Genomic DNA, 211,404 nt, shown 5'->3' on the forward strand with positions numbered 1-211,404 from the left:
TACAGCACTAAAGCCCATTATTGCCATTGTATAACACAGCACTAAAGCCCATTATTACCCTTGTATAACACAGCACTAAAGCCCATTATTACCCTTGTATAACACAGCACTAAAGCCCATTATTACCCTTGTATAACACAGCACTAAAGCCCATTATTACCCTTGTATAACACAGCACTAAAGCCCATTATTACCCTTGTATAACACAGCACTAAAGCCCATTATTACCCTCATATAACACAGCACTAAAGCCCATTATTACCCTCGTATAACACAGCACTAAAGCCCATTATTGCCCTTGTATAACACAGCACTAAAGCCCATTATTACCTTTGTATAACACAGCACTAAAGCCCATTATTACCCTTGTATAACACAGCACTAAAGCCCATTATTACCCTCGTATAACACAGCACTAAAGCCCATTATTACCCTTGTATAACACAGCACTAAAGCCCATTATTACCCTTGTATAACACAGCACTAAAGCCCATTATTGCTCTTGTATAACACAGCAATAAAGCCCATTATTACCCTTGTGTAACACAGCACTAAAGCCCATTATTACCCTTGTATAACACAGCACTAAAGCCCATTATTACCCTTTTATAACACAGCACTAAAGCCCATTATTGCCCTTGTATAACACAGCACTAAAGCCCATTATTACCCTCGTATAACACAGCACTAAAGCCCATTATTACCCTTGTATAACACAGCACTAAAGCCCATCATTACCCTAGTATAACACAGCACTAAAACCCATTATTGCCCTTGTATAACACAGCACTAAAGCCCATTATTACCCTTGTATAACACAGCACTAAAGCCCATTATTATCCTTGTATAACACAGCACTAAAGCCCATTATTACCCTTGTATAACACAGCACTAAAGCCCATTATTACCCTTGTATAACACAGCACTAAAGCCCATTATTACCCTTGTATAACACAGCACTAAAGCCCATTATTACCCTTGTATAACACAGCACTAAAGCCCATCATTACCCTAGTATAACACAGCACTAAAACCCATTATTGCCCTTGTATAACACAGCACTAAAGCCCATTATTACCCTTGTATAACACAGCACTAAAGCCCATTATTACCCTTGTATAACACAGCACTAAAGCCCATTATTACCCTTGTATAACACAGCACTAAAGCCCATTATTACCCTTGCATAACACAGCACTAAAGCCCATTATTGCCCTTGTATAACACAGCACTAAAGCCCATTATTACCCTCATATAACACAGCACTAAAGCCCATTATTACCCTTGTATAACACAGCACTAAAGCCCATTATTACCCTTGTATAACACAGCACTAAAGCCCATTATTACCCTTGTATAACACAGCACTAAAGCCCATTATTACCCTTGTATAACACAGCACTAAAGCCCATTATTACCCATGTATAACACAGCACTAAAGCCCATTATTACCTTTGTATAACACAGCACTAAAGCCCATTATTACCCTTGTATAACACAGCACTAAAGCCCATTATTACCCTCGTATAACACAGCACTAAAGCCCATTATTACCCTTGTATAACAGCACTAAAGCCCATTATTACCCTTGTATAACACAGCACTAAAGCCCATTATTGCTCTTGTATAACACAGCACTAAAGCCCATTATTACCCTTGTATAACACAGCACTAAAGCCCATTATTACCCTTGTATAACACAGCACTAAAGCCCATTATTACCCTTTTATAACACAGCACTAAAGCCCATTATTGCCCTTGTATAACACAGCACTAAAACCCATTATTACCCTCGTATAACACAGCACTAAAGTCCATTATTACCCTTGTATAACACAGCACTAAAGCCCATTATTACCCTAGTATAACACAGCACTAAAACCCATTATTGCCCTTGAATAACACAGCACTAAAGCCCATTATTACCGTTGTATAACACAGCACTAAAGCCCATTATTACCCTTGTATAACACAGCACTAAAGCCCATTATTACCCTTGTATAACACAGCACTAAAGCCCATTATTACCCTTGTATAACACAGCACTAAAGCCCATTATTGCCCTTGTATAACACAGCACTAAAGCCCATTATTACCCTCATATAACACAGCACTAAAGCCCATTATTGCCCTTGTATAACACAGCACTACAGCCCATTATTACCCTTGTATAACACAGCACTAAAGCCCATTATTACTCTTGTATAACACAGCACTAAAGCGCATTATTGCCCTTGTATAACACAGCACTAAAGCCCATTATTACCCTTGTATAACACAGCACTAAAGCCCATTATTACCCTTGTATAACACAGCACTAAAGCCCATTATTACCCTCGTATAACACAGCACTAAAGCCCATTATTACCCTTGTATAACACAGCACTAAAGCCCATTATTACCCTTGTATAACACAGCACTAAAGCCCATTATTACACTTGTATAACACAGCACTAAAGCCCATTATTACCCTTGTATAACACAGCACTAAAGCCCATTATTGCTCTTGTATAACACAGCACTAAAGCCCATTATTACCCTTGTATAACACAGCACTAAAGCCCATTATTACACTTGTATAACACAGCACTAAAGCCCATTATTACCCTTTTATAACACAGCACTAAAGCCCATTATTGCCCTTGTATAACACAGCACGAAAGCCCATTATTACCCTCGTATAACACAGCACTAAAGCCCATTATTACCCTTGTATAACACAGCACTAAAGCCCATCTTTACCCTTGTATAACACAGCACTAAAGCCCATTATTGCCCTTATATAACACAGCACTAAAGCCCATTATTACCCTCATATAACACAGCACTAAAGCCCATTATTACCCTTGTATAACACAGCACTAAAGCCCATTATTACCCTTGTATAACACAGCACTAAAGCCCATTATTACCCTTTTATAACACAGCACTAAAGCCCATTATTGCCCTTGTATAACACAGCACTAAAGCCCATTATTACCCTTGTATAACACAGCACTAAAGCCCATTATTACCCTTGTATAACACAGCACTAAAGCCCATTATTACCCTAGTATAACACAGCACTAAAACCCATTATTGCCCTTGTATAACACAGCACTAAAGCCCATTATTACCGTTGTATAACACAGCACTAAAGCCCATTATTACCCTTGTATAACACAGCACTAAAGCCCATTATTACCCTTGTATAACACAGCACTAAAGCCCATTATTACCCTTGTATAACACAGCACTAAAGCCCATTATTGCCCTTGTGTAACACAGCACTAAAGCCCATTATTACCCTCATATAACACAGCACTAAAGCCCATTATTACCCTTGTATAACACAGCACTAAAGCCCATTATTACCCTTGTATAACACAGCACTAAAGCCCATTATTACCCTTGTATAACTCAGCACTAAATCCCATTATTACCCTTGTATAACACAGCACTAAAGCCCATTATTACCCTTGTATAACACAGCACTAAAGCCCATTATTACCCTTGTATAACACAGCACTCAAGCCCATTATTACCCTCGTATAACACAGCACTAAAGCCCATTATTACCCTTGTATAACACAGCACTAAAGCCCATTATTGCCCTTGTATAACACAGCACTAAAGCCCATTATTACCCTTGTATAACACAGCACTAAAGCCCATTATTACCCTTGTATAACACAGCACTAAAGCCCATTATTACCCTTGTATAACACAGCACTAAAGCCCATTATTACCCTTGTATAACACAGCACTAAAGCCCATTATTGCCATTGTATAACACAGCACTAAAGCCCATTATTACCCTTGTATAACACAGCACTAAAGCCCATTATTACCCTTGTATAACACAGCACTAAAGCCCATTATTACCCTTGTATAACACAGCACTAAAGCCCATTATTACCCTTGTATAACACAGCACTAAAGCCCATCATTACCCTAGTATAACACAGCACTAAAACCCATTATTGCCCTTGTATAACACAGCACTAAAGCCCATTATTACCCTCGTATAACACAGCACTAAAGCCCATTATTGCCCTTGTATAACACAGCACTAAAGCCCATTATTACCTTTGTATAACACAGCACTAAAGCCCATTATTACCCTTGTATAACACAGCACTAAAGCCCATTATTACCCTCGTATAACACAGCACTAAAGCCCATTATTACCCTTGTATAACACAGCACTAAAGCCCATTATTACCCTTGTATAACACAGCACTAAAGCCCATTATTGCTCTTGTATAACACAGCAATAAAGCCCATTATTACCCTTGTGTAACACAGCACTAAAGCCCATTATTACCCTTGTATAACACAGCACTAAAGCCCATTATTACCCTTTTATAACACAGCACTAAAGCCCATTATTGCCCTTGTATAACACAGCACTAAAGCCCATTATTACCCTCGTATAACACAGCACTAAAGCCCATTATTACCCTTGTATAACACAGCACTAAAGCCCATCATTACCCTAGTATAACACAGCACTAAAACCCATTATTGCCCTTGTATAACACAGCACTAAAGCCCATTATTACCCTTGTATAACACAGCACTAAAGCCCATTATTATCCTTGTATAACACAGCACTAAAGCCCATTATTACCCTTGTATAACACAGCACTAAAGCCCATTATTACCCTTGTATAACACAGCACTAAAGCCCATTATTACCCTTGTATAACACAGCACTAAAGCCCATTATTACCCTTGTATAACACAGCACTAAAGCCCATCATTACCCTAGTATAACACAGCACTAAAACCCATTATTGCCCTTGTATAACACAGCACTAAAGCCCATTATTACCCTTGTATAACACAGCACTAAAGCCCATTATTACCCTTGTATAACACAGCACTAAAGCCCATTATTACCCTTGTATAACACAGCACTAAAGCCCATTATTACCCTTGCATAACACAGCACTAAAGCCCATTATTGCCCTTGTATAACACAGCACTAAAGCCCATTATTACCCTCATATAACACAGCACTAAAGCCCATTATTACCCTTGTATAACACAGCACTAAAGCCCATTATTACCCTTGTATAACACAGCACTAAAGCCCATTATTACCCTTGTATAACACAGCACTAAAGCCCATTATTACCCTTGTATAACACAGCACTAAAGCCCATTATTACCCATGTATAACACAGCACTAAAGCCCATTATTACCTTTGTATAACACAGCACTAAAGCCCATTATTACCCTTGTATAACACAGCACTAAAGCCCATTATTACCCTCGTATAACACAGCACTAAAGCCCATTATTACCCTTGTATAACAGCACTAAAGCCCATTATTACCCTTGTATAACACAGCACTAAAGCCCATTATTGCTCTTGTATAACACAGCACTAAAGCCCATTATTACCCTTGTATAACACAGCACTAAAGCCCATTATTACCCTTGTATAACACAGCACTAAAGCCCATTATTACCCTTTTATAACACAGCACTAAAGCCCATTATTGCCCTTGTATAACACAGCACTAAAACCCATTATTACCCTCGTATAACACAGCACTAAAGTCCATTATTACCCTTGTATAACACAGCACTAAAGCCCATTATTACCCTAGTATAACACAGCACTAAAACCCATTATTGCCCTTGAATAACACAGCACTAAAGCCCATTATTACCGTTGTATAACACAGCACTAAAGCCCATTATTACCCTTGTATAACACAGCACTAAAGCCCATTATTACCCTTGTATAACACAGCACTAAAGCCCATTATTACCCTTGTATAACACAGCACTAAAGCCCATTATTGCCCTTGTATAACACAGCACTAAAGCCCATTATTACCCTCATATAACACAGCACTAAAGCCCATTATTGCCCTTGTATAACACAGCACTACAGCCCATTATTACCCTTGTATAACACAGCACTAAAGCCCATTATTACTCTTGTATAACACAGCACTAAAGCGCATTATTGCCCTTGTATAACACAGCACTAAAGCCCATTATTACCCTTGTATAACACAGCACTAAAGCCCATTATTACCCTTGTATAACACAGCACTAAAGCCCATTATTACCCTCGTATAACACAGCACTAAAGCCCATTATTACCCTTGTATAACACAGCACTAAAGCCCATTATTACCCTTGTATAACACAGCACTAAAGCCCATTATTACACTTGTATAACACAGCACTAAAGCCCATTATTACCCTTGTATAACACAGCACTAAAGCCCATTATTGCTCTTGTATAACACAGCACTAAAGCCCATTATTACCCTTGTATAACACAGCACTAAAGCCCATTATTACACTTGTATAACACAGCACTAAAGCCCATTATTACCCTTTTATAACACAGCACTAAAGCCCATTATTGCCCTTGTATAACACAGCACGAAAGCCCATTATTACCCTCGTATAACACAGCACTAAAGCCCATTATTACCCTTGTATAACACAGCACTAAAGCCCATCTTTACCCTTGTATAACACAGCACTAAAGCCCATTATTGCCCTTATATAACACAGCACTAAAGCCCATTATTACCCTCATATAACACAGCACTAAAGCCCATTATTACCCTTGTATAACACAGCACTAAAGCCCATTATTACCCTTGTATAACACAGCACTAAAGCCCATTATTACCCTTTTATAACACAGCACTAAAGCCCATTATTGCCCTTGTATAACACAGCACTAAAGCCCATTATTACCCTTGTATAACACAGCACTAAAGCCCATTATTACCCTTGTATAACACAGCACTAAAGCCCATTATTACCCTAGTATAACACAGCACTAAAACCCATTATTGCCCTTGTATAACACAGCACTAAAGCCCATTATTACCGTTGTATAACACAGCACTAAAGCCCATTATTACCCTTGTATAACACAGCACTAAAGCCCATTATTACCCTTGTATAACACAGCACTAAAGCCCATTATTACCCTTGTATAACACAGCACTAAAGCCCATTATTGCCCTTGTGTAACACAGCACTAAAGCCCATTATTACCCTCATATAACACAGCACTAAAGCCCATTATTACCCTTGTATAACACAGCACTAAAGCCCATTATTACCCTTGTATAACACAGCACTAAAGCCCATTATTACCCTTGTATAACTCAGCACTAAATCCCATTATTACCCTTGTATAACACAGCACTAAAGCCCATTATTACCCTTGTATAACACAGCACTAAAGCCCATTATTACCCTTGTATAACACAGCACTCAAGCCCATTATTACCCTCGTATAACACAGCACTAAAGCCCATTATTACCCTTGTATAACACAGCACTAAAGCCCATTATTGCCCTTGTATAACACAGCACTAAAGCCCATTATTACCCTTGTATAACACAGCACTAAAGCCCATTATTACCCTTGTATAACACAGCACTAAAGCCCATTATTACCCTTGTATAACACAGCACTAAAGCCCATTATTACCCTTGTATAACACAGCACTAAAGCCCATTATTACCCTTGTATAACACAGCACTAAAGCCCATTATTACCCTTGTATAACACAGCACTAAAGCCCATTATTACCCTTGTATAACACAGCACTAAAGCCCATTATTACCCTTGTATAACACAGCACTAAAGCCCATTATAACCCTCGTATAACACAGCACTAAAGCCCATTATTACCCTTGTATAACACAGCACTAAAGCCCATTATTACCCTTGTATAACACAGCACTAAAGCCCATTATTGCCCTTGTATAACACAGCACTAAAGCCCATTATTACCCTTGTATAACACAGCACTAAAGCCCATTATTGCCCTTGTATAACACAGCACTAAAGCCCTTTATTATCCTTGTATAACACAGCACTAAAGCCCTTTATTACCCTTGTATAACACAGCACTAAAGCCCATTATTACCCTTGTATAACACAGCACTAAAGCCCATTATTGCCCTTGTATAACACAGCACTAAAGCCCATTATTACCCTTGTATAACACAGCACTAAAGCCCATTATTACCCTTGTATAACACAGCACTAAAGCCCATTATTACCCTTGTATAACACAGCACTAAAGCCCATTATTACCCTCGTATAACACAGCACTAAAGCCCATTATTACCCTTGTATAACACAGCACTAAAGCCCATTATTACCCTTGTACCCAGTGCTGTGCATGGATTTTTTTAACCTGAAAGCCTCCCTGAAAAAGTGCAACATCCCCACTGACACCTGGGAGTCCCTGGCCAAAAACCGCCCGAGTGGAGGAAGTGCATCCGGGAGGGCGCTGAGCACCTCGAGTCTCATCACCGAGAGCATGCAGAAAGCAAGCGCAGGCAGCGGAAAGAGCGTGCGGCAAACCTGTCCCACCCACCCCTTCCCTCAATGAAACATAGAAACATAGAAACATAGAAAATAGGTGCAGGAGCAGGCCATTCAGCCCTTTTAGCCTGCACCGCCATTCAATGAGTTCATGGCTGAACATGAAACTTCTGTACCCCCTTCCTGCTTTCTCGCCATAACCCTTGATCCCCCGAGTAGTAAGGACTTCATCTAACTCCCTTTCGAATATATTTAGTGAATTGGCCTCAACTACTTTCTGTGGTAGAGAATTCCACAGGTTCACCTCTCTCTGGGTGAAGAAGTTTCTCCTCATCTCGGTCCTAAATGGCTTACCCCTTATCCTTAGACTGTGACCTCTGGTTCTGGACTTCCCCAACATTGGGAACATTCTTCCTGCATCTAACCTGTCTAAACCCGTCAGAATTTTAAACGTTTCTATGAGGTCCCCTCTCATTCTTCTGAACTCCAGTGAATACAAGCCCAGTTGATCCAGTCTTTCTTGATAGGTCAGTCCCGCCATCCCGGGAATCAGTCTGGTGAATCTTCGCTGCACTCCCTCAATAGCAAGAATGTCCTTCCTCAAGTTAGGAGACCAAAACTGTACACAATACTCCAGGTGTGGCCTCACCAAGGCCCTGTACAACTGTAGCAACACCTCCCTGCCCCTGTATTCAAATCCCCTCGCTATGAAGGCCAACATGCCATTTGCTTTCTTAACCGCCTGCTGTACCTGCATGCTAACCTTCAATGACTGATGTACCATGACACCCAGGTCTCGTTGCACCTTCCCTTTTCCTAATCTGTCACCATTCAGATAATAGTCTGTCTCTCTGTTTTTACCACCAAAGTGGATAACCTCACATTTATCCACATTATACTTCATCTGCCATGCATTTGCCCACTCACCTAACCTATCCAAGTCACTCTGCAGCCTAATAGCATCCTCCTCGCAGCTCACACTGCCACCCAACTTAGTGTCATCCGCAAATTTGGAGACACTGCATTTAATCCCCTCGTCTAAATCATTAATGTACAATGTAAACATCTGGGGCCCCAGCACAGAACCTTGCGGTACCCCACTAGTCACTGCCTGCCATTCTGAAAAGTACCCGTTTACTCCTACTCTTTGCTTCCTGTCTGACAACCAGTTCTCAATCCACGTCAGCACACTACCCCCAATCCCATGTGCTTTAACTTTGCACATTAATCTCTTGTGTGGGACCTTGTCGAAAGCCTTCTGAAAGTCCAAATATACCACATCAACTGGTTCTCCTTTGTCCACTTTACTGGAAACATCCTCAAAAAATTCCAGAAGATTTGTCAAGCATGATTTCCCTTTCACAAATCCATGCTGACTTGGACCTATCATGTCACCATTTTCCAGATGCACTGCTATGACATCCTTAATAATTGATTCCATCATTTTACCCACTACTGAGGTCAGACTGACCGGTCTATAATTCCCTGTTTTCTCTCTCCCTCCTTTTTTAAAAAGTGGGGTTACATTGACTGTCTGTCCCACCTGTGACAGGGACTGTGATTCTCGTATTGGACTGTTCAGCCACCTAAGGATTCAAATCTAAATCATTGATGTATACCACAAAAAGAAAGGGACCTAGTACTGAGTCCTGCTGAACCCCACTGGAAACAGCCTTCCAGTCACAAAAACACCCATCCACCATTACCCTTTGCCTCCTGCCTCCGAGCCAATTCTGGGTCCAACTTGCCACTTTGCCCTGGATCCCATGGACTTTTACTTTCGTGACCAGTCTGCCATGTGGGACCTTATCAAAAGCCTTGCTAAAATTCATATACCCTACATCAAATGCACTACCCTCATTGACCCTCCTTGTTACCTCCTCAAAAAATTCAATCAAGTTAGTCAGACATGACCTTCCCTTAACAAATCCGTGCTGACTATCCTTGATTAATCCGTGTCTTTCTAGATTTATCCTGTCCCTCAGAATTCTTTCCAATAATTTTCCCACTCCTAAGGTTAAGCTGACTGGCCTATAATTACTCGGTCTATCCCTTTCTCTCTTTTTAAACAAAGGTACAACATTAGCAGTCCTCCACTCCTGCCACCACACCTGTAGCCAGAGAGGATTGGAAAATGATGGTCAGGGCCTCTGCTATTTCCTTTTTTGCTTCGCTTAACAGCCTGGGATACATTTCATCCGGGCCTGGTTATTTATCCACTTTCAAAGCTGCTGAACCCCTTAATACTTCCTCTCTCACTATGTTTATTTCATCTAATATTTCATATTCTTCCTCCCTGATTGCAATGTCTGCTTCATCCCTCTCCTGTGTGAAAACAGACCCAAAATATTCATTAAGAACTATACCAATGTCTCCCACCTCCACACACAGATTACCCTTAAGATTTCTAATAGGCCCTACTCTTTCTTTAGTTATCCTCTTGCTCTCAATATATCTATAAAACCTCTTTGGGTTTCCCTTGACTTTACTTACCAAGAATTTTTCATGCTCTCTTTATTTTCCTAATATCCTTTTTAATTGCACCCCTGCACTTTTTATACTCCTGTAGAGATTCTGCAGTATTTAGCCCTCAGTATCTGCCATAAGCCTCCCTTTTTTTCTTTATCCTACCCTGTATGTCCCTAGATATCCAGGGGCTCTAGATTTGTTAGTCTCACCCTTTTTCTTTAAGGGCACATGTTTGGCCTGAACCCTCAGGATCTCCTCCTTGAATGCCTCCCACTGCTCTGACACTGATTCACCTTCCAGTAGCTGTTTCCAGTCCACGATGGCTAAATCCCGTCTCAGCTTAGCAAAATTGGCTTTTCCCCAATTTAGAACTTTTATTCCTGGTCTATCCTTGTCCTTTTCCATAACAACCTTTAAATCCAACTGAATTATGATCGCTAGCACCAAAATGCTCTCCCACTGATACACCTTCCACCTGCCTAGCTTCAATCCCTAAAACTAAGTCCAGAACCGTCCCTTCCCTTGTTCGGTGGCTAAAAAATTGGCGAGGCCGTGGAGGGATTGGAGGATGAAAATTTTAAAATTGAGGGGTTAACAAGCCTTGTGTGGTTCTATGCTTTATTCCCCTGAGATATACAGGAACATCCAGTGCGCCCTGAATTTGATGAAGTTACAATTGAGTTGGATAAAATTATTTTAACGTAATTGGACCATTTAAGGGTGTTCAACTGAAAATGAGTATTTCAAAAGGACAATGCAATAAAAACCAAACGCCGACCAGTTGAATTGAGCACAATTCTGAATCCCCCTCATACATAGCAGGTCCATGGACTACAAACGTTTGACAGATAACATTGAGCGGCGTTCTGCCGCTTTCGGGAGCGAGGAGACCGCTGTTTGTCCACTGTTGTTGGTGCCGCCTCTTTCATAGATTATTCAGCTCCCCTGTGATTAAATATTCAGCATGGCACAGCCCAGAGGGATTTGCAAGCGAACAGACGGCGGTGTAAAATGGCCAGGCTTAAAAAGTGAAGCAGGGGAAGACGTTCTGGAATTAATGATTTAAACAAAATCCCCAAACAACATAGAACATGGTTTTGGATCTCTCCCTGGTCGCTGCCAAGAACGGCGATCTCCAAACGCTGCAGGACTTGCAGAGTCGGGGTTTGATCCAGGAGAAAGTGTCCGATCACCTGGGAGCCTCTCCGGTCCATCACGCCGCCCGCTCCGGGAGGCTCAGCGCTCTTCGGTTCCTGGTGGAGGAAGCGAAACTGCCCGGCAACAAGCGAGCCAGGAACGGCGCAACTCCGGCGCACGACGCGGCGGCCACCGGCAACTTGGTCTGTCTGCAGTGGCTGCTCGACTCAGGGGGCTGCCTGCTACAGGTAAGGGGCTGAGGGCAGTGGGGCAGGAGCTGGGGGCAATGGGCAGGAGTTGGGGCAGGAGCTGGGGGCACTGGGGATAGGAGCTGGGGCATTGGGGCAGGAGCTGGGGCATTGGGGCAGGAGCTGAGGGCAGTGGGGCAGGAACTGGGGGCAGTGGGGATAGGATCTGGGGGTAGTGGGCGGGAGCTGGTGGCAGTGGGGCAGGAGCTGGGGCAGTGGAGCAGGAGCTGGGGGCAGTGAGGACAGGAACTGGGGCAGTGGGCAGGAGCTGGGGGCAGTGAGGACAGGAACTGGGGGCAGTGGGACAGGAGCAGGGGGCAAGAGCTGGGGGCAGTGGGGCAGGAGCTGAGGACAGGAGCTGGGGGCAGTGAGTACAGGAGCTGGGGGCAGTGGGCAGGAGCTGGGAGCAGTGGAGCTGTGGTTTGGAAACTGATCTCAGGCCATCGCTGGATGGGGAAAGGTCACTCGAATTGTTCCTTTAGGCCTCTGATCGTAAATAAATGTTAGTGCCCTGTGATGGTAATGGGATCCATTGATGGGAATAAATCCCTACAGAGTTCTAATGTTTCTCAATTATCATAATCATGCTCATTATAGTGCTAATAATAGTAAAAATATGCACCTCGATTAGGTCACCCTTCAGCCTTCCCTTTTCTACAGAAAAAAGCTACAACCTATCAGCTCTGCTATCATTCCTGTAAAGGTTTTGTGCACCTTCCCTAGTGCCTCTACATCCTTTTGTGACCATTTAAACCGGAATATTGAGAGGGATCCAAATCCTTGAATGTGCTCATGTTAACTGTGCCATTAATCATTTCTTCACCGTACAATGGGTAGGGTCTGAACTGTGTCCTGACGGAGCCTATGTGGGCTTCAGAAAGAGTTGGGAATATCAAGAGTTGGGTAGTTATTCCCTAACTTGCTTCTCCTGTTAATCACATTTGAATGAGATAGTGTTTGCCCTGTAAGGTATAAAACAAAGTCCTTTCATGAGATTGAGAATTCTAGGGTCTGTTTTCTTAACCAAGCTCTTGTATTGCAATGAAATACAGGAGGACCTCAGTAACAGCTCTCCTTTATTCCTTGTGTAATCTCCTGCTGTTTCCCATTATTCGTTATGTTACTTTCTCTGCATTCCATTGATCCTTGTGCAATTCCCTCCTGTGTTGCATTTTTCTGTGTGTAATTCCCTCTTGGATACCATTTTCCTATGTACTTCTTCCTTGTAACCTGTTACTCTCTGTGTTACCCTTCCTGTGTAATCCAGTGTCAGCTGTGGCTCAGTGGGCAGCACTCTCTCGCCTCTGGATCAGAAGGCTGTGTGTCCAAATCCTACTCTAGGAACTTGAGCGCAGAAATCTAGGCTGACACTCCAGCGCAGTGCTGAGGGAGTGCTGCACTGTCGGAGGTGCCATTTTCCAGATGTGTCATTAAACCGAGGCCCCGTCTGCTCTCTAAGGTGGACGTAAAAGATCCCATGGCACTGTTTCGAAGAAGAGCAGGGCAGTTCTCCCCGGTGTTCTGGCCAATATTTATCACTCAATCAACATCAGTAAAATAGATTATCTGGTCATTATCACATTACTGTTTGAGGGAGCTTGCTGTGCGCAAATTGGCTGCCGCGTTTCCCACATTACAACAGTGATTACACACCAAAAAGTACTTCATTGGCTGTAAAGCACTTTGAGATGCCCTGTGGTCTTGAAAGGCGCTATATAAATGTAAGTTAGTCTTTCTTTCTTCTTTATGTGACTCCTCCAGTTCCCTACAATTCCCTCCTCCGACCCAAGAGGGGGCAGACAAAAGGCAGGTAACTATAGGCCAGTTAATTTAACATCTGCAGCGGGGAAAATGCTTGAAGCTATCATTAAGGAAGAAATAGCGGGACATCTAGATAGGAATAGTGCAATCAAACAGACGCAACCTGGATTCATGAAGGGGAAATCATGTTTAACTAATTTATTGGAATTCTTTGAGGATATAACGAGCATGGTAGATAGAGGTGTACCGATAGATGTGGTGTATTTAGATTTCCAAAAGGCATTCGATAAGGTGCCACACAAAAGGTTACTGCAGAAGATAAAGGTACGCGGAGTCAGAGGAAATGTATTAGCATGGATAGAGAATTGGCTGGCTAACAGAAAGCAGAGAGTTGGGATAAATGGGTCCTTTTCGGGTTGGAAATCGGTGGTTAGTGGTGTGCCACAGGGATTGGTGCTGGGATCACAACTGTTTACAATATACATAGATGACTTGGAAGAGGAGACAGAGTGTAGTGTAACAAAATTTGCAGATGACACAAAGATTAGTGGGAAAGCGGGTTGTGTAGAGGACACAGAGAGGCTGCAAAGAGATTTAGATAGGTTAAGTGAATGGGCTAAGGTTTGGCAGATGGAATACAATGTCGGAAAATGTGAGGTCATCCACCTTGGAAAAAAAAACAGTAAAAGGGAATATTATTTAAATGGGGAGAAATTACAACATGCTGCGGTGCAGAGGGAGCTGGGGGTCCTTGTGCATGAATCCCAAAAAGTTAGTTTGCAGGTGCAGCAGGTAATCAGGAAGGCGAATGGAATGTTGGCCTTCATTGCGAGAGGGATGGAGGACAAAAGCAGGGAGGTCCTGCTGCAACTGTACAGGGTATTAGTGAGGCAATTCACACCTTGTTGGTGTTGTGGAGGCTTCCATTCAACCTATTCATGCTGCTTCAAAGGGTATGTTCGCAAGAGCTGTGGAACAATGGGGCACCTCCAACGAGCTTGCAAACAAGCTGCAAGCTTTGCAAAACCTGCTAACCACCACGTGGCAGAGGAAGATCGGTCCATGGTGGATCAAAGCAATTTCGAGCCTCAGAGAGAGGAGGCAGATGCTGAAGTACACGGGGTGCACACATTTTTGACGAAATGTCGACTTATAATACTAAGCGTAAAATTCAATGGCTTACCCATAGCCATGGAACTGGACACTGGTGCCAGCCAATCCATCATGAGTAAAAAGATGTTTGAGAGACTGTGGTACAACAAGGCATTCAGACCAGCCCTGAGCCCCATCCACACGAAACTGAGAACGTACACCAAAGAGCTTATCACTGTCCTGGGCAGCGCCATGGTCAAGGTCACCTATGAGGGCACGGTGCACGAACTGCCACTCTGGATTGTCCCGGGCGATGGCCCCACACTGCTTGGAAGGAGCTGGCTGGGCAAAATCCGCTGGAACTGGGATTACGTCCGAGTGCTATCACATGTCGATGAGGCCTCATGTATGCAGGTTCTTAACAAATTTCCTTCCCTTTTTGAGCCAGGCATTGGAAACTTTTCCAGGGCGAAGGTGCGGATCCACTTGGTCCCAGAGGCACGACCCATTCATCACAAGCCGCGAGCGGTACCTCACATGATGAGGAAGAGAGTGGAAATCAAGCTGGACAGGCTGCAACGCGAGGGCATCATTTCCCCAGTGGAATTCAGCGAGTGGGCCAGCCCGATTGTTCCAGTACTCAAAAGTAATCGCACGGTCAGGATTTGCGGCAATTATAAAGTAACTATTAATCGTTTCTCGCTACAGGACCAATACCCGCTACCTAAGGCAGATGACCTATTTGCGACGCTAGCAGGAGGCAAGACATTCACCAAGCTCGACCTGACTTCAGCCTACATGACGCAGGAGCTGGAGGAGTCTTCGAAGGGCCTCACCTGCATCAACACGCACAAGGGACTGTTCATCTACAACAGATGCCCGTTTGGAATTTGGTCGGCTGCAGCGATCTTCCAGAGAAACATGGTACCACACATGGTGGTCTTTCAGGACGACATATTGGTCACGGGTCGGAACACCGCCGAACACCTACAAAACCTGGAGGAGGTCCTCCAGCGACTGGATTGCGTAGGGCTGCGGCTGAAGAGGTCGAAATTCGTCTTCATGGCAACAGAAGTGGAGTTTTTGGGGAGAAAGATCGCGGCGGACGACATTCGGCCCACAGACGTTAAGACAGAGGCTATCAGGAACGCGCCCAGGCCACAGAACGTCATGGAGCTGCGGTCGTTCCTGGGACTCCTGAACTATTTTGGTAACTTCCTACTGGGGTTAAGCACCCTTTTAGAGCCCCTACATGTGTTATTGCGCAAAGGTGAAAACTGGGTATGGGGAAAAAAAACAAGTAATTGCTTTTGAGAAAGCCAGAAACATTTTATGCTCCAACAAGCTGCTTGTATTGTATAACCCGTGTAAAAGACTTGTGCTAGCATGTGACGCGTCGTCGTACAGAGTCGGGTGTGTATTACAACAAGCTAACGTTGCGGGGAAGTTGCAACCTGTCCCCTATGCTTCCAGGAGCGTGTCTAAGGTTGAGAGGGCCTACCGCATGATTGAGAAAGAGGCATTAGCGTGTGTGTTTGGGGTAAAGAAAATACATCAGTCCCTGTTTGGCCTCAAATTTGAGCTGGAAACTGATCACAAGCCCCTCACATCCCTGTTCCCTGAAAACAAGGAGATAAATACTAATGCCTCAGCCCGCATACAAAGGTGGGCACTCGCGCTATCAGCATATAACTATACCATCTGCCACAGGCCAGGCACCGAGAACTGTGCGGATGCTCTCAGTCGGCTACCATTGCCCACCATGGGGGTGGAAATGGCGCAGCCTGCAAACTTGTTGATGGTGGCGCAGCCCGCAGACTTACTGATGGTCATGGAAGCGTTTGAAAATGAAAAATCACCTGTCACGGCCCGCCAGATTAGGCCTTGGACCAGTCAAGATCCTCTGTTGTCCCTAGTAAAAAAACTGTGTACTGCATGGGAGCTGGGCCAGCATCCCCGTTGAAATGCAAGAGCCAATCAAGCCGTTCCAGCAGCGAAAGGATGAGCTGTCCATTCAGGCAGATTGCCCGTTGTGGGGTAACCGCGTAGTGTTACCAAAAAAGGGCAGGAAGACGTTCATCTCGGATCTCCACAGCACACACCCGGGTATAGTAATGATGAAAGCGATAGCCACGTCCCACGTGTGGTGGCCTGGTATCGACTTTGACTTAGAGTCCTGTGTACGGCAATGCAACGTATGTACTCAGTTGAGCAACGCGCCCAGAGAGGCACCACTAAGTTTGTGGTCCTGGCCCTCCAGACCATGGTCAAGGATCCATGTCGACTATGCGGGCCCATTTCTCGGTAAAATGTACCTGGTGGTAGTGGATGCTTTTTCAAAATGGATTGAATGTGACATAATGTCAGGAAGCACCGCCACTGCCACCATTGAAAGCCTGAGGGCCATGTTTGCCACCCACGGCCTGCCTGACATACTGGTCAGTGATAACGGGCCATGTTTCACCAGTGCCGAATTTAAAGAATTCATGACCCGCAATGGGATTAAACATGTCACCTCGCCTCGTTTAAACCGGCCTCCAATGGGCAGGCAGAGCGGGCAGTACAAACCATCAAACAGAGCCTCAAACGAGTCACAGAAGGCTCACTCCAAACTCGCCTGTCCCGAGTACTGCTCAGCTATCGCACGAGACCCCACTCGCTCACAGGGGTGTCCCCGGCTGAGCTACTCATGAAAAGGATACTTAAAACCAGACTCTCGCTGGTTCACCCCAACCTGCATGATCAGGTAGAGAGCAGGCGGCAGCAACAAAATGTAAACGATGGTCGCGCCACTGTGTCACGGGAAATTGATCTGAATGACCCTGTGTATGTGCTAAACTATGGGCATGGTCCCAAGTGAATCGCGGGCACGGTGATAGCTAAAGAAGGGAGTCGGGTGTTTGTAGTCAAACTAGAAAATGGACAAATTTGCAGAAAGCACCTGGACCAAACGAGGCTGCGGTTCACAGACTGCCCTGAACAACCCACAGCAGACACCACCTTTTTCGAGCCCACAACACACACCCAAAGGATCAACGACACCACGCCGGACCAGGAAATCGAACCCATCATGCCCAACAGCCCATCAAGGCCAGGCTCACCTAGCAGCCCTGCAGGGCCAACAACACGCCAGCCCAGCGAGGGCACAGCCAACACACCAGAACAGACATTTGTACCGAGGCGGTCCACCAGTGAGAGAAAGGCTCCCGACCGCTTCACCTTGTAAATAGTTTTCACTTTGACTTTGGCGGGGGGGGAAGTGATGTTGTGTATCTGTAAAGCATGTGTATCTGCAAAGGGAGCACTGTATATAAACCGGCCCCTAAGGTCTGTTCCTCACTCTGAAGTGTCTTATTGAAGACTGAGGTCACTGTTACTTTAACCTTCCTGTGTGCAGCCTCATCTGTGTTAGGAACACAATATTCTCTGTAACTTCCTCCTACATCCAACAACTAGGAGGACAAGGGGGGAATGATTGAAATAAAATAGGAGATTTCTTTTAAGCATTTTTTAGTACAAGAATATGGACTGATTATAAATTACACAGAACAACATAGAATGTACAGCGCAGAAACAGGCCATTCGGCCCAACTGGTCTTTGCCGGTGTTTATGCTCCACACAAGACTCCTCCCACCCGACTTCATCTCACCCTGTCAGCATATCCTTCTATTCCTTTCTCCCTCATATACTTACCTACCTTCCTCTTAAAGACATCTATGTTATTCACCTCAACTGCTCCCTGTGGTAGCAAGTTCCACATTCACACCATTCTCTGGGTAAAGAAGTTTCTTCTGAATTCCTTATTATATTTATTCGGGACTATCTTATATTTATGACCCCTACTTTTGAACACCTTCTTTATGCCTACCCTATCAAATCCCTTCATAATTTTAAAGACCTCTGTTAAGTCACCCCTCAGCCTTCCCTTTTCTATAGAAAAAAGATACAGGGAAGTCTTGCTACAGTTATACAGGGTATTGGTGAGGCCACACTTGCAATACTGCGTGCAGTTTTGGTTTCCATATTTACGAAAGGATATACTTGCTTTGGAGGCAGTTCAGAGAAGGTTCACTCGGTTGATTCCGGAGATGAGGAGGTTGACTTATGAGGAAAGGTTGAATAGGTTGGGCCTCTACTCATTGGAATTCCGAAGAATAAGAGGGAAGCTTATTGAAATGTATAAGATTATGAGGGGGCTTGACAAGGTGGATGCAGAGAAGATGTTTCCACTGATGGGGGAGACTAGAACTAGAGGGCATGATCTTAGAATAAGGGGCCGCCCATTTAAAACTGAGATGAGGAGAAATTTCTTCTCTCAGAGAGTTGTGAATCTGTGGAATTCGCTGCCTCAGAGAGCTGTGGAAGCAGGGACATTGTCTACTTCTGTCTTAAATTTATTCAGTTTCTTAAATGATAAGAGATTATGGGAAGTGGGTGGGGAAGTGGAGCTGAGTCCATGATCAGATTAGCCATGATCTTATTGAATGGTGGTGCAGGCTCGAGGGCCCGTATGGCCTACTCCTGCTCTTATTTCTTATGTTATTTTATTAACCTCTCAGCTTTGGTATCATTCCGGTAAACCTTTTTAGAACTGGTGCCTCTATATCCTTTTTGGAATATGGAGACTTGCATTTGTACAGCGCTTTTCACAACCTCAGGATGTCCCAAAGCAAGTACTTTTTGAAGTGTCGTCACTGTTATAATGTGGGAAACGCAGCAGCCAATTTGCGCACAGCAAGGGCCCACAAACAGCACTGTGATAATGACCAGATAATCTGTTTTTAGCGATGTTAGTTGAGGGACAAATATTGGCCAGGCCACCGGGGATAACTCCCCTGCTCTTCTTTGAAATTGTGCCATGGGACCTTTTACGTCCACCTGAGAGGGGCAGACGGGGCCTCGGTCTAACGTCTCATCTCAAAGATGGTACCTGTGACAGTGCAGCACTCTGCCAAGATTATGTGCTTAAGTCTCTGGAGTGTGACATGATCCCACCAGTAAAATATTAGAGCAATTTGATGACCTCCATACTTTCCTTGGTGCATGCTCATTATCACGGGGACAATATATAGGGAAATCATTAAGAAAGCAGGAGAATTACCGGTGAAAAATGCAGGAAGGATCTGACCATCATCTGGGAAACGCTGAGATTTGCTTCTCATGTACAGTTATTTAATGAGCATCAGAAGGCACAAGAACATTGCTTTCCTGAAATTCAATTTATGCTTATCACTGACGCAATTGGAACTGTTGGAAGGTGCCCCTGGAGTCATGTGGCAAACACAAGACTAATTGGGATCTATTTAAGGCCTCGTCAGGAACTTAATTATATTTTTACGTGTTTCAATTTAAAGTCCTCATTCCCTAGTGCACAAACAATATTTATTACAATGCTGCCGAGTGAGGCAGGAATACCAAAACGTTAAGTATTGTAATTATAGGTGTCACCGTGGCTCAGTGGTTAGCACACTTGCCTCTGAGTCAGAAGGTTGTGGGTTCAAGTTGCACTCCAGAGACTTCAACACAGAAATCTAGGCTGATACTCCCAGTGCCGTGCTGAGGGAGTGCTGTCTTTTGGATGAGATGTTAAACCGAGGTCCCATGGCACTATTTGGAAGAAGAGCTGGGGATTTATCCTTAGTGACCTGGTCAATATTTATCCCTCAGTTAACATCACTAAAACACAGATTATTTGGTCATTATCACATTGCCGTTTTTGGGAGCTTGCTGTGCGCAATTTGGCTGCCGTATTTCCAACATTACAACAGTGATTACACTTCAGAGAGTACTTCATTGGCTGTAAATGTGCTTTGGGATATCCTGAGGTCATGAAAGGTGCTCCATAAAGGCACAGTCTTTCTTTAACTGACTTGATCCCCTAAAAATTAATATATTTTGATTGATTACTGTCTCAAAATATTTCTGAGATAGAAAGTCCATTAATCTCTTTATTCTGTTGAAGCATTGCCCTTTTAGAGAGAAAAATTAAACAAATAATAAAGTTCAGCGCAATGTATCTCCATCTATATTACTGGATAGTCAAAACTGATTCCAGCTGTGGTGCCCTGTGATCGCCCCACTGGGTCGGGGAGGTTGGGGGTGGGGATACAGTGAGTTTTACGATACCTGGTTACTGTCCAGTGTGTGTGTGTGTGTGAGAACTTATTAATGCCTCTATCTTTCAATTAAGAACCGGTTGGAGCCAGATGGGAGATGTAGGTCAATCTGTGAGATGGAGCAGAGTTGAGCTACTGAACGTAAAACGTTTTCACTCAGCAGCAACTTGCCCTTGTGTGGCACCTTTAACTTTGCAAAACATCCCGAAGCAGTTTACCAACAGGAACTGGGCATTGAGGAGAAGGTTGGGCTTTTTTGATGGATCAATAAGCTAACAAGACTCACCACAACGGGTGTCCCATTAAAGGACACTATTAATATAACAATCATATGGTCAAATCAAACTAAAAGCTCAACATCGCAAATAATCCCAACAGGAGAAAAGGAGGTGACAGAAAGCATAGTCAAAGTAGGTTTTGAGGAGCCTTTAAAAGTGGAGAATGGTGTTTGAAACCATTTATAAATTACTTCATCTATCACATTGCTGTTTGTGGGAGCTTGCAGTACGCAAATTGGCTGCCACGTTTCCCACATTACAACAGTGACTACACTCCAAAAAATACTTCATTGACTGTAATGCACTTTGAGACGCCCGGTGGTCGTGAAAGGCGCTATATAAATCCAAGTCTTACTTTATATTAAAGGATACTATATAGTGAGAGGTTGAGTATAGTACCTGTGCTATTTTGCTAGATACATGTGTGACAGAGAAATAAAACACTTGTCAGGCATGAATTGTTAATTTGCTTTGTGTAATCCAGCAATAAACTGATGCCCTGCTGTGGTGTTAGCTGTATTATGGCAGGTTTAGAGGTGTCTATATTTAGTTCAAGTAGATTACTTTCGATGCAACAGTGCAGCATCAGCGCATTGCAAGGACTAGAATACGCAACTAGCTCTTGGGATATGGGCATTGTAAAACTGCTGCAGGTCTTTCATAGGCAGATCCTTGGAATCGAGGAAGACTTGCTTCCACTCTTAACATAAGTCCTTAGGTGGCTGAATAGTCCAATATGAGAACCACAGTCCCTGTCGCAGGTGGGACAGATAGTCGTTGAGGGAAGGGGTGGGTGGGACAGGTTTGCCGCACGCTTGATTTTTGCATGCTCTCGGCGATGAGACTCGAGGTGCTCAGCGCCCTCCCGGATGCACTTTCTCCACTTAGAGTGGTCTTTGGCCAGGAACTGCCAGGTATCAGTGGGGATGTTGCACTTTATCAGGGAGGCTTTGAGGGTGTCCTTGTAACGTTTCCACTGCCCACCTTTGGCTCGTTTGCCATGAAGGAGTTCCAAATAGAGCGCCTGCTTTGGGAGTCTCGTGTCTGCCCAGTGGAGCTGATCAAGTGATCAGGCCTTTATAAAGCCCGACACAGACCAGTGTCTGCATGTGTGTGCACACGAGTGCCTGCGGTGGAAGAGTTGTGGGTTAAGTAAGGTGAGGCAGAGTTGCAGTGTGGGTGGGGGCGGGTGTTGTGCCAGGTGCTACCAGATTTTATCCCCTCCAATTTTATGCCCTTATTTCCTACACTCTCTGAAGTGGTTTGGCTTTGTATCAACACAAAAGTTACAGTGTAAATGTAGCCTGGATCTAGCATCAGGATCTGACTTGACGGTAGCAGGAAGCTGAGTGAGAGTGCCTGGAGGACGTGGTCTCTGGTACTCTCTGCTTTGCTTGGCATTAAATTTGAGCCTTGGCACCTGATTTACACTCCAGAGGGTAGAGTTTCTGCTTTGGGCGCAATTGGAAAATTGCATCCATCATCATCATCATCGGCAGTCCCTCGGAATCGAGGAAGACTTGCTTCCACTCTTAACACGAGTGGCTGAACAGTCCAATACGAGAACCACAGTCTCTGTCACAGGTGGGACAGATAGTGGTTGAGGGTAAGGGAGGGTGGGACTGTTTTGCCGCATGCTCTTTCCACTGCCTGCGCTTGATTTCTGCATGCTCTCGACGATGAGACTTGAGGTGCTCAGCGCCCTCCTAAAATGCGCTTAAATGTCAAATGTTTGTATTATAACACTCCTGTGAAGCACCTTGGGACGTTTTACGATGTTAAAGGCTAGTATTTAAGTACGAGTTGTTGTTGTTGTTTGAAGCTGCGCTGTTTATGTTACAGATCAAGTTTCTGATAAAATTCATGTGTGTAATCACAACTGCAAAATCTTCATGACCAAATGCAATCAGCATCGTAATAGAATGTAATTGTTTCTTTTTTTCCATTAGAAAGTATTTCTCGATGTAGTTAAGAATGGTAACCTGGTGCAGTTTTATTAATGCAGCTGGAAATGGGTTTATCACCAAAAATGAGTATTTTTAATGAGTGTCCAGTCCTCCACCTGTGAGTAACCCGAATTAAAATCACTGAAAATTACTTTTTAAAAACTGCACGGAACCATTTAATAGTTTCGTTGGTACTAATTTTTTTAGTAAATTAAATATTTTTTGAACGTGAAAAAACTTTTCAAACGTGCCTACTAGAGCCTTTGCGCACAAGAAAATGAGCGCAATTTGAAGAGTCTTCCCAATCCAGCGCAATTGGTGGAATCTCACAATATCGGCCTGGAGGCGGGGCCAATTTTGTGGGCGGGGCCTGATCCGGGCGAATTTACGTTTACGCCAGTGTAAAAGATCACGGAAATCACGAACGTAAGTGGCTTTGGCCATAACTCACTGATGTTTAAACTTCCACGATGCCCAGGTTTCTGCTTGGCAACACTAAACTTGGGAATGTAAATGCACCGTTATATTTTCACTCTCTCAAGCTATTTTCTTTGCCACCTTTTTCCACCGTCTTCCAAAAGCCAGCTCAAAACCTGCTTCTTTGACCGTGCCTCCAATCACCTCTCCGAAGGTCTTTCCTACTTAAAGAGGAGATTAATGCAATAGTTAGGAAAGACATTAGCTTGGATGATGTGGAATCTATATGGGTAGAGCTGCAGAACACCAAAGGGCAAAAAACGTTAGTGGGAGTTGTGTACAGACCTCCAAACAGTAGTAGTGATGTTGGGGAGGGCATCAAACAGGAAATTAGGGGTGCATGCAATAAAGGTGCAGCAGTTATAATGGGTGACTTTAATATGCACATAGATTGGGCTAACCAAACTGGAAGCAATACGGATTTCCTGGAGTGCATAAGGGATGGTTTTCTAGACCAATATGTCGAGGAACCAACTAGGGGGGAGGCCATCTTAGACTGGGTGTTGTGTAATGAGAGAGGACTAATTAGCAATCTCATTGTGCGAGGCCCCTTGGGGAAGAGTGACCATAATATGGTGGAATTCTGCATTAGGATGGAGAATGATACAGTTAATTCAGAGGCCATGGTCCAGAACTTAAAGAAGGGTAACTTTGAAGGTATGAGGCGTGAATTGGCTAGGATAGATTGGCGAATGATACTTAAGGGGTTGATTGTGAATGGCCAATGGCAGACATTTAGAGACCGCATGGATGAATTACAGCAATTGTACATTCCTGTCTGGCGTAAAAATAAAAAAGGGAAGGTGGCTCAACCGTGGCTATCTAGGGAAATCAGGGATAGTATTAAAGCCAAGGAAGTGGCATACAAATTGGCCAGAAATAGCAGTGAACCTGGGGACTGGGAGAAATTTAGAACTCAGCAGAGGAGGACAAAGGGTTTGATTAGGGCAGGGAAAATGGAGTACGAGAAGAAGCTTGCAGGGAACATTAAGGCGGATTGCAAAAGTTTCTATAGGTATGTAAAGAGAAAAAGGTTAGTAGGTCCCCTGCAGTCAGAATCAGGGGAAGTCATAACGGGGAACAAAGAAATGGCAGACCAATTGAACAAGTACTTTGGTTCGGTATTCACTAAGGAGGACACAAACAACCTTCCGGATATAAAAGGGGTCAGAGGGTCTAGTAGGGAGGAGGAACTGAGGGAAATCTTTATTAGTCGGAAAATTGTGTTGGGGAAATTGATGGGATTGAAGACCGATAAATCCCCAGGGCCTGATGGACTGCATCCCAGAGTACTTAAGGAGGTGGCCTTGGAAATAGCGGATGCATTGACAGTCATTTTCCAACATTCCATTGACTCTGGATCAGTTCCTATGGAGTGGAGGGTAGCCAATGTAACCCCACTTTTTAAAAAAGGAGGGAGAGAGAAAACAGGGAATTATAGACCGGTCAGCCTGACCTCAGTAGTGGGTAAAATGATGGAATCAATTATTAAGGATGTCATAGCAGCGCATTTGGAAAATGGTGACATGATAGGTCCAAGTCAGCATGGATTTGTGAAGGGGAAATCATGCTTGACAAATCTTCTGGAATTTTTTGAGGATGTTTCCAGTAAAGTGGACAAAGGAGAACCAGTTGATGTGGTATATTTGGACTTTCAGAAGGCTTTCGACAAGGTCCCACACAAGAGATTAATGTGCAAAGTTAAAGCACATGGGATTGGGGGTAGTGTGCTGATGTGGATTGAGAACTGGTTGTCAGACAGGAAGCAAAGAGTAGGAGTAAATGGGTACTTTTCAGAATGGCAGGCAGTGACTAGTGGGGTACCGCAAGGTTCTGTGCTGGGGCCCCAGCTGTTTACATTGTACATTAATGATTTAGACGAGGCGATTAAATGTAGTATCTCCAAATTTGCGGATGACACTAAGTTGGGTGGCAGTGTGAGCTGCGAGGAGGATGCTATGAGGCTGCAGAGTGACTTGGATAGGTTAGGTGAGTGGTCAAATGCATGGCAGATGAAGTATAATGTGGATAAATGTGAGGTTATCCACTTTGGTGGTAAAAACAGAGAGACAGACTATTATCTGAATGGTGACAGATTAGGAAAAGGGAAGGTGCAACGAGACCTGGGTGTCATGGTACATCAGTCATTGAAGGTTGGCATGCAGGTACAACAGGCGGCTAAGAAAGCAAATGGCATGTTGGCCTTCATAGCGAGGGGATTTGAGTACAGGGGCAGGGAGGTGTTGCTACAGTTGTACAGGGCCTTGGTGAGGCCACACCTGGAGTATTGTGTACAATTTTGGTCTCCTAACTTGAGGAAGGACATTCTTGCTATTGAGGGAGTGCAGCGAAGATTCACCAGACTGATTCCCGGGATGGTGGGACTGACCTATCAAGAAAGACTGGATCAACTGGGCTTGTATTCACTGGAGTTCAGAAGAATGAGAGGGGACCTCATAGAAACGTTTAAAATTCTGACGGGTTTAGACAGGTTAGATGCAGGAAAAATGTTCCCAATGTTGGGGAAGTCCAGAACCAGGGGTCACAGTCTAAGGATAAGGGGTAAGCCATTTAGGACCGAGATGAGGAGAGACTTCTTCACCCAGAGAGTGGTGAACCTGTGGAATTCTCTGCCACAGAAAGTGTTTGGGGCCAATTCACTAAATATATTCAAAAGGGAGTTAGATGAAGTCCTTACTACTCGGGGGATCAAGGGGTATGGCGAGAAAGCAGGAAGGGGGTACTGAAGTTTCATGTTCAGCCATGAACTCATTGAATGGCGGTGCAGGCTAGAAGGGCTGAATGGCCTGCTCCTGCACCTATTTTCTATGTTTCTATGTTTCTATGGTCCTCCTGTGAAGTGCTTCCGGATGTCTTCCTAAATAGGCAGGAGTAGACAACTGTAAATTGTCATTGATGCTTTTGGGTGAAGTTGCCAGCTTGTGAGCAGTTTTGTGTTGTGGGTGTAGAGCCACTAAGAACTTAGAATATCCAAACTTATCTCTGTAGGCGTGTTACTGCCACGCACGGGGGAGGAGAGTTTCATCCCATCATTCTGAGCGAGTCTCAGAGGTGACGGGGTGGCATGCTAATCCCAAGTGGCACCTCGTCTCTATAGACTCCCTTTTTCATCACATTGCGCATACTGAGAACCTGTCAACAGTACTGAAGTACTCGACATGCTTGGTAGGATTTACGAAGTGCGTCAGCCAGTGGCTCAGTGGGTAGCACACTTGCCTCTGAGCCAGAAGGTTGTGGGTTCATGTCCCACTCCAGAGACTTGAGCACAAATGTCAAGGCTGACACTCCCAGTGCAGTGCTGAGGGAGTGCTGCACTGTCAGAGATGTTGTCTTTCTGATGAGATGTTAAACCGAGGTCCTGCCTGCTCTCTCAGGTGGATGTAAAAGATCCCATGGCACTATTTCGAAGAACAGTAGGGCAATTATTCCTGGTGTCCTGGCCAATATTTATCCCTCAATTAAAACTTTGTCATTTTCACATTGCTGTTTGTGGGAGCTTGCTGTGTGCAAACTGGCTGCTGCACTTCCTATATTACAACTGTGACTACACTTCAAAAAGTCCTTAATTGGCTGTAAAGCGCTTTGGGACGTCCGATGGTCATGAAAGGCGCTATATAAAGGCAAGCCTTTCCTTTCTTTTAACATATGAACAAAGCCAAACAGGAAAAGACCTGGTTCACCCAGCCTGTCCCACACGATTGTGATACCTTGTGCATCATAATATATACACTCCACCCCGCCCGAAACCACAGGCTCGAGAGAGAGGAAAACAAACAGACAAAACTGCAGGCCAATTTGGAGGGAAAAGAATTTGGGAAATCCCTCTCCGACCCCCTTACGTGACCAAAACTAGTCCAGGAGAGCACTCTGGCCCTAATAATTTTATGCTGTATCTACTTTTTGTACAAGGCGATCTCCGCCCCAGCTAGAAACAGTTCCAGGTCCTGCTCGAAGGAATACAGCAAAATCCATGCCACTGTAGGAGCCGGCAGCCTCTACCAGAGGTCCACTGTTGTCTGGGAAAAGAACCACCTCCTGACGTCTAATCTACATCTGGCCTTGTACAACTTTAAATTGTGACCCCTCCCCTTTCCGCCCCCCCAGGTCGTCCCTGACTAATTTAATTGGAACAAACTGTCACCTCGAACACAATCTATTCCCTTCATCATCTTCTAAACCTCGATCAGATCAACCCAACGCTTCTCTAAAGTGTACAGTCCCAGCTCTTTTAGCCTACTGTGCCTGACTAATATGCCTCAAATTGGAAATTAATCTCGTGGCCATCCTCTGCACCCTTTCCAAAGCCTCAATATCACGCACCCTGTGAGGAGACCAAAACTGGACACAGTATTCCAACTGTGGCCGTTATAACCATTTTGGAAATGGCTTTCGAATACTGCACGGATCTGAAAGACTGACAGATGTATTTTTTCAATCTCTGCAGGATAAGGACAGTTCTGGAGCAACAGTTCTGCACCTCGCTGCACGCTTCGGGCACCACGATATCACGGAGTGGTTATTGAAAGGCGCAGGCAGTGACCCAACATCAGCGACAGACACCGGAGCACTCCCCGTGCATTACGCTGCCGCCAAAGGCGACCTACCATCACTGCGCCAGCTGCTCGGACACTGTCCCAAGTAAGTAATAGGGAGGATCGAGATGAGCTGAGATAGTTGCTTGGTGCGGTGTGATTGAAACAAGTCGTTGGTTACAGTACAAAAGCAAAATACTGCGGATGCTGGCATCTGAAAGAAAATGCTGGAAATCTCAGCGGGTCAGGCAGCATCTGTGGAGAGGCAGCAGAGTTAACGTTTCGGGTCTGTGGCCCTTCGTCAGAACTGGAAAAGTTCGAGATGTTACAGATTCTTAAGGAAGTGCAAAGGTGGTGAAAGGGGGAGGGGTGGAAAGAACAAAAGGGAAGTCTGTGACAGGGTGGAGGGAAGGAGAGATTAGAGAGACAAAAGGGATGATGGGCAAAAAGGAGATGGTAATGGCACAAGTTAGGAAACAAAAGATGAGTCTAGATGGGGTGTGAATGGCAGAATCATCACCGGTTGCCATGGGAAAGGGAAAAAAATGGGAGGGGGGTTTGTAAAAAAGGAGGAAAGGGGAAGAAAAAATATTATGGGCAGAGGTTATGGTCTGAAATTGTTGAACTCGATGTTGAGTCCAGAAGGCTGTAAAGGGCCGAAACGAAGGATGAAGTGCTGTTCCTCGAGCGTGTGTTGTTACAGTATCTGTGCAGTTACTTGCTGCCTTTGTGGAGAATTGGGCAAAGTGAGGTCAAGTGTGACTACTGATGGTTTTAGGATCCTTGAAATTTGGGCTCCGTTCAAAGGAAAGCCAGCACAGGTGCAAAGCTTTAACATTCTCGATACGGTTGGCAGATTTTGCTCCTATTACATTTGGACAAAAAAGGGTCATCATGGAGGAAAATCGGGCGCGGGAAGGTTGTGCGCCTGCAACAGGGCAGGCCCCGCTTTCCCGCCATTAATTGAAATATCATTTGTTTGACGTTTCTCCTCTGTTGCGCTGGGTCGATGCTGCTGTGAGGTTTTCACCAGAATGATAGCGGGAATGAGGACAGGTTGCGTAGACTAGCCTTACGTTCCCGTGAGTGTAGAAGATTAAGGGGTGATCTACTTGAGGTGTTTAAGATGCTTAAAGGATTTGATAGGGTAGATAAAAAGTAACTATTTCCTCTGGTGGGAGGAGGCCAGAACAAGGAGGGTGGGGGGGGGGGGGGCATTACTTTAAAATTAGAGCCAGGCCGTTCAAGAGTGTTGTCAGGAAGCACTTCTTCACACAAAGGGTAGTGGAAAATGTTCCGTGTAAGCTGTGCAGCCACACAACCGCACAGCACTCCCTGGCGCAGCCAGCCTTTCAATATAAAACCGCACAAGTGCGGTATTTTAAATGGCCTGACTAGCCCCTTAAAGGGGCTGCGCGGCTCCTAACAAAATTAGAGGAAACATTGGTAGTGGAACTCTGGAACTCTCTCCTCCAAAAAGCTGTTGAGGCTTGGGGGTCAATTGAAAATTAAAAAACTGAAACTGATAGATTTTTTGTGAGGCAAGTGTAATAACCCCTTATTAAGAGTTACAGAATGAAAGCGGGTAGATGGAGTTCAGATACAGATCATCCATGATCAGCGTTCCCCCTAAAGGAACTGATTGTGATGTCCCGCACACTGATCGAGGTCCCGCGCACCAAACGCAAGATCCCGCGCACTGATCGCGATGTCCCACGCACCGATCGTGAGATCCCGCGCACCGATCGCCAGATCCTGCGCATCGATCCTGTGGTCCCATACACCGATCGCGTTATCCCGCGCACGGATCAAGGTCCCGCGCACGGATCGTGATGTCCTGCGTACCGATCGAGGTCCCGCGCACCGATTGAGATCCCGCGCACCAATCCTGTGGTCCCACACTCCAACTGCGAGATCCCGCGCACGGATCAAGGTCCCGCGCACGGATCGAGGTCCCGCGCACGGATCGGGATCCCCGCACGGATCCTAAGGTCCCACACACCGATCGATGTCTTGCGCACCGATCGATGTCCCGCTCACCGATCCCGAAGTCCCACGCACCGATCCTAAGGTCTTGCGCAGTCCGTTGACCAGCTGCTGCCGCAGGAAGACATACCGCACGTGCACGGCCGCGCTGCAAATTTAAAGGGCCCACGCAGGGGGAAAAAAATTAGAGGGAACGTCGGCCATGATCTAATTGATTGGTTTAACAGGCTCGAGGGGCTGAATGGCCTACTCCTGTTCCTATGTTCCTGTTTGTGTTAAACTGATCGCCCTGTTTACCATTATAGAAAAGTCACAGGAAGGGAATGTATGGAGTACTGACAGGAGATACCCTGCGTTCTGACCACAAGGATGCCCCGTATCTTGTGCATGTCTTAAGTTACTGCTCTGGACGCTGTTTCTCATCAGAGTGAATGAGAAAAAATGCTGAGTTATGATGAGAGAGCGAGAGAGAAGGCCTTCAGTCAGTGTTGTTTTTGTGGACTATAATGAGTCGTGGCTTAGTATTTTCATCATTAAATTAAAATGAGTAATTTCTTGTGAAAAATGAAACTAAAATAAGTTAAAATTTTGAGATAAGGAAATAAAGAGAAATGTAAATTATTTCTAGCACCCAAACAGCGCTGGTCAATAATCCACAAACCTGTTGTGCCAGGAATTTCCTTGGAGCTGATGTGGGCCCCACCACCGTAACACCAGAATGAGTTTCTGCCAAACTTCCAGTGCAGTTATAACGGCAGAGCGGGATCGTTCCGAGGAAGTTCCTGGCCACTGTGACTTTGTTAGGTTTTTAACCTCAGATACTTTCCTCAGATTCACAAGGGAATTGAATAACTGCTTAAAGGGCAGAGGGGAGGCGGGGGGGGGGGGGGGGAAAGGATATACAGGGAAAGAGCAGGGGGAATGGGACTAATTGGGTAACTCTTTCAAAGAGCCAGCACAGGCACAGTGGGCCAAATGGAGCCCTCCTGTGCTGTATCTTTCTATGATTCTATTTTCGCCATTGAGAATCATTCCCACAAATGAGTCCTTGTTGCCTCTGAATTGGAGTTTGCCTTTACCTGCCCTGTATTTAGATAATTGTAGCGAACCAAGGGATTGAAAAGAAATCTTTGTTACTATATATTTTTACTATATTTTGGCTTATTGTACGGTCCTTGACTTCAAAAACAATAGAATATGCATATTGTCACAACATGGCTTTGGCTATGAACTACCTAACAAATCTATTAAACAATGAATATATAAGTGACATATAGTGTAAAATTGGCACTGGCACCCATTTTCTGAATGAAAAATGGGGGCAAAAATATCCCAAGGTCACCTGAAAATCATCCGATGCCATATTAACCTCGTACGATTTTCAGGCATCTGGGGCAACCACCTAATAAAAGCATTACCCGCCCTGGAGCTGACCTGCCCGGCGCAGGCGGCAAGGACACCCACCCAAAGCTGCCGGGGTCCTTTTTAGCACATGCATAAGTTGTGCTCCAAATGTATCGGAGTTGACAGATCTGTTAAGTGTGAGAGAATGCACAGCACAACACATATGTGTGTCATCATCATAGGCAGTCCCTCCAAAACGAGGTCGACTTGCTTCCACTCTAAAAATGAGTTCTCAGGTGAGTGTACAGTCCAATACGAGAATTACAGTCTCTGTCACAGGTGGGACAGACAGTCGTTGAGGGAAGGGGTGGGTGGGACTGGTTTGCCGCACGCTCCTTCCGCTGCCTGCGCTTGCTTTCTGCACGCCCTCGGTGCTCAGCGCCCTCCCGGATGCACTTCCTCCACTTAGAGCGGTCTTTTGCCAGGGACTCCCAGGTGCCGGTGGGGATGTTGCATTTTATCAAGGAGGCTTTGAGGGTGTCCTCGAAATGTTTCCTCTGCCCACCTGGGGCTTGTAGGAGAGAGAGAGAGAGAGAGACAGACAGTCGATGTGTGCATCAGAGACGGAAAGAGAATGTGTGTGAGAGACAGCACTTTCAGATTGTGCATGTGTGAGTGAGAGAGAGACAGAGAGAGAACCGTCAGTGTTTGGGGGTGAGGAGAGCACTGTCAGAGTGTATGTGTGTGAGAGAGAGAGCATTGTCAGAGTGCTTGCGTGAGAAGCAGAGCTGGAAAATTCCATTTGTCAACAAAGCAGAGCGAAGCTACTTTGTCACTTTGCTAAGGTGGAAAACAAAGGGATTCACTAGCTTGCAAGTGACATCAGCCTGTCCTCTCTCTGCTTGCTGCATCTAATTCTTTATGTGGCCTGTTACCTACAGGCAAGGCTTGTGGTTTCCACAAGAAAATGGATGGAATCCCCAAAACTATGGCAAAAAACTTGGAACATTCTCAATAAAAGCAACATTTGAATTATTCATTCACTGTGCAACCAGCCCTTTCCCACGGATCTTCTCCTTGTTGACGAGGTGTCTGACTTCAAGTGCCTTTTAGAATGAATTTCCTTTGGGAAAAGCTCCGGTTCTCATCCAATGATATGTCGAGAGGGAATGTTTCTCATTCAAAGTGCCTCTGGCTGGACTCCCGTGGGATTTCAGTGAGGGTTCCCCAATCCCCTGCTCTGATTTTGGCAGAAATCCCAGAGATTTTCCAACCATTGCCGTCCCGTTTCTCCAGGGTGTCCACTGAAGTTACTAGGGACGATCAGCAGAATCCGCGCGGAAATCGCTGGCGAACGTGTATCTGTTTGAAAAATACCTTCAAATTTCTTTCCGCGCTAAGACCAACTATTTCAAGTATTCTCCCTTCAGCTACTCCCAACGAGTTCAGATACAGGAAGGATGCTCAACATCATGGAACTTCTCCCTTCATCTCTGTTGGGTCTTGTACTTGGGAACCGATCTGGAAGGCAATTCCTGGAGAAAAAAAACAAAAGATCACTGCGATAGTTAGCAACAGAACTTTCCAGTGTGACACTCCCAGTGCAGTGCTGAGGGAGTGCTGCACTGTCTGATGAGACGTTAAACCGAGTCCCTGTCTGCCTCTCCCAGGTGGACATAAAAGATCCCATGGCACTATTTTGAAGATGAGTTGGTGAGCTCTCCCCGGTGTCCGAGGCCAATGTAAATCTCTCAACCAAAATCACTAAAAACAGATAATCTGGTGATAATCACATGGCTGTTAGTGGGAGCTTGCTGTGCGCAAATTGGCTTCTGTGTTTCCTACATTACAGCAGTGACTACACTTCACAAAGCACTTCATTGGCTGTAAAGTGCTTTGCGACATCCTGAGGTCATGTAAAGTCTTTCTCCAAATCTGGACTAAAGTGCAATGAATACACAGTGAAATCTTGCCTTACTTGCTTATTTTGCCCGCTCGAAAGACTAGTTTTATGCTGGGCCAGCACCTGGATTTATTGAATGCGGTAAGTTTGCAATGTCGTTGCCATCGGCTTCAGGTAGCCTATCTCTGAGACCCTGCCCTGCAAACACTGCAGCCACTGACTCCAGATGACAGCAACTTCTGAGCAGCAGTGCACCACGTCGGGAAGGAAAGAGTGGATGGGAATATCTCCTGTTACAATAGGAACCAAACGGCATGGTTAATTACTTGGTGAACATCAATATTCCCACTGCTGCACTCCAGTGCCGATCAATCTGTGTTCAGCGGCTGCAGAGCACTTGTGGTGCAGGGTGATAACAGTATCCTCTTTGTTCATGCTTTAGTTATGTAAACCGCTTATTGCTTCTGTGCTGAAGGGGCTGTTTGAATACATGAGAGGTCTAACTTTCTCACTGAACTGGGATCTACTGTACAGGACAGAGTGAGGATGATTTAATTTCACAAACTCTCGACCCAACTAATGTGCAAAAAATGTTTGGTTATTTGATATATTGCAGCAGTTAAAACAGCATTTTATCTATCTTTATGTCCCCTCTTTGTACCTTTCAGAAGGATGGTTCCACTTTGATTCAAAATTGTCTAGTTTACAATAGTCACTTAGCAATTCAGCGACCCCTTCCCTACATGGACTCACTCTGTAATCTCTTCTCCTGCTTTCCCACTATCCCGTGGAAATACTCAGCATTTATTCTCTAGAATGCAGTGACTGTCATGGCTTCCTGTGATGGAAAATTATTCTTTACAGCAAACTTGAATTTATATAGCACCTTAAACATGGTGAAACGTCCCAAAGCGCTTCACATGAGAATTATGAGACAAAAACTTTGACACCGAGCCACATAAGGAGAAATCAGGGCAGCTGACCAAAAGCTTGGTCAAAGAGGTAGTTTTTAAGGAGCGTCTTGAAGGAGGAAAGAGGTAGAGAGGCAGAGAGGTTTAGGCAGGGAGTGCCAGAGCTTAGGGCCTCGACAACAGAAGACACAACAATGGTTGAGCGATTATAATCAGTGATGCTCAAGAGGGCAGAATTACAGGAACGTAGATATCTCCTGGCGTGGGGGTGGGGTGGGGGGCGGGGTTGTGGAGCTGAGGGAGATTACTGAGATAGGGAGGGGCGAGGTCATGGAGGGATTTGAAAACAGGGATGAGAATTTTGAAATTGAGGTGTTGCTTAACCGGGAGCCAATGTAGGTCAGCGAGCACAGTGGTGAGCGGGACTTGGTGCGAGTTAGGACACGGGCAGCCAAATTTTGGATCACCTCTAGTTTACGTAGGGTAGAATGTGGGAGGCTAGCCAGTAGTGCATTGGAATAGTCAAGTCCAGAAGTAACAAAAACATGGATGAGGGCTTCAGCAGTTAATGAGCTGAGGCAAGGGCGGAGATGGGTGATGTTACGGAGGTGGAAATAGGCGGTCTTAGTTATGCTGCGGATATGTGGTCGAAAGCTCATTTCAGGGTCAAATATGACACTAAAGTTGCGAACCATGTGGGGAGAAGTTGGGGAGAGGGATGGAGTCAGTGGCTAGGGAAGGAAGTTTGTGGCGGGGTCCAAAAACAGTGGCTTCGGTCTTCCCAATATTCAATTGGAGAAAATTTCTGCTCATCCAGAACTGTGTGTCGGACAAGCAGTCTGACAATTTAGAGACCGTGGAGGGGTCGAGAGAGGTGGTGGTGAGATAGAGCTGGGTGTCATCAGTGTACATGTGGAAACTGACGCTGTGTTTTCGGATGATGTCGCCAAGGGGCAACATATAGATGAGAAATAGGAGGGGGCCAAGGATAGGTCCTTGGGGGACACCAGAGGTAACGATGCGGGGGCGGGAAGGGAATTGGGAAGATCCATTCAGGATGTGGTTAAGTCAGTGCAAGATGTGTTAAGATGCTTGGGGCCTAGTTACAGTTGGTAATCTTGAAGTGAGTTCAGGTTAAACCTGGTAATTTTGGATTGGGATCAGGTCAGAACCGATTATCTAGGAGTCAGGACTGGTTGGCACTGATGGTTCTGAGGTATGATTTATTCACAGCTGATAGTATTTGAATTGGGATTGGTGTGTAATCTCAGAGTACATGTGGTTACAGTAGGGAATAAGAACATCAAATGCTGGCCATACTCAGCAGGTCAGGCAGCATCTGTGGAGAGAGAGTTAATGTTTCAGGTCGATGACCTTTTGTCAGGACAGCATCCACAGTATTTTGCCTGTGTACAGTAGGGAATAGTTTATTGAACACACTGACCACAGAGTACGGTTACAACAGCTGATACCAGGTGTAGGATATATGATTAAGAGGTTGGATTATAATCACTGATGGCAGAGTGGGACTGAAACAGTGAGGCCGGGAAATTCCTTGCACCTGCTGCCGCCCCACAGCCATATCCTCGCTGGAAGTGTGGCGTAAGCCGCGGTTACGTGCGTTAAATGGTGTTTCCGCTGCACTTCTGGTGAGGTCACTGCTGTGGAGAGGGAGCGGTTCTGAGGAGTAGCGTACAAATCCAAATGCCATGTCAGAGTTCGAGTGCTTCTTTGTATGCAGCAGATCGAGTCTTTTTGGACCTCTATGAAGGAAGGAGGAGAATGAAAATCATGAAAGCAGTGGCTCTCATGAAGGCTCTGACAAAGTTACAACCTCCAATTAAAAGCAAGGCCACTGGTTTTTGGTTTTTACGAGAAAAACAAACTCTAAAGCACAGCGTAATAATAATGAAATTTGACTCATTCAATCACCATAAACCATTGCCCCTGATTAGAAGTGAAAAACAAGTCCTGCATTTATATAGTGCCTTTCACAACCTCAGGACATCCCAAAGTGCTTTACAGCCAATTAAGTACTTTTTGAAATGTACTCACTGTTGCTATGTAGGAAACATGGCAGGCAACAGCAAGCTCCCATAAACAGCAATGTGATAATGACCAGATAATCTGTTTTTGTTATGTTGATTGAGAGATAAATATTGGCCAGGACACCGGGGATAACTCCCCTGCTCTTCTTCGAAATAGTGCCGTGGGATCTTTTATGTCCACTTGGAGGACAGACGGGAGCCTCGGTTTAACGTCTCATCCGAAAGACAGTGCAGCACCATCTCAGTTCTAGATTTTTGTGCTCAAGTCCCTAGCAGAGTGAATTGTAGCCATCAGAAAAGAATTCGAAGATTACTGTTGCAACAAGGAGTAGAGGGGACCCTTGTACGAAAGCAGCTAACAGATTAAAAATAAGTTGAATTGTAAAAGACAGACCAAGGTAGATGAATGAAATGGTCCTTTTACGACCTTCTTGTGAATAAAACCTGGAGTTGAGACCATTTGTAGCTGGAACAATGGGGGTTGAGATTTTTAGAATATCTGTGTATTACTGGTTAAGCTCGGGTTTGGTTTAATCTTCCCCCTCAGAAAATAAATTAGATTAATTATTCAATGATCAGTCAATTGTGCTGCTTCTAGCAGCTGTGATGGGATCGCTCCAGTTACTGGGCCTAGAAACCCGAGCTGGGCACCTCTCTCTTTGCCTTGTGTTTACCAATAGTTGTGCAAACAAGTGTGTGATCACATTAATCCGCTTGGCACAATTTAAGTTTATGTGCCGAGCATGCTGGGAGTGGTGCTTAATTAAAACATGTTAAAGTGCTCGAGCTGTATTTGGAGATCACTTGTGTGTACAATCACAATAAAATCGCCTTTAAGTTGCAGTTGTTACTGAACAGGCCCAAGTGGTAATTGCATCTTTTCTTGATTGTATAATGGTGATATTTTGATTGTGTTGCATTCTAGGTTAGATGATTAGGATGGTTGATTCCAGTCTTCAGCCTCTTTAAGACAGCAGGCGGTGTGCCACTAATGTTGACTCGTTAACAATTAATTAGCCTAGCTGGAGGTTTGAAGCTCTTGGTAGAAGCATTTTCCGTGTGGTATTGTTTGCTGATGTTGCTACGGCAACCAGAAGGCCCTCACCTGGTGATTCTGTAAACCTCTGTGCAAATTCAGGTTGTCCATCTATTATCAACCTTTTGTGACCTGTGTAGTACGGAGAGAGAAAAAAGAAAATGGTGACATTATAAACTATTTGTACCAATAGACTTCCTGCCTATGAGTAATTGAGGGCAAGAAACAGAAAGCACCATCCCTTCTGCCCGTTAGTAACAGTCAGTGCCAACCGGGGGACTATTGCATTGTCAGATGTCCCATTCTGCCTGTTCAAGTGGACGTAAAAGATCCCATAACACTATTCAAAGAGCCGAGGAGTTCTCCTGGTATCTGGGCCAACATTGATCCAGCGTTCATCCTGTCGGCTGTGGCTCAGTGGGTAGCACTCTCGCCTCTGAGTCAGAAGGTTGTAGATTCAAGTCCCAATCCAGAGACTTGAGCACAAAAATCTAGGCTGACACTCCAGTGCACTAGTGAGAGAGTGCTGCACTGTCGGAGGTGCCGTCTTTCGAATGAATTGTTAAACCGAGGCCCTGTCTGCTCTCTAAACGTGGATGTAAAAGATCCCGTCATGTATTCAACCAGCATTGTAACCCATGTATAAACTGACCTAAGTTGTGCACCGTGAGAACACTGACCACTAGGTGGGAGACACTCCTAACCTGGACCTTCAGGTATAAAAGGGGAAGCTCCACCCACCTTCATCACTTGAGTGCGAAGGAATAAAGGACAGGTCACAGACTGACCTTCTCTCAAGCATGGGCCTTTTGTGCATTTATACTGTGTAATAAGGACTTATCAATGGCGACAAGAAACTGGGCTTTAAACCACGCGAGCATGGCCACTAGCAGAACAGACGAGAGGTACTGTGTTAAGGAATGGTTGGGACAGAGATTCAACATTGTTAAAGCAGCACACAGTTCTCCAGGCAGACAAGGGCAGTCAGGCATGCCCCAACATGTAGTCGAACCCAGAGGGGAAGTTCGACAGAGACAATGGCAAGCTGAACAGCGATTCACGCCATTGCAAGGGACAATGCGGCCAGTAATGGGGCCATCAACACCTGTTAATGGTGCACTCAAGGACAATAACAGGGGCAGTCAGGGACGATTGACTTGCAAGGGACCTTTTGTTTCAAACCGCAACTCATGCTGGAGGCGTGGAGGCATACATTCAGCTGGAGTTTGCAGAGGTGAGCAAAATACCTGCAGAAATTGCAGAAATGGACACTGGGGGAAATCGCTGGAAGCTGAAGTTCAGCGAGTTCATGTGGAACACGTATACAGTTCATACACCAGGACGCCACCGATAATGATGAAAGTGCTCCTCAATGGCATCCCAGTATCAATGGAGTTAGACACGGGTGCCAGCCAGTCCCTGATGGGTATCAAACAGTTCGAAAAGTTGTGGGCATCCAAGGCCAGGAGGCCAAAATTATCGCCGATTGACGCACAGCTACGGACTTACACAAAGCAGATCATTCCGGTGCTAGGCAGCGCCACGGTAGTCGTGACCCACAAAGATTCGGAGAACAGGTTGCCACTCTGGATTGTCCCAGGGGACGGTCCCGCACTACTGGGGAGGAGTTGGCTGGCTGTCATGAACTGGAAATGGGGCGATGTCAATGCAATTTCCTCTGTGGAGCAAGTATCATGCTCACAGGTCCTGGACAAATTTGACTCATTATTTCAACCCGGCATTGGCACTTTCATGGGGGCCAAGGTAGTGATTCACATAAACCCGGACGCCAGACCAGTACACCACAAGGCCAGAGCGGTGCCGTACGTGATGCGGGAAAAGATAGAAGGCGAATTGGACCGCCTATTGAGGGAAGGCATCACCTCGCCAGTCGAATTCAGTGACTGGGCAAGCCCGATTGTGCCGGTGCTCAAGGCGGATGGGTCGGTCAGGATATGTGGCGATTACAAGGCCACCTTCAATCGGGTGTCACTCCAAGACCAGTACCCGCTACTGAGAGCGGAGGACCTCTTTGCGACGCTATCCGGTGGCAAACTTTTTTCAAAATTGGACCTGACCTCAGCTTACATGACCCAGGAGCTGGCGAGTGACTCGAAGAAGCTGACCACCATCACGACACACAAGGGGTTGTTTGAGTACAACAGATGTCCGTTCGGGATTCGCTCGGCCGCCACGATCTTCCAACGAAATATGGAAAGCTTCCTCAAGTCGATTCCAGGGACGGTGGTTTTTCAGGACGACATCCTCATTACGGGTTACGATACTGAAGAACACCTCCACAACCTGGAGGAGGTGCTATGCTGACTGGACCGGGTAGGTCTGCGACTGAAAAAGGCGAAGTGCGTCTTCCAAGCTCCAGAGGTAGAATTCCTGGGGATGAGGGTAGCAGCAGACGGGATCAGCCCTACTGCATCCAAGACGGAAGCGATCCAGAGAGCACCCAGACCCCGTAACACGACGGAGCTGCGTTCGTTCCTGGGACTCCTGAACTATTTTGGTAACTTTCTTCCCAAATTGAGCACGCTACTAGAGCCGCTACACGTGCTCCTACGCAAAGGTCGCGAATGGGTCTGGGGGGACAGCCAGGAAAGGGCTTTTAATAGAGCACGCAATTTGTTATGTTCCAACAATCTGTTAACGCTATATGACCCATGGAAGAAACTTGTGTTAACGTACAATGCGTCGTCCTATGGGGTCGAGTGTGTGTTGCAGCATGTCAATGCCAAGGGTCAGTTACAGCCGGTAGCTTATGCCTCCAGGAGTCTGTCCCAGGCAGAAAGGGGCTACGGGATGGTAGAAAAGGAGGCGCTCGCATGTGTATATGCGGTAAAGAAAATGCACCAGTACCTGTTTGGCAGGAAATTTGAGCTGGAGACAGATCACAAACCCCTAACGTCCCTTTTGGCCGACAACAAGGTCATAAATGCAAACACATCGGCCCGCATACAGAGGTGGGCACTCATGTTAGCTGCCTATGACTACACAATTCGGCACAGACCGGGCACCGAAAACTGCGCCGATGAACTCAGCAGGCTCCCACTAGCCACCACTGAGGGGGCTACCGAGCACGGTGCTGAGATGGTCATGGCTGTTGAAGCTTTCGGAAGCGAAGGCTCACCCGTGACAGCCCGTCAGATTAAAGTCTGGACAAATAGAGACCGGCTATTGTCTCTAGTCAAGAAATGTGTCCTGAATGGGAACTGGGCAGCCACGTACAGGGCATGCCCTGAGAAATTTAAACCATTTCACAGGCGCAAGGATGAACTCTCGATTCAGGCCGATTGCCTACTGTGGGGAACCCGCGTAGTCATGCCCCAGATGGGCAGAGAGGTGTTCATCAGAGAACTCCACAATGGGTACCCGGGCATTGTCACGATGAAGGCAATTGCCAGGTCACACGTTTGGTGGCCAGGGATAGACGCAGATCTGGAACTTTGTGTTCGCAGATGCAACACGTGTGCCCAGCTTGGCCATGCGCCCAGGGAAGCCCCCCTTAGCCCCTGGCCATGGTCCGCCAAGCCTTGGTCACGCATCCATGTGGACTACGCAGGTCCTTTCATGGGGAAAATGTTTTTGGTTGTAGTAGACGCCTACTCCAAATGGATCGAGTGTGACATTTTAAATTCAAGCACATCGTCTGCCACGGTAGAAAGTCTACGGGCAATGTTCGCCGCCCACTGTCTACCGGACATCTTGGTCAGCGACAATGGCCCGTGCTTCACAAGCACTGAATTCCAGGACTTCATGGCAGGCAATGGAATTAACCATGTTAGAACGGCACCGTTGAAGCCGGCCTCAAACGGCCAGGCAGAACGAGCAGTGCAGATAATCAAACAGGGGATGCTCAGATTCCAAGGGGGTTCCCTACAAACCCGCTTATCACGCCTCCTGTTGGCCTATAGATCCCGACCACACTCGCTCACAGGGGTCCCACCCGCAGAGCTACTAATGAAAAGGACGCTCAAAACCCGATTATCCCTTATACACCCCACCATGAAAGAAATTGTCGAGAGCAGGCGCCAGTCACAATATCACTACCATGACAGGAATGCGAGGGCGCGATGTATTGATGTAAATGATCCTGTTTTTGTCCTCAACTACGCTGCAGGGCCCAAATGGCTCGCAGGCACTGTGGTTGCCAAAGAGGGAAATAGGATTCTGTTAGTTAAACTTACCAATGGACAAATCTGCCGCAAACATGTGGATCAAACAAAAAGGAGGTTCAGCAACCCCATAGAAGAAGCAGAGGAAGAACACGATATAGAGTTCACTCCACCACAGGTGACCGAACACCGGAACCAAAGGGAGGAGAGCCCAGTCACTGTGGGCAGTCCGGACAGGCCTGAGGCATCGCAAACAGCAGACACTCAGGCCAGCGCCCAACAACCGGAGCCCCAACTCAGGCGCTCTACAAGGGAGCGTAAACCACCAGAGAGACTCAACCTGTGATCCCAATAAGACTTTGGGGGGGGAGGTGATGTCATGTATTCAACCAGCATTGTAACCCATGTTTAAACTGACCTAAGTTGTACACCGTGAGAACACTGACCACTAGGTGGGAGACACTCCTAACCTGGACCTTCAGGTATAAAAGGGGAAGCTCCACCCACCTTCATCACTTGAGTGCTAAGGAATAAAGGACAGGTCACAGACTGACCTTCTCTCAAGCATGGGCCTCGTGTGCATTTATACTGTGTAATAAGGAAGTATCAGATCCCATGGCACTATTTCGAAGAAGAACAGGGGGATTATCCCTGGTGTCCTGGTCAATATTTATCCCCCCATCAACATCACTAAAACAGATTGTCTGCTCATTTTCACATTGCTGTTTGTGGGAGCTTGCTGTGCACAAATTTGCTGCCGTGTTTCCTACATTATAATAATGACTACACTTCAAAAGTATCATCAACATTTACAACATAAAAGGAGGCATTTTGCCCATCGTGTCTGTGCTGGCCGAAAAAGAGCTATCCAGCCTAATCCCACTTTCCAGCTCTTGATCCGTAGCCCTGGCACTTCAAGTGCATAGCCAGGTAATTTTTAAATGCGATAAGGGTTTCTGCATCCACCATCCTTTCAGGCAGTGAGTTACAGACCCCCACCAACCTCTGGGTGAAAAAGTACTTAATTGTAAAGCGCTTTGGGATATCGTGAAAGGCGCTATACAAATGCAAGTCTTTCTTTTCTTTCTTTCAACCAACACCACCAAAGCAGATTAACTGTTCATTTATCTCACTGCTGTTGGTGAGAGCTTGCTGTGTACAAATTGGCTGCTGTGTTTGCCTAAATCACAACAGTGACTAACTTCAAAAGTCATTAATTGTTTTACTGTTCTTGTGAATTTTGAGCTCAGCAAAGTGAGGAATGTTACTGGTCAGGAGCGGAGTTCCTTTCTCATTATGGACACCCAGTGTGTCAGATATAGCATGGTTAGATGCAAAGTAAATCTCCTGCTACTTTACCCCGTAAAAGATCAGTGTGATCTTTCTTCCCATTTCCCTGACCAGGCATCCTGCGCCCGCTCCGAGTGAGTTTCCCTAATATGGGACCAATAAGCACTAAATTAGGTGGCGCTTCCTGCTGCAGGCCCACATCTACTAAGCAGAGGCTCATGCTGCAACACTCATTTAAAGTTACTTCCCTTAACAAGCAGAGTCTTTGCGGTATGCTCCAAGTTCCTGACCTGATGTACGCAGCAGCTGGGAAGATGTAAGTGGAGGCTGGACATATCTCCACATGGAGAGCAAACATTCTGCACTTCCCAGCACCCAGTCAGGAGTGACATAGGAAGAGACCAGCATGCAGGTTGTCTGCCCACCAACCTGATTGGGCATGGTGCATTGCCTTGGGAAAATGGAAAGAGAACAAATTAAAAAAAAATACCACCTATCTATGGAAATCTTGGGGGATAAATTGGTTTGCGCCTGTTTTCGGGCATGAACCAGATGGCTGCCATGCTGCACGCGCCAGAAGAGGCTGGCCCGAGGACCATCCGAAATTGCTCCTCTGGCCTCCTCTTAATACTTTACACTGTTGAATATCGCCAGCAGTGGCCCTGAGAAGTCCAGTGGGGGTGGGGGATGAGCAGCAATGGTGGTAGGGGGTTCGGGATGGAGGCAGGGCAATCAGGACTACCTTGGAGTCAGGGTACACTCCTTCTCCTCCTGGCTCCAGGGGAATTTTTTTTTTTTTAAACATCCTTTCTGGTGACGGCCGCTGGTTAGAATCCCGAGCGGGGCACCTGGTGAGGTATAAAATGGACGGCCGATTCGCTATCACCCATTTTTCGCCACGCAATAAAAGTGAAAATTACTCCCCGCAAATCTGAAACTACAGCCCTCCCTCAGTACTGCACTGACACATCAGCCTAGATTATGTGCTCAAGTCTCTTAAGTGAGGCTTGAACCCACAGTCTGTAACTCCAGAGTGCTGCCATGGAGCCAAGGCTGACAGTAGATCTTTCAAAGAGCAAAACGACATTGTTGGTTCCTGGTCCGTGCTGGTCTCGGTTAGGCAGTCATTGGGGTCCTACTTACGGTATCAGTTCCCCGTGGCTTGTGATGGAAAAGTCAGCCAGGGTTCCTTGCTCCTGATTACTGAGAGTCCTCCTGGAAAATGTGTGCATGTGGACATCGAATGGGGACAGGACTGGGCTGAGGTATGATGCACTTTATTGTTTGCTTGCAAACATTGCAACACCACAACTATGCCACGAATATGCAGTCTCCAGAGAATACAACTGCTACACCAGCAAAGACCTGCCGATCCAGGCCGACTTGAACAACCTATCACCAACCCATCTCAAATCTAGAAGGCCATTCTGGACTGTCGCCGAAGCCCTTCAGCAATCTCCCCTCAGCCTTGATGACCGATGGCGAAATGCTTGGAAGAACTGCGACATACGGAATGGATTCCTTATAGAGGACCCCACAGTACAACCTGAAGGATCAAACCTTCCTCGCAAACAGTTGACAACCATCAACCGCCTCAGAACCGGTCATGGTCGATGCTGCCACCTTCTCCATAGGTGGAAGATTAAAGCCTCCCCATCATGCGACTGTGGAGCTCCTAATCAGATTCTGCAGCACATCGTTGAAACATAGAAACATAGAAAATAGGTGCAGGAGTAGGCCATTCAGCCCTTCGAGCCTGCACCACCATTCAATATGACCATGGCTGATCATGCAACTTTAGTACCCCATTCCTGCTTTCTCTCCATACCCCTTGATCCCTTTAGCTGTAACGGCCATATCTAACTCCCTTTTGAATATATTTAACGAACTGGCCTCAACAAGTTTCTGTGGTCGAGAATTCCACAGGTTCACAATTCTCTGAGTAAAGAAGTTTCTCCTCATCTCGGTCCTAAATGGCTTACCCCTTATCCTTAGACTGTGACCACTGGTTCTGAACTTCCCCAACATCGGGAACATTCTTCCTGCATCTAACCTGTCCAGTCCCGTCAGAATTTTATATGTTTCTATGAGATCCCCGCTCATTCTTCTAAATTCCAGTGAATATAAGCCTAGTCGATCTAGTCTTTCTTCATATGTCAGTCCTGCCATCCCGGGAATCAGTCTGGTGAACCTTCACTGCACTCTCTCAATAGCAAGAATGCCCTTGAGCACTGCCCTTGGAGGAAGTTTGGAGGCAGCCTGCAAGATATCCACTCTGTTACACCGGAAGCTTTGGCCTGGATATCTGACTTTGATTTGCTTTGCTACCACCATATGAAGGAAGAAGAAAAAGAATAACTAGTTGGGTGAAGTAGCAGAGTTCTGCCGGTGCTTCTAGAACTGTAGCCCAGCAGGAGTCAGGAGAGGAGAGAAGAAAAAATGGACAATATTGGGGCAGGAGGAATTACTTCCTAATTTAAAAAAGGGATGAGGCTTGGCATTGGAATACAGAACATCAGTGCCTTGATCAGTAGAAGGGCAGGAAATGAGATCTAAAACTGCAGAGCAGCATGGATTGGAGCCTTGAGCCACACGGAGTGGAGTCTGGAGCTAGTGAAACAGAGTGCCGTGCCCAGAGAGTCAAAGTAGGGAAAAAGTGGGAGTGTCAGGAAGCATCGTGAGATTACAAGTGGCCCAGAAAAAGAGGCAGCTCACAAAATAATATAATCACGATAAAAGTGTGAGACCAGAGTGTGCTTGATCTTGACATTGGATATCTAAAAAGGCAGTGCTCCATTTCTCAGTGCTAACCACCTTTACCTTTGTGGGCGGGGCAGGCGGTGGTGATATCCTGATCACAAGACGTATTGTCGCTACCAGCTTTCACACTGATGGTTTCCATAACCAGATTATACCAGCCGATTGGGTGGTTAGCCCTGTGCAGCAGAAGTGTGTTAGGGATCCCATAACCCATCAATGTTTAGGCCAAGGGAGGGAAAAGCTAGTATTTTACCAGATGTTAATCAAGAATTTAGAGTCAAAGCACTGGTCACCACCTGCCTGGAAGGGGTGCCACACAAACCCTCCACCAATTGACTCTCGGTTGGCAATGCAAGGCAAGGCAATTTCCTTCATCTTGATAAGCGCAAAATTCACCAAAAATGGTCACATTCCAAGGAAAGAAAAAAAGAAAGACTTGCATTTATATAGTGCCTTTCACGACATCAGGACGTCCCAAAGCACATTACAGCCAATCAAGTACTTTTTGAAGTGTAGTCGCTGTTGTAATGTAGGAAACACGGCAGCCAATTTGCACACAGCGAGCTCCCACAAACAGCAATGTGATAATGACCAGATATTCTGTTTTACTGATGTTGATTAAGGGATAAATATTGGCACAGGACACTGGGGAAAACTCCCCTGCTCTTCTTTGAAATATTGCCATGGGAATCTTTTGCATCCACCTGAGAGAGAGAAGACGGGGCCTGAGTTTAACCTCTCATCCGAAATACGGCACCTCTGACATTGCAGCACTCCCTTAGTACAGCCTTGGAGTGTCAGCCTAGACCATGTGCTCAAGTCTCTGGACTGGGACTTCAACCTTCTGGCTCAGTGCCGTACATTTATAAAGCACCTTACCATATGCTCAGGACATCCTAAATTGCTTCACATTCAATGAATTATTTTTTGAAGTGTAGTCATTGCTGTGCTGTCGGCGAACATGGCAGCTAATTTTGGGGAGAGCAAGATCCCACACAAAGCACAATAGATGAATGATTAAACTTTTTGGTGATATTGATTGAGGGCGGAATGTTGTATCGGACACTGGGGGAATTTGCTACTCTTCATCAAATAGTGCCAGGGGACCATGAACCTCCTGCCCAGACAAACAGTGTTATGGTCTCAGTTGAAAGATAACCCCTCCAATAATCCAGCAATCCTTCAATACTGCACTGAAATATCAGCCGAGACTACAAGCGAAACCCAAAGAGGAATCCTGTAATTCAGGACAAGTGTCTAGATCAACTTAGACTTCAGCATTTGGCTCTTGTCAACAGATGAAACATTATAAATATTGTTGTTCATCTGGGAATCAAAATGTTGGAGAGAAGACTTGTATCTGTTCTGAAAGAATGCAGAATTTTCTAAAATGATTGGTATTATTGCGATATGCAGAATTTTTCAAGTTGGCTCAGTAGTAGCACTCTGATCTCTGAGTCAGAAAGTTGTGGGTTCAAGTCCCACTCCAAGAATTCAGTACATAATGTCGGCTGACATCTCAGTGCAGTACTGAGTGAGCGCTGCAATGTTGGAGGTGCCACTCCTGGATGAGACATTAAATCAAGGACTCATCTTCCTGTTTGTGCGCACAAAAGATCCTGTGGCACCTTTTTGCAAAGAAAGAAAGACTTGCATTTCTATAACACCTTTCATGACCACCGGACATCCCAAAGCACTTTTCAGCCAATGAAATACTTTTTGGAGTGTAGTCACTGTTGTAATGTAGGAAACACAGCAGCCAATTTGCACACAGCAAGCTCCCATAAACAGAAATGTGATAATAGTCAGATAATCGTTTTTAGTGATGCTGATTTCGGGATAAATATTGTCTAGGACACCAGGGCTGATTCCCCTTCTCTTCTACGGATCTTTTATGTCCACCTGAGAGGGCCGATGGGGCCTCGGTTTAACGTCTCATCCGAAAGACGGCACCTCTGACAGTGCAGCGTTCCCTCAGCACTGCACTGGAATGTCAGCCTGGATATTTGTGCTCAAGTCTCTGGAGTGGGACTTGAACCCACAACCATTCTGATTCAGAGGTGAGGGTGCTACCCACTGAGCCACGGCTGACAAAGACATGAAGAGAGCTCCCCGGGTGTCTTGATCAATGTTTCTCCCTCAACTAATACCAGCGAAAAACAGATGAACTGTTCCTCCATCTCATTGCTGTTCATGGGATCTTGCTGTGTGCAAAGTAGATGCCATATTTGTCGACATAACAGTGACTGCACTTCAAAGGGTAATTAATCGCCTGTGAAGCGCTTTGAGGTGCCCTGAGGACATGAAAAGCCCTGTATCAATACAAGTTCTTTCTTTCTTCCTCCAGTATTCATCAATGGTCAATTGAAAATCCCCAGGCTGGCAGATGCTAATACAGCAGATTAACCGTTTCTCTATTCAACATGTTGACACCTCTGCTTCTATTGATAACATTTAAGTAGCAATGATTCTACTATGTTCAGTCTTATCTGAATTTATGGAAGGAATTAATCATCGTCATAAAGAGGAGTACAAAACCACCACGACTGTTACAACAGCAAACTGTTTGAAAGCATCAGATCCACCAAGGACAGAAAAAGTATATCGCCGTTCTCCAGTTGCTATTTCATTCTGCGAGTGATTTTGGCATTATCTGTTCTGGGTGCAACAGTCACACAGTAAATGCTGTCAATTTAAAGGGACAGGATGGTTTACAGCCTGCACAGGGCTCATAAAACCAAAGCCACTGGCAGCTTCTGGCTCCATTCCAGCTTTTGAAAATCTCCAAAGGATTTGGTTTTACTGTGCAGGTCTGAATATTCCAGCACATTCCGTGTGCCTATAGGAGGATTTTGGATTAATGCAGCCCTGTCACAGACTGTCTTGCTGGGCTGTCTAAATATATGCCAAATGCATGCACTTAATGCACAGTCAGCATTTTCAGGGCAGTATCAACTTGTTTACATTAATGCACAGAAATTAGATTAGCTCTCAGCTCCTCTCCTCAGCATCACACCAGGCCCCTCCCCTCAGCACCACTCCTAGCTCCTCCTCTCAGCATCACTCTCGGCTCCTTCCCTCTGCATCACTGTCGGCCCCTCCCCTCAGCATCACTCCTGGCTCCTCCCCTCAGGTTAGCACGCCCATGATAATGATGAGCGTGCCTTCATTCAAAGAATAACCACTATTGTAGGTAATGTGTCATTATCCCTTTGAAAGTTAGAAACAAAATTGTGCACAACAGTGGTGGACGCAGACTCAAATGCTTTTCCTTTTGTCCTGCCAGAGTACTTTAACATAATGAGCATTCCCGTGGGCACTGAGAGAGTATGGCTCTGCCCTCTTCGAGTTCGTGCAGCAGGCAGCATAGCAGGGTATTGACACTGTCACAGTGTGTTAGCAAGCTGCAAACTCACGGCAGGGAACTGGTCTGTTTGTGGGTGTGAGTCTGTAAGCGTCTATAATATAATAGATTAAACTGCTGTTAAAAAACATTGAGAATTCTTAGCTTTATTAATAGTGGCATAGAGTGCAAAAGCAAATTAGTTATAAAACATTGGTTAGGCCCCAGCTGGAGAATTGTGTCCAATTCTGGGCACCACACTTTAGGAAGGATTTCAAGGCCGTGGAGAGGGTACAGAGGTGATTTACTAGAATGGTACCAGGCAACATCTCCACTGACACCTGGGAGTCCCTGGCCAAAGACCGCCCTAAGTGCCACAGTACAGCGGGACCTGGGGGTACTTGTGCATGAAACACAAAAGGATAGTATGTAGGTACAACATGTGATCAGGAAGGCCAATGGTATCTTGGTCTATATTGCAAAGGGGATGGAGTATAAAAGCAGGGAAGTCTTGCTACAGCTATATAAAGTATTGGTGAGGCCACACCTGGAATACTGCGTGCAGTTTTGGTTTCCATATTTACGAAAGGATATACTTGCATTGGATGCAGTTCAGAGAAAGTTCACTAGGTTGATTCCAGGGATGAGGAGGTTGACTTATGAGGAAAGGTTGAGTAGGTTGGGCCTCTACTCATTGGAATTCAGAAGAATGAGAGGTGATCTTATCGAAACATATAAGATTATGAGGGGGCTTGACAAGGTGGATGCAGAGAGGATGTTTCCACTGATAGGGGAGACTAGAAGACTAGAACTAGAGGGCATGATCTTAGAATAAAGGGCCACCCACATAAAACTGAGATGAGGAGAAATTTCTTCTCCCAGAGGGTTGTAAATCTGTGGAATTTGCTGCCTCAGAGAGCTGTGGAAGCTGGGACATTGAATAAATTTCAGACAGAAATAGACAGTTTCTTAAAAGATAAGGGGATAAGAGGTTATGGTGAGCGGGTGGGGAAGTGGAGCTCAGTCCATGATCAGATCAGCCATGATCTTATTAAATGGCGGAGCAGGCTCGAGGAGCTGTATGGCCTACCCCTGCTCCTATGTTCTTATTATGTGGCACCAAGCTGGTTCATGGCATTTAAAGCTTGAAGTACGCTGCCCAGTATGGATCCAAACCATGCAGACTACAAACGTCCCAGGTTCGACACCCAGAGTGGTTATCTGAGTCCTGCCAGGCCAGCTGCCAATTCACAACATTTGGGGGAGAATGAAAGATAACATAATAAAACATAACAAGAGCAGATTATCTGGTCATTATCACATTACTGTTTGTGGGAGCTTGCTGTGCGCAAATCGGCTGCCGTGTTTTCTACATTACAACAGTGACTACACTCAAAGTACTCCATTGGCTGTAATGCACTTTGAGACGTCCGGTGGTCGTGAAAGGTGCTATATAAATCCAAGTCTTTCTTTCAGTGTTCATAGAATCATAGAATAGTACAACACAGAAGGAGGCCATTTGACCCATTGAGTCTGTGCTGGCTCTCTCAAAGAACAATCCTGTTAGTTCCACTCCCCCGCTCTTTCGCATTATCCCTGCAATTTTTTCTCCTTCAACTATTTATCCAATTCCCTTTTGAAGGCTACTATTGACTTTGTATCCACCACCCTATCAGGCATTCCAAATCCTAACCACTCGCTGTGCAAAAAAGTTTCCCCTCATGTCACCTCTGGTTCTTTTGCCAATCACCTTAAATCTGTGTCCTCTGGTTAGCGACCCTTCAGCCATTGGAAACTGTTTCCCTTTATTTACTCTATCTAAATCCTTCGTGGTTTTAAATACCTCTATCAAATATCCTCTTGGCTTTCTCTGCTCCAAGGAGATCAACCCCAGCTTCTCTAGTTTCTGCACGTAACTGTATTCCCTCATCCCTCTGTTCTTGTCCCTCACTGCTATTCCGCCAGTACCTGTTGCTTTTAAGGGCTTGTGTGAGCATTTTGTAAGGTATGATCTGAGAGTCAGCTTGGCTTGGAGTAGGTTGTGGGCTCAAGCCCCTTCTCAAGACTGGAGCACCTAATCTGCACTGATAGTTCAGTAGAGTACCGAGGGTCTGCTGTATGAACAGCGCTGCTGTCTTTTGTCCTAGCCCCCGGTTCAAGGTCCAGTGTTTAAAAAAACAGCAGAGAGTTCTCACGCTGACCTGGCCAATGTTCACCCCTGAACCAACACTACCAAAACAGATTGTCTACTCGTATCTCATTTGTTGCTTCTGGGACCTTGCTGGCCATAATTTGGCAGCCGTGTTTCCTTACATTACAATAGTGACTGCACTTCAAGAGTAATTTATTGGCTGCAAAGCGCTTTGGATGTGAAAGGTGCTGTACAAAAGCAAGTCATTTTTTCTCCTCTCATGATGATCCCCACAGTTCAACAGTCTCCTGGCATTCACTGCCTAACCAAAGGTTGGCTGGCACTGATAGAACCATATCCCAGCTAATGTTCCCGCTAAACTGCTGAATGGGTGAGTATTGGGGGATCCGGGCCGAGAAGGAGGCAGTGCAGTTTATGGGGGGCCATTGATCTCAGCATGTCATTACATTCAGGAGAGGCGGGGCAATATTCGTCTGCTTATGTCAGATGATCCTGATGTACGACATAATCCCTGCCCAAAAGGATCGATTGGAACTCCATGCCAGTTACCCAGGCGTTTACAATTGCAAATTCACAACAGGTGGGATTTGGTGGCCATATTGTAAACACAGTTTTAACAAAAAAAGGCCATGTGAAAAGTGTTTATAGTGTCCCCCAGATCGGGGGGCACTTGACTTAAATGTTTAATTTTATCTCCTTAAAAGAGTTGTAAACACAGTTTTGTTCAGAGAGTTCCAAATAACACTTTTGTATCTTGGCTGGTGGTCTGATCTTCGGGGCTGCTGTATGCTTTGATTAATTCTATTGTCTATTTGGTCCTTCTCTCTCTACAGTCTCGTATGGTAAACTAATTCATTACTTTTGTAACTTTTGTCAGGCCCTTGTGGAAGACGACACCAGAATCTTTGTGTGTTTTGATTTTATGTAGATTCTCATTGAACGGATTAGCATCGGGTCAGCCCAGAGCCCGCTACCTGGTCAGACATTTCAGGGAGAATTTGTCAAGCTTGTGTGTCGCAGCAATTTTGCAGCCCGGGTTGAGGGTGTCCGCTGTATGCTAATGACCCCAGGGCTGGAAATTTGGATGAGGTCAGGGGTGCCAGGAAATCCCATCGTTCCAGAAATAGACCCCAATCGCAAGATGTACGCTTCAGTTAAATTAAGTTATAATAAAAGATTCACAACAACAACAATAGCATCGTTAACGTGATAAAATGTTCCAAACTTGATACTGGAACTGAGAGGGTAGAACTGGCAAGGATGACTGAACAGGCTGGGGCTCTTTTCTCTCAAAAAGACAACTGAGAGGTGACCTGATCAAGATGGTCAAAATTATGAAGTGGGTCAATAGAGTCGATGTAAAGAAGATGTTTCCACTCATGGGGGAGACCAAAACTAGGGGCTGTGAATATGATCATCACTAATAAATCCAATAGAGAATTCAGGATAAACTTCTTTACTCAAGAGAATGTGAGAATGTGGAATTTGCCACAACATGGAATGGGTGAGGCAAAGAGCATTAGGGGAAGCTAGATCAGCACATGAGTGCGAAAGGAACTGAAGTATCTGTTGATGGGGTGGGATAAAGAGGGGTGGGAGGAGGCTCGTGTGGAGCATAAACCCCAGCATTGACCTGTTGGGCCGAATGGTCTGTTTCTGTGCTGGACCTTCGATGTAATTCTGTGTAAAAAAACGGTATTAGAAGTGGCTGATAACAGAGCAGCAATTAGCCAACAGGTTCATTCCTTTACATATAATTTGACCCAATAATTTTCCTTCAACAGCTATGTGGTTTAAACAGAGTGGAATATAACAGTATTGCTTTTGTCCTTGCTTCTTTTTCTGTTTTTATTCATGCTATAAATCCTGAGTACTTATTGTACCTGCAGTACAATAACTGAATCACTTTGCTCCGCTCCAACCCCATTGATCCGGCGGTAGATAAAATGCAGAGAACACTGATCACTGTATATTAACATTGGAAATAAATCAGTGAATTAACCAGTCATTCAGCACAGTCACTGACTGACCGACTAATTTGTGCCTGAACATGATTGATCATTCAGTGCCATCATTGATGGGCCATAAAGTACTGACACTGCCTGACTATTCTGTGCTGGGACTGACTGACCAATTAGTATCTGTCATGAGCTGACCAATTGGTCTCAACACAGACCAGCCATCCATTATCTTTTACAGACTGGCCAATTAATGTTCACTATTGATTGACCAATTGGTGTCGGTCACTGATTGACCAATCAATATTGTTACCGACTGAACATTTAGTGTTGACACTGACTGACCAATCAGTGTTGTTACTGACTGGCCATTCAGTGTTATTACTGATTGACCAATCAGTGTTCTTAACGACTGACCATTCAGTGTTGTTACTGACTGACCATTCATTGTTGTTACTGACTGAACAATCACTGTTGTTACTGACTGGCCATTCAGTGTTATTACTGATTGACCAATCAGTGTTATTACCGACTGACCATTGAACATTGTTACTGACTGACCATTGAACGTTGTTGCTGACTTGCCATTCAGTGTTATTACTAACTGACCATTCAGTGTTGTTACTGACTGGCCATTCAGTGTTATTACCGACTGACCATTGAACGTTGTTACTGACTGAACATTCAGTGTTGTTACTGACTGACCATTCAGTATTGTTGCTGATTGACCATTGAATGTTGTTTCTGACTGACCATACAGTGTTATTACTGACTGACGAATCAATGTTCTTACCGAATGACCATTCAGTGCTGTTACTGACTGAACAATCAGTGTTGTTACTGACGAACCAATCAGTGTTGTTACTGACTGGCCATTCAGTGTTATTACTGATTGACCATTCAGTGTTATTACCGACTGAACATTGAACGTTGTTACTGACTGGCCAATGAATGTTGTTACTGACTGACCATTCAGTGTTGTTACTGACTGACCAATCAGTGTTGTTTCTGACTGACCATTGAATGTTGATACTGACTGATCATTGAATCTTGTTACTGACTGACCATTCAGTGTTGTTTCTGACTGACCATTGAATGTTGTTACTGACTGAACAAACAGTGTTGTTACTGACTGACCATTCAGTGTTGTTACTGACTGATCATTCAGTGTTGTTACTGACTGACCATTGAATGTTGTTTCTGACTGACCATTGAATGTTGTTACTGACTGACCATTGAATGTTGTTACTGACTGGCCATTCATTGTTGTTACTGACTGATCATTCAGTGTTGTTACTGACTGGCCATTGAATGTTGTTACTGACTGGCCATTTAGTGTAGTTACTGACTGACAATTCAGTGTTGTTACTGACTGACCATTGAATGTTGTTACTGACTGGCCAATGAATGTTGTTACTGACTGACCATTCAGTGTTGATAATGAATGACCATTCAGTGTTCTTACCAACTGACCATTCAGTGTTGTTACTGACTGACCATTGAATGTTGTTACTGACTGAACATTCAGTGTTGTTACTGACTGACCATTGAATGTTGTTACTGACTGGCCATTCAATGTTGTTACTGACTGACCATTGAATGTTGTTACTGACAGAGCATTCAGTGTTGTTACTGACTGACCATTGAATGTTGTTACTGACTGATTATTCAGTGTGGTTACAGACTGACCATTGAATGTTGTTACTGACTGGCCATTCAATGTTGTTACTGACTGACCATTGAATGTTGTTACTGACAGAGCATTCAGTGTTGTTACTGACTGACCATTGAATGTTGTTACTGACTGATTATTCAGTGTGGTTACAGACTGACCAGTGAATGTTGTTACTGACTGACCATTGAGTGTTGTTACCGACTGACCATTGAATGTTGTTACTGACTGACCATTCAGTGTTGTTACTGACTGGCCATTCAGTGTTGTTACGGACTGATCATTCAGTGTTGTTACAGACTGACCATTCAGTGTTGTTACTGACTGGCCATTCAGTGTTGTTACGGACTGCCCATTCAGTGTTGTTTCTGACTGGCCATTCAGCGCTGTTATGGACTGACCATTCAGTGTTGTTACTGACTGACCATTGAATGTTGTTACTGACTGGCCATTGAATTTTGTTACTGACTGACCATTCAGTGTTGTTACTGACTGACCATTGAATGTTGTTACTGACTGATCATTCAGTGTTGTTACTGACTGGCCATTCATTGTTGTTACGGACTGATCATTCAGTGTTGTTACAGACTGACCATTCAGTGTTGTTACTGACTGGCCATTCAGTGTTGTTACGGACTGGCCATTCAGTGTTGTTTCTGACTGGCCATTCAGCGTTGTTACGGACTGACCTTTCAGTGTTGTTACTGACTGACCATTGAATGTTGTTACTGACTGGCCATTGAATATTGTTACTGACTGACCATTCAGTGTTGTTACTGACTGGCCATTCAGTTTTGTTTCTGACTGACCATTCAGTGTTGTTACTGACTGACCATTGAATGTTGTTACTGACTGACCAGTGAATGTTGTTACTGACTGACCATTGAGTGTTGTTACCGACTGACCATTGAATGTTGTTACTGACTGACCATTCAGTGTTGGTACTGACTGACCATTGAATGTTGTTACTGACTGACCATTGAATGTTGTTACTGACTGCCCAGTGAATGTTGTTACTGACTGACCATTCAGTGTTGTTACTGACTGACCATTGAGTGTTGCTACCGACTGACCATTGAATGTTGTTACTGACTGACCATTCAGTTTTGTTATTGACTGATCATTGAATGTTGTTACTGACTGACCACTGAATGTTGTTACTGACTGCCCAGTGAATGTTGTTACTGACTGACCATTCAGTGTTGTTACTGACTGACCATTGAGTGTTGTTACCGACTGCCCAATGAATGTTGTTACTGACTGAACATTCAGTGTTGTTACTGACTGACCATTGAATGTTGTTACTGACTGACCATTCAGTGCTGTTACCGACTGACCATTGAATGTTGTTACTGACTGACCATGCAGTGTTGTTACTGACTGACCATTGAATGTTGTTACTGACTGACCATTGAGTGTTGTTACTGACTGACCATGCAGTGTTGTTACTGACTGACCAGTGAGTGTTGTTACTGACAGCCAATTCAGTGTTGTTACTGACTGACCATTGAATGTTGTTAATGACTGACCATTGAGTGTTGTTACTGACTGAACATTAAGTGTTGTTACTGACTGAATATTGAATGTTGTTACTGACTGACCATTCAGTGTTGTTACTGACTGAACATTGAATGTTGTTACTGACTGAACATTGAATGTTGTTAATGACTGACCATTCAGTGTTGTTTCTGACTGACCATTGAATGTTGTTTCTGACTGACCATTGAATGTTGTAACTGACTGACAATTGAATGTTGTTACTGACAGCCAATTCAGTGTTGTTATTGACTGACCATTCAGTGTTGTTACTGACTGGCCATTCAGTGTTGTTACGGACTGATCATTCAGTGTTGTTACAGACTGACCATTCAGTGTTGTTACTGACTGGCCATTCAGTGTTGTTATGGACTGCCCATTCAGTGTTGTTTCTGACTGGCCATTCAGCGCTGTTATGGACTGACCATTCAGTGTTGTTTCTGACTGACCATTGAATGTTGTTTCTGACTGACCATTGAATGTTGTAACTGACTGACAATTGAATGTTGTTACTGACAGCCAATTCAGTGTTGTTATTGACTGACCATTCAGTGTTGTTACTGACTGGCCATTCAGTGTTGTTACGGACTGATCATTCAGTGTTGTTACAGACTGACCATTCAGTGTTGTTACTGACTGGCCATTCAGTGTTGTTATGGACTGCCCATTCAGTGTTGTTTCTGACTGGCCATTCAGCGCTGTTATGGACTGACCATTCAGTGTTGTTACTGACTGACCATTGAATGTTGTTACTGACTGGCCATTGAATTTTGTTACTGACTGACCATTCAGTGTTGTTACTGACTGACCATTGAATGTTGTTACTGACTGATCATTCAGTGTTGTTACTGACTGGCCATTCATTGTTGTTACGGACTGATCATTCAGTGTTGTTACAGACTGACCATTCAGTGTTGTTACTGACTGGCCATTCAGTGTTGTTACGGACTGGCCATTCAGTGTTGTTTCTGACTGGCCATTCAGCGTTGTTACGGACTGACCTTTCAGTGTTGTTACTGACTGACCATTGAATGTTGTTACTGACTGGCCATTGAATATTGTTACTGACTGACCATTCAGTGTTGTTACTGACTGGCCATTCAGTTTTGCTTCTGACTGACCATTGAGTGTTGTTACCGACTGACCATTGAATGTTGTTACTGACTGACCATTCAGTGTTGGTACTGACTGACCATTGAATGTTGTTACTGACTGACCATTGAATGTTGTTACTGACTGCCCAGTGAATGTTGTTACTGACTGACCATTCAGTGTTGTTACTGACTGACCATTGAATGTTGTTACTGACTGCCCAGTGAATGTTGTTACTGACTGACCATTCAGTGTTGTTACTGACTGACCATTGAGTGTTGCTACCGACTGACCATTGAATGTTGTTACTGACTGACCATTCAGTTTTGTTATTGACTGATCATTGAATGTTGTTACTGACTGACCACTGAATGTTGTTACTGACTGCCCAGTGAATGTTGTTACTAACTGACCATTCAGTGTTGTTACTGACTGACCATTGAGTGTTGTTACCGACTGCCCAATGAATGTTGTTACTGACTGAACATTCAGTGTTGTTACTGACTGACCATTGAATGTTGTTACTGACTGACCATTCAGTGCTGTTACCGACTGACCATTGAATGTTGTTACTGACTGACCATGCAGTGTTGTTACTGACTGACCATTGAATGTTGTTACTGACTGACCATTGAGTGTTGTTACTGACTGACCATGCAGTGTTGTTACTGACTGACCAGTGAGTGTTGTTACTGACAGCCAATTCAGTGTTGTTACTGACTGACCATTGAATGTTGTTAATGACTGACCATTGAGTGTTGTTACTGACTGAACATTAAGTGTTGTTACTGACTGAATATTGAATGTTGTTACTGACTGACCATTCAGTGTTGTTACTGACTGAACATTGAATGTTGTTACTGACTGAACATTGAATGGTGTTAATGACTGACCATTCAGTGTTGTTTCTGACTGACCATTGAATGTTGTTTCTGACTGACCATTGAATGTTGTAACTGACTGACAATTGAATGTTGTTACTGACAGCCAATTCAGTGTTGTTATTGACTGACCATTCAGTGTTGTTACTGACTGGCCATTCAGTGTTGTTACGGACTGATCATTCAGTGTTGTTACAGACTGACCATTCAGTGTTGTTACTGACTGGCCATTCAGTGTTGTTATGGACTGCCCATTCAGTGTTGTTTCTGACTGGCCATTCAGCGCTGTTATGGACTGACCATTCAGTGTTGTTTCTGACTGACCATTGAATGTTGTTTCTGACTGACCATTGAATGTTGTAACTGACTGACAATTGAATGTTGTTACTGACAGCCAATTCAGTGTTGTTATTGACTGACCATTCAGTGTTGTTACTGACTGGCCATTCAGTGTTGTTACGGACTGATCATTCAATGTTGTTACAGACTGACCATTCAGTGTTGTTACTGACTGGCCATTCAGTGTTGTTATGGACTGCCCATTCAGTGTTGTTTCTGACTGGCCATTCAGCGCTGTTATGGACTGACCATTCAGTGTTGTTACTGACTGACCATTGAATGTTGTTACTGACTGGCCATTGAATTTTGTTACTGACTGACCATTCAGTGTTGTTACTGACTGACCATTGAATGTTGTTACTGACTGATCATTCAGTGTTGTTACTGACTGGCCATTCATTGTTGTTACGGACTGATCATTCAGTGTTGTTACAGACTGACCATTCAGTGTTGTTACTGACTGGCCATTCAGTGTTGTTACGGACTGGCCATTCAGTGTTGTTTCTGACTGGCCATTCAGCGTTGTTACGGACTGACCTTTCAGTGTTGTTACTGACTGACCATTGAATGTTGTTACTGACTGGCCATTGAATATTGTTACTGACTGACCATTCAGTGTTGTTACTGACTGGCCATTCAGTTTTGCTTCTGACTGACCATTGAGTGTTGTTACCGACTGACCATTGAATGTTGTTACTGACTGACCATTCAGTGTTGGTACTGACTGACCATTGAATGTTGTTACTGACTGACCATTGAATGTTGTTACTGACTGCCCAGTGAATGTTGTTACTGACTGACCATTCAGTGTTGTTACTGACTGACCATTGAGTGTTGTTACCGACTGACCATTGAATGTTGTTACTGACTGACCATTCAGTTTTGTTATTGACTGATCATTGAATGTTGTTACTGACTGACCACTGAATGTTGTTACTGACTGCCCAGTGAATGTTGTTACTGACTGACCATTCAGTGTTGTTACTGACTGACCATTGAGTGTTGTTACTGACTGACCACTGAATGTTGTTACTGACTGACCATTGAGTGTTGTTACTGACTGACCATGCAGTGTTGTTACTGACTGACCATTGAATGTTGTTACTCACTGACCATTCAATGTTGTTACTGACTGACCATTGAATGTTGTTACTGACTGACCAGTCAGTGTTGTTACTGACTGGCCATGCAGTGTTGTTACTGACTGACCATTGAATGTTGTTACTGACAGCCAATTCAGTGTTGTTACTGACTGACCATTGAATGTTGTTAATGACTGACCATTGAGTGTTGTTACTGACTGAACATTAAGTGTTGTTACTGACTGAATATTGAATGTTGTTACTGACTGACCATTCAGTGTTGTTACTGACTGAACATTGAATGTTGTTACTGACTGAACATTGAATGTTGTTAATGACTGACCATTCAGTGTTGTTTCTGACTGACCATTGAATGTTGTTTCTGACTGACCATTGAATGTTGTAACTGACTGACAATTGAATGTTGTTACTGACAGCCAATTCAGAGTTGTTATTGACTGACCATTCAGTGTTGTTACTGACTGGCCATTGAATGTTGTTACTGACTGGCCATTTAGTGTAGTTACTGACTGACAATTCAGTGTTGTTACTGACTGACCATTGAATGTTGTTACTGACTGGCCAATGAATGTTGTTACTGACTGACCATTCAGTGTTGATAATGAATGACCATTCACTGTTGTTACCAACTAATCATTGAATGTTGTAACTGACTGAACATTCAGTGTTGTTACTTACTGACCATTCAGTGTTGTTACTGACAGACCATTCAGTGTTGTTACTGACAGACCATTCAGTGTTGTTACTGACTGACCATTGAATGTTGTTACTGACTGAACATTCAGTGTTGTTACTGACTGACCATTGAATGTTGTTACTGACTGACCATTCAGTGTTGTTACTGACTGACCATTGAATGTTGTTACTGAATGATCATTCAGTGTTGTTACTGACTGGCCATTCAGTGTTGTTACGGACTGATCATTCAGTGTTGTTACAGACTGACCATTCAGTGTTGTTACTGACTGGCCATTCAGCATTGTTACTGACTGACCATTGAATGTTGTTACTGACTGGCCATTGAATTTTGTTACTGACTGACCATTCAGTGTTGTTACTGACTGGCCATTCAGTGTTGTTACGGACTGATCATTCAGTGTTGTTACTGACTGGCCATTCAGTGTTGTTACGGACTGGCCATTCAGTGTTGTTTCTGACTGGCCATTCAGCGTTGTTATGGACTGACCATTCAGTTTTGTTACTGACTGACCATTGAATGTTATTACTGACTGGCCATTGAATATTGTTACTGACTGACCATTCAGTGTTGTTACTGACTGTCCATTCAGCTTTGTTTCTGACTGACCATTCAGTGTTGTTACTGACTGGCCATTGAATGTTGTTACTGACTGACCATTGAATGTTGTTATTGACTGACCATTGAATGTTGTTACTGACTGACCAGTGAATGTTGTTACTGACTGACCATTGAGTGTTGTTACCGACTGACCATTGAATGTTGTTACTGACTGACCATTCAGTGTTGGTACTGACTGATCATTGAATGTTGTTACTGACTGACCATTGAATGTTGTTACTGACTGCCCAGTGAATGTTGTTACTGACTGACCATTCAGTGTTGTTACTGACTGACCATTGAGTGTTGTTACCGACTGACCATTGAATGTTGTTACTGACTGACCATTCAGTTTTGTTATTGACTGATCATTGAATGTTGTTACTGACTGACCACTGAATGTTGTTACTGACTGCCCAGTGAATGTTGTTACTGACTGACCATTCAGTGTTGTTACTGACTGACCATTGAGTGTTGTTACCGACTGCCCGGTGAATGTTGTTACTGACTGACCAGTGTTGTTACTGACTGACCATTCAGTGTTGTTACTGACTGACCATTGAATGTTGTTACTGACTGACCATTCAGTGCTGTTACCGACTGACGATTGAATGTTGTTACTGACTGACCATTGAGTGTTGTTACTGACTGACCATGCAGTGTTGTTACTGACTGACCATTGAATGTTGTTACTGACTGACCATTGAGTGTTGTTACTGACTGACCATGCAGTGTTGTTACTGACTGACCATTGAGTGTTGTTACTGACTGACCATTGAATGTTGTTACTGACAGCCAATTCAGTGTTGTTACTGACTGACCATTGAATGTTGTTAATGACTGATCATTGGGTGTTGTTACTGACTGACCATGCAGTGTTGTTACTGACTGACCATTGAATGTTGTTACTGACTGACCATTGAGTGTTGTTACTGACTGAACATTCAGTGTTGTTACTGACTGACCATTGAATGTTTTTACTGACTGACCATTCAGTGTTGTTACAGACTGACAATTCAGTGTTGTTACAGACTGACCATTGAATGTTGTTACTGACTGACCAATGAATGTTGTTACTGACTGACCATTCAGTGTTGATAATGAATAACCATTCAGTGTTGTTACCAACTAATCATTGAATGTTGTAACTGACTGAACATTCAGTGTTGTTACTTACTGACCATTCAGTGTTGTTACTGACAGACCATTCAGTGTTGTTACTGACAGACCATTCAGTGTTGTTACTGACTGACCATTGAATGTTGTTACTGACTGAACATTCAGTGTTGTTACTGACTGACCATTGAATGTTGTTACTGACTGACCATTCAGTGTTGTTACTGACTGGCCATTCAGTGTTGTTACGGACTGATCATTCAGTGTTGTTACAGACTGACCATTCAGTGTTGTTACTGACTGGCCATTCAGCGTTGTTATGGACTGACCATTCAGTGTTGTTACTGACTGACCATTGAATGTTGTTACTGACTGGCCATTGAATTTTGTTACTGACTGACCATTCAGTGTTGTTACTGACTGGCCATTCAGTGTTGTTACAGACTGATCATTCAGTGTTGTTACAGACTGACCATTCAGTGTTGTTACTGACTGGCCATTCAGTGTTGTTACGGACTGGCCATTCAGTGTTGTTTCTGACTGGCCATTCAGCGTTGTTATGGACTGACCATTCAGTGTTGTTACTGACTGACCATTGAATGTTGTTACTGACTGGCCATTGAATATTGTTACTGACTGACCATTCAGTGTTGTTACTGACTGGCCATTCAGTTTTGTTTCTGACTGACCATTCAGTGTTGTTACTGACTGGCCATTGAATGTTGTTACTGACTGACCATTGAATGTTGTTACTGACTGACCATTGAATATTGTTATTGACTGACCATTGAATGTTGTTACTGACTGACCAGTGAATGTTGTTACTGACTGACCATTGAGTGTTGTTACCGACTGACCATTGAATGTTGTTACTGACTGACCATTCAGTGTTGGTACTGACTGACCATTCAGTGTTGTTACTGACTGACCATTGAGTGTTGTTACCGACTGACCATTGAATGTTGTTACTGATTGACCAGTGAATGTTGTTACTGACTGACCATTCAGTGTTGTTACTGACTGACCATTCAGTGTTGTTACTGACTGACCATTGAATGTTGTTACTGACTGACCAGTGAATGTTGTTACTGACTGACCATTCAGTGTTGTTACTGACTGACCATTGAATGTTGTTACTGACTGACCATTGAATGTTGTTACTGACTGAGCATTCAGTGCTGTTACCGACTGACCATTGAATGTTGTTACTGACTGACCATTGAGTGTTGTTACTGACTGACCATGCAGTATTGTTACTGACTGACCATTGAATGTTTTTACTGACTGACCATTCAGTGTTGTTACAGACTGACAATTCAGTGTTGTTACAGACTGACCATTGAATGTTGTTACTGACTGACCATTCAGTGTTGTTACTGACTGACCATTCAGTTTTGTTACTGACTGACCATTCATTGTGGCTACTGACTGACCAGTTAGTGTTGTTACCGACTGACCATTCAGTGTTGTTAGGGACTGACCATTCATTGTTGTTACTGACTGACCATTCAGTTTTATTACTGACTGACCATTGAATGTTGTTACTGACTGACCATTGAATGTAGTTACCGACTCACCATTGAATGTTGTTACTCATTGACCATTCAGTGTTATTGCTGACTGGCCATTCAGTGTTGGTACTGACTGAACATTCAGTGTTGTTAGTGACTGACCATTTAGTGTTGTTACTGACTGACCATTGAATGTTGTTACTGACTGACCAGTCAGTGTTGTTACTGACTGACCAATCAGTGTTGTTGCCGACTGACCATTGAATGTTGTTACTGACTGACCATTCAGTGTTGTTACTGACTGACCATTCAGTGTTGTTACTGACTGACCGTTGAATGTTGTTACTGACTGACCATTCAGTGTTGTTACTGACTGACCATTCAGTGTTGTTACTGACTGACCATTGAATGTTGTTACTCACTGACCATTCAATGTTGTTACTGACTGACCATTGAATGTTGTTACTGACTGACCAGTCAGTGTTGTTACTGACTGACCAATCAGTGTTGTCACTGACTGACCATTCAGTGTTGTTGCCGACTGACCATTGAATGTTGTTCCTGACTGACCATTCAGTGTTGTTGCTGACTGACCATTCAGTGTTGTTGCTGACTGACCATTCAGTGTTGTCACTGACTGAACATTCAGTGTTGTTACTGACTGACCAATCAGTGTTGTCACTGACTGACCATTCAGTGTTGTTGCCGACTGACCATTGAATGTTGTTGCCGACTGACCATTCAGTGTTGTTGCCGACTGACCATTGAATGTTGTTACTGACTGACCATTCAGTGTTGTTGCTGACTGACCATTCAGTGTTGTTGCTGACTGACCATTCAGTACTGTCACCTGATGACCAGCCAATGTTTTACTGATGGCTCAATGTTCCTGTTAGCAGATTCTTTCACAGAGGCGGGAATACAACGCCAGTTTTTGAGTCCTGAAAGATGAGCTCTCTCCGCTGCTGCTTTGCTTGAATGGGGCCAGTGCAGAGTTTGATGCTCAGACACAATAAGACACGGTTTCAGAGTACGACAGATTTCCGTTACTGTCTTGAATTATTCAACTCTCTGTGCTCATTATCAGCAGACATGATAACTAATGTTCCTCCTGCTCAAACATTCAACCATTTGTTGTTGTTTTTTGAATGATAGAGTAAGCAGGTTCTATTTTAAGCAACCTGGTGAATTGTGGGATTGAGTTTTTTTGCTTAGGGACCACAGTTTCTTCAGGTGTACGCACGGATAAGGATGGTTAAATACAGACGCTGCAGCAACCTCACACAGCTAGTTGTTACCACAATTATATTGCTATTACGATAGGTACGTTATATAAAGCAGGGTTTATTCAATACTGCTTTTGGTACTTTACACAAAGCATATTATAACCCTCCAATGCTCAATTGTTACATGCACTAGCCAGTGTGGAACTGATCCATACACACCATCAATGTATTATTTTTAAGATGATCTTCACAACAGTTTTCTGTTCTCCTCAACACCAACAACCAGGGGTTAATTTTCACCATTACCACCCGGGCAGCAACCTGACTGAGCGGATCTCCTGCCCAGTGGAGAATCTTCTTGATTGCCATTCCATTCTTCCTCTTTCGTAAGGTAATAGCAAAGCAAATCAAACGTCAATATCTAAGTCGGATATCCAGGCCAAAGCTTCCGGTATAACAGTGTGGATATCCCGCAGGCTGCCTGCGAATTCCCTCTGAGGGCAGTGCTCAATGATGTGCGCCAGGGTCTGATTAGGAGCTCCACAGTCACATGATGGGGATACTTTAATCTTCCACCGATGGAGAAGGTGGCAGCATCGACCATAACCACTTCTGAGGCAGTTGATGGTTGTCCACTGTTTGCGAGGAAGGTTTGATCCTTCAGGTTGTACTGTGGGGTCCTCGATAAGGAATCCATTCCGTGTGTCGCAGTTCTTCCAAGCATTCCATTCCATTGAAAGCGCACATTCTGCAGGGAAGACAAGTCTCAAACCAAAATGCCACATCCAGCCTCTTTTAAGCATTTTCTAAATGTCCTTCAGGTGATAGCTATGGCATGAATGCAAAGCAGCTTTGCTTTACACTGACTCTACAGGTATGTAGTGTTGGTCTAAAGTTAGAGTCCACCTGAACTCCAGAGCGAGAATCTTTCTTCCAGGGAATCTCATTGCACTTTGCATTGGAGTTGGGTTGGGCACTGACTCTTAATTTACACTGCAACTTGGTATAAAACAAAAACACTCCCTACTGATGTGAATGTAGTTTAAATCAACGTGAGTGAACATATAAAACAGAGATTTTACAGATTGGCTTTTCTACTCCAGTATTCTTTTCTCATGCTCCTTTTATAAGTATATGTCTCTGCAACAACAACAACAACAACAACTTGTATTTAGTAAAATGTCCCAAGGCACATCACAGGAGCGTTATGAGATAGAAATATTTGACACTGAGCCACATAAGGAGAAATTAGGGCAGGTGACCAAAAGCTTGGTCAAAGCGGTAGGTTTTAAGGAGTATTTTAAAGGAAGAAAGAGAGGTATAAAGGCGGAGAGGTTTAGGGAGGGAATTCCAGAGCTTAGGGCAACAGAAGGCACGGTCACCGATGGTTGAGCGATTATAATCAGGGATGCTCAAGAGGGCAGAATTAGAGCGTAGATATCTCGGGGTGGGTGGGGGAGGGGTTTGAGGCTGAAGGAGATTACAGAGATAGGGAGGGGCGAGGCCATGGAGGGATTTGAAAACAAGGTTGAGAATTTTACAGTGTGAAATATACCTTTTCCATGAAACAGTGGGTGGCCATCAGAGAGATACATGGAGTCTCAAGGTGGACAGGACCAGTTGAGAGTAAACACCTGAACACAGGTGATTTTCGGAACATAGGAACAGGAGGAGGCCAGTCAGCCCCTCGAGTCTGTTCCGCCATTCAATAAGATCATGGCTGATCTGCGACCTCACTCCATATTTTCCCCATATCCCGCTTAATACCGTCGGTCAACAAAAATCTATCAATCTCAGATTTAAAATAAGCAATTGATCTCGCATCAATTGCCGTTTGCCGAAGCGAGTTCCAAACGTCTACGGCCCAGGATTTGTTTTGCCTCTTTATCACGTGCCTCTCTCTGCACGGCGCAGCAACTCAAACAGGCTAAAAGGATAGTTTCTCTAATCCAGGCCATCTGGGATGTTCTTGGTGTCCAGCTGAGAATTTGTCCGTTTCAATGTGTAAGAAGATTATGATGGTGCTGACTCATAGGTGCTGAGTGCTTGCTTAGTGCTGCGTCTCAGTTAGAGGTCATTGTATCAGATACATAGCATGTAAATGTTTCTTCAAGAATTAAAAAGCCTCATGAAAAAGAGACTGCTTAATCAGGAGAAACTTCTTTATCCAGAGAGTGATTGGAAAGTGGAAAATGCTATACCATTTGAGACGAATAGCATAGATGCATTTAAGGGGAAGCATTAAAGGGTGACCTGAAATAGGGTGTAAGGAGACTCATGTAGAGCATGAACACCAGCACAGGCTAGTTGGGCAAGGACAAGGACCTAGAAGGACGAGGGCAGCATGCGCGTGGGAACACCACCACCTCCAAATTCCCCTTCAAGTCACACCACTATCCTGACTTGAACATATTGGTCCTTTCTGTCATCACCGCTGGGTCAAAATCCTGGAACTCCCTCCTTAGTAGCACTGTGGGAGTAGCTTCATCACATGGACTGCAGCAGTTCAAGAAGGCAGCTCACCACCACCTTCCCAAGGGTAACTAGGAATGGAAACATAAAAAATAGGGGCAGCAGTAGGCCATTCGGCCCTTCGAGCCTGCACCGCCATTCAATATGATCATGGCTGATCCTCTATCTCAACACCATATTCCCGCTTTCTCCCCATACCCCTTGATGCCTTTTGTGTCTAGAAATCTGTCTATCTTCAATAAATGGCCAATAAATGCTGACCTTATGAGCGACGCCCACATCCCGTTAATTCATTTTTTAAAAATTAAAGTTGGGCCGAATGGGCTGTTTCTGTGCTGTAAATTCAATGTAATTTTATTTCATTCTATGTATGACTAAGTGCTATAACACTATTGCTCCAGATCTGCGACCCCCACGCTCACTACTGGCAAGGTTCTGTATGCACAGTGGAGCCTCATACAAGTAATCACTTGAAGTTGGGTTTTCCCTGCAGTGGCATCATGATGGAGTGTGATTTTGGCACATGTCTGGCGTTGGACCAGAGTACGGTTTATGAGTGAGTGGAAAGTTAATCAAGTACATTTTCAGCAGCAACAAATGAAACGAGAACACTCAAAAGTCATATTATCAGCCCGTTCCCCATTCAGCTAGTCTTTTGCTCATGTACTTATCGAGCTTGCCCTTAGTCTGACCTGAGCAAGCCTGTTTCGAGCAAGGGTCTGCAGTGGTACCTCATCAAATTACCTCTAAATCTTTTCAGCAAGTCTGCCTCTGGCATAAAACATGACAACTGGAGATAGCTATACATATCTAATTATACATATCTGAATACAGTTTCTCTTTAATAAACCATCATCCACAGAAGCCTATTTTACAATGAGCAGGAATCAGTAGATATATTGATTCGACTATTTTGAAGTACTTTATGCAATTTTGGGCAGTTTTAGGCACTCCATTATACAAAGGATATCGGAACCAGTGAAAACATGTAATATAGATTAATTAGAGTGATACTAATGATGAGAGGATTTAATTAGAATATAATGAAAAACATGGGCTTTATTCATTGGAGTAGAGAAGGTCAAGGGGGATCTAATAAAAGTGATAATGTTATGAAATAGTTTAAGAGGGTAGATAATGAACAATTAGAATATGGAATGCATCACCACAAGTGGCGACTGAGTCTTTGGCTTATTGGTAGCATTCTTTCTCTGATTCAGAAGGTGAAGGGTTCCAGCCTAACTCCAGACAGTCCCTGAGGAGAGGGGACTAGGATATGGTCTGTAAGTACTGGCTGGTAGGCCATTATAAAGGGTAGCTGGGACCCTTTAACCTAGGAGAAGGTACTGTGAAGATTAAATGCAATGGAAAACCTCAGCTCCTCTTGCAAGTGGCTCAAGAATCTCAGGAGTCAGGACCTGCCTTCGGGCAGAACACAATGGACAGAAGTGGCCATTGCAACTCATTCAGTCACAATGTTTAAGAAGTAATTATAAACTTCAACTTTTCAATATTGCAAAGTAGGGAGAAAGAGAAAGGTAATGAGGTTAAAATCCTGATGGAAAACTGCAGCACACAACGGGTTGAATGGTCTCCTTCTTTATTAACCGAGGCATTGAATACAAGAGCTGGGACGTTAAGCTAGAACTGCATAAAACACTAGTTAGGCCACAGCTAGAGTACTGCATGCAGTTCTGGTCACCACATTACAGGAAAGGTGTGATTGCATTAGAGAGGGTACAGAGGAGATTTACGAGGATGTTGCCTGGACTAGAGAATTTTAGCTATGAGGAAAGATTGGATAGGCTGGGGTTGTTTTATTTGGAACAGAGGAGGCTGAGAAGAGATCTTATTGAGGTGTATAACATTATGAGGGGCCTAGATAGGGTGGATAGGATGGACCTATTTTCCTTAGCAGAGAGGTCAGTAACCAGGGGGTATAGATTTAAAGTGATTGGTAGGAGATATAGAGGGAATTTGAGAGGAAATGTTTTGACCCAGAGGGTGGTGGGGGTCTGGAACTCACTGCCTGAAAGGGTGGTAGAGGCAGAAACCCTCACCACATTTAAAAAGTACTTGGATGTGCACTTGAAGTGCCGTAACCTACAGGACTACGGACCTAGTGCTGGAAAGAGGGATTATACTGGATAGCTCTTTGTTGGCTGACGCGGACACGATGGGCCGAAATGGCCTCCTTCTGTGCTGCAAAATTCTATTTCTATGATTCTGCACTCCGATGATCATATCAATCACAGCAATTTTAAAAATGATGTTTCCTTTCTCCTTTCAGTGTTGTAAATACACAAATGAAAAATGGTGCCACGCCCCTATATTTGGCCAGCCAGGAAGGCCACCTGGAGGCTGTCCAGTACCTTGTGAAAGAATGTGGAGCAGACCCACATATACGAGCCAACGATGGGATGACTGTACTCCACTCGGCAGCACAGATGGGACACAATACTGTAATCGTCTGGCTGGTAGGTTATGCTCTCGGAAGGCCAGGCTGCGGTGGGCTAAGCTGGGCTGATGAATCCCTTTAGCTAAAACTGTCCAGGTTTGTGCTGCCTTCACTTTGGTGCTCCAAGGTATGGATTCTTACAGAAATGTTCAGATGAATCTTCAATCTGTAGCTTGTTGCCCAATTGTTTACACCGACCATTAGTTCGCGCCTTTAATGCAAAGAACGTTCCAAAGTGCTTAATCGATGTGAAAATGGATTTTGAGCCAGGAATGTTGAAATTCGAAGGAGTGTCTGAAGGCTTGGTTGAAGGTTTTTCAAGGAGGAGAGAGGGGAGTGGAGAGGTTTGGCGGGTGGGCGGGGTGGGGGGGGGGGCGGAATTCCAGAGGCAGCTGAAGGCCGTGCCCCCAATGGTGGGATGAAGGGGGTTAGAGGCTGCACAAAAGACCAGAGTCAGAGAAAAGGAGTGTTGGGCGGAGGGCTGGGGATTGCAGAGAGAGGCTGAAGTGACCCACGGAGCGATTTTAAAGGTGGGGACAAGGATTTTAAATGTAATGTGTTGAGTGATGTCAAGCCAATGTAATGAGGACGGGGTAATGGGAACCGGGCGGCGGTGTTTTGTTGAGAAGGCCCACTTTTGAGTCTCAATTTGGACTCATTTGGACATAACCACCATCTCTGGACCAAACCACTTTATACACCCTCTATAAATGCTGGTGTGTTGACTAAGACATTGGGGAGCAGATATTGATAGAGGGACCTCTCCTCCTCCATGAGATGCTCTTCCTTTCTTGAAATGCAAATTGGAATTGGTTGCAGAGGAGTTCTTGATCCAGGTCATTGCTTCCTCTGAGCAGAGAGCATTGACAAGGGTTAAAGGGTCAAACAGGTGCTGAATACTGACAGTGAGAGTAGCGTAACCAGTAAGTGAAACCCCATTGGATCTCCTTCGTAGCAGCAATCCACAGGAGTCAAAAACAGTCATTTTTTCCAGTTGTATGGTTCTCGCAACAATACCTGAATGAAACTAGTTTGGAAAGAGCAGCAGAGGGCACCATGGAATGGGAGAACATTGCCTGCATTGCCTGCAACTGGTCACATGCTTGATGTCATTGAATGAAGCCCAAGAACCTCCCTGCAGAGAGGCAAGATACATTGGAAGGCTGGTCACCACCATTAGTGCTTCTAATATGCCCCCTAGTGTCTGTGGAGTGGCATGGGCAGAGACCTGGGGATCAGTTTGCCTTCCTGCTTGACGTCTTGGCCAAGGTAGTGTACGATGTAGGAAACCTAGAAGTAGGGGAAGGGAGTGACTATAAAATGACTTAGGGAAAAAAATACAAGTGAATGTACCTTTTATAAAACATTGGTTCAGTCACAACTGGAGCATTGTGTCCAATAATATAATTGTAATTTTAATACTCCTCTTCACATGAGATGAACAAATGGTTTTCCTCTGGATTCTTATGCTTGCTTACTTTTTCTCCCAACTCCTCCACACAGGTGAGTTTTTCAGACATTAGTCTGTCGGACCAGGATGACGAAGGGGCCACAGCTATGCACTTTGCTGCCAGCAGGGGACATGCCAAGGTTCTCAGCTGGCTATTGCTACACGGAGGGGAGATTGTCACGGATAACTGGGGTGGTACCCCGTTACACGATGCTGCAGAGAACGGGGAACTAGAGGCAAGTTTTGCAACAGTGCATGTACTTGAAGTGTAAATTACACAGAGTAACAGATTGTTGACAGTCAATGAAACACTGTTACGCATATTCAATCGAGCTTCCTAAGCTCCATTATGTTAGCACAGTGTACTTCAGAAGACTTTCAAATGTGTTCTTGACCAAGCTCAACACAGCCCAGTCAAAAATTAAGGATACTTTTGAGTGAATCAGCTTTACTCAGGATTACTTAAAGCTGTAATCTGGATGTAATGCGTGTATTATGAGGTATAATATGAAGGATGCATCTTACAGAGCAACCTCCCCCGCACCCCCCCCCCCCCCGCCCCCCACACCCCCACTCTCCAGGTTTAGTTGGTAAATGCACCGGATGGCGTGAAATAAAAGTCCCAAATTCAATTTCTATATTCACTAAATGAGTCAATCTCTGGTTGGACAGCAGTGGGGAAACCAGTTTGCCTCAACATGCCCAGAGGGCAGATATCACACATGGCTCCTGCTCTTGACTGCTATCCAGCGATGTCTGGGCACAGTGAACAATGGTGAACAATGTTGCCCAGTGAGGGCGTATTATTCAGAGAGTTCAAAAACACTCAATGCCATGGTCCACATGTGAAGAATAGACTCTCAAGTGAGATATTGGAGGAATGTTGCCTCTCGTGGAATCAACATGTGTCACAAGCTTTTGGAGAAGAAAGATAAAGATGGAAAATTTGAGATGGAGAAAACATAATTCATAAATTTCCACTCAGCGTGCAATGTGATGTGCTATTATTTTGGGGAAATAGCTGGTTTTTATTCCATTCAATTGAACAGAATTAAGCTCATTTAAACATAGAAACATAGAAAATAGGTGCCGGAGTAGGCCATTCGGCCCTTTGAGCCTGCTCCGTCATTCAATAAGATCATGGCTGATCATTCCTTCAGTACCCCTTTCCTGCTTTCTCTCCATACCCCTTGATCCCCTTAACCATAAGGGCCATATCTAACTCCCTCTTGAATATATCCAATGAACTGGCATCAACAACTCTCTGTGGCAGGGAATTCTACAGGTCAACAACTCTCTGAGTGAAGAAGTTTCTCCTCATCTCAGTACTAAATGGCCTACCTCTTATCCTAAGACTATGTCCCCTGGTTCTGGACTTCCCCAACATCGAGAACATTCTTCCCGCATCTAACCTGTCGAGTCCCATCAGAATCTTATATGTTTCTATGAGATCCCCTCTCATCCTTCTAAATGCCAGTCTCTCCTCATATGACAGCCCAGCCATCCCTGGAATCAGTCTGGTGAACCTTCGCTGCACTCCCTCAATAGCAAGAACATCCTTCTTCAGACTAGGAGACCAAAACTGAACACAGTATTCCAGGTGAGGCCTCACTAAGGCCCTGTACAACTGCAGTAAGACCTCCCTGCTCCTATATTCAAATCCCCTAGCTATGAAGGCCAACATACCATTTGCCTTCTTTACCGCCTGCTGCATCTGCGTGCCCACTTTCAGTGACTAATGAACCATGGCACCCAGGTCTCATTGCACCTCCCCTTTTTCTAGTCTGCCGCCATTCAGATAATATTCTGCCTTCGTGTTTTTGTCCCCAAAATGGATAACCTCACATTTATCCACATTATACTGCATCTGACATGTATTTGCCCACTCACCTAATCTGTCAAAGTCACCCTGAAGCCTCTTAGCGTCCTCCTCACAGCTCACACCGCCACCCAGTTTAGTGTCATCCGCAAACTTGGAGATATTACACTCTATACCTTCATCTAAATCGTTAATGTATATTGTAAAGAGCTGGGGTCCCAGCACTGAGCCCTGCGGCACCCCACTAGTAACTGCCTGCCATTCTGAAAGGACTTGTTTATCCCGACTCTCTGCTTCCTGTCTGCCAACCAGTTCTCTATCCACGTCAGTACATTACCCCCAATACCATGCGCTTTGATTTTGTACACCAATCTCTTGTGTGGGACCTTGTCAAAAGCCTTTTGAAAGTCCAAATACACCACATCCACTGGTTCTCCCTTGTCCACTCTACTAGTTACATCCTCAAAAAATTCCAGAAGATTCGTCAAGCATGATTTCCCTTTCATAAATCCATGCTGACTCGGTCCGATCCTGTCACTGCTTTCCAAATGGGCTGCTATTTCATCCTTAATGATTGATTCCAACATTTCCCCCACTACTGATGTCAGGCTAACCGATCTATAATTACCCGCTTTCTCTCTCCCTCCTTTTTTAAAAAGTGGCGTTACATTAGCTACCTTCCAGTCCATCGGAACTGATCCACAGTCGAGAGATTGTTGGAAAATGATCACCAATGCATCCATTATTTCTAGGGCCACTTCCTTAAGTACTCTGGGATGCAGACTATCAGGACCCGGGGATTTATCGGTCTTTAATCCCATCAATTTCCCTAACACCATTTCCCGCCTAATAAGGATATCTTTCAGTTCCTCATTCTCACGAGACCCACTGTCCCCTAGTACATTCAGAAGGTTATTTGTATCTTCCTTTGTGAAGACAGAACCGAAGTATTGGTTCAATTGGTCTGCCATTTCTTTGTTCCCCGTTATAAATTCACCTGAATCCGACTGCAAGGGACCTACATTTGTCTTTACAAATCTTTTTCTCTTTTTAGTTTCTGAGTTTTGCGCATCCTTCAGTTGAGAGACAGAATATTATCTGAATGGTGACAGATTAGGAAAAGGGGAGGTGCAACGAGACCTGGGTGTCATGGTACATCAGTCATTGAAGGTTGGCATGCAGGTACAGCAGGCGGTGAAGAAAGCAAATGGCATGTTGGCCTTCATAGCTAGGGGATTTGAGTACAGGGACAGGAAGGTGTTACTACAGTTGTACAGGGCCTTGGTGAGGCCACACCTGGAGTATTGTGTACAGTTTTGGTCTCCTAACCTGAGGAAGGACATTCTTGCTATTGAGGGAGTGCAGCGAAGGTTCACCAGACTGATTCCCGGAATGGCGGGACTGACATATCAAGAAAGACTGGATCAACTGGGCTTGTATTCACTGGAGTTCAGAAGAATGAGAGGGAATCTCATAGAAACGTTTAAAATTCTGATGGGTTTAGACAGGTTAGATGCAGGAAGAATGTTCCCAATGTTGGGGAAGTCCAGAACCAGGGGCCACAGTCTAAGAATAAGGGGTAAGCCATTTAGGACCGAGATGAGGAGAAACTTCTTCACCCAGAGAGTGGTGAACCTGTGGAATTCTCTACCACAGAAAGTTGTTGAGGCCAATTCACTAAATATATTCAAAAAGGAGTTAGATGTAGTCCTTACTACTAAGGGGATCAAGGGGTATGGCAAGAAAGCAGGAATGGGGTACTGAAGTTGCATGTTCAGCCATGAACTCATTGAATGGCGGTGCAGGCTCGAAGGGCCTGCTCCTGCACCTATTTTCTATGTTTCTATGTTTCTATGTTTCTATGAGAGAATGTATTGAGGCGCAGTCTGGGAACTAATCCATCACCAGTCCTAACGTGTGCATTGATAGGACATGCAGGTTGCTTCAGTGGTCCTCTCCCCAAGTGGGGACTTTCCCATCTTCTGATCACATTCATTACGGATGTGGTCTGGATGCCACATGGAATGAAATCCAAATGACATGCAGTTTGCCCTATGCCCGGAGGGTCTGAGCAACAGATGAGCACAAGCGAGTACCATTGACTATAAACCCGTGTGTTAATGAGGCCCCAGAATTACGCTGTGGGATAGCAGTGCGTCAACGCATAACATGCCCCTCCCGACTATTTTATTTTAAAATAGCGGAGAAAGGAATTTCAGACGAAAGAGTTAAGTGTCAATACATGTTGTAACTTCGAGGTCCAATTCTTTTGCTCGAATTGTTAACAGATCAAAGAGGTAGATGAAAATGAATGTAGACAATACTGAGTTCAGAACAATAGAACTTTCTCTAATGTTGCTTCCATTTTACTATTTCTGAATGTTCCTACATTTTCAAGTCAAGGTGCCTAAGTTAGTGATTAAACTGTTGTTTTCTTACACTGGAATTCTTAAAAACATGGGAACAGGAATAGGCCATTCAGCCCCTCAAGCCTGCTCTGCTATTCAATTAGATTTTTTTTTATTCGTTCCGGGATGTGGGCGTCACTGGCCAGGCCAACATTTATTGCCCATCCCTAATTGCCCTTGAGAAGGTGCTAGTGAGCCATGCCTTGAACCGCTGCAGTCCGTATGGTGAAGATATTCCCACAGTGCTGTTAGGGATTTTGACCCAGCGACAATGAAGGAACGGCGATATATTTACAAGTCAGAATGGTGTATAATGGAGGGGAACTCCCATGCACCTGCTGCCCCTATCCTTCTAGGTTAAAGAGGTCATGGGTTTGGGAGGAAGAAGCCTTGGCGAGTTGCTGCAGTGCATCTTGTAGATGGTACACACTGCAGCCACGGTGCGCCGGTGGTGGAGGGAGTGTAGGTTTAAGGTGATGGATGGGATGCCAATCAAGCGGGCTGCTTTGTCCTGGATACTGTCGAGCTTCTTGAGTGCTGTTGGAGCCGTACTCATCTAGAAAAGTGGAGAGTATTGCAATATGAGTCACATGATACGGATCATGGCTGATCTTCATCTTAACTCCATTCTGGACTCCCCCACCAGAGAAAATAATTTCTTTCTATTCACCCTATCAACTCCTTTAATCATTTTAAACAACCCAATAAGATCACCAATGTTCCCATTCTGGTAAATCTGCACTGCAGCCCCTCCGAGGCCTAACATACTTGGCCCTCAGCTCACAATCAGCACAGCTCTGCTGACCCATGATCCGCAAGCGCTCACAGTAAGAAAAGCTGGAACTAGCATGGAGTACCCAGCTGGTCCCGGCATTTCCTGGCTCGGAGGAAGTGAATTAGTGAAACAATGCGTTGGTCTTTTAATAACACTGATGGCACAGCCCTTCGTACTCCCGCAGGCTTTCCTTGTTCTTGAAAACTCCCATTCTATGGCCTGTGCCAGGTAGCGCTGTACAGCTGTGTGATCTTTCTTCTCACCCGGCCTGTAATATACTTCCTGCTGCGATCCTGTAATTGATTGTCACCATGTCCCAAGGCAACAAGTGCCAAAACTGTAATTGGTTCTGGTTCGAGTTACGTGGTATTCCTGGTGGAGTAACACTTGGAAGACTGATTGACTGTTTTCTGGAAACAGGTGTCAGAGAACATGTTATAAAACATCCAGAGCATGCTTTGTCCCTGAAATAGTCTGTGCAGTAAAGCCCAGTGTTGGAGGTGGAAATAAATGCAGTTCATAAATTCAGTAAAGGAAATGGGTGTGGATTATATAGTGCAATGCTATTGCAGCACAAGCCTCACTGCTGAATGTGACACAAGGCACAATATCACTTCAGTATGAATTGCAAGGTCCAATATTACTGCAGTACAAGTCACATGATACAATATCACTGCAGGATGAGTCACATGATATAATATCACTGCCGTACGAGTCACATGATACAATATCGCTGCAGTACGTGTCACATGATATAATATTACTGCCGTACGAGTCACATGATACAATATCATTGCAGTATGAGTCACATGATACAATATCATTGCAGTACGATTCACATGCTATAATATCACTGCCGTACGAGTCACATGATATAATATCATTGCAGTACGAGTCACATGCTATAATATCACTGCCGTACGAGTCACATGATATATCATTGCAGTACGAGTCACATGCTATAATATCACTGCTGTATGAGTCACATGGTAGAATATCACTGCAGTGTCATGTGATGCAGTGTCCCTGTACATGATGCAGTGTCACTCTAGTAGGGATCATATAGTAAAATGTGACCCCAGTATGAATTGCAGTATGGACAATACCATTGCCACTGGATGGAGTTATGGGCTCCTGCCTTTTTGAAATGGAATGACTTTGACCATGCTGAGTAGTTTCCAGGCAGCAGCTGAGCAAACAAGATGTACCCGTAGTGACACAGATGCCTGCCAGCCCCATTCAACAACAATAGCAATATAGCACCTTTTAAAGCAGTAAAACATCCCAAGGGCACTTCACAGGAGTGTTATCAAACCAAAATTGACACCGGACCACGAAAGGAGACATTAGGAGAGGTGACCAAAAGCAGTCAAAGAGGTAGACTTTAAGGAGCATTTTAAAGGAGGAGTGAGGTAGAGAGGTATAGAGAGGGAATTCCAGGTGTTGGGGCCGAGACAGCTGAAGGCACCAATGGTCAGGCGAAGTGAGTCGGGGATGCACAAGAGGCCGCTGACCTCGCAACCTCCAGAGCATACCGCCAGGAACAATCCCGGTGTGATTGTCAGGATTGTGGCCAGTGGACTCTCAGTCCCATTGGCTCGAGATGATAACACACGCAAACCATGCAGAGAATTCCAATACCTGATATGTGAAAACTACCATCTTTATTGATGGGAACCACCTCATGTGCAAGATGTCCATATATCAAATGATCCTCCCTACTTTTCAACCCAAAAAACATGCAAAAGAAACTGTAGCCAATGTCTAAGAGGCTCCATCAGTCACTGTGGCTCCCGGTGAGCGAGAAGTTTGATTTTAATAAGAGCTGATTGTAGCACTACAGATAAGGGTGTGAGAGACTGGGAGATGGGCGGAGGGAGCAGAAGCCAGCTGGAGACAACAGAAAGCAGGGCAGGGCCAGGAATGGGTGAATGTGCTCCCCAGAGTGAACTTCAGCATGATTGCACAATGACTCACATACAAGATGGCCCCCTTCTCTTCAACCCTCCTCCCAAACAGTGATTTACGTTTCTAGCCGATGCATACAGTAGGCTGGAACAAGATCCTTGTACCTCTTGAGCTAAGGTTCAATCCAATCAAGACTGCAGACTCTAAAAATCTTACAGGAAATAAATTTAGGAACTCACAGCCCGATTTCTAGTTGCCTTTTGTCCAAAAATGCAAAACTGCCCATAAGTTTAGCACAAAATTGGAAACCTTGCTGAGATAATTATCTGAACAGATAGTGCCTTACATGGGAATTCTATGCTTAAATCAGTTAAATCAGCGTGGCCTTTGAACAGGGAATATTTTATGCTGATATCCAAACTGGGAAACCATTCTCTTAGCGACAATGATGGCTTCAGGGGAAATATAACTGGCTTATTCATGTAGCAAGGGGTAAGAAGTCAGATATTTGGGGAACAGTAGAGATTTATCCTGCATCTAATTAGCTTTGTGTTTGATCTGAGAGAATCTGATGGTGATACTGGGTATCAAAACTGGGAAACGAATCCCCAGCTTTGACTTGGTGAGTACAGACTCAACCGCCCCCACCCCAAATAAATCTCTAGACCCTTAGACAATGACTTACACTTTTTTCTTATATTTGGCACCTTTTTTCAATGAGAAAGCACACTGATGCACAGAAGATATTGTTAGCCTCAAATTACAGAGCCCCTTGGCCCCTCTTAGTGACCCAGCCACAATTCCGTTTGTTACTTTACAAGAGCTGATTGGATTGATGATGGGCATCTTAACCCTCATCACTTGAGGTGGTCCCCAAATTATCATCAGCAACTGGTGTATCTTGCTCAGCAATGACATGTCAGCGGGAAACATTCTCGGCAAAATAGAACGGTCGCCAGCATTTTCTTGCCAATTGGACCGTTGGCAGTTTATCAATTAATCTGCTTGCATATGTGAAACAATCTGGGAGGGTATCCATGAGGGAGTTGTTCATTCCTTAATCTGTAATTTCACAAACAGCAGACCAAAAGGATGCACAGCAAATCCTTTGCGTAATAATATGTAAGTGTCTTTCTGCCTTTGAAACCATTATTTGACATTATTGGAATACAGAAGAAACAGTGCATCCTTTTACAACCTAGGTGAAGGGCCAACTTCCGTGGAGCAGGACACCACAACATTTGGAGAGAAGATGAGGCAAATCAGAAAGCCGTGTTTTGATGACACTTTAATTGCATTTTAAGAGAAAGTCGTGTTTTAATTGCATTTTAAGAGACTGTAGATTGTAGGGGGAAGGGAAGATTGAAGGAGGTGAGGAGATCTGCAGGTTTGAGGTTACTGGAAAAGGAATGAGCTACAGCACGAGGTGGTGAAGTGAGTCTTGATTTCAGCACCAGCAGCGAGGGGGAAGCGTGTGTAAATTGGCTTATTATGAACATAGGAGGAACAAGAGAGGAAAGCAAATATAAAATAGTCAAAGGATAGAATGTTTCTGATGGAGAGAGGTTGGCTATTAGTGAGAGAAAGAGTACATATTAAGTGACACATTCTAATGTCTGTAAAACAAAATGACTCAAACCGCTACTTGTGTTCTGACTCAGTTTTTATACTGTGTACTTTACAATATCGGTAATATTGAGCATGACTTTGCCATTTTCTGGTATGAATGCAATAGCCAGCAATCCATGTGTATAAAATGGACTCTAGTTATACTGGTCACCTTATTATACTGATCTATTTGGATAATTCTCAAGTAATGTGTTGTAGCCAAAGCAGTGACATTTATTGTGCTTTTCTACAGACATGCCAAATGCTTACGATTCCTTTTTTTCCACCACAGTGTTGCCAGATTTTAGTGGTCAATGGTGTTGACCTGGGTGTTCATGATCATGATGGCTACACGTCAGCAGACCTAGCTGATTACAACGGACACAGTCAATGCGCCAAGTACCTCAAGACAGTCGAGAACATGGTAAGCGAAATACAAGCGAGGACTGTTCACGGGCTTACATATTTATGAGGGAGTCTCTGTGATTAACAAAAAGGGCCGCTTCAGTTATTGGTCCTCCTTTGTTCTTCTCTAGTCTCCGAATAGCAGCAGCTTCATAGAATCATAGAAAGTTACAGCATGGAAGGGGCCATTTCAGCCCATCGTGTCCGCGCCGGCCGACAAAAAGCTATCCGGCCTAATCCCACTTTCCAGCTCTAGGTCCGTAGCCCTGTAGGTTACACTTCAGGTGCACATCCAGGTACTTTTTAAATGTGGTGAGTGTTTCTGCCTCTACCACCCTTTCAGGCAGTGAGTTCCAGACCCCCACCACCCTGTGGGGGGTGAAAACATTTCCCCTCAAATCCCCTCTAAACTTCCTACCAATTACTTAAAATCCATGCCCCCTGGTTGTTGACCCCTCTGCTAAGGGAAATAGGTTTTTCCTATCCACTCTATCTGGGCCCCTCATAATTTTATACTCATCGATAACACCTCCCCTCAGCCTCCTCTGTTCCAATGAAAACAACCCCAGCCAATCCAATCCAACTTGTGCTTGGGTAAAGTTCCACAGACAAGGATGGCTCTCTGGTGCCTGACTCAAGTGTCCATCCTATGAGTCGAAACAGTGATTATTCAACTGTGAGGGCTGTCGGGGTGAAGTCCTGCCCTCTCTTGAGTGTTCTCACACATTAGTGATCGGGACGGGTAACCTTGGCCAATGTTTCCTTCCCATCTCCCTCCTGTGCAGGTCAGGGATTCCAACTATTGCTCCAGCTAAAACCAATTACCTCAAGATTGACCCAAACATTTAGTTTTGGGCGTCTAGTATCGGGCATGCGGACAATGTGACCCGTCCATCGGAGCTGATCGCGTGTGGTCAATGCTTCGATGCTGGGGATGTTGGCCTGAGCGAGAACACTGACGTTGGTGCGCCTATCCTTCCAATGGATTTGCAGGATCTTGCAGAGGCAGTGTTGGTGGTATTTCTCCAGTGCTTTGAGGTGCCTGCTGTATGTACATAGTCCATGTCTCTGAAGCATATAGAAGGGCGGGTATCACTACTGCATTGTGGACCATGAGCTTGGTGCCGGGTTTGAGGTCCTGGTCTTCAAACACCCTCTTCCTCGGGTGACCAACGGTTGCGCTGGCGCTCTGAATGCGGTGTTGGACCTCGTCATCGACATCTGCCCTTGTTGACAGTAGGCTCCCGAGGTATGGAAAATGGTCCACGTTGTCCAAGGCCTTGTTATGGATCTTGATAATCGGGGATCAGTACTGTGTGGTGGGGGCAGGTTAGTAGAGAACCTTTGTCTTACAGATGTTTAGTGTAAGGCCCATACTCACGTCCGCATGCCCGACACTAGACTCCCAAAACAAGCGCTCTACTCAGCTCTGACACGGCAAGCGAGCCCCAGGTGGGCAGAGGAAATGCTTCAAGGACACCCTCAAAGCCGCCTTGAAAAAGTGACATCTGGGAATCCCTGGCCCAAGACTGCTCAAAATGTATGAGAAGCATCTGGGAAGGCGCCGAACACCTCGAATCTTTTCACCAGGTGTTCTGAGTGACTTCTGCAAAGTGTAATTCGAGCCATTCTGACTTCAGAACCCAGAAAGGATAGATTTCCACCAACCCAGCAAAAGCCTCCAGAGTTCCTCCCCCCGCCCCCCCAAACCAAGTTCCTACCCTTCTCCCCCAGCCCAAGTTTATCCCTCCCCCCGCCCAGCCCAAGTTCATCCCTCCCCCTCCCCAGCCCAAGATCCTACCCCTACCCCCCCCCAGCCCAAGTTCATCCCTCCCCCTCCCCAGCCCAAGATCCTACCCCTATCCCCCCCAGCCCAAGTTCATCCCTCCCCCTCCCCAGCCCAAGATCCTACCCCTACCCCCCCCAGCCCAAGTTCATCCCTCTCCCTCAGCCCAAGTTCATCCCTCCCCCTCCCCAGCCCAAGTTCATCCCTCCCCCTCCCCAGCCCAAGATCCTACCCCTACCCCCCCCAGCCCAAGTTCATCCCTCCCCCCCCGCCAGCCCAAGTTCATCCCTCCCCCCCCCGCCAGCCCAAGTTCATCCCTCCCCCCCCGCCAGCCCAAGTTCATCCCTCCCCCTCCCCAGCCCAAGATCCTACCCCTACCCCCCCCCAGCCCAAGTTCCTATCCCTCTCCCTCAGCCCAAGTTCCTGACACCCTCTCCCCCCCCAACGCCCCCCCCCCACCCCCCAGACAGGGTATTGTGTGTGGGTCATGGATTGTTACCAGGTTTATTGGGTATGAAGCGAACAGTGACGTAACTTCTGGATTTCATCCACTCCAACAATGTCCCTTGTAACGCACGCACCGAGCTGTCCGAGAAATCGGGTGTGGGTGTAAAGGGGGTTGGAAGAACTTGATCCGTCTTTCCTGAGTTCCCCCTCTCCCCTCCAATCCCCTCTCCCCGCTTCTCTGGCGATGCCAGCGACAGCTTCAGGGGGCACGCGCACTGGGCTGTAGGCTGCTCGCGGGGCAAAAATTAAAGGGGAGGTGGGGATTTCAAAATGTTTAAATGGCCGACTCACCGGTCATGGCCTTCTTCCTCTCGGATCGCGGGGACCGCGTGGCGATCTTGCAGCCCGGCACTCTGCTCCCTGGTGGTCCAGGCTTGGGCCCGTTTCTCGGCTGCAGAGTCGGCAGCTTGGCCCTCCCCTTTACTGAAGGTGAGCGCCCTGTATACGCGGCAGTGCTACATGTCCCACCGTATAGCGCTGCGCCCCTCGCGGAGTCCATCCGCCCCCGCTCCCGCCCCACAGAGCAAGTGGAGCTCTCGGGGGCGGTAACCCGAATATAGATCGCGGGGCGGGACTTCTGTGCCTGGCGCAGGAACCCTCGCCTCGCGTCAGATCCGCAATTTCACCCCGTGAGTCTCGGGGGAAGACTTCCTTCGAGATTTCTGTTCTTGGAGATTCTATCTGTGCTTATTCACTTCCACCAACACCTATAACATTATAGTTTGAGCAGGACCCCTCGAGGGAGTTAGCTTTGATGCCCGGTGGGTGAAGGCACGCCATGGTGTGGTACTGAGCGACACAGATAAGAAGGCCCAAGGTTTGATTGCCAGCCTTTGAGGAGTTAGCCGATCTCAGACGACCAGTACTTGTGGCGCTGCCTAGGCAGGAAAGAGGAAAAATCATCAGCCTCCGCTTCCACTCTGTATCGCTCTCTGGTAAATCTCGCTGAAAGTGGGTGTCAGGAAAGAAAGGAATCGGTATCTTCTGTGATGTCTTCTGTGGTAGAATAGTCGGTTGCTTCTTGAGGGGTGAATCCACGATCCTGCCCTCCCAGCACGAACCCACACTCGCAGGGAGTGAAGATCAGAGATGGAACCACACCATTGTAGCCGCGATTCTTCAGGCCACAACCCCTGAGATCCCCGCTCCTCACCGAGAGCGTGGCATTGCAAAATCAGCCCGATACTGTCGGGAATGAGGAATGGCCACTTGGAGGGACCCGGGGGGGGAGCTGGGGGCGGGGAGGGTGGGGAGTGCTGGTGCCCGGGGGGAAGCTGGTGCCCAGAGGGGGGAGGAGGGGAGCTGGTGCCCTCAGAATTCTAGCCCAACTAAAGTCATCGAAGGGGAAATATTGACGGGCCAAAGTTCCCCTTCTCGGTGAAGACGCTCCTGTGTTTTAACATGCTAAGTGGCATTACACTCTCTGCTCACGCACTGAGTATGCAACTTGATTGTAGCGTTCACAAAGAATTAGAATAAGGGGAAGTATCACACTGAGTGCTGGACTGGAGAACAGGACAGTCCTGTCCACCGAGCAGTCGGAATGCTGCGTTTATAAATAGCCACGTTGTAACATTTTTAATGTACATGAGAGAGTTAAGCAGCCTGGTGCCATTTGCAACAAGGTAAATTATAAAGTTTACTCAGCAGTGAAGGGGTTAATGAACGGAGCTAGTCATGTGGTGTCCTAAAAACCGTTAACAAAAGGTCCAATGATTTTGCCATGAATCCCTGGGGGAACATTGTGAGCGCCTCCTGAGAGTGTACAGGTGGTTGGAGCCTTCACTCGCACATAGAGAATCTCTTTACTCCAGTCCACGCCAAGCGATTCCTCTTGGAAGCTTTCAGTATTCAGCGAATTATGGGCAACGTAAGCAAGTCTTGTCTGAACTATTAGTTGGGGTAATGAAGATGGTAGTACTTTGTGGATATAGTGGACATAGCAGAGTAGGTCACGTTAACTTGAAGAAGATCTTTGTCTTTCAGCAGGAACTGTGTGACCCTGATTTACAATTTTAAATCTTAAGATTGAGAGAGTAAGCCAGCTTGTGTAAAGTGGTGGTTGTACGTGATGATTTAAGGCAGACTTCAGTACCATGGCGAAGTTAGCGCTGACTCGTTGAGTTGCTGTCTGCACCATCGGCAGCTCTTGTATTATTCCAACTCGAGAAGATTTTAATTTAAGACAACTTTAATCACTTCCAAACAGCGCGAGAATTGAACACGCTCAGCCTGTCCCTGGAACCTGGGTTTGACTGATAGGCGGGAAAGAAAAAAAAAAAAATGTTTTTAACAGTACCTTTCATGTCCCTGGGATGTCCTGAGACACGTCACAGCCGGTGAATTATGGTTTGAAGTGCGGTCGCGACTACGCGGCAGCCAATTTGTGCACAGCAAGATCCCACAAACAGCGCTGAGGTAAATGACCAGTTGATCTGTTTTGGCAGCGTTTGTTGAGGGATGAAAGTTGGCTGGGACGCTGGGAGAACTCCCTGCTCTTCAGAAAGTTCCTCTGTCTGAACAGGTAGACGGGGCCTCGGTTTAACGTCCCGTCCAAATGACAAAGCAAATACCCGCTCTACCAACGTAAGAGTTCTATGTGAGAGGAGTTGACCATTTAGTGTCCACATGTGCATGGCAGCAAACTGTTCAGGCTTTGGTACAAATTGATATTAAACTGGCAGTTTCACTTTGCGAAGACGTGAGATAACTGGAAACATTCGCATTGGGGCAGTAAGGGATTGGGGTAGAGTTTCCGCTTTGGGCACAATTGGGAAATTGCATCCAAAATGAGTTAGAAATTGTACCTCCATGTGATTTTGTGTCCAGGACTCGAGGGAGGGAGAAATTTAGCACAAAAATCGAGAAGGAAAAAATAAATTGTAGCCCCATCTGATCGAAACACTGGGATTAAACTGATTGAAACATTGGGAATAAACTTAATCAACATATTGAGAATAAACTGATCGAAACACCGGGAATAAACTGATCGAAACACTGGGAATAAACTGAGGGAAACACTGGGAATAAACCTGATCAATATATTGGAAATAAACTGATCGAAACACTGGGAATAAACTGAGGGAAACACTGGGAATAAACCTGATCAATATATTGGGAATAAACTGCTGGAAACGCTGGGAATAAACTGATTGAACCATTAGGAATAAACTGATTGAAACATTGGGAATAAACCTGATCAATATATTGGGAATAAACTGCTGGAAACACTGGGAATAAACTGATTGAAACATTAGGAATAAACTGATTGAAACACTGGGAATAAACCTGATCAATATATTGGGAATAAACTGCTGGAAACGCTAGGAATAAACTGATTGAAACATTCGGAATAAACTGATTGAAACATTGGGAATAAAGTTATTGAAACATAAAACTGATGCAACACTGATAATAAATCCAGTTGAAATACTGGGAATAAATCCGATGGAAACGTCAGGAATAGACCTGTTTACATGTGAGCCAGAGCACTGTAAAATAGCTGTTTATAGTTGTTGAACAGAACAATTGCATTCATCCTCTGGATATCGTTTTGAGGAGCATAAGTTGTTGCTTTGGGAGTTAGAAAATAGTGGTCTGAAGTCTAACAAACAAGTGGACAATATTTACATCGTGTAACACTGCAGTAATTTATTTGCTCTTTTAAATGTAGTGCGTATATTTACACAGCTTGCTGGTTCTAACAGTTGAAGATGGCAACAGTACAATACATAGCTCCTCCTGTGCTTTCAAGCACTGTATCTAACTGTGCCTATTCCCAAAGCTATAGTGTTGTTAGAAAATTGCCTCTGTCCCCGTACCTATATAAAATAAACACTTGCATTTATATAGCACCTTTCACAACCATCGGACGGCTCAGAGCGCTTTACAGCCAATTAAGTACTTTTTGAAGTATAGTCACTGTTGTAATGTGGGAAACGCAGCAGCCAGTTTGCGCACAGCAAGCTCCCACAAACAGCAATGTGATAATGATCAGATAATCTGTTTTAGTGACGTTGATTGAGGGATAAATATCGGCCCAGGACACTAGGGATAACTCCCCTGCTCTTCTTCGAAGTAGTGCCATGTGATTTTTTACGTTCACCTGAGAGAGCAGTCGGGGCCTCAGTTTAACATCTCTTCCGAAAGACGGCACCTTTGACAGTGCGGCACTCCCTCAGCACTGCACTGGAGTGTCAGCCTAGATTTATGTGCTCAAGTCCTTGGAGTGGGACGTGAACCCACGACCTTCTGACTCCGAGGCGAGTGTGCTACCCACTGAGCCACGGCTGACATGAAGTCAGTGCTTGACTCACGGGTTTCCACAAATTCATTTCATTTACTAATTGCAAGTTAATTTTTTTTTTTAAATGGCCCAGATGTCGTGAGGTAAGTGCATCGTATGGGAAGGGACTGAGCCACACGGATCAGGAGGGGCCCATGATCAAACCGTGGTCTGTGCTGATTCGGTTGATGTGACTGGGTGGAAGTGTGGCGCAGCAATCAGCCTTAGCGCCCTCTGGTGTAGGGAGGGTAAAACCAATCAGCATTTCCCGCTCCTGGCCACCGGTCAGTGGAGCAGGCGTTCACCTTCAGCGTCTGGGCAGTGATCCATTCCAGTGACACCTCAGTGACTCCTGTCGGAAGCTGGGGATCAGTGCGTGGATGTTAGGTGGGGCAGGATTGGATCAGCTCGACATCCAGCCACGGCTGGTAGCATAGCTATGGAAAAGGACAACGTTAGACCAGGAGTAAAAGTTCTCAATTTTAGCTATGAGGAAAGACTGGATAGGCTGGCATTGTTTTTTTTTGGAACAGGGGAGGCTGAGGGGAAATTTAATTGAGGTGTATAAAATGATGAGGGGCTAGAGGGGTATAGGAAGGACCTATTTCTCTTAGCAGAGGGGTCAATAATCAGTGGACATCGATTTAAAGTAATTGGTAGAAGGATTATAGGGGAGTTGAGGAGAAATATTTTCACCCAGAGGGTGGTGGGGGTCTGGAACTCACTGCCTGAAAGGGTGGTAGAGGCAGAAACTCTCATTGCTTTTGAAAAGTACTTTAATATGCACTTGCAGTGCCGTAATCTACAGGGCGATGGACCTAGAGCTGGGAATTGAGATTAGGCTGGAGGGCACTTTGTTGGCCTGCGTGGACACGATGGGCCGAAATGGCCTCCGTTCTGTGCCGTAAACGTCTGTAATTCCACGATACACACATGAAGAATGAAACAGTACCCCGGCATGAGTGAGCGAGCACAGCCTGAAAAGGACGGGTGCAGCAAGAGGCTTTGAGCTGTAAGTTACTGGTGCGCACGAGTTATTTTCACCAGGCCCTTCTTTCTCCTTTCAGAGCGTGGAGCACCGGGTCCTGTCTCGAGACCCGTCCACGGACCTCGAGTTTAAGCAGATCGACTCGGGAATGTCGTCCCCCAACACCACCATCTCGTCACAGCAGCAGGCCAGGTGCGACATGGGCTCGCCATCCAGCACGCTCTCCAACTACGACTCCTGCCACTCCAGCCAATCCAGCACGAGGGAGAAGAGGAGCAGCCCTCACAGCCAGGGGCCGGGCCAAGGACAAGGTCACCGACAAGGTGCTGATCAGTACTGTGCCGCGGCACTTGATTCTCCCGCGGTGATCGGATGAATGAGCTGGGGTACTGTGTTCAATTCTGGGCATCTCACTTCAGGAAGGATGTGAAGGCCCTGGGGAGGGTGGAGAGGACAGATATATATTTAATATATGAATATATTTAAGGCGGAGATAGACAGACTTTTGAACGATAAGGGAGTCAAGGGTTATGGGGAGCGGGCAGGGAAGTGGAGTTGAGGCCAGGATCAGATCAGTCATTGAAGGTTGGCATGCAGGTACAGCAGGCGGTTAAAAAAGCAAATGGCATGTTGGCCTTCATAGCGAGGGGATTTGAGTACAGGGGCAGGGAGGTGTTATTACAGTTGTACCAGGGCCTTGGTGAGGCCACACCTGGAGTATTGTGTACAGTTTTGGTCTCCTAACTTGAGGAAGGACATTCTTGCTATTGAGGGAGTGCAGCGAAGGTTCACCAGACTGATTCCCGGGATGGCGGGACTGACATATCAAGAAAGACTGGATCAACTGGGCTTGTATTCACTGGAGTTCAGAAGAATGAAAGGGGATCTCATAGAAATGTTTAAAATTCTGACAGGTTTAGACAGGTTAGATGCAGGAAGAATGTTCCCAATGTTGGGGAAGTCCAGAACCAGGGGTCACAGTCTAAGGATAAGGGGTAAGCCATTTAGGACCGAGATGAGGAGAAACTTCTTCACCCAGAGAGTGATGAACCTGTGGAATTCTCTACCACAGAAAGTTGTTGAGGCCAATTCACTAAATATATTCAAAAAGGAGTCCTTACTATTAGGGGGATCAAGAGGTATGGTGAGAAAGCAGGAATGGGGTACTGAAGTTGCATGTTCAGCCATGAACTCATTGAATGGTGGTGCAGGCTCGATGGGCCGAATGGCCTACTCCTGCACCTATTTCTTCTGTTCTTACATTTTATGTAAAAGATTTACCAGAATGGTTCCAGGGATGATGGACTTCAGTTAGATGGATAGACTAGAGAAGCTGAGATTGTTCTCCTTAGAGCAGTAAAGATTAAGAGGAGATTTAATAGAGGTATTCAAAATCATGATGGGTTTACGTAGAGTAAATAAGGAGAAACAGCTTCCAGTGGCAGGAGGGTCAGTAACCAGAGGGCACAGATTTAAGGTGATTGGCAAAAGAACTAGGCGACATGAGGAAACGTTTGTTTACACAGCAAGCTGTTCTGATCTGGAATGCATTGCCTGAAAGGGCGGTGGAAATGATCTAACAGTAACTTCCAAAAGGGAATTAGATAAATATTTGAAGGGAAAACGTTTACAAGGCTACGGGGAAAGAGCAGGGGATTGGGACTAATTGGACAGCTCTTTTAAAGAGCCGGCACAGGCACGATGGGCCGAATGGCCTCCTTCTGTGCTGTATTATTCTATGAATCCCTTATACCTCACTGCATTCATTAAATTCAAATGTTGTGACAAGTACTGTTGGAGAGCCACCATGTTTTCTTGTGTCCGCTGATGCACGTTAGTGCATTTGCCTTGTACAAAAGAAAGAATAGGGTCATTGAAATCTTGCCCGCAGGTGGCAAAGACGGTGGTAAACGTCTCCCTTAAAGGTTTGCCCGCCACGTCACTCCAAACCCGAGCAAAAAAAACATCCAGACACACTTGCTGCTGAGGTTGGTTAGTGAGGTTCTGGTTCCATCCAGTGGTAGTATGAAAGATTACAAGCACCACCATTCGCTCCTTGAGTCCAGCCTGCTTATGCTAATTCAAAGTTGTTTGGTGCTTGAAAACAATTTGAATGATGTAGGATGAATTGAACGATTTCATTACATCAGCACAGGAGGCTCTTTTTGAACAATTTCCATTTAAATTAGCAGCAACTTTGAATTGGGGTGCCGACCTTGTCACAGCATCTAGCTCTGTCATTCAGGATTTACCCGCGATCGTTCTTGCAGATGTTAAGGCTGTACATACAAATCGAGTAAGTTCCATTCATATTCTCTCACAGGGTGAATACAGGCAATTCAGTATTCCAGTCGTGCTATCGTATTAAGCCAGTGCCTTCAGGAATCATTCTGACCAACAGTGGCACCCAGCCATATCTTTCCTCCTCTGGCTTAACGGCCCTCACATTTACTCCCTAAAATTTGTAAAGCTGGTGAGAGTTGCAAAAAAAAGCTGAACGCAACATCGAATAAGGGTGACAATAGATCTCTAACATCTTGCGCTATGCTTTAGCGTACCAGAAATGTTCAATTATTCAACAGGAAATGTATTCATTTGAATAGTTGTATCAATGTCGTAAAGGGAATTTTGTTTCTTTCATTTTTCTTTGCTGGCTTTCTTATCTCTCTTCTCCTGAAGGTAGCGAAGGGGCCCAGTTTCACAGTCAGTATCAGTATCAGCAGATCATTGAAAGGAAGTCACACCGCAGCCCAGCATTACCCTCACCTACAGCCACATGTACAATTTCAGCATGGCTTGCTGAATTGCAAGTAGCAGGAACCTCGAACGATCTCCCCACCCCCACTTCCCCTCCCCACACTCCCTTTTCTTAGTCAGGGGACTCTAAGGCCAATTATGCACCTCTACAGCCTGAGACTGACTAACTCAGCACCAATCAGAGATCAAAGCTGGGACCCTCCACTGGTGCTTTAAGTGAGAGTCTTGCGTGCTCTCACTGACATTCTCACCCCTGTGTTACATAGAAAGAAGGATATATATTGCGCCTTTCGCAACCTCCGGATGGCACAAAGCGCCTTACAGCCAATGAAGTACTTTTTGGAGTGTAGTCGCTGTTGTAATGCGGGAAACGCAGGAGCTAGTATGCGCACAGCAAGCTCCCACAGGCAGCACTGAGATTAAAGACCTGATTATCTGTTTTAGTAACGTTGGTTGAGGGGTAAATGTTGCTCTTCTTGAAATAATGCTGTGTGGTCTTTTACATCCACCTAAGCGGGCCCAAGGCCTCGGTTTAAAGTCTCACCCAAAAGACAGCAACTCCTGACAGTGCAGTGCTCCCTCACTACTGCGCTGGAGTGCCAACAACAACAACTTGTATTTATATAGCGCCTTTAACAGAGTGAAACATCCCAAGGCGCTTCACAGGAGTATTATGTGATAAAAAATTTGACAGCGAGCCGCATAAGTAGAAATTAGCGCAGGTGACCAAAAGCTTGGTCAAAGAGGTAGATTTTAAGGAGGAAGGAGAGGTGGAGAGGTTTAGGGAGGGAGTTCCAGAGCTTGGGGCCCAGGCAGCTGAAGGCACGGCCACTGATGGTGGGGTGATTATGATCAGGCATGCTGAAGTTGGGTCAGCTTAGATTATGTGCTCAAGGCTCTGGAGTAGGACCTGAACCCATGACCTTCTGACTCAGAGGCTCAGAGGCAAGAGTGCTACCCACTGAGCCACGGCTGATGCCTTGTTTTATAGCTACCGTTCGAGAGGCAATCAGGGAGCAGACACTTAGTAACAAATCCTGTCTTGAACAGCAACTGGGATTGCTGCTAATGTCAGAGCAGAAGCATTTCTACTCAAAATGCTCCCAGACTGCCTCAAATTGGTATTGGTAACACAAAGAACCATTGAGAAACACCAGTATGTGTAAAGAGCCATCATTGTAATGTTTCAAACTACATGTTAATTAAGATGAATCTTCTTAGATAGCATGGCGATTAAGATGAAGTAATAATAGGAAGGATAAACACAGTTGGTGGTTTCCGTTTACAATAAAAGCTGTAACTAAAGTATATTTTTTCCGTAACATCGGTATTTCTCCTGGATTCTGATTGAAATGCATTATTCACAGGGTCGTCGACTATTACAGACATGGACACGTATATGGACATGTTGAATCCAGAGGTGGGCCCGCGGAAAAACAAGGCAGCCAGAGACAAGGCTCCCCCACCACCTCCCACCTTCCCCGCACCTCCCCCGCCCGTGACCTCTGACCCGCCGCCACCACCCCCCAGCTACCCAGCACCAACCCCCCCGGAGGCACAGCCTTCTGCAGAAATGTACATGCACGTGAAGAGTAACCTCCGACGTGTCGATAATGAAGCGCCAAAAAAACTCGAGGTGAGGAGGCTATTATTCGTTACCGCGGCAAACAGACATCCAAACATCTCTTGATAGAAGTAAGTCGTGTCGCGGCGAATAGGCAGGAGGCTGGCACACATATCACTGCAGGTGAAGCAGGTGGCAGATTGAGTTAACACGAGCTTCCATCGAACGCGCCCTTTTACGGCCTGTCACGGTTCCCTTTTGAACGATTTTTACAAAATATATCAAGTACCCGATACTTGTCGAATGATAACTCTAAACGGAGCCTCTGCTCTAAAACCAATCACAGAAACAAAAGATTAAACTGAAGAGAGGAGCTGCCGGCGACAAAGGTACCCGAGCAATTAGGCATTTTTGGGGCACTGGCTTGAATAATCGTCTGGGGAGGTTGTCGCCCAAGGGGCAGCAGGTAGACGAGGAAGAGGAGTGGGGCCAAGGCTTGATCCTTGGGGAATTCCAGTGGTAGTTGTACTGTAAAAGCTTCATGGGTTCTTTTGCTTAAGAATTTATAGCAACATATTGCTATTAAGAATTAGTTGGTTTATGAGCAAAGGTTTAATACTCACACCACACATTACCAGTTCATCCACCAGGCTCACAACCAGCTGCCTCGTCGTGGATCCCCCAAACCCAGCTGGCTGGGGTTTTATTCAGTCTTGTGAACATCATGTGACTGGCTTAGCGCCTCCCAACTCATCAGCTCTACCAATCGGTGAGCATACTCACAGGCGCAGACGTTACAGTAATGGTGTAGGTGACACGAAGGGAAGCCATTGCTGAAGATGCTCTGGCTGCAATCAGACAGGCAAGAGTGGAACTCAGCGAGGGCTGTCCCATTGAGCAGGGCAACATAAGAACAGAAGAACATAAGAATTAGGAACAGGAGTAGGCCATCTAGCCCCTCGAGCCTGCTCCGCCATTCAACAAGATCATGGCTGATCTGGCCGTGGACTCAGCTCCACTTACCCGCCCGCTCCCCATAACCCTTAATTCCCTTATTGGTTAAAAATCTATCTGTCTGTGATTTGAATACATTCAATGAGCTAGCCTCAACTGCTTCCTTGGGCAGAGAATTCCACAGATTCACAACCCTCTGGGAGAAGAAATTCCTTCTCAACTCGGTTTTAAATTGGCTCCCCCGTATTTTGAGGCTGTGCCCCCTAGTTCTAGTCTCCCCGACCAGTGGAAACAACCTCTCTGCCTCTATCTTGTCTATCCCTTTCATTATTTTAAATGTTTCTATAAGATCACCCCTCATCCTTCTGAACTCCAACGAGTAAAGACCCAGTCTCCTCAATCTATCATCATAAGGTAACCCCCTCATCTCCGGAATCAGCCGAGTGAATCGCCTCTGTACCCCCTCCAAAGCTAGTATATCCTTCCTTAAGTAAGGTGACCAAAACTGCACGCAGTACTCCAGGTGCGGCCTCACCAATACCCTGTACAGTTGCAGCAGGACCTCCCTGCTTTTGTACTCCATCCCTCTCGCAATGAAGGCCAACATTCCATTCGCCTTCCTGATTACCTGCTGCACCTGCAAACTAACTTTTTGGGATTCATGCACAAGGACCCCCAGCTCCCTCTGCACCGCAGCATGTTGTAAATTCTCCCCATTCAAATAATATTCCCTTTTACTGTTTTTTTTTCCAAGGTGGATGACCTCACATTTTCCGACATTGTATTCCATTTGCCAAACCTTAGCCCATTTGCTTAACCTATTTAAATCTCTTTGCAGCCTCTCTGTGTCCTCTACACAACCCGCTTTCCCACTAATCTTTGTGTCATCTGCAAATTTGGTTACACTACACTCTGTCCCCTCTACCAGGTCATCTATATATATTGTAAACAGTAGTGGTCCCAGCACCGATCCCTGTGGCACACCACTAACCATTGATTTCCAACCCGAAAAGGACCCATTTATCCCGACTCTCTGCTTTCTGTCAGCCAGCCAATTCTCTATCCATGCTAATACATTTCCTCTGACTCCGCGTACCTTTATCTTCTGCAGTAACCATTTGTGTGGCACCTTATCGAATGCCTTTTGGAAATCTAAATACACCACATCCATCGGTACTCCTTTATCCACCATGCTCGTTATATCCTCAAAGAATTCCAGTAAATTAGTTAAACATGATTTCCCCTTCATGAATCCATGTTGCGTCTGCTTGATTGCACTATTCCTATCTAGATGTCCCGCTATTTCTTCCTTAATGATAGCTTCAAGCATTTTCCCCACTACAGATGTTAAACTAACCGGCCTATAGTTACATGCCTTTTGTCTGCCCCCTTTTTTAAACAGAGGTGTTACATTAGCTGCTTTCCAATCCGCTGGTATCTCCCCAGAGTCCAGAGAATTTTGGTAGATTATAACGAATGCATCTGCTATAACTTCCGCCATCTCTTTTAATACCCTGGGATGCATTTCATCAGGACCAGGGGACTTGTCTACCTTGAGATCCATTAACATGTCCAGCACTACCCGCCTAGTGATAGTGATTGTCTCAAAGTCCTTCCTTCCCACATTCCCGTGACCAGCAATTTTTGGCATGGTTTCTGTGTCTTCCACTGTGAAGACCGAAGCAAAATAATTGTTTAATGCCTTAGCCATTTCCACATTTCCCTTTATTAAATCCCCCTTCTCATCTTCTAAGGGACCAACATTTAGTCACTCTTTTCCGTTTTATATATCGGTAAAAGCTTTTACTATCTGTTTTTATGTTTTGCGCAAGTTTACTTTCGTAATCTATCTTTCCTATTTTTATTGCTTTCTTAGTCATTCTTTGCTGTCGTTTAAAATTTTCCCAATCTTCTAGTTTCCCACTAACCTTGGCCACCTTATACGCATTGGTTTTTAATTTGATACTCTCCTTTATTTCCTTGGTTATCCACGGCTGGTTATCCCTTCTCTTACCGTCCTTCTTTTTCACTGGAATATATTTTTGTTGAGCACTATGAAAGAGCTCCTTAAAAGTCCTCCACTGTTCCTCAATTGTGCCAACGTTTAGTCTGTGTTCCCAGTCTACTTTAGCTAACTCTGTCCTCATCCCACTGTAGTCTCCTTTGTTTAAGCATAGTACGCTCGTTTGAGACACTACTTCCTCACCCTCAATCTGTATTACAAATTCAACCATACTGTGATCACTCATTCCGAGAGGATCTTTTACTAGGAGATCGTTTATTATTCCTGTCTCATTACACAGGACCAGATCTAAGATAGCTTGCTCCCTTGTAGGTTCTGTAACATACTGTTCTAAGAAACAATCCCGTATGCATTCTATGAATTCCTCCTCAAGGCTACCCCGTGCGATTTGATTTGACCAATCGATATGTAGGTTAAAATCCCCCATGATTACTGCCGTTCCTTTTTCACATGCCTCCATTATTTCCTTGATTATTGTCTGCCCCACCGTGAAGTTATTATTTGGGGGCCTATAAACTATGCCCACCAGTGACTTTTTCCCCTTAGCATCTCTAATCTCCACCCACAATGATTCAACATTTTGTTCATTAGAGCCAATATCATTTCTCACAACTGCCCTGATATCATCCTTTATTAACAGAGCTACCCCACCTCCTTTCCCTTCTTGTCTATCTTTCCGAATTGTCAGATACCCCTGTATGTTTAATTCCCAGTCTTGGCCACCATGCAACCATGCTTCTGTAATGGCCACCAAATCATACCCATTTGTAATGATTTGTGCCGTCAACTCATTTACTTTATTTCGAATGCTGCGTGTGTTTAGGTAGAGTGTTTTAATGCTAGTTTTTAAACCATGATTTTTAGTTTTGACCCCTCCTGCAGCCCCTTTATATTCATACATATTGTCCCTTCCTATCACCTTGTGGTTTACACTTACCCTAGTGCTACTCTGCTCTGTTGCCTCCTGCCTTTTGCATCCTTTCTTGGGGTCCTGTTCACCTGAGGAACGAGGCGTTGGAGAAGGATGGCGAGATTGACCGTGCCAAGCGCTGCCGAGAGGTCAAAGGGGGTGATAAAGCGCCGCGATTGCCATCACAGAGGATGATATTTGCGGCTTTGGTTCGAGCCGTTTCAGCGCTGTGGCAGGGGCGGGAAATCTGATCGGAGAGACTCAAACGTGTTGCAGGAAAGGTGGGCACGGATTTGGAAGTTGACAACACGTTCAAGGACTCTGGAAAGGAAAGGGAGACGGGAGATGGGGCGGTACTTTGCAAGGACAGAGGGGTCAAGGGTGAGAGTTTTGAGGAGGGAGGTGACAATGTTGGTTTTGAAAGGGGGATGGTGGACCAGCGTCTGAGAACACAGGGAACCATTTACAATGGCTCGGGGGGGCGGGACGGGGCGGCGGACAGGAAAGGGAGATGGTGGTCAGCAGTTTAGTGGGAATAGAGTTACAGGAGCAGGAGGTGAGTCTCATGGACCAGATGAGCTGGGAGAGGGCATGAGGGGAGATGAGGGTGAAACTAGAGAGAGCTGCAGCCTCGGGCCTAAGGCAGGGGAGGGTCCTGCGGGGAGCTTTTGCTCGATGGGCAAGGGGAAGCAGCAGCATGGGTGGTCTCAACCTCAGTGGCTAAAGTGACCATGATTTCCTCACACCTTGTTGGAGATAAGGGTAGAAGTGGGACAGAGGAGACGGGTTTAAGACGGCGGCTGGTGGTGTAGAAAAGCAGCCGGGCTTACCTTTGGCCTCCAGGATGTTCTTGGAGTGGTGAACGGTTTTGACCGAGGCGAGGGAGGCCCTGATAGCATTTGATGTGATCCGACCAGATCTGGTGATGGGTGGCTAAACCAGTTGTGCGGCAGATACACTAAAGTCTTCTCCCCCTTGAGGGAGCAAAGATTGGAGACATTCCGGGGGTAATGACTGGGTGGCGAGAGAGTAAATATTTTGCTGGAGATAAGGGAATCTGGGGCGGGGGGGTGGCGGGAGGGGTGGGGTTGAGCAAATCGACAACTGCAAAAGTATTATGGTGAATGGAAGGCCAAAGGCTGCAGAGTTGGGAGTTTGAAAGGGCAGATGTAAGTATCCATGCATCGATCCAAATGTGTCAAAATCCAACCACAAATGCTAGGTTTTATTTCTGTCTTTTTTCTAAATAAATATTGCTGTTTGGCATTACCCTTGTCAAAGAGGGGCATTTGATTTAAGTGTCAACAAAATAGTTGTACCAGTACCAGCTAGTCACTGGAAAAGATTGGCAGGACTGATTGAAGAGACGCCCTTCACCCTTACCTTCATACAGCATGTTGCCCAAATCCAGACGGGCTGCAGTTCAAGATGCAAAAAGCTTCCGTGAAATCAGTCGCTGAGCGCGTTGCATTTGGTTAATAGAAATACACGATTTGCACATCTGCAGTTGCTCACCAGGTAAACAATGGAGAACAAAGCACAATGCAAACTGCCATTACCTCAGCACGTGTCATTCACAGGGCAACACAGAATGGCTTGGGTAAACAGAAAGCAATTTACTCTTTGGATAGAATCTGATGTTAAATGGCATTGGATACGAATAAATTGCATGAAATTATAGTCTGAAAATTACTATGGCCCATACCAGAATCATAGAATCTTACAACACAGAAGGAGGCCATTTGGCCCATCATGCCAGCTCTTTGTTAGAGCTCTCAAATCAGACCCACACCCCCTGCTCTTTCCCCGTAGCCCTGAAAATGTCTTCCTTTTCAAGTATATATCCAATTCCTGTTTGAAGGTTACTATTGAAGCTGCTTCAACCACCCTTTCAGGCAGCGCATTCCAGATCACAGCAAACAGCGGACAAATATTTGATGCTTTCAGATGACATTCTATTTTAATGCTGGTGTTAATTCATTTATTTTATATCCGTTCAAACTGCGGCTACAGGGATGTCACACAAATGCGTTAAGTGTTCACCTGTATCTTCGAGGCTTCTGGGCATTGGCTCCAGCTCGTGTGGGACACAAACAGCAGCATAGACCGGTTGGGCCGATGGCCTGCGGCTGTGCTGTAGATTCTCTGTAATTCTATGTCAAATGTACCAACTCACGCCGAGTGACGCTGAATTCCATATGAATGTTTTCGCCATTCCACCATCTTGTCAACATCCCCTTGCAACGTCTTTGGTCCTCAAATGTATTTACTGTGCCTCCTATTTTAGTTTCATCTGCCAATTTGGGCATCGCCCCCTCTAACCCTGCCCCCAAATCATTGTCAACACTGGGTGCAGTGGGCCAACAGGCACCAGGACTGGCCTTTAGAAAAGGCGGGTGAAGCAGGGGATTGGCAAAACACATCCCTGACAACATTCCCATCTCCGTCTGTCCCAAATCCACCGGAAAACCGACGGCTCAGTCAGGAAAGTCGAGGCCATTTTGACTTTCTGAACGTGGACCCCTGTCATTTTTAATTAGATGGAGTGGAAAGTAGAATAGTCCATTTTTTGGGTTTTTTTTTTTGGGGGGGGGGGGGATTTATTCAACAACAACAACAACTTGTATTTATATAGCACCTTTAATGCAGTAAAACATCGCAAGGCGCTTCACAGGAGTATTATCAAGCAAAATTTGACACCGAGCCACATAAGGAGATATTAGGGCAGAGTTTAGTCAAAGAGGTAGGTTTTAAAGAGCGTCTTAAAGGAGGAAGGAGAGGCAGAGAGGTTTAGGGAGGGAGTTCCAGAGCTTGGGGCCTTGGCAGTTGAAGGCACGGCCACCGATGGTTGAGTGATTATAATCATGGATGCTCAAGAGGCCAGAATTGGAGGAACGCAGGCATCTGGGAGGGTTATGGGGCTGGAGGAGATTACAGAGAAAGGGAGGGGCGAGGCCATGGAGGGATTCGAAAACACAGATGAAAATTTTAAAATTGAGGTGCTGCTTAACCGGGAGCCAATATAGGTCAGCGAGCACAGGGGTGATGGGTGAGCGGGATGTGCTGTGAGTTAGGACACAGGCAGCTGAGTTTTGGATCACCTCTAGTTTACGTAGGGTCGAATGTGGGAGGCTGGCCAGGAGTGCGTTGGAATAGTCAAGTCTAGAGGTAACAAAGGCATGGATGAGGGTTTCAGCAGCAGATGAGCCGAGGCAGGGGCGGAGTCGGGCGATGTTATGGAGGTGGAAATAGCAGATAAGTGGTCAGAAGCTTATCTCGGGGTCCATGACACCAAGGGTGAAAACAGTGGGGTTCAGCCTCAGACAGTTGCCAGGGAGAGGGATGGAGTCGGTGGCTAGGGAACGGAGTTTGTGGCGGGGACCAAAAACAATGGCTTTGGTCTTCCTAGTATTTAGGTGGAGGAAATTTCTGCTCATCCAGTACCAGACAAGCAGTGTGACAACTTAGAGACCATGGAGGAGTCAAGAGAAATGGTGCTGAGGTAGAGCTGGGTGTCGTCGGCGTACATGTGGAAACTGACGCTGTGTTTTTGGATAATGTCGCCGGGGGGCAGCACGTAGATGAGAAATAGGCCAAGGATAGATCCTTGGGGGTCACCAGCGGTCCTTCAGATTGATCCAGGAATGGGACAGTTCAGACCTCTTCAGCTCGTGAGTTCAGTTTGATTCTGAGGCCCAGTGACGGCCGCCAACTTCTGGCTGCTTGTATTGCTGGGGGTTTCATCACGTGACCTCCCGCCTCATCACTCCGCCCCTACTTTCCCGCTATTGGTCCATGCACCGGGTGCACTACCTCCCTACAGCCAATTGGAAAGGGAACACATTTTTTAAACAAATCAGATTAAATGTGACTGTTGGTCAAACAGCCATTTTTCCACAATTCCACTATTTTTAAAACAAATAAATGAAAATGTTCCAAAAAAATGAACAAAAATTACCTAATTTCTTTTCTTGTCCCGAATGAGTTTTCTCCTGGGTTGTTTACAGCAGTGTCCTGGAAAGTAATCTTCAGTTTCTGGATACGTCAGGACAACCCTGGAGGATTGGTAACCCCAGGCCTAGTGCATCGTTAAACCGAGGCCGTGAGTTTGCTCAGGGCTTCTCCCAGACTGCCACGGTATCTTTACGCATGTGCATTACACAGCACAGAAACAGGCCATTCTGGTCTTGATGGTGTTTATGCCCCATGCCATTCTTTGTCTAACCCCATTAACATATCCTTCTATTCCTTTCTCCCTCATGTGTTTATCCAGCTTCCCCTTAATTCCATGTATATGGTTGTGATGCAGGGCAGGGGAAGCCCCCTACCCTCTTCACCTCCTCCCCTCTTGCCCCCTTCTCCCCTCCTCTCGTCCCCTCAATTCCTCCCCTCCTCCTCTCCCCTCCCCTCCTCCTCTCCACTCCCCTCCTCCCCTCCCCTCCTCCCCTCCCCTTCCCCTCCTCTCCTCTCCTCTCCTCCCCTCCATCCCTCCCCTCCTCTTCTCCCCCTCCCCTCCTCGTCCGCCTCCCCTCCACATGCCCCCTCCCCTCCTCATCCCCCCTTCCCTCCTCTACTCCCCTCCCTCCTTCCCTCTCCTGTCATCCTCCTCTCCCCTCCTTCCCTCCCCTCCTCCCCCTCCTCTCCCCTCATCTCCCCATCTCCCCTCTCCTCACTTCCTCTCCTTCCTCTCTGCTCCTCCCCCTCCTCTCCCCTCCCCTCATCCTCTCTCCTCCACCCTCCCCTCCTCTACTCCCCTCCCTCCTTCTCTCCTCTCCTCCCATCCTTCTCTCCCCTCCCCTCCCCCCTTGCTCCCCCCCCCCCCCCGGTGAAAAGGCAGTGACTTTTGGTGACCAGACTTAACAAAATATGTTGTTATGTTGCAATTAAACTAATTATAAAAGCAGCAATCACAAATGCATTTTGCAGTTGAATGCTTGTGTCAAACCTTTCGGCCTTGATTAAACTTATTAGGGGTTGAAGGAGTAGGACTCCCATTGTGTTGGATCACAATTGCCCGCTCACTGAGTGCTTTTGTTTACTGAGCACTGAGCACTGAGTAACCTGTGCAATTAGGAAAACCTACACTCTTTAATTAACATCAAACTGGTGCTGAAACTGTGTTAATGTAACAAAATAATTAATTTCAAGTAATATTCTCCCTGGGAATGTTGGCTGTTTCAACCTTCCCATTCATTAAATGGCCTACTATATTGGTTACATAAAGTTTTTGAACTTGTTTTCAGCAGGCTGTGCTGCTTTGTGAGAGTCAATGTTTGAAGACTAAATCAGTGCAGCAACAGCAACCTGTATGCAAATAAGGTAGAATGGACTAGAGTGGTTCCAGGGATGAGGATTATAGTTACATGGATAGACTAGAGAAGCTGGGGTTGTTCTCCTTGGAGCAGCAAAGTCTAAGAGAAGATTTGATCGAGGTATTTAACATCATGAAGTGTTTAGAGAAAGTAAAAAGAAACAGTTTCCAATGGCTGAAGGATCGATAACCAGAGGACACAGATTTAAGGTGATTGGCAGAAGAACCAGGGGCGACATGAGGAAAAACTTTTTTATGCAACGAATGGTTAGGCTTTGGAATGCACTGCCCGATAGCACGGTGGATACAGAGTCAATAGCAGCCTTCAGAAGGGAATTGGATAAATACTTGAAGGAGAAAGTATTGTCGGGATATGGGGACAGAGCGGGGGAGTGGGACTAACTGGATCACTCTTCGAAAGAGCCGGCGCAGACTCGATGGGCCGAATGGCCTCCTTCTGTGCTGCACTATTTTATGATTCTATGGCTTACATTTATACAGCGTCTTTCACAAGTGTGGGACGTCCCAAAACGCTTTACAACCAATTAAGCACTTTTGAAGTGTAGTCACGGTTGTTTCTCTCAGGTAGATGTGAAAAATCCTTTGGCACTATTTCGAAGAAGAGCAAGGGGAGTTATCCTTACCTGTGTGTCCCTCAATCAACATCTGAAGCAGTTTATTTGGTCATTGTCACATTGCTGTTTGTGGGAGCTTGGTGTGCATAAATTGGCTGCTGCGTTCCCCACATCACAACAGTGACTACACTTCAAAAAAGTACTTCATTGGCTACATTATGCGCTTTGGGAAGTCCGGTGATCGTGAAAGGCGCTATATAAATGCAAGTGTTTCTTTTCATGTCTGGGCCTGTTGTAGACTAATTGATAGAGACTGATTGCTATGATTAGTCAACAACTCCATTATTGTTGTATCGTGTGATTACCGGGATGGGAAAAGCTGTAGTAGATGGACCTTCCTATGTTCCTATTTCCATCATTTCCTTGCCCTGGGGTAAAAAGACTGAGGCCTAGTTAGGTTTGCCAACTCTGGCTGGTTGTATTCCTGGAGGTTTCATCACATGACCCTTCCGCCTCATGTTCACTTTGTGTCATTCAGTCCTGTGCTGGTACTACCTGCAGTACTGATGTTCAGATCAAAATGTTTAACAAACAGATTATTACTTGTTACTGCTAACCGATTTGCTAGGTTTCGGAAAGCTAAGTGAGAGGGCCAATGTTCCCGGTTAGCCACGTGGCGCTATCTGCAAATCTCGCACTGCCAGCTCCATGCAGAGCCGGATTAAGGCTATGAGGGGCCTAAGGCTAATAGGAGGGAAGGGCCTATATATGTACTATATATGGCACACAATTCATAAAATCATCACAAACAAATATAATTATATATTTATCCAAATTTAACAATTAACAAAAATCAGAGCTATTTACATTAAAAAACAGCATACAATTCAAATCGAGAACGGTTTCTTCCTGGCTTTAAACTGTGATATCAAACACAAAATTATCTGAATACATATTTTCAAACAATGGGTGGTAAGTTCCTGGCCTTGACTGTGGCAAACAAATTACAAAAATGAAAGCTATGTAGATAAAAAAAACCCAGCAAATACAGCATACAGTTCAAGCAGACATTGGTTTCTTCCTTGCTTCAACTGCGATATCAAACAAAACGTTCTCTGAATACGTTTCCTCAAACAAAGACTGGTTTCTTCGTGGCCTTAGCTGTGGCAAAGTGGTGAATAATATCATCAAAATTTAAAGCCCTGACAATTTCACTCTCACTGCTCAAAAGAGACAAAGCAGCGAGATGCTCCTGATTCACATAGAAACATAGAAACATAGAAACATAGAAAATAGGTGCAGGAGTAGGCCATTCGGCCCTTCTAGCCTGCACCGCCATTCAATGAGTTCATGGCTGAACATTCAACTTCAGTACCCCATTCCTGCTTTCTCGCCATACCCCTTGATCCCCCTAGCAGTAAGGACCTCATCTAACTCCTTTTTGAATATATTTAGTGAATTGGCCTCAACAACTTTCTGTGGTAGAGAATTCCACAGGTTCACCACTCTCTGGGTGAAGAAGTTCCTCCGCATCTCGGTCCTAAATGGCTTACCCCTTATCCTTAGACTGTGACCCCTGGTTCTGGACTTCCCCAACATTGGGAACATTCTTCCTGCATCTAACCTGTCTAACCCCGTCAGAATTTTATATGTTTCTATGAGGTCCCCTCTCATTCTTCTGAACTCCAGTGAATACAAGCCCAGTTGATCCAGTCTTTCTTGATAGGTCAGTCCCGCCATCCCGGGAATCAGTCTGGTGAACCTTCGCTGCACTCCCTCAATAGCAAGAATGTCCTTCCTCAGGTTAGGAGACCAAAACTGTACACAATACTCCAGGTGTGGCCTCACCAATGCCCTGTACAACTGTAGCAACACCTCCCTGCCCCTGTACTCAAATCCCCTTGCTATGAAGGCCAACATGCCATTTGCTTTCTTAACCGCCTGCTGCACCTGCATGCCAACCTTCAATGACTGATGTACCATGACACCCAGGTCTCTTTGCACCTTCCCTTTTCCTAATCTGTCACCATTCAGATAATAGTCTGTCTCTCTGTTTTTACCACCAAAGTGGATAACCTCACATTTATCCACATTATACTTCATCTGCCATGCATTTGCCCACTCACCTAACCTATCCAAGTCGCTCTGCAGCCTCACAGCATCCTCCTCGCAGCTCACACTGCCACCCAACTTAGTGTCATCCGCAAATTTGGAGATACTACATTTAATCCCCTCATCTAAATCATTAATGTACAGTGTAAACAGCTGGGGCCCCAGCACAGAACCTTGCGGTACCCCACTAGTCACTGCCTGCCATTCTGAAAAGTACCCATTTACTCCTACTCTTTGCTTCCTGTCTGACAACCAGTTCTCAATCCATGTCAGTACACTACCCCCAATCCCATGTGCTCTAACTTTGCACATCAATCTCTTGTGTGGGACCTTGTCGAACGCCTTCTGAAAGTCCAAATATACCACATCAACTGGTTCTCCCTTATCCACTCTACTGGAAACATCCTCAAAAAATTCCAGAAGATTTGTCAAGCATGATTTCCCTTTCACAAATCCATGCTGACTTGGACCTATCATGTCACCTCTTTCCAAATGCACTGCTATGACATCCTTAATAATTGATTCCATCATTTTACCCACTACCGATGTCAGGCTGACCGGTCTATAATTCCCTGTTTTCTCTCTCCCTCCTTTTTTAAAAAGTGGGGTTACATTGGCTACCCTCCACTCCATAGGAACTGATCCAGAGTCAATGGAATGTTGGAAAATGACTGTCAACGCATCCACTATTTCCAAGGCCACCTCCTTAAGTACTCTGGGATGCAGTCCATCAGTGGGTCGTAAGACATTTTTTATTCTTTTGAGAAGAGAGAAGGAATGTTCTCCACTACAATTAGTGAAAATTCTTCATCCTTTCATAAGCATTCATAATTATTAAACCTGATGTTATTTATGCATTTATCCTATGAACAGTGTTCATAAATTTCCGGGTGAATTTTTGGGGGATATTTAGACATGTTTCAAGATTGTCACAGAATTTTACTTTGAGCTATAAGGATGCAATATTTTGCACCTCTGAAGATATAATTATGCAGTTATATATGATATTGCTTAACCAAACTTGTGACAAAGATTTAGGGTTAATGATATAAAAATTAGAGCCTAAAGTCAAGGGCCTAAAAAATATGAGGGCCTAAGGCCTTATTAACTGATGGGTTAATTTGGCCCATGATCCATGGTGTTCGAATGGCACAACTCGCACATGCACGGTAATTTGAACGGGCTGCATCGTCCCTTAAAGGGACCGTGCACCCAAAAAAAATTATTGGGAACTTTGGCCAAGGCCCATAGTGCAGGACCGCGCCAAAGGTATAAATGACGAGATGAGGTAAGTCAAGATGCAGCAATTAGGCGACGCACCTGAAGGAGGAAGAAAAGACTGAGGGAGGTAAAGAGTTCCAAAGCTTTGCGGTCAACCAATAATGCCACGTAACTGGAAAAATTAGCACATTCGAAGAATGAAGGAGCATATCAAGCACGGTCGAGGACGCTAACAATATTCCAACAGTGGAGAGTCAAGGGGCTATAACAGGGGAGGAACTTAACACAATCACAATCACTAAGGAGGTAGTACTCAGTAAGATAATGGGACTAAAGGCAGATAAATCCCCTGGACCTGATGGCTTGCATCCTAGGGTCTTGAGAAGTAGCGGCAGGGATTATGGATGCATTGGTTTAATTTACCAAAATTCCCTGGATTCTGGGGAGGTCCCAGCAGATTGGAAAACTGCAAATGTAACGCCCCTATTTAAAAAAGGAGGCAGACAAAAAGCAGGAAACTATAGACCAGTTAGCCTAACATTTGTGGTTGGGAAAATGTTGGAGTCCATTATTAAAGAAGCAGTAGCAGGACATTTGAAAAAGCAAAATTCAGTCAGGCAGAGTCAGCATGGATTTATGAAGGGGAAGTCATGTTTGACAAATTTGCTGGAATTCTTTGAGGATGTAACGAACAGGGTGGATAAAGGGGAACCAGTGGATGTGGTGTATTTGGACTTCCAGAAGGCATTTGACAAGGTGCCACACAAAAGGTTACTGCACAAGATAAAGGTTCATGGGGTTGGGAGTAATATATTAGCATGGATAGAGGATTGGCTAAATAACAGAAAACAGAGAGCCGGGATGGATGGTTCATTCTCGGGTTGGCAACCAGTAACTAGTGGGGTGCCTCAGTGCTAGGACCCTAACTATTTGTGTAACGTAGCCAAATTTGCTGATGATGCAAAGATGGGAGGAAAAGCAATGTGTGAGGAGGACACAAAAAATCTGCAAGAGGACATAGACAGGCTAAGTGAGTGGGCAAAAATTTGGCAGATGGAGTATAATGTTGTAAAATGTGAGGTTATGCACTTTGGCAGAAAAAAAAATCAAAGAGCAAGTTATTATTTAAATGGAGAAAGATTGCAAAGTGCTGCAGTACAGCAGGACCTGGGGGTACTTGTGCATGAAACGCAAAAGGTTAGTATGCAGGTACAGCAAGTGATCAGGAAGGCCAATGGAATCTTGGGCTTTATTGCAAAGGGTATGGAGTATAAAAGCAGGGAAGCCTTGCTACAGTTATACAAGATATTGGTGAGGCCACACCTGGAATACTGCGTGCAGTTTTGGTTTCCATATTTACGAAAGGATATGCTTGATTTGGAGGCAGTTCAGAGAAGGTTCACTAGGTTGATTCCGGAGATGGGGGGGTTGACTTATGAGGAAAGGTTGAGTGGGTTAGGCCTCTACTCATTGGAATTCTGAAAAATGAGAGGTGATCTTATCGAAACGTATAAGATTATGAGGGGGCTTGACAAGGTGGATGCAGAGAGGATGTTTCCACTGATAGGGGAGACTAGAACTAGAGGGCATGATATTAGAATAAGGGACCGCCCATTTAAAACAGAGATGAGGAGAAATTTCTTCTCTGAGAGGGTTGTAAATCTGTGGAATTCGCTGCCTCAGAGAGCTGTGGAAGCTGGGATATTGAATAAATTTAAGACAGAAATAGACAGTTTCTTAAACGAAAAGGTGATAAGAGGTTATGGGGAGCGGGCGGGGAAGTGGAGCTGAGTCCATGATCGGATCAGCCATGATCTTATTGAATGGCAGAGCAGGCTCAAGGGGCCGTATGGCCTACTCCTGTTCCTATTTCTTATGTTCTTGTGTTTCTTATGTTTATCAGTGGCGGCCAAATTAGATAGCACACCGTGAAAGCAGCACAGATTTGTGATGCCCCTTCACTAAGTAAGTTCCAACCTCCATCCACCACCTTCTTCCCTTTCTTTTTTCTCAGGAACGTAGGAACAGAATTGGCCATTCAGCCCCCACGAGTCTGTCCTGCCATTCAATGCGATCATGGCTGATCTGTATCTTAACTACATCTATCTGCCTTGGTTCCATAACCCTTGATACCCTTGTCTAACAAAAATCTATCATTCACAGTATTGACATTTTCAATTGACCCCCAGCCTCAACAGCTTTTTGGGGGAAGAGGGTTCCAGATTTCCTCTACTCAGAGTACTGCTATAATGTTACCTTTATACGCCTTTATTGTGACTCATAAAGTGAATTTTCAAAAACAACTGTGTTGCATTTTGTATTTTATAGTCTCTTTAACATTCTTAGTTCAACTTTTCTCTCTTTATTTGGGAGATCTCAGACAGCCATGTGCAGCTCTAAAATGGCGTTTCTTCACTGACCCTCTCTCTCCACACAGCTCCCTATACCTCCTAGCTAGAGGGCACTATACATTATCTCGTTACACCTTTCTTTTCATAAGAAACAAAAATGAATTAAAGTTAGCTTCAATACAAACAGGTAATTAACTTCTTATGATTACATGTAGCAAACAACTACAAGTTTAACAAACAACAACAAAACTTTGTCTTATTGATTCTTTCTCCAAGTGTTGCATGTTTCACACTTTGAAACATAGTCTTTTATATCACTGTTCAGTCCTGGCCAGTAAACGGATTCTCTGGCACGTTGAAGAGTGCTCTCGATGCCAGTGTGAGCAGCATGAAATCGCTGACGAATGTCGGATCTCAGGGATGTTGCTATGACACAGCGATAGCCTCTGAATACTATGCCATCCAGTGTTGTGAGTTCGTCACGAACTTTGAAGTATGCATATGTTTCAGGCGGGCATTCATGTGTCATTTCTAGCCATCACGTTGCGATTTGTTGTATGACCAGTTGCGCATTGTATGGTAGTCAGTCCTTGTTTGGAGAGTGGGAGAAAGTCCACCATGTGGAATCTTTCCACTGCAATTTCTGTCTGTGATTGCTCCATGTTTTCGAGGTATGCGCACGAGAGGGTGTCTGCTAGGTACATTTCTTTTCCTGGTTGTACTTTATTTCAACGTCAGATTGGTTGAGCCAAATGAGCAGACATTGTAGTCGCTTGGGTGCTGCAGATAACGGCTTGCGTCGTATAGCAACCAAAGGCTTATGGTCTGTCCATAGCGTGATCTTGCGACTGTATACATATTGATGGTTTCGTTCCATTTCGAAGACTGTCTTGGTGTGTGTCCCTGGGAACAGCCCGTAGAGCACAGAGTCCTGTGTTACGGAGCTGCTCGGGATGAACCTCGACAGCAACCACTGCATCTCCTTCAAGACCTGCCTTGCAAAGGGGCAATCCCGAAGGAGATGGATGACAGTCTCGTCCGCACCACAGCCAACTCTGAAACCCTGGCTGTGCATGAAGGATCTGACGGGTAGGGCCCTCCTCACCAACCAAGCTACGTCTTGGTGCTTGTGTGAAAGCTCTGGCGATGAGACGGTCTGCCAAACGAGTTCGACAGTCTGCTCAGGGAACCGCCCGACAGGGTCCACCCTCTCATTTTGTAGGGCGTCCAGGACGTTACGTGCTGACCACTGTTTTATGGCCTTGTGGTCAAAGGGGCTTTTTCTGAAAAACTTTTCCACAAAGGACAGGTGGACAGGCATGGTCCAACTGGTGGGGGCGTTTCGCGGCAGCATGGCCAGGCCCATCCTTCGCAACACCGGGGACAGGTAGAACTTCAGCACGTAGTGACACTTGGTGTTTGCGTACCGGGGGTCTGTGCACAGCTTGATGCAGCCGCACACAAAGGTGGCCTTCAGGACGAGGGCCACGTTTGAAACATCCTTTCCTCCACTGTCCAGAGATTTGTACATTGTGTCTCTGCGGACACGGTCCATTTTGGACCTCCAGACAAAGTGGAAGACGGCCCGGGTGACTGCCGCAGCACAGGAGCGTGAGATAGGCCAGACCTGGGCCATGTGTAGCAACCCCGAGAGCACCTCACTCCTGATGACCAGGTTCTTTCCTGCCATGGAGAGGGAGCGCAGCTTCCACCATCCCAGTTTTTGCTTCACTTTGGCGATACGCTCTTCACAGTTTTTGGTGGACGCCCCGTCCGCTCCGAACCATATTCCCAATACCTTCAGGTAATCTGGCTGAACGGTGAAGGGAATAAAGGATCGGTCGGCCCAGTTGCCAAAGAACATGGCCTCGCTTTTGCTGCGATTGACCTTTGCTCCCGAGGCCAGTTCAAACTGGTCACAGATTGTGAGCAATCTGCGGACCGACTGCGGATCCGAGCAAAAGATGGCAACGTCGTCCATGTAGAGGGAGGTCTTGACCTGAGCGCCTCCGCTGCCTGGGATCGTCACCCCCCTAATGCCCGCATCCTTCCTGATGGACTCGTCAAAGGGCTCAATACAGCACACAAACAAGACAGAGGAGAGAGGACAGCCTTGCCTGACTCCAGATCTGATTGGAAAGCTTTCAGTTTCCCACCCGTTGATTAGAACTGCACTACTGATGTCTCTGTAGAGCAGTTGGATCCAATTGCGGATACCCTCCCCAAACCCCATTTTGGAGAGCAAGTCCATCAGGTACGTGTGCGATATCCTGTCAAAGGCCTTCTCCTGGTCTAAGCTGATTAAGCAGGTGTCCACCCTTCTGTCCCGCATGTAGGTGATGGTATCCCTGAGTAGCGCCAGGCTATCAGAGATCTTCCTGCCGGGGACAGCGCAGGTCTGGTCCTGGTGAATCACCAGCTCAAGAGCAGACTTGACCCTGTTGGCGATGACCTTTGACAGGATCTTGTAGTCCGCATTGAGCAGCGAAATGGGCCGCCAGTTTTTGATTTCCTCCCTGTCCCCCTTCTGCTTGTAGATGAGGGTGATGATGCCTTTCCTCATTGATTCTGACATACTGCTGGCCAGAAGCATACCCTCGTACACTTCCAGCAGGTCTGGGCCCATCCAGTCCCACAGAGCCCAATACAACTCGACCGGTGAGCCGTCGCTTCCGGGAGTTTTATTCATCTCGAAGGACCAGACGGCCTTTGTCAGCTCATCCAGAGTTAGCGGGTGGTCCAGACTCTCCCGCCCGCTGTCGTCTAAGACCTCCGAGATAGATGACAGGAAAGACTGGGAGGCCGTGCGGTCTATGGGCTTGATGTCATACAACCTGGCATCGAAGGATTTGCTGATCCTCAGCATATCAGGCTGTGAAGACGTCACAGAACCGTCTTCTTCCTTTAGGCTGGTGATCACAGAGCTCCCCCGTGTACCTTTTGTAAGAAGAAGCGCGAACACGTCTCATCCTGCTCGACGGAGCGGACTCTGGAGCGGAAGATGATTTTGGAGGACTCTGAGGCAAAGAGCGAGGCTTGCTGGCCCTTCACCTCTTCGAGTTCCTCCGCGACATCGACCCCCATCGACTGCAACAGGAGCAGGTTTTGCATGCTCTTCTGGAGTTGAGACAATTCCCTCTGTCTCCCTCTCGCCTCCTGAACACCTTTGAGGATGAAGAACCTCTTGATGTTCGTCTTGATTGTTTCCCACCAGTGCATGGGGAATCGCAGAGGGGTTTTACGGTTCTCCAACCTTTGTAATCCCTCTTGAGTTCCTCAACGTTTTCCGGAGTCAACAGTTTCATGTTCAGCTTCCATATCCCTCTGCCAACTTTCTGGTTTTCCTGTGGGTGACAGTCAGCCAGTAGGAGGCAGTGGTCAGAGAAGAACACCGGCGTGATGTTGGTGGATCTGACCTTGAGCGTGTGGGACACAAACAGGAAGTCTATTCTGGAATGGACAGACCCGTCTTTAAAATGGCGTTCCTTCACAGACCCTCTCTCTCAGTACAGCTCCCTGTACCTCCTAGCTAGAGGGCGCTATACATGATCCCGTTACACATTTGAGGTGTGCTGTTTATACCCCTGATCTTGGAGTGTGTGGTACTGTTCGTCAGTATAAATTAGGGGCTCAACGCTGCTTAGTATTGAAGAGACCTGTGCTGTACTTGACCGCATTAAAAATGTTGTTTGGAATTTGTAAATTTGAGCCAATAATGAGCTGTTAAATTAAACTATTCACATAAAGCTGTTGAAGGTGTCAGCGGTGACTCAGTTGTTAGCTCTATTGCTTTTGCGTCAAAAGGTTGTGGGTTCTCAGTCCCACTCCAGAGACTTGAGCACATAATCCAGACTGATACTTCGGTACAGGACTGAGGGAGCACTGCACTGCCGGAGGTGCCGTCTTTCGGATGAGGAATTAAACCGAGGTCTCGGATGAGACATTAAACCGAGGCCCTGTCTGCCCTCTCAGGTGGATGTAAAAGATCCCATGGCACTATTTTGAAGAAGAGCAGGGGGAGTTCTCCCCGGTGTGCTGACCAATATTTATCCCTCAACCAACATCACTAAAACAGATTGTCTGGTTATTAACATAGTGTTGTTTGTGGGAGCTTGCTGTGCGCAATTTGGCTGCCGCGTTTCCTACATTACAACAGTGACTACATTCTAAAACAAAAAGCTGTGAAGCACACAGGGATGTCCTGAGGTTGTGAAAGACGCTATATTTTCTTTTAAATGAAAGAGAAAAATCCATGAAGGAGTTAATTTGTTGCAATCTGGCCAGCAAGGAGTGATATAATTTGTGCACCTTCTTTGCAAACACTCTATTTGATTAAAAATCCACTTGGAGAAGATGTTTGGTCAAATTAGTCCTCGGTATAATTATCGGTTTTCTGTCTGACTCGGCATTTCCCTTGTGATTTTGACCATGGCTCCAGCACGCTATCAGCTCATTAAAAATTCAAGCTCCCTTCCACAAGTATTTGGTGACAATTCATTATTCGGGGGAAAAGATACTTTTAAATTGGGTCATTAGAAGAGCTGGGTAAAGTTAGGAGGCAAAACAAATACAGAGATGGAGAGTGATTATTGAAGGAAAATTAAATGGGAAACAAAATAATAATTTTTTTTTAAAGTAATATTGACTCCATAAAAAAAATTGTACTCCTTTCATCAATCCAACATTCCAACTTCCTTAAAAGTCAAAATGGAGAGTGAAAGCAGAATGAGAGCCCTTCTGTCTGTATTTACGAGCACTAATCTGTAGGAAAGGTCATGCACTATTGCTTGCAGTGTGCAAATGTGCAAAGTCAGTGTTGTTAAGCATGTGCACATGCAAATTGCCCTTGAATAGTCATAAATAACCAACCCCAATGGAGAAGATGGCAATCAACACCTCTCATTGAGCAGCACGGAGCAGGAATCAATTGCAAGGACCCTACCAACCAAAGATTGAAGGAGCCCATTGTGAATGGATCTTTCAAGTGAGAGTTGACACCGATACCCTGTCTGCTTACCAAAGAAGAGCTAGGAGTTCTCCTCATGACCTGGTCAAAATTCCTCCCTCAACCAACACACAGAATACCTTGTTGGTTATTTAATGTTGTAGGACTTTGCAGGGCACAGATTGGTTGCCTACATAACATTAGTAACTACACTTCAAAAAGTAATTCATTGGATATTGAGCAGTTTGAGACATACTGAGGTCACAATAATATATGGTTTCAATGCAAGTTCTTTATAAAGACAGCCCTTACCAATTGTGGGGCTGACTGCATTCTGGAGTGTTACGTACAGTTCATTGCGCATGCAATCTGTCTTACCTAGAACTTTGAGGAAGTAAGTTGTAGCACAAAAGTCCATTATTGGTGTCACGTATTTCACTATCTTGCAATGACAATAGTTATGTAACTATAACTCATGCGCACTGTACCTGTACCCTTGAAATGCACACCCTGACCACAGGGGGTGAGCTTGCAGGAGACACTCCTCACCTGGGTTTCCAGGTATAAAAGGGGAGGTCGCACCCAAGGTCATCACTCTTTGGTCCTGGGAATAAAGTGAAGGTCACAGAGTGACCGTATCTGATATATACATGCCTCGTGTGAGTTTGTAACAAGGTGCAGAGGCACTACATCTGGCGACGAGAAACGGGAATCACCGAACCACGAGGACGGCCAGCGGTGGCACAGAGGAGCGCTACTGTGTGGGTGAGGACTGGGACGACTTTGTGGAAAGACTCTAGCAGAGCTTTGTCACAAAGGACTGGCTGGAAGAGACAGCAGCTGACAAGCGGAGGGCACATCTACTGACCAGCTGTGGTCCACAGACATATGCGCTGATGAAAGACCTGCTCGCACCCCAAAAGCCAGCGGACAAGTCCTTCGAAGTGCTCAGCCAGCTGATCAGTGAGCATCTCAAGCCGGTGAATAGCGTACACATGGCCCGGCACCGGTTCTACTCTCACCAGCGTCGGGAGGGTCAAAACGTCTTGGACTTCGTGGCGGAACGGCGGCGTTTGGCCAGTCTCTGTAAGTTCGCCGATGCCTGCAGGGGGGAGATGTTAAGGGACTTTTTCATCGAGGGCATTAATCATGCCGGCATTTTCAGGAAGCTTATAAAGACCAAGGACCTGACTTTAGAAGGGGCGGCGTTGATAGCTTAGACCTTTATGGCAGGGGAAGAGGAAACCAAGCTAATTTACACATGCAGCCCTGGTTTCAATGTTGCGATGAACCAGGGAGTCAATGTTGTAAAAGTAATACAGAACCCCGCAGGCAGGCAAGGGCAATTCGACACCGCCCAGGCAGGCAGGCAAGGGCAATTCGACACCGCCCAGGCAGCAACAAGCTCCAGGGTGGGCCCGCAACAGGGACAATGGAAAGGGGATCGGCAATTCACACCATCATGAGGAACAATGCATCCCGTAATGGGACCATTCAGAATGCTTAGAAACAGCCAAACGGGCCATCAGAGAGGACTGCCTGGGAATAATCCTTTTGTTAACAGCAGTCCCAGCTCATGTTGGAGGTGCGGGGGTTGACACACTGCCAAAAGCTGCAGGTTCCAGCTTTACACCTGCAGGATTTGTAATGTCAGTGGACACTTGGCCAGGATGTGCAAAAAGGCAGTAGCGAGGCTAGTCTGCGAGACAGAGGAACCAGACGAGGGGTCTGCAATGCAGGATGAGTCCTGGGGAACAACCATGGATGCTGAAGTTCAGAGAGTTCATGTGGCTGACATCCACAGCTCATACACTAAAATGCCACCCATGATGATGAAAGTCTTACTGAATGGCATCCCAGTGCACATGGAGCTGGATACGGGAGCTAGCCAGTCACTCATGAGCGCCCAACAATTTGAGAGACTATGGCCACACAGAGCTAGCAGGCCCAAACTGGAACGCATTGAGATGCAGCTACGTACGTACACCAAAGAGATCATCCCAGTGCTGGGCAGTGCAAACTTGGTGGTAACGCATAATGGATTACAGAACCGGCTGCCACTCTGGATTGTTCCGGGAAATGGCCCCGCGCATTTGGGGAGGAGTTGACTAGCTGAGATGAATTGGAAATGGGGGGATGTGCACGCCATTTCATCCGTGGAGTGAAGTTCATGCTCGCAGGTATTGCAAAAATTTGAGTCACTCGTTCAACCCGGTGTCGGACCATTCAAGGGCACTAAAGTAGTGATACACATCACTCCGGACGCCAGACCAGTGCACCACAAAGCCACAGCGGTGCCGTACGTGATGCGTGAGAAAATTGAAAGTGAACTGGATAGGCTGCTCAGAGAGGGCATAATTTCGGCCGTTGAATTCAGCGACTGGGCAAGTCCCATCGTTCCCGTCCTCAAAGCGGATGGCTCAGTTAGGATTTGTGGCAACTACAAAGCCACCATCAACCGAGTGTCGCTGCAAGACCAATACCCGCTTCTGAGAGCGGAGGACCTCTTTGCCACGCTGGCAGGTGGCAAGCTGTTCACGAAGCTGGACCTCATTTCGGCCGACATGACTCAGGAACTGGCGGAAAATTCCAAGCTTCTGACCACCGTCACGATGTACAAGGGATTATTTGTCTACAACAGGTGTCCGTTTGGCATTCGTTCGGCAGCGGCTATCTTTCAGCGAAACATGGAAAGCTTGCTCAAGTCCATCCCTGGAACGGTCGTATTCCAAGACGACATCCTTATAATGGGTCGAGACACTGAGGAACACCTCCGCAACCTGGAGGAGGTGCTACGTCGATTGGATCGGGTAGGCTTGCGGCTGAAAAAGGCCAAGTGCGTGTTTTTGGCCCCAGGGGTCGAGTTCCTGGGCAAGAGGGTTGCCGCAGACGGGATCCGGCCCACTGAATCAAAACTGAGGTGATTCGCCGGGCGCCCAGGCCCGGCAACACGTCGGAGTTGCGATCATTCCTGGGACTTTTGAACTATTTTGGGAACTTTCTGCCGAACTTAAGCACATTGTTGGAGCCGTTACACATGCTCCTCCGTAAAGGTTGTGAACGGTTTTGGGGGGATTGTCAAGAACGGGCTTTCAATAAGGCGAGAAACCTGCTCTGTTCCAACAAACTATTGACTTTGTATGACCCCTGTAAAAAACTGGTTTTAACATGCGAAGCGTCATCCTATGGGTTTGGGTGTGTATTGCAGCAGAATAACGATGATGGTCGACTCCAACCGGTGGCTTACGCCTCCAAGTCGCTCTCCCAGACAGAACATGGATACGGCATGGTCGACAAGGAGGCACTCGCGTGTGTGTAAGGTGTGAAAAAGATGCACCAGTACCTTTTCGGTAGACAGTTCGAGCTAGTCACGGACCACAAGCCGTTAACATCCCTGTTGTCCGACAGCAAGGCTGTCAACGCTAACGCGTCAGCTCGCATACAGCGATGTGCCCTCACGCTGGCTGCGTATAACTACACCATACAGCACCGGCCAGGCACCGAAAATTGCACTGACGCACTCAGCAGGCTTCCACTGGCCACCACCGAGGGGGCGTCGGAGCAGAGCGCCGAGATGGTCATGGCTGCTGAGGCTTTTGACACTGCGGGCTCCCCCATCACAGCCCGACAGATCAAACTCTGGACCAACAGGGACCCCCTCCTATCCATGATAAAGAAATGTGTCCTGACTGGGAATTGGGCGCCCGCACACAGGGTGTGCCCCGAGGAAATCAGGCCGTTTCAGAGACGGGTGGACGAACTCTCCATCCAGCCGACTGCCTGTTATGGGGCAGCCGGGTAGTCATGCCCCAGAAAGGAAGGGAAGCGTTCATCAGGGAATACCACAGCGAGCACCCTGACATCGTGTTAATGAAGGCCATTGCCCGGTCACACGTGTGGTGGCCGGGGATTGACTCAGACCTGAAACACTGGGTTCGCAGGTGCATGACGTGTGCCCAGCTGGGCAATGCCCCAGGGAGGCTCTACTCAGCCCGTGGCCCTGGCCAATCAGGCCATGGTCACATATTCACGTAGGCTATGCGGGCTCGTTCATGGGGAAAATGTTCTTGATCGTTGTCGAAGCATACTCGAAGTGGATCAAGTGCATCATATTGAACTTGTGCACGACATCCATCACAGTGGAGAGTTTGCGTACGGCTTGCCGGACATCCTGGTCAGCGACAATGGCCCGTGTTTTACCGGCCATGAATTCCAGGAGTTTATGTCGGGCAATGGGATCAAGCACGTCCGGACAACGCCGTTCCAGCCGGCTTCCAATGGCCAGGTGGAACTGGCGGTCCAAGTCATAAAGCAGGGCATGCTACGCATCCAAGGACCCTCCCTTCAGTAACGCCTATCGCGCCTCCTGCTGGCCTACAGGTCCCGGCCGCACTCGTTCACAGAGTCCCGCCAGCAGAACTCCTCATGAAACGCACGCTCAAGATGCGGCTGTCCCTCATTCACCCAGACCTGGCAGACATTGTTGAGGGCAAGCGCCAGTCCCAAACCAAGTTCCATGATCGAGGCTCAAGGGGGAAGTTTATAGAAATAGATGACCCGGTATTTGTTCTTAACCATGCTTTGGGACCCAAATAACTTGAGGGCACCGTAATTGGCAAAGAAGGAAACAGGGTGGTCAGACTAAACAATGGGCAGATATGCCGCAAACACTTGGACCAAGTAAAGACAAGATTCAGCATAGACACGGAGGAACTGGAAGAAGAGCATGATGAGATAGCACCCACACCACTGCCTGGTTACGAGCAACAAAGACAGCCCTCAGCATGCACAGTCCCTGTGGCCAGCCCAGACAGACCGGAATCACCTCAAGTGACAGAGTGACAGAGACGCGTGCTGAGGCTCAGCCACCAGAGCCACAACTGCGGCGCTCCACGAGAGAGCGTCGACCACCCGATAAACTTAACCTTAAAAACTTAAACTAAAAGACTTAAGGGGGGGAGGTGATGTCATGTATTTCACCATCTTGCAATGACAATAGTTATGTAACTGTAACTCATGCACACTGTACCTGTACCCTTGAAATGCACACCCTGACCACAGGGGGTGAGCTTGCGGGAGACACTCCTCACCTGGGTTTCCAGGTATAAAAGGGGAGGTCCCACCCAGGGTCAGCACTCTTTGGTCCTGGCAATAAAGTGAAGGTCAGAGTGACCGTGTCTGATATATACATGCCTCGTGTGAGTTTGTAACAAGGTGCAGAGACACTACAATTGGTTTTCTATTACTGCACCATTTTGTTGGAGAACTGGTTATGATGTTCGACCACTGCTAATCAATACAGTGAAGATCTAAAGCTAGAAATTCGTCTCCATTGCACCTCCCGTTAGCGCCTCCGGGGGGGGGGCGGCGGGGTGATGTGGGGGCGATTACGGGACGCTTCCGGTTTTGTGACCGGGCACGGCGAGAATTCCCGTGGAGGGTTGTGGACAGCGGTAACCCCATGCATCACAATCTCCTGCACCTGCCGATCGTTACGCCATCGGCTGCACATCGCCCCGGTAGTGCCCCGGACCCAAACTTCTATTCCGCCCCCTGCGGCATCGCTGGGCGACAACACCGACAGCTGTTAGGCGTTGTCATGGAGGCTGTCCACTTGGGGAGTGCTATTTAAGGGTGATGATGGTTACGTCAATGCCCTCGACATTGGGCAGTGATGCACTGCTACCGCTTCCCTTGCCGGCTTTAGCGCTCCAAGGGAAGTTGATTTAGTGCTCCACTTCCCTCCTGGAGCGCTAAACCAGAAGTTCGCATCGGAGTCCCTCGCGTAGCACCCGCCGATACTCCTGCGCTACCGCAAAAGTTAGCACCCCAAACAGGGCGCGACACATTTTCCCCCCCCCGTCGTTTACACAAGGAGTTATGTCAGATGGGCTGAAGCTCTCCTGCACTTGCACCTTCTCACATCGCCCATCCATTCTGGGACTGGACCACCATGATCCAATTTCCCTGCAGAGGGACAGATATAAACAGATATCCATTGCTGCCCTTGATGTGGGTTGAGTAGAGGCCAGCAGGACTGATCATTTACGAAGTGACTCAAATCTTTGAGGGAACCATTTAGCGGGTGAATATGTGTCAGCCATTAGTCAGTGGGTAGCACACTCGCCTCTGAGTCAGAAGGTTGTGGGTTCAAGTCCCACTTCCGAGACATGGGCATTTTGCTATATAAATGCCAGTAGTTATTGTTGATGAGCATAAAGTCTCCATATACAGGTATACAATTAGTGTAAAACACACGGAAGAAACCAACACCTGTACTCATCACCAAATCTCCAATATACACAGCAATTGTACTGTGAAAAGTACAGCACTAAGATCTACACTGAATCCACTGTTTTGCAACGATCCTTTTAAAGGACCCACAATCCTATATGTTAATTCTGTAGAATCATTTGAAATTGAGATGACTTTTCTCTCTCTGACAGGGATCTCCCAAATTTTTATATTTTAATGTAAAGAAACACGACCAAGTTCTTCAAGTATTTGCATTTATATAGCGCCTTTCACAACCCCTGAATGTCCCAAAGCATTTTATAGCCAATTAAGTATGTTTGGAGTGTAGTCACTGTTGCATTGTGGGAAATGCAGCAGCAATGTGCACACAAGCAAGCTCCCACAAACAGCAATGTGATAATGACCAGATAATCTGTTTTAGTGATCTTGGTTGACGGTTAAATATTGGCCAGGACACCGGGGAGAACTTTCCTGCTCTTCTTTGAATAGTGCCGTGGGATCCTTTACATCCACCTGAGAAAGCACACGTCTCAGCTGAAAGACAGCACCTCCGACAGTGCAGCACTCCCTCTGAAGTGTCAGCCTGGACTATGTGCCCAAGGCTCTGGAGTGGGCCTCGAACGCGCAATCTTCTGACTCCGAGGCGAGAGAGCTGCCATCTGAGTCACAGTGCACACCTTCCAGTAGGAGGCACTGCCGCGCAATCAAGAGTGGTAATCCTAGCTGATTGTTTTTCTCGCTCAGAGGTGCTGAGGCTAATTGTAGATTCCTGGGTCCCCCCTGGCTTATATCAGCTAACTTCGCACAGAGCGGGGATCAAACATGGGATTTTCCTGCCCCGAAGGCTGACATCCACGACGGCCAGCAGAGATCTCAACTGCGGCACCAAAGGAGATTTGTTCCCCTTTGTATACATTCATGTTAACTTGTTGTAACTGGGCTTCTGTTCCATACGCTCTGATCTTAGTTTCTACATGTTTTGCCATCAATGAGGTTGAGAATTCACTGAGACAATAACCTAACCATTACTTATTGTTCAATATGTAAAGCAAAAACCCACACACAGGCACAGAGGAATTCGATTGGGCAGTAAGTATGAATGATGTCATTGATATTTCAACCGATAGGTTTATATAATTTATTAAAGGTCCTGGTAACAGTAGAAGGTAGCTAGAGTGTAGCTGGTGTGTCAGGTATCAACTCTGGGATACTGTGCAATCCTCATACTTACTAATCAGTCGCTTTCAGACTGTGCCCATGCAACCTCAGGTAAGGGAAACATTTCATTTTTCAAGCCTGCTATCGGTTTTAACCTGGTTGAGATGCAGAAATATTTTACAGACTCTGTGTTTGGTATATTTTGCAAAACTGGAGTGAGATCTAACTGAAGTAGCTTAAGAATAATAAAAATTGTCTTTACAAAGAAGCATTCGCACCGAGGTACCATGAGTGTGAATCAAAATATTAATTCCAGTCAACTTGAAATCTTTCTCTTTATTTGAATGCCCTCTTCTCACTTACCTACTTTATTCTAGTTATACAAAAACTTCCTGGTCACATAAGGCACCTGTGTATTTCTACACATTCATATTGAGCTGGATGTGTTTCAGTTAGTGAGCCAGTGACGAACATAGAAGCACTAGAGTATGTTGATCCATATTACGCAGCTATCTTTCTAAATACCTCTCATTATGATACCGTTTTTGATGTAGATATTTTTGCCTTTGTAGTTTTTCCCCCCCAATAATCTTGTTAATGTATTGGAATTGAATTTAATACGTCACTCCACTCAACGAATGATAAACTTGATGCGATTGGCATTGAAACGCAAGCTAGCAGTGAAAAGGGGGATTGTGTGTTCTTTTATGCAAAGAGTGGCTTTGGCTGAATCTAGGGTTTCTGTTGGTAAAAGGATATATATAGGAGCCCTTTTCGTTCTTCTGGGCGGATGCTAAAGGAGCATAAAAATGACCAAAAGTTAAAGGGGTGGAAACTCATTTTGGACCGTTTTTCAGGCCTGAGATTTGTGACCCGCTGTGGTGTGCGGCACATCCGAAGCTGGGCCCCGGGCCTCGTTGGCCCATTGCCGGTGAGCTGTGGGCGCCAATCGGGCGCCGAGGAGCAGCTCGCCTGTTCTGCAAAACACATCTAGATCCAACTTGCAACTTGGGAAAGGGAGTTGGTCCCTTTAAGAACCGCCGGTTAGGCCGCATGCAGATCTGGTTATCCTGAATGCAGCCGGCCCCCGTGCTGGCTGCCCAATTTCGGAAAGGGGGCCTCAAACATGGTTTAGGCCCTCTCTCTGCAAAGGGGCCTAATGGTCAGTTTCAGGCAAGGTCCCAGGACGCCTACACTGGAGCCTTTACCAAGTTGGCGGACGCCGCACGGAATGTGCGCGGCGCATGCCATATTGGACGCTTATTGGCGCCCATTTTACTCCTGGAACACAGGCGTGGCATCAACAAATTTCTGTGCCCGGGTGTTCCATCTCAACAACCCGTTCCTATTTTCGCAAAATTGGAATTTGTAGGTTAAAATCGTTCAGTTTTAATTTTATAAAAGGATTTTAGCGAATTGTATTGAACCCGAGACTGTAACTGACAGTTAGTTGGGGGCTTCTTTAGCAGATCCACCCACGGGTGTATGCAAATCGTCTTAAAGCAGATTCCCCTTTGTAAAAGCAGAATGTGCTGTGGTTGTAAAGACTGTCGAAAGAACAAAGCATAGCCGGACAGGTGAGGACCTGTCGCTTCCATTCCTGTTGATGTTGGCTTAAAGGAATAATTTCAACATCTAATTTTCTATTTCAAATTATTTTAGCCAATACGCGTTTGCTCTAAATCGAATCAACGATTTTCAAGTTCCGATTATAGCCCTTCCCATTGAGAGGGTGGGGAGGCGGAGGGAAGCATTGTTGTGATCGGGCATACGCTGCCTGAGAGGGCAGTGGAAGCAGGTTCAACAGTAACTTTCAAAAGGCAATTGGATAAAATACTTAAAAAGGAAAAGATTTGTAGGGCTGTGGGGAAAGAGCAGGGGGAGTGGGACTAATTGGAGAGCTCTTTTCAAAGAGCCGGCACAGGCACGATGGGCCTTATGGCCTCCTTCTGTGTTGTATGATTCTATAATTCGATGATTACGATGTGAAAACGACACTGTTGGCTTGTACAAGCAGGGGGAGAGCTCAGCCTGCCTGGTCGTAGAATAAAATAAAGGCCCAAACAACAATGAGCTGTTTATCTTTTTCACCAACAGCATTACACTAGGTGGGAAGCTTTAGGGATAGGGTTAGGGGTAGGGTTAGGGTTAGGGTTAAGGATAGGGGTAGGGGTAGGTTTAAGGATAGGGTTAGGTTTAGGGTTGGGGTTAGGAGTTAGGTTTAGGATTAGAGATAGGGTTGGGGTTTGGGTTAGAGTTAGGGTGCATTTAGGGTTAGGATTAGGGGTTAGGGGTTAGGTTTAGGGATAGGGTTCGGGATGGGGTTTGAGATAGGGGTAGGGTTAGGAATAGGGTTAGGATTAGGGGTTAGGTTTAGGGGTAGGGTTAGGGTTAGGGATAGGGTAAGGATAAGGTTGCATTTAGGATTAGGATTAGGGGTTAGGTTTAGGGATGGGGTTTGGGATAGGGTTGGGATAGGGGTAGGGTTAGGGTTCGGGGTTAGGCTTAGGGATAGGGTAAGGGATGGGGTTTGGGATAGGGGTAGGGTTAGGGGTTAGGTTTCAGGGTAGGATTAGGGCTGGGGATAGGGTTCCGGTGCATTTAGGGTTAGGGACAGGGTTAGGGATGGTGTTTGGGATAGGGTTCGGGATAGGGTTAGTGTGATGACCTAACAGGCTGATAACCGTAGACAGAAGTCACATCACCCTCTCTATAGCACGGTGTTGTAATATAAATAAAATATAAATCTATAGAATGGTGCCATGGTGAGGATGAGAGGAAACACAGATTTGATTCACTTGCTCGTTGGGTCTCCACCCTCATTTTCAACATTTGATCTTGGGATGTAGGTGATGCTGACAATGTCAGATTTTGCCTGTCTGCCCTCTCAGGTGGACGTAAAAGATCCCATTGCGCTATTTCGAAGAAGAGCAGGGGAGTTCTCCCTAGTGACCTGGCCAATATTGATCCCTCAACCAACTTCACTCAAACAGATTATCTGGTCATTCTCTCATTGCTGTTTGTGGGAGCTTGCTGTGCACTATAGATGCTCGTCTTTCTTAACTGGTTCCAATTCGGAATTTATTGTTTTGCCACAGAGTAAAGCTGGGTATTGTGGAACCTGCTGCTGTGTTTGTTTGAACATACAAACCCACGCTCGTTGTTTTAACCCTTCGAATGCTGCTGATTCTGAGCAGCGTATGCAGCAGAGCTTTTCATCAGCTGTCGCCTGTAGAAGTAGAACTAGATGCTGTGTTGTAAATTTTAATAAAGACAAGTGTACAGTATTTCTGAAGCAATGTTCTGAAGCCCTGGAGCTTTCTTTACTGCTCCAGTTTTCTCCATCCCTTGCCTGAAAATGCTGAGTCGTGCTGTGGTTAGTCTGCATGAGCTAGTCTAGACGGTTGGCTGTTCGAGCATGGGGAGCATCAGAGTCAGGCCGAACCCTGACCACCCCCGATGCCCACACATTTGTATGAATTAGTCAAAGTCGCTGCATAGTGATCAAGATCTGGCTTGTTGGGACTCCTTAAAAAAAGGATGCCACCAATTTAGCAGTGGGACCAACACTGGCACAGAGTTGGCACAGGCCATCCCACTGCTAAGTTGGTTTGCTTTGCGCCCGTTTCATGCCTGAAACCCCGACCTTTACTTGGAGTCAGGATTAACATACTGGAATAAACAGAACGAACTCGGGAAGTCGCCTCCACTGATTTTCCGACATGTGCTGCCAGCGGGCGAGGCAGCGCATCAGGACTGTTCGGTCTGAAAATTTACACCAAGCAGGCCCTCACTGAAGAGTGAGTAAAATCGTGCTGAAGAGGTTGTCTATTATCACATTGCTGTGTGTGGGGCTTTGCTGTGGTTATTTGGCTGACGCGTTTCCCTACATTATAGCAGTACCGTGGGATCTTTTGCATCCGCCTGAGAAGGCAGACTTGATTTAATGTCTTCTGCAAAAGATGGAACTTCCAACAGTGGTGATTGAAGTGGCAGCCGAGATTATATTCTCAAGTCCTTCAGTGGTGCCTGAACAGTCACCATTCAATATTCGAAGGATAGCGTGCACTTGGAAACCTAACGGAAAAGGGCTTTGAAGTTCGCTACTGTTCAGTGACCAGCATTAAGGAATGTAACAAAAATCACTTTTTGTTTCGCAAAAGTTTGAATGAAACCAAAAGAACTGGTGACATCAGCAAAGGAGGTGGTGACTGTCAGTTTCTGCAGTTTCTCCATCCTGTCAGTGAATATCGGGACAGGGGTAGGCCATTCAGCCGGCCCCACCATTCAATCCAATCATGGCATTGACTCCATTTACCTTTTTTCCATAATCCCTCGATACCCTTACCTCACAAATATCAATCAATCTCAGTCTTGAAAGCTCCATTTATCCCCCACAGCATCCACAGCCTTTTGTGGGAGAAAATTCCACATTTTTGCGATCCTTTCACGCACAAAAGTGCTTCCTGATTTCCCATTTGAATAGCCTAATTATAATTTTAATATTATGCCCCCCTAGTTCTTGTTTCCCCACCACAGGAAATAGTTTTTCTGTATTTACCCTCACAAATTCTTTTAATATTTTAATCAGATCACCCCGCCAGCTTCTGTACTCAATGGAATACAAGCCAAGTTTATGAAGTGCCGATATCTGCATTTTAAAGCGTTTGTTCAGTGATCTATATGAGCTATCTCACAGTTCTTATCATGTCGTTTCTCACTGCTGCTCCCTTGTTTGTCATACCTGTCTGACAATTTTCTACTTTCCACGCCCATCGCTCTGGTTAAAGTGGAATTTGTTTAAAATCTTTACACTCCCGCCGGGTCTCGCTGACTTTTCGCTCGTTATTGCCAGACTTCATTCTCTCTTCCAGCACAAAATATTTCTTGCTACCTCCTCTCCCCTGCAGAAACATCTCAATAATATGTCAAACCACGTTTTTTTATTCACTTGCAATGGTAAATAGGGAAGTTGTCAAGCTCTTGACAACGAGTATCCAAATCCCCAATTGGCATATTAATTTTTTAAAAATGTTTTATTTTAGAAAACATGTGAAGTATTGCTGAGGAAAAGTTAATGACTATTTAAAATGTAAACTTTAGGTTACTCAGGATTCTAGCGGAGAGCCGTCACTAGGACTTCAATAGGGCATTTTGGTGGGCTTGAGGTGAGACTGATTGGTATGAATACAGGTATCAGATTCAGAAATTAGGGGCAGAGGGGAAACCAGAAGGATGAGGGTAATCAGCAAGTCCCTATCACATACAAGTGAGGCAATATAGGATGACACAAAGTAGTTTACGGGTGATAGGAGGGAGCCACAGGATGAGACCAATCGAACCAGGGTCAGTAGAGAAAGAAAGACCTTGCATGTATATAGCGCCTTTCACCACCTCAGGACGTCTCAAAGCACTTCACAGCCAATTAAGTACTTTTGAAGTGCAGTCACTGTTGTATGTAAAAAACGCAGCAAGCATTTTGCACACAGCAAGCTCCCACAAACAGCAAATGATAATGAACAGGTAATCTTTTTTTTAACACTGTTGGTGCAATAGTAACTTTCAAAAGGAAATTAGATATATACTTCAAAAGTAAAATTTTGAAGGGCTAGGGGGAAAGAACAGGGGAGTGGGGCTAATTGGATCGCTCTTTCAAGAGCCGGCACAGACTCGATGGGCTGAATGGCCTCCTTCCATGCTGCATGATTCTATGATCTCTCTGTCTTGTTAAGTGTTGGGCTTAAAATGGCCAATTTTCCTTGAGGAAACTACCTTCTTCCCTACCTCCATCCAAAAAAGTCCTTTCAAGTTCAAGGTGCCAGCAGCCTTTTACATGTTCCTTGGAGCTGAAATCCCACTCCTGCATTGTGTGATGAGATCAGTTCGTTCAAGCACAGGAGCAGCAGCCAGAACTACACAGCCAGGATCGCATTATCAGTCGCCATGCCTAAGACCTATAGTGCAGTATAACTGTAGTCCAGAAGTCTGCAAGAAACTGCAGCAGAAAAGTCTTACTGTTTTCACGATAAATGACCACCAAGTGAATAAGATATTGTGCACAAAAAACAAAACACCTGCATTTATATAGCACCTTTCATGACCATCGAACATCTCAAAGTGCATTTCAGCCAATGTAGTACTTTTGAAGTGCAATCACTTTTGTAATGTAGAAAATGCAGCAGCCAATTTGCAAAGAGCAAGCTCCTGCAAACATATAATCTTTTTTTAGTGATGTTGATTGAGGGATAAATATCGACCAGGACACCAGGGATAACTCCCATGCATTTCTTCGAAATAGTGCCACAGGATTTTTTATGTCCACTTGAGAGGGCAGATAGAGCCTCGGTTTAAAGTCTCATCCAAAAGACAGCACCTCTGACAGTGCAGCACTCCTTCAGTACTGCCAGCCTAGTTTTTTGTGCTTAAGTCTCTGAAATGGGACTTGAACCCACAACCTTCTGACTCAGAGGCAAGGGTGCCACCAACTGAGCCATGGCTCACAGCAGGTTTTATTTTTTCAGGGTGTGCTTATTAATAAACACATGTTTTGTGGCAAAGATTAAATCATTACAATAAGAAGTTGAGAGAGAGCGATATAAACATGACTTGGTAAGCACTGAACTAGAGGACTCTGGTTTAAAATGTATAAACCTCGGGTCAGACATGAGTTTAGAACAATTTTTCCCCCATGAGGTAGTGGATACAAAACATCGAGGAATCAAGGAAGACTTGCTTCCACTCCTAAAGTGAGTCCTTTGGTGGCTGAACAGTCCAATGTGAGAGCCACAGACCCTATCACAGGTGGGACAGACATTCGTCGGGGGAAGGGGAGGGGGAGCGACTGATTTCTCGCACGCTCCTTCCGTTGCCTATGCCTGACCTCTTCACGCTCGCGGCATTGAGATTCGAAGAGCTCTTTACCAGGGAAGCTTTGAGAGTGTCCTTGTAACGTTTCGCTGCCCACCTTTGGCTCATTTGCCGTGAAGGAGCTCCGCATAGAGCAATTGCTTAGGGAGCCTCGTGTCTGGCATGTGAACTATGTGGCCTGCCCAGTGAAGCTGATCGAGTGTGGTCAGTGCTTCAATGCTGGGGATGTTAGCCTGGGCGAGGACACTGACGTTGGTGCGCCTGTCCTCCCAGGGGATTTGCAGGATCTTGCGGAGACATCTGTGGTAATATATCTCCAGCAACTTGAGGTGTCTTCTGTATATCGTCCATGCCTCTGGTCCATACAGGAGGGCGGGTATTACTACAGCCCTGTAGACCATGAGCTTGGTGGTAGATTTGAGGGCCTGGTCTTCGAACACTCTCTTCCTCAGGCGGCCGAAGGCTGCACTTGCGCACTGGAGGCGATGTTGAATCTCCGCATCAGTGTCTGCCTTTGTTGATAAAAGGCTCCCAAGGTATAGGATGCGGTCCACATTGTCGAGGGCTGCGCTGTAAATCTTGATGCGTGGCGAGGACAGGCTGGTGGAGGACCTTTGTTTTATGGATGTTAAGCATAAGGCCCTTGCTTTCATATACCTCGGTGAATACATTGACTATATCCTGAAGTTCAGCCTCAGAATGTGCGCAGACGCAGGTGTCGTCCGCGTACTGCAGCTCAATGACAGAGGTTGGGGTGATCTTGGACCTGGCCTGGAGGCAGTGTAGGTTAAACAGCTTCTCCACTCCAGCGGGAGAGCTTGTTGACTGTGAGGTGGAGTATGGCAGCGAGAAAGATTGAGAAGAGGGTTGTAGCGATGACGCAGCCCTGTTTGACCTCAGTCCGGAACAGACTCATTGAAAAAGACGCTGAAGCCCAAATGATTAACTCATTCAAAAAGTGAGCTGGACAAATATCTGGCTGGGAATGACGTGGGTTGGAGCTTGCAACATTGAGCATTGGCATGAAGGTAATATATATCCCTGCTCTGAAAGCTACCGGTCTCACCGAACACCGCACCTGGTAGAGTGGAACCTCAGCCTGAAGCTTGATGCTAAGCTGAATTCCCTTCTCATCTGTTCCATTGCCAGGGTCAGCTTCTTCCACCATTGTAACATTGCCTGTCTCTGCCCTGCTGCCACCGATACGCTCATTCATCCCTTTATCACTTCCAGGCTTGGTTGTTCAAATCCTGTTCTTGCTGACCTCCACTCTTCACAAGCTCCAACCCATCCAGACTGCTACAGCTTGTGCTGTTCCCACGTAAAGTCCCGGATCTCTCTTACCCCGACCCACACCAGGTTTCATGTATCTCAACGAATCATTTTCAAGATCCTCAATCTCACTTTTAAATGCTTCCATGACTTTGCCCCACCCTAGTGCAGTGACTCTTTGCTTCTCCGACACTGATCTACTCCTCTTCACCATTGATGGACATTCTTTTAACCTTTACACCCCTGCCCTCTGGGACTCTGTCCCAACAGCCCTTCATGTGGGAATGGTAGTGTAGTGGTTATGTTACTGGACTAGTAATCCAAAGGCTTGGACTAATGATCCCAAGTCATGAGTTCAAATCCCATGGTAGCTGGGGAATTTAAATTCAGTTAATTAAATAAATCTGGAATTTTTGAGTGTGGCATCAAGGAACCCTAGTAAAGTTAAAGTCAATGGGATTCAGGGGGAAAATTCTTCACTGGCTTGAATCACACCTAGCACAAAGGAAGATGGCTTTAGTTGTTGGAGGTCAACCAGCCCTAGAACATCACTGCAGGAATTCCTCAGGGCATCATTCTGGGCCCAACCATCTTCATCAATGACCTTCCCTCCATCATAAGGTCAGAAGTGGGGATGTTTGCTGATGATTGCACAGTGTTCATTCCATTCACAACCCTTCAGATAATGAAGCAGTTCATGCCCGCACGTAGCAAGACCTAGACGACATTCAAGCTTGGGCTGATAAGTGACAAGTAACATTCGCGCCACACAAATGCCAGGTAATGACTATCTCCAACCACCGCCCCTTGACATTCACTGGCATTACCATCGCCGAATCTCCGACCATCAACATCCTGGGGGTCACCTTTAACCAGAAACTTAACTTGACCAGCCACATAAATACTGTGGCCACAAGAGCAGGTCAGAGGCTGGTATTCTCCAGCTAATGTCTCACCCCCTTACTCCCCAAAGCCTTTCCACCATCTACAAGGCACTTTTCAGGAGTGTGATGGAATACTCACCATGTGCCTGGATGAGTGCAGCTCCAACAATACTCAAGAAGCTCAACACCATCCAGGACTAAGCAGCTCACTGGATTGGCACCCCATCCATCACCTTCAACATTCACTCCCTCCACCACCGGCGCACTTTGGCTGCAGTGACAAGACGCACTGAAGCAACTCACCAAGGCTTCTTCAGCAACACCTCCCAAAGCCTCGGCCTCTACCATCTAGAAGGACAAAGGCAGCAGAGCATGGGAACACCATAACCTCGAAGTTCCCCTCCAAGTCACACACCATCCTGACTTCGAAGTATATCACTGTTCCTTCATCATCGCTGGGTCAAAATCCTAGAACTCCCTCCCTAACAGCACTGTGAGAGCACCTTCACCAAAAGGACTGCAGCAGTTAAAGAAGGTGGCTCACCACCACCTTCTCAGGGACAATTAGGGATGGGCAATAAATGCTGGCCCTGCCAGAGATGAACACATCCCAGGAAAGATTTTTTTTAAATCTTGATTCCTACCTCCCTCTTTGCTCTCAAAAGCCAACTAAGATGTTTCAGCGTTTTGTTGGGCTCAGTCCCTTCATCCATTCCACCTAATCTTCTTCCCACTGAATGTTTATTTTCATTTTCCTGCTTATCTTTGGGGATCAGGGAGTATTTGCACAGAATTTCCCCTCAGGTGAGTGGGGTACAATCTATGATAAGGTAGATTCTATGTAGTCTGTGAAATGAAAGGGATTTATGGCGGTAAGGTTTCATTCTCATTCTATTCTTTCTTGTGTTGCTCGGACAGCTTTTAAGGGATTTCATCATTAGCTAAGTACATATCCCATGTGCCCAATGCTCCCTCTAAGCCACGTGGCTGCACAGTAATGGGAAAGGTCCCGTGCAGGCTTCTCACCGGCTTTTACATTGTAAATATCGCACATGTGCAGAAATTTAAAGGGACCGCGCATTAAAAGAAACAGACCATGCAGAACAACGCTCAGCTCACAGGGAACATTGCATGCATCATATGATTTTGTAAGAAAGAAAGAAGGAAGAAAGACTTGGATTTATATAGCGCCTTTCATGACTACCGGACGTCTCAAAGCACATAACAGCCAATTAAGTACTTTCTTAGAGTGCGGTCACTGTTGTAATGTGGGAAACGTGGCACCCAATTTGCACACAGCAAGCTCCCACAAACAGCAATGTGATAATAACTTTTATTTATATAAAGCGCCTTTAATGTAGTAAAACGTCCTAAGGGAGGTCCCAGCGGATTGGGAAACTGCAAATGTAACGCCCCTATTTAAAAAAGGAGGCAGACAGAAAGCAGGAAACTATAGACCAGTTAACCTAACACCTGTCGTTGGAAAAATGTTGGAGTCCATTATTAAGGAAATAGTAGCAGGACATTTGGAAAAGCAAAATTCAGTCAAGCAAAGTCAGCATGGTTTTATGAAAGGGAAATTGTGTTTGACAAATTTGCGGGAGTTCTTTGAGGGTGTAACGAGCAGGGTGGATAAGGGGGAACCAGTGGATATGGTGTATTTGGATTTCCAGAAGGCATTCGATAAGGTGCCACATAAAAGGTTACTGCACAAGATAGAAGTTCACAAGATTGGGGATAATATATTAGCATGGATTGAGGATTGGCTAACTAACAGAAAACAGAGAGTCGGGATAAATGGGTCATTTTCCGGATGGAAAACAGTAACTAGTGGGGTGCCACAGGGATCAGTGTTGGGGCCTCAGCAATTTGCAATCTATATTAATGACTTGGATGAAGGAACCGAGTGTAATATAGCCAAGTTTGCCGATGATATAAAGATAGGTGAGAAAGCAAGTTGTGAGGAGGACACAAAAAATCTACAAAGGGATACAGGCTAAGTGAGTGGGCAAAAATTTGACAGATGGAGTATAATGTGGGAAAATGGCAGAAAAAATAAAAAAGCTAATTATTATTTAAATGGAGAAAAATTACAAAATGCTGCAATACAGAGGAACCTGGGTGTCCTTGTGCATGAAACACAAAAAGTTAGTATGCAGGTACAGCAAGTAATCAGGAAGGCAAATGGAATGGTGGCCTTTAATGCAAGGGGGATGGAGTATAAAAGCAGAGAAGTCCTGCTACAACTGTACAGGGTATTGGTGAGGTCACACCTAGAGTACTGCATACAGTTTTGGTCTCCTTATTTAAGGAGGGATATATTTGCATTGGAGTCAGTTCAGAGAAGGTTCACTAGGTTGATTCTTGAGATGAGGAAGTTGACTTATGAAGAAAGGTTGAGCAGATTGAGCCTGCACTCATTGGAGTTCAAAAGAATGAGACATATAAGAAAATGAGGGGGCTCTACAAGGTAGATGCAGGGAGGATGTTTCCACTCAATGGTGAGTCTAGGACTAGGGGGCATAGTTTCAGAATAAGGGGCCACCCATTTAAAACTGAGATGAGGAGGAATTTCTTCTCTCAGAGGGTTGTAAATTTGTAGAATTCTCTGCCCCAGAGAACTGTGGAGGCTGGGTCATTGAATATATTTAAGGCGGCGATCGACAGATTTTTGAGTGATAAGGGAGTAAAGGGTTATGGGAAGCGGGCAGGGAAGTGGAGCTGAGCACATGATCAGATCAGCCATGATCTTATTAAATGGCGGAGCAGGCTTAAGGGCCCAAATGGCCTACTCCTGCTCCAATTTCTTATGTTCTTATGTTCTTAACAACAGTCTTACAACACGTTAGATATTGACCAGGGAGGGAAAGAGAGAAACAGCGGGAGAAGAAAATGTAAAAGAGGTTAACGGCTCGGGTCTGAAGCGGCAGCCAAAATGCGCATGCAGATAGACACAGGCGAAAAAGCTAAAAAAAAAAAGGAATTCAAATTACATTGTAAATAATACAATATGGATTATACAATAGTAAAATCAGTATAATAAAGATTTGTTATAATTAAACAAAATTAAATAATATATACAATAATTATAAATTAAGTAAAAAATTAGAAAATCAGCAATTGAAGCAAATTAAATAGGTTTTGTTTTCTTTAAAATTCATTCCCTGTCCACTGATTCAATTAATATGGAAGAACCAATCACTGCCCTCCATCCTTGTGACATCATCAATTCATTACTTTTTATTTCTCATTTTGTCCCCTTGACAGGACCTGTTATGGCTCCAGGCTCGAGCTGCCTCCGTTGTCAGGGAGCAGCTTAAAAAGAAAATTCCCTCCAGCTGCTCCAGGCTCGAGCTGCCTCTGTTGTCAGGGAGCAGCTTTTAAAAAATACCTCCCTCCAGCTGCTCCAGGCTCGAGCTGCTTCTGTTGTCAGGGAGCAGCTTTTTTAACGAGCAGATAATCTGTTTTGTTATGTTTATTGAGGGATAAATATTGGCCAGGACACTGGGAATAAATCCCCTGCTCATCTTCAAAATAGTGCCTTGGGATCTTTTACATCCACCTGAGAGAGCTGCGGTTTAACTTCTCATCCAAAAGACATAGAAATATAGAAACATAGAAAATAGGTGCAGGAGTAGGCCATTCGGCCCTTCTAGCCTGCACCGCCATTCAATGAGTTCATTGCTGAACATGCAACTTCAGTACCCCATTCCTGCTTTCTCACCATACCCCTTGATTCCCCTTGTAGTAAGGACTTCATCTAACTCCTTTTTGAATATATTCAGTGAACTGGCCTCAACAACTTACTGTGGTAGAGAATTCCACAGGTTCACCACTCTCTGGATGAAGAAATTCCTCCTCATCTCGGTCCTAAATGGCTTACCCCTTATCCTTAGACTGTGTCCCCTGGTTCTGGACTTCCCCAACATTGGGAACATTCTTCCTGCATCTAACCTGTCTAAACCCATCAGAATTTTAAACGTTTCTATGAGGTCCCCTCTCATTCTTCTGAACTCCAGTGAATACAAGCCCAGTTGATCCAGTCTTTCTTGATATGTCAGTCCCACCATCCCGGGAATCAGTCTGGTGAACCTTCGCTGCACTCCCTCAATAGCAAGAATGTCCTTCCTCAGGTTAGGAGACCAAAACTGTACACAATACTCCAGGTGTGGCCTCACCAAGGCCCTGTACAACTGTAGCAACACCTCCCTGCCCCTGTATTCAAATCCCCTCGCTATGAAGGCCAACATGCCATTTGCTTTCTTAACCGCCTGCTGTACCTGCATGCCAACCTTCAATGACTGATGTACCATGACACCCAGGCCTCTTTGCACCTCCCCTTTTCCTAATCTGTCACCATTCAGATAATAATCTGTTTCTCTGTTCTTACGACCAAAGTGAATAACCTCACATTTATCCACATTATACTTCATCTGCCATGCATTTGCCCACTCACCTAACCTATCCAAGTCGCTCTGCAGCCTCATAGCATCCTCCTCGCAGCTCACACTGTCACCCAACTTAGTGTCATCTGCAAATTTGGAGATACTACATTTAATCCCCTCGTCTAAATCATTAATGTACAGTGTAAACAGCTGGGGCCCCAGCACAGAACCTTGCGGTACCCCACTAGTCACTGCCTGCCATTCTGAAAAGTCCCCATTTACTCCTACTCTTTGCTTCCTGTCTGACAACCAGTTCTCAATCCATGTCAGCACACTACCCCCAATCCCATGTGCTTTAACTTTGCACATTAATCTCTTGTGTGGGACCTTGTCGAAAGCCTTCTGAAAGTCCAAATATACCACATCAACTGGTTCTCCCTTGTCCACTCTATTGGAAACATCCTCAAAAAATTCCAGAAGATTTGTCAAGCATGATTTCCCTTTCACAAATCCATGCTGACTTGGACCTATCATGTCACCACTTTCCAAATGCACTGCTATGACATCCTTAATAATTGATTCCATCATTTTACCCACTACCGATGTCAGGCTGACCGGTCTATAATTCCCTGTTTTCTCTCTCCCTCCTTTTTTAAAAAGTGGGGTTACATTGGCTACCCTCCACTCCATAGGAACTGATCCAGAGTCAATGGAATGTTGTAAAATGACCGTCAATGCATCCACTATTTCCAAGGCCACTTCCTTAAGTACTCTGGGATGCAGTCCATCAGGCCCTGGGGATTTATCAGCCTTCAATCCCATCAGTTTCCCCAACACAATTTCCTGACTAATAAGGATTTCCCTCAGTTCCTCCTCCTTACTAGACCCTCCGACCCCTTTTATATCCGGAAGGTTGTTTGTGTCCTCCTCAGTGAATACCGAACCGAAGTACTTGTTCCCTTAGCACTGCACTGGAGTGTCAGCCTAGACTTTTTGTGCTCAAGTCTCTGGAGTGGGACTTGAACGCATGATTTACTGACTCAGAGACACGTGTGCTACCCACTGAGCCACAGCTGTTAACAAAATTGCTAGTTTTCAGAATAAATCTATGCTAATTAATTCAACAATATTTAATCTATAACTGCAATTAATATGGAGCTTTGCTTAAAATTTGGCCTCTCCTGAAGGCCTTACCATATCACTTTTCTGTGATGTATTCTGCCACTGTTACTGAAGGGATGAGCTACCGTTTCATCACCTGTACGTTGTGACTATAAAGGAATAAGTCCTGTGAGTTTGTACTTCTGTTGCAGAGTTTTGCCCTCCAGCATAAAATTGCCCCATTAGTTTTACAACATTGTGAAAAAGGGAGAGGGCTATTGCAAGCGGGAAAATTTTTAAAATGTCATTTGCATGTTTCCAAAAGTCGCTGTTAGTACCCAATGACAGGGCAATGGCATTTTAATCTGCTCAGACGGGAGCTGTGTGCTCACGTCTTTGCAGACATGCGCCAAGCTACCTTCCTGGCCATCACATCTTAAACCTTTTGAAAGTGTGGCTTAGCTTGTGCCATCTCTCCAAACCTTGAAAACAGCTCCAGGCAAATTTTTAAAAGTTGCTCAGAAACCCCAATGCTCCTCTCCCGCCCCCCACCCCTTCCCCCCACGCCCCACACCACCTTCCTATGAAGAAAGAAAGACATATTGATTTTTCCCAAAGAATTTGTAGCGTTAATCTATCATTTTGAATACTGTTATGTAGGACCTTGTGTGACTTGTACTATGTAGAACCCGCCCAAAATTCAATAGACGTTGATGGTGCAAGTTCAGTTTTCTGATTTTGTTAAGCACATCTACACAATCAGCATGGTGGGCTCGAAACGCTGCTCGATGGGTTGGTAGCCTGATTTTTACAAAGCTTTAGCACCTCGCCAGACCAGGTTTACATAACGTATTTGTATTTATCTTGCAAGGTTTCCTCCCGGGGCTTTTGGTTTGACACCAGTTTTCAGGGATCGCCACAAGGGATTGTTGTTTTTTTCCATTGAGCGGTAAAGGTTTCAAAATCCCTCCCACATATCTCTCTGCCTCGCAGTGTTTTTCTATCGCATTTAATCACGCCAGTATATCAATCTGGATTCTTGTTTTGATGCAGTTATTTTTTTACATAAAGTGACCTCCTGTAAAAGTATAGACCCATTGTGCTAACCCAGGATGTGACTTAAGCATGGTATCATTTTGTGTCTGTGATTTTCTGAGACGTGCTGGCATCAGGTGCGGTTCCTCGACCCCAGAGTGCCTTCAGAAAATTACCCCCCAAAGATCTTCAATGCTCCAGCATCCTGTCCAAGGATTTCACTTCTATTTTGTTTCTCTTCTCCTTTCTTCTCCCAAAAGAGCTGACACTTAACTGGGGTGTGGTTCCACAGGCAATGATAGTCCTCTGGGTAGCTCGTCCAAATTCCTGCTCTTCATGTGTGAACCCGGAGAGTGATTGCAAGCAGGATACAATTGAAAAGCTGAGAAGTTATGCTAAACTTGTACAGAACCTTGGTTAAACCACACTTGAAGTACTGTGCACAGATCTGGGGGGCGAAATTGCCCTGCGCCTGTTTGGGGTGCACAATTCGAATTAAATGAAAATTTAGCACCGGTGAGATGGGCAGCTAAATGTCCCGAATTTGGGGTCTTTGGATCAAAAAACTCTGCGGGGCGGTATCAGAGGCGTAATTCGCCTCTGCAAGGCGGTAGCGGGGCGATGGAGGAGCGCCACGCTGACCATGTCACAATGTCCCTCCCCTTTTAAAGGGGAGGGCCGCTGCGAACTCTGAGGCCACTTTCCTGCCACCCACTGGGGCACCAGGGAGGGGTTTGGCCGTGCCAGCAGCCCAGCACCAAAGATGGGGTGCCGGGCTCCATGTTGGTATGCCGAACCAGCAGCCGCCATTGTCGGGCCAACTGCAAAGTCAGCCGACAAAAGAAAAGATGGCAGCCACAGCGCAATGCCTCCCCTTTAAGAGCAGCCGGGGTGCCCCAACCACTACAGCTTCGTGATCCACAAAGCCGTCGGTGGCATTGCCCCCTGCTAACCTCACTCCCGCATGGCAATTTCCCCCCGTGGGGAGCAAAGGGGTCAGCATGTGGCAATAAGGTGTGAGCGCGCACGCCGATGACATCATGTCCCCGCCTGCCCCCGGGTGAAAATCTTTATTGCCCCGCTTGCGGCTCCCAGAGGCGCTAATGGGCCTTTCGGAAAAGGGCAATTTCGACCCCCTGGTCTCCATATTACAAAAAGGATATAGAGGCGATGCAAAAAAAGGATGATAGGTATAACCTCTCAGTTCTGGTATCAGGAAAGCTTGAACAGGCTGCAGCTCTTTTCTCTAGAAAAGAATAAGGTGATCTAATAGAGGTCTTTAAAATTATGAAGGTGTTTGATAAGAAAGACATAGAGATGATGTTTCCACTTATGGGGAGTCCAGAACTAGAGGCCATTAATTTAAGATAGTCACCAATAAATCCAATAAGGAATTCAGGAGAAACTTCTTTACCAAGAAAGTGGTTCGAATGCTACCACATGGAGTAGTTGTGGCGAATAGCACAGATGTATTTAAGGGGAAGCTAGATAAGTACATGAGGGAGAAAAAAACGAGTCGGTTATGTTGATGAGTTAGATGAAGTAGAATGGAAGGAGGCTTGTGTGGAACATAAGGGGATAAGGGGTTATGGGGAGCGGGCGGAGAAGTGGAGCTGAGTCCATGATCGGATCAGCCATGATCTTATTGAATGGTGGAGCAGACTCGAGGGGCCGTATGGCCTACTCCTGCTCCTATTTCGTATGTTCTTATAAACACCAGCATGGGTCAGTTGTGCCAAACAGCCTGTATCTATGCTGTACATTCTGAGTAACTCTGTGTAGTATTCGACACAGCCAAGCCGAGCCATTCATGTTGTCATTCGCCATCCACATGTGTGCACTTTGCAGTGGGACATTACTGAATCATGACCAGGAACAAGGAGCCGTGGAAAGTTTACCACTCTGAAGACCTGAATCGCGGACTATTTGACCACTCCCTGGCTAAGATAACCCAACTGAATACAGGGAGTTCTCCTAAATGAGGACAATGCATTCATTCAGCTAGGGAGCAAGAATTTTAATTTATTGCCAACACCATCGTGTTATGAAATTTGCGACCTTTCTGTGCGGGGGAGGGGAGGGGGGGGCGCGAGAGGCGAGTGTGAACAGTACCTGCTGATACTTCACATGGGTTCACAGAGGTGTAATGAACAACAACCAAAAATAGAACTTTGAGGAGTTGTGTAACTTTTCCACAATGGGCTTGTGACACAACCCAGTGACAAAACACAACCATTGGAAAACTAGCCTTTTGCCACTTAAAAATGGGGGTCATTAATTGTGGAGAAACTCATAAATCCCTCTGAAGTGACTACTTAGTTGTAAAACAATCTCTTGCAGGCTACCGACCTTCTCCGGACAGGAAGAAAGCAGGTATGGTCAATCGATGTGGCATTGCCCATATCCTAAGACCAAACTGAAATAAATAAATATAAATTAGATTCTGTACCTGTTCTGTACTTGAATGCAGCTGGTGATATACTTCTCACTTTGGAGTATAGCTGTGCACAGACATTCTTTATAGTAAATTATATTTGTGGGCCGACAGTTGTAGATATACCTGTGCTTTCACTTTATTGACTTTCTCTCTCATTCTTTACCTCTGTCCTCCTTACCTCGACGTACAGTTAAACCCCAATGAAATAAATCCAGATAGATTGCGGAGGGTAGAATCAAATCGGAAGTCAAGAGATTTCAACAAAGAGCCCAGCACGGCAGATTACTACAAGTGTCTAGGAAACGACACAGTGGAAAACACTCAGATGGCACCCAATGAGGAGGTGAGTATCATTCATTATACAGCTAAACAATATGTTTATCTGAACCCCTGATCCAGAAAGGATTGCGGGTAATCTCTGAGCCGGAATAGATTCCGGGTAAGCGAAAGCAAAATATGTAAAATCTGAAATGAAAACAGAAAATGCTGGAAACACTCAGCAAGTCTTCTCTCAGAGGGTTGTAAACCTGTGGAATCTGCTGCCTCAGAAAGCTGTGGAAGCTGGGTCATTGAATAAATTTTAAGACAGAGATAGACAGTTTCTTAACCGATAAGGGAATAAGGGGTTATGGGGAGCGGGCGGGGAAGTGGACCTGAGTCCATGATTAGATCAGCCATGATCCTATTAAATGGCGGAGCAGGCTCGAGGGGCCGTATGGCCTGCTTCTGCTCCTATTTCTTATGTTCTTATGTAGGTCAGGCAGCATCTGCGGAGAGAGAAACAGAGTTAACGTTTCCGGTTGATGACATTTCATCAGGACTGGGTAAATCCTGATCCAGCTCTAAATTCTGCATACGTTACTCATGACTTGACTAGTTTCACCCTCTCCTGTGGACTTACTGAAATTCTGTCATTATGAAACAAAGTTCTGCATGATATCAAACTAAGGTTTCCATCCATTTTTCTGCTCAATTTTGAAAACAACTTAATTTACAGCCTTTATTGTGAAGAGTGTGAAGAAACCAACAACTGCAGCATCCTGCTTAGATTTTTCACACTGCCAATCTGTGGCTGGAATTAAACACAAGAAACAAAGTAATGCATTTCACAATCTGGTTGAAATCATCTCGTGTAATAGCTGTAACAAATGCATTAACATGTTTATGTGAAATTCCTCTGTCTGCTATTTTAATGCAGGCATTACTTCCTTCTGTAATAACACACTGATTTGTCTATTGTGATTTTAGTAATTTAGCAATGAATTACATTATGAAATTGACACCTGTCTTCAAGTCTGCCAGAATATTGGGCATTCCTATATTAAATGGAAATGGGGCACTCATGGACACATCCCCAACAGATACACAAAGTCAGTTTTCATTGATATGAAGCTGCTTGATCATTATTACATGTGATTGGTGGTGTTAACAAATTCGCTGCAAAATTTTGCTGCCACGTTTCCTACATTACAACAGTGATTACACTTCAAAAGTACTTCATTAACTGTAAAGCACTTTGAGATGTTCTGAGATTGTAAAAGGCACTATATAAATGCAACTCTTTCTTTCTTTAAAAAAAATCTCAATATGCTGTCACATGGTGAACTCAGTAACAGATAACTGACGAGCTAATACTGGGGAAGCAAAATCATCAAGGACTCCATCTTTTTCTTCTCCACAGTATAGTTTAGAGGCTGGATGGGCAAAGTGTCATTTCTGTTGTATATCTATGGTTAACCACTCCTATCAGTGAAGTGTGTAACCCAGTGGTTTTCAAACTTTTCTGTGCGGGAATGTCATGCAAATATTGGCACGCTCTTGAGAACAACTCAGAAATATTGGTACACTCTTGGGTATCCCTTGGAATATCCCAAGGACCCCTGTCCTAACTTTCAAAAGAAAGTGTCAACTACCCAAAGCAAAGTATCACTGCTGAAAACACTTTTTATGAGTCTACAGCAACAGAAACAACTTGTCAGTAAATCAATAAATACAAAAAGTATAGGGCTAGAATTTGTAGTGGCTCACTGTCCAGTTTCTCGGCGGTATTGGCCGTTTTGGGTGATAACCGGGTCGGCGAGAAATTGCCCAGCTGAGTTACGCCGGCGGTTTCAAAGTCCCGCTAGGGAGCGGACCACCAACGTGCACTGGCCTCAGATCGCCCTGGCGCGATATTTGGCTCAGCGGTGACCCGTAAGTATAAAAAAAATGGCCACGAGAATCAGCGGTGCTGGGTGGTAGGTGTGTAGCTCTGCAAGAAAAATAAAGTCATTGGTTTTTTACTAATTATTTTAAAATTCTATTGTAGAGATTTAAGTTAAAATGGTCCTGAGAATGTTTTTATGATTTTTTTTTATGTTCTGTTTTAAAAAAATATATTTTTAGTCTTTTTCTCCTCCTAGGCCCAACTCTTGGGGTAAATTTTTAATAAATTTATTAATTATCGCTCATTTTCTTTAAGAACTGCCAAATCGACCTAAAATTAACTTTTTTCGCTGAGAATTGGGATGCAACGCCCATTTTTTTCGCTGGGCGGATTTTTTTCTTTTTTGGGGGGGGAAGTTTTCGCCAGCGATAATCTTAGGAATCTCAGCGGTCTTTTGGGCGGCAATCGAGTGCTGGCGGATTGTTAGGAAATTCTAACCCATAGTCTTTGATAACCGATGAACAGAAATCATAGAATCATAGAATGTTTACAGTACAGAAGGAGGCCATTCGGCCCATTGAGCCCGTGCCGGCTCTCTGCAAGAGCATGTTAGCCAATCCCACTCTCCCTGCCCTTTCCCCACTGCCTGGATCATCTCACGGAACACCTGAGGTCGAAGGAGATGAAGTCTAGCAGGCTGCAGAGGGGTTACATTGCTATAATACGATAGATCTTATTCTGTTTATGAAACTGTCTCTGATTTAGAATGGCAGTTCATTTTAAGAACTTCACTTTAACTTTACACACAGAGGAAAATATACCTACCTCTTTGAAAGGGCAACGAGAATAATATGGTGCTTACAAATAATGGGTTAAAGTAAATTCCGATCCAAGGATAACCCCATGTTAGGTTCATTTAGGGAGCAGATTGTAGGTCCCATAATCTTTGATTAGCCTGCTACTGTCTATTTTGTGTTTAGCAAGGCCTAATAAATGATTGCTTAGTACTCCACAAGTGTACGCTGGAATAGTTGCACCAACTCTTATTTAACAGTGCAAAAAGATTCTCGTGCAAATGTAACCACTTAGGTTACCAAATAGTATTTTTTGCATACTTGCTACTGTTCAGGATTGTAATATGTCTTCTGATGATAGTACATCAATGCAATTTATTCAAAAGCAACTAAATAGTTATCTTTGTGATTGATTGGATTTAGAAGAGGGCTAATGTATATAAGTTGAAATGATAACATTTTCATTATTTTGTAAAACAAAAATGATTGGTGCGTTGAGAGTAATGTTTCCTGCAGGATAACTGCCAATCCCAGATTTAATTAGGTTTCCCTTACATGCATGCAAAGTTTAAACTTCTGCAAAATTTCAATATTAAAGAAATATGATAACCTTTGCAAGTTGAATTACTTCCACAAGGTGGTCATCTTTTGGTTGAGATGTTAAGCTGAGACCTCATCTGCTCTTTCAGCTGGACAGAAACGATCCCTTGGCACTATTCAGCAGGGGGAATTCTCCCGCTGTCCTGGCCAACATTTATCCCTCAATCGCCATCACTAAAAACAGTTTATCTGGTCAGTTATCTCATTGCTGCTGTGGGTGCTTGCTGTGCATCATTTGGCTGCCACATTTCCCTATATTACAACAGTGACTACATTTCAAAAGTCCATCAATGGCTGTGAAGTGCTTTGGAACATCCTGAGGTCATGAAAGTTGTTATACGAATTCAAGTTCTTAGGAAAGGACTTGGGAAAGCAAAAGAAAACAAAACTATAATTAAAATGGTCACAGATGGGCATTTTATTTGCAATTTGATTCTTTTTACATTCTCTATCTCGGTATCACTTCTTCTTCCTTGTCATGTCACCAGGGATCCCTCAGAGAACCACTGCTGTGTTGGAAGAACATCATAGGCCGATTGTCCAGTGATATTTCCTGCCCATGAGCGCTCGCTCCATGAAGAAAAGCAGTTAAAAAAGAACATAAGAACATAAGAAATAGGAACAGGAGTAGACCATTTGGCCCCTCGAGCCTGCTCCACCATTCAATAAGATCATGGCTGATCTGATCCTGGCCTCAACTCCACTTCCCTGCCCACTCCCCATAACTCTTGACTCTCTTATCGCTCAAATATATATTCAATGACCCAGCCTCCACAGCTCTCTGGGGTAGAGAATTCCAAAGATTCACAACTCTTTGTGAGAAGAAATTTCTCCTCATTTCTGTTTTAATAAGGCAACCCTTTATTCTGAAACTATGCCCCCTAGTTCTAGATTCCCCCACGAGGGGAAACATCCTCTCTGCATCTACCCTGTCAAGCCCCCTCACAATCATATACATTATAAGAGAGTAATATACTACCTTTATTCAGATGGAGATTGACATTTTAAAAATACAGGTTATATATTAGCGATAGAAATGTTGGAATTATAGTTATTGTAACACAATCAATTGAAAACCATTTGCCGTGGGACAAAAATGTGGCTATTGGTACTCTTGTGTTTGACCTTTTTTTAATATTCATTCTCGCGATATGGGTGTCACAGGTAAGGCTGGCACATACTGCCCATCCCTAGTTGTCCTTGACAAGTTGGTGGCGGGCAGCCTTCTTGAACCATTGCAGTCCATGTGATAAGTCGTTTGATACAACTAAATGACTTCTTTGCCTCTTCAGAGGGAAGTTAAAAGTCAAGCACATTGGTGTGGGACTGGAGTCACATGTAGGTCAGACCGGGTAAGAACAGCTGGTTTCCTTGCCTGAAGAACATTTGTGAACCAATCAGGTTGTTACAACAGTCTGACAGCTTCATGGTCGTTTTTACTGGTGCCAGCTTTTTATGTCCCCTGATGGCATGGATGAGACGAATGGACCAACGTACTGGACTACAATTATTTATTTCCAAATTGTTAAAAAAAATAAACAGATTCTTCAACTCCTGTGGTGGGGGTTTGAACTTATATTATCTGGATTTTTAACCTCAGGATTGATTAGTCCAGTGAGATAACCACTAAGCTACTGCACCCATACCTTACTGTGGGTGGGTTACGAGTTGCCATCACTCCTATGCATTGAGGCATCAAATCCTTGCATTTGGAATACTCCATGACAATAGAAAATGCAGGAAGCTAAGAATTGTGTTACATATGGTAATCCTGATCTGTAGTATTTTAATCACAGTTCGCTAATTATTTTCTCCAGGGTTCTCTTGTACCTGAGGAGGTGCGGAGAAATGGAAGTGTTCCAGAAAACCAACCAACCAATGAAATACCTGCTCCTCCACCCCCTCCCCCACTCCCTGAAAGTATGTCAATCCCTCCTTCTCCTCCTCCCCCTCCGTTGCCAACAGAGACCTCACAGACCAGCAACCACCAGCGCAGACCTTCATCATCTGCGGGAAGTAAGTATTCATTCATTCATATTTTGGTCATTTTACCAATTTGGACAGAAAGAGCTGTTTCTCCAGTAATGAAATAGCTGAGGGTTGACCAAATAGGGATCGTAAAATTATGAAGGGGTCTGGTAGTCTAAACGTAAAGAAGATGTTTTCACTTGTGGAGGCGTCCAAAACTAGAGGCCATAAAAACAAGATAGTCATTAATAAATCCAACAAGGAATTCAGGAGAACCCTCTTTACCCAGAGAGTGGTGAGAATGTGGAACTTGCTACCACATGGAGTGATTGAGGGGAATAACATAGATGCCTTTAAGGGGAAGCTAGATAAACACATGAGGGAGAAAGGAATGGAAGGATATACAGATAGGGTTAGATGAAATAGGGTGGGAAGAGGCTGGTGTGAAGCATAAACACCGGCATGAACCAGTTGGGCCGAATGGTCTGTTTCAGTGCTGTGAACCTTTGTCATTGCTCAACTCTTTCCTTTTTAAAATGACCAAAACTGACTCCCAGTTTTAACCATTATATTGGCTGATTGCATCTTTGGCATTTTCTAAAGTCCTGATGCGAGCTTGAGTCCAGTGAAGTTAAATAATTTTAATGTTTATAAATGAAGTAAGGAATACGGTCCAGGTCAGAAATAAGACTGGGAAGTGCATTGGGATATTTTAGGAAAAAGAAAGTTTTAGTGGAGAAGAAGACTTGATTAGAAGGAAAACTAAAATTCAGGCCAGTTATTTGGGCAAAAATCAAAAACTAAACAGCTAAAGAGAGATTTTCCCGTAACGAATGTTGTTTGGGATGAACAGGCCTCTCGCTAAGATTACATTTTTCTTGTGTCTGGCCCAGCTGTCCTGCTACCACTAGATATTCTGTGAAGATCTGTTGATCAAAACTAACTTCAGGTAATCATTTTAATGTCCTTGTTTGGTTCAAGTCCCACTCCAGAGATTTGAGTGCATAATCTAGACTGACTTGTGCAGTATTGAGGGAGTGCTGCAATGTCGGGGTGTCATGTTTTAAATGAGACATTAAACCCCATCTGCTCTCTCAGTTGGACATAAAAGATCCCACGGCACTATTTCGAAGAAAAGCAGAGGAGTTCTCCCCATAGTCCTGGGCCAATATTTATCTCTTAATCAACATCACTTAAAGAAAAAATAGATGATCTGGTCATTATTGCATTGCTGTTTGTGGGACCTTCCTGTGTGTAAATTGGCTGCCGCGTTTCCTACTTTACAACAGTTACCACACTTCAAAAGTCATTCATTGGCTTTAAAGTGCTTTGGTGCATCCTGAGGTTGTCAAAGGTGGTATATAAATGCAAACGCTTTCTTTATTTATATGGGAACTTTAGAAATGAACCAGTATGAAGAGCACACCTTACCACGGACTGTGTGCACTAAAACTAGATGATCAGGCCCAAATGGCATCAATCTAGTGTTGACCATTCTGAAGAACAGGCTCATACAGCAGTGCACTATAATGCCAAACCAATCTGTGCCATGCCTGAGGATTGGGCATATAGCCTAAAATCCATACCAATGTCAAGGAACCTTGCCTGGCACTAATGCGTATCACAAATCTGTAGGCATATGGTCTGTAATTTTCCGATGTGCACTGGTGACACCAAGTTAGAAAATTCATCCTTATCTCAACATTTTGGGTTGCGTCATATTTAAAGAATAGATCCATTAACCAACACACTGATCTTCACAACATTCAAAGAGCAGGCCAATCTATTGGTCTACACCATATCTGACTTTCAAACCTATAGCTATACTGCTGAAACTATCCCTGTAAGTTTATTCATTGAAATCTAAGTTCAGGTTTGAGATGGTCGCAGTGGGTTGACATTGAACTAAATTAAGACGCCGCTGTCTTGTTCAATGCTGATCATTTTATTAATGTGTAAACACTGCTAGATAACAGATACATTGGCTTTTACCATAATGTAGAGGGTCATTTTGGGAGACAAGGCCCCCAGTGTAAAGTCTCGCTAGTGTTAAGTGGGATTGTGGCGATAGAGCTACAACATTGTAGCCCTCATTTTACGATCAACAACAGCACCTTTAATGTAGTGAAACGTCCCCAGGCGCTTCACAGGAGTATTATGAGACAAAAAATTTGAAACCGAGTCACATAAGGAGAAATTAGGGCATGTGACCAAAAGCTTGGTCAAAGAGGTAGGTTTTAAGGAGCGTCTTGAAGGAGGAAAGAGAGGTTGAGAGGCGGAGAGGTTGAGGCAGGGAGTTCCAGAGCTTAAGGCTTAGGCAACAGAAGGCATGGCCACCGATGGTTGAGCGATTATAATCAGTGATGCTCAAGAGGGCAGAATTAGAGGAGCGCAGACATCTCGGGGGGGTTGTGGGGCTGGAGGAGATTACAGAGATAGGGAGGGGCGAGGCCATAGAAGGATTTGAAAACAAGGATGAGAATTTTGAAATCGAGGCGTTACCCAACCGGGAACCAATGTAGGTCAGCGAGCACAGGGGTGATGGGTGAGCGAGACTCAGTGTGAGTTAGGACACAGACAGCGAGCACAGGGGTGATGGGTGAGCGGGACTCGGTGTGAGTTAGCGAGATCTGTGCACGCTGCTGGTGGGGCTCCATACCATGGGTGGGGTCTCTGCAAATTACCTCTCCGTAAAATGACTGTGTGGGTCTGATGGGGTCAGTGTTAGGTGAAAATGGGGTACTATGAAACATGTCGAGAACTGTATTGTCATACTGCATAAAACAAGTAAGCAGAAACTCATCGTGACCTTTTCATTTGTTAATGAGTCACTTTCATGCATTGATAAATCCCTCTAATAGAAAAATAAATATTTCCCTTTGAGTATTGAATATCTTTTTAGAATGGTATGCTATTGATTTATGGTGTAAGTACACAAGGTCTTATCTACCATCCCTTAACAATGGCTGATTAGCAAATTCATGAAAGCTGAATCTAAGGCTGGTCCTTCACAGGAAAGTTAACATACATTTTTCCTCCGTCTATTCTCTTCCTGCTGCCAAACAAAAAGTCGCCCTGTTAACACAAAAGTGAAAAATGAATCGAGATTCGCTGATGCATGTAAACACAGCAGCAAACTCGCCAGAGGAACATACTGAGGAGACAGATCGGCAAAGTAAAAATATCCAGGCCCTGAGAATAAATATTTTTCCAAAGTTTCTCGGTGTGATTGCTGTGTTTTGCTACTGGGTTCCTGCAATAAATAATAGCTGCTGTTATGATTTCATGTAAAAAAAAATATAGTCAACCATAAACCAACCTCAGAGTAAATGTCTTTCTGGGGATGAATATTGAGCCAAATAAGTTGAGTGTCTGAGGTGGCCATTTTGGATAGGCTCATGAAGTCAAATTTGAATGTTCGTGACTTTTAACAAATGGTATATTTATGTGATGCTACCTTCTGTGTCCTAACATTATCATAGTGGATGCTGGTAAACTAGAGTGAATGTCTGTCATTGAAACCACAAGAAAAAAGGATAATTATTTTATTGGAGGGGAGGTGGAAATCCCTTATGGGGTGGTCAGAGCTGTCTTATCAGTGGCACTCCACTGACAAAGTATGTGGCAAGTACTTTAGAAAAAAAGCTTCCATTGTTTTGCATTTTCTCATCTCTGGTAATTTAACATAGGTGTAAAATGCCTGGTACTATCATAATAGAATGTGCATCCTTACACAATTAGAGAGTATCAGAATTGTTGTCCTATTTATAATAGGATGGGTTATGCCCTGTCCGTGCTGATTGTCTACCCGAGGTGTACCATTCTGGGCACACCTGCAGGTGGGATGAGCTTTGCCACATGTTCTCTGAGACTGATGCATCTTCATTACTGTTGGTCAACACAGACATAGATTACTGCTTCCTGTCACCTATATTGCACAGGATGCTTGTGTGGAAGTATAACATTTGCAGCAAATGAAAAGTAGAGTGAGAAATACTGAAGCCATTTGCCTCCAACTGACAAAATACGCTTTTGTATTGCAATGTTGTGCCTCCAAATCGAAGATTTAATCTAACCGTGAGTAGCAACTGGGAAAGGTTTGTTTAAATCTCATCTGGTTAACGATTGGTCCATTTGGTGCCAATCCCTAAGAAACTTCTCCTGGCACATAATAAATTAGTTAAGTTGTCTTTCACTCTGTTTGTATTTTCTTGCATTGCTATCTGGAACCACCAGTAAAGTATCCGTCGATAAAGTACCAGTGCTGGTTGGACTCCTCCACTTCTTCACGTCAACATGACTGAAATAAGTTGAGTGTCTGAGGTGCCATTTTGCATAGGTTCATGAAGACAAATTTGAATTCCTGACCTATCAGAAGGTTGTAGGTTCAAGTCCCTCTCCAAGAACTTGAGCACATAAATCTAGGCTGACACTCCAGTGCAGTGCTGAGGGATTGCTGCACTGTTGGAGGTGCCGTCTTTTGGCTGAGATGTTAAACCAAGGCCCCGTCTGCTCTCTCAGGTGGATGTAAAAGATCCCGTGGCATAATTTCGAAGAAGAGCAAGGGGAGTTATCCCCAGTGTCCTGGCCAATATTTATCCCTCAATAAACATAACAAAAACAAATTATCTGGTCATTATCACATTGCTGTCTGTGGGAGCTTGCTGTGCGCAATTTGGCTGCTGCGTTTCCTACATTACAAAAGTGACTACACTCCAAAAAGTACTTCATTGGCTGTAAAGCGCTTTGAGACGTCCTGTGGTCGTGAAAGTCGCTATATAAATCCAAGTCTTTCATTCTTTATTTTACAAATGGTATATTTATGCGATGCCACTCTCTGTGTCCTAATGTTCTCATTGTGCATGTTGGTAAACCATAGTGAGTGTCTGCGACTGAAACCACAAGAAAAAGGATAACTCAAAGGAATTTTGGGAGTAGGTATGAAACCTGTATCCCAACTCTCCGTGGCAATTGTCTTTGGTATTTAAAGCCAACATTGTGCAAACTGCTAATAAGTTTTCGCAATAATGTTTGAACCAGTTGAGCTTCTGATGCATGGAATACTTGAGCAGCATTTAATCTAATCTTGAAACCATAGTGGGATTGAGAATTGTATTTACATTTATTTACCTACACATTAATATTGAATGGACTTCAGAGTAGTTCTTTGCATATGAATTACTTTGGAACATTTCTGAAAGATGTGATAAGATTCTAGCTAAATCCAAATATGGGGAACTTTCACCAGGGTGAAATGAGCCAGAGTGGAAATTGCATGAATGGATGTTGGATGGGGACAGATCTCTACTGAGATCCCCTCCATGTTCAAATAGCTTGACAGTATTCTCTGCCGAGACTCACAAATGAAGAACACAGTTGGACAAGGTACCAGAAGGCTGCCAGTGCCTATGGATACACAGCATTAATAAACACCTTCAGGAGAGGAGGGTTAAAAAGGGCAAAGATTGTGGATTTTTTTTTTTATGTAGCTATTTGGGCCGGAATTTTTCCGGCGCTTAGAGAACGGGATGGATGGTGGTCAAATTTAAATTTAAATTAAAATGATTGACAGCAGGTCACTCTACTTTCCCAGGTGTTGGGTCTGTCAACGCTGAACAGACCCAACATGCAGCAGCAGGGGAGGCAATTTAGGTCATTATGGCCTTGTTAAGACCCAATTAAAATGAATTTTGAGAGGAACTTACCATTTTTCCAGGTTGTCCACCTAGTTAACACTGCTCGGGGATCATGTCAGGTAAGGACGTCAGGAGTTGTGTGACCATGAATTAATTTCTTTACTTGACACCTGCAATTGTGCTATAAAAGCTCCCAACTCACAGCTGTTCACTTTCCAAGATCAAAAGCTGTTGCTTACTGCATTTGGAAGGCAGATTGAGCTTTATGCAGGTTACAAATGTTTGGAGCAATTTCTCTATCCAGTGTCACCTCATTGGAACAATCTCTCTCACCACTGACAGATCGCTTCTGTCATCTCAAGTTCACCTGCCATCTATTACATTAGCATCGATGTGCTTGAAACTATTTCACTTTGGTCCTCAGAATCCCACACCAGAAGCACCAACAACACCACCCTTTTCCACAATCAACTGATGCTGCACAGGACACAGAGTATCAGCACCCGACTACATTGCTGCCCGAGACACCAGGGATTGCCTAACCATGGCCAGATTTATTTCACTTGACGCTTTACACCCTGGTTGCCACATGATGTGCCAGGTTGGCACCACCTCACACCAACACCATAAAGCATCCCTACAACACTCAAGCCATTCCTTTCACACTCATTGCCATTGCGGGGGGTACCATTATGTCTCACCATTCACAGTAATTCACTAAGCCACTTCCAAAGGTGCACACAAATCTGTCCAAGAATGCAAAGTGTTGAAAATAAAGGTTTCAATGTTTACAGCACATTAACAGAAACTTTACATAAGAACATAAGAAATAGGAGCAGGAGTAGGCCATACGGCCCCTCAAGCATGCTCCGCCATTTAATATGATCATGGCTGATCCGATCATGGACTCAGGTCTACTTCCCCACCTGCTCTCCATAACCCCTTATTCCCTTATTGTTTAAGAAACTCTCTATTTCGGTCTTAAATTTATTCAATGTCCCAGCTTCCACAGCTCTCTGAGGCAGCGAATTCCACAGATTCACAACCCTCTGAGAGAAGAAATTTCTCCTCATCTCAGTTTTAAATGGGCAGCCCCTCTTTCTAACATTATGCCCTCTAGTTCTAGTCTCCCCAATCAGTGTAAACATCCTCTCTGCATCCACCTTGTCAAGCCCCTTCATAATCTTATACGTTTCGATAAGATCACACCTCATTCTTCTGAATTCCAACGAATAGCGGCCCAACCTACTCAATCTTTCCTCATAAGTCAACTCCCTCATTTCCGGAATCAACCTAGTGAACCTTCTCTGAACTGCCTCCAAGGCAAGTATATCCTTTCGTAAATATGGAAACCAAAACTTCATGCAGTATTCCAGGTGTAGCCTCACCAATACCCTGTACAACTGTAGCAAGACTTCCCTGCTTTTATACTTCATCCCCTTTGCAATAAAGGCCAAGATACCATTGGCCTTCCTGATCACTTGCTGTACCTGCATACTATCCTTTTGTGTTTCATGCACAAGTACCCCCAGGTTCCGCTGTACTGCAGCACTTTGCAGTCTTTCTCCATTTAAATAATAACTTGCTCTTTGACTTTTTCTGCCAAAGTGCATGACCTCACACTTGCCAACATTATACTCCATCTGCCAAATTTTTGCCCACTCACTTAGCCTGTCTATGTCCTTTTGCAGATTTTTTGTGTCCTCCTCACACATTGCTTTTCCTCCCATCTTTGTATCATCGGCAAACTTGGCTACGTTACACTCAGCCCCTTCCTCCAAGTCATTAATATAGATTGTAAATAGTTGGGTTCCCAGCACTGATCCCTGTGGCACCCCACTGGTTACTGATTGCCAACCTGAGAATGAACCATTTATCCAGACTCTCTGTTTTCTGTTCGTTAGCCAATCCTCTATCCATGCTAATATATTACCCCCAACCCCGTGAACCTTTATCTTGTACATGAACATTGGCTAAAACACACAAATGCCTAGCCTTGTGTGTTGTTACTTGGTATGATTGGACTAGGATGAGGGTGAGTGTGAGAGGTTGCTAGTGAGATGGGGAAGTGATAATGTAGGTAGAGAGATGGGTGGAGGTGCAAGGTAAGTTGGTGTGAGTAAGGATGTGTAGGAGTAGGGTAAGGAAGGCAGAGTGACGAGGATGTGATAAGTGGCACAACAGGCTGAGGTTGAAGTGTGGCTTTGCAATAGCGTTTTGTGATCCACTGAGATCATTAAAAGTTTTGCGCCACTGCAGCCAGGTCCTCCTGACAACATTCCTGCTTGGGTCCTCCTGTGCAATGTGCAACTGGGCTGCTTTGATCTCCTGGGGAGGTCTCTTCCACCCATTGGAAGGGAAGAGAACCTCCCAGCATGCTCTGACTCCTTCCACAAGCATGTGGAGGGAGTCATGGACGAGGCTGGGTGCATCTCTGTGCAATGCTTGTCAGTGTTTGCAGCACCTCAATGCTGTAGAACACTGACAGCACAACTGTCCAAATAAATTAGGGCAAAGGCCCTTTAAGGAAACCAGCTGATGATGCGTCATCAAATGACGTCATCAGACCCGCTTCCTTCAATTGGCCAGGGAACGCGCTGGGTGGGCTTAACAAGACCAATCAGCGTGAAATCAGCGGGTTGGAGCTAACAGTGAGGTCGGGAACCACCACCTGCATCGGACTCACCGAGGTAGGAGAAATCGTGGCCTTAGTTTCTGCTTGGCTCAGTTGGTAGGCTTCTCGCCTCTGAACCAGAAGATTGTGGGTTCAAGTCCCTTGAGTGCATAACCTAGGCAGACTCTTCAATGTAGTACAGAGGGTTTCTGCATTGCCGCAGGTGGACTTTTCAGATAAGCTGTTAAGCAGAAACCTGCTCAGGCAAACAATCCCATTGCACCTTTAGCAGGGGAGATCTCCCAGTGTCCTGGCCAATATTTATCCCTCAACCAACACCACCAGAACAGATTATCTGGTCATTCATCTCATTGCTGTTTGTGGGACCTTGCTGTGTGCAAATTTGCTGCCGCATTAACCTACATAACAACAGTGACTACTTATCCCCTCGGTGAAGCATTTTGGAATGCCCTGAGGATATGATAGGTGCTATCTACATTCAAGTTGTTTGTTGTTTTTTCTTTCAAAGTGCAAATCAGCGTTCTATACCTATGTTGATATTTATTGTATGACAAAGGGATGGTGCCATGCTTGAAGCAGCAAATCTATTTTCTTGAATAGCTTATAGCTTTTTTTTTACATTGAACTTATAATTCTAGTCCAAAAGCAAAATACTGCAGATGCTGGAATCTGAAATAAAAACAGAAAATGTTGGAAATACTCAGCAGATCAAGCAGCATCTGTGGAGAGAGAAACACAGTTAATGTTTGAGGTCGATGACCCTCAAGTTAGAGATGTAACAGGTTTTTAAGCAAGTGTAGGGGCAGGGAAAGGATGGAGGGGAGGAAAGGTCTTTTGTTTCTTAAATTGCCCCATTACCATCTCCTTTTGCCTTGCACCATCATCCCTTTTGTCTCTTAATCTCTCCTGCCCTCCATTCTATCTCAGACCTTCCCTTTCGTTCTCCCCAACAGGCAGGCAGCTTGCCGGCTTTTGAATGTGAAATTTTCTACAGACGCGAAATTTTGAATGGGCCGCACAACTCGTTAAAGGGACCGAGCACCCAAAAACAATCAGAGGCAACATTATAAACTGCTTTATGTATACCGTCCATAATTTGCGGGCAGGATTTCTGGTACTTAAAGAGGATGAAAAATCATGGGTTACTTATTGTGCGGAGTACTCCTTTAATATCCGTGTAAAAGTATATTTGTGATAAAAAATATTTGTGATGGTTTGAAAAAAAAGCTATACAGTTCCTACCCCAAAACTCGAAAAGGGGAGACAATTGAGGAGAAAAAAGAAGGTAAGGCCACAGTTTGTGCACAGTTTTGGTCTCCTAATCTGAGGAAGGACATTCTTGCTATTGAGGGAGTGCAGCGAAGGTTCACCAGACTGATTCCCGGGATGACAGGACGACATATGAAGAAAGATTGGGTCGACTAGGCTTGTATTCAGTGGAGTTTAGAAGAATGAGAGGAGATCTCATAGAAACATATAAAATTCTGACGGGATTGGACAGGTTAGATGCAGGAAAAATGTTCCCGATGTTGGGGAAGTCCAGAACCAGGAGTCACAGTCTAAGGATAAGGGGTAAGCCATTTAGGACCGAGATGAGGAGAAACTTCTTCACTCAGAGAGTTGTGGGCATGTGCAATTCTCTACCACAGAAAGTTGTTGAGGCCAGTTCGTTAAATATATTCAAAAGGGAGTTAGATGTGGCCCTCACGGCTAAAGGGATCAAGGGGTATGGAGAGAAAGCAGGAATGAGGTACTGAAGTTGCATGATCAGCCATGATCATATTGAATGATGGTGCAGGCTCGAAGGGCCGAATGGCCTATTCCTGCATCTATTTTCTACGTTTAAGATAGGATTCCCAATGATTTGTTCATAAAGTACGGATCATTCACTGGGTCATCTGTGGTCCTAGATGACCCAGCAATGCATTACTCACACAACGGGCGAGTGAGTAATGCATTGATGAATCATTTAGCGTTCATCTCGCATCCAGTGGTGCTTTGCTTTGAGAAATACAGGAAGTTGATACTCAAACATAACCAGCCCTGCCCGAAAGCTGCACACAATAGCCATCCCCTTCCATAATTGTGGTTGAACCTGCACGCCACACATGTTATACACTATGCTTGATGTACAATCTGCACAGTATTTCTAAGCTCAAAACATTATTGCCAAACATTTTGATTTTCCTTTCAAATTTACAGCTGGAAAGTTAAGTATAATGTACTCCAAATTTTAGCTTTCTTTAAACTGTGGTGCGTGGTGATGGGGTAGAGGAAAGGGATCTCGGGGCACTGATTCATTAAAAGTAGCAAAGCATGTTAACAAGGCCATAAAAAGTGCAACAAAAGCACTAGGATTCATTTCTAGAGCAACAGTATTGAAAAGCCAGAGAAGTTACACACTGTGACAGCTGCCCCAGTGAACTCAGGAGCAGGTGGATGTAAAAGACCCCGGGGCATTATTCAAAGTAGAGAAGGGAAGACCCACAACCTTATTGAATTTACTGTATAATTCACAATGCTTCACTCAGCTGTACAATCTGATTTAGTCAGAAACAAAGAACTGCACTTGTTGGAGTAAATCGTACCGGATTAGGGAGTGATTTTTTTTTTAAGTAAATGCTGGAAAATAAACAGAAAATGCTGGAAATACACAGCAGGTGCATCAGCATGTGAAAGAGAAAGCTCGGTTAATAATGCAGGTGTGTTCTGATGAAAAGGTTACACACGAAACATTCATCTGCCTTTTCTATTTTGAAATTGTGCGCATTTCATTTAAACTTTATAACGAATAAAGGGCCCGAAATTGCCTTGTTTTGCGCCTCCCGTTAATGGGAGGGGGTGGGGGGCGCTACCGACTCCCGCGAAACTGCGCTGGAGTTAGCGGAGACGCTGACACGATAGCACCACGCCCCGCCAGTAGGGCTGCCGCGCAACCGACGATGACGCCGTCGGTGTGCGCGGCGACCCCTTTCCGCCCCGCGGTGGAAATTGGCCAGCGTCCCGCGAGCGGCGGCAGCGCCAGCCCTCATGGGTCGCGAACCAGGCCGGCGTCCGCTCGCTGGGCGAAAGTTAAAGGGATGGCGGGGAGCGCCGCGCACCACCATTTTGTAGGTTTGACCGACTCATTGGTCAGCCCGTCTTCGTCCTCCATTGCACTCAGCCGCACACCGCCCTGGCAATCCAGTGGAGGCCATCAGAGGCCATGCAGAGTGCACGGCAGCCCACCCTTTAACGGAAGAGGAGGGTAATTGAAACGCGTCAGCGTTATGCAGAGCAGCTGCGTAGCGCTGACGAACGCGCCCGAGTAGCGCCCCCGAGCCCGCCCCAACAGGAAGTGGAGTGCGGGACATTGCGCTCCACTTCCTGTGAAGGGCGGTAACCGCAATTTCGCGGCCGGGGCTGGACCTCCGCGCTGGGTGCAGGATGTCCCCCCCGATTCGGGGCGCTGAAGAATTTCGCCCCCAAAGACTTTTAAAAAGTCAATCTTGGGTTGTGGGCGTCGCTGGCAAGGCCAACATTTATTGCCCATCCTTAGTTTCCCTGAGAAGATGGTGGTGCGTCTTGTTCTGGAATCGCTAGTAGCGATTATGATACATCTGAGTGGCTTGCGAGGCCACTTCAGAGGGTAGTTAAGAGACACTCACATAGGTGTGGGGACTGGAATCATATATAGGCCAGACTGGGTAAGGATGGTTGGCTTGCTTCCCTAAAGGTGAACCAGTTGGGTATTTACGCCATCTATGGGAAACCACTTCCGTGGGCACACTGGCCAGGATTGTCTACCTCCATTCTCTTCAGCCTGCAATTTTCTGTCATTAAGCAGAATGGGTGGAAAATAGCAGGTGGTGAGCGCGGAAACGGAAAACCACAGACACTGAGAGATATCCAGAGAGATTATCGCTGGGACGACAGCCTGTGACTACTCCATTGAATCAGTGTTAGCTACCTCAGTGGAAACGCTGAGAGATGCATTTGCATGACAACAGTAGCAAAACGTCAGAAGAGGTTAGAATAAGGTTGCATTGCAAAATAACAAAATCATTGTTTCTGGTTAACTGGTTTGAGATCAGTAAATCTAATTAATCGCATCCCCTTCTCTCCAGAAGTTCAACAACCATTTTGACAATTGTGCAGCTTATTATGTTGTGTTTTCTGTGTCGTTACTCTCTCTAATGGCTTTTTTTTCCTCTCTCTCCTTCTGCCTTCTCTTTTGTTTCTCCCTGTTGTTGTGTAATTGTTCCATTCCTCACGCCTGCTCTCTCTCTACACTCTACTGACAAACAATGCTCCCCCGTGTCACCATTTGCTTGGGTCACGGCACCTCGTACCTCGTGCCATGTGATTTCCTATTGTGTAACATTTCTGTCAATGGTCGATGCGCACGGAACTGGCAATTCCCTTGCCATGCCTGCCTCTCTCTTTGAATGTTCCTATCCATCCAGAAGGCAAAGGACCGAAGCTAACCAAGAGTAAGTAACTTGATCGTAGTCGTCCCTATGAGTTAGCTAGTCCTCGGTAAGGCGGTGAAAACCAGATAAGATCACGTCGCCAGTACTGGAAGAAACGCTGAGCTAAAGCGATCTGTTCTGGTCTCCTGTTGCACCAAAGGTGGGTGGGAATCAATTCAGACTTTCTACTTTTTGCTTCCTGATATAAAGTGATTTATCATATTGGCCAACCTGGTCTTATCAGGTTTTGACTGTATCGTTCCAACTGTCTCGCTAAGTAGCTGTGATGCAAGACCTGTGTCCGTGGTCTTTAGGTTGCAGAAGATTAGTTTTTAGCTTAACCTATGTTCACATATTTCAGAAGTGCTCCAAAATTCTGCTTTGTGTTGTGGTGTGTCTATTCCCAATGTAGCGTATCAGTATTTTTGGAGTAAAGTGCCCTGGGTATAAGCACTGTTTTGTTTTCACAAATTCATTTTAGATCAGTGCATATTCTTGTTCCAAGTACAAAATAAGAAGATTTGTTGTGTATTGAGATAAGTACGAAGTGTAGCGACATTATAAATCAGCCATGAAGACCTCCAGTGAAATCATAAACATCTTTTAAAGGACAGTCCTTAGAGTTTCACTAGGAATTTTAGGGAGTCAGTGATGAGCCGTCATGAATTGAAAATTGTCGTTAAAGAGAGTGAGGAGAAACGTTCGGAGAAATATCTTTACACAGGCGGTTGTTGGAGCTTGGGATGCTTTGCCACAATGAGTAGCTGATGCATAGACCATTGTGCCTCTTAAAGGAAAAGTGGATCAATAGTTGAAGTACGGGAAGCTACAGGGCTATGGGCAGTGTGCGGAGCAGTGGATTTCGTTTTGGAGTGCTCTAGCAAGGAGGATAGGGTGGGCTAAATACCCTCCTTCTGTGCTGTAAGCTTCAATGGATATTGGTGCTGAATTCCAAAATGGAGGAATCATCATAAATGCATTTACAGTGTCATTACCCACAGAGACCAGAGGAATCCTTATCCCATTATTGGGTAATAATGCAGCTAGAGAAAGATATAGAAATGCTACATTGGCGTAAACTGTCCAGGATGGAAACTAGATGGAACCATATCGCTAACATGGACTGATGAATTTCCCAGGAGATTTATGTTTACGCTCTGATGCTGTATGAAAGAAAGGTTTTTAATTAAGTTTCCCAATATTGCATATGTTCCCTGTAATACACAGTGTGCAGCGTGCTGAGGTTTTACAGCTATTTAATCTTCCGCCCCCTCTGCTCAATTGTAACTTCTGTCAGATTTGACTTATTGGTTTAGGACTGTCCTGACTTAAAAGTGAAAGTGTGTGAGTGCATAGATCAAATACAGGCGGTACACTGTTGGGGCCCATCGAGACCAGAATTCATTTTGTACTCTCGGTTGCCTGGGTCACAGTGTGTCAATAAGATTCAATTTTGGCCCACTTCCATTTTGAGTGGAATAGATTACCTGGTGCATCAGATTTTTTTTAATATGGACAAAGGAACAAGGAAAATGTGTGAGAATAATTGAGTTTTGTGCACACCCTAAATTGGATAAATATGTAGTACGGGAACATAGTCTGAGACATTATTCCAGCTCCTGACACTTAAATTGTTGCTGCTAATCCCTAAAGTTTTAGGCCCTAAGCTCTAGAATTCCCTCCCTAAATGTCGCCGCCTCTCTATCTCTCCTTTAAGTCGCTCCTTAAAACCTACCTCTTTGACCAAGCTTTTGATCACCTGTCCTAATGTCTCCTTATATGACTCAGTGTCAGATTTTGTCTGCTAACGCTCCTGTGCTGTGCCTTGGGATGTTTTACTACGTTCAAGTTGTTGTTGCTGTCTCCTCCTTGTGGCTTTGAATACATATCTCACAAGGAGGGAAGCCCTTTTTATTTTCACACTGAAAACTGGGCACTTGGCCTTCGTTAGAGGCACTCTGCATTTAGCTCCTGCAGCTCCCGTATTTGTTTTTATTACACGTTCCTTTTTGACCACTTTGGTCCATTCTTCCTCTTTCTCCTTCCCCTCACAATCAGCTATGGGACGCAGCTTTGCCCGGTTAAATCATTGATTTACTCGGCTGGATTTTCGGGTGCTTTGCGACCGGGTTTCCGCCACGTTTTGACCCTCCGCGGCGGAAACCCGCGACCCTCGGTTCCTTGTTTGCGGCGGCGCTCGGAAGCACTGCCGGGGAGGGCGGCACCGGGCGTGGAACGTCTCGGATTGCGTCACCATCCGAGTTTTCGAGACTCGCCCCACCCGTACGCCATGTCCTGAAGACCGCCACGTAAATCCTTGCGGTGCAGCCCTGCCGGCAGCGGTCAGTTAGAAAACCTCAAAAAAAGGCAACTTAAAGATTTCATTTATTTTTATTTTTTTTGCAGCGATTTGTTAGGTAATGGTCTTAGTAATGTTTTTTTGAATTCCCGCCCCCCCCCCCCGCCCCAGCCCCAAGGCCTCTGTCGCTGCACTCCCGGCCCCGCACTAAAGTAGGCGACGATCGCGTTCTGCGCCCCGAATAATTGTGCAACGCCTCCCTTTGTGCGCAGACCCCAAAGGCCGAAAGTTGGGCCTTCAATCAGTAATGCAGCAAAAACGGTAATTTTCATATATCGCTTGCGTTTTCGCCCAAAAAAAACCAAAATCCAGCCCATTGAGCCACACGGGTGGTTTTGTTGAGCCCAGACCAAGATTGTCAACTGGAATATCAGACAGTTACATGTAAAGAATGTCATGCTAATGTATAATACACTCAAAACATGTTTTAAAAGGTTTCTGAGAAAGCTTGAATGGCAACTCCTTGTGGGAACAGCAGTTTGGTGATGGTGCCTAGCCCTTTGGGATCTGGGTTTCACAACTGACATTGTTATGCATGCTAAAGAGTTGTTTCGGATCCAGAACTAGGGGTATAAAAACAGACAATGCTGGAAATCTCAGTGGGTCTGGAGAGAAAAACAAAGTTAACGTTTCGGGTCAACGATCCTTCGTCAGAACTGACGAATGTTCGAAAAGAGGCACATTCTTAACAAGCACTGAAAGGGGGAGGGGAAGGACAAAAGGGAAGGTCGGTGATAGGGTGGATGGCAGGAGAGATTAGAGAGACAAAAGGGATGATGGGCCGAATGAAATGGTAATGACAGAAGTTAGAAAAAGGTTCATCTGGATAGGGTGTGAATGGCAGAGTAATGATCAGCTGCCATTAGAGACAAAGGACCCGAATTTAATGAAGGCCTCCGCCTGCCCAAGTGCTGCCCAAAGGACCACAGAGGTATCTGACGGTAATTTGAGCAGAGTTTTCATCGGAGAGGTCCCTCGAAGGTTGGCAAGTGGCAAATGAGCGACTTATGCCACCAATCTGGGCGGCAGCCGGCGGGAGCTCTCATTCTCGGCGGCAAAGGCGCTTGCTGCCCAAGTGCCGCCGAGGATGGTGTCGGGCCCACGGAGGGCCGAACAGCTGAAAAGTAAAAGCATTTAAAAAAAAATGTAAAAACCATCTGAAGACCTTCAAGGGACCCCATCCAGGTAAGTTCCTGTAAAGAAAAAAATTACAAGAAGTGTACTCACCTTTTTTCACCATCTTCCTACCTATCGTCGGGGACAGACCAGCCTGCAGCTAACAGTCCACCCCCGTACTACCACCGACTCCCGCCTGCATCAATGTCGCAGCTCGGCGGGCGGGAGATCTGATGGCGGCTGGCGCTTCCCAGCGGCTCTCTCCTCCCACCCGCTCCAGCCCGCTCCAAACCGCGTCGAAAATGGCGCTGGGCCGTTTGACAAGAGGAATGTCAGCGGCGGTCGCCGGTAGTTCTTCAATTTCTGACCCAAAGAGAAAAAAAAGAAAAAAAAGTATAGGCGGAGGGGGGGGCGGGGAAAGGGAGCCAAGGATTGGCAGCGGTTACGCTCTGAAATTGTTGAACTCGATGTTGAGTCCAGAAGGCTATAAAGTGCCTAAACGAAAGATGAGGTGCTGTTCCTCGAGCTTGCGTTGAGCTTCGTTGGAACAGTGCAGGAGACCGAGGACGGAGAGGTCGGAGTGGGAGTGGAGTGGAGAATTAAAGTGACAGGCGATCAGAAGCTCAGGGTCACACTTACGGACTGAACGGAGGTGTTCAGCAAAGCGGTCACCCAATCTATGCTTGGTCTCCTCAGTGTGGAGGAGACCACATCGTGAGCAGCGAATACAGTATACTAAATTGAAAGAAGTAGAAGTAAATCGCTGTTTCACCTGGAAGGAGTGTTTGGGGCCCTGGACAGGGGGAAGGGAGGAGGTCAAAGGGCAGGTGTTGCATCTCCTGCGTTTGCCCGGGAAGGTGCTGTGGGAAGGGGAGGGGTTGCTGGGGGTGACTGCGGAGGGAGCGGTCCCTTCGGAATGCTGAGAGGGAAGGAGCGGGGAAGATGTGATTGGTAGTGGGATCACGCTGGAGGTGGCGGAAATGGCGGAGGATGATCCGTTGAATGAGGCGGCTGGTGGGGTGAAAGGTGAGGACAAGGGGAACCCTGTCATGGTTCTGGGAGGGAGGGGAAGGGGTTAGAGCAGAGGTGCGGGAAATAGAACGAACACGGTCGAGGGCCATGTTAACCACGGCAGAGGGGAATCCTCGGTTGAGGAAGAAGGAAGACATGTCAGAGACACAAGTGTAAAAGGTGGAGTCATCAAAGCAGATGCGATGGAGAAACTGGGAAAACGGAATGGAAAGGATGCAGGGTGGGAGGAAGTGCAGTCCAGGTAGCTGTGGGAGTCAGTGGGCTTATAGTGGATACTGGTCGACAGCCTATCCCCAGAAATGGAGACAGAGAAGTCGAGGAAGGGAAGGGAAGAGTCGGAGATGGACCGTGTGAAGGTGAGGGAAGGGTGGAAATTGGATGCAAATTGAATGAAATTTTCAAGTTCAGGGCGAGAGCAGGAAACGGCACTGATACAGTCATCAATGTACTGGAAAAAGAGGTGAGGGAGAGGACCCGAGTAGGACTGGAACAAAGAATGTTCTCAGGAACTAGGGGTCATGGTCTCAGGATAAGGGGTGTGCCATTTAGGATTGAGGTGAGGAGAAATGTCTTCACTCAGAGAGTGGTGAATCTTTAGAATTCTCTACCCCAGAGGGCTGTGGATGCTCAGTTGTTGAGTATATTCAAGACAGAGATCAATAGATTTTTGGATACTAAGGAAATCAAGGGATATGGCGATAGGGCGGGAACGTGGAGTTGAAGTTGAATAGAAGATCAGCTACGATCTTATTGAATGGCGGAGCAGGCTCGAGAGGACAAATAGCCTACCCCTGCTCCTATTTCTTATATTATGTTCTTAAAATGTTTTTCAATATATTTGATCAGATACCTGGAGGAAAACATGTCGGTTTTCTGGAAAGTTTTAAGTTTTCTTCAACTCCCCCTTCTCCAATTTTCTCCCTACTCCTCCTGATTGTGTTGACTGCTTGCTGGGCATGGTGCTTTCATATATACTGACCGCCTTTCAATAGCTCAGCCAGTGGTCATTCTAGCTGAGCTGGTCAAATATGAGGTTATCCACTTTGGTAGCAAAAACAGGAAGACAGAATATTATCCAAATGGTGACAGATTAGAAAAAGGGGAGGTGCAATGAGACCTGGGTGTCATGGAACATCAGTCATTGAAAGTTGGCATACAGGTGCAGCAGGCGGTGAAGAAGGCAAATGGCGTGTTGGCCTTCATAGCGAGAGGAGCAGGGAGGCCTTACTGCAGTTGTACAGAGCCTTGGTGAGATCACACCTTGAATATTGTGTTCAGTTTTGGTCTCCTAATCTGAGGGAGGACATTCTTGCTATTGAGGGAGTGCAGCGAAGGTTCACCAGACTGATTCCCGGGATGGCAGGACTGACATATGAAGAAAAACTGGATTGACTGGGCTTATATTCACTGGAATTTAGAAGAATGAGGGGGGATCTCATTTAATCATATAAAATTCTGACGGGATTGGACAGGTTAAATGCAGGAAGAATGTTCCCGATGTTGGGAAAGTCCAGAACCAGGAGTCACAGTCTAAGGATAAGGGGTAAGCCATTTAGGACCGAGATGGGGAGAAACTTCTTCACTCAGAGAATTGTGAACCTGTGGAATTCTCTACCACAGAAAGTTGTTGAGGCTAGTTCGTTAGATATATTCAAAAGGGAGTTAGATGTGGCCCTTACGGCTAAAGGGATCAAGGGGTATGGAGAGAAAGCAGGAATGAGGTACTGAAGTTGCATGATCAGCCATGATCATATTGAATGGTGGTGCAGGCTCGAAGGGCCGAATCGCCTACTCCTGCACCTATTTTTTACGTTTCTATGTTTCTTATAATTTCCAATCATTATAAGCCTAGTCGATCCAGTCTGAGTGTTGGCGGATTATTTAATTGAGGAACATCATAGCTGAGTCTGATTTTGTCCTCATCTGACTTCCACACACATACTTTCCAATAGGATTCAGCTGATAGTAAATGGGAGTAGTGTTTTACTTTTTCGCCCCTCTCTATCTCTGCAATCTCCTCTAGCCCCGAGATATCTGTTTGGTCTCCTAATCTGAGGAAGGGCGTTCTTGCTATTGAGGGAGTGCAGCGGAGGTTCACCAGGCTGATTCCTGGGATGGCAGGACTGTCATATGAGAAGAGACTGGATCGACTGGGCCTGTATTCACTGGAGTTTAGAAGGATGAAAGGGGATCTCATAGAAACATATAAAATTATGACGGGGCTGGACAGGTTAGATGCAGGAAGAATGTTCCCAATGTTGGGGAAGTCCAGAACCAGGGGACATAGTCTTAGGATAAGGGGTAAGCCATTTAGGACTGAGATGAGAAGGAACTTTTTCACTGAGAGTTGTTAACCTATGGAATTCCCTGCCGCAGAGAGTTGTTGATGCCAGTTCGTTGGATATATTCAAGAGGGAGTTAGATATGGCCCTTGCGGCTAAAGGGATCAAGGGGTATGGAGAGAAAGCAGGAATGGGGTACTGAAGAAATGATCAGCCATGATCTTATTGAATGGTGGTGCAGGCTCGAAGGGCCGGATGGCCTACTCCTGCACCTATTTTCTATGTTTCTATGTTTCCTCTAATTCTGCCCTCCTGAGCATCCCTGATTATAATCGCTCAACCATTGGTGGCCGTGCCTTCTGTTGCCTGGGCCCTAAGCTCTGGAACTCCCGCCCTAAAGCTCTCCGCCTCTCTCCCTCCCTTTCCTCCTTTAAGACACTCCTTAAGACCTACCTCATTGACCAAATTTTTGGTCGCCTGCCCTAATTTTTCCTTATGCGGCTCAGTGTCAAATAACACTCCAGTGAAGCGCCTTGGGACATTTTACTATGTTAAAGACGCTATATAAATACAAGTTGTTTTCATTGTTATAAAAAAAACACGCCCCCTTTCCAATCCAGGGATACAGTCACCAGTTGTGGACCTCTGTGCTCGCATTGTCGCATGGTCTGGCAAGGCCTCAATTTTAAAATTCACAACCTTCTTTTTAAATGATTCCATGGCCTCGCCCCCTCCCTATCTCCGTAACCTTCTCCAGATCTTCAACCCTCCCGAGATCTCTGTATTTCTCCAATTCTGGCCTCTTGCGCATCCCTGGTTTTCATCACTCCACCATTGGCGGCTGTGCCTTCAGCTGCCTGGGCCCTAAGCTCCGCAATCTCCTCTCTGAACCTCCCCTCCTCTCTATCCCTTGTTCCTCCTTTTAAAACGCTCCTTAAAACCTAGCTGTTGGTGACCTGTCCTAATATCTCCTTATATGGCTCGGTATCGATATTTGTTTGATAATGCTCTTGTGAAGTGCATTTGGAACATTTTACTGCGTTGAAGGCACTTTATAAATACAAGTTTGGGCGGTAAGTGAGTGAGGATAGGATTAAAATCAATTTGATGCACTCTTCGGTTAAATAACCTGCTAAAACATACTTTCCATGCTTACACAATGATCGCTTGTTAAAGTACCAGAGAGGTTCATGGTACCATAACCCCAGTGAGAAAAAAGAGTGAAATTGGAGGGACAAGCAGCAAAAAAGATCTTTTGCAGTATTTATTGCATTGTGCAATTTTCCATGATTGTGAGCTGTACTTCATCACTGTGCGATTTGTACTGATCTTACCACTTCATAAAAACAGACAAAGCTGCACTTGCATTTCAGTCAATAAATATTTTATTTGGGCTCATTGAGTGTTGTGTCTGTGGGTAGTGCTTCTTGTTATTTGTGGGAGACTACTGCTCCGGGCTAATCTGAATGGCTGGACATCTGTTGCAAAATGCGGGGATAGATGCTGTTGTTTGCAATCTTTGGACCAGTAAATAATAAATGAGATCCATTCTGTGTGCCTAAAGTAACTTCTTGTGAGATTATGACAGGTACGCGGTTGCTTTGAAAGTGGTTGAAGCATTAATTATTCAGCAGTGTGCTAACAGCAGGTTTATAGAAGTGTCAGGGTTGAAATCTACAATGGAATAGCCTGGCAGCATTTAGCATACCCAATGGCCTTATTAAACTGCAGGTAAGGGTTTTGGTACAGATAAAAAGAAATCACTTGCATTTATATAGCACCTTTCACAACCTCGGTACGTCCCAAAGCACTTTACAGCAAATGAAGTACTTTCAGAGTGCAGCCACTGTTGTAATGTAGGAAACGTGGTGGCCATTTTGTTCACAGCACAGTTCCATAAACAGCAATGAGATAAATGACCTGATAATCTGCATTTTTAGTGATGAATATTGGCCAGGAAACCGGGGAAACTCCTCTGCTGCAGGGTGTTTTACGTCCACCACAAAGGGCAGATGAATGGCCTCAGTTTAATCTGAAAGACAGCACCTCCGACAGTGCAGCACCCTCTCGGTACTACCCTGAAGTGTCGGCCTAGATTTATGTGCTTCAGTCTTTGGAGTGGGACTTGAACCCCACAACCTTCTGACTCAGGGATGAGAGTGCTACCCACTGAACCAAGGCTGCCTGTTGTGCTGTGTGAGCTGGCAGCACTGAGTTATACTGCCAGTTGTACAACACCATTTGTTCAGAGCAGCTCTGTGCATATGTACTTACACAATTACAACAGTGACTACACTCCAAAAGTACTTCATTCGCTGTAAAGCGCTTTGAGACATCTGGTGGTTGTGAAAGGCGCTATATAAATACAAGTCTTTTTTAAAAACATATGGGTGGAACAGTACTTAAATTTGTTTCTTTCTAAGTTTTTCTTTCTCCAAATTTTTCCCTTTGTCCCCTGAAGCTACTGACTCTTACTGGGGTACAGCATCATCATCATAGGCAGTCCCTCGAAGCGAGGATGACTTGCTTCTACGCCAAAAAGGGATGCGTTCACAGGTGTTTCAATGAAGGACCTAATATCCCAGGTCCCAAAATACATCTTGAAGGGTGGAAGTTGCCTGTGCGTGGATTTTTTTAACGTGTGGTGGCCGTTGCACACCAGCCACCACACGGGCTTGACAGAGCTAGGTCTTGGTCCAGTGGCAAGGATTAACCAGGACGACTGGAGACCTGCTCTGCTGCACGGACCGAGCTCGCACACATATCGCAGCGTGGGCTGGCCCGTGCTGCCCCTGGGCCCTTGCCCCTTCTGGGCCACAGACTCACGCCTCTCTTGGGCCCCGGTCACTTCCCTCTACGAACTCTTGCCTCTTCTTCGTCCCACCTTCTGTGCCTGCCCACACTGCAGTCAGCGACCTGACTTCGCAGCCGTCGCCCTCCTGCAGTGGTATGCCGCCGCACGTTGCTCCCTCTGATGGCCCCGGCCTGCTGGTGGTCTTGCAGCCCGGGACCGCGCCGATTTCCGGGCCGGGCCGGCGTCCGCTGCTCCCTCTAATGCAGCCTTTCAATCACGGGGGGCAAACCCTCTTCAATTCACTAACCTGGCCTTTCAACTCACCAACCAATCAGCGTCCTGCAGCCCTGTGACGTCATTACTCCCTCAGCAGATTCTGCCCCACGATGGCGGCTGTTGCCCGGGGGCCTGTCACCGGGAGAAAGCCCCGCAGCTGCCGGGGGCCCCGCTCGGGGCAAATGCCGGATCCGCCCGACGGCCGGAGGTGCAGAGAAAATTCCGAAGTGGGGAGGAGGAGGAAGCGGCAGCGGGGCGCAGGAGCCCTGGAACCGGCGGGGAGGCTTTCTAAACATCCCGGGTAGGCCTCAGGCCCCGAACAAGAACCTGAGGTACAGCACAGTTCTATTGGTAGCCTTCTGGTGCCACAGCCAAGTGGTCACTACTCATGAAGGAGCCCTGAGTGTTGTTTCCCCTGGCATGAGAGTCTAGAGCCAGGGTACATAGTCTCAGGATAAGGGGTCAGCCATTTAAGACTGAGACGAGGAGGAATTTCTTCACTGAGGGTTGTGAATCTTTGGAATTCTCTACCCTAAAGGACTATGGATGCTGAATCGTTGGGTATATTCAAGGGTGAGATAGATTTTTGGATTCTTGGGGAATCAGAGGATATGGAGATCTGGCGGGAAAGTGGAGTTGCGGTCAAAGATCAGCCATGATCTTCTTGAATGGCGGAGCAGGCTCGAGGCACCGTATGGTCTACTCCTGCTCTTAATTCTTAAGTTCTTATATGGACAGTGAGCATCCAGCTGTCCAGCCCAACCCAACTCTATCCTCACCCATGCACATTTCACCAAGAATCACTGGACAGTGATCACAAGCTCATGGATGGGTACATCGGAAATGCTGGACAAAAAAGACCAAAGTCCATCTAGTTCGCCTTCTACCATCCTGGTAATGGCATGATACAATGGAGTTGATGGCTAATCGTGTCAATCAATCTCTCATTAATTAGTCTACAACAGATCCAGAAGTATCACGAGAAAAACCCCAGTATTGGAGAACTTTGGGAATCATAGGTCCAAAGTCACCATTGTCCTCCCAAGCATTCTACACTTAGTACATGTCCATTTCCTAATCCAGGGATGTTGGGCCAATTGTAGTAACTTTACACTAGCTCTGTATGATAGCATCTGGCTTAGCACAGTACATGAATTGAACCCGAGATATAAAAACATAAGAACATAAGAAACAGGAGCAGGCATAGGCCATTTGGCCCCTCGAGCCTGGTCCGCCATTCAATAAGATCATGGCTGATCGGATCATGGACTCAGCTCCACTTCCCTGCCCGCTCCCCATAACCCTTTACTCCCCTATCTCCGCCTTAAATATATTCAATGACCCAGTCTCCACAGTTCTCTGGGGCAGAGAATTCCATAGATTTACAACCCTCTGAGAGAAGAAATTTTTCCTCATCTCAGTTTTAAATTTGTGGCCCCTTGTTCTTAGACTATGTCCCCTAGTTTTAGTTTCCCCTATGTGGAAATCTCCTCTCTGCATCCACCTTGTTGAGCCTCCTTATTATCTTATAAGTTTCAATAAGATCACCTCTCATTCTTCAGAACTCCAATGTATATAGGCCCAACCTACTCAACCTATAAGTCAAACCCCTCACCTCCAGAATCAACCTAGTGAACCTTCTCTGAACAGCCTCCAATGCAAATATATCTTTCCTTAATTATGGAGACCAAAACTGCATGCAGTACTCTAGGTGTGGCCTCACCAATACCCTGTACAGTTGTAGCAGGACTTCTCTGCTTTTATACTCTATTCCCCTTGCAATAAAGGCCAACATTCCATTGGCTTTCCTGATTACTTGCTGTAACTGCATATTAACTTTTTGTGTTTCATGCCTCTCTGTACTGCAACACTATGCAATTTTTCTCCATTTAAATTATAATTTGCTTTTCTATTATTTCTGCCAAAGTGGCATATCCTGTGTGGTATACAGAATGATATCTTTACTAAAGGAGCTGATTGGATGGAGTTGGGGGGAGGAGGGGGGGCGAGGAGATGTCTAAATCCTAGCTTGTTTATTACATCGTGCTCCTAGGAATTTCAAGACCCTGAATCCTCATTGCTAAAACCGTAAACAGCGAAAGGAAAGTGGTCTTCAAATTTCCCCACTGAAATATCCTGTTTGCATGCACCTGTCTGACAACTAATGTACACGTCAGTTTACATAGCAGCTTAGTGTTGCTACAGGCTGGCACCCATTCAATGCCTGGTCCAATTAGTGCGGATTCTAAATGGATTGGATCATAAAACTCCACCTAATGACTTCTCCTATTCCTGAGAGGGTTCTTGTATCAGTCATTCTACAACAAGATCAGTTCTGTTGACATCTGCCTTGCATTCTGAAGTACTTAGGAATGAGCCTGTCTAGAAAATTGTCCCTGCTTGGATACAGAGTTGACAGTTGAAAAATCAATCTGACAGCAAGGTATTTGATGATATGTATTAATGTTTTTTTTTGCACCAACTATGGCCAGTTGCATTGCGTTAGCAAGAAACTACTTGTACTGTCGTTTTCTGCATAAAATTTTGGGCCCTTGTATCTTTTGATGTGGTTATCAGAAGTTTAGAGGCAGGATTTGTTAAATATGTTTCAAACCCTTTTCTCAATTTCTATTAGGTTGCTCAGGTAAAAAGTCTTCCTGTTTCAAATCTAGCATTCTCACAAAGGGCAAACAATATGGAGCTATTAGCTGTTTAAGTGTTCTTCCTTTTGCCAGAAGACTTTCTTTAATCCTTATATTAATGAGCTTTGTTTAAATTGGACTGAAGCTTTGTAACAAGCCTGTAACTGGAGTATGCTATTTAACTTGCATTTCATTCCTAGAATTAACGTTTAGCAGCTCATTAAAAATCCATGGGTTAAATAACACTGCGTGATATTTGCAATGGACACACTAACGTGTTTGTATGAAATTCTTTTGCTGACTATTTTAACAAAGGCTGTTTATTTTGAATGGATTATCGCATTCATTAAAGCAGAGGACTTTCACACGAACGTAGTTATCAAACTTAGTTTTATAATGGTGACTTGACTGCGATCTGACCCAGCGTTAACTGACTAAATTGTCTGCTTGGTACTGAGTCTATTCATGATGCTACACTGATTAACATAAATCTCTTAAGGATTGAACCAGTTTCCGCAAGGATTTTAAAGTTTAAGTACCAGGATGTAAAGCTGTTGAAGTCCAAAGACTCCTTTCCCACAGTTTACAGCTCTTTGGAAAATTCCTTCAGAGTGCACCTATTGCATGTGGACTGTATCTCACACTTTAATAGAAGCCACACAGAAAAATGTCACAATGTTCTTTTGTGCCTTTCTAGTCTTTTATTCTTTCTTTGTTTCTAAGTTGTGGAAAAAAAGCTCACGTGATTTTACTTATTTTCACTGGAGAAAAGACTTGGGTTGGGGGTGGAGGGGAGACAGAATGTGATTCAGGTCTTCAAAATAATGAAAGATTAGATAGAAGTAAGCAAGATATTTAACTCAGACATTGACCACAGAACTTGCAGACACAAGTACAAAATTCACAAGTTTTGAGCGAGGTTAGAGATTAGCAAGAACCTTTAACTCGCAGGATACTGGACTTGTAGAAGAAACTCCAAGAGAAAATAGTTGATTCAGAATAAGGTGACACCTTTCAAAGAGAGCCAGATTGCTATCTGTTAAGAAAGGGGTTCAGTGTTCTCGAAATATTAATAGCACTGCTTGATTTCTTCTCAAGGGAACATCAGGGAAAGAACTGGATGTTACTTAAAATAGGGGATAGGGAGGGTGTAATGTATGAACATAGGGTCTGCCCACCAACTGGGGGCACTACCATTGGAGGTCCTAGGGGTCATAGGTACACTCGTGCCATTGTATCTTCACTGCTGGAAGCCATTAAAGTCTGGCCAGGTTGCACCTAGTCACTGGCTCACAGTGCAGAGTTCATTGTATCATTTCATACACTACAGAGGGGCTACTCTGTGGTTAACTTAAAGCATATTAATTAAAAGACATCAGAATGATATAAAGAATGATACGGCACAAAAGGAGGCCATTCAGCCCATCGTGCCTGTGCTGGAAATAATTTTGTATTGAAGTACCTGCATCTTGACATATTATCTTTCTATAGCACTCCAAGATGTAAAATATAGTGAGATTGTTCACACTAGGAGGCAGGGGAGGCCTACACTGCCCACGTGAGGCTGTAGGAGGACTCCTGCTCCTCCTGGCCCACAAAGAAAACCTTTAAGCTTGCCTTACAGAGCCTCTTCGAGGAGGGGGCGTGGTGGGGGTCTGACCACATTCTTGCTGTCGGGTGATCGTTGCAGGCACCCCATTGACTGTAGGGTTAAGATGGTGTTGGGGTTCCCTTGATGTAAGAGGGCCTTGATTTGCATGAATTTATGATGCACCCCCCCCCCAACCCCCCGACACAGGTGGGCACGTCATATGCCTGAAAAATCAGCCCCGATCCAGGATTGAGAGGGTTATCACCTGCTCTATTTTAACTGCTGCCCAACCTAGATTCTGCCAGGCGAGGGTAATTAAAGCATTTCTATAATTAGATGAAAATGCACAAAAAATAAGGCAAAAATAAAAGAGTGAATATTGTAGGTTAAATATTAAAACTGGGTTTTGCAGAGGAGCTCTGTGATAGTGAACATGAAGCAGTACTGCGGTCATTCATAGTTGTCACAGTTGCTGATGTCTCCACAAAACATTTTGGCCTTACCTGGTACGATAGTATTGTATGGACGCGAACACATTTGTATGAAAGACCCCAGTCCCCTATTTTAACATAAGCATTTAAAATAAATGTTTTAAGCATTCATAATCTGGTATCCTCTGGTATGATCTGGTATCCAAGGAAGAGGCATATAAATTGGCCAGAAAAAGTAGTAAACGTGAGGTCTGGGAGAAATTTAGAATTCAGCAGAGGAGGACAAAGGGTTTACTTAGGAGGGGGAAAATAGAGTATGAGAGGAAGCTTGCAGGGAACATAAAAACTGACTGCAAAAGCTTCTATATATATGTGAAGAGAAAAAGATTAGTGAAGACAAACATAGGTCCCTTGCAGTCAGAATCAGGTGAATTTATAATGGGGAACAAAGAAATGGCAGACCAATTGAACAAATACTTTGGTTCTGTCTTCACCAAGGAAGACGCAAATAATCTTCTGGAAATACTAGGGGACCGAAGGTCTAGCGAGAAGGAGGAACTGAAGGAAATCCTTATTAGTCAGGAAATTGTGTTAGGAAATTGATGGGATTGAAGGCCAACAAATCCCCAGGGCCTGATAGTCTGCACCCCAGAATACTTAAGGAAGTGGCCCTGGAAATAGTGAATGCATTGGTGATCATTTTCCAGCAGTCTATCGACTCTGGAGCAGTTCCTATGGATTGGCTGATAGATAATGTAACCCCACTTTTTAAAAAAGGAGGGAGAGAGAAAACCAGGGAATTACAGACCGGTTAGCCTGACATCGGTAGTGGGGAAAATGTTGGAATCAATTATTAAAGATGTAATAGCAGCGCATTTGGAAAGCAGTGACAGGATCAGTCCAAATCAGCATGGATTTATGAAAGGGAAATCATGCTTGACAAATCTTCTAGAATTTTTTGAGGATGTAACTAGTAGAGTGGACAAGGGAGAACCAGTGGATGTGGTGTGTTTGGGCTTTCAAAAGGCTTTTGACAAGGTCCCACACGAGATGAATGTACAAAATTAAAGCACATGTTATTGGGGTAATGTATTGACATGGATAGAGAACTGGTTGGCAGACAGGAAGCAAAGAGTAGGAATAAACAGGTCCTTTTCAGAATGGCAGGCATTGACTAGTGGGGTACCGCAAGGTTCAGTGCTGGGACCCCAGCTATTTACAATATACATTAATGATTTAGATGAAGGAATTGAATGTAATATCTCCAAGTTTGCAGATGACACTAAGCTGGGTGGCAGTATGAGCTGTGAGGAGGATGCTAACAGGCTGCAGGGTGACTTGGACAGGTTAGGTGAGTAGGCAAATGCATGGCAGATGCAGTATAATGTAGATAAATGTGAGGAAGGCAGAATATTATCTGAATGGTGACAGATTAGGAAAAGGGGAGGTGCAACGAGACCTGGGTGTCATGGTACGTCAGTCATTGAAAGTTGGCATGCAGGTACAGCAGGCGGTGAAAAAGGCAAATGGCATGTTGGCCTTCATAGCGAGAGGTGCAGGGAGGTCTTATTGCAGTTGTATAGGGCCTTAGTGAGATCACACCTTGAATACTGTGTACAGTTTTGGTCTCCTAATCTGAGGAAGGGCATTCTTGCTATTGAGGGAGTGCAGCGAAGGTTCACCAGACTGATTCCCAGGATGGCAGGACTGACATATGAAGAAAAACTGGATCGGCTAGGTTTATATTCACTGGAATTTAGAGGAATGAGAAGGGATCTCATTGAATCATATAAATTCTGACGGGATTGGACAGGTTAGATGCAGGAAGAATGTTCCCGATGTTGGGAAAGTCCAGGACCAGGAGTCACAGTTTAAGGATAAGGGGTAAGCCATTTAGGACCGAGATGAGGAGAAACTTCTTCACTCTGAAAATTGTGAACCTGTGGAATTCTCTACCACAGAAAGTTGTTGAGGCCAGTTCATTAGATAGATTCAAGAGGGAGTTAGATGTGGCCCTTACTGCTAAAGGGATCAAGGGTAATGGAGAGAAAGCAGGAATGGGGTACTAAAGTTGCAGGATCAGCCATGATCATATTGAATGGTGGTGCAGGCTCGAAGGGCCAAATCGCATACTCCTGCACCTATTTTCTATGTTTCTATGTTTCTATGATTTCAAGGCATTTGTTTCTCGGGCAGTATTTGCGACACTAGTTGAGTTATCTGTGTTCACAAGGCTAATTTGCTTCCATATTATGGCGATGCAGCACAGGAGGAACAACAGCTGTGAAGCATAGGTGCCGGCTGTATTGGCAGCCATGCCTCCAGCTGCCTAGGCCCTAAGCTCTGGAATTCCCTCCCTGAGCCTCTCCGTCTCTGTCTCCTCCTTTGAGATGCTCCTCAAAACCTACCTCTTCGGCCAAGCTTTTGGTCATCTGTCCTAATATCTCCTTGTTTGCCTCTGTGTCAATTGTGGTTTGTGTTGTGTGAGGCGGACTGTTTGGGCTGGGTGCTCTTTGCCTTTCCGTCATTGTTGATAGGTTTATATGTAACCTTTAGGGCTGTTGACCAAGGGCCGTGCGACTGTTTGTCGGCCAGCGCGGATGCAATGGTCCGAAATGGCCTCCTTCTGCGCTGTAAATTTCTATGTTTCTAAGTGCCCTTGAGAAGGTGGTGGGGAGATGCCTTCTTGAACCGCTCTGGTAAGAGATCTTTGGCGGTGCTGTATTGTCACTCCTCAATGGGAGATGGAGCTAACAGATAAAGAAAACTTAATGATTTTGACAATTTAACATACTTAGACATGAAAAAGACATACACTGTTCGAAGCAGGTTGTGAAGAAGTGGATTAGTAAAACTTACAACTCACAATATGACTTCTGTTGATCCCAGGCTTTTCATATCTGTTTCACACAGGTACAAAATCTTTCAACATGATGTCCCCCACTGGAGATAACGCTGAGTTACTGGCTGAGATCAAAGCTGGGAGAAATCTGAAGCCAACTGCTCAGAATAGAGGAAGTACTGTGGTCTATACAAGCTCGGGGACAATTGTGAGTATATCAGAGACATAAAATGTTGCATTGACCATTGCAGACCTGAAATCTAATAAAAGCTCAGCGTTTCACCAACTTTCCTTTCTTTTGTTTACCACATTATAGCCTGAACACTCGAGCACAAAGCAACAGGTAGCTAGTCCGACTGAACCGGTTGTGAATGGAATCGGAATGGCACAGTCAACTATGCCTGATGTCGAGTCTCTCATACCGACTCACGACGAGCAGGGAACTCCGATCCCGGAGTGGAAGAGGCAAGTGATGGTACGGAAACTGCAGGTTAAGATCCAGGAGGAGGAAGACCAGAAACGTAAAGTGAGTTTTTAAACATACACACTCTTACCGTATCTTTGTGGTTAGTGCCCTCTTCGCTGTGTTTTTTTTGATCGGCTTCAAGATTTATGAAACCATAATTTTATTAAAATTAATGGCAATAGGTTGCACCAAAATATATTTGAATGAAGGGAAATCTGAGGAAAAAAAGCTTAGTAAAGAGGGCTAACCTGGCTGAAATTAAATTTCTCACAGTTATGCCAAGCAAAATTATAAAAATATCAAATAAGTTTCCGACATTACAACAGTGACGACATTTCAAGACGTACTTCATGCTTTGGGACATCCGGTGGTTGTGAAAGGTGCTATATTATTGCAAGTTTTTTTTCTTTTATTAATGTGCAATTAAATACATAGAGGTTACAACATGGAAGCATTCGGCACAACCAGTTTGTGTCAACGTTAACCCTCTACCCGAGAAAATACTTCTAATCACTTTTACCCACCCTGTTCCCATATCTCTTCAACCCCTTTTCCTTCATCCACCTGTCCAATCTAATCTTGAATGTTGGCTTAGTTTCTGCCTGACCCAGTAAGTTCTACAGCCTTACAATTCTCTGTGTGAAAAAGTTTCTCACCCTCTGAGATAAGTCAACACGCTGGAATGCACTGGCTGAAAGGGTGGTGCAAGCAGATTCAATAGTAACTTACAGAAGGGTTGGATATGGACATGCTTATTTGTACTGCAAAAATGGCCACCATGCTCCACCCTTTGTTTCTGATTGGTCCCCTTGCAGGATAAGCCACACCCTGAAGTTTCACAGGAATGTCTAACTGGAACCGTCCATCCCACGGTCTCACTGACTTTGCAAATTGTAACTCGATCCACTTTGACTTCCTGAAGCAACAGAGGACAGAGCTCTCCAGAAGACAGCAAGTCCCAGCCAAAGTGCCTTACCCCAATCCATCCCCCCCACCAGCCAAAGTGTCTTACCCCAGTCCATCCCCCCCCCCCAGCCAAAGTGCCTTACCCCAGTCCAAGCGCATGCCTCCCCCAGCCGAAATGCCTTACCCCAGTCCAAGCGCATGCCTCCCCCAGCCAAAGTGCCTTACCCCAGCGCATCCTTTCCCCTCCACCCCCCCACCCCACCATAGATGTGGCAGGCATTGTGTACGGATTGTTAACAGGTTTATTGTATATGAAGTGAATAGTGACAGTCTTGTGGCTTCTGGAGATCATCCACTCCAACGATGTCCCTTGCAGGGGGTTCGAAGAACGTGATCCATCTTCCCCCAACCCGTATCTCTTCCTCCCCCCCCACCCCAGTTTCTTAACCCCAAGCCTCTCTCTCCCCCCACCCCAGCCTCTCACTGTGCCCCAGCCTCTCAGTCTTCCCCCCCGCCACCAGCCTCTCTCTTTCTCTCTCTCCCCGCCCAGCCTCTCTTCCCATCACCCCCCAGGCCTCTCTCTCTCCCCCAGCCTCTCCCCCCCCAAACCCCCTCCCCCTGCTGAGCCCATGCCCGCCGCTCTCAGCCTCAGGACCGCCGCTCTCGGCCTTAGGATCGCTGCTCTCGGCCCATGGGCCCAGGACTGCTGCTCTTGAGCCCAGGCCGGCCGGCGGGAGGGCGGAGAGAGTTGCAGCCTCAGGTCCTGCTTCTCGGTACCACATGCATGGAATGATTCGGGCCGGGAGGGGAGGGGCGGAGCTTGACAGGGGGCGGGGATTGTCGCCTGTCGGTCAGAAAAGTGCAGTACAAATAGTTACATTCGTTGGATACTTGAAGGGGCAAATTGCAGGGCTATGGGTAAAGGGCGGGGAAGTGTGACTCATTGGTTAGCTCTTTCAAAAAGCCAACAGAGGCATGATGGGCTGAGTGGCTTTCTTCTGTGCTGTATGACTCAATGGTTCTATGAATGTCTGGTTTGAATGCAGCCCAGGCTGGCTTTAAGTTAAGTTCTTCCTAGCCACTATTTTAGATTCTGCTTGCAATACAACCCCACAACTCAGTGGAACCGGCTCAAGGGTTTGAATGGCCACGTTCCTATTTGGAATCCTTGCTTGGTCTCTGTTTTGGATACCAACTGCAATTCTACATTCTTGCTTTTTGTCATAGGCTCTCCTCCCTCTACAAACTTGCCTTTAATTTACCAAAGGCAGCTTCAAGTTTCCTTCATTCCAAGAATCTTCACGTGTTTGTGCACACTGAAGTATCATTAGGAAAAAGTATGCATCGCAGATGTATCCTTGGCCACCATTTGATGCCCACACATCGAGATAGCAATGCCAGCCTTTATGCTTTACTGAAACCTTGGTGATAACCTCAAACTTCCATTTCCCAGTGCTATCGAGTCTCCTCTTGTTAAGTATAAAAATGAATCAGACTGATAAATAATCCTGAATACTCTTCTGCACAAGTTAGATACAGGAGGATCCTGATCTTCTGCTCTCATATGGGGCCCAAATTTCCCCATGAGTTGCACCATTTTTTTTGGTGAAACTTGATTTTTCTGGTGTATCTTTTTAGTTGCAAATATGGCCATTTAATTTGCGCCAGTGTAAGTGAGTTAGTTAGGTTTTTTGTTAGGCCAGTTTTTTTTCAAAAGGGGGCGTTCCCAGCCACTTACACCATTTATGCCAATTTGGACAGATAAAAGTTGTACTAAACTAACTTAGGGCAGCATATGTGTCCACTTTTGTCCGCTCAGAAAGACCTTACTTACAGTTAAGGAATCGGCACAAGCAACTACATTTAAAGCACCACAAAGCACCAAACAAAGCACAAAAAGTAATAAGCAAATATTTAACAAATAAAATAGAAGGAACCCTGCCCCTAAAGCACCAAGACCAAAGTAATAAGCAAGCAATAAATAACAAATAAAAAAATCGAAGGAACCCTGCCCCCAAAACATCAAAACCAATCAGCAAATAACAAATAAAAAATAGAAGTCCTTCCTTCGGGAACGCAGCGGGCCACTGATGAGGGAGCCCATTCGGCCAGGACTAGGGACGGTGTGCTTCAGGCCCCTCCCACACAGTGCGCGTTTGTAGAAACGGCCTGCCAGGAGCTACTGCACATGCGCGCAGACTCTAATGAGCATGTGCAGAGGTAGTGCCGGGACCTAGCTCCGCCCCCCTCTTTGTTCTGTGCCATGCCAGCTCCACAGACGGTCCGAGAATCGGCCATGATCGCAAGTATTTTTTTTGCCGCTGCTTCTGATCTAAAATGTCGGCGGGGGACTCGGAGATGCGTCGAAAAAACTGGAGGGCCAAATTTGGGCCCATTATCCCTAGTCACACTTATCACTGAGCCAGACCAGCAGGAGTTGGGTCTTTAGGTTAGGGTGCTTTTTAGATCTGCCCGGCTGCAACTTCAGGTCAGGTCTTCTGTGTACCTTTATGAAATTTCCTTATGCACTTGGGCGTCAGGTTAAATCAAGGATTTGGGCCTAGTTCAGCGAGGTTTCAGTCAGCATAAGCCAGTTATGCACAAATTTTCCCAGTAAATATGGCCCAACCCCGCTCTTACACCATAGTTACACCAAAACTTTTCAGGAAATTCCAAGCCAACATCCTCTTTTTTTGTACTAAAGATTTATTTACCAGATTTTACAGAAATTTAGCACTCCTCAACATTTTTTAATTGGTCTGCACCAATTTAATCTGGATACTTGTCACAAACTTCCAAATATGCAGATTTTTTTTTTTGTCTTCCAGACCATACAATGCCTCGAATTATTTGAAAACTATAATCTAGCCACAGTATAAACACATGTGGACTCTCAGTCTATCTGCTGAGAATTTATTTGGTAATGCTTGCTTGGCATAGCTGGTGTGAGTGTGAATTGGATTGCCGTGCAGTGTGCAACATTTTAGTGATTGAGATATTTTAAATAATGGACTTTACTAATAACAACTTACAAGCATTGGGATGAACTTGAATGCATTGTGTACCAGTTATACATTATTGAAATTCAACTCCCTCATAATATTCTTTGTACCAGTTGTAACTCATTGACATAAAACTGTGCCTGAATGTGCATTGTCCCTTTTATGAAGTATCGCTTAAGGGACTAACCTAAAAATGTTTAAAAGTCATTAAAACAGTGTAAGCTCCTCAAATACTGAAAGTACCACCTGGTTATCAAAATATAAAATATGTTTGCGTATTAGAATTATAAGGAAAAAACGTGGTCAATGTATAGCAGATGCGAGTGTATAATTTAATGTGTATTTTCACAATTTACTATATGAAAAATGATGGAGTAAAAATTCAGATGCTCTCACTCTCAGTATATCCTGGCAGCACATATCACACATCACAAAGTTTGCACTCTAAGCCCGTTACATCTTGGCACGTTCCAGGAATTGGCACTTCAGTGTTTTTACCCCGATATGAAAAGTGGTTACAGCATTCAAGCTGATTAAAACCAATTAAGGAGTTAGTCTAAGGAACGGTGGATGGAGCTTAATGTAGATAAATGTAAGGTAATGCATACTGGAACAGGAACAGCAAACATGTGCGTGATAAAAGAGTATCAATTCGCAAAGGTGAAAAGGAAATGGAATTGGGTGTGATTAAGCTGAAGTTGCCTTCTCAATGTGAAATGTTAACAAACCTAATCTGGTACTGGAGTACGTATCAGGGGCATTTGGCTCTAAGCTAGAATAACTTATTCCGCTTGTGTAAAGTCAGTAGTGAAGCCACTTTTGGAATTCTGTGTGGAGTTTTGGTCAAAGGATAATTCCAGGACTTAGGCACCAAATTTTGAACTGAGACTTTCAGAACTGAACTTATATTCTTTGGGTAAAAGAAAATTGGGCAGAAACATAATCCAACTCTTTGAAATACTGGGAGGTACAGATGATGCAGATGTAAGCTGCCGACTTGACTTAGCCTGCAATTGGTTGGGAGGTAGAAGACAGAGAGTAAGGATAAAGGGAATGTACTCTCATTTGTGGGATGTGACATGTGATATTCTCCAAGGATCTGTACTGGGGCCTCAGTTTTTCACCAAAAATATATATATGCCACATGGGTTAGGCCTCAGCTGGAGTATTGTGTCCAATTCTGGGCATCACACTTTAGGAAGGATGTCCAGGTCTTGGAGAGGGTGCAGAGGAGAGAGACTTCAGTTATGTGGAGAGACTGGAGAAGCTGGGACTGTTCTCCTTAGAGCAGAGAAGGTTAGGAGGAGATTTAATAGAGGTGTTCAAAATTATGAGGGGATTTGATAGAGAGAAACTGTTTCCACTGGCAGAAGGATCAGTAATCAGAGGACACAGATTTAAGATAATGGGCTAAAAGTCCAGGGGGGAAATAGGGAGAATTTTTTAACGCAATGAATTGTTGTGATCTGCAATGCACTACCTTAAAAGTTGATAGAAGCAGATTCAATAGTAACTTTCAAAAGAGAATTGGATATATACTTGAAAAGGAGAAATTTGTAGGCAATGGGGAAAGGGCAGTGGGACTAATCAGATCGCTCTTTCAAAGAACTAGCAGAGACACGATGGACAGAATGGCCTCCTTCGTGCTGTATGATTTGATGATTCTATGATATCAATGACATGAATGAAGGAATACAGAGTTTGCCAATGACACTAAGTTAGGAGGCACAGTAAGTTGTGTAGGTGGGAGCAGCAAGTTACACAGGGACAGATTAAATGAGTGGACAAAACTGTGATGGATGCGAATTCAATGTGAGAGACGAGAAGTCAACCACTTTGGATTCAACAAAGACAAATCGGAAGATTTTCTTGATGGCGAGAGACTTAGTAACTGTGGAGGAGTGAAGGGTTTTGGGTGTCCAGGTACACAAATCTCTAAAAGCTAATACACTGGTACAAATAGTTATCAAGTAGGCTAGTGGAATATTGGCCTTCATCTCAAGTGGGTTGAAATATAAAGGGGAGGAAGTGATGCTTGAGTTGTACAGGGCCTTCCTTGGTCAGACCCCACCTGGAGCACAGTGTTCAGTTCTGGGAACCACACCTCAGGATGGCTATTTTAGCCTCCGAGGGAGTAGAGTGCATATTAACTAGAATTACACCAGGGCTTAAAGGGTTAAATTATGAGGACAGGTTGCATAAACTTGGCTTGTATTCCCTTGAGTTTAGAAGATTGAAGGGTGATCTAATTAAGGTGTTTTAAATAACAGCAGGAATCAGATATAGATAAAATATTTCCTCTAGTGGGACAATCCAGAATAAGGGGAACACAATTTTAAATCAGAGCTAAGCCATTCAGGAGTGAAGTTCGAAAGCACTTTTTCCACAAAAGTGTAGTAGAAATCTGGAACGATCTCTCCTAAAAGGCTGTGGATACTGGGTCGATTGACTCAGGTCAACAGATTTGTATTAGGTAAGGGTATCAAGGGATATGGATCAATGACAGGTAAATGTAGTTGGAGGGGCTAGATGGCCTACTCTACTTCCTTTGTTCCTACATTCATAAATATCTGGTTGGAAAACGAATGGGAGGTTTTAAGAGTTGCTATGGACTGAAATAGTCGAATGCCCTACAGGACATGTAGGTTCCTGAGCTGCTGACACTGGGACAGGAGATGTTGTCTGTGGAGGGTAACAGACCAAAGTTGAATAGTGGAGGTGTGGAGTAGATAAATATTCTGGAGTTTTGCTTGATTATCTTTGGCGACAAGTGGGTATTAATGTGGAACTTTCCATGAGATGATTAAACGCCTAGGATTCAATCTACGGTACATGCCTGTGGAAGGAATGGATGAGCTGAATAGTTGTTTTATACTTTGAGGGATGAATTTCCGCGGGGATTCTCCAACCTGTGACTTCAACAAAAGGGCCATTGAAACCCGGGAAAATCACTGATGGACAAGAGGGAGAAACACTGCAGAAATTCATCCCCATGTGTTCTTATGTTCTTCATATTTAATCGTTACATCAACTTCTTCTAAAAGCCCATTGCCGTGGCAAAGTAGAGGGTCTGAGAGCACAGGTTTTCCAGCTGCAGGCCCCAGGCTCCAGGAGGAGATTCCAGGAGGTCTGTGAGGTTGTCAGATTTCTGTCCAACTGTTGTCAGATTCATAATTTTTTTGTACGGGTATATTGACATACCGCCAGGTTAACAAGTTTTATGCAATGGTTAGGTGGCTATAGATGTTTTTTGGAAGCTAGTACAGGGGTTCCCTGGGAACATGTTAACATTTGCAGGGGGTCCCTGGGACGGTGTTAACATTTGCAGGGGGTCCCAGGGAGTGTGTTAACAATTACAGAGGGTCCGTATTCTGAAGCGTTTGGAAACCACGGGCTTAAAGTTGCACTGGGCAAAGACCATAACTGACCAATGGGTGCTGGTTACCACTGCTTGATATAAAGGTAAAAAATGATTGGCTTGCCGGCAGCAGCAGCATCCACTGTGAGGTACAGACACATATTGTGATACCAAGAGGTCAGATTTCCTCTGTGCATCAGGTGTAGCAAAGTTGTAAACCTGTTCATTAGAAACCGGTTTATGATTTCACTATGCTTGTGTGAACTGGACATCTTCCCTGCAGCTTTACTGTAATATTCATAGACTTGGATAACAAGCCTACAAGTCACTTTAAAGACTGGCGTACTGACAGAAGGAATTGTATTGGAGCAAAAAAACGATCTCTTTCATCTTAATTACATAGGATTGCAGAGGATATTCAGCACAGCAACAGACCATTCGGCCCAACCAGTTTATGCTCCACTCGAGCCTCCTCCCATCTTTCCTCATCTAATTCTCTCAACATAACCCTCTATTCCCTTCTCCCTCATTTACTTATCTGGCCTCCCCTTAAATGCATCGATACTATTCGCTTCAACCACTCCCTGTGGTAGCAAGTTCCACATTCTCACCACTCTCTGGGTAAAGAGGTTTCTTCTGATTCCTTATTTGATTTGATTGGATAATTGTGGCCAGAGTCTCCATAATTTCCATGCTTACTTTCCTCAGTAACCTAGGATGCATCCCATCCGGACCGGGTGACTTTCTACTTTGAGCGCTGCCAATCTTTTAAGTACCTCCTCTTTATCTGTTTTTATCCTGTCCAATATTCCTTCTGCCTCCTCCTTTACTGCTACATATCTTGGAAGCGAAGTGCTCCTTCCAAAACCCTAAGTGAGAGATGGACCCTGATCTACAGCCAATTCTAGACCCTGTTGGCTATTCTACGTAAACAAGATGGTGCGAAAGAAAACAGGTTTATCCATGTTGAAAACAACAGCCTTGGGAACTGGCTTAGCTCACTGCCAAATGAAACGCTACGCTTGGTAAACACTAGTGCAGGCTTGGTCACCAGTCCTGGGCTAGTTGTTTTTGCTCAGTTTAATTAATAATAACACCTGGGGTATGTTTTTGTGGAAAAATCTGCTGGTAACAGAAACAAAAATAGTGCACTCCATTACAATAACAAAAACGTGCGTTTATATAGCGCCTTCAACGTAGTGAAATGGCTCACGTCGTTTAATGCCGTTTTGACTTGATGGAAGGCAGTGTTTGAAATCACTGTCATGTTTGCAACTGAGTGCTGTGGGCTATTTTTGATTATCGCATGAATGTTGGGAGATAAGCCACAAGCCAGATGGAATAATAATAATGGATGTGGCCACTGTTCCTGGTGAATAAACTAGTAATTGAAGTAGACAAAGACTTTCTTCCGCTCTGTGACTATCATTTATTCTCTGGTTGTTCAGGCCATTGGCTTTCACACTCTTATTTTTATTTCTTTTAATGCTTTTTCATTCAAATTTTCTCCCCTCTTTCCCTGAAAGTGCTCACGGTGCTAGGGTATGGTCAGTAGCACTGGTCGATGTGCTGGCTTTTCATGCATGCACCTAGGCAGCGAGTGTCATCAGCTTGTGGCAGATACTGGGAGGCATTCACATCTCCTCACCTTCCAGCCGGGGTCATTGGAAAGTAATAAGGAGCAAGAAGCTTGGCTGATGTTTCCATAGCCCAGGAGCACTGAGGCAGATGTAGCGCTCCTATTACCACTACCCTAGGTCAGAGTAGCTAATCTAGCTCAGGTCAGCGATCGAGCCTGGCCTGTTTGGCTCAATTCTCCATGACGCCCCCGTGGCACACGCCTTTATGAATAACGCTGCACCACGCATCTAATACTCTCCTCCTTTAAGATGCTCCTTAAAACCTACCTCTTTAACCAAGTTTTTGGTCACCTGCCTTAATATCTCCTTATGTGGCTCGGTATCAAATTTTGTTTGATTAACGCTCTTGTGAAGCACCTTGGGATATTTTACTACCTTAAGGGTGCTATATAAATGCAAGTGTTGTGTGAAGTGCGGCAGAGTCAAGGGGTTTAGGGAATGAAGTCGAGAGTGCAGGTGATGCGATGGCTGATGGCTCGGCCATGGACAGTGGGAGAGGAGGAAGGTGATGCTCAGTAGTCCAGAGATGGAATAGCAGAGGGTACAAGTGTAGAGCTTGAGTCGGTTGTGGAGGTAACCCATATGATTGAATATTAGCGACGTAATGGGGAGATGGGTGGGTTGGTATTCTGGTAGGATGAGATCCAATGGGTTGAAGAGTCTTCTTCATGATCTGGGAAGGCGCCGATATTTCCGTGGCCACACAGTGTTCCAGGTAACCCGCGCAGTCAGCTTTCCGACTTTTCAGTACAAAAACCATGCATGCGCAATAATTTGAAAGGCCCGCGCACCCCCTTAAAGGGAACATTGGAAGCCACCTTGACTGATGTTACGCCCTCTCTATAATCCAGAGGCACTAATGATAATGGTGCCACCAGCCCAATTAAGATCAGCTAATCCAGCGTGAACTGGGGATGGAAGTTGGGATGATCCCACTATCAGGAATAGCTGAAAAGACGGGGGCTATTTTCTTTAGAAATGAGACAGTTGAGGGGTGACCTGATAGAGGTCTTTAACATTGTGAAGGGGTTCAGTAGGGTAGATGTAGAGAAGATGTTTCCACTTGTGGGGGAATCCAAAACTAGGGGCCATAAATATAAGATAGTCACCAATAAATCCAATGAAGAATTCAGGAGAAACTTCTTTACTCAGAGAGTGGTTAGAATGTGGAACTCGCTACCACAGGGAGTAATTGAGGTAGATGCATTTAAGGGGAAGCTAGATAAGTACTTAGGGAGCAGGGACTAGAAAAATATCCTGATGGACTGAGATGAAGAGCGGTGGGAGAAGGCTGATATGGAGCGTAAACTCTGGCATAGATCAGGTGGGCCGAATGGTCAGTTTCTGTAAAATTCTATGTAACTGTAAAGCAGTTTAAACGTGCAAATATTGCAGATTTCTGTCTTGCAGGAGATTGTTTTTAAGTAATATAGTAAATGGATAAATTCTCTATAGGTAATTCAATATAGGTTTATGCTCTTTTAAAGAAATTCTTCAAGCAACTATATTTTTATGCCTTTATAATTTGATGTAATAAAAATATATCTGCATTCTTTAGGGTTTTAGATATGTAGTGCTTATTGGAGGGGATTGTAGACCCCCAAAAATGGGGTGACTCTGAGAGTTCACTAATCGTTGCTGGAATTCAAACCCTTTCGGAAATCTGGGGTTAGAAATTGCATAGTGCCCCGTTTGGGGCGCTAACTTTTGTAGGAGCGCAAAAGTATCGGCGGGTGCTACCCCATTCTAGAGGACGCGAACTTCTGGTGTAGCGCTCCAGGAGGGAAGTGGAGTGCTAAATCAAGCGCTACTGCTTCCCTTGGAGCGCTAAACCAGGCAAGAGGGGCGGTAGCGGCAGAGTGCAGCGCTGGCGGGATCAGAGGCTCCTTTCGTCCATTGCAGCAGGCTCTTCAGTTCCCCTGCTCGGTGATAGCAGCCGCAATCCACGATGATCAGCCCAAGCACTCGAACAGAGCGCAGGGCTGACCAATTGCGGCACTAGAAACATTGAAAATAAATGCACAGAGGGTTGAACAAAACATTTTCACCTACCTCACCGGCATTCCCTTTAACTAGCACTCCCCAAGCGGCCGGCCGACCTTACACCGCCTCCTGCAGCTGCCGGTGTTGACACCCGGCGATGCTGCAGGGGGCGGAACCCAATTTAGCATCCTGAGCCGTTCCGGGGCGCTGCGTACCGGATGATGTCACAATCTCCAGGGCACAGAAGATCGTGGCATTAGGGTTCACAGCCGCCGCTAACCTGCAGGGGAAGTTCGCGGGTATCGGTACTCTCACCGCGCCTGGTCGGTTGTTATCATCCCCCGGAGGCGCAAAGCAGCCGAATTTCTCCCCCCAATCTTTTTATCATTGGTAAACTTTACTAGTGCAGCTCCCAGCACGGAGCCTCGCCACAGGGGAGGGAGCATATCGGGAAATCGCTGGTACAATACGCCACGGTCTTGCGACCATTAGTTTGACAGACAATCGTGAGCGGGCCTGTAATTTCCAGTAACGTGCTTCCAGCAAGCAAGGCTTTGTCCTGGGAGCTACGTTTGTAAAACTTGCCCTCATCATCATCATCACAGGCAGTCCCTCGGAATCACGGAAGACTTGCTTCCACTCTTAAAATTGAGTCCTTAGTTGGCTGAACAGTCCAATATAAGAACCACAGTCCCTGTCACAGGTGGGACAGATAGTTGTTAAGGGGAAGGGGTGGGTGGGACTGGTTTGCCGCACGCTCTTTCCGCTGCCTGAGCTTGATTTCTGCATGCTCTCGGCGATGAGACTCGAGGTGCTCAGCGCCCTCCCGGATGCACTTCCTCCACTTAAGGCGGTCTTTGGCCAGGGGACTCCCTGGTGTCAGTGGGGATGTTGCACTTTATCAGGGAGGCTTTGAGGATGTCCTTGTAACGTTTCCTGCTGCCCACCTTTGGCTCGTTTGCCGTGAAGGAGCTCCGAGTAGAGCGCTTGCTTTGGGAGTCTCGTGTCTGGCATGCGAACAATGTGGCCTGCCCAGCGGAGCTGATCAAGTGTGGTCAGTGCTTCAATGCTGGGACTGTTGGCCTGGTCGAGGACTTGCCCTCATAGCTTATTGATGGTTTACTGAAAGCAACAAAAACATCCATGTGATTTCTCCAAAGCTACTGTTGGCAATATTTAGAGAGGGATCAGAATCTAAGCGTACATAGGGTGGGTTGCCAAATCCAGATGCATGGAGGTTCCGTCAAACAGTTTTTTACACCTATCTCCAATATTTTCATGACTAATAACCAAGAAGGTTCAAAGAAAATGAAGGGAAAAAAAACACAATTATTTCAATGCCCATATGATATTTCTCCCGGATTGCTCACAGCAGTGCCCAGATTAAGCTTTAATTCCTGGAGACCCCAGGACAATCCTGGAGGGTTGGTAACCCTATAAGTAAGGTGGAGTTTTAGACAGGGATGTAGAAATGTTGGAGTACAGGCAAACTTCTGATCAAGTTGCATTCTGCTAATATTCATTGTCCACTTCACGTTCTCTTTTCGCAAGTGTGTTAAGACTTAAGCATCTATTTTATCGATCGTTGTTAAAATCAAATTGTGTGTGCTTGCATTGCATGAGTTTGAGGGTTTGATGCTATTTGGAGTGCTACTGAAATAAAGCTGCAGTATCCATTTTATATTGTGCTACACATGGCCTTCCAACATTTGCTTTGTTACTTATTTCTTCCGTTATTGTGAAGTCCCATCAAATCCCAGGAAACCTGACGTTAGTGGAGTCAAACACTGTTTGTGGTGAAAAATTTTGGTGACTAAAAGTGACCGAGAAAATTGAACAGCAAATTAAGCATGGAAGTGATTGCTTGACCATTATGTCACAGTAGGGAAAAGGGAGAAACGGGTGCAGTTTGTGTCTACTTCGATCTTAGAGTGTGGGATTGCATGATCAGACTCCGTCAGGGAGTCCTCTGCCTCTACAAAAGTGAATACCCACGCTAAAGTTTAGTTTTAAAACTTATACGGCACACAAAATGCTATAAATGTTCCACAGGTAGATTTTCCTGGCCTTTGTCCCCAGTCCCTTGAATGCACAGTTCCTTCAGTGCTCAGTTCAGGAAAACCGGGCAGAAACCCAGATAACTCTTTTGTTTAGCCCTGAGACCTCTAGGGCTTTCCTGGGGGTGGCATTTGGCCTGCAGCGACTGTAGGCCCAGGGTCACCCTAGGTATTTAAAGGAAACCAGGGGACATTCTCAGCTTCCTGCCTCATTTTCAGGATCGCTTCCAGTCAGGACAATGAAAAGCTACAAGTACTAATACTGTATATTTCCCATTTCCCATTGAATATGAGAAGCAACCCTCACACTTCGTGAGACATTCCAAGAACGCTTGGATTCTTCAATAAGCATGTAGTTCAAAAACTCTTGTTGCACATTCTTGACAGAGCTCATAGTCTGCATACAGGAATTGTCGATTCAGAGATGTGGAGATTGTCCTTTCCTGAATTTGCCATTTACTTCTCTTTAATGCAGCCTCTGGATACGCAAAGGCTGTTACTTGCACACTTCTTGCACTCTATGTGTACTTTACAGTTTCTTGTGTTAAATGTGTTTCATATCTTCACTTATCGAATGCTATTCTGACGGAAGATTCTCAGGGCCATCGTGACTGAGAGTAGTACTGGAACCGTTCTTTTTGGAGTAGCCGCCATAGAATCTACCTGTAGCGCTATTTGTTATTGTCTGATAACACAACTCGAAGCCCTAAAGCTCACATGGCCAAATAGTATTGATTTGAAATGGGTGTGTAAAGTTAAAATTCACCCCATTGTATGGGATTTCTTTATACAGTCCATTGTAGGAATGTATTTTCTTGAGAGCATTGGCCATTGGCATACAAATCAAATGTTTGCAACGTGCCAAATTTTAACTGAATAATATTTTGGAAGAAAATTGCAGTCTGCTTGTTCATCCATGTTGGAATACAAAAAGGGTACTGCAACTTTAAAACCTTTTACATGGTAATTGGTGCAATGAGTGTTTTTGACGGCAAAACATATTTCCTTATTCATCATCAATTGGGCAGCAATGTCTGTTTCTTCGGATGAAACATTAACTAGAAGGACATAAAATATCTTCGATTGCATTGACAAAAAATCACTCCGAACTAAGAATGACTAGTTGTGTTGTAGCTAACATTCAGAAAGTTGTATTTATTTGAATGCTAAGTTAACTTAAATTAGACCAGGCCTAGCAAAAAATAGAAACTAAAAACATATGCGTGGTATACAATCCTATTGCACCACTAACCTGTGATAGAAAGAGAAAATTGGGTCTCTCATTTGCTCAGAGAGATATTTTTGCCCTGTGCTTTCTCCTGAGACAGTTTTACGACAGTAACTATTACCAACCTGAGGGGTGGAGATACTCCCATGCGCACAATGCGATTCTGGGACCGTTTGGAGAACTTATGACAGAAGACGATATAATCCGTATAGAAAAGCAAATTGAAAACCTCCAAGTCATGCACAAAGTGCAGAAAGTGGAGACGGAACTGGAGCAGCTAGAGCTTGAACTTCAGCAACTCCTGCCCGTGTCTGCTGCATTGACACACGAGCATTTTACTGTGAACCCGAAACAGGTACATGGACAGGCGGATGACCTGCCTGCTTGGTGCAACAAGATTTCAACCCTGTTGAAGAGCATGGCCATTCTTCTGGCCACTCTAGGTGGGAAGGAGATAGACATGTTTGACATAATGCCTTCACGTGATCAGCGCAGGGATCCAGTGGTTGAGCCAATGAAGGCGAAAGAGACAAATATGTATATAGGAAGGTCTCAGTCATTCAGTTCAACTCGAGAGGAAGCTCAGAAAGAAATCCTGCAATGCGGTGTGTCAGTCAAAAACATAAAAGCAAATTATGAGTTGCAACTGCAATCAAAAATGACCGATGATATGCAACACAGAGTTTACAAAAGGAAAAGATCTTTACCTGTTGGACCTCATGGTACAGAACCTATTTTGGAAGAACACCATAATTTTAGCATCAATGCAACTCCAAGCACTGAGTCAGAGTACAGAGTGCAACAACAGTATCCAAGAAATTGTAGGCCAGTGATGGTGGAAGAGCCATTAATTGTGCCAGTGCATGCGCAGTTAATGTATTCTGGTTCAACAGACATCTGCAAGAATGACATAGACCAATGTTTAAATCTAGACGATGAGACTTTATTTAGTCCAGACCTCATGACCAGAAGTCTTCCAGTCCAGACGGACCTCAGTTATGTACAACAATACATCGACATGAGGAAGGAACGCATTGTGTTCCTCTTCCTTGAACACTGGAGGAAATGGACATTTGCAGAATCTTTCAGGCAAAACCAAATGAGGCCCAATATTTCAGCTTTAACTGAGGATTTCGAAAACATTCAACACCACGATGGGCTTTTGTACAATACACCGGAATTACAGTCCGAAATTATGAGGGGAAGAAGTGATGATGACCGTCTTCTTTACTTCATGAAGCAGAGGCAAGTGGTTGGCAAACTGATCGGCCACTGGCGGACAATTATTTCCCAGGTCCCAACTCGACAAATAAGGCGATTGAGTCGGCATCACATGATATATTGGCCACAGCATTTCCTCCCCCATGTTAATGGTGCTCCTGTTGATTACAACAGCTTGAGCCTTGACCTTTTCATGCTTGGGTACTTCCAGTTGTTGGAGATGAACATGTCTCGGGCTGAGCGCAAATTTCGACACATCCTTTGCTACGAGATGTTTGACCGCCTGGGAAGCCACAGCTGGGAACAGATTAGAAAATTTCACAAAGTAATCATGGAAGAGATTGAGTCTGAAAAACGCGAATGGGCCGATGGATTTGAAGACGTTAAGCAACAGTTTTTTGGCGACAGAGTTGACAGAGTTGGGGTTCACCAGGACAACGCAACGGCCCAGGAAGTGCACACTGCGACGAAGCCCCCCGCATTATCTCGACAGGAATCATTTCTGAGTAATTCCAACAGTTTCCCAGTCAGTGATATTACAGGAGATGAGCAGATGCGGAGGAACAAAATTAGAAAAGAATCAATTCAACTCATCTCTGAACTTGGAGAATTCTGCAACGAAGAGATTTGCCGATATATTGATCGAAGTTTCTCATTCTGGAAGGAGAAAGAATCCGAGTTATTTGATATTTAAACTGAGAAAGCAGTGATCTTCGGTTTTGAAGCTAATACCTCTTTAGATACCCTGTAAGAGGTAGCTACTTTTCAAGAAACAGATGAGGTGAGGTGGTATTACAGTATAAGTGTGAGGCACAGAACTGGAGATGAGCTCCAGAGCAGTTTGGATTGGATTATCAATGGACATGAATGAACCCAATAATCAGATACTTTAGGACACATCATTTTCAAATATCTGTTTATTTGTAGTAGATTAACTGCTTGCATAGAGTTAAGTTATGACAAATATTGTAACTGTTGCAAAGTGTATTTGGTTTATCCTCGAGTAAAAAATGATATTGTGATTTTATCTCCAATCACTGAGACCAATTGAAATGTGTATTGAAGTTATCAGTGAGTCAAGAAACCAAGCAGCAGAGGTAAAATATCCAGGTTTACAATCATAATAAGTAACTAAACCTTCTGGTTAGTTTACTGTCTTTGGGAGGAACTCCTAATTAATCTAATCTAAGCCTAAAGGGTTCATGCAAATACATTTTGTGCTCAGCTTGCTGAGAATTTCTTGGGCAACCGGTGTTGTAGGGCTTCTAATCCACCATTATTCCAGCTATTTTCCTCTCTTGGCTCAATAATGTGGCATCATAAATGCCTACAGTGAACTGTCGAGCTGTGTGTCTGGCTGTTCTTTCATCTGTTTAGTCTGCGTTCATTGCAAAGTTACAGCTGGATTGTACTACCGTAGGGTCCCGAACAAACAGCATCCAGTTATTTATTCCTGTCACATTTTGGTATAAAATTCATTGCTTCTTGTTATGAATTATGAAACACAAGATTGTGGCATGTTACACATTTCTAATTATGACAGGAAAGGTGCCGCACTCCAGGCAGTGCTGGCAAGTGGAGACCAGAGCTCCGGCCTCTGAATACTAGGTCGCCATTCAGTGAGATATTCGTGTCTGATGGGAGTGGAGTGCCGACCATCACTGCATCTAGCCAGTTTACCTGGTAGAGAGTTGTGAGTCAGGCTAATGATCTGGCCACGTAAAAGGTGGCTTCGTTACAGAAACGAACCAGAGCACGATCTTCTGGTTATACAACAGCAGAGGAAATATGTCGTCTCTTGAGGCATGGAAGAGAAGAAGAAGTCAGAGCAGGCTCGAAGGGCCTAACCATGCTCCTATTTCTTACGTTCTTATGTTCTAAGACGACGACAACTACAGGAAAGAAAAACTCAAACCACATGGATAGCCCTCAGTACAATCTCAGATAGAAACTGAATCAAATTTTTACTTTGGATGGATTTTGAGGCTTGGGCCTCATTAGGGGGAAGTCGGTAAGCTGTGGGCACCAAAGCAGCCTGTGGGAGGGTGGAAATTCGTCTGGCTTCCATGCTGAGCTGGCCGCCACTCGGAGCTGGGGGTGGGGTAGAGGAGGCGGTAGTTAGCCTCGGACTGACTGACAGTGGGACAAAGCTTTTCTGTGGGCCCAGGAGGAACACTCCTGCACCTCCTGGCCCCACCCAAAAAAAATTATACATTGTCTGTGCCGTTTTTTTTTAAATGGTCCCCAGTGGTCCCTTTAAGGACCACTGGTTAGGCCACACAATGCCTGGTACAAATGGGCAGAGTGTACCCTGCGTATGCTTCACCCATTTGTCCCTCAAAATTGCAATCTGTATCCTATGTCTGTCACAGGACCCCCCATCTGTATTTTACAAGTGGCCTCCCACCTGAAATAAGCAAACATTCTGGCTACCCATTTCAGGACCCTATCTAAGATGGCGACAGCCAGAGCACCATGTAAACTGTGCAGTAAGGGAAGCAACACCATTTTCAGGTCACTGCCACAGTATTTACACCAGGCAGCTGGAGTTAAAATCAACCCTAAAAGCTATAGAGACGCTAGCTCCCTCTTATAACGTGATATGAAAAGAAATAGGTATGAGATTGTAACAAGCTACTTGATTGTTCTTATTGTGCATTTACAAACCTAACAGGATAGAGAAAGTTCAACCTTAAAAATGGCTTCCTTTGTCATACTCATTTGTTGCAAATGAACCACTTCTGGTGCAAGAGGGGAACAGTCTTGCCTTCAGCAAAGGCAAGCCCCCCAATCGTTCTCCTATCAGCTCTGTTCAAGAACAACTTAACAATCAACTTTTGTCCCACCCACTGAACCCACTTCAGCTCATGATGATTGACAGCGATGGTTGACTAACTGGAAGCACTGGAGCTCTGGTTCGGCAATTGTCACGGTCAATGATGGACGGGACACAACTTACAGTTTAGTGCTTGAGCTATCCTGTATGGCCCACAGAAAATGGTTCTGAGGTCTGCAAACAGGCCGTGGTCTGTCATTTGAGGACCTCGGCCTTAACGATAAATGGAAGTATTTTGAAAATCAACGTGTAAGTAGGCATTTAGCTATTTGTCCTGAACTGTCTTCAGGAACTCCTGGTGGCAAAGCTTAAGCCCAGTTCCATAAGAATGTATATAGCAGTTATTTCATTACATCTCCTAGTTTGTAAATTTATTTAGAGGAGTTTCACACATTAACCCTGATCTCCTGCTAGGGATTTTAATTTTGCCCAACAAAAGATTATGCATGCCTATTAGAATCATAGAATCATAAAATAGTACAGCACAGAAGGAGGCCATTTGGCTCTTTTGAAGAGCGATCCAGTCCGTCACACTCCCCCGCTCTTTCCTCATATCCCTGCAATATTTTCTCCTTCAAGTATTTATCTCATTCCCTTTTGAAGATTACCATTGAATCTGTATCCACCCTATCAGGCAATGCATTCCAAATCCGAACCACTTGTTGCGTAACAAAGTTCTTCCTCATGTCACCCTCTGGTCCTTTTGTCAGTCACGTTAAATCTGTGTCCTCTGGTTATCGAGCCTTCAGCCATTGGAAACACTTCCTCTATTTAAATCCTTCAGGACTTTAAATATCTCTCTGAAATCTCCTTTTAACGTTCTCTGCGCTAAGGTGAACAACTTTTCCAGTCTATCCACATAACTGTAATCCCTCATCCCTGGAAGCATTCTAGTAAATCTCCTCTGCACCCTCTCCAAAGCCTTCACGTCCTTCCTAAAGTGTTGTGCCCAGAAATGGACACAGTACTCCAGCTGGGGCTGAACTAGTGTTTTATATAGCTCTAGCATAACTTCCTGGCTTTTGCACTCTATGCCTCTATTAACAAAGCTCAGGATCCCATATACTTTATTAACTGCTTTGTAAACCTACCCTGCCACCTTCAAAGATTTGGGCACAAACACCCCCAGGTCCTTCTCTTCTTGCACCCCCTTTAAAATTGTAGCATTTAGCAGGTATTGTCTCTCCTCATTTTCCCTACCAAAATGTATGACCTCACACTTTTCTGCGTTGAATCTCATCTGCCACGTGCCCGCCCATTCCAGCAGCCTGTCTATGTCCTCTTGAACTCTATCACTATCCTCCTCACTGTTTACGACACTTCCAATTTTGCATCCTCTGCAGATTTTGAAATTGTGCCCTGTACCCCCAATTCCAAGTCATTAATATCAAAAACAGCAGAGGTCCTCGTACTGAACCTTGGGAAACTCCACTGTACACCTCCCTCCAGTCCGAAAAGCAGCCATTCACCACAACTCTCTGCTTTCGATTCCTTAGCCAATTTTGAGTCCATGTTGCCGCTGCCCCTTTTACCCCCTGGGCTTAGCTGGATAGGATTCAAACCTGTGGTGGATAACACCTTGAACTCGGGTCTTGACTGGTTGATCTCTGAGTGCCAGGCTTTGTTTGTTGAGGACCTATTACATCACATGACCTGAAGTCAGGGAAGTATTTCATCTACTTTCCAAAGGCTTGCCCAAGCAGACACGAGCTCTTTGGCAAATGGCATGTTGGCCTTCATAGTGAGAAGATTTGAGTATAGGAGCAGAGAGGTCTTACTGCAGTTGTACAGGGCCTTGGTGAGACCACACCTTGAATATTGTGTACAGTTTTTTTCTCCTAATCTGAGGAAGGACATTTTTGCTTTTGAGGGAGTGCAGCGAAGGTTCACCAGACTGATTCCCAGGATGGCAGGACTGACATATGAAGAAAAACTGGATTCACTGGAATTTAGAAGAAGGAGAGGGGATCTCATAGAAACATATAAAATTCTGACGGGATTGGACAGGTTAGATGCAGGAAGAATGTTCCCGATGTTGGGGAAGTCCAGAACCAGGGGTCACAGTCTAAGGATAAGGGGTAAGCCATTTAGGACCGAGATGAGGAGAAACTTCTTCACTCAGAGAATTGTGAACCTGCGGAATTCTCTACCACAGAAAGTTGTTGAGGCCAATTCGTTAGATATATTCAAAAGGGAGTTAGATGTGGCCCTTATAGCTAAAGGGATCAAGGGGTATGGAGAGAAAGCAGGAATGGGATACTAAAGTTGCATGATCAGCCATGAATGGTGGTGCAGGCTCGAAGAGCCGAATGGCCGACTCCTGCACCTATTTTCTATGTTCCTGTGGTTGTATGATCCATTCGGCCATTATCCTGTCTTTCTGTGCAGCATTTCCTAACCCAGATGGAAAGTGAGGGAAAATTCAGCACAGTTGTTGCCAGGGCCAAGCTTGCCTTTTTTATGAACCATAGCCAGGATCTGAGGAAATCCTTGCAGGTGTTTGTTTTTATGGATGACCATTGTTCTCAGGATTCAAATATCAGGTAGCACTTAGTTTGGTTTCCTTGTGTTATTAGCTGCTGGGTCTGATGCTCCAGCTGTGTTACTGTACATTGGGGCAGTAGCCAGAATTTGGGCAAATCCCCACCACATAATCTTACTTTGTCGCACTCCCCCATCTGGACTGGTGAAAGTAAGGGGCCTAAATTGCCCCTCTCCTTAAGGCCTGTTACCACCGCAAATTGGCGGCTACGCTGCGGAATGCAGTGGCTGCCGACTTTTTGTGGAATGGCCGCTGAAAGCCCAATTGCCCTTCCGAGTTTTCCCGGCGGTGTCCCGATCTTCCCCCTACCGCTCCGCTGCTGCCGATCTGTCTTAAGTGCGTCATCACTGTGCACACCGCCAATCTAACCCCACCCCCCTCCCCGACGGCGACATTCCCTCTGAAAATCTTCGGCCCGCCCGGCGGTGCCAAAACCTGTTTTTTTTCCCGGTGGTCCAGTGAGGCTGTGGCCTTCTGCAATGGCGGTGTGGCTTCCCTTAAAGGGGAGGGCGCACTGCCGCTGCCGCCATGTTGTTTTTTGTTGACCGACTACTATGTCGGCCTGACAATTATGCCCCCCGAATTCAGTCGGGCCGCCAACAGGCAACCCGGCACCCCCGCTGGCCCGGCCAAAACCCTCCCCGGTGGCCCAGTGGGCCGAAGTTTTAAAATCGCAAAAGGCTCTCCCCTTTAAGTGAAGGGGACGTGGTGACGCGGCCTTATGATGACGTCATCGCGGCAGTCATTCCGCACCGCCCCCAACTTCCGCCCCTCAGGTGTTGCCGCATATCCGCCCCTCTCGAATAGTCACCGCCCCCATTAAGAGCGACTTCCAGATCCGAATAAGAAAAACAACAAAGAGCGGAATTTCGCTCAAGAGGCGACCTCAACCACAGCTGTGGTAAAAACCATTGAAACGGAGTGCGTGCACCCTGTTTTGGGGGGCGAGTGGCGGGGGGGTGTGCAATATCTACCCTTAAATGTCTTTCTGCATTGTCTGATGGTATACATTGTCTTCCATCTGGCAGAAATGTAATTTTAAGAATTATTATTAAATAGCAACCCACAAAACACTTTAAAGAAATCTTTGTTCTGTTTATATATTTGTTAATGTTTGATGTTTACAATATACATAGATGACCTGGAAGAGGGGACAGAGTGTAGTGTAACAAAATTTGCAGATGACACAAAGATTAGTGGGAAAGCGGGTTGTGAAGAGGACACAGAGAGGCTGCAAAGAGATTTAGAAATGTTAAGCGAATGGGCTAAGGTTTGGCAGATGGAATGCAATGTCGGAAAATGTGAGGTCATCCACCTTGGAAAAAAAAACAGTAAAAGGGAATATTATTTGAATGGGGAGAAGTTACAACATGCTGCGGTGCAGAGGGACCTGGGGATCCTTGTGCATGAATCCCAAAAAGTTAGTTTGCAGGTGCAGCAGGTAATCAGGAAGGCGAATGGAATGTTGGCCTTCATTGCGAGAGGAATGGAGTACAAAAGCAGGGAGGTCCTGTTGCAATTGTACAGGGTATTGGTGAGGCCGCACCTGGAGTACTGCGTGCAGTTTTGGTCACCTTCCTTAAGGAAGGATATACTAGCTTTGGAGGGGGTACAGAGACGATTCACTAGGCTGATTCCGGAGATGAGGGATTGAGTAGACTGGGTCTTTACTCGTTGGAGTTCAGAAGGATGAAGGGTGATCTTATAGAAACATTTAAAATAATGAAAAGGATAGACAAGATAGAGGCAGAGAGGTTGTTTCCACTGGTCGGGGAGACTAGAACTAGGGGGCACAGCCTCAAAATACGGGGGAGCCAATTTAAGACCGAGTTGAGAAGGAATTTATTCTCCCAGAGGGTTGTGAATCTGTGGAATTCTCTGCCCAGGGAAGCAGTCGAGGCTAGCTCATTGAATGTATTCAAGTCACAGATAGATAGATTTTTAACCAATAAGGGAAGTAAGGGTTACGGGGAGCGGGCGGGTAAGTGGAGCTGAGTCCACGGCCAGATCAGCCATGATCTTGTTGAATGGCGGAGCAGGCTCGAGGGGCTAGATGGCCTACTCCTGTTCCTAATTCTTATGTTCTTATGTTCTTATTTAGCTCTTCTTTTAGGCTGAAGGTATTGTATGCTTCTGATATAGTTTGCTGACCTTATACTAATGCATTCATTAGTAAAAATAAAATGAAGGTCTTCTGGGCAGAGAGCTCACCTTGTGTTTTGGGGAATGGCAGCATAGCCTGGACTAATGATCCGGTCACATGAGCTCAAATCCCACCACGGCAGCTGAAGAATTTAAATTCAATTAAATAAATCTGGAATTTAAAAAAAAAACAGTCGAGGGTATCAGTAATGGTGACCATGAAACTAGAAGATTGTTGTAAAAACCTATCTGGTTCACTGGTGTCCTTTAGGGAAGGAAATCTACCGTCCTTATATCCAGTCTGGCTATAATGTGACTCCAGACCCACAGCAGTGTGGTTGACTCTTAACTGCCCTCTGTAATGGCCTAGCAAGCCACTCAGTTGTACCAAACCGCTTACAGAGAAGGTGTACTACTTCACCACATGGACTGCAGTGGTTCAAGAAGGTGGTTCACCACCACTTTCTCAAGGGCAATTAGGGATGGGCAATAAATGCCGGCCTTGCCAACGACACCCACATCCCGTGAACGAATTTAAAAAAAGATCCCTTGGTTCAACCCAAATGTTTCTTAAAGTGGCAGTCTTCTATCTTAGTTGGCTTGGCAACGTGTTCATGGTAAGTGGAGTATACCTTCAATTGATGAATGCTGACAATAACATCTAAAGTTAAAGGAATATGAAAGTAGTATTGATGTACAAATAATTATTAAAAGGGAATACATGCTCCCCCAATGGCTCAGCTGTATGGTCGTCGGGTGAAAGGAAGTTACTGTTGTCTGTGATGCACTTTGTGGTCAAATAGCCTGCCAAAACTCATCGTCCAGGCTCGCACATGAGCCACTTGGGCGAGAAACGAGAGAGTGACATGTTCCCTAGCCTATTTCTTCGGGAGACGAGAAGAGGAAGGGGGAAAATTGAGGGAAAAGGAAGTAATAAAGAGAAAAGGAGCAATGAATGCAGTTATTGCAGGATAAATCAGAGGACCTGTCAGTAAAGGCTCAGAGTTCACATACAGTTACCTGTCTCCACTTTTTACTCCTTATTTTATTCTCATAATGAATGACCCATTCACACCTTATCTGTAACACGTTGCTTAAGATTTGTAAAAGATGTTTGGATTAAATGAGCAATGTTATTTAAGAGAGCAATGAAATAGAACTCTCCTCTGTTTGCATTCAGCATCTCTCTTATGAGTTTAACTTCCAAATCATTATTTGGCTGCACATGTTTTCTGATTTTAAGTGGAATCCTATGTTTTGAATTGTTTAGAAATTTGGTTAATCTTCATCGTCTCTTTTTTGGAAGGTTCAGCTTTGGTTAATATTTTAAATATATATCTGTTTTTTTAATATGTGAAATGAGTTATTATGGAATATAAAGTTAGGTACTGTTGAAGTGTGCCTTATATGCAAGATTGATCATGTACCGTACAAATAACTTTAATCCACTTCAATTTTTGCTCCTGATTCAACCTGGTTCATATTATGCACGGTTTTCTTTTGGCCTAATGCATTCTAGTGATCTAACTCTCTGTCAACTGTGCAATAAAGATTACTTTGAGACTTACAAAAATGTCTGAAAACTGTGTTGAGTTAGATTTGGGGCATGGGGATCGGGCGGGAAAGTGGAGTTGAGGTAGAAGATCAGCCATGATCTCACTGAATGGCAGAGCAGGCTCGAGGGGCCGAATGACCTACTCCTGTTCCTATTTCTTCTGTGTCTTATTTTGTGGGTTATGTACTCCTGGTACAAAGATTTGGATCCATTCCAAATAGTAAACAGGTAAAAGCTTCGGAAGAGCATTACTGTCAAGGTCCATTGTTGTGTTGGGTATATTCTGGCTATTACCACCCAAATGACCATTCTTCATACGTGAGGCTTGATAGTGTATCAGTTGCTAATGGTTGGGAACATCATAAATTGGTCTGAACCTATCCTCATCCAATATCCACACATACACTCTTTCCAATAGGGTCACTAAATACAAGTTAGAAGTGGAACTGAGCCCATTTTGCTCCTCTCCCTAGCACAGGCAACTTGTAGTGCCACTGCTGCCACCCAGTGTTTTTCTTTAATAATTGGCTTGGTTTCTACAATGTTCTGTCATTGTTATTGATAACAAAGTGCCCTGTTGCTTTTGTGAACAGCTGCCTCCAAAGCATTAATGATACGTAAGATCCTGGGCCCGTGACCAGAAATTTTGGGGGTCAGCGAAGGCGGAGAGTGAAGACATCGCCTGCCTTCTCGAGGAGTTTGTGGTGGAAGCCAGTTTCGCCCAGATTCCGTCCCATTCAACTTCCACCCTAGATTATAGTCGGAGGTGGAGAAGGGAGGCAGGGAGCGAGTGAGACTTCTGCCCGTCCCTCCCATATGTCAAATCAACATGTCTGGGACAGTTTTCGGGCTACCGTGGAAACCGTGCTCATTACCTCCTTGTAAAGGCCTCAACGGAGCTTTCAACTGGCGTAAATTCCATTGAGGCCCTTGGAAATGTTCCAGAATGTTCTACTGATCCCAGAGAGGATTGTTTATCTTTATTTAAATGCTTTAAGGCCTCCTCGGGAGCTGAAGAGCAATTTATTTACTATTTGCTTGAGTCCAGGAAGGGCCACAGGGGTGTCTTAGTGAAGCTGGTGTGGAATGGTATGCCTCTGGTGCAGGCTGCCCATCCTGACTATGTTAATGATCCCGACCCCATAATTTGAGACAGGGTCTGTCTCCGGCGCTGTGGGTGGAGGGCAGTTCCACTCTGTCACATGTTCACCAGCAGACCTGAGCTCCCAGAATTTTGGCACCCTGGAGTTTTTCCTCGATTATTTTGATCGCGGGGGAGTGAATCAAAGAGCGATTCCACGGAGTTTTCCCTTCTTTGACCTTTTACCCCTGGTTATTCACCTCCCTCCGGAGATTAAGAAAATGTGAGAGAATCCTGACAGTGCAGCTTGTAACAAAAGAAAGTCTTGCATTCATATAGCACCTTTCACAACCTCAGGACGTCCCAAAGCGCTTTAAAATAAGTATTTTTAAAGTCATTGTTGTAATGTAGGAAACAAGGTTCCCCAAACAACAATGAGATAATGACCAGATAATCTGTTCCAGTCTTGCTGGTTGAGGAATGAACATTGGCCAGGACACCAATTAGAATGCTACTGCTTGTCTTCAGAATAGTGCTGTGGGCCATTTTACATCTACCTGAGAGGGCAGCCATGCTTTTTTCAGAGAGGGTTCCCTGGAGTGGGACTTGAACCTAAACCTTCAGGCTCAGATGCAAGAGTGCTAGCCACTGAGCCACAGGTGACCTCTTGGTCTGTGACAAGAATCAGACTTTGTGGGTGGAGTTGCCTTTCTTGTGTTTGTATTTGAATCCAATAAGCTATTTACCAGTTAAAATAAGTGTTTTTTAATCAAAGGATCAAGGGCAAAAAGTTTAAAGTGTGTGCATGGTCAGTAGAACCTGATTGCATGCAAATTATTCCCAGCGGCTGTGACTTTTAGTCTCCTGGCCCATAGATTGAACTCCCATGGTCAATGGCTCAAATACACATTTTGATGGAGGCCTGGGGCCAGATTAATGGCATTGGTGGCTGCAGGAAATGCAAGGTTAGGTAGATTAGGCGGACTAGGAAAAAAATTACAGTGCAACCAGCCATAATTGTGCATTCAATGTGGATTCACTAGTTGAAAGACAATCACAGCAGACCGCTCCACTTTAACCTATGAATAATCTACCTATTGCAAGTGTTAAATCAAGGGGGAAGGATCAACTCTGGTCCGGCAATAAATATATATTTTATTAAAACATACAAATAAGTTCCCAGGGGTCTAGTGAGTAAATGCACTGCGCAGTGTGGAGCTAATCATACAGGCCTGAAGGTCCCAGGTTTGATTCCAGATCTGCGTTGAGTTACCTGATCAAACCTGGATCAAGAATGGAGGCACTGCAATTGACCTCAGTGTCCCTTGAGCTAGGAAGAGGAAGGACCAGCCAAGATTTCCATTCAAGATTGCTATCCAGTGACCCCTTGCTAAAAAGCGTGGCTGTCAAGTGTGGATAAAAGATTTGGTGTGACTGCGATTTCCTCCACAGTCAAATAGGCTTTTAGCACTCACAAACTAAGCTTACAAATGGGAAAGAACCAGTTGTAAAAGCTACCAGAGGGCCGCTGGCCATATTTGGAAGTGTACCCTAGCAACAGTGAGTACCTTCAGGGAAGGAGATAATTGTGGGGAAAAAACTTTTTTCAAAAAGCAGTAAAGAATATTGTTTATAAATTTAGGAAGAGAAATAGTTGCAACAATGATGTTGCATAAATATGTTTTCATTCATCTCCATTGGTAACAATATGTGAAAATTTCCCTGGCCGTATATATAGGTGCAGTGGTAACCTATACCATTATGTAGAATAACCTGAAGTACAATGGGATTTGCTGACTATCATTTGTCCCGTTAACCTTATTAGCATCAAATCCTATTGCCTGTTGCTTGTGGTTTACCACATCTGTCAACATGGTTAGCCAAGGTCAGCACGATTAGAAATTCGGTCACTGCATTTAATGAACCTGCATTTAATAACTGCTGTTTATGACTTGGAACTAGTTACAATATTGTGTGCAGTGAGCTCTAGCAGTGAACAGGAAAATCAATTTTAATCTACTTAGTAAAGTGAATGATATCAGGTATCAGACCTGAATCCCATTTGTTGACGAGAATCTGTCTGGTTCCTTCTTGAAAACCCATTGTTTCTTGTTTCACGATCTGTGCCAGAAATCTGTTCCATCTACTTCCCACCCTTGTAGTAAAATAATCCTCCTGCGTTTCTTATTTTCTTTTGTTGTCCTTAATTTGTCAGCATGACCCCTTGCACTTAAATTCTGTTCAGGGCAGAAAAGCTTTATTGAATCCAGTTTATCCAAATCTCTCATAATTTTAAACACATCTATCATAACCATCTCAGTCGTCGCTTTTCAAGACGGAAAAGACGCAAGGCAGTCAATCTTTCTTCGTATATCATTCCCTTAAGTTCTGGGATATAAAAAGAAAGGGACCATCTCCAGCAAAGACTGGTCATGGGAGGACCATGGAAAGGGAAGGAGACCTTTTTATGGAGAGATCAACAGCTTGAACAGGCTGTTGTCTCGGTAGAACTGTTTATGGAAAGTGAAGATCATTTGAAGCAAGACTATCTTAGCAGAGGAAATGTGGAAAGAGCGGACCACATGAAGCAACACTTCCAGCTGAAAAGAATATGGAACGAAGAGGATCAAAGTATCTTTTGTCTTATCGAGAACTTCTGGGGCAAAAAGACTGTCCAAACAGCTCCGGTTCAAATCCTACCTGATCCTGTTTTTTGGGGGTATTTGAGACTTCAGAACGAGAAAATAGCAAGGAAGCAGTTCCTGAATAACTTGCTTTTATGACCAGGCAACGCTGGCCGCAGAAAACGTTTGTCAATGATTTCCATTTAGCTGGACGTCCCGCAGATGTAAATCGTGAAAAGAAAAGGGGCGTAGACCACATCTCAATCTATTTGGAGAAACAAATTGGTCATTCCTAATAATCCCCAACAATTTCTTTTTTCAATAGGTCATCCGACACATATCTACAAGGAGCAGTCATAGCTTCTTTAAAGCGTGAGTTCGTGTACTCCATTGCCTTGACAGGACACCTGGTGGCATAGTATGGAGTCTCTGGGACAACTGTGAATGATTACACTTCCCCTAGGAGTAATGCATGGACTTCTTGATCTTTACCATGAATTAGCCATAAAGGTCCTAGAATTGTAGTCTATCTCTGATCTCCACTTTGTCAGTACAAAGATGTAGATGTACTAGGACAATATATTCATCCTTTTGTCTCTACTGCTCCACCTCATGATGACCTACCTATTGTTTATATTGTACAATGAACAAAAAGTAAGAAAGACACCACAAATTAGCGAAATAATGGTATTCATTTAGAAATCAAAGTTGTCACTATATTCTTTGCAATCTTCAAAGTCCAATGGACTTTGGCAGAAAAAAAATCAAAGCGCAAGTTACTATTTAAATGGAGAAAGATTGCAAAGTGCTGCAGTACAGCGGGACCTGGGGGTGCTTATGCATGAAACACAAAAGGATAGTATGCAGGTACAGCAAGTGATCAGGAAGACCATGGGAATCTTGGCCTTTATTGCAAAGGGGATGGAGTATAAAAGCAGGGAAGTCTTGCTACAGCTATATAAGGTACTGGTGAGACCACACACCTGGAATACTGCGTGCAGTTTTGGTTTCCATATTTATGAAAGGATATACTTGCTTTGGAGGCAGTTCAGAGAAGGTTCACAAGGTTGATTCTAGGGATGAGGGGGTTGACTTATGAGGAAAGGTTGAGTAGGTTGGGCCTCTACTCATTGGAATTCAGAAGAATGAGAGATAATCTTATCGAAACGTATAAGATTATGAGGGGGCTTGACAAGGTGGATGCAGAGAGGATGTTTCCACTGATGGGGGAGACTAGAACTAGAGAGCATGATCTTAGAATAAGGGGCCGCCCATTTAAAACAGAGATGAGGAGAAATTTCTTCTCTGAGGGTTGTAAATCTGTGGAATTTGCTGCCTCAGAGAGCTGTAGAAGTTGGGACATTGAATAAATTTAAGACAGAAATAGATAGTTTCTTAAACGATAAGGGGATAAGGGGTTATGGGGAGCGGGCGGGGAAGTGGACCTGAGTCCACGATCAGATCAGACATGCTTATTGAATGGCGGAGCAGGCTCGAGGGGCTGTACGGCCTACTCCTGCTCCTGTTTCTAATGTTCTTATATCGGGGGCACTAAAACAACAAGTTTGCTGGTAGGTAGGTCTGGAGCCCAAACTGCAAGATGTTGAGGGATTAATATTGGCCAGGACACCGGGGAGAACTCCCCTGCGCTTCTTTAAATGGTGCCATGGAATCTATTACGTCCACCTGAGAGGCCAGACGGGACCTAGGCTTAACACCTCATCTGAAAAGATGGCACCTCCGACAGTGCAGTACTCCCTCATTACTGCACTGGTGTCACCCTAGATTTTATTTTCAAGCCTCTGTAGTGAGACTTTAAACTCACAACCTTCTGACCCAGAGGTGAGAATGCTGCCACTGAGCCAAGGCTGACATCCAAGTAATGATGACTGATCCAGCACCACCATTTTAAGCAACCTTCAATGGAACATCAGTTTTCTACAGGAGCCCAAATTTGACCTTTGGGCTTTCTGATCTTCATAAGCAAACTTGTGGAACATGAGAATATATTTTATGTAATCAAGATGTCCCATAAATGGGAAAACTATAGTGTGGGTTAGATGTTTTATACAGTTTAACCCAAAATGTATCTTTTCAGAAAAGTCGGAGAATTTTCATTTGACTGATAATTATGATTCTATTTATACAGTTGCATTAAGAAAATGTCTTGCTGAAGTTGTAAGAAGCTATTTATTATTCCTGATATCTTGTAGCGAACTGGCTGTCACTTTCCTTGACGTAACAATGGTGTGTAACTTTCATTTTGAAATAAAGCATGGCCTATCTGGTGGCCTTTGCCAAGCAGCCCCAAGGTAGTCACTTGTGTCTTTTTTTTACATCGTTGCAATTCCCAGGGGAATAATTAATTATTGAAACCCCAGCTTATCTTACTGGAATCTGTCAATGAATCTATCGAAATGCAGGTTGGGGCACTCCAGCCCTGACCACTGCAACATGAGGTTGAGTCACTCAGTGGTCACAGGATAATGCCAAATCACCAAGGTCTCATCTTTCAGAACAATCTCATTAACTGTAGTGCTCTCTATTATTTAGGTCATTCAAAACACTGTAATGGCTTTAGCTTTCAAATATACCACACTCTTGGAATGAAGACACAATTTGGCTAAGTTGCATTATGTAGCTCTTAATATATTTACCGATTTAAGGTGAATTCAGTTTGGAGACATAGCTCTGTACAGGCCTATGTAGTCTCCAGTGTCTTCCCTCGTATAGTTTATTAGATTATGCTTACAGTAAAAATCTATTCACAAAAAAATATTGCTATCGCCTGGACATGGAAATCTATTCACAAAAAAATATCGCTTTCGCCTGTGGGACGAGCAGTAGGTAGAAAAGGAGTATTGCATGCAGGCATCTTTGTCTCAGAGAACGTGCTCGGATTTATTGTGCACAATGCTAAGCAAATCGTAACTTTCTGGTGTAAAAACAAATGTTTGCGAGCTTTTTAAGAGCTGTACCTATTTTCAGTGCGGTGTGTGCTTCCGGGTTACACACTAACGGTGAAACCAGAACATGATTACTTAAATGCAGCTTTGCTAGCCAATGTCCAAAGGCAGAGATATTTCTAAAGTTGGAAAACAGTTTACGGGACAGTTTAGGTGGCAGCTGTGGCTCAGTGGGCAGCACCCTCACCTCTGAGTCAGAAGGTTGTGGGTTCAAGTCCCACTCCAGAAACTTGAACACAAAATCTAGGCTGACACTCCAGTGTACTAGTGAGGGAGCTCTGCATTGTCAGAGGTGCTGTCTTGCAGATAAAATGATAACCAGGGGCCCTGTCTACTGTTTCAGGTGGCTGTAAAAGATACCACGGCACTATTTCGAAGAAGAGCAGGGAAGTTATTCCCGGCGTCCTGGCCAATATTTATCCCTCAATCAACAACACTAAAACAGATTATCTGGTCATTATCACATTGCTGTTCGTGGGAGTTTGTTGCGTGCAAATTAGTTGCCGCATTTCCTACATTACAACAGTGACTACACTTCAAAAGTACTTAATTGGCTGTAAAGCGCTTTGGCACGTCCTAAGGTCGTGAAAGGCGCTATAGAAATGCAAGTTCTTTCTTTATTTCCTCGGGTGGCTGTTTCCTGACATTGGAAACTTCTGAGTTGATGGACCACTTGGAAAGCTTTTTAATCTTTCATTTTAGCGTTTAAAAAGTTTGCTGCACTATTTACAGTTTGTTGTCAGTCTGTGTGAAGCTGAACTGTCTTGAAGTAAACCTACACCAGAGGCTGAAACTCATACTCACTCCAGTTATACTGTACATATCGCATCACTGTGAAGCTGAAATTGCTTTGCAGCAATGTAAGATGTGCAGCAAAACTGCTCAGTTAATTACAATAGGACTCAACAGAGAAGAAAGAAAGAACCTCCATTTCTATACCACCTTTCATAACCTTAGGCCATCCCAAAGCACTTTACCGCCAATGAAGTACTTTTGAAATGTCGTCGCTGTTGTAATGTAGGGAAACGCGGCAGCCGATTTGTGCACAGCAAGGTCCCACAAGCAACAATGAAATAAATAATAAAACATAAAGCTCACTCATTTACAGAGTTGTTCAACCCCCAAAGTATCAGTTAAGCATCCAGAGTACATTTGAATAAAATGGAATTTGATTTATTCAGTCATTGTCAATCAAAAATAAGAGAATGTTAACCTGTCTCAATCTTTCTGTGCAGGAAGTCCAGGAAGCCGCTCGTTTAGCTAGTCTGCCTGCATGGAGGAGAGATATAGTGAAAAAGAAAATGGATGAAGAAAGGTACATGGTGCTGAGATATCAAAAGAGATGCGTTGGTCTAAACTTTTAATATGACTAAAGCACTTTGTAATAATCTAATTTTATGTTTTATTTTCTTTCTCTTCCCCACCAGAGAGCAAAAAAGGTTAGTGTTCTTTTACTAATTGTCTGTACTAGCGTTAAAACAAAAATCTTTATTGTTGAAAAGGTGAACTCTTATCTTTGGGATTCATTTGTATTGATTGTATTGCCCGCCCACGTTAACCACAATACATCAACAGGTAAGATCGCAAACTTCAGTGTGTTTACGGAGGGTGAAGAGCCCAGATAAGTTGTGTTGGTTTTGTCACAATTAATGCATTGGGACATTGCACAATGGTTCGCTTTAGTGTGATTTACACCATTGTATTATGGATTTATAAAGTAACACAAGATTTACCAACAGTCTCTTTCAAAACAGGTCCCTATAATTCAAGGTGGTTGAGCAAGTGAATTACTCCATATTCTTAACCAATAAGGGATTAAGGGGCTATGGGGAGTAGGCAGGGAAGTGGATCTGAATCCATAATCGGATCAGCCATGATCGTATTAAATGGCGGAGCAGGCCCGAGGAGCCGTATGGCCTACTCCTGCTCCTATTTCTTATGTTCCTATTTACACAAAAACCATAATTTTCCAATATGACAGCACAAAGATTATGGCAAAGACTAGAGAGGGAAAAGATCAGCCAGGGTTAATGTTGCCGATAACTAGTCATTGGGAAATGTATATATAAACACTTTGAGTAACGAGAGGATTGGGCTGGGCTGGGCGTCGCAATGTTCCCATAGGAAGATAGGAATTACTGGCCGAAAATAGACCAGGGTCCATCTAGATCGCCTTCTCCCATCCTGGTAGTCGCATGATACAACCACAATGGAGTTGTTGGCTAATCACAGCAATCAGTCACTATCAATTAGTCTACAACAGGCCCAGACATGATGTGAAGAAAACCCCCAACGGTGGAGAACTTTTGGAGCCATAGGTCCAGAGTCACCGTAGCCTCTCGAGTCCAAAGCAAAGTAGCCTCGGTGCTACTAGTTGGTGAAGCTTGCACGTGAAAAATGGTGACCTGAATGAGGTACCAGAGGACTACTGACACCTGTGGAATCTTAAATCGGTATGAGGCTAGGCTTTCAGGAGAGGAGGGGATAACATTGGTGGGGTTGGGGGATGGGGTGGGGGAATTAATTGGCTCCACAAGAATGTTGGTTAAAAGGAATTAATGAAAGCAGTTCAGACCCATTTCATGCATCTGTCTCAGAACCGCTCTTTGTATCATTGTTGGTAACACGGTTTTATCTCTGAATTAGGAAAGAGGAAGAGAAGTCGAAGAACGACGAAGAAGAGAGAATAAAGGAGCAGTCGGAGAAGCTGCGGACTCTTGGTTATGATGAAACGAAACTGGCCCCTTGGCAAAGGCAACTCATCCTAAAGAAAGGAGATGTAGCAAAGCAAGAATAAGACTCTCCCTTCGAGCATCCTTCCATTTCTGCTGTAGCGTAGACCGTGCTGTTCAGTAGGTGGCAGCCCCCCAAAGGATGAATTCCCCGCTAAATATGCTGGGGCCAGCGCTGCAGAGCCCGTTAATAGTTAATAGCTCTTTCTTCAGGTCTTATCTCCCATGTAATTCACAAGCCAACATTCCTAGATTGAGGGAGACCCTTTCATGCTTCTGTCTGCACTTGCACCTCTCTCACACTTGTCCTCTTATTCCCCCCAACTTATTCCCCAGCGCTCCCTAGACAATTGCTTGGGCACAATGATTTGTGTGGGAAGAATGATCCAGAGCTCTCTACTATCATGGTGATTATGGTCTGTAGATTTGCAACCCCCTCCCAAAAGAAACGATTGATATAATGTGTTCCAGGTATAATATCAATCCGCTTTCCGTCTGTAAAATCACAGTGCAATTTTAAATGATGGGGAATGTTAGATAAGCTCACACGACTGGCCCAGAGTACAGTGTTGGGCACTGAACATATTGGCATGTTGGTCAATTGATTCAGTTTGTGTTTGTTGAAGGGCAGTAATGTGAAGGTTTTCTGAAGTAGGCGCTGCTTCAGTTGGCGACTCCACTGCCCAGTGTAGGCCTGAGCCAAACAAACCAGGACAATTCATGCCCCGGACTGTGCGGAGTCCACTGACCTCAGCTGCTGCAGTTAGCCTCAGCACCTCGGGGACAGTGAAGGGAAAATCAGTTGGCGAGGTTCCCAACCCCTGAGGCCTTTTGTAGATGTTGGGTGAGGATCGGATCGGAACTGGTTGCGATGTCTGTCACACATGCTGCTGAAACTCGCTACCTAGGGCCACACGAGGAATGGCAATGCAGGCATGCGTGAACCTAGGTGGCAAGTAACAGCAGGCATCCCAACCAAGGTGAGGGGGGTGGGGGGGGGGGGGGAGATACCTGCTGCCTGTGGAGCGCTGACAGGAGTGGAGAACGAAATATCATTCAACACTCTACAGTATGTGAATGGCGGAGCAGGCTCGAGGGCCCAAATGGCCTACCCCTGCTCCTATTTCTTATGTGAACGTATAATATGCTTCTTACACCAATTACAGAAGTCATGGTACCTGAGCCAAGTTATTTAAATTGCGAGCACATTACAACTTTACTGAACAGCACTACTCACTCTGTTAGACACCTAATAGGATTGTTCAATCGAATGATTTCTCGCTGAGCAGTGATGACATGATACACAAACAAAATTGTATGAACTCCGATCCCAACTCTGGCAGATCACATATCTATCAATGTTGTATATAATCAAGTAATGACCATTTTATTTTCTATGTGTAACATACCTGTTCTCCAGACATTAGCGTGTACACAGGGGGCGGGGGTGGAGGGGGGGGGGGGGAAATGTGCAATTTTGCAAACCTCTTGTAAAGAGATGCACGTGACGTTATTTACAACACGGTTCATGGAATATTATATATTTTCTTGGATGCCATAACGATGTAAAGGAAAGAAATGGTGCAGATGTCATTGCCATTAGCCTATTCTCCACAGATTTAACATCTGAATATCTTTTCGCATTCCTCTTTTTGGTGCAGCCCTGCGCAATTAGTTTCTCAGCACCTGTGTCTCCGTTTCCTGAAACATCTTGACCATTTAAAAATAAACCACTTAAATAACTTTCTGGTTGTCATTTTTTTCTTGTATCGTTTTCAGTGTGAGTCACCCGAGAGCGAAGGGAATTGATGACTTTATTCAGGCAGCATGAAATGTGCATTATACTGCAACCACCAAGCATCATTAAAACACATGATCTGGTCATTAGAACATTGCTGTTTGTGGGAGCTTACTGTGCACAAATTGGCTGCTGCGTTTCCCTACATTACAACAGCGAGTACCCTTTAAAATAACTTCATTGGCTGTAAAGCACTTTGGGACGCCGTGAAAGGCGCTATATAAATGCAAGTTCTTTCTTTCAATGCTCATTGGTTCATCAGAGTGGGAGGTGGAGAGATGGGACAAGGGAGGGAAGGGGAATGGAGCTGCCAGGCTGTGAACATTTTTGTTTCTCCTCAGTGCCTATTCCAAGCATTGTTTGACTGGAGCAATGCTTGGGCCCCCAGTTTGACTATAGGGAGGCCTCTTAATTTAAAGGCCAACTGCTGCCCTTCACGCTAGCCACATTAGGCTGCATTGGGCCCATTGCCCATTGAGGGCCTCTGACTCCACATCCGATAATGCAGGAGGCACCCACCATCACATTATCAGCAACGCTGGGCCGTGCAGGCTAGCCTACCACAGGAGCAGCCATCCCAACCAAATTGGATCTTATCCTCTCCCCCTCCGGTCCCTACACGCTCTCTCCAGCAGGGAGTAGTGGATGTTGATTAGAAGTGGGAACCCTGGCTGATGACTTCCCCCTCTTCATTGGCTGTAAAGCGCTTTGAGACGTCCAATGGTCATGAAAGGCACTATATAAATGCAAGTCTTTTTCCCTTGCCCAGGGTAGTCATCAAGGTCATTGTGAACTCCTTGTCATTCCTGGTTCAGGCAGTTCCCAGGGAAACCCCAGCCCTGGATGAGTTATAACCTCGAAGAGAGAATATTGGAGATTTAATGGCTAGGAATTCTCCAGCCTGTCAATATTTGTTTTTTAACGTCATTTTTGTGAAAAAACTATTTAAAATGTTGCCATTTTTTAACGGGGTATATTTGGCCAAAAAATATGCCTGTCGATAAAAATTGCATTGCTGGAGGATTCATGTTGGAACCCGCTGTCCTCACTAACTTTACCGCGAGGCCGATATCGGCAAAAATACAGGGGAGAAAACACAAAAAAAATTCCAAAAATAAAAATATCAGAAAACATTAATTAATCAATCGATGGAAAAAAAATGTTTTAAACTTGAACTTTCCTTTTTTGCAGGTCTTCCTACTTACCGATGTTTCTGAGCCTGCTTTCCTCGTGTTGTTTTTTCACCCGACTACGGGAGCGCCGAACGACCAAATTTAGGCGGTCCTATTTTTTACATATGGCGATCCGCTTTTTGGTAGTATTTCAAAACCGCCATTCTTAACCTTTGGGGAATTTAGTTAGGTTTCTTTTAACGATAAAAAAAACACTTAATTGCGTTAAAACATGCGTTAGGCTGGCTAATTTCTAGCCCAAAGTCATATCTGTGTTTCTGTGCCATAGTACTAGAAATATATATATATATATATATATATATATATTTTAAATTAAACTATTAGCCTGAAGTCATTGGATTTGAAGGGTATCTTTACCATAATTAAATGCAATCTAATTCTGGCCCCTTGTCAATTCCTAATTTTTTTCACTCCACCATTGGTGGCCATACATAGGCTCTAAGCTCTGGAATTCCCTTCCTAAAGCACTCCACCT

The 211,404-nt window shown here is 45.0% G+C and overlaps 2 protein-coding genes across 2 annotated transcripts; both read left to right on the forward strand.

The window, feature by feature from the left end:
* Positions 1 to 11,872: 11,872 nt before the first annotated feature.
* Positions 11,873 to 208,003, forward strand: espn (espin). The gene is made up of 14 exons (XM_070861017.1): positions 11,873 to 12,166; positions 28,303 to 28,496; positions 69,781 to 69,967; positions 71,452 to 71,634; positions 80,209 to 80,340; positions 87,967 to 88,210; positions 92,030 to 92,280; positions 138,195 to 138,347; positions 143,362 to 143,560; positions 173,671 to 173,807; positions 173,916 to 174,125; positions 206,442 to 206,521; positions 206,634 to 206,645; positions 207,853 to 208,003. The coding sequence occupies exons 1-14, from the start codon at positions 11,873 to 11,875 to the stop codon at positions 208,001 to 208,003; spliced, it is 2,427 nt and encodes an 808-aa protein (XP_070717118.1).
* LOC139229367 (espin-like protein) lies at positions 188,424 to 190,154 on the forward strand. Its single transcript, XM_070861065.1, has one exon. It carries the CDS (start codon positions 188,424 to 188,426, stop codon positions 190,152 to 190,154), a length of 1,731 nt encoding a protein of 576 aa, XP_070717166.1.
* Positions 208,004 to 211,404: the final 3,401 nt, after the last annotated feature.

This window comes from Pristiophorus japonicus, chromosome 18 (assembly GCF_044704955.1).
Source record: "Pristiophorus japonicus isolate sPriJap1 chromosome 18, sPriJap1.hap1, whole genome shotgun sequence".
NCBI lineage: Eukaryota > Metazoa > Chordata > Chondrichthyes > Pristiophoridae > Pristiophorus > Pristiophorus japonicus.

What these genes read in the sequence shown, in the direction of transcription:
- espn (XM_070861017.1), top strand. Translation starts at nt 11,873, where the DNA reads ATGGTTTTGGATCTCTCCCTGGTCGCTGCCAAGAACGGCGATCTCCAA. An exon ending in CAGGGGGCTGCCTGCTACAG is followed by an intron (nt 12,167 to 28,302) that starts GTAAGGGGCTGA and finishes CAATCTCTGCAG; the next exon opens with GATAAGGACAGTTCTGGAGC. An exon ending in AGGACAAGGTCACCGACAAG is followed by an intron (nt 88,211 to 92,029) that starts GTGCTGATCAGT and finishes CGACTATTACAG; the next exon opens with ACATGGACACGTATATGGAC.
- LOC139229367 (XM_070861065.1), top strand. Translation starts at nt 188,424, where the DNA reads ATGACAGAAGACGATATAATCCGTATAGAAAAGCAAATTGAAAACCTC.